Source organism: Diplotaxodon limnothrissa, linkage group LG18, assembly GCF_057381915.1.
Source record: "Diplotaxodon limnothrissa isolate DT_005_m linkage group LG18, D_limnothrissa_male_GT1.1, whole genome shotgun sequence".
Classification (NCBI taxonomy): Eukaryota; Metazoa; Chordata; class Actinopteri; order Cichliformes; family Cichlidae; genus Diplotaxodon; species Diplotaxodon limnothrissa.
Window position 1 is genome coordinate 2636115 of NC_140613.1, and position 227472 is coordinate 2863586.

General features: G+C 42.5%; 5 protein-coding genes across 5 annotated transcripts; 3 read left to right on the forward strand and 2 right to left on the reverse strand.

Annotated features, from left to right (window-relative positions):
- Nucleotides 1–4995: 4995 nt before the first annotated feature.
- On the reverse strand, nt 4996–6813 carry LOC146612801 (uncharacterized). Its single transcript, XM_085377414.1, has one exon. It carries the CDS (start codon nt 6811–6813, stop codon nt 5155–5157), a length of 1659 nt encoding a protein of 552 aa, XP_085233540.1. The 3' UTR covers nt 4996–5154.
- Nucleotides 6814–12105: 5292 nt separating this feature from the next.
- LOC146612802 (uncharacterized) lies at nt 12106–25554 on the forward strand. Its single transcript, XM_085377371.1, has 2 exons — nt 12106–12214; nt 21714–25554. Exons 1-2 carry the CDS (start codon nt 12115–12117, stop codon nt 25421–25423), a joined length of 3810 nt encoding a protein of 1269 aa, XP_085233497.1. The 5' UTR covers nt 12106–12114; the 3' UTR covers nt 25424–25554.
- A 3944-nt stretch (nt 25555–29498) lies between these two features.
- Nucleotides 29499–38759, reverse strand: slc39a6 (solute carrier family 39 member 6). Its single transcript, XM_085377543.1, has 11 exons — nt 38578–38759; nt 37905–38421; nt 37603–37759; nt 36296–36403; nt 35052–35221; nt 34087–34299; nt 33001–33085; nt 32339–32743; nt 31210–31290; nt 30317–30507; nt 29499–29809 (listed from the first exon to the last, which is right to left on the reverse strand). Exons 1-11 carry the CDS (start codon nt 38757–38759, stop codon nt 29657–29659), a joined length of 2262 nt encoding a protein of 753 aa, XP_085233669.1. The 3' UTR covers nt 29499–29656.
- Nucleotides 38760–75069: 36310 nt separating this feature from the next.
- tmeff1a (transmembrane protein with EGF-like and two follistatin-like domains 1a) lies at nt 75070–185196 on the forward strand. The gene is made up of 10 exons (XM_085377477.1): nt 75070–75217; nt 128077–128186; nt 135933–136062; nt 155169–155198; nt 167508–167604; nt 168448–168596; nt 179837–179896; nt 183453–183579; nt 183795–183956; nt 185112–185196. Exons 1-10 carry the CDS (start codon nt 75070–75072, stop codon nt 185194–185196), a joined length of 1098 nt encoding a protein of 365 aa, XP_085233603.1.
- Nucleotides 185197–193249: 8053 nt separating this feature from the next.
- Nucleotides 193250–205563, forward strand: cavin4a (caveolae associated protein 4a). Its single transcript, XM_085377493.1, has 2 exons — nt 193250–193846; nt 203078–205563. Exons 1-2 carry the CDS (start codon nt 193439–193441, stop codon nt 203672–203674), a joined length of 1005 nt encoding a protein of 334 aa, XP_085233619.1. The 5' UTR covers nt 193250–193438; the 3' UTR covers nt 203675–205563.
- Nucleotides 205564–227472: the final 21909 nt, after the last annotated feature.

Consider the following 227472-nt stretch of genomic DNA (forward strand, 5'->3'; position numbering starts at 1 on the left):
CAGTTCACGTCAATCAGTTCATTAATGTCTCTGCATGACTCTATAAACACCGACCAGTCTGTACAGTCAAAGCAGCCCTGCAGGACTAAAGAGGCGTCGTCACTCCAAACCTTGATGCGGTGTTTCCTCAACTTCTCTCTCCTCAGCACAGTTTTATAAACTGGCAGAAGATGCACCGTGATGTGGTCCGAGGATCTGAGGGCAGGGCCTGCCACAGATGTATACGCACCTTTTATGGAACCATAACATAGATCCAGAGTCTTATTGAAGCATGTGGGACAGTTCACATACTGATAAAAACTGCCCAATGCTTCCTTCAAGTCACAGCGATTAAAGTCCCCCAGAACAATATTAGGGGCCTCAGGAGAGAAGGATTGTAGTGAGTGGATGACGTTGGAGATGGTGTCAGTTGCATTCTTTGGATTCGCTTTAAGATGGATGTAAATGACGGTGACGTTAATCTGTGGGAATTCCCTCGGCAGATAAAACGGCCTCAAAGACAGAGAGGAGCTCAATGTCAGGCAGACACACCTTTTTACAGACGGTAATGTTTTTACACCATTTCTGATTAATATACAAGCACACTCCTCCTCCGTGAGATTTCTGGGTAGCTCCGGGTCTTGATCCAAACGTATGGGAAACCCGAAGCCATTTAGTTCCAGAGAAGAATCAGGGTCCAAATCCCCGAGCCAAGTCTCTGTGAATGCCATTAGACATGTATCCCTGTAGTCACGTAAATGTGCAACATTCAAATGCAGTTCATCCGATTTACTCCTCAGAGACTGCACATTAGCCAGGATTATTGATGGTAAAGGAATACGACTGTATCGTATTTGCTTCCTCAATCACTGATGTCGACCTCCCTTCATACCCCACTTCCTTGCTTTGACTCTGTTAAAAACAAAAGTGCCCCTGTGGTTACCGGATAATCCAGAGCTGGAAAACACTGGAGGGTGAAAAGAATCCAGAGACGGGCCGTTCCACCGAAGATCCAGAAGAAACTCCTGTGAGTATTGTAACAACCCTTATTGTGTTATAGCACCACTAGGGGGGGTTGCCCTAGGCACAAACATCCTCCACTGCAACCACTGGACATTCAAGGTATGGACATCGAGGCTGTGGACAGCTACAGGTACCTTGGTGTTCATCTGAACAACAAACTGGACTGGACTGGAATTCAGACGCCCTCTACAGGAAAGGGCAGAGCAGGCTGTACCTGCTGCAGAGACTCAGGTCTTTTGGAGTGAAGGGCCCACTCCTGAAGACCTTCTATGACTCTGTGGTGGCCTCAGCCATCTTTTATGGCGTGGTCTGCTGGGGCAGCAACATCTCTGCTGGGGACAGGAAGAGACTGAACAGGCTGATCCAGAGGGCCAGCTCTGTTCTAGGATGCCCTCTGGACCCAGTGGAGGTGGTGAGTGACAGGAGAATGGTGGCTAAGCTGTCATCCCTGTTGGACAACATCTCCCACCCCATGCAGGAGACTCTGACAGCACTGAGCAGCTCCTTCAGGGGCTGCGGCACCCACAATGTGGGATGGAGAGATTTCGCAGGTCTTTCCTCCCCACTGCTGTCAGACTCCACAACAAAGACTTCAACTGATCAAACACACACATGTGCAATAAGACTGCTATATGTGCAATTATTTTTCTGACAAAGTTGTACTTCTGTATTTTCTTACTCAGTTGTATATAGCATTTGTATTCTATTTTATTCTATTGTATATATTATTCTATTTTATTCCAATCCAGTGTCTTCTAATTTCTGCTGCATAACTTTGCACTTTTGCTGTAATGAAACAAATTTCCCACCTGTGGGACTAATGAAGGTCATCTTATCTTATCTTATCGTAGTAGTTATGGGAGTCTCCTAGTGGGTGTATGAGTATTAGTGGTGTGCGATACTGCATATTTTGGTATCGATCTGATACCAAGTAAATACGGGCTAGTATCGCCGATACCATTACAGATACTTTTCAATAAATAAATAGTTAAAACCCAGGACATAATTAGGAGAAATAATTTATTTATAATTAAATTTTAAAAAGCTTTATTATTGTGGCGAGTTGTGGTCTGCGATGGCGCTGCAGGTGAGATCGACTCACCTTCACGGCATCTACAATCATGCCTCGCCGGCTTAAAACCTGTGCGCTGCTTGTGCTGTTGTTGTTTTTGGTGTTCATATGTACAGCTGGCAGCAGGAGAGCTGCAGTCATTACACGCTGCTCATGTTCTGTTCTCAGGAGAAACCTTACCATTGTAACGGGCTGGCGCCGGCGACTACCGATCCCCGCACGTGTATGTACGGACAGAGTAGAGCCGTGGAGACCTGGCTTGTATGGTCTTATGTTGCTGACAATGAATAAAGGTCTGTTGTTTAATTTAACTGACTGGCTTGGAGTTTTCCGGCTAACCTCCACACCACATGCCCGCTGGACCTGCTAGCCGGACTGCTGTTACAGTATGTAATTGTTTGTGAGTAGCAATGACTCCAAACAACCGTCAGGATTGAAAATAAAACCATGCGAAATTAAAAAAAACCTATCTTCATTAAAAAGAGAGTTCCACAAAGCACAAGCCAATGCTTTAGGATTTCCTCAGGGTCAAAAAATAAAAAGCACAACTTAAAAATGAAATAAAACAAGTTAAAACACTGACACTGACTGACAGACACAAACTGCTGGTCGCTGCAAGCCCCCCCCCCCCCCCCCCCCCCTCTCATTCCTCTCAGGTGGAGGAGAAGTGATAAAGAGATGATGAAGGAGGAAAAGAAATGGGGGAATGAAAGAGCAAAAAAAGGGGGAATGGGGAGAATAGGAAAAAAAACACTAAAAGTACAAAGCACAAGTAAAACACAGTGGTTCTCCAACTGATCGCATCTTTTCAGTTTTTGAAAGTGCAGAAATATGAGGCTTCAGTCCACAGTCAGTATGTTACTGCAGTAGGCTGTAATAGAGATGCCTATAAGAAGACAGCAGGAAACAAGCTAAAGCCACATGCTGCTGTGAATACAGTCAGCAGCAGCAACAGCAGCAAGAGTTTAACTACAAAAAAAGAATCAGAACACGTGATTCCTGATAGGTTTGTGGCTTGAACCCATCTGCTGGAACGTTGAAGACAATATAATTACACAGCAAAGCAAGACACAAGTAGGCAAAGTTCTTCATGTTTCTCGTGCACGGGAGAGGACCGGACAGGCGCCGTTCCTTCGCTTGACCCCAGTTGCTCTCGTCGTTCTCCCGTACCACTGGTCTTTTATTGAGGTTACATGAATATGCATAAGTTCATTAACATATGACGTCTACATACACACAAAGAGTACCTTGCCTGTGTGTGTGTGCGTGTGTGTGTGTGTGTGTGTGTGTGTGTGTGTGTGTGTGTGTGTGTGTGGTACTGCTGATCAAAGGGTCATATACATGAAAGCACAAAAGCAAACATCCTTGGTCAGGAAGAGGGTAGACCCCCCCTCACCCTAGATGGTTCACCCTAGATAACACGGTGAGGAAGTCCAGCAGTTAAAGCACTTAGACTAGAACAGACGTAGCTACGTTAATCCTACCATAAAACAATAAGACAAGGTACGACCTCTTCTCATGCTCCCAGAGTGCTCTCTAATACACACAAAGTTTGCAGACTATCACTACACAATTAATTATACACCTCTAAGCATACATGGTTAAATATTTCTAAGCATAAATGACAACCAACAATACAAAATCTAACAATTCCTGCTAACTTAAATTGTTTTTTTTCATCTTCTGTTTTAATCAGTGACTAGGTGTATGAACACATTAGAAGTCAGAAATCAAACAAAGTGATTAGTAACGCCTAACATGCGGAGAACATGCCAACTCCATGCACTCCATCCAGGTGATGGAGTCGAACTCTGGACCTTTTGGTGTGCTAACCACAGTTGCCTGTGCTAGAAAACAAATTTTCTAGCTTCTGAAAAGCTTGTGTCCCAGGAGCACTAACTAGGTTCTCAGCCAACTCCGAACCTGACCTCCCTTGTCATCTCTTTTATTGACAATAAGCAGTTACACAAATATCTCAGCAAGTCAGTGTTTGTGTGTGTGTGTTATTTCCTGGTACACCATATATGGCTCGACCTTTTAACGACATCTTCAGTCACTCCATTTATGGCGTGACCTTTCAACGAACCAACATGTACAAAAGCAGAAGTGAGCAGTCCTGCTAAACTTGTAAAACCAGAAGCTTGTGGTTTCTAAATGTACAATGGAAACCTATAGCGACAAGACAGCTTCCTACATCTTAAGTACGCAACCTAATATGGAAGAAACATTTTATCAAAACACATACAAGCAATGGTTATATATATCTTAGCACAAATGACAATCTTTAAAGAATCAACTCTAACACTCTGTACTAAGAAAGCTTGAAGAGGCTCAAACTGTTCGAACACTATGGCTCAGAAGTTTACTTTCACCCATCAGGGCCATTAATGTTTGCCAATAGTTTGCTTTTAATTGTCTTTGAACTGTTGTTTTTCCAAGGTGGAATGATATAGTATACATATTTTTTAAAAAGAAGAAGAAGAAATTGAATCACAATTAATTTATTTTGGATTTTATACAGGCTCAAATATATGCATTCACTTAAATCTTTTAATAAGTAGTACTCATAAGCCAAAGCATATTAACCAATTTATTTATCTTAGAATCAGAAAATTCATTGAAGAGTTAAGGTTAGAAAGGACATGATTAATTGTTTTTGATTAAATTTTTTTATGATGATTGGTAATTTATTTCAATATGTGAACAATATACAAGTACATTTAGAAAAGAAAATAAGAGAGAAAAAAATACTATACAAATTAAATGATTCAACCTTAGATAAATAAAAAGAAAACATATAAATTTTAAAATGAGCATGAAGATGAGAATGACGTGTCAACCAGTAGAAAAGAAAACACAGTTGATCAGGAAATTAAAAAAACAATGAATTTTATTATGTTTTATTTAACTTTGAAGTTGCTTGTAGTAGGTCAAGTACATATTCTTTCTAAACTTTCAGAATCATAAATACAAAAAGTGGTGAAACTTTAAAATCACTCAGAGGTTGCTGCAGCTGGCTGTGATTTTACCCTCTATCATTATCTGACTGCCTGTGACTATGTGCTGTTTCATGGATTTGGCTAAGGATTGACATCAAGTGATTCTTGATGACGTAGGAGTTTCTTGCCTTGCTCTATTTTAGCCATTGTCTCTGCTTTTTCCTTCATGGACCTCAGAGACTGAACTCGTTGCTTCCAGCCTGGTTTGCCCTCAGATTTCTCTCCTTCAATAAGCATGTCGATGTACTCTGGAGTGGACAGAGGGTTTGGCTTCAATGCTATCTCTTTAAGTCTGTTCAGACACTTGGAAGATCTCTCCATCAGTTTCACTACGTCAGCTTGCAAACTTTTATACTCAGCATTCAGTTTATCAATCACTTTCTGAACAGTCATCTTCTCTCCTGTGGCTTCCCGATACTTTTCTTCCAGCTCTTTTATTGTTCTTTTTTCTTTAACATCTTCATAGCCCCATTTGTACTTCTGGTTAAAGTGTACATTCCAAATACATTTCCCTGGGCATTCTGTACAATATCCATCTGGCCCCATTGCTGCACAGCCCCTTTTATCTGCATCATTTGGTATGGCACAAGGGTAGTGACAGGTGGCATGACACTGCTGACAGTTGGTGATGTAGTTTCCAGAGCCAGAAATGTCCTCCTGAACAGGCTTTTTGACAGTAACTTCAAATTCAAAGTTTTCATTTCTGCTGATCTCTGCTTCATATTCTTTAAGTTTTTCACTCGTCTCTTTTATCTCCTCAAGCTTGGCTAACCCAAGTTTCACCTGCACCTGCAGATTCTCAACTGAATTCTCGAGCTGCTTTCTTTCTCTGAGGACTTCCTTTGTCAGTGTCAAGCTTTTGGTTTCTATTTTATTCAGAGCAGCAAAAAACCTCTTCATGCTTTTTGTCCCCATCTCCCAAAACATCTTATCAAAGCCACCTTCTTCTTCATCGTCATCACTCGTGCTTTCTCCTTCAGCTGATTTGTTATTTGCAAACAGTGCTGAGTTATTGAATTTGAAGTGAACCGGCAGCCCGTCTTTTGTTTTAGGACATGGGACTCCTGCAGCATTGATTGCCTCGAGAACTGGAGGTCGCTGACCGTCTGCAAATGTCACCAGGATCCTGATGTTTTCTGCCACATCGTTGCCAAAGATTGAGAGCACTGAATCAAACACATATTTTTGTGTTGGTGTGAGTCGTGCTAAAGCAGCCTGAGCTACAAAACACACAGCATCGATTTCACTGACACCACGCTGAGCAGAGAAGAGATTACGTAGCTGCTCTACGATCTCTCTGTCTTTTTCTATGCCTCTTGTATCTCCAAAGCCTGGAGTGTCCACAATGGTCAGAGAGAACGGGATTTCAAATCCCTGCTGGTGTTTGACTTTGTACACAGTGACTTCAGAGGTCTGACTCTCGGATTGTGAAGTTAACTCACCCTCATCAACTAACTTAAATCGATATGGATCCTCCCATTTAACACCTAAAATGTAATTGATCATCCCGTTAATGAGAGTTGTCTTCCCAGCACCAGTCGCTCCGAGAACCATTATGGTGCGATTAGGTTTACTGGACTCTTTCCCAAAAGTGAAACTCTTGCATCCATCGACATTGAAATCATTTTTTTTGGGTTTAATTATATAAACAGGGAGAGGCCCTGTATGTGTTTTTGATTGTTTGCAATCTTTTTTTATAGCATCTGAAAGCTTTTCTTCTCGTTTGAAATATTTCAACATTATTGTTGTACGTCAGTTATTAAATTTACTACAAAGATCTAAATTTTTCTTCTTTCAGGAACAAATATAGTGGCTTCTGCGCAGTCAGGGTCTTGTGTTGTTAAGATGTTCTTTCAGCCCCTGATCTGCAGATGAAATATGTATTCAAAAATTAAAATACACACAATTCAGCTCTAATTTTAACTAGAAAAGCATCATCTAGTTTGTACATTAAACAGACATATAAAAAAAGACATAATTAAACAGACATAAAAACAGAAAACCAGCTGAGTTTAGCTGCACTGTAGCACATAAAGCAATATGAAAACAAGGAATTAAGAACCAGTTCATGTTTCAGAAACAACCAATGAGCTGATGCCCCTGAAACAAGAAAACGTAAACCAAGCCGGTGGCCACTGATTGTTTTTCTTCACATTTACAAGTCTTATTTTTATAGTTTAACCATTACAAACATCGTGCAATATAGTAAAAATCCATTTTTGTTTTAAAAAATCTTTCGCTTTTGAAAATTAGGCTCCTTACCTGTTCTCAGTCACGTGCTTTTAGACGTTGAGATATATTGGTTTGGATTCAAACTGGTCTTTTAAAAAAAACTCCTCCTAAAATACAAAACGCAGAGTTAATAATAATAGTGTCTTAAATTTACAGCTGTAATTTTCACATCAGAGTTTATACATAACAAAAACTACAATTTCATGACATGTAACATTTCATTATTTTAGTTTATTATTATTATTATTTTTTTGAAGGCTTTAAAGATAGAAATTAATTAAAACCCACCTCTTACGCTGTTAGGCTCCTTGCCATTAGCCACAGAGTTGATATGATTTGTTGGCTTACATTCAGACGAGTCTTTTAAAAACTCCTAAAATACAAAAAGAAAAGGGCCAACAAAAAACCACATGAAACATATATTATGTTTATGATGAAACAACTCTTCTAAACTGCTTTAATGTGGCTCAACTAACTTTGTAAGAATAATTAATACATTACAAAAAAATCCCTTTAAAATTAAGCTGTCAATAGACACCTGGTAGGATGGGGTAAGAAGAATCAAATTTGGTCAGTCAAAATATCTTGTTTGAATTTATTTAATAACTGTGTGTGTGATGCAGTCAGCAGTAAGTCAACATACTTTTCAATCGGAGAAGCAAATCAAAACTGCAAACAATCATAATAGCATTCTCTATCTTGCAAAACTGAAAGTTGTTATTCTTTTCCAACTTCATGCTTGGAGTTTAATTTATTTAACTCTAAAATTGTGATGGGTTAAACACAGAATGTATACACTCTAATATTTTCTTTCATCTGTGTTTGTGTAGATTTAACATTTAGTCCTGCAACATAGAAACACTAATAAATGTCAACATCTTTTTGATTTCAGGAATATTACAAATGAGTTTAACCAGAAACTAGGAAAGCTTAGTTCCACTGAAAGCAACAGATGAATACAATGAAAAAACAGATCAGTATTTAACTACTTACGGCAACTTCTCTGATCAGAAAGACAGCGCAAGTTCTGCTCTACTGCACTCTGTGGTTCCTTTTATCTGTCACGTCCCCACTCCCCAATTTTATCTGCTCTGATGTTACTTTTTTTCCTCCTTACTTGTGTCATCTTCAAAATGAAAGCAGAAAAAAAATTTTTATGGCACATGGGTGGAACTAGGCAGGGAATGAGCATATGTAAGCTTGAAAGTGAAAGAATTTTCTACAGTCACATTTAGTGCTATCATTAACCCTGTAAGACCCAACCCATCAAAAAATAGCCAGAAAACTCTGAGATGTTTATTAACCCTTATAACAAAATCCCCAAAAATTATTTTGATATATATCATGCTGTGTACGATATATTTTTATTATATATTTATTATACATTTTTGTATGGCATTGGATACTTTGGGCATTTTTGGCAAGTGTTTGTTGAAAACAATGTTATTTTTAGACCAAAAAAAGTTCAGAAACTCATGTATCAAATATGATATAAAGGGCATTAAAGGATTAACCTCAATGCAAAACAATGTGAAAAACATTATTGTAGTTTCTTCTTCCTCTGATAATAGTATCTAACGATATAAGCCTCTTACATAAGGGGATCTTACCTCTAACCTCAATAAGTTGAACTGTGACAGGAATCTGAGTGATTCCCAGAAATAGTGAACCTGAAAATGAAAGAAAAAGTCCTGTTCTTCACAATCACATTTATGGCTATCATTAACCTTAAACTCAAAGTTTTCCACAATGTTATCAGTTGTTGGCAAGATGGTTATCAGAGCAGACACTCGATCTGCTGTGGAAGACATTTGATACACATGTCGCAAGCACATTGAATTAAAACAGACTGATCAATAATAACATTCAAAAGTCTCATAGGTAATATTTTAAAGCAGTTTCTTTCGCAGACTGCCTCAATTTTTTTTATAAGAAACGTTTTCAGAATTTTTTCCCCCCAGATTTTTAAAATGTGGCTCATTTTGCTAGGTAAGCAGTTTTTATTCTCAAGTTCCATATGGACTTCTTCTTAGGCACCCCTCTGCTGTAGCATTTGTGTTGTACCTCATCAGTCTCTAGATGTGATAGCAGTTGCATCTTCCAGATGTTGAAACACTGAGCTACTAGTTGTTTCACTAATGTTGGGTGTCAAAGACTCCATAGGTCTGACATCCTCTTTTACTGGGATTACTTCCTTACTTCAGATTCCAACAGCTCTCTGTTCTCATCCCTTGCTCACTTGTGTCTTCTTGTTCCAGAAGCCCACTTCTCAACAGTGTGTCCTAGAGACCTGAAGTGGACCTTGTTAATCTGGGTGACATTCGAACTGGTAGATGAGTAGTGTTACCACTACACTATCTTTCTATAGATAGATAGATAAATAAATACCCCCCCCCCCCCCCCCATCCAGCTTAGGTGTCAGAGATACAGTTTTTATGCAACCCTGTTACAGCAAGTCAGATCAGAGTAGATAAGATAACATGGATACATTACTTTTAATCAAGCCCCCCCAAAAAATTCAAGACCACAGAAATGTTAGAATAATAATATTTCTATATTCTTGTATTCATGTTTGTTTTATATGTATAGTAACAGGGTTTGTATCAGGGTTGCAAGACAGTGCTATCAATAGTGTTTTCTCGGGAAAACAACTGTGGTTAAATGAGTACAGTGGTAAAATTTTGTCTCTGTCCTTGAACTCTTGCTTGAGTCTTTTCCTGCATGTTCAGAGGTAAGTCCCTTTCATTTTGGTAAATCCAAGAGGAACTGAACTTAACTGAACTGTGTTTTAGTTTTCTTTGTCTTTATCACATTTTACCATAGAGCACATTAAAACATCTCAGCACTGTGCACAGTGTGATTTTCATGTAGTTTCTTTAAACACACACACACACACACACACACACACACACACACACACACACACACACACACACACACACACACACACAACAAAAAAGACTTCTTTATATATAAATTAGTGCACTTTTCTTAGATGACCCAAAAAATGTTAGGGTGCCATGGGTGCATTCTCCCTTTGGCTTCTACCATCCTTTTTGTCTTTAATTGAATCTTTCCATGAAATACACTTCAAGTGACAATAATGTTTCAAAAAACTTTAACCTCAAATGTGTTTTTGTTTTTTTTTAAGTGAAGCATCTCTCCGGTGCACACTGGTAACACTATGAAATCCAGATTTTCTTCTGTTTTCTTCTCTTTTTTAATTTTTTTGTTGTTTTAAACCTGATTTTCTTCTCTTGGTGCATCATATTTAAGGTCTAGCACCTGTGCTCTAATAAAGGCTACACTTCTGAGATGAGGCCCTAGAGTTTCTATATAATCAAAACCAGAAACTGACATTTTAAAGGATAAGGATATGAAAGATACGTTTCTTGCTTTCTTGCGTCTAGTTCTGCTTTTGTCCCTAAAATAAACAATTGTAGTTTCTTTTGAGTCACGTATCAACTGACCTGACCTTTGCATCATTAAACCTAAATCTGAAAGTGAAACAATAGCTTATATTTGAACAGTGATGTTTATAGCGACCATAAAGACCAAAGTTCTTTTACACACGTATCAGAGTTCATGTTGACCCTATGCATAAATGTTTTCAGCAAAAATGTTCAGTAAAATAAATCTTTACATCAAAGTAATGGATTTAAAGTTGCAGTCTTAACCTGAACCCCATTAATTTTCAATAAATATATCTTGCACATCTTTGGCTTGTGGAAAATGCCAAAAAACTTTAAATGTATTATATTATAGACAGAAGTAGTATTTTTGTCCTTATGCAGATCATGTGATTTCTGAGAACTCAGCTTGATCTTCCTCTGTGGTGCCTCCCAAGTAAAGCTAAAGGGGCGGGTCTTTCTCACAGAGTATATAATGTCTGAAACAATAGCACTCCCTCAGAAGTTCACATATATATCAGCTGTAAGTACAGCAATATTGTTTTGATATTCTCCTGCATGCATTATTGTTTGTCTTGGATAAATAATTAGATTTATGTAGGTGGCTGTTATTTTCTTGTATTTTCTTTTTCTTTTTTGTTATTATTTAGACAAAGATTTTGGATATACTTTAAATGTGTTTTGTTTTGTTTTGTTTCTTAAATTAGCCAATAGTGAATGCTGTGTGTAACTTAAAGGTTAAATCTCTAGTAATCTCTTAGAAACGATGGACCCTACATTTTGACTCTTGCTGAGGTTTTCTTGTGTCAGTTCAGGGGCTTCTGTCCTTTACCCACTGAGCTGCTGAAACTGATAACACAGACCTTCATGAAATAGCTTTCATGAAGGTCTGTGTTAAACAGAAAAAAAGACATGGAATGTATTTGTATGTCTATGTACAAAGGATGGAGCTTACCTTTGGTCTATCTTACATTTTATCTCTTACATGTGTAATGTGTCAAGTGTAATTTACTAACCAAATGTGTTTTTGTTCTGTAATTATAGAATTCGGCAATGTGAAATATTCAAAAATTACTCCACCTTCTTTACTCAAGATTAATTATTAAGTTCGTAAATCCAGAATGGGGCCAAATAACTATAAGATTTAAAAAAATACAAATATGAAACTGTGATTAATAATAATTATGGCTCTATTCACGCCAGATGGCCCTGGTATGCTGTTTCACAGAACCAGTCTATAAATAACTGTACTTGTGTTTTTCCTGCTGTAATATACCAAGAGCCTATTCTGAGTGGCTGGGATGTATACATGCCACGCTTAACATTTTGAACAGCAGGAGAATAAAAACTATTATCAAACTAAACCAGAGTGTCTGTGTTGTCTAGTCTAGACAAAGAGATGGACACTGAAGCCAGCAGAACGATGGAAATTGCGGCGCTTGGCCGCCCATTCAGCCTTGGGATGCTGTATGACTGCCGCCAGGATGCAATCGTACCTGGTAAGGATTCACAAGTATTAACTAAATGTAACTGAACCATAATCCACATTTGCATCACCTCTGTAAATAAGCAATTTACCTCTTTGGATTAACCAAATATTTATTCTGGTTCTAATATTTGAAAGATAAATACATTTGTTTTAATAAGTATAATAGTGAATTGATGTTACACTTTATTAATGCAATATAATGTTGCTTTTTTTATTCTTTACCTTGGAAGTCCCATTAAGATCAAATCTCTTTTTCAAAGGAGACCAGGCCATGAAACACATGTATGACACAGACCTTAAACATCAGGATTCTCCTAGGAAGAGATGCTATACTTTACAAAACCTGCTGTGGAAAGTTTTTAGTTTGACCATTGTATTTCACTGACGAAATAACTTCATACTGGCTCGTTTAGCCTCAAATCAGCCAATTATTAGACCATTTCCTGCTCGAACATTTCCAATTTGCATAAATATTTAATGGTACAAAGTTTGAATATATGTGAGTCCTGTGAAATTTTAGCTTCATCTATCATCTACTTTTCAAGATATTTTTTTTAATGGTCCGTCGACCTACTTTCAAAACATTTTTGGTTCATTTTGGGGAAGAAGGGAATGGGAGATTGACAGACTGATCAAGAAGCAAAGACAAAAAGGGAAAAAAAAGAAACATGGCAGGATTCGGTGATTGAATCAGCTGTCCCCACCAATGCCAAAACCAAATCTACGCCCTTGCTCTGATGGGTAAAATTAAGTGCCAAACCATGCTACCTTCGTGAATGTTACCTACAAGCATACTTTAACAAGTAAAATGAAGTGGCAACCCGTCCTGGCTTTATGAATATGGGCTACAAGTAGGGATGGGTACCGGTGTCCGGTGCCATGATGGCACCGGTTCTGACATAAACAGTAGTAACCAGACCGAAAAGCAGCGCACATTTCGGTGCTTTATTTCGGTGATTTTTTTTCCTGAGCTGTGATACACTTCTAGCCAATCATTTTACGTTTCCGAGGATAGTAGGCGGGCCCAGGTACGTACGTTCTTTTAGAGCAGAGCTACAGATTAAAAATGCCCAAGGCGAAGCGGTAAAAGTCTGGCTGTACTTCACAGCAAAATATGCAAACTCAGCAGCAACAAGTGCTTTAAGCTGATACTGTGATACTGTCAAAGGAGGTAACACCTCGAATCCGATGAAACACCTGGCGACGCATAGCGTTTTTTTTAAAAGCCCAGAAATGCGCCGTATTTGATAGCTTGCTGCGAGACCTCACACCGAGGTGGGTTGCGGGTGGGTTGCCTGTTATGCAACATCCCCCAAAAACACGAAGAGGAGAGTCCTGGCCCCTAGCCCTGCCAGTGTAGCAGAAATGATGAGGATGATGATGGCAGCAGCAGCCGTTCTTCTCTGCGTGAGTAGCTAAATGTTGTTCGTGTGTAATTTACGTTGAGTAGGCTAACCACGTTATTACATTAATGCATGTAAGGTGAACTAGCAAACATCATCATAGCTACATGCGGCTGTCTTCTTGTGTGATGGCAGATACTCCCTTCACCCTGGCCAAAAAGGCTAAAATGACCAAAGAAAAAGTGGAAAACAGTTAAACATGAGAGGTTTAGGACAAAGTTTGTGTTTTTTCCATTGTTTAAGCACTGCTTCCAGCCAAGAGTGATACCATATATGCCCTATAGCTGCAGAAAAGGCTAACATTGTTATCTTTTTACAAAAAACAGCTGAACATGAGAGGTTTTTGGACCAATTTTGTGTTCTCCATTCTTTAAGCACCGGTTTGAGCACCGTTTGAGCACCGGCACCGTTTCAAAAGTACCGATTTGGCACCGGTATCGGATAAAACCTAAACGATACCCATCCCTAGCTACAAGCATACTCTGATGGGCAAAGTTACATGGCAAACCGTCATACCTACTTACATTTGTGCTGGAATTACTCGGACAGCAGAAATGTGCATTAACTACTTACGGTAGGACGTTTTGCCAAAGTAGAATGGTTTGTCAGAACACCGGACTCGTAGACAGAAATTAGCTTTACTTTGTTTTCTGGGTCAACTTAGCTAGTGAGAGACAGAGAGAGGCATTGAAAGACTGCTCCAACGGAACTTATTGTTTCAGAGGAAAACACGATCACAGTGTACAGTCGACCTAGAGTCATTAATGTGGTGAGTTGTCTCATTTACATTTTGAGAGAACCCAATTGAGTCAAATAAAAGATTAAACGCAGTGTTGAGGCAATTGCTAACTATAATTCCCATAATTATTTTATCTGAATCAGCACTAAAACCGATTTTTTTGCTAAAAAGCCTAAAAACACTGAGGAAGGTAGACAACAAATAAAACCAGCGTTTGAGTTTTCCAGTTCAGGTGCACAAGGGTAAGGGTTAGGCTTTCAAATCAACCAAAACTCTGTCAGGGTCTCTAGTTCATTAATAAGCTGTAATGAAAAATCACTGGCACTTGTCCTCCTTAGCCTGCCCTTTGAGTGTTCTTAGATTTAGTATTACTCAGGGGTGTTAATTCATTCAAACTAGCATATTCATCTTGTAACCAGGTTTCTGTATTCCAGGGCAAATCAATATGTTGATCAATGGTTAAACCGTTTACTACTTAGATGACAGACCTACTGTTTAGTAATCTACATAATCTACATTTAAATAGTTTACTCTTTGGTGCAGTTAAAGATGCTATATTGTTCTTCTTTGTGAATTTTTATGTTTAAAATGTTTTTGCTGATTTGTTTTGTGGTGGTCTGGGAGAAGACAGTCTCTATGGGAATAGGGTGTTTTTAGGGGGGTTGGGGGAGAAGTTGGAGTGAGGCATGTAAGATTGCAACTCTGCTTCCTGGTCCTAACTCTGAATAGTCATGATAGAAATGAGAGCTGCTCCATCGCAAGTTGGATGGATGTGGTCTCTTCTAGCAAGACCAGATTTTCCTCAGTAATTTTTTTTAAATTATCTATAAAGCCTATATAAAATTTTGGATACCACTCAATTGGTAATTTAAAGAGAATATGCAGCTTAACATGTCACAACTCTGACCGATTGAAGACAGGACCAGGTAAAACTACAGTCAGACATTTTTTGGTAAAGTTACAGACTGACTCAATATTAATTTTGGTGACCTTCAATTAAGGCAAAGTGGTTTCATTACTGCCAATGTGAATTATGATTTTACCAAATCTACTATTATCCTTAGCCAGTAGTTTCAGGTTCTTTCAATGTTGCCTGCTCTGGCCCCTCCATGTGGTTCACAAAGTAGATTCCAGTCTCAAAGTAGTCCTAGAGCAGTGGTGGGCAACTCCAACCCTCGAGGGCCGGTGTCCTACAGATTTTAGATGTGTGATTGATCCTACACAGATGATTTAAATGGCTAAATTACCTCCTCAAGATGTCTTGAAATTCTCCAGAGGCCTGGTAATGAACTAATCACTTGATTCAGGTGTGTTGACCCAGGGTGAGATCTAAAACCTGCAGGACACTGGCCCTCAAGGCCTGGAGTTGGCCACCACTATCCTATAGTATCTCCACAACCTCTTGTGTGTCCTAATGACTGTAGATACAGGTTGTTGCTTAACAAGACAAACACATTTTCATTTCAGCAGATCGAGCTAGTGATCAGCTCTGCAAATCGGGTGGGGTGAGGGCAGTGGCACTGTATAAATTTTTGCTTATGGCTAGCGTAGTGCTCTGGTGGTACAACTTACAAACTGTTGAAAAGTTGGTAATCAGGGGGTGGAGGTCCTCCATGGGGAAGGGGGTCTGACATAAAAAATGAACCAAATCAAAAAAGCAGATCCATCTGTAAGTACATTTCATTAAAGGTAGAATTTTACAGGAATATTATGGAACTTGAAAAAACTTGAAACTTGAACAGTGAAATTAGGTAGCAAGCCCACAAAGGTGCGAAAGTAAAGAAAACAATATACAAGAAAAGAAAAAAACAGTAGAATAACAACACTATATGCACAATTTTGGGTTACAGAAAGTATTTTGGGTGTGTGTACAAGGGCATTGTAATGAAATATAATAAATAATAAATAAGGGTGGAAGGGCTTTGGTCGTTAAGGATAGGGATAGAAATTGCACATCTGCCAAAATATTGCACGGAGGGGAAAAAATGGCAGCAACATAATAAATGGCAGATAGCAGGTGTTACAGATTCAAATATTGGGGATGGATACAAGAGGAAAAACCACAATAACAACACTGGTCCGGCCGGGTTGAGTCAAACTATTATTTTTAATGATTTATGATGCATGCATCATAAAACAATATCATTCATTCACAATAAATCAGCAGTTTAATGTAATGCAAATCAATTTAACAAATGCAATAGTTATCACCTTCTTCTAATTCAGGAGAATAATGCAAACTAAAACTACATAATAATTCACAATCTTTAATTAGGGGTATAACATGGCATAAAATAATATTATAATCCAACACAGGGTCAGAATGATTGTATGGGAGAGATCTGCTCACACTCTTAACTTGCATTTATGGTTCTGACATCCCACGGATAGAAGCTGTTCTTTAGTCTATTGGTTTCACACCTGATGGAACTGAACCTTTTTCCAGAGGGCAGGATGTTGAATAGATGGTGGCTTGGATGGAGGTGGTCTTTTATATTTGCCCTGACTCTAGAGAGGCATCTAGAGCTGACAATGGAGTCCAGGGAGGAGAGTGGACAGCCAATCGCCTTCTCTGCAGTTCTGATGACTCTCTGGAGTCTCCTCTTATCAGTTGTTGTGCAACCAGCGTACCACACGGGGATGGTGTGCACCAGCACACTCTCAATTGTTGCTTGATAGAAGGACACTAGTAGGTCAGTCTGCAGCCTGTTCTATCTTAGAACCCTAAAGAAATGGAGGCTCTGCTGGGATTTCGTCACCAAGGCTGATGTGTTTGTACTTCAGGATAGGTCCTCAGAAATGTGGGTACAGAGGAACTTAAAGGAGGACACCCGCTCCACAAAGTTGCCTTATATAGAGGGGGGAGAGGGATCAGTTTTTGTCTTGTGCAAGTCCTAGACCACTTCCTTGGTTTTCCTGGTGTTGAGGGTCAGGTTATTGTGGTCACACCATTCTGTCAGACATTGGATATCATCTATGTAAGCGGTGTCGTCATCGTTGGTGATGAGTGCTGTCTGCAAATCTGATGATGCAGTCGCTGGTGTAGATGCAGCATAAGAGAGAACTCAGCACACATGCCTGCGGTGAGCCAGTGCTCAGTGACAGGGAGGATGATCTCCGGTTGCCAACCTTGACAGATTGTGATCGGTCTGTAAGAAAGTTTTTGATCCATCCACATGTAGCGGGGGAAGAAGTCCAGGTTTACCAGCTTGGCTATAAGGATGTCTGGGATGATGGTTTTAAAAGACAAGCTGAAATCAATGAAGAGCATCCTTACTGAAGTCCCAGGATTCTCCAGGTGATGCAGAGCAGAGTGGAGGGCAGTGGAAATTGCATCCTGCCTTATAGGCAAACTGGTGGGGGTCAAAGCTGGGTGGGTGGCAGTCCTTTATGTGCTATAGGAAGCTGCTTCTCAAAGCACTTAGCAACCACTGGAGTCAGTGCAATGGGTCTGTAATCATTGAGGCCACTGATGGTGGTGGACTTGGGGACTGGGACTATTGCTGCTGATTTCAGTGAGGGACAGTGGCATGTAACAGGGAGAGGTTGAATAGCCTGGTGAACACAGGAGCCAGGTGGTCGGGAGCAGGCTTTGAGCACACTCCCAGGTATTCCATGTAGGGCCTGTGGCTTCTCTCTCATATTAACTGCTCTAAACACATTGCAAACCCGGTGTTCTTGGAGAGTAAATGTGTGTGGGCTGTGCTCAGAGGAGGCTATGGGCAGGGTGGTGTGCATCGTAGGGGTGTCTACAGAATCAGAATACTTTATTGATCCCTGGGGGAAATTATTTTTTGTTACAGTGCTCCATTATAAACCAACATTAAGACAACACAGACAATACGCTAACTAAGAATAGTACAATATATACATATATATACATACATACATACATAAGTCACTCATAAATAAATATTTGGAAAAGAAACATGTGTAGTTGTAGCAGTAACCAGTGTGTTAAGTGGATGCGTTGTACAGGGAGCCACAGGCAGGAAAGATTTCCTGTGTCGTTCAGTGGTGCTTTTCGGTAATCTCAGTCTCTCACTGAACGTGCTCCTGTGACTGACCAACATGTCATGGAGTGGGTGGGAGGTGTTATCCAACATTGTCTTTATCTTGGACAGCATCCGCCTCTCCGACACCACCTTGAGGGAGTCCAGCTCCATCCCCACAACATTGCTGGCCTTAAGGATTAGTTTATTAAGTCTGTTGGCATCTGCGACCCTCAGCCTGCTCCCCCAGCATGCAACAGCATAGAGGATCGCACTGGACACAACAGACGCATAGAACATCCTGAGCATTGCCCGGTAGATGTTGAAGGACCTCCGGTGCCTCAGAAAATAGAGACGACTCTGGCCCTTCCTGTAAAGTGCTGTGGTGTTTTTAGCCCAGTCCAGTTTATTGTCAATGTGTACTCCAAGGTATTTATAGTCCTCCACAATGTCAACACTGACCCCCTGGATTGAAACAGGGGTCAAGTGTTTCCTGGTCTTCCTGAAGTCCACGATCAGTTCTTTGGTCTTTGCCACGTTGAGCTGCAGATGATTCTGCTCACACCACGTGACAAAGGAGTCGACCACAGCCCGGTACTCTGTCTCATCATCCCTGCTGATGCATCCAACCACCGCAGAGTCATCAGAAAACTTCTGAAGATGGCAGGTCTCTGTGCAGTGGCTGAAGTCTGTGGTGTAGAGGGTGAAGAGGAAGGGGGAGAGGACAGTCCCCTGTGGTGCCCCTGTGTTGCTAATCACCTTGTCAGACACACACTGTGGGAGACGTACATATTGTGGTCTTCCTGTCAGGTAATCAACAATCCAGGACACCAGAGAAGCATCCACCTGCATCGCTGCTAACTTATCACCCAGGAGGGTCGGCCTGATGGTGTTGAAAGCACTGGAAAAGTCAAAAAACATGACCCTCACAGTGCTCGCCGGCTGGTCCAGATGGGTGTAGACACGATTGAGCAGGTAGATGATGGCGTTCTCAGTTCCGAGACGAGGCTGATAAGCGAACTGAAGGGGATCCAGATGTGGTCTTACTATGGATCGCAGCTGGTCCAGGATGAGCCTTTCCAGGGTCTTCATGATGTGGGAGGTCAGTGCCACGGGCCTATAATCCTGGGGGCCACTGGGACGTGGCGTCTTTGGTACAGGGACGAGGCATGATGTCTTCCACATCACTGGGACCCTCTGCAGACTCAGACTCAGCATAAACAGTTTATGAAAGACTCCACACAGCTGGGGGGCACAGGTCTTGAGGACGAGGGGACTCACTCCGTCTGGTCCAGCAGACTTGCCTGAGTGAAGTCTCCTCATTTGCATCTCAACCTGGTATTGAGTGAAGGTGATGGGTGGGGGAGGGGTGTCAGGAATCTCACAGGAGGCAACATGTGAAGAGAGAGGCTGGCACAGTGGTGTGGCTCTGGATTCCAGGCTGACTACAGGTGAGGTTGTGGGGGTGGGAGCAGACACTGTGGTGTCGAATCTATTGAAAAACAGATTCAACTCGTTGGCTCTATTCTCACCTCCCTCAGCTCCCCTGCTGTTGGTTGGCCTGAATCCAGTGATGGTCTTCATGCCCCTCCACACCTCTCTCATGCTGTTCTGCTGGAGTTTCCACTCCAGCTTCCTCCTGTAATTGTCCTTAGCCTCTCTGATCTTGTCCTTTAGTAACACCTGGACCTTCCTCACCTCCTCTTTATTGCCCCCTCTGAAAGCCCTCTTCTTGTTGTTGAGGAGGGCTTTGATGTCCTTAGTCACCCACGGCTTGTTATTTGGGTAACAATGAACAGTCTGAGCTGGAACAATGGAGTCGGTGCAGAAAGTTATGTAGTCTGTGATACACTCAGTAAGCCCATTGATGTCCTCGGCGTGAGGCTCACAGAGTGTTTCCCAGTTGGTCACCTCAAAAAAGCCCTGTAGTTCTGCTATTGCCTCCTCTGACCACCTCCTAACAGTCCTGGTGGTCACAGGTTCCCTCCTCACAATTGGCACATAGCGGGGGGTGAGGTGAATCAGGTTATGATCTGACCTACCAAGTGGGGGGATGGAGGAGGAGCTGTATGCATCCTTGACGTTAGCATACAGTAAGTATAAAATTTTCTCTCCCCTGGTGGGACAGTCCACATATTGTTTGAATGTTGTTAGTGTATTGTCCAGTGATACATGGTTGAAGTCACCCGAGATCACAGTTCTCCCAAATCAGACGAAGAAGTGGTTAAGTTCCTCTGCCAATGAGATGTCCATGTTATCTGTATTTGTCCTGTTACCTGCGGAGTTGGTGATGTGTTTCTGGCCCTCCCATACCTTTTTAGGGTTGTTATCTGAGATTTGTGTGCACAGTTGCAGACTTGCCTTTTACAATGCCTGAACCTTACTTGTCATCCAGGGTTTACAGTTGGGGTAGCCCCGGACCCACATGTTGAACAAATTTAGGTAGCACAGTCACAGTTCTTAAGCATGCTTTGTTGAAATCCCCTACGATTATGTGTACTCTTTCTGGATATGTCCGTTGCTGTTCAGAGATCAAGTCATGCAGGTAGGCAAAGGCTGAACTAACATTTGCATCTGGTGGTATATAGACTGGTGTTATTAGCACTGTGGGCAGTTCTCTGGGGAAATAGAAAGGTCTGCACACGACAGACATTGCCTCTATGTCCGGGTAACAGACTATGATGATGATCTTAGTGTTTGTGCACCAGTTGTTATGTGTGTAAATGCTTTTGCACAAACTCCGCTTTTCCCCGCTGTAGCCATTCAGTCGCTGAGGTGCATTGTGCAGCCTGCTAGTTGCATGTCTCTGTGACGACCAAGACACAACAGTTGTGGACGAGTGGCTGTGCAGCGAGAAGAAGGTTCAGTTCGTCTATTTTGTTGACGACCGACCATGGTTGGTCAAGAAGATGCTGAGAAGCAGTGGTGTAATAGGCTGCTTCTTTAGCCTGGCTAGCTAATGTAAAAGTAAAGTATACTTAGCTACAGAAGAACATTTAAGTTGCCAGAATTCCTGGTGTTAGTAAAGACAAAAGCAGTTATTCAGTACAAATGTACTTACTTTTTTTTAAATTAGGTCAAAGAGAGGGTGAGAAATTTTTAAAATGTAAAAGTAAAACATCATAGGTTAAATGTAATGTACAGACTTACGTTTTTTTGTGAGAATGAATGTAAATTATGGGCTGGATTCAAATTGTCAGTGGGCTCTGAGTTAGAAACATACACTTATGGGATGTTGTGGAAGCCTTTAACTAATTTAACTGATAATGCTTTCACTATAAAACAAAGATGACTTTTTAGACAGGCAGTTGTTAATTGTATTTTTGTTTATTTTTATCTATTTATACCCAAAATAAATGGTAACATATTTTACAGGAATGACACTGTGGGACTGTAATGACCTGGAAAAAGATAGACGAGAACAAGAACAACCTAACACTGAATCTGAAATAGTGGCATCTGAATCAATTGAGGACAAATCTTCAGCATTAAATGTTGAGGCATCCCTGAAGGCAAGTTTCTTGGGAGGACTGGTTGAGGTTGGAGGATCAGCCAAATATCTCAATGATCACAAAACATCCAAAAATCAGGCCAGAGTGACACTGAACTACAAAACAACAACAAAGTTCCAGGAACTGTCAATGAATCACCTTGGAAGAGGCAACGTAAAACATCCCTATGTTTTTGAGCAAGGAATAGCAACACATGTGGTCACAGGTATCCTTTATGGGGCTCAAGCTTTCTTTGTGTTTGACCGTGAGGTTTCTAAAGAGGAAACTCATCAAGACATCCAGGGCAACTTGAAGGTGATGATCAAGAAGATCCCCTTGCTTTCCATAGAGGGTGAAGGTTCCCTGAAAATGGAAGATAAGGACAAAAACAGTGTTGAGAAATTATCCTGCAGATTCTATGGAGACTTTTGCCTTCAGAAACCTCCAACAACATTTCAGGAAGCTGTAGAAGTCTACAAAAGCCTTCCAACATTACTAGGAACCAATGGCGAAAAGGCTGTACCAATGAAGGTCTGGCTGTTACCTTTGACCAGTTTAGATTCTTGTGCTGCTAAACTCATCCGTCAGATAAGTATAAGATTAGTTCAGGAATCACAGAGCGTCCTGGAGGACTTCAGTGAACTGGAAACGAGGTGTAACGATGCACTGAGAACTTCCACTGTCCAACAGTTCCCACAGATTAGCAAAAAACTGACAAGTTTTAAAGAAATGTGTTCAGAGTTCAAGCTGGGATTTCAGCGACTGTTAGCGAAGAGACTACCATCAATCAGAGGAGGAGGAGAAGAGGAGGCTGAACTCGCTGAGATCCTGAAGAAGAGACATTCTTCACCTTTCAACAGCAAAAACCTGACTGAGTGGATGGACTGTAAAGAAAGAGAAATCAGTATCTTAAAGTCTTTCACCAACATGATGAAAAACACCAAGACTGTCCCATCTCAGAATAATCTACATGAGGAACTTCTCAGTGCAGAGCATGGCCTGTGTTTTGTTTTCACCTCACTGGGGAAGGATGAACCGTACCTCTCAGCTTTATCAGACTACCTGAAAGAAACAACCAAAACAGACGTTCACGTTTATCATACTTACAATGTAGAGAAGGAACAATGGTACCTTTCAAAAGAAGTAGCAGATGATATGAGGAAGAAAGCAAAACTCTTCAGTGATTTTGCAGAGGCCAACAAGGAAAACAAGAACATTAAGTTCCTGACAGTGGGGTTAACTAATGAAACTCAGAAAAGTTCCAGCATCTACCTTTATGAAGGTGGATTTGCTGTCAGTGAGAACTTTGAGCCTCCTTCAAAGCCTGAAACTGTGACTGCAGCTGACATAAACCACAACAGTGTGACACTGAAGATTTCTCCACCCAGATTTGGAGCGGAGAACATCACCTCCTACTCTGTTGAGTACTGTGTCAGTGGAGAGGATGGATGGCAGCAAAAGACAGAAGCAAAGGCTGAAGAAGTCACAGTGAGAGATCTGAAGCCAAACACAGAGTATGTGTTCAGATGCAGAGCAGTGACCTCAGCAGGTGTCGGACCAGCTAATGTAATCAGTGATGCCATTAAAACTTTACCCTGCAGCCCTCCTGGAAAACCTCAAGCTCAGCCATATTCAAGTGAGATATCAGTTAGCTGGGAGAAGCCTGTTGAGCTTGGAGAGGATGTCCAGATATTGAGTTACATAGTGGAATATGCAAAAACAGATAGCAGCTCAACAATAAATGACCTCGAGTGGACTCAAACAATTTCAGGAGGTGAGAAGGCCATCATTTCAGGGCTTCAGTCAGAGACACAATATGCAGTCAGGGTCAGATGTGACTGTGGTGTAGATGGAAGAAGCAAGGAAAGCATCATTGTTAATGTCTGCACAACAAAGCGTGAATTTGCACGTCTGGCTGAGTACCTAAAACATATCAGCAAGAAAACAAACTCAAAGCTGCCCTCAGTTTACAAACTGCCCCTGGAAGAAGAAGATATGGACATAGATGGATGTCGGAGGTATATCTTTGGCAAAGAAAGCATGAGGCAGAATCGCACAATAATGCTTCTTGGAGCAACAGGATCAGGAAAGTCTACTCTCATCAATGGAATGATCAACTACATTGTTGGTGTAGAGTGGAACGACGGTTTCAGATTTAAGTTAGTTGATGAGGATCCAACCAGTTCACAAGCTCACAGTCAGACATCTGAAGTCACTGTGTATGAAATCCACCACCAGGAAGGCTTTAAAATCCCGTTCTCCATGACCATTGTGGACACTCCAGGTTTTGGAGATACAAGAGGAGTAGCAAGAGACAAGGAGATCACAGAGCAAATCCGCAGGCTTTTCACCTCTCCTAATGGAGTCAGTGAGATTGATGCAGTGTGTTTTGTTACTCAGGCCTCTCTTGCACGACTAACAGCAACACAGAGATATGTGTTTGACTCGGTGCTCTCCATTTTTGGCAAAGATGTGGCAGAGAACATTGAAATGCTGGTGACTTTTGCTGATGGCAAAGAACCACCAGTTCTTGAGGCAATAAGCGTTTCTGCAGTCCCGTGTCCAAAAAATGAGTTAGGGCTTCCGGTTCACTTCAAGTTCAATAACTCAGCATTATTTGCAGACAACAGATGCAACAGAGACTGTGAAGAGGATTTTGATGAAGATGATGCCAGCTTTGATGAAATGTTTTGGAAGATGGGAGCCAAGAGTATGGAGAAGTTCTTCACTGCTTTGGGTAAAATGGAAACCAAAAGCTTGCTAATGACCAAAGAAGTCTTAAAGGAGCGCAAACAGCTTGAAACAGCCATCGAAGGTTTGCAGCCACAAGTTAGAACTGGATTAGCAAAGCTTGAAGAAATTAAGACAACCAAAGAAAAGATCAAAGAGTATGAAGCAGTCATAACTTCAAATGAAAACTTTGAGATTGAGGTGGATGTTATTAAACCAGTCCAAAAACCAATCACAGAGAAAGGAGCATTCATCACCAACTGCCAGAAATGTTCAATAACATGTCACTACCCATGTGCAATAGCACAAGATAGTGAGAAACGTGGATGTGCATCAATGGATAAGAACGGGATGTGCACTGTCTGTCCTGGAAAATGCATTTGGAGTGTGCATTTCAATCAGACATACAGCTGGGAGTATGTTCAAGTGAAAGAGAAGCAGACAGTGCAAGAGCTGAAACGCAAGTATGAAACAGCTAATAAAGAAAAGATGACTGTTCAGGAACTGATTGAGAGGCAGGAAGAAGAGATTGTTCACCTTCAGGACACGATGGTGTCCCTCATAGATCAGTCAGCTCAGTGTATAACTCGACTGCAAGAGATCAGCCTGAGGCCAAACCCTCTGACCACCCCAGAGTACATTGACATGATGATTGAGGGAGAAAGATCAGAGGCCAAAGAGGGTTACCAGGCTCGAATCAAATCTTTGGAGGCAATGAAGGAGAGGGCAAATCTTATCTCCAAGGTAACGCGACGAGACAAACTTGCAAAAACGGAGGAGGAATTATCCGAGGAAAGAAAGGAGAAGAAGGAAAAGAAAGGCATCTTTAAGAAAGTTCTAAATTACATTGGATTGTCAGGTTAATATTACGAAGGTCTACAGATATGTTGGAGGTGTTATGAGGATTAAACAATTTAAAGCAGCTTTATAAAACGTGCTAAGCATGTAAAATAAAAAGAGGCCAAGCTAGAGTTGATGCTAAAACTATAGTTTACAATGCTGAATAAACTTTCTCTTCAAGTTGTTATCTGTTTCATTGTAATCTCCCAACAATTATTAAATTAAACCAGAATCTATTAGCAGATTGTTTCTTGTCTATGTGGAAAATTTTCTTTTTAACATGTTTAATGATCTCTGACAGCTGGACCACTGCTGCCAGATGTTTTTTATTTTTATTATTAAAAAAAAACAGTAGAATAACTTTTTGTCTTAATTACAGGTCATTCCTGTTTTGGTAGCTTGATGTATTTAAGATCACCATGGTAACAGATGTCGAAATAACAGCTGTTAATAGTCCATCATTTAACAGTTGTAGTTTAATGCAGTGTCTGTAACTCTCAGCCTGTTGACACTACAGCATGGTTTTTCTTGTGATTCATTCCTTTTGTTTTTTGTTCCAATGTGATTTGGAAAAACGTGTCTAGAAATGCTCGTTAAAAAATCACATTTACTTTTGAATGTTAGGATGTCTGAGATGTGACATTAAATGATTATCCTGGGTTCTTTCTGTTTCAAGCTCTTTATTAATTTCTCTGTTTTAGCTTCACTTGGACTGAATTAATGAACTGTAGGTGATGTGACTGTCATTGAAGATGAAGTACTTTTCTTTGCATATTTATCATTATTTTTATTATTATTAGATCTAATGTAGACCATGACATACTTTAACAATGATTATCAGTACATAACTGGAACAAAACATCCACACAAAGTCTTTGTTTTGAAACTGCGCGAGCATTGACAGAGCTGATTATGACGTAGCTGCCATAGAAAATGACTGATTATTAAACCAGCTGCTCTTGCAGCTCTACGGGAGCTTTAGTCCTCCAATAGTGATGTAAACCAATGCTGGAATAAGGAAGCGATGCTACCTGAGTCTCTGTAACAAGTTTAAAGAAACCAAACACACCTGCATAGATTGTGTAGAAAAATAAATAAAATGTTGTCATTAAATTCTGTTCAGGTGAAGTTTATTACACATCAGTTTCACACAGACTCTGGAAAATAACTGAGCTATTTTCTGATAATTGAGGTGCATCTGAAAGTGTGTCTGCTGGTTTTAGTTAAAACTGGTTAAATTCCAGTTTTTAAAAAAATCGTTTTTAAAGAATGAATTCTTTATGTGAAGGTGCTAATAGTTTTAGATGTTTACTGTTTTAACTGTGTTAATATTGTTATACAATATATTGTTATAATACAGACCATCTGTAATCTTCACCCACACACAGAGAAAGTGCATGTCTTCAAAATGACTGGGGATGAGAATCTTTTCCAGTAATTAATTTCCTTGGAATTGCTAGTGGAATCATTTATTGCCTACTGATTCCTCTTATTGGTTCCACCTGCTACAATCAGCTGATTTCAGTTCATGTGCAGAGACACAACAGTAATGTGCAGCAGGAATATGGACCTTACTTACTTTTTATTGCACATCCTGCTAACACAACTTCGGCTATTTGTAAGGACCTGCACAGACAGCATGCTAACATAAAGCTAGCCAAGTGTTCTGTATTCCCAGAGGAAATAAACTAGACTGAACGTCATGTCTTTGAATTAATGTCTGCTTAGCAGCGCCGATAAGAAGCCAATGAAAATTGATAAGAGAATCAATGAGAAATTAAATTTATGTGTTATTCATAATCAAATCAGCCACTAAATTCTTATCAGTTCCCATCTTTACTAGGGACCAAAATGTTTCATGTTATTTTATAGTTATTAGTGCTGTCAGCATTAATCTCGTTAAAATGACGTTAACGGCATAACTGCATTGATGCGCATCAACGCCGTCCAGCCCCACGCGCAGGGCGATCCACGCTAACTCGCTGACGGAGATTTGGCGCGTTAAAACAGTTACAGCGTTAACTTCATTTTAACAAGATTAACGCTGACAGCGCTAATAGTTATAAATGTTATAACTTAAAAAAAAAACAGTTATTTATTCCATATCAGTTCAAAAACGAACGTGACTTTTATAACGTTCAAATGTGACCTCAATCGAAAGATTAACAACTAAAATCAAGCCAAAGCAGAAACAAAGTTTTACATCATTGGTGACGAGTGAGAAAAAACGAGATCTTGACATTTTAGAATCAAATCAAACGCACAGAGCAGCAGGTGGTGTGAAGTGTGAAGTTTATTGGTGTTCAGGAATGTCAGAGCACAGCAAGTCGACATCAAAGATGCCTGAAGGGCTCTGCGGTCGGCGACAGGGGTGGACAAAATAACAGGTTGAAACAGCTCTGCAGAACCATAAATATACATCTGTTTAATCACCGGTAACTGAGGACACAGAGTGCAGACGAGCTCCAGGAGGTTTTGAGGTGTGAGCTGGTTTTGGTGAAGATCCCAGGTTGTTTCTCAGTGATACAGAAACGACAGCTTTTACTTTGTGTTACCACAAACAGAAAAAAAACTTTGTTTAAATAAAATACAGAAAACAAGTAAAAATGATGATTTCACAGGCCAAACATGGAAGAGCATGAAATCTGAACGAAACCTTCACCGCAGAGCTCTTTGTCCTTTCTGTATGATTTTATCCACCTTTCATGAACAGAAGCATTAAACACACAAACATGAAGTCGCTGCTTTTTTGGTTTCCGTACTTTTCCCCACAAATTTAAAACCACTTCTTTTTTATTTTTAAACACGTCTTGTATGATCCTCGATCTTCACAATCAACATCACAGGAAGTCAAATGAACTGCATACTTTGGAAGTACTACACACATAATGGTCCACATGTAACGAGCACAGTGAGAGTCTGAACTTTTTCTTTGAGGTGATTTTTCTTCTTTTAAGAGGAAAACGTGATTTGACCTAAACCTCAGAGCAGCGTCTGAAAAACGAACCGTGAACCTTTAAAACAAGATGCTTCGAAACGAGTCCACGTTCAGCCGGAGCACGAGGCCGTAACAGAGACTTGTTAGAAATATTTGTTTTACGTTGAGCTGCCACATTAACTCTTGACAATCAAATAAATGTAAAAAGCAGAACTTTAAATGAAAAAAAGCAGACTGCTCAGTTTCCCCTTTTTGATTGTAATCATCACCTTTCAGTTTTTCATGAACCGACTGTTTCGATGACAGGAACAAAAACTGCTTTTCTTTAAAAACAGTCTCCACAGGAACGAGCGGATCGTTTACACGTCAGAAATTTTAGTAGATTAACAGAAGATTTATTTTATACTCACTAATTTCTATATCAGATCTGAAGCCTGTCTGTGATTTCATCCTGTAGAGAGCTCAGGTAACATGTCGCAGATTTCTCATTAACTGGACGGACTTCCAGCTGGTGACAGGAAACGGAAAGTTCAACTTCCTTACATGAGTTCCAGAGTTTAACTTCAGCTAAACAAAGGTGTTCACAACCAGCACAACTCAGCTGGCTGCAAACACCTTTAAAACTCAGTGTAACGGTTACTTGTTGGCAAATATTTAAATTTAAAGATTAATTAAACCCACAGGATTTAAAATTAACTGACAGATTTCAAACTGCGGCTTCAGACACTGGCTGATGACCTGAGTGAGAGGAAGACACTGAAGCAACGTGAACGTCACTCTCACTTTCAGCCTGTGACGAAGAAATCTGTCCAGAGCGTCGCAGAGAAACGGAAAAACTGCTGTGATAACACTGTAACACTGATCGGGCTCACTCAGCTGCAGAAGAAGAAAAACAGACACAAAAGCAGCAAAAGCAGAATAAAACAGGTTCCTCAGAAGAGCTCCGGGCGGCTGAAAGCAACAGTTTCTCCTTCATGAATTCTTCATAAATATGAAACGATAACTGGTGACAGGCGATCCTGGGAGGACTCCAGGTGTTTCCCACTTGTGATGGTCGTGCGTGTTTGTTGACAAAGACAAAAACAGCTACAAGTTTAACACAAAGAAAAAACTTAAAAAAAATATTTCTGAACCCTTTTTGAACAGCTGACCTCCAGCCGGCCGAGGTCGGCGCCTCAGCGGCAGACGGGCTCAGTTCAGCTGCTGCTTTCCTGCTTCACAAGTAAAAACTAACTCAAGGCGTCTATCAACAACAATTAAAAAAAACACTACAACTCTGATGGCGGTACTGGAATGCACGTGAAGCTCAGGACTGCCTCTCAGTATCCCAGGTCCAGCTGGATTTTGTGCTCAAAAATGGCGATTAGCAGCATTATGCAGAAGCCCAGCAGGATGCCGGCGTTCTGGAGGAGGAAGAAGCCCCAGTGGCTGAAGCCGTGGTCGCCGGCGTCATTGTGCAGCATCTCGGGGACCTGAAAGAAGAAAACTGTCTCAGGCTCACAGACCCTCTGCAGAAAACAGGAACTTTTCCCATGAAGGAGGAGGAGACGTTAGTTTAAATGAACGGACAACGCACCGCACATCTGCTGCAGTACCCGGTTACACCACTAGGAGGTAAAAAAAAAATTCGAATAAGCTTTTCTAGAGTGTAGAGCAGGGCGACAGCCACGAGAGGGCGCCTTTGTTCAGGAGAAAGAAGCTCTGCTGTGTTTTCCAGCACTAAACCCTCCTGCAGCTGTTTTTCAGACGTACAGACATTTATATGACGGGATTTTTACGATTTATGAGATGCCAATAAAATGATGGCAGTATCTTCATCTCAGGCTGAACTCTGCATTTAGTGTCAAGCAAAAGGAACATTTTTTATGTGGAATATTCATTTAAATTTCACAGCATTAAAAGTGAACCTCTCGCTCTATGGATCAGGATGTGAGAGTGGATGCTCCCTTTTGATTGGCTGGAGGGTAATGCTCACTTACCATGTCCACCAGGGCCACGTACATGAAGAGCCCGGCTGTGAGGGCGAATATCCACGTGGAGATGTTCTCGGCGTAGTGTCCAATCAAAATCCCGGTGATCATGCCCAGGTAGGCCATCATGGCCGACAGCACGTTGTAAAGAATGGCCTGACGCACCGTCATGCCGGCCTTCAGGAGCACCGCAAAGTCACCTGAGAATCGGAGAAGACTGTTACTCACTACGACTGCTGCACCCGCATGATGGATGTGGATAAAACCTCTGACCGTGAACTAAATTAAGGATCAGACTGCGTCCAAGGACAGGATAACTAATAAATCAAAGTAACATCAGAGAAACACGTGAAAAGAATCAAGAGCAGGACTGTGCACAAAGACAGACGTGCTGCACAGCTCACTCTGAGCTGGTGTTGGTTGGTTCAGCCTTGCAACCACTGCACTGTTTCTCTTTGCCTTCATGCATTAAAGATCGTGCAGTTTGTGGTGTATTTTCAGGTGGTTGAGTAAATGAGCTGCGTTGCTTTTGCAGAAAGGAACGAGCTCTTCAGCTTCTGCTGTTCCACACATTTAAACCTTGTCTGTCTCTTACTGTGATGTTACTGCTTCAAAACGACTGCACAACGCAGGAATCAGCTGCGACCAACACATGCAGGCTGTGAATTAAGGAGTGCCTGATTTTTGATTTTGATTTCATAACAAAATAAACATGCTGTGACCTCCCAGTGAAAGGTTTCCATATTTAAATGAACAGATGTTTAAAAGTCTGAAAGAAGGGTTTTTTCACTCTTTCAAAGCCAATATCTCTTTATTCCACTGCAACAATAAAGGACTTTATGTAGGTAAGACTGAGGCTTACAGAGAAAATGTTCCACTGAGATAAGATGAAAAAGTCTCACCCAGCTCATGAGGCAGCTCGTGGCAGAAAACAGCCACAGACGTGCTGAGACCGCTGGACAGACCCTCAGTGAACGCAGCGCCTGCAAACAGATAAACATTAGAAACCAGCAGCAGCAAGAGGCAAACATTAGCATGAAAATGCACACCTTCATGTCACTGTTTACCGTGGCTGAGGGTGAATCCTCCTGACGTTTAACTTTAATCACCAGTTTGTTCTAACATTACTAATTCTGCCGTCAGTGGTCAAGTATGTTAAATATGCTGTGCACCAACTTTCTAACCTACTCTGTGAAAATGATTTCTGTGCACCGAACTGACGCTTCATCCCGTAACTCTCTCATGTTTCTCCACTCCCATCAGTTTCAACCAGTCTCGCTTCCAGACTTAAAACTGTTGAGAAGTTTAAACCCACTAATTACGACATCTGTCCCTCCAGAGTCTTCAAAGAGACTTTTGGACCAACGCCACAATCTTTCATCCGAAGTTCTTAATCTTTGTTGAGATTCTTCAGTCTGGTTTGAAATGACATCACAGCTCTGCATCTTTAGAGTATTGCTGATGTGAGTCATTCATTGTACGACTTGTGAATCGTGAAACGTTGATTTCCCGTCTTTTGGTATCCGTGGTAACACACTGAGTATGTTCAGCTCATATCTGACTAACAGCTTGTTTTCCATCAGCTTTCTGAAACTGCTTCTTCGATCTGCGGCGTTCCACAGGGATCCATTTTAGGCCCCGCCCTATTTGGGTCCATATTGTATTGCCTATCACTGCAGACCACGCCCACTCACACCTGCCTCAGGTGTAATCAGACACTGACTGGTTCCTTAAGCTGAGGCTCAAGAGTTTCATCCCCATCAGTGACAACATAACCACGTTTAGTTTTTAACACCCTCACAAATATAACTTCATCTCTCTCCTGCAGACAAATATCCAACTGATGACTTGTTGAATGGTCACTTCCTGTGGTGACATGACAAACTCTCAGCACCATGTTTATTCACGTCAAACCAACCCTGCTGGGCTCTGATTGGTTAGAAACTGGTGTGTTTGCTGTTAAACGAGTTCAAGACAAAAAACTGAAGCTAAAGAGGAAGTGACATCACGGGTTGTGACCCTTCTACTCACCGATAGCGAGGCCGTCGCTGAAGTTGTGCAGTCCATCTCCCATGATGACCATCCAGGCCAGCGTGGCCACTCCGGCCTCCTGGAAGTGCTGCTCCGAGTAGGAGTGGGAGTGGCTGTGCGGGTGGTGGTTCTGAGAGTGGTGGTGGTGAAGGATGTGATGGTAGTCGTGGTGGTGGTGGTGCCTGCTGTCCGTCTGGCCAACCGTGTCATGGAAGTGGGAGTGGCATTTGTTCTCGCAGTCCTCGTCGGTGTAGTTAGCGGCGCTCCCCGACGCTCGGCCGTAAGCCTGCGGCGAAACGACGGACACCTGCGGCGCCAGCATCACCTGCTCCTCCTCCGCCACGTTGCTGCCGTGCAGGCTGCTCGAGTGGTCGCCAAACGTGCTGGCGCCGTTAGTCTCCACATCTGGAGACACAATATGGAGATCTGGTCAGGTTAGGCCGGGAGGTCGACCTCCGCCTGCGCCGTTTCAGAGGTCAGAGCTCTGTTCTCTATGGTGGAGCGACCTGCAGCTCTTAAAGCCTTCACGCCAAACGTGACATCACAGTTGTTAACATGCACCAAGCTGACACAAGCCTCCATACAGAAACACATCTCAGCTCTCGGCTCGAGTGACGCTCGGCTTCACTTTGAGTTGTTGAACAAAACACGAAATAATTCACCTTCACTCGGCTTCACGCGGTTCTCCTCCAGCGCCGGCTGTTTCTCTGGATCCGCGTTCTCGTTCTGATCACACTTCTTCTGGATCTGCGTGGAGTTCGTACAAACTCATCAACATCAACATGAAAGGACCAGTTTACAGTTTTCTGACAGCAGCACGAAGGTTTGTAGGCCAGAATATTTACAATTACCATGAATGCTTAAACGCCTTCATTTTACCTCCAAGTCAGACACCAACTTCTCAACAAAAAAACCCATGAGATGAGAAATAAATAGTTCCTTTAAGAGTGAACAATCAGAACAGAAAATCAACATGTTACAAAGAGTTATTGTTCAACTTTGTAGCTGCTGTGTGCAAAGTGTCCCAATTAACTCTATCTGCACAGAGAAGGAAAGCTGATGCTAAATCAGACCGTTCGTGTCCGACTGTATCGTTGCAAAGCGTAAACAGAGGATGCATCGATTTTTCATGACGTTTCAAAAAATACAAAACTGCAAAGTCATGTTGAAACCAAACGCCGGCGGCGATCTGCAGCCACGCAGGGGAGGCGGACTTCAGAAACTCCCTCAGCTGAAAAAAGGCGACGACAGCAAAATATGTTCCTCAGAGCCAAACCTCAAAGTGTTTGAGCTGAGTCGGGGATTTTTGTGAAAAACTGAAATTTTGAGGCGTTTGTGTTCATCCAATTTCATGGCAGAAGGCTGCGCCGCACACTGCATGTAAACTATGTGATCAAAGAGCTTTTTTAATGAAATCTCCCACACGTCTGTGAAGCTGTCTCAAAGATCTGTGCAAAGCCCCGAAGAAAGATCCTGAACTTTGACATCAGGATGTTTGGATTCTGCAGCTGACGTTTGACAAACAGGCCGTCTGCCTGTAAGACTGTGACTGTACGATGCTCTGTTCTGACCTTTGGTTATTAACTGAGGGCTTTTAAGTAACTAAATTCTAAGTAAGAGCGGGCTGCATGATGTGACTCAGGTCTCAGTGTGTTAAACGGTCAGTTTAACAGTTTGTCTGCACGAACAACAGGAATCAGGAGTCTTAAACGTCATTCTGACTGTTAGAGAAACTCGCCGTCTCTGACCTTCTGTTTCTTGTCCTTGTACATCTTTCCGAGCGTCAGGAAGTGCTCGATGAGAAACATGAAGTAGACGCCACTCAGAGCCGTCAGGCCCTTCCACACCGCGTCCAGGTTCTCCTCATGCTCGTGGTGGTGTCCCGTCATCGCTGCATCTTCGTGGTGATGGTGTCCCGTCATCGCTGCATCTTCGTGGTGGTGATGGTGGCCTCCCTGAGACTGATCACACAGCGTTAGCTTAGCATAAATATGTGACACAGGGGGAGCAGCAAGAACTAAATAATTAGACTGAAAGTATCTCATGTATGTTTACACATCGACTGATGATGATGATGAAGCTCTTTATTATCAGAACAAAAGCAAACAGAAAAACTGTCACAAATCTCTGTAAACGGTTACAAAATGTTCTTTATCTGACTGTTCTTAAAAAATAATTTAAAGTTGTGCTTGTTGTGATCTTTGAATGCGTATGATGTCACACACACATGACACACACACACGTGACATATGATCCTCATTTATAATGTGTGGAGTCTGCGTGTGTCTATGAATGTGTAAACACGTTGCAATGGCCGCTTCCCTTTTGTCCACATCGCTCTTGAACAAGACGTTTACAGTCTCAGTGAGTTTTAACTGGAAAAATCAAGACTATGATAAAATAATAGAATAATTAGAGGCTGATCAATCAGCCGGCTGCTGATTAGAATCAGAGACGTGATCTACCTGATAGATCAGGTTTGGTTTTAGAGCTCGACAAAGAGTCAAATTTGATAAAAAAGGGATTCGAACACTCGCTTCACCTCACGGCTGCAGTAGATTTACAAACGTGCAGCTAAGCAGCCTCTGTCTGCTGGCTCGCTCGCCGCTGCGTTCAACAGCTGAAGTCATTGATCACTTTAACTTGAGAGCATGAACGTCACGTGTTGTAAGACTTCCTGTAAGTCAGGTGGTCGCACTCTGCAGGGACTCACGTGGGGGATGAGGTGCAGGAAGGCGTCGCCGCTCAGCGTGCCCACGGCCAGCGCCACCAGGAAGCTGAGGAGGAACTTGAAGAAAACTTTGTTCATGAGCGGGATGAGGACGACGCCGAGCAGAGACAGCAGGCTGATGATGGTGATGGAGAGGAACCCGCCGACCCACGCTGCAACACAAACACAAGCTTCAGGAACATCAAAACGCTGCTGACAGTAAACACCGCACCGTCTCTGCTTCCAGCACACGACGCTGTGATTCTTCAACTTCAGGCACAAACTCAGTGCCGACCCAGAGCGATCCCTGAGTCATGTCCTCAGACTGGTTTCACTCTGCTGCAGCAGCACAGAGGCGGCCCTCGAGCAGTCGCAGTCTGAAGTGTCCTCACTGTATTTGTGTTATCTTTGATCATTTATTCGTTCTTTCCCTGATGAACTCTACAGGTCGTCCACGTCCAGCAGCTCAGCTTTCTGTTGCTGTGCAAACAGTAACTGCAGACCGCTGGACGGACACGTTCACAGGACCACAAATTTCACTTCAAAGATGCTCTCACCTGACACGAGTCTGCAAACGGAGCTGCTCGATGAATAATCAGTTTTAGTTTGATTCATCTGCAGCGTCTGACACCAGCGCTGTCAGATCATTTTCATCACACTATCGGACATTTCACAATTACATTTACAGACTACATGTCGTCATCCATCCTTCTTACGATTACTACGCTGTTGACACACAGCTGTGGCTTCCTGAATACATCAGCAGCTTCTCTGACCTCAGTAAACGCTTCACAACTTCCACTAACTGGATGTTTTAATGTTCAAGCTCAGTCTCAGTGTTTGTACAGTGAGCTCGGTCATTACACGGCCTCCTCGCAGCAGCATCAAACCTCCTGCTAAGAACCTCCAGAGTTGTTTTTCACCAGGGTTCAGATTTGACACCCAGTCTTGTTTCTTTTACTGTCAGCTGATAACTTAAAAACATGCCTCAGTCTCCTCAGACCGACTTTGTATCGACATATACAGTTTAGTTTATACATGTGCTTGATTGTGTTTGCATTTTAAAATATGTCCAGTTCTTTATGTTCATATCCAAACTTTATGACTGCATTTTAAAAAGTGTGATACAAATACCGTGTTTACATTTCATATTAGCAGAAATATTATTAATAATAATATTTCTGAGATTAACTTTCTTCCCACACTGAGGAGGATTAGGTGGTGCAGACGGCTCACATTAAACGTACCCGTGGTGATGTTTCTGCTGTTCTCCCCGCCCATGTGCTCACTGTGGTCGTGGTCTGAGTGGTTGTGGTCTCCATGGTGACCGTGAGCATGCTTGTGATGCTTATGCTCTAAAAACAGGAAGAAGGAAAGCTGAAATTCAGAAGTTATTACTTCATTCTTACAAATTCAAAGAGCCGTAAGGCTGAGGTCAGAGGACGGGACACTGTGACAGAGTGTAACTGGTTTAAACTGGTTCACCAGATTAAACACCACAGGCTTACACTCAACACAAACACACTGATGATGATGATGATGATGATGATGATGATAAGCAAACAGTTCATCATAAAATACAAAATGCTCCTGATTCCCAGTCGGTGGCAACATTTCCCAAACACTCGGATCTGTTTTTTCCAGCCATCAAATCAAATATCAGGATCAAAATATCCAGATCACAGCAATCAGACCACAAAGTCAGAGTCTGACAGCAGTAATCAGCTGCAGTCCTGCCTGAGGGGTTTAATCCTGGTGGGAACTTTCCTCAGATGTTCGAAGGCCTGGAGACAGACGGAGCTGCACTGGGAGCAAAACTATTTTAATTTGAATCCAAATGTTTGGTGATAAAACAAAGACCGTGCTGCATTCAATGTTCCTTCTTTTCTTTCCTTCCTGCCAGCCGTTCACTTCACATTTAGTTATTATTTCGAGTTAACTCATCACTACCCTTTACCTTTGGAGTCACAATAGAGGCCCAACGCCTGACCAGATGAACCTGTCCTCCTCCTCCTCCACCTCGTTTTTGTTTGGTTTCATTTGAATTATAGTGACGGTTAAAGAAACTGCCTGTAAAGGGTCCCATGTTGAAGTTCAGTAACAGCACGTTTCTTAAAGAATAACTGTGTAAAATAATCGAGTTACCAAAATGATTCTGATTGGTGACGTGACTGAGCAGCCTGTTGATTCCAGGACAGAGTCAGCGCTCTCCGGAGTCAAACAGACGTGTTCACTGTCACACTCGGAGCGAGCGAGTCATGCAACAGGAATGTGATTTTACCAGAAGATCCAACAAAGTGCCGCAAACGCTGAGCCAGGTTCACCGTTCAGCCCAACAGCTTCAAACAAAGAGCAGCTAGAGTCTGCTTAAAGAAGACGTCAGTCATTCGATTTTACAGCAGAGGCAAGAAAATCTCGACTCAACAAAAAATAAAATGCTTGTTTTTCTTGTTCTGCTTTCTTATTATTTCTCTGGTATGAAACACCGAAGTGATGATCAGTCAGCAGCTGCACACATTTTCCTGGAGATACTGATGAGGAGTTTTGGTCCTACCTCTCGCCCCGTGTGCCGAGGCGTCTCCGTGCAGCACGCACGCTCCTCCATCGATCTGGTTGAGGAGGGCGGGGCAAAGAAAGCTGAAGTCTCTGAGCGTGACGCCGGCCTCCTGAGACATCCCGTGTGAGGAGAGGATGAAGGAGGCGTTCAGACACTAGAGGGGGAAAAATTAAAACAACAACATTGAGTAAAGAAAACACCTGATAAGAGACTTGATTTATCACGTGTACGAGTACAAACATCTCGGCTGACATCAGCTGATTTGCTGACTGCGACTGAGCCAGAAACCAGTATCGTACCTCTGAACCGTTCTGGCTGCGGCCGTGGGGACGATCCTGATCGCGGTCATGCTCGCTGTCGCCGCTTGCGGTTGCTTGTGTCTGGCTCTCAGTGACGGCGATCCTGGTCGTTTGTTCCCCTGACGGTCGCCCCTGGCTTCCATCTTGCTGTTTCACCACGTGCTGAGCTCTGTATGTCACCGTGGTGCCGACCTCCTGAGCCACCGCCGCCACTGTGGTTTTCTTGTCATAGAGGTTTAGACGACTATCTGGATCCTCGCTTTTCTTTCCCACGGCACCGTCGTGGTTGTCGGGGGTGTCTGGAAACTTCTGGGGCTGTGAAAGTTGTTTTAGGTGATCAGAATTGCTTTCATGGGGATGGTGGTGATGGTGGTGGCCTTTGTGGTGGTGGTGGTGGTGGGGATGGTGTCCGGGTTGCTCGTGATGCTGCACCATAACAGTCCTCATGCGACCCAGCCCCACACTCTGAAGGAGGCGCTTTAACCCGGCCAGAGAGATGGTGCCGTTTTCTCCATATCTGTCAATGGAACAGAACGATTAAACATGGCGCATATATGTGAGGCCTGCAGCCACCTGTGCAGCTAACACACAGACTGACGATCGATGACTTCAGCTGCTGACTAACAAACCAGCTGCTGGACCAGCTCCACCTGTCTCACTGCCAGGAGCTCACCTGTTGAACAGAGCCTCCAGGTGTTCCCTCCGGCTCTGCTCGGCTCTCTGGGCGTCGACGACAGAGGACAGTAAACGAACCGCGCTGTTGGTTTCCATCGTGGACCCGCTGCAGTCTGTAACGGCGCCTAATGAGTCGCCACTCACGGCGAAGAGAAACATCAGAACCAGAACTGCACTCATCTCCTCTTCTTCCTGTGGACAAAAACAGACGGTAGACATGTTGACACGTCAGGAAGAGGCAACACTGAGTGAAACGATTACATTTGTTTTATTCTTGGACTCTATTACAGTCCTTGTGTAATCGGTGGGCATCTTATCCTGGGCCTTCCTGGGTCCTCAATTTATCCTCTTCTACAAACTGTTATTAGCCCCTCCCACCTGAAGCCAAAATTCTTCTGATTGGCTGCCCCTCGTACACCAGAGAGCTGAGCAGTAGATGAAACTGAAATTTTTTAATTATTGATTATTGATGAAATTTCCCAAAAGATGTTTGATTTATTCTATAGACAGAGCAATGAAGCATGGGGCATCATTTGGGGACATTAACTAATTAACAGTGATCATAGACGAAAAATAAACTCCAACATTGAAACTGTAATATTCTGCTACCAGTGTACTGCACTACTGTGTATATAGATATAAATTTCTTCTCCCTTATATAGTGTATATTCTCTTCGATTGTTGCACAGTATTGTTGTTCTTAGGCATGCTGCTTCGTCCACTTTGCTGCGAATTTCCCATCTCTGAGACAAATAGAGTCTATCTCATATTATCTGAACAGATTTCCAATGCACTCATTATCTGAAGTAACATTTATCTTCTGAGACTACGTTTGCTTTAGCTAGGTTTAACTAGGGCGCAGTTTTAGATTCCCCCCCTCCACGGGTAACTGATCAAAAACAACCCTTATTACATATTTATATCACCTATTTATATGTAATATCTACTCTTAAAACCTAATATTAAAATAGTAAGCTCCAGCACTCATCACAGGATACTAATGAAGGATCCATAATCACGAATGCGTGGTAATTTCCCCACAGCCTATAGGTGACGCCATTCTCAAGTATAGCCGTATAAACAGAAATCACAGAAATTCCCCAGCTTACTCACTCATGTCTGTCTGTGTTTCTATTTAAAGGATTCACCATTTCACCCTCTAAATAAGAAACCAAAGAAACAGACTGAGACTCTGCTTTTCTAAGGAAGTGAAAACAGTTCACTGAGTCAAAGGGGATTTTAGTGCTCACTACAACATTACTGCTTAAATGTCCTCAACTTCAAGTATTGCAAGAACTTGCAGTCGAGACTCACCCAGTAAGTAACTACAGATGGAACAGATGCGCGCCACAGTTACAGTGAATAAATGACACAATAGAAACACCGGCAGCCCACCGTGACAGATGGAAACTGCACAGCAGATGAGATCACTGTGCAGAAAAAAGGTTTTATTTAAGCCGATCTAAGCAGCAGCTTATAAAGAATTTTATCACAATAAACTTGAAGTACGCGTCCTTTGACACGAGGAGAAATGTTAAAATTAGACGTTTTCTGAATGGATCTTGGTGTGCCGTTCGTCCAAGTTAGCGGATGCTGGTTTAGATCATTAGGAAGTTAGCTTAAAATAAGAAACCGATCGTATTAGTATTAATGAATACGAGTGTGCGGTGTTCAATTTTAACGATGAGTGACGATATCGCTCACACAGACGCTCACCTCCTCCCCTTTAAACGGTGGTTTAGCCGGCTAGCTACGCTGCTACCCCTGGTTAGTTCTTAAATTTCTCGGAGGATGCTCAAAGACGATATCTGCCAGATGACCCGGGCCAGGCTTGGGCCTTGTGCTGCCGAGGCTCGGCCGCTCAAACAGGGCTAATAAAACATACAAAATACATCCCCGGTGGTACGAGCAGCCACGCGTGGCTGCATTTGACCCGAAACACAAACTCGCACTGGAGGTAAACAGTAACACGTTGGGTTTGTGCGCTCCGCACCAGCCGTGTGCCGTGTGCACAAAGACGACAACCCGGAAATCAGCACCAGCTCCGCGCGGAGCGGACTGGACCGGCCGTGCTGGGGCTCCCGGCGGCCGCAGAGAGGTTTTAAGCGAGCCTTTTCAATGACCGAAACCACTTACAATGAGAGCTTGTGCTGCTTTTATCCTCTGCGGGGATGAATGAACGCTTCACGGTGCCGCTCTGTCCCCTTCGGTCCGGTAACCACGGCTGATGGATGCGTTACCTTCACTGGCTGTCGGAAATCTGAGCATACAAAGGACGGGGCAGAAGGAGGGAAACGAAAGGTGATTAGCATAACGACAAACTGAGCACGCTACCGTCACAAAATAGATCTGACCTCTATGTTTCAATTTAGATTGAATGTTTTACAAAAAAAAGGCTCTGCACATAATTTTACCAAAAATATAGATAGGATCACTAGTCTGATAAATGGAGCCATCAATACATCGATGAGTTGTATAGTCATTTTTTTAAACAATCAGCTACAAAAAAGAAGTTGAAGAAACAGAAATATACAAAACAAGCTACATATTGCTTTACAAAACAATAACTTGAAATATATTATCACAATGGATATTATATACAAGATATAGCACAAATTAACAGGATCCTGCAGGTTTCTGGACTCACGTTTTTGGCCACTGTCCTGGTGTTTTATTTAGAGCCAGATGGTGGAGAGCAAATTTACCAACTAATCCTAATGAGCTGCAGGAGAAAACAGTACAGATGCAACGCACAGACATGGATAAGTTTGCCATAACACCTGTCAGTATAAGCAGCCATGCTCCCTTACTTTAAGCCTTAACCAAGTGTAAAAACTGTGGGGGAACTATCCGTAGCAGCTGCTGTAAACATGAAAGGATTAACTAAACATGTAGGCAGCCTCCAGTGGCCATTCCAGGAACTGCAGTTTCACCGTTCATTAGTAAACTTTGATGGCACAGGCCAGCTTCGATGACAAACTCCAATTTATCAATGAAAATGTAAATTTTCACAGCTGAATCTTTTCTGTGCTTTATTTCCTGACACCTTGCAGGAAAAGACTGACCGATGTAGATAAAAAGGCTCGATTTCAGCAGACTTACGGAGCTCAATCAAAATATGTGCAGTGTATAAAATATGTTTACAGGCAAAATGCAAATTCTAAGCATGAGCCTTCCTACATAACATGGCAGAGTGATTCATAGTTTACAGGGACTCACTTTGAGCCAAGAAGCAGGAATAGAAAGCTCACAGTGATTTTTGGCACCTCAGTTACTGTAACTATCGTCTTCCTGAAGAACAAAACGGTTAAATCAGAGTTCTGCTGCTCGGATGTCGACTGAAACGAGTTCGCCTGGTTTGAATTCTTTCACTGTTTGCTGTTTAACGTTCACGCTGAATTATAAATTCTTCATGAGGCCTTCCACAGTTCAGCACCACACTGTCTGAGAGGAGCTCTGGCTTAATGCCTTCATCGTGCATTTCATTTTAACAGACATTTCTTTGTTTTAATCATAATTTTTTTTATAATTTTATCCCTTTTGACCAGTTCTCTTATTCGACTAATATTTCTTAAATAGGTTTCATTAACTGGAGGGCCAGGTTGTGTCTGCTCCTCACAGATCGTCACTCGCCTGCAGCAGCTGATCTGTTGTGCGTCATTACCAGACGTACTAATGCACCTTTGATATTTCTATGATTTAATAATTGATTAAAACACTTCCTCTTTGCCTTTAAACCACAGTGAATTTGATTTATTGTTGTATTATAACAGTTTAGCTCTTTTAGCTGAGGGTCATAAACCTGCACGTGGCTCTCTTACATTTGTTGAATTTCAGCAGTAATCGTTAGCGCAGATGCTAATGTAGCTGAGATGTAATATACTGAGTGTGAACATTCTCAAAACTGTATTGTATATAGATTTTTTTTATTATGTAAAGTTAATTTTTGTAAAACTAAGGTTCCACATAGGGGTGGGGAAAAAATCGATACTGTGTAGTATCGTGATATTTTGTTTGCTAATAATGTATCAATACAGGGACGGCAGAAATCGATATTTTGTTACAAAAAAGGTTTTTGTGCTCTGACCGTTCAGTTTGTCAACAATAAAAATGACTGAAATGAGAGAAAGACTGAGTGCGAGACTTTGATATTAGATAAAATGAATATTGATAAAGTTTACCTTTATGTACAGAATCTGAATATCGCAAAATATTTTTAAAAAATTGCAATAATATCGTATCGTGCGTTAAGTATTGTGATAACATCGTATCGTGGGATGCATAGTGATTCCCACCTCTAGTTCCACATGTCACTGTTGAAGTGGGGCATTAATCAGTGTGACACCATTTGTAAACATGCTGTGTGGGGGTTCCCGGTCGAGCTGCATGGACTCCCCACTGGTAAGGCACACTTTCTGTAGCTCCTCTCGCTGTACTATTATGTGTTTTCTTTACTAAGTATTAGTTCTTATGGCCAAAGTGTTTTTGATTACTTTGAACGAGGAAAATAATAATACGAACTGCCTTTTATCTGTTACACCATCCGTCTATGTGTTCCTTACTTGTGCTAAACAGGGACGAGGAGAGGCCTGCTGTTGCTGCGTGACACTGATTTTGCTGCTGCACTTTGTCTTTTAGAAAATAAATCCAGTTTCCAGCCAGTCTGTGTCTGTCCTCACAACGTAGTCTTCCATTTGAAATCTGCTACACTAACACCAAAATGTTTAGTCCTGAGTCCAGCATCAATGCTGCTGTTTGATCAGCTGTATCGTTAACTGCAGCTAGAAATGACCTCTAAATGTCTCTCCTGAGAGTTTGAGGTTTCCGGCTGCTGTCATACTGGTACAGCACTTTAGACAAAGCCTGCTTGCATTTTTTTGTGCTCATAATTAAACTGAAAACAGGTGAAATACACTAAAGCTGCCTGTGGCAAAAAAAAAAAGTTATTTATACTCAGATTTATGAGATTGCAGTTACCAGTAGTTCATTGTATCAGCTAGTGCTGTCAGCGTTAATCTCGTTGAAATGACATGAACGCCATAACCGCATTAACGTTAGCGCAGATTGTGGCATGCAGCCCTGTGCGTGGTTAGCTTGTTAGCTAAATATTTCAGGTCTGTTTTTCATATTTAAAGAATCAAACTTTAAAGTTTTCTCCCTGGGGGTTTTATTATCTTTGTTACATTTGCAGAATAAAATTAATCGATCCCAATAAGTCAGAAAATCCCAGCAGCACTTGAATGCATCATAGGGGAACTGCAGAATTCTTAAGGAGGCCAGTAGTGCGCAACATGTGACTGAGCGCTGGATCACGTGACAGCGCAGTCCTGTCCAGGTCTGTTTGAAGGAGGAAGAGGAGGATGAATGAGGGAAGAGTCAGCATCACTTTGGTTTCTCAGAGGATTAGAGTCACGGTTAGAGGGCGGGAAGGAAGATGATTGGTCATCTGCAGTTGGTAAACATGATAATAAACACCAGTGAGAATGTGAATGAATTATTTCTATCTTCAGTTAAAAATAAAATTCTTCTGATGTGCGATGACGCTGCAGACTCGACGCAGAAGGAAAACTCTGAGCTCTGTGTCTGTCTGCGATTCTTTTCAGTCACTTTGTGCTTTTTCGTATCATTTTGATGCGCATGTGCAGAACGTTTGAGTTTCTCTGCAGTGATTTTGCACCAGTCTGTTGCCCCTTTGTGTCTTTTTGTTGGTTTCTGTGTTTTGGGGGTTATTTTTAATTTTTATGTGTCTTTCTGTGTCTGTTTGGACTCGGCTTATATCTCTCATTGATTTGCTTCTTTTTGTCTTGTCTGCAGGCCTCTGCTGTCATTTTGCGTCTCTTTTTTTATATGTTTGTCTCTTTATGTTCGTCATGTGTCTATTTTGTGCCTTTTTGTATTTTTTGTGCTCATTTTAGTTAATCACAGTTGTTGTGGATCTCCCTGTGGTCAGTTGTTATTGATTCGCCTCGTTTCTTACCATCTTTGTGTCTCTAATTCTTTTGCAGCTCCTTGTTGTTGTTTTTACGTTAACCGCCTCTTTAACCTTCCTGCACAGTTGGTGATTCGGTAATACTCGTGCAGCTTGTGCTGAAACAAACACACCTGTCACTGAACTTTGCTTATCTATTCCTGACTGGAAAAATCCTGCAGCTGTGACCTGTTTTCCTGTGACCACAGAAAAGGTCTTTTAACATCATACATGTGTGCAGTGTGCTGAATACTCTTACCACAGCGCTACTGTTCAGGTTTCGCTTCAGTGTGAAATGTTTGCAGTTCAGAGTCTCACGTTGTGCACAAAGATAACAGAAGATCAGCTGGGGACGGCTCGGTCTCAGAGGAGATAACTCCCCGCTGAGCTGAACGCTGAGCCCAGATGGATCCAAACAATCACCTGTCTCCCAAATCTGTCTCCCAACCCTCCCTCAGCACAAACAGTGGTTTGAGTATTCTGTCCACACCTGATCTTTGTGTCGGTGTTAACAGATGAACTGAATGCAGCTCGTGTTTTGTGATTATAAACCAACAGACAAACATGTTTTTGGCTCCTGAAGGATCAACGATATTTGATTAAGAGGGTCTGTAAACTCAGACTGTAGAAGAAGAAACGAAAATGACTGAAAAGAACCGTTTTTGTCTTCTTTTATTTATTAGTGACAACAAAGGAAAAGGAACAACTGTATAGTTTCATTTTATTATATCGTGTGTGTGTGTGTGTGTGTGTGTGTGTGTATATATATATATATATATATATATATATATATATATTTCAAATTTCAGAGTGTTTTTCACCTGTTCATTAATTTCCCTGTTTCTATTTACATGCACATCATTTTTCATTTGAAAAATGAAGCTTTTATTTTAAAAGATGAAATAAAATTTTATATTTGGAAGCAAAAGGAACTGGTGGCGGCATTTCACTTTGCTGTTCTCTGCAGCATCGCGACTGTCTGCTGCGTTTTCCATATGTGGGCGTCGACAGAGTGAAGAGAGTCTCTCGCTCAAAGAACCAAAGTTACAATGTAACCATTTGACTGTCATCTTACTTTTACTAAAATTGAAGCTTTGTTCTTCAGTTAGATTTAGGCAATGAAAACTAAAACACTGTCCAGTGTAGGCAGTAACATGTTAGACTTGTAATGCAGAGCTTATGATTTGGGATGTTGCCACATTTGATCCCCATAGAAGATTATTGAAAACATCCACATGAGTGGAAGCAAAAGTACTTTCTATTGAAATCTATCAGTCTGAAAGTTGTGCTGAGTGTAACAAAAGAAACCAACATATTTCTTTTTCATGACTATTCCACCTTTTCTCAGTGAATTGGTCCACAGTGCAGAATGCAAAGCTCTAAAGTTTCCACTGGTCTTTCTGTTGATGTCAGATGACTTGCATGTTTCTCCTACTTTGCATAAAAAATGCAGTAATGACGGCTGAGCTGGTGTAAATCACAGGATTTCTCACAGGAGTTTGGGATCATCGCTTATGATGATCATTTTTTGTCAGGTTTAGCAGTTTTGCGTGGACTTTTTTAAAACTTGAATGTGTTTCCAGCTTTTTACTGTAAAACTGCTCCGTTTTTGCCGTGAGCTCGTCTTCAGCAGCAGCTAATTCACATTTCCTGCTCTGCTGATTATTTGGGGCAGCATGATGGCGCTGAGTGAAAATAAAATGCATTGTGTGCGTTCACGGGAATGTGCTGATGAGTTTTATTTTTGGACCTCAGTGGAGCTTTGTGATACGAAGCAGAAACAGTTTATCAGGCTTGTTAGTACATCCTCAGAAATGATTGCACCTCATTCTAGCTTTAGGGGCACAATGGCAGTACTCTCAAAGGTTCTCATTAAACTTTCCTTTTACAAATGTTTATTTTTCAGTCATTTGGAAATGCACTGACTTTTCTTTTAAGGACTTTAAGGCTTGCTAACCACTCACAGCTTTCCCCTTCTCACATGTGCACCTCAGCCAGTTCCTTCTGGAGAGAACCCACCAGGATGGAGGAGGAGTTTCATTGACTTGAAAGAAATGCTGAAACGTCAGTACTTTATCTGACTTCTTTTGTGTTTGCTCAGTACGTTTTACTGGTTCAGACACCAAAAAACAAATTTAGTCAACAAATAGTACTGATAATAACAAGATATTAAAATGGAGCACTGTAACAAAAAATAATTTCCCCCAGGGATCAATAAAGTATTCTGATTCTGATTCTGATTCTGATTCTGATATTACAAACTACCCAGTTATCACTGGGCATCAAAAACAACCTGGTTCTGGGGGTTTCTGTTCAATCACCTCTCACCTACATGCGACAGGCACAAGCATTGCTTCATTTCAAAGTCATGCTGACTGTAATGAAAAGTGTCATCTACAAAAGTTTGGGACTGGGAAACAAAAAGCTGGATAAGTAACAATATTACTGATACTAAAGAAAAAACCTTTTTAGAACAACTGGAGGAACATTTTGCATCTTATTAGGTCAGCTGGCAACAGTCCAGTAACATGATTGGGTATGAAAAAGCAGTTTAGAGAGGCAGAGTTTCTCACGAGTAAAGATTTGCATTCGTTCACCAATCTGCAAAAAGAAAAGGAAGAAAAAAACGTGTCTACGTTTGCAGAATAATTTTCCACAGTGTAAAATTACTGGAAAAAGCTGAAACTCAATATTCATGCCTGTGATCTTCAGGCCCTCGGGTGGCACTGCTTTACAAACAGATACGATGCTTTCAAAGCGCTGCAGGGGCTCAGGAACACCTCCAGAAATCAGTGTGACCAGAGTTCACCGTCCATCCACAGACGCAGGTTAAAGCTCTGTCATATGATGAAAAGCTGTATGTGAGCACCATCAAGAAATACTTCTCTGGTCCAAAGCTCATTTAAAATGCACTGAGGGGAAGAGGGTTGAAATATTCTGGAAAACATGAATGCCACATCCACCCAGGAACCATCTGGGACATCTGGAAAGGTACCATCAGTGCTGAAAGGTATACACAACACATGCTCCAATCCACATAACATCTGGATTGCCATGAATGTTCGAGCAAGATGATATGAACCTGTATACTGCGTCTATTGTAACAGCATGGCGTCATAAAAGAAGAGTCCAAGTGTTGAACCGGCCTGGTGCAGTCCAGACTCTTCATCTACTGAAACGTTCATCATGAAAAACACGATAAAGATGAATCAGCATCTCAAATCTTTGGAACTGAGGTTGTAATAATGTCACATTTACACGGCGAATCTTTGTGGTCTGTTTATTTTGTGACCACAGAGTAAAGATGTCATCTGCAGTTGCTGATCTATGACAGTTGAAGTTATGGCTGAATGCAACATTTTTCATCAGCAGTGCTCCTCGTCCTCCCTGCCAGCTCCTGCACCGTCCTTATGTCCTGTGTCTTCTGTGTTTTAGGGGCTTGAATCCAGAAGAAATAATACAAATATGCACCTTTTTCGCTTTAGTAACATGTATGTTTGCAGTTCTCGAGGTCTTTGAAGTAATTATGACTAACAGGTACATCTGTTAAGATTAGACCTGCACACTTTGCTCCTGTGTCTGAGGGATATTCTTACACGAGTACAGTAAAATAAAAACTACTTGAGTAAACTGTGGAAGGCACGTCCTGACTGTGTGCAGGAAGTCACAGTCCTGGGTCTCTGACCCATTTTTGTGTTTGTTACGGTTCTAGTTCGATGTCCGTGTCTCTTGAGCTCAGTCGTTCCAGCTCTGTGTCTTTCAGCCTTCGCAGTCGTGCACACGTCTGTCTGTTTTCTCGTCGGTCCCTGACCATCCCATGTGTCTTAGTCTTGCTTTCAGTGTTTGTACTTCCTGTTTTATTCTGACAGTCTTCTGTTTCATGTGCATTGTGTTCTCCTTTTACGCACACATTCATGAAGATGACCCGAATCACAGCCATGAACACTGATGACAGCTGAGTGGACGTTTCATCTGTAAGGACTCATCGCGTCTGTGTGGTGGTTCATAGCAGACAGGCGGGGCTGAGTAAACTGAAGACTTGCTGTACAGAGGTCAACATGTGATGCTCTTCATCTGCCTCTCATGTTCACACAGAGCTCCTCTCACCCAGCCCACAAGAACAATATTAGTGTTGGGCTCAGCTGAGGCTGTTGGGTGGGCGTGTTTGTGTTATCAGACAGCTGGAAATGAAGCTCTTACTGCAAAACGAGTTATCTTCCCGCACAAAGGGGAACAAGCCCAGTGCCGCCTGATTCTCAAAATATCTCAGACCTGCTGATAGTCAGTCCATGCATTTCAATAAATAATTAACAAACACCACATGATATTTAATGAAATGAATGAAAATACAGCTACAGTCACAAAGCAAGCTGAAGTTTTTGTTTCATATCAAATACAGTTTATCAGGTAAAAACTGAGTTTTTTATGTTTCTAATGAACTTGAAAGTCAATATTTGGTACGACCACCTTTATCCTTCAGCCTGAACTCTCCGAGGAAGAGCTGGAGCTCTTCAAAAACAAAAGTTACAAACCGAAATCCCAAAACATGAAAAACTACTGAGGACAAACAGTCTGAGGAAACAATATGTAACAGATATGAATCTTCCAAATGTTTCTTTAAAGCAAAGATAAACAGGAAGACATCTGTCTCACCAGCTTCTATTATTAAGTACTGAATTTAAATATGTACTCAGAAGCATCCATCTAAAATTAGAGAGTGCCCATAAAAGGAGAAACACTGCGTATGCGTGTTGATCTCGCTGTGACTCACTTCACCAGCAGGAAGTTTACCTCAGCCCCAGGTTTCCTCTCAGCGCTTCACCTCCACGTGTTCGAGCTGAAATGAAGCCTTGGGGGCTTTGGTAGATGACAGAGCGCAGAGTCATTTCCATAAATGAACAGTTGTGCCTCTGCCCGGCGCTGCTGGAAAGGTCGCGGTGAGGTCAGCCACAAGGCGGCCAGCGCCTTCATTAACTATTAATGTGTAGCTGCAGGGTTGTGAGACGGGGGACGAGGCGTTCGGCAGCAGAGACACTTCCACCTTTTTCCACCGCGCACAGACTCGAGCGTGAGCTTCACCTTCAGCCTCTGCAGGAGGTCTGTGAGCAGCTTTAGCTCACTTTCAGTTGGCATTTGAACTTCTGTCAAACCAAAAAAACCTCAGAATGGAAGTGAGGATGTGACTCCAGCTGAAGAAAAACATTTAAAAATACCTCCCAGTCCTGTTAAACCTGTTTTACGTTCACTTCTGCCCGATTTCACATTTTCAGGTGGAAACAAACTCTGAAAAGAAGCTTCTCACTGTAGCTATAAGTTCTTTTACTGACCCATCAAAATTTCAAAAATCTCACATCTGCACCTACATCTACAGAGCATCACCAGTTAAGCTAACATGCATGTGTGGACAGTGGGAGGAAGAACAACAACTCCAGAAGTGTTGGTGTTTGGAATGAACCGCAGCAGAAATGCACAGGAATAGCTCATCCTGCAGCACGGCCTCAGGTGGCATTAAAATGTTTTCAATGAATCCTTCAAAATCATTAAAAGGTTCATATAGTGCATTTTGCATATTTCGTTTCCTGGATCTCAGAGCGGCTGCGCTGCACTGTCTGCTAGTCAGCAATAACATGGAGACCTACAGACTTAATGAAATTTGGCTACCAAACCATGAGGGCTGAAACCTGGGGCGCGAACGTAGACGAGGCACCGTCTGTTTGCTGCTTCACTCGGTGCCATAACGATGGCATCGAGGCACAGCTGTTTAAATTAAACCAAACAACTTGTGTCGGTAACTTTCAGGAATTTGTGGGTTTGGTTTTCTGTTGATTATTTTCAGAATGTCTTTTGGTTCCATTTAACTTCACTGAACAATAAAACCTTAAAATTCAAAGTGTAAAACTTGCATTTTACCTGTTTGGCCAAACACAGCATGTCTAGTCCTGCATCAAGCAACACTTTAAATATGAACCTTTTACTCACTTCAAACATGTTCGTGCAGTTACTGTGAAGTTCAGTGATTAGTAATTAGATTGACAGAAATGAACTTTCACTGCACTCTTGTTACACAGAGTCACAGTCTGCGGCTGAAGCTGGAGAAAATATCTGTGTCATTAAAGAGCAAGAGTGCAGAGCTGTTGCATCATGGTCCGCATCAGTTCAGCGGGTGTAAACGCACCTGAAGGCTGCTTTTAGTCTCATTATTAGCCAATCATCACCCATCCCTGTGTTTGTATTTATGACAGGGTTCATTTCATCCCTGCTCTCTGCTCCCAAAGCTGCATTTAGGTGGTGTGGTTGTGCAGTGGTTAGCGCCGTCACCTCACAGGAAGAAGGTTCCTGGTTCGAGCCTCTCAGTGAGTGCAGGTGGTGATTCCAGGAACTCAGGCTTTCTCTCTCAGCCCAAAGACATGTGTGTAAGGTTGACTGGCTGAGGATGAAGAAAATAAAGTGTTTCACGTGTAAAGAATAAAGTGCTGTAGTTAAACTTGTAGTCTAGTGTACTTCAAGTGTTGGGTGAGATTAGAAAGTTATAAATACAAGCTCACAGTTGACATGTGCAATATTTGTTTTTAATGATGGGAGTGAGCTGCAATAATACTGCACAGTGAAGTAAACCTCCACCAGGGGGCGACCTCCTACAAGAAAACCACCTCTGTGAATGACACAAATGTGCTCTGTCCTCTGCTCTTCATTCATTTCACTAAACACTTTTCAAACTATGTTAAATTATCTTCTTACTTTATTAATCTCAGGGCCGGATGTTTAATGATCTGTTTTCAGCACCATCCTTGAATTAAAGCTCAGTCCTCATATTATCCCCCCTGAGAGAAACATGAACACAAGCGTGTTTAGGTCTCCAGTAATCACATATATGCACAATATTGTTTTGCCATAACCTTTAAAATAAAAATGATTTCATGCCGTTAGTAATCAGTAATGCCAGTACTGTTAAATGTGCAAATTCAAACCACACAAACAAACACAACACTGATTAAAAGTTTCATTGAGAATTTAGTCATGGAAAATGTATTTACCGCCTTAGTTTAACCCAAACCACCTGGCACAGCATGTAGATGATTTTTAATATTATTAGTATGATTATTTAAAGTGATTTTAGCAAAGTGAAAGAGCCATGTGGCTATTTTTCAACCCTCGCCAGTAATTACAAACAATAAAACATAAAAGAGTAAAACTGTTGTAGATGAACGTGAGAATTGAAAGTGATGGCTCGGCCTGCTGGGTTTGCTTTATCATACTTTTTGAATATATAAGCAGTCTTGGATAATGATCGCCAGGAGAGCGCGCGAACACACCTTGTCAGGCGCAGACAATCAGCAATTAAGACCAGGTGACACCCAGAGACCGTTTCACTGCCGCCGCACAGAGAGCTGTGAGAGCGCGTTAATGGAGATGCAGTCCTCTAAAATAAATGATTTAAATTTAAAGCTGTCGGCAGTTTTTAAAGTCTTCAATCAAAACTCTCAGTGTGTAATTAATTTCTTTCTTCTGCTCCCCGACAGTCTGCAGAGGGACGGCATCAGAAAGAGGGAATTTTAATGGAATAAGACAAACTTTGCAAGTTATTAACTTTAAATTTCTACCACAGACTTGAAGTTGTTTCATTTTTGAGGCAGAATGACCCAGTTACGGTTCAAATCCAGCCGATTGCACTGGCAGCGTGCTCTCGCAGGGAAAGCTCTTACAGTGTGTCGGAGAGTTTCATCAACTTTCTTTTAAGGCTTTCTTTAATATGATGGATGTGATGAAATTTGTATGACAGGATGTGATGAAACCATGTTACGCTCCACGCGTTTATTTCACTGTTTTCCTGTGTGCAGGAAATGCTCGCCTGAGTTTGGGAGTTTAACGTGACAGCTGAGCGCACTGTACGCGCCTTTGTGTTTCACAGGTCTCGTTAGACTCATCACCGCCTTATGTGAATAATTTACACCCTCGCAGGACATCAAAAGATCGCCCTCGTTACTTCTGGGCTGATCAAAGAGATCAGAAACGGGATTTTTTATGACCCTCAGCAGATCCGATGACCATAATATATTTATGGACAATGCCCGCTTCAATCGAAGCCATTGACTCGGTGGTTTCTTATTCATCTGCTCCGAGTTCTGCTTCTCAAATTCAATCTCTAACTCAGCTCTAAAAGCCAAAAACGCCCGTTCCCATGCCAGAAATGCAAATTCAGTTTTCGCCCGAGGGGACGCTCTGGAACAGCTCGCCCACACAACTTTAGAAAGAGTCGCTCAGCGAGAGTTGGAGTGCACAGGAACAGACCACAGGGGGTGAAACAGACTTTGGACAAAGGAACATTAATACACGCAAGCACATCGGATTCATTTTGAGGTCGCGCCTTTGCAGGAGCGCATGCACAAAGCTTCAAACTGGGTTTAAACCACAGACTGTACATAAAAGATGGACGCAGCCACGTGACATCACCCTCTGTTTTGTTGTTTGCTTTGTTTTGACACATTGAAGCCTCAGTTTTTTGTTCATTTGTATCTAGAAGTGATCAGATTTGGATGAGCTGTCAGCAGAGCCAGTTTCACAATGATTTTGTCTTCCAACATTTATAAAAACAAAAATATCAGGATACGTCCTTCTGATTTATTTTTAACAGTCACTGATGATCGGTTGTACTGTCGGGGGACAAGGATCTGTTTATTGATCTTAAACACGAACATTTCAGGATATGGAGCCTTCGCCTCGCAGCTCGCTGACTTTCTGGAATAGAAACTGACGTTTCACAGCCTGAAACACAAACTTGAACAATCCTGCCTGAGCTTCTTTTTACAGTACACCACTGCAGGAGGCAACACAGCCCACAACAGATTCTTCTAACACTAAAAAATGAATTTGTTGTTTAATATTTTAAATTACAATCAGGCCTAAAATGATCACGTCTGCCATATTTTGTGGTTTTCATTTATTTTTTTGGCTCATTTCTTGTTTGTTTGTTTCCTGTAATCCTCAGTGCTTTCACACTGTTGTGGGCTTTACTTCCATTCTTTGTTCTGGGTTTTTTCATCTATTTGTGCTTCCTCGTCTCTTCCATGCTCCGTCCTCCTGCCGGTGTTCTCAGTACACACTCTCGAGTGCGTCTCAGTTCCTGAAATGCATCATGAGGGGAGAGGAGGCTGTGGGAGGTGCTGTAATCGAGCATGCACAGGTGTATGCTTCGCACAGCTGGAACATACAAACAAGTTCTTTCGGTGCATGTGACTAAAAATGGATCCTATCTCTCTGGTTGATGTGATTTTGATCAAAAGCCTTAAATATAAAACATGAACAGAAGAATTTATGATGCACTTGGTGAAACTTTAAATTTAATTGGCATCACTTTCTAAACGAGGCTGTTTTTAAAGCGTAGATGTGTCATTAAGTTAAAGATGCGTTGCCTCGTCGGGTGAAGACTCGAGGAGTCTCAGGTGTGCAGTCTGGATGGTCTGACCTGCCGTCATTAGCATCACCTGTGCTGAATTAACCAGTCACCCTGTTGTTCACCTGCCTCACACTGTACTGTTCTTTCCTCTCGAGCTGCTCGGCCGTCCTCTCTTCGTCCTTTGAGTTGTTTCATGTTCCTGCTCTTTTGCGCGCTCTCCACCCGCCTGTTTGCCACGCCGCCTGATTACCTGCGCGTGACCTCTGACTGGATAAAAGATTCAGATTTTATTCTCTCTGCCTCTTGTGTGTCCTGCATACTTAGTAAGTAATTTTCTGCTGGAAACTGGAAGCACGGTCGTATTTCTAACAGGCTGAGTTAGTTTAACAAGCTCCTTTGAGTCCCCCAAATTCACCCGAGTGGCATCGAGACCCCGCTGGTTAAAGGTCACATGGATATAATTATGACAATGCTCCTTATATGTTTCAGGTTGACTGCTTAATAGAATAGAATAGAATAGAATTCAACTTTATTGTCATTGCACATGCACAGGTACAGGGCAACGAAATGCAGTTTGCATCCATCCAGAAGTGCTTTAGTGATATAGATATATTACAATATATATTAGCAATAATATAGATATGTGAGTATATTACAGAAATGGGTCTATTATGGTATGTTATAATGTACACGGTATGAAGTATGTTGTGAATATTCTATAACTATAAGTATGTACAGGCTGTAGTGAGTACAAGCTATGTACAGGATATGAACAGGATATAAATATGAATATTAAGTCCAAAAACAGCCCGTAACCTGAAGCATTTCTTCATTTTTGTCCTGATAACATCATTGATGCGTAATGACTGTAAGGGGAGCACTTATTGTTGAGTTTCAGAGAGAAACAACGCATCAGTTTAAATTCTGACAACAGAAGAAATGGTTCTGCGGGACATTTCCTTTGTCTGATTGGAGTGTGCTCTTTGCTGGGGTGTGGGTGGGTGGGGTGCAGTGAAAATAAATGGCTTACACGACGGAGATTTCCTTAAGTAGACTCAGAAGAAATCCACCTTCTGTTATTTATTTCAGCTGTTTCCTCTCAGCGGGGCTCAGCTCTTAACATAAGTAGCACATCTTAGTTCCTGTGTTTCTGCACCGCCGTCCTTCACGATGCCTTCGGCTGTTTTTTACATCCTGGGAATTAGTTTTGTTCAAAAGCTCCACTCCATTTGCAGCTTTTGGTGATTTGTCCACATTCTGTCTGTAGTGACAGTTTCACAGCAAGAAGCTGTATGGCTACAGGGTGTATGAAAGTATACAGCTTTTCAGCACGGTCGATAGAAAAAATGGCCACTTTTTCCTTTCTATTAAAACCATACAGATGCTAAATTTAGGTCACGTGTTTGAGTGCCTTGTATAAAATCATCTATGATCCTGCTGTCAGCTGATCTCTGAGAGCGTGAAAGAGACTTTGAGTGGAAAACAAAGTCTAACTAATAAACTCTTTGTAACTCTTTGTATGAATATTTAGGGTTTAGCCGATGGATGAGGGCGAGCTGGCCAACATGGATGAAGCTGTGTGGTGGTTGTAGGTAGCTGGATCTGATGTGGATCTGACCCTCTGATGTGTGGACGCCCAGAGAGCAGCAAACACTGGTAGTTCCTCTAATGTCCACTTTCACACTGACTCACATTTGAAATCATTTTTTATTCCAACAGCAGAATACACTTGTAGTTTGGAGTCTGGGCTTTTGGATAGCATAGTGGAGCCTCACTGGGAAATCTACATCATAACCTGATGTGCAGCTCCAGAGAAATGCAACCTGTGGCCTGTTCAGCTTCATCGATTCTTCATCTGCATTTCCGCAACTTTTTTGACACAGTTTTTGAATTTAACAGTTACACAAAAACAATCATCACCTGTGTATAAAGCATAAATGATCATAACGCAAATGTCAGCAGATTGTTGAAACTATCAGAATAATCATGAAGAAAGAGAAAAAAAGCTGTCGCTGCGTGTGAGACGTCAGGACAGCCACGCCGTAATGAAGACATAATGCACCACAAACGCATAAATGTGGGCAACGACACTGGTCACTGTGCAAGCTACATCATAGGCTCTACAAAGGTTCTCTGCAGAACTCTTGTGGTTCTGAAAGTAGAATGGGAGGCAGAGCCTTCAGCCCTCTGCTGTGGAACCAGCTCCCAGTTTGGCTTCAGGAGACAACAACACCCTCTCTACTTTGAAGGTTAGGGTTCAAACTACTGCTGGATCAGCTGAACCTGAGCAGTCCCTTAGTTGTGCTGCTATAGGATCAGACTGCTGGAGGATCTCCCATGATCCACTGAGTCAATATAATTCAGTGTTTTCTGTCCCACAGTTTGTGTTAGTCCTCATCTCTATACTCTCTTTTCCCCCTTCTCGTCCCCTTACTCCCCCACATACTTACTGCAGATGGCCCCGCCCCTCCCTGAGCCTGGCTCTGTTGGAGGTCTCTTCCTGTTAAAATGGAGTTCTTTCTCCCTGCTGTCACCGAGTGCTGCTCATAGGATTGTCTGATTGTTGGCTTTTCCCTCTAATGCTGTAATACTTTACATTGGAGTGAGAGGGTGCTCAGGTGTTCAGTGGGACAGACTTAACTGAACACGAGCCTCTTGTCAGCTCCCTGCACTCCCCAACAAACAAACCGACACACACTGGCAGAAACTGTTCAATAAGATGTTTTCCCGCCCGGCTGAGCAGTACTGACCAAAATCAGCTCAGAAAACAGTTAATTTGAAGGCGCTGCTGTTTCGGTTTCACCCGGCCTCGGCTCTTATTTATTCCACAGACTGCTCTGATGTTCAGGTGAGCTCCTCTTCGGAGCTGCCGCAGCCACTCATTATTATTCACATATTCAGCTTCCTGTGCCAGCTGCGTGAGCTTACACCGCCGGTATTTGTTCAGGCTTTAAAAGGAGCAGCACTTATTATTCGTGTGAGAGACGGCACAATGGCTTTTAGCTGAAATTGTCCGCCCACGCGTGTTGTTTTTGATAGTTTTTCCTGGCATGTTCCCAGGAAATGCACTCAATATGTAAACGAGTGTGACACTCAAACAATTATTCGACTCGGTGATTCAGACGTGTGCTGTGAAACGTCGTGCCATTAAGTGCCAGATTCAGGCCCGTGTGCTGCTTCTGAGCAGTGGTTTGAGGTTTTATTTCAAAGTGTTAAAACTGCTGCTGATTTTAATTGTTTAGTGAGGGCAGCTAATTGGGAAACATACCTGGATGTGATTGGTTTCCTATTATTCTGCAAACACAGCAACAATCAAAGTCACATACGTTTCAGTTTCTCTCATTTTTAATGCTTTACAGTCATTATACACACCAGAAAATGTTTGTTTTCCTGACTGATAGATATATTTAATGTTTTCTGTCTTATCCTGGTGGAACTTCCCACAGTGACACCATAAAATCCATCAGCACGGGAATCACAGGTCACACTGGTGGTTACTGCAGAGAGATGCTGCTTTAGTCCAGCGCTGAGAGATGGACAAATATAAGTTACACACATTTCTCTTTTTGTTTGTTTTTACCAGAGAGATTCAGATTTTAGACAAACTGAGGAGTTCTGGAGCCTCCATCAGGTGTGGACGTCCACAGCAGCTAAGGCTTGTTTCAGTTTTGATGTTTCACACCACAAGCAGCAAATGTTCCTTAAAAACATCCTTGTGTGTTTCGAGCAGCAGGAAGGAGGCAGCTGAGGCAGTGATGTGTTACTAGAAAGGGATTAAAGGCTACGTAAATGCTACCTTGATGATAAAATACTGAAGGTGACAGCGACAGCACGCGCTCATCACTGATGTCCTGGTTATACAGTGGGGCAAAAAAGTATTTAGTCAGCCACCGATTGTGCAAGTTCCCCCACCTAAAATGATGACAGAGGTCAGTAATTTGCACCAGAGGTACACTTCAACTGTGAGAGACAGAATGTGAAAAAAAAATCCATGAATCCACATGGTAGGATTTGTAAATAATTTATTCGTAAATTAGGGTGGAAAATAAGTATTTGGTCACCTCAAACAAGGAAAATCTCTGGCTCTCACAGACCTGTAACGTCTTCTGTAAGAAGCTTTTCTGTCCCCCACTCGTTACCTGTATGAATGGCACCTGTTTGAACTCATCATCTGTATAAAAGACACCTGTCCACAGCCTCAAACAGTCAGACTCCAAACTCCGCCATGGCCAAGACCAAAGAGCTTTCGAAGGACACCAGGAAAAGTATTGTAGACCTGCACCAGACTGGGAAGAGTGAATCTACAATAGGCAAGCAGCTTGGTGTGAAAAAATCAACTGTGGGAGCAATCATCAGAAAATGGAAGACATACAAGACCACTGATAATCTCCCTCGATCTGGGGCTCCACGCAAGATCTCATCCCGTGGGGTCAAAATGATCATGAGAACGGTGAGCAAAGATCCCAGAACCACACGGGGGGACCTGGTGAATGACCTGCAGAGAGCTGGGACCAAAGTAACAAAGGTCACCATCAGTAACACACTACAACGGCAGGGAATCAAATCCCGCAGTGCCAGACGTGTTCCGCTGCTGAAGCCAGTGCATGTCCAGGCCCGTCTGAAGTTTGCCAGAGAGCACATGGATGATACAGCAGAGGATTGGGAGAATGTCATGTGGTCAGATGAAACCAAAGTAGAACTTTTTGGTATAAACTCAACTCGTCGTGTTTGGAGGAAGAAGAATACTGAGTTGCATCCCAAGAACACCATACCTACTGTGAAGCATGGGGGTGGAAACATCATGCTATGGGGCTGTTTTTCTGCCAAGGGGACAGGACGACTGATCCGTGTTAAGGACAGAATGAATGGGGCCATGTATCGTGAGATTTTGAGCCAAAACCTCCTTCCATCAGTGAGAACTTTGAAGATGAAACGAGGCTGGGTCTTCCAACATGACAATGATCCAAAACACACCGCCCGGGCAACAAAGGAGTGGCTCCGTAAGAAGCATTTGAAAGTCCTGGAGTGGCCTAGCCAGTCTCCAGACCTCAACCCCATAGAAAATCTGTGGCGGGAGTTGAAAGTCCGTGTTGCTCGGCGACAGCCCCAAAACATCACTGCTCTCGAGAAGATCTGCATGGAGGAATGGGCCAAAATACCAGCTACTGTGTGTGCAAACCTGGTAAAGACCTATGGTAAACGTTTGACCTCTGTTATTGCCAACAAAGGTTATGTTACAAAGTATTGAGTTGTATTTTTGTTATTGACCAAATACTTATTTTCCACCCTGATTTACGAATAAATTCTTTACAAATCCTACCATGTGGATTCATGGATTTTTTTTTCACATTCTGTCTCTCACAGTTGAAGTGTACCTCTGGTGCAAATTACTGACCTCTGTCATCATTTTAGGTGGGGGAACTTGCACAATCGGTGGCTGACTAAATACTTTTTTGCCCCACTGTAACTGGTTGCTCGTATATTTGATGTTGACATTTATGTTGTTGAAAAGTTATCAGGAGATCAGATTTTGCCCCCATCACGCTCACAGTGGTACCACAGTTTCCACAGTGTTGACTGAACCACAAACTGTCAGAAGTTCGGTTTCATAATTTTATTTTTCATTCACATTGTTTAAAATCCCTTTAAAGCATAAAAGAACCAGCAAAGTTTAATTGTTGTTGTGTTTGCTATTTCCTGTGTGTGCGTGTGTGTGTGTGTGACGTATTACTTAAAAAAGACAAATGCTATTTATTTGTGTTTTTTCCATTACATTTAAACAGCAGCAGGACGATGTTTGTGTCAGTTAAGAGTCAGAAGGAACCATAAACCAACTGTAATCTTTCATCCACTTTATTACTTTTTAATAAATGTTTTTCTTTTTGCTCTTTGTTTTATTTGCTCTGACTCAGCGTTGCACTCACCTGGAACTCTGTTAAACTCAATAAACATGACATTCATAACATTTTGACAAGCTTGGAACAGATATGAACTCAAACACTGGACGAGGTTTATTGCAGGTTTTGAAGCAAAGCTGCCAATAATGCAAGAATGAAAGATTTTCTTTTGTATTTCAGAGCGTGAGGAGAGGAGAGCTGACAACAAACTAACAAACAGGAGGAGCAGCTAGAAACACCTGATCGACAAAATCACTGAAGGATGTGCAACAGCCTGCTGATCACTGACAGGAAACTCAGCCTTAGTACAAGTAACCTCAGTAATTATCTGTGTTAAATAGTATTAATTCAATGAAATGAAACAGTTTCATTTATTGTTTTCTATCCTAGGATATAAAGTTCATCAGCAAGAACTTAACTTTCAGAACTGGCCTCATGCTCACAAAAACACATTTCACTCATTTCTTATCACGAGTCGTGTTTTTGTTTTCTGCTGTACAACAAGACAGCAAGTGTTTATCAATGTTGTCATCACTGCAGCTGTTTTTATAATAAACTCAGATCATTTACAGCAACTAGTTTAAGTCATGTCAGTTTATTTATGCGCTCACTTACAAACAGCAGGCGCTGACCGACTGTGCAATAACAAGAGATTAAAAACATAAAAAATATGAAGAACAACACAAGTAAAAAACAAGTTTTCACAAAAATACAACGCCTGCGTTTAAATATACGAACAGAGGCTCTACAGAAGGCAGTGAGACGGATTAATAAACAGCAAAACGAGTCATTAACAGCTGACACAGAGAAATAACATCCACGAAGGCGGATGATGAGTGAGCAGGAAACCAAAAACGAGGCAAAGGCAGCGTGATGACATCATGAGGACGAGGGCAAACGGAGCTGACGGGCACAGATGAAACTGACGGGCATTTATTCTTCCGTGTTAAATGTGCACGCCGTAAGCACACGCAGCTCCTGCAAGTGTGACTACACGTTGCAGTGATGCAGACCAGAGACTGACCGCAGCCTGAACGAGGACAGGGCCGATCTTCTCTTTGTCACGTTTCAGTCTGTACATCCTTAGTTCCTTTCCTTGCATCCTCTCCTTCACAGTTTTGTCCCACCAGCAGATCCACGAGGAGAGAAACAGTGAGACGTCGTCCCTTCGGAGCCTCATAAACTGTTTTGTTATGGCTGCTTTTTATGATCTCAGATGTCACAGAGATTATGACGTGTTTATAACAGTTCGATTAACTGTACAACCTGGAGCAGCACGTGACAAGATGCAACCTCTTTTCTTTTAAGTGAACAGACACTATTCAGAAAACGTCTGAATACAAAGGACGAGTCCACGCAGCGGTGTGCCAACACATCCGCTAACAGCACATCTGTGCAGCTGCTGTGGCGGGCCTCCTGGAGTTTAGGACTTGATACATATTAAGACTGACTTTCAGGTCACAGGAGGAGACAAGGAGGCACAAATTATATAAAATGCAGGAAAATTAAAAACAGCGACCCAAACTCAAAAAGATTTCTTCCCCTGTTCAACATGACTCAGGCTTTATCTGCTTTGGTTACCATGGAGATGCCTTGTTGTCCCCTAAAGAGTTCGTTCCCTTTAAGTATCAGTAAGAACGTGTTTGTACTCCACGTTTGATGCCAGAAACATTACACTGCTCTGTCTAATTCCCAGCTTTTCAGCGAACTGTTGGTGGACTGATGACTTCCTGTCGTTGCAGGAAGTATATGAACATTTGTGGAGCAGCGGCGGAGCTCTGACCTGCTTTCCTGTAGGACTATGCAAACATGGGGCCGGCGGTCACACAGTCCTTGAGGCCCTCGTGAGCATTGACACAGCAGCTGTCGACATCATTGAGCCTGACGCAGATCAAAGTGAACAGATTCTCATCAGCCGCTCTGCTCGGCAGCCTGATGAGAGTCCGCCGCTGAGTGACTGTTTCCTGTATGTTTATTTAATCAGGGCGAGTCTGAGCCTTAATCACACACTTCCATGACTCATCTTCATCCCGCAGCCCTTCGACGCTGACATGATGGAAAGTGACACGAAGCCACTGGCACGGCTCCTGCTTCTGTTACCTCTGTCCTCACGTCAGTGACAACATCTGGGCTCTGCTCAGAAGGTGAAAATAAGTCTGAGACCCAGGAGTGACCTCACACATCTTTACCTCAGTGATGTCTGATGTCACAAGAGCTGGATGGGTTAAAAAGTAGTTGTTTAAACTCATTTTGGAGGAGGCACCTGTCTGCACATGTCCACATGTAGCTGCCCTTCAAGCCAGCCAGAAGATAAAACCCCTCCCTCACATCCTGGGTCCTCCTCGGGAGTCTGGGACAACCATGTCATCTCGACTTGGAGTGAGCAAGTGAAGGACTGAGCTCAAAGAGCACGAAGGATAAACTTCCAGGCACTACTCGCAGCTGTCGATGAGGGAAACAGTGAAGATGAACCAACGAGGTCAGCTGTCTCTCTTTGAAAATCCTCCGTTTGAGGTAGCAACTTACCTGGAGCGGTAGGGTTGCTGTTTGCAGTCATTTAAAATCTTTCTCCAAAACAGTGGTAACACCACAGTGTGAGAAACATCCACTGAAGGATGCTTTAATGACCAAAAACAGCCCACAGCACTGAAAACCTCTGAACTGTTGTTCGGACTCAGGACAAGACGCGGGAGATGAACACGTAGGAAATAATAAAAACACGGAGATGAGTGCGGTGTGGATGCGCACGGCATTTTCAAAGGAGGCACAAGACGAACAAAAATCAAAACATAAACACAGAACTGATCATTTTAAAGGGTCCATTCAGGAGGGGATGGAAAAAAGCCTCCTCTGAAGCTCAAGGTCATTCAGCTCATCCCTATTTTTGCTTTTTGTCTAGTTTTACACACAAAGATTGATTTTCTTTCCGGGTTTTTGAGCTGGTATCTGTGGCTTTGAGTTTCCCCCAGACAAGAGGGAGCCGGCCCACTGCACAACGAAGCAGTCCCCAGGCCCAAAGGAGGGAGGGGTTTAATCAGAGGATCAGCTTTGAAATCGTGACCTGGCCTTCCTCCCCCACCCAGCCCAGACCCCTCCACGTCCACATCACCCTGCTACCATCACATCAGGAGCAGAGGGTGAAACAGCTCTGTGGTCTGTACATCTCACCTAAAACATGGCGAGTTCATAAACAATGTCGTCGGTCAGTTCTTAAATCAGACGAGAGAAACATCAGATACATAAAATGTTCTCCTGACTCACTTTTCTAAACCTGTGGTCGGGTTCCTGCTCGAAGCAGCTTTGTTGTGTATTCTCAGGACTCCTTATCACCGAGCTGCAGCGCTCCAACCATGTCATTACCTCCTTTATCTATTTCTCCGATCCGTGATTACTCTGTGGGCGATTTGTTTCTCATAGGTCAAAACTGAATTGACTTCATAACCTGCTTGGGGTGGGGGGTGAAATCAATAGCGCTGCCGGGGTAAGCCTTCTCTCTGATCCGTCTAAATCGATTGTCACCAAGAGGGGGATTCAGAGGGAGCTGCTGCAGGTGGAGGTGGAGGGTGATATGAAAACCTGAAAAAACCCAGCACGGTGCCAGAGTATCGATAAGCTTCCAGCTGTATCGAAGGATTAAAGCTGCGGGTCTCCGGTAGGTCCACTTCATTAACAGATCGACTCAGAGAGGCGGGTGATGATCAAAGTAAAGCTCTGCACACCAAGCGAGGGGAGCAAAAAAAACAAACACAGATTCACCAATAAGTTCATGGAAATATTCAGAACACTTCTGGTAAAATGCTTCTAATGAGGCACTAATTATAAAGGCCACAGAAGCTGAAATTAGTGGTCTTTTGGTGCAAACACAAACAGTTTATAATGAGCAGCAGAGAGACAACGAGAGCAAACACAGCCCATAATATGGCCTTCAGATATTAACCTCTCAGTAAAAGAAAGGTTAACAAAAGGAAGTGCACTTTTTTTGCTTCATAGTTTTATCTAATTAACTTATTTCACTCCATAGAGTCCTGTGATTGTGCTATATTCAGCTTTTAAATGTCATTTTCTTAATCACCGCGTGTTTCTGGGCGTGTCGTCCTCGTCTCGGTCTGGAATAAATGTATCCAGCTCCTGAAGAGTGTTTCCCCCTCTCTGCTGGTTGGTTCTGCCTCAGTTTGAAGATGATGTCTAGCACAGACAAGTGTTAATGAAAGTCTGGATTTTCTTGCTAAGAGTCACAGTCGAGCTCCAGATTGCTGCTGCCATAGCTGCTGGTCTGTTTCATTCTTTTTAGAAGACGTAGTGATCGACCAGCCAGGAGCAACATCGCTGGTTTCCAGCGTTCTCGGTCAGTCTCACATATCACCAATTAGAAGCTGGTCTGGCATGCTTATGTGATAAATGTCATTAGTGTAGAAGCTCCTCACTGTGGAGGCAAAGCTTTCCAGAGCAGCCTCGGTATGAGCAACGGAGCAAAGCAGTGGAAGATTATGATGAAAAAGAAAAAATGACGGTTTATTTGTGTTGCTATTTAAATCTGTTGCACCTGCTTTTGTTCAGTAAGGTCAAATACATCAGGTCACGCTGGGCGTACAGCAGCTCACTTTCTTTTGTTGTTTGTGCCTTTTTTCAGTAGCAAAGAGTTTTAGATCCTGTGATTTGCTGCACTTTGGGGGAAACTGTGAAGGTTAATATTTTGCTCTGCTTTCTGGTTTAGGTTTTTTTTTGTATATGCTGTCAGTCGTAGTTCTGAGAAAGAAAACTGGAATCGTCATAAACTGGTATCGGCACGTCACAGACGGAAATCAGAACTGGCCAAGAAAACTGCAATCAGTGCATCAATACATTTAACCGCTTCTAAAGACATGTTTGTGCAAAAAGTATTTTTTATAATTTGAGTTTTCTTCTGCCCATGGACCAGCCAGCTTGTGTAAAAGCTGCAGTACTTTAAATGTTAGCAGCAGCAACTTACAGAACGACAGATATTTATCATGTCAGACAGCACGAAGAAGAGAAGCTGGGATGAAGGTGGGCTGCAAAGTGGCTTGCATTAGCAACAGCAGGCAGGCTAAAGCAGCTTAAACAGCTCGCCAACATGAAATTTAGAGTTTGCTCAAAGGCCGACAGGCTGATTGTTTGTTTGTTGATCGGTTACCTGATGCATACTGTATTATGATGCTACATATTTGTTGTTGAAGTCTAAAAAGGTGGCAGGGTGCAGAGGGACCACTGTAGTTCAGCAGTTTTTGCAGAACATCGTATGGATTTAAAGTTAGCAGAAAGCCAGACTTTAGTTAACTCTATTGAGACATTACACCCTGCAATAAAATAATTAGCTGCAATTTAAAAAATGTACAGACGTGAGCCAGTAAATGTTCACTTTAGGGCTGGAACATGAACACGTTACATCATGTGATGACTGAGCTGAGGAAGCAGCATCATCAGCATCGTTTCACCTGTATCCTCAGTGTCAAATTTAACTCCACAGAGATTTTCTGTTCAGTTTGAATGAATCAATCATCTGGCTGGTTCACTCATTTTCTTCAGTTTCCCGCAATCCACCAGGAGCTGAGGAGTAATCAGCATTATTAAAGTCCGAATCTTACAGAGAAGTTTAATTTGTACATCATCTCACCCTTTAATTATAGATGACACAAAGTTACAAACGAGCTTCCCGCACCGAACGTCCTCTGTGACTCATCCTGATTTAATTTTTGCAGCGAGGTTCATCCGCCGCTGTGATCGGACAGGTTTTGTGAAAATGAAAATGTAGCTCCTTTTGAATGGATTCACGCTTTCAGCTTTCAATTAGCGCAGCAGCACTGTGACAGATGGAGGGGAAAAGTCATTTCCTTTTCAAGCTCTGAAGAGAGGAAGAGAGGAGCGAGGCCCAGGGCGAGCGATTCCGACCTGATGTAGAATTGTCTGAATCAAAGTCCCGGGGCGGGCTCGGTTCGCTCTGACGTTCCTGTTGGGGGGGTGGTCGGGTTTTTACTCAAAGATTTACAGAGGAGCTCATCTCTGCTTTACATCTTCAAGTCCTCCATGGGGACCACAAGGAAAAATAAATAAGTCATCTCTGCGGTGACACAAAGGAACCTGGCAGGTTTAAGGCTTTACAGTCTGAACCAGGAAATAATCACCAGAAAATCATAGATTTGTGTGTTTATTAAACCTTCTGACAATTAAAAGATTAATTAAATATTCCTTTTAAGAGTTATAATTTATATCACGTGGTGGATCACGAGGCAGCTCTGTGCTGTGACTGGTCAGAGGGTGAGGGGAAGGAGCATAGAGACAGGTCATGGTTTACTTCGATGTATCCTGAAACAGCTGTCGAGCATCTGAGAACATAACGTCAGAGAAACGAGGCGCTCTGCTCAGTTTCCCCCAAATAACTTCTGTGTTTGGCTTTTTTATGACGTCTCCTTCTTTTGGCTCCTCCTTTCAGGTGTCATCTGATCATCTGCCTCCATCTCACCTCATCCCAGCATCCGCCTCTGTCACACCAGCCCTCTGCATGTCCTGAATTTATAAAGCAGCTGCAGACGTCAGATTAATGGAAGAAAAACTGTTACCGGGAGAAATGTGGCGAGAGAAAAACTTCAATAGTTTCATCTCTTTTCAATGAACTCCCTTTCCCAAAGCCTCGTAAATCACTTCGTCTAATGACTTATTTTTAAAAAATGACACGACTGCCACATAAAGCTGATATATAATGTGTCAGTCGTGGCTTTAAGACGATTAGATTTTATGAACTTAGCCCGTTTATGGGCTTTGTATAGAGTCTTTGAGGAGAGGACAGGGTCAGCTTATTAAAACGTTATGGCAGTCATTAATTATGTAAAATCAGGCACCGCTGCGCAGGAAGATGAATCTTCGGTTACTTTCCTCCTCTGAAGCTCAATGCGAGGAGGAGGACAGCTCTGCAGGGCGGGTGTCCCGTTACAAATCTGTGCAGCTGCTGTGAGCTCTTCACATACGAACACATGTTTGCATTCGTGATGTTTTCAGGAGACACGACACTTAGAATATGTCATCATTAAATTAAAATATACAATATAACTGCCATTGTATTATTTCATCTCTCATCTCTGAGGCGTCTTTAGTTCTAAAAGCTGACGAGGAGTCACGGGTATTTACCCTCGGGTGGGGTCTTCACATTGGAGGTGGGCCTGAGATGATCCTGCAGTCCTGTGGGTTATTCAGGCTGCCGTGGGTCAAAGTGTGACTTTCTGTTCACTCATCTGAGCCCCCACCTCTTCAAAGATGGTTATTAGAGGTGGACATAAACAAGCTCCTCAAACGTTTGTCTTCTCATGAGTTTCCTGCCTGATGAGCTGCTGGGCCATGAGTCTGCAGGGCGCTCACATGACCTTTGGGATGAGCCTGTTTAGGTCTGACGGTGATGCTGGGTCTCAGGTGCAACGGGAAGTTGTGCATGGAGAAAGTTTCTCCAACAATCCTGCCACATAAGGAATGACAGAGCTCCTCTGCCTGGGTCAGCGACTCTCAGGAAGACCTCCGTGAAGATTAGAGGTTAAATACCTGCAACCCCCCCCATTAGCTCTTATATCAGGAGAAGCGGCTCCAACGAGCCACGACTGTCTTCATGAACCTGAACAAAAGTCCAGCTGATGTCAACACAATCGTTGGAACAACTCAGTCATCCTTTTAATGCCTCTTTTGCAATAATTTCACAAATCAGTGCACTAATGAGATTGTCATTATACTTACAGCTGAGTGTAATTGTTTGTACTTTATTCAATTACTGGGTATGCAAGGTAAAAAAAAACACTGGCATCTCTGTCTCTGCTCTTCTGATGCTCTAAAATCAGAAGTAATAAACTATTTTGTTTCCTGCTTATCTAATCCTGAGCAGAAACAGCGCGTCAGACGGTGGCTGAGATTAAATGGCTCGTTGAGACTCCTGCACTCGAAGGGTTGTGTGGTGATTAGCAAAGGGTTAAACTCTATACCCCGACCCCACCCTCCCCTCTCCGGCCCTGCAGGATGGTTTGGATTATCTCCCCCTCCCCGTTATCGGCAGCAGAGGGGGTCGCGCCTCCCCTGTAGCCGAGCTGGAGCTACAGATGGCGGAGGAAATTAGAGTCTGCACGCTGTGATCAGGATCAGAGCTAAAAAAACCCAAAACAGCCGGGTTCCCCTCAGGTGCAGGTTTCTAATCATCCAGGGGGGGTCGGCTCTCTGTAAACTTTTCATTCTTCCACAGGTTGATGTTTCTCGCAGTGAAATTTTTAATTGCAGAACTTGTTGCATTGCTAATTTTCCCAGATCCGAGCGTTTTCTGCTTTAATGTTATCTTACAAGCAGGCATCGATTACAGCGATGCCACAGCGAGACAACAGACTCCGAGTGTCTGCCAATCCACAACAAACGCAGTAAGCCAATTAGAGATAACTATCGTGGAACTTAATCGAATTAGCATTGCTCATTTGCCATCCTTCTCTTTCCATTCCACAATCCACACGACCCATCCCATCCGCCCCTCCCGTTTACACTCTGTTACAGCAGGCAGGCGGCAGGCAGGCGGCCCACCAACCGAGCCAAGAAATTAAAGTTTAAAAATGTGCAGAAGAGACTTTTTATCAGCAGAAATACTTCAGGATATTTCAGCAAAGATTGTGCACATATTTCAGCCGTGACGTCCTTCAAATGCATGAAAAATGTGCTTAACTTGGCATCAAATTCAGCAAAATGTCAGTTTGTTAAATGTCTGTTTGCATATGTAAGATGACACAAATCACACAAATCCACCTCTTTCTCCTCAGAGTCTTTGTTTCCCCACTTCCTGCACTTATTCATGTTTTTTGTCTTCGTTCTGAAGCTGAAAATCTCGCAGACTGTGACTTCAGCAAACAGCACATGCATTCTGAAGGGGTGCTGTGAGGATTTTGTCTGTTACCACAGCAAGAACAGTCGAACGGGAACAGCGGGAGAGGAGCCGAGTTGGAAACGATGGCAGAGGCTGGAAAACGTCCACATGAAACTGGCAGAAACGGCTTCTTCTTCTTCTTCTCGGGATTTTGACCTTTTTGCACACAAAAGGTCAACATGATGTAAAGCTTCCACATCAGTGCGGTGACAGAGTTATTCACTGCACTGAATTCACGTCCCAAGTATGATTTTTCTCTTTTTAATGTTCTGAATTTGTTTATTGAGCATCAGGTTGGAACAGAAGAAATAAAAGCCTTTCATCACTTTGCTCACGTTTTCTCTGGAACCACTTTCAGCCGTGTTTGTGGTAACAGTTCAATTTTATATATGCACCACAGTGAACACGATTTTATGCATTTTTATTTTACAGAAGTTGTCTTTTGGCAGCAGATTCGGAGTGTTTATCCAAAGTCAGCATTTAGACAAAACCTTCAGAGAGCGAGTCACAAAACAGCACTTCCATTAGTTTTTCACCTACTGTCTCTAGAATACAGAGCAGAGCATCTTTCTAATTACCGAGCCACCTGTTTGTTTTACACAGTCTGTTAGCTGAAGTTTTATTTTTAACACATGGCAGATGTCTTCAAACCATCAGCCTGAATAAAGTCGAAATCCAACAATGGAAAGCAGAAGCAGGAATCTGTTTTTTAGGAACAAACGCACAAACCACACTAAGGAAGCTCACAAGCTTGTGAACGTTTCCCTCTGAAGCTGTTTGTGAAGCTCCTGTTAAACGAGCAGATTTGTGCAACGCCTCCTCTGCAGCGTGTGCAGCCGTGAGTGAAACTGTGCAGACGTTTGAACGTGTCGTCAGGGTTTTGTTCTGTTTGTCCTCTTTATTTATTTCTTATAAAGGAACAGCAGGAACAAGGATGGGCTCGTACATGTTATCATCAGGATGAAAGTCTTGATATTTTGGTTTCCACGTCAACTGGAGATAAAACACATCCTAAAAGTATCAAATAAGTTCAAGGTCAGAGGTCACATTTTCTGAAAATCTTGTAAATGCAATAACTCAAGAAGGCACCTGAGCTTTTCAAATTGATGCCACAGGTGCGTTTAGTGGGAGACTGAGGGCTTTAAAAACGTTGGGGGTCATGCATCTGTTAAAAGCGCTGTGACTCATCTAAAGCCACAAACACTTGGACCCGAGGCTGAGCATCATCACTTAATGAGCTGATACAAAACACCAGGAGACAGATGCTGCTGTGAAGTGGCCCCTGAAACATGGAAGTGTTAAGACAACAGTGTAAACCACACACACACACACAAACACACACACGTTAGTAATTGATATGTTGTGGGGACACCTAATCGACATAATGCTTTTAACTACAGCTGGGTATCGTCACTGATTTCTAGAATCGATTCAATTCCGATTCACAAGGTCCCGAATCGATTCGATCCACGATTCGATTTAATTCGATTCGATTTGAATCTGGGAAATTTTGACAGTCAGAAATATTATAATTCAGATCAGTACATTTACATATTTTTGTATCTATGAAAAGGAAGCTGACACATGCAAGACTTTATCAAAGGTGTGAGCGTCACAGCAGAGGCCTTTGTGTCAAAGTAGCTGAAGATAAAACACGAAGGAGATTTTCCTGTTCTGGGATTTTATAAAAATATTCTGCAGTAGATCAAAAACGAAAGAAAACCATTAATCAACACATGATTGTAATCTGAAGTTACAGCGGTTTTATTAGAGACACGGCTGAGCATTTTGCATTTTGCATAATTTTAAAAAGTTTAAATTTGTTCAGTATTGAACGGCAGAAATTAGGTTTTCTTTTCAGATGTAAAACAAACAAAAACAGCGGCTGACAGCCTGTAAACAACGGTAGACTTGTGCGTAACAAGCAAGCGAATAATGCAGAAAACAGACAGACAGAGAGAGACAGAGAGAGGGGGAGAGAGAGAGCTGTGCATCGTGGTGGAAGCAAAACAGCAAAAGTCAGAGTGAGTTCATGACGATGTTTATGTGAAGCATAGTTTGGATCTTCTTTTGCTGCTGGTTCGGTCAATGTTGTTTGGAGAGACATCAAACTAACAGCTTTAGAATCGGCGCAAAAAGGGCGTAAACACACCTGCCGACAGATCAGAATCAGCGAGCTGTCAGCTTTCAGCTGTGACATGTGAGAAAGTCACATGTCACTGATTCTGATCCGCGGTCAGAGCTTTGTGTTTACGTCTTTGTGCAGAAGCCGTGTTCCTGCTCTCATTCACTGGTTGTTGAAGTTTTGAGGTTTCACCTGAGATTCTGGCATTTCGGGCAAAATAAATTTATATAAAAAAATCGATTCAGGATTTTAAAGAATCGATTTTACGTTATCCAAGCCAGAATCGATTTTAATCGATAAATCGATTATAAAAACCCACCCCTACTAAAACCACATTTTGAGTCTGAAGAATGTCTTCAAACTTGTAGGGACCTGGACTTTGGTCCCTACAAAGAGATGCAACAACAATTTTCCTTGTTTTTCTCTAAACCTCGGAGCAGCTCTGGCAGTAAACCTTCACTGCTCTACATTCACCTGCTGGGCCACCGAGGTTAAGTGCCTTGCTCAGGAGTCATTAATATGAGTCGAGGTCTGTATGGGACTTTGAGCAGGCGGACATTAGTCCGGGTGTCAGCTTCTGCCAGCGTTGGCTCAGTGTCAGCGTGACGTGAAATAAATCAGGGAAGACTTCTTTATCTCAGCTCTGGTCTCTCCTTCCACATCTTCTGAAAAGTCTTTAACCTCGTCCGGGAAGCTAATCAGCAGAGCTGTGAGTGATTTAGAACAGGCTCGTTCCACTCTGCCATCTGGCAGGCGGTGATAGCACCCGGGAGAGCTGTTACAGCTGCTGGCGTGGAACCGACCATGTCCAACGGCGCTGCTGAAGACTCCTCTGCTGCTGCTGCTGCTGCCTCCACGTCAGAAAAATGTGCACGTGATGGAGAGACGACAAACCGACAGCAGCAGGATGAAAGGCAGCGTGCCAAATAGGTCCACCTTGGTGGAGCGCCAGCGGAGGCCAAAATGAAGCCGTGGGCCAATATGTGCAGTGTAAATATTAATCCAGTCAGCGAGGAGGGTTTAATGACTCGTGTTTGGGCCCGTTTATACAACCAGCTCAGGTTGCGCTCACGTGGTGACACAGAGGTGATGAAATGTGTGAGCGGGGCTGGAACCTTGCTACACAACGCCATTAAGAGGAAGTATCAGTCAGATGTTGTTTAGATGCTTTAAAGATGGACACAAAAATCTGTCATTCAGTTTGGAGTGACCGCACAGCTCCGATCAGGAGGAAAGTCGGTCATCAGAACAACAGGACAGATCTGGTTCAAAATGTCACATCTGCTGTTTGCTACACTGACATTCAAGCCTAACATCAGACGCCGCATCATCATCATCATCATCACGTGTGCAGAGGACAGGGACTCGTGATGCTGGCTCACGTCTCCTGAGAGAACGTGTGGTTTCTGCTGCGCACACTTCAGGAAGCATTCAGATCCTTTCTGAAATACTGACGCCACACCGTAAAAACAAAACCCACGACGGGTAAAAGAAAACGCAGCTGCAGAAAACTGAAAGCACTGAACACAGTCAGACAACCTCGTGCTGATGTTTACCTTTGTTAACTGAAACAGGGAAGCCTGGATCTCCTGAGTCACAGGAAACAATCAAAACCCTTCTCTTTTCAGCTGCTTCCTTTAGGGGTCGCCACAGCAGATCCTCTGCCTCCACCTCACCCCGTCCTTTACATCCACCTCTGTCACACCAGCACCAATCCATGAATCTCCTCTGTGAGCTTCCTCCCGCCTGGCAGCTCCATTTTCAACATCCGTCATCCAGTATATCCACGATCCCTCCTCTGCTCAAACCATGTCACCTGCCTCTCTAACTCTGTCTCCAAACAGCTCCACCTGAGCTCCACCTCTGATGTTTCATTTATTCTGATCGCTCCAAATGAATCTCTCAACATGTTCCACTCTGTCACCTCCAATTTGTTGTTTCCAAACAATAAAAGCGCACATACAGTATAAAATAAAACAATAAAACCATGAAAACAGATGTGAAGATGGACAGATGTCGCCTCCATCGCTCACTGCTTTGTTTTTAAGCTCAGCGTTAATGTTTTTGCTGCGTTGGTGTTTAGAGGCTGCAGTGAGACGAGAGGTGGACGGCTAAGTTAATGACCGCTGTCCTGGTTAGCATAAACAGACTTCCTGTTAATTAGAACTGAGTGACTGATAAAATATTTGAATTTCAGCTAAAGTTGTTGAGGCTACTAAAAGCATGAAACGAAGGCAGAGATACAGACTCACTGGAGGATGCCTGGTTTAACCTGATGATGCATGTTTTTATTTTCTAATCTGCTGCTGAGTCTGTTTCACTCCACTGGAAACTAGAACACAGACTGTGGGACAGAAACCTTTCAGGTGTAAAGTTTCAGAGCTCTAATGTGAAACCTGCTCAGTGTTAAACAGTTAACTCTAATGAATCATCATCATCTGATAACATTTCTGATTGGAGTCATATGAGGCATGAAACGCCCCTTTTTAATGAGCGTGCTCAGAGTCTAAAGCGGTGAGTGCTGATAACCACGGTGGTGATTCCCGACTGGGGTTTAGGCTTTGGTGACTCAGTTCAGGTGAAGGAAACCAGGCAGTGCTGTGTTCAAGTCACAGCGAAGATAGTGACCCAGTCACTGTGGGGACCGACTGGTTTTTAGAACCAGCCTGTCTGTGGAACTAAACTGTTTTCCAGTTTCAGCACCAACGTGATGATTTTTGAGTAAAACAGTCTTTGGACTTTGTGCAGTGTGAAACTGACCCTTAGTTTGAAAGCACTTTAAAAGATCCAGGAAAAGATCCTGGAAAGCCTAAAAAGCCCAAAGTCATTTGAAGTCACTTTGATGAGTGAGGGAACCTCCAGATGAACAGAATCAACGTTTGAGGAGCGTTTAAAACAAATACTTTTCAAAAATACATCATCCTGTATGAAATGATTTCTTATTGATCAGTGGGCCAGCCAGATTTGAACCTTGCCCATATTTAAACCGTTGTAAATGACTTGTTGGCCTATAATCTGTGAAACAGGTGTCAAACATTTCTCCCATCAATGACATGAAGTCATGTCGAGCCACAGAGAACGTTTTTGTCACGAGGTAGAAGCTGTGATCAGTTTCTGGCAAAGTGACCATCCTTTATTTATCCAGCTAGAAAGTCTCAGTGACATTAAAGTGATGTTTTTAAGAGATCAGAGGGAAACAGAAAGTTCAGCAGTAACTCTAAAACAGTTTCAAGTGTCCACGAAGGACTGATGATCACGCAGGTGCAATAACAGAGTCACAGAGTCTTCATTTGATGCACAAACTCTTCATCAATCGATCTAATCTGATAATCAATTCATCGTGACTCGTGCTGATTATTAATCACGTGACTTTTTATTTTCAGGAGAGTTCAGCAGCGTGTTCCCGTGAGATCGTTCCCGTGAGATCGTTCCCGCCTCTCTCCCGGGACTTCTTAATAGAAAAATGTGAAAACTGTCTGAAGCGGATTCCGAGCAGCTGCTGGTGGAACAGCAGCCTCCACCGGAACGATTTCACGTCCTGAGTGGACACGCTTCCTTCTAAAGTGTCACGTGCTCCTTCTTGCATCGTTAACGATACTGAACAAAACCGTCACGTTCGGTGTCGCACGTGCTGCCGGCCGTGGATGTGGGCTGACGGGTTCAGGTCCGCGACCTGCCGGAGCTTCTTTCACTGCAGCCTTCTGCAGCTCAAGGTGTGCGTGCGCGCGCGCGTGCGTCAGGGGCGTGGAGGTGGAGGGGAGCGTTGCGTCCTCTCACGTGACCAGCCCGCCCGTCCTCCCTGCTCTCGGTCCGGATCTCTTTGTTGTGGTTGCAGCGCGTCTGTGAGCCGGAGCGCCCCGCTGAGCTCCGTGACGGATCCACGACGCGCGGGATCGTTTCGTGTGCGGCGCGAGACAGACAGCCGGATCCAGCCGGTGCAGCTCGGTCTGCCTGAAGATAGAGGCGCGGACGCAGGGGGAGGATGCTCCCTGCCCGGACGAACTGGACCGCCTCCCAGACTTCCTGAACGCGGATCCGGCGAGCGTTACCCGCACATTCCTCCACCTTCCCCCCTCTGCGCTCTCCGTCAGTGGGGCACAGTGTGAGCCAGCCTCCGCCTGCTGCACCCGGGATTAAGCTGTGCTTTCCACCTGAACCGACATCCGAGCGCTGCGTCCCGCTGGCGTCTGCAGGTCTGATCGGCTTCTTCGCGATGTTGTCAGGCCCTGCGAGGCATCGCGGGCGTCCCGGCGGGGTCGTCCGGTGCCTGGTGTCCGCCTGCCTGCTGTCTCTGCTGCTGGAGGCTCGGGGGTCTTATCCTCAGAGCGGCGAGTGCAAAGGCAAAGGAAAGGACTGCACAGGTAAGACCTCCACCTCCTCCACCCCTCCTGCTGTAAATCAGCCTCTGTGCTTTGAATAATCCTAATCTGATGCCGAGATGTGCGCGCGGGTCTGTATGTGTGATATTCCCGTGGGCACGTCTTCTGTGATTCGGGGACTTGTTGGAGCCGCTGCTGCTGTGGTGACCTTTGAATCTCACTGAATCCTCATTGTCCTGCATGTCCGTGTCTGTTGGCCTGTTTGAGCTTCGAGCTGAAATATGAAGAGTCGGGTTAATGTTCCTGCTGCTGCGAGTCAGTTTAGTCTGTGAGGCGTGAATTTAATCTGCTGGAGTATCCACGCATTTATTCCTAAAGAGCTGTTTACAATATCACAGCTGATCCGAGTTGTATATCTGGTCCATGTTGTCATGATTGGATCCGTGTGGCCTGCAGTCACTTTGTGGGTTGTTGTTGTTTTGTACTTATAATTTTATTTTTCATTTAATTTAACTCAGAGTTTAGATTTAACCTTTTTATTTTAAGGCGTCTCTGTCTCAAACTTTCCTGCTGTTCTTTTGATAAATTTGGCCAAACTGTTGGCTGAAGCTCTTTCCTCCTGTTTCACAGTCCGTCTGCTTTCTGAAGCAGGAATGTTGAGTCGGTTTTATTTGCACATGTAAAGTTTCAGAGGGCTTCACAGACACGAAAACATTAAAAATGGGGAAAAAACAAAATATTCAAACATGGACAAACTAACATACACAAACCTGTAAAACAAAGAGAAAGAAATTCTGAAAGAAACCAGACTAAAGACCGACGTTAATGAAGAAACCGAGCAGCTGATCTGTTCTCCACAGAAGCAGGTTCAGTTATTGACATAAAAACAAGAATCAAATGCAAAATAAAATGTTTTAAGAGCACCTTGAAATTTTTGGTACAGTTTGCTTCTCTAATGTCTTGAAAACAGCAAAAGCTGCATTTCTATTTTTTCTCAGGGAGAAAAGCAGTAAATTGTTTGATTTTAATGAACTTCTCCAGTTTTGGATTCATGATTTTAAAGTTGCTTATTAGGTGAAAATGCAGCTTTAAAACTGCATTTACAGGAACACCAGCAGAGGCGTGCAGGTTTCAGGGGAGCAGTTGGGTGGAGGAACACTCTGAGTGGAACCCCCCACGGTGTCACACACTTCATTTCTTATATTCAGTCTTTATGTATGGGAGGAAAACACAGCGAGGCTCTCAGACGGCCTGTGTCACATTCAAATAATTAATCTCTGCTTTTCTCATTTAATACAATCCCTGCTGACTCACACATACACATGATTTACTCTTCTGTCCTCTTCTGTTTGCCTGGGACGGCAGTCGGGTACCAGCTCTGACTGATGTGAGCCCACTCAGTTCAGTTTTAATGCATCGGACACATTTAATATACAGCTTCATATTGCAAGATAAATATCAGAGATGGCTCCAAATATCTGAGTCCCTCTGCAGTGCTCGGTGACAGTGGGAAGGAAGAAACCTCCATCAGATTCAGGCCAGGGAGACGCAGCCGAGAGGAAAGAGAAGCACGAAGAAATCACGAAACACTAACAAGACGAAACTAAACTCCTCCAAAGTGATCGAAGCTCTGAGGAAGACTTCTGCTCATCTTCCAAACGTTCTGCAAATTTCAAACACGTCACACATGCATCTGTTTTATAAGTCTCGACAGTATATCTCAAAAAAGTGAATTAGGTTGTCTGAAAGCAAGAAGGACATGCAGACTTGTTTTCATCTCTAAAGAAAATTACTGAAAGCTGACACGAACATCAGTTTGCAACAACATCTATAAACTGGAAGAACAGCATCTCACACTCATGTATCCGACTCTTCCTCCTCCTCTTTCTCTTTCATCATGGCTTCTTCATTCTTGCCGAGTTGCCAGCAGGAGCACAGGGCATGTTAGCAAACGTACCTCAGCATCACACTAAACTACTAAGATGTAGAGAATCCACGCCGGTCCCTCAGACGCTGCACAGCTTACATGACTGACAGTAAACGATTAGCAGCGTTCCTGCAGGTCCTTAAAGAGTCTTGAAATGTATTAAATTAATTCATCTGAAAATATGGAAATAGTTGGTATTTAAAAGTCTTCGGTCAGTGTTTCAGGCGTCAAGAGAGTCGATTTTATTCATCGTTTTTTCTGAAAACAAGCACTTACAGATTTTTTTCAATAATTTACTGATGAGCATGAATATCACACGAGCTAACATAGGAAACAACATGCATAATTTTTAAAGCCAAGTTGTCTGACTGTCAAAGACAAGCGGACATGTGAATTCTGTGAAATTACTTTGTGCAGGAAGTGTTTGAGATGGTACTATGAGGCAGCTCCCACACGTTTCCCTTTGTGGATGCAGATGAGGAAACGTTTAACGCTTTAATACACTCGGCACAGAGCACTAGAACCAGGAGGCTGATGTCTCCTGGTTTGTTGGACTTAAAGTTCATGCAGATCTTTTGAAAAACACCTTAAAAACTCTGAACTCTCTGGTGCCTGTAGGAACCCTGGACAGTCTCATTTATGTATCGCTGTTTTGGCCGGTGGTTGTTTGCACATGGAGTGTGAGAACAAGCTGTGCAAACCAGCTAACAGCAGACTAGCAGCAGAATACTGACTCGTGACTGTGTTACTGTTGGGATCGTTTTTATCCAGGTTCAAACTGTGAGGATCGGCTTTCTGGGGTCTTCTGTTGGTGTGCGGAGTATCCGTGGATGTTTTTCAAGTAAAAAGAGTCATTTATGAAAACAATACTATTGAGAACAAGTTGACTGGAAGCTTCTGTTTTTACAAGGAGCCTGAACCAGGCGTGAAATGTTTTATAGTCGAGAAAATTTAAATATTAAAGCTTTAAATGTGCTGCTAATGACTGAGCCTCTGCCTCCAGATTGTTTTCATCATGGAAATGAATTAGCTGTTATACAACTAATTAACTGTTGATTATATATAGACTAAAACTGTTTATGTAAATCTAGTTTGAATGCACTATTGGATACTATCACATTTATGAGGAAAGTGAAAATATTGGTATTTTCCCTTTAGAAGCACCACAGCTCTTTCATATAATAAAACAATGAGCTACCGCTCACGTCCAGCATCCCTGAAACACCCTCATCGTGACCTCTGCGGTGAGCGAGCACCGAGCTTCTATAAGCCTATCACTTACTCTTAGCGTAATGCACTCTGACAGGGATTTTAGTCGATGCTATTTGCGATCGTGTTTGCATCCTGCTGCATCAATATCTAATATTCGTGCATTCATTGCACCGTTACTCTGTTCTTCTTCTTTTATGAAATATTTAAAGGAAAGGAGCAGCAGCCATGTAAATGAGTGTTAGCTGTCACTCTGGAATAACCCGCCTCGCTCATGTTTTATTAATGAACCTCTGAATTGTTTCTGCTCGGGCCACTCGCGGTGTTTGCATTAAGAAATGGAGCGTTTTCCTCGCAGACGAGCGCCGCGATCCTCATCAGAACATAATGCCACGTTCTGCAGAGGCAAATGAAAATGTTCCGAGTCACTAAACAAACCAAATACCTTGATTTTTAGCACGGAAAGCCTAATTCACACAGTCAGCGCTCCATGCATAACAATAAGCGCGTGGCACAGGACTGAGTCTTGATACCAGATAATAATTGACGGCGCTTCTTTCAGAACTGGTGTTCGTCTGAAAAACAGAATAAACGACGAGCTTCTGCCGTCTCGAGAGAGACGGAACAAAATGGGTTTTGGCACTTTGTTGGAAGCAGCGTGCCGCAGGGTTTGAAGGGTAAATGCAGCCCTCGAGAAACATCGAGCATTCATAGCGAACCAATATTCTCTGGTACTGAAGTGTAAAATATAAGATGTGGAAAAGCATTTGTGGCACCAGCCATCTGCTGCTGAGGGGCGACGTGAAGCTTGGAGTTTGGTTTCCATTTGCTGCCGTCGTTTCCAGTTACTTTAAGTTAGAGCAAATTTGGGCAAAGAACGTGGACGGGATGGATGCGTGAGCTGTTTACCGGGCAGCTCTTCAGCCTGTATGAAGTGTATCAGGACCTGTATCACACATCCATGTGTTTCCTGTCTGTGAGCTGAATTGGACTGCACTTGTGGCGCGCCAACGAAGACACACTCAGGTGTTCTTCTGTTAATTAATATCATTAACAACTTGTGACATCAGAAATTCATCTTCTGTGGATGAACTCTGTCTGGCTTCTGGTGACGGTCGTCCTCATTCAGCTCGATGACCTTGGTGTAGAAGCAAACAAGCAGCTCTCCACCAGCTCCGGGTGGATGTCCAGAGCTGGAGCAGGACTTCTGTTTGTAGTCCAAGATGGCAGTTAGAGCAGGACAAGACGGCACAACCGCAACCCAACAAGCCCTCAGAGGAACACGACAAGGACCTGTTTACATCGACTGAACTATCAAAATAAAAGCAAGGACGCTGTCCACTAGTAAAAGGATCGCAACTTTTACTCAGAAGGGGGAAAAACAAACCCCAAAATCAACGATGGCGGCTATCAACATGCAAGGGCAGGCCACCCAAGTCTCATCAGGAAACTTTTGCTTGTGCAATAAAAGCACAACGATGCAGCGCAGTCCGGAAACTCGACGTTGCACAGCTCGAGTCAGAACGACGGTTGAGTTCAGACACATTATATTCTCATTAGGACCGAGAATATAATAAGATCCCAGCGGCCTCGGGGTTTGCATTAGAATAGAGCATAAATTAGTAAAATTATAAAAAAGAACAAAAGCTTAAACTGATCAGCAAAAGTTTGTAACTTTGTAACTTGTAACTCACTAATTAATGGAGGTTAAGTCGTTCGTGTATGTAAAGAAGGTTATTGGGGATTCAGTGCTTCTTTCTGCTAAAGATTACGTCACTTTCTCTTCATGCTGGATGTTGGAACTCCAGCACTGCATTATTGTGTCTGCACAGAAGAGGCAGTGAGACCTGTTAGCCTGCATGTACCGAACACGACGGCCACGATAGCTGGAACTGAAACCTGAAATCAGAAAGTTTCCTTTCCTGAAGTCCTTCAGCTGACTGATGATTGTGTCCCAGCCAAAAAATGCTCTCAAGTTTACCTTTGGTTGATTAATCCCTTAAAAAGAGCCAAACTAAGAGCGGAGCTCTCAGCTGCAAGTCGACTGATTCAAACCAAGATTCGGTAAAGAAATCTGTATCTGCTGGAGAACACCACGACTCAGTGATGCATTAATCCACTCATCCAGGTTTTTACCCAAACCCAGGGGATTTCTTTTGTTAGTTTGCATTGTTGCTGTTTTTGTTGACATCGGAAGATTTCATAAATAAAAAAGTTAAATATACAAGGTCTGCAATTCCATGAATGAAAAACACACCAACCATAAATAATTACAAAGAGCTCCACAGGAAAAAATGCCAAAAACCTTAAATAGATTTATGAACCTTCACGTGTGAAAGTGGGAGCTGCTGGGGGAGAATCATCACAAACAATAGTCAAGGCTTTGTGCTGAAGCGGGGAAATACTGGCCAGCAGTTTGTCTTCATATTTCAAATATATTTATTTTCAACGGTGCTCCCAGACTGTGGTAGAGAACGTTTGCACCCTCTCTAGAGCTGATGCGGAGAACCCTGAAGTGCCCAGTTTTTCACTTTTTAGAGATGTGATTTATGCTGATGCAGCTGTGAAGGTTTGAAAAGCAGCAGGGAGCTCGAGCTGTGCAGCGATGCCTCGACTCTGTCTGAAGACAGTAAATGTAGCGTGGCCCACGGAGACGCCGACTTTTCAGGGTTCTCGTCTTGTTTGTTTGTTCAGGTGAGGTGTTTGGACATAAAGTCGTCCGCAGGTGAAACGTTCTGCCATAATCGGCAGATTACTGCAAGAACAAGTAAGATCGGCGAGTCTGAAGCTCAGACTTTGAAGTCGGCTGCTTGCACGTCAGCTCTGTCCTCCATATGTTTGTACTGTGTAATTTTGTGGCCTACCAACCATTTCATTTGGGATGCTTATTTTTCTGGAGGATACATATGTTCAGCAGACTCCCCTCGCTGTATCCGAGGATGTGGTTTAGAGCTGTTTTTCAGCCAATTAAATGCTTAAAAGGGCCTATTCTGTTTCTCCTTATTTCTCTGTTTCCTGTCATATATCTCCTGTTCCAGTCGTGGATGTTCATATTTAACACGGTCAAAGTTTGGAAAACGAGGTCAGTATGAAGGTCTCTGATCGTCCTGACACTCAGTTTGAAGCAGTTTTTTTTCTGCTCCTGGATCTGAGTGATGTCATCGAGTTAATCTGATGAAGCAGATGTTAGACTTGGTGATTATCTTTGGTGGGAACCATCATTTTTTTCATCTTTCATCATTGAAAATAGATTCACTTCCTTTTCAAATAAACAAGCATCTTTACCTGAATAACTCTGAGCTTTGTATTTGCCTTTTTGAAAATTTCACAATTTTTGCATCCAGGTTCCGTAACGTGTGGAGGGAAGTGGAACCTCTGGTCATGACCGACTCTATCAGGAAAATCCTGAAACTGAATGTTGCCCCATCGTCCAGTAAACAGCCTATGACTGGATCCAAGATCGGTGGCATGAAAATGGTTAAATGCTGAAAGTCTGGAACTGGAGTTTTAATGATATAATTTTAAATAATTTTAAATAAATGGAATCGAAAACCTTTGTAAAAATTCAGCTCTTCTGAGTTCAGGTAGAATTTGTACCCATTAGAAATCCTTGTCATGTTGCCTATTTTATTCTCTACTTTATTAATATTTGCTCGTTCGCCTTTTCTTCATCTGCATTGGTTTAATGGAAGCAGGTGGAGATTTAGCTCCACCTATAGATTAAGATTTTGATCAAACTCAGAGGAAATGAGACGTCAGTTGTAAATCTGTCCTTCTTGTGTCGGCTGTTTGTAGTCTCGCTGTGACTGTGGTCGTTCAAGCTTTAAGTTTGAAACCCGTGGCACACAACAAGTATTTTATTTCTTGGTCAAAACAAGTTAATTCCTGTGGCTTTCTCCAGCTCCCTGCTCTACTTCTTACTTACACAGCTGCAGTATGAGTAATAAATCTCATACAGTAAAATGGCAGGACTTGGACGAGTGCCTGGACGGGCAGGTGGAGCAAAGAAGTGAAAGAAATCAAACTCTACAGTTATTTTCGCCCAAATGTCACCTGAAAACTGGGGAAATGTCAGCAGAGATGGGCTGTAATTAATAGCAGTCGGCTGTTTCCCGACAGGACGAGGAGCACTTAGTCACGATCTGCTTTTATTTTGTCGGGCGCTTCGCTCGGGCTGAGTCGGGTTATGTTCCCTGACAACCGGGACGGAGCTCACTCACCCTCGCCAAGATAAATGAAATCATATTGTATAATTTGGCCCTGCGCGAGGCTTTTAAACGCTCGCCTCCTGGGAGATCCTTTCAAAGTCCTCCGCCTCGCCCCACGGAGCACGCTCAGAGGCTCGTACGTGTGTGCCAGGAAGCGCAAACACGACAAATTTACTTGGGGAAAGTGTAACGGGCGCGATTAAATTTTCAGCAGCGGCTCCGACATGAACAGAGCTGCGGATGAATATTGATGTTCTGTCGATGCTGTTTACTGTTTACACTCGGAGGCCGTTTAGCCGAGCAGCTGATGATGAGAAGGACATACACCCCTCAGTAATCTTCCTGCCAAGCTGGAGGGGTGGAGGAGAATAGTGACGAGCAGGTAGAGGGCCGTGGTTCAGGTGTCGCTGTGGTAATGTCATCAGCGATGAGGCAGATTAATCTTTGGTGACCTGTTTTTCAACATGATAATGAGACGACATGAATAATTTGCATTTGAAATCAAGAACTGACAGGACAGCGTTTCTCGCACACACACACTATAATGAATACATGTAAATATGTTTGGGTTGTCAGCTTTTAGTTTTTAATCCATCTGAAATAACAATGCCATCCACAGCTGATTTAAACAATCCCCTCGCTCTTATTTTGAAAGAGCAGCTGCTGGTAACATGATATCCAGCGCACTTCCTGTCGGTTTAACCACAGATAAAAATAAAAAAATGCAAAAGTGAGTCGCAGTATATGGCTGCGCAGCTTATGGAAGTAAAGTCTGTGTGCTTTGCATCTCTTTAGGTTTCTTTGCCAAACACACGTCAGTGTCTGTGTGCAGCTTCCACTCTGGCTCAATATAAATAAGGAGGGAGGCGCTATCCTGTGATCTTATTCAGAAATTTGCAAAATAAAATAAGAATTCTCCCAAAAATAGTCAGTGATGGATTTACCTGCTCTCAGCAGTTGTAACATTTTCACCTCACCGTGCAGGCAGGTCCGACTTACTGCTCCACAAAGCTGTAGTTACTTCAAATACTCGTAGGCTAATATTCTATACAACAAATCTATAACAGCTTAAATGATTAATGCACAATAAATCGATATCTGTATATACGGCACCTAAAACTATAATATAAAAGTAGTGGAGGACATGCTTTCCCCTCTTTAGACTCTGCCAGCATGCTGCAGGTGTCCCAGCTAGAAAGAGGGAGGACGGCTGCTGACAGCCTGCGGCCAAGTTTACCAGAAATCTGATTAAATTTAAAGATGGAGGCAAACAAAACAAGCCTGTCTGTCGAGTCTGCACACACAGCTCCCCTTTTAGCGTCTTCTTTATTCAGCATCCCGTCGCTGTGTGAAACGAGTCGGGGCGGACGGGAGCCACTAAAAACTTTTGTCTAAATTTAAAATCACAACGATTTTAAACTTTGAACAGTGACAGCAAGAAAAACAACGGTTTGCATCTCGGGTGAATCAGTTGGTAGAAACACCATGACTCCTTCAAATGGGCCAACAGCCAACCAATCAGCTTGCACAGCTGACTCACTGTTCCCAGGCCACCAGGCCTTTGATTATAGGCCCGGCTCTAACTGAATCCTGCCTCCCTCGAACTAACATCAGTCACATGAAGGTGGTTCTGCAGCTCGATCATCTCAGGTTTATCAATGTGAGGTATGAGTGAGTTTCCAGAAAAGAGGCAGAGCAGCACGTTTCTGAAATAAAGCTTAAACTACAAACACAAAGCAGCGGAGTGAGACTCTGAAAGCTTTACAGCGCGCGTGGTTTTATAAAGAGCTGTATGAACATGTGTGTTTTAAGTGCTTTGAGTGGTCAGAGCAGCGCTGTAGCACACTTATCAGCATCACTGTCCCGTCGTTAAGCTTCAGGAAGATCTGATGATAACTGCGTTTTCAGGGACATTGATTTGCTGCTTAAATCAGGTTATTCCTGCAGCAAGAGTTACGTCCTTTCAGCTGGAACTCCGGCAGCCTTTCAGAGTCCGAGAGGAAGTGAAGAACCCATAAACAGGATTTAATCCAGTGAGTAGTCTCAATTTAATGCAAGTTCAACAAGAAAACCGGTCTTAGGTTCCCTGTTTTAGGATCATATCACTTTTTAAAGGCTGATAGGATAATAAAATCACTGTAAACTTGCAGCCACAATAAAAAAAGCCCCTAAGAATCTGGATTTCTTAATGATGCTCGACTGGGAAAGACTTCAGTCTTTAAAAGCAAAAGACTCTCTCTTACTATCTGCAGCCTGAGCTCTGAGGGAGCTTCCAGGAATGGTGACGCTGTTTTCCAGAGAACTGATCAGTAGGTGGTGGTTTGTACATGTCGATGTCCCATCTGGAGCAGAATACTGCGGCGCCAGGGAAGACAAAGCGGTCGAGACTGAAGGCTGCCTTCTTACGTCCCGGGAATGATCAATACTTTGAGGCGGCCAGATCTGACTACGTCAAACACTGGACCTCCCCGACCATGATCTATGCATACAGGCCTGCACTGAATCCCTACTTGCAATTATTTCATTAAATTCCCACATTTGTAGGGAAGTTTGCATGGATCCAAATACTCACGGAATATGTATGAAACAGGGGAAAGTCAAATGTCGTCCACTTCCTGTTTGTGCTACACTTCTCTGAGTCTCAGCAAGTAGTTGGTGAGTGTTTGCAGACAGGTGGGTAGTCGGCAGAAACCAAACCAAAGCAATCACAGGAGGGTTTTGGTTTAACGAGTCTGCGCTGGAAGCTTTAGTCCTTTTTTATTCCCACAAATATTTTCTTGCAGAAATAAAAACCCTGGGATTAAAATCTGGAAATGCACAAACATCTAAGGATTCACTTTTGGCTTTAAGCACAGGGTGTCCACATTTTTTATTTCTCCTTAAAGTCTTTGCAGAAGTATCAGTTTGAAGCTGACGATGAGGAGCGACGCAAACACAAAGCTGCATTTTGGGTGATGGCGTGTGTGTGTTTTGGCTGTTTAACAAGCGTTTTATTCCTCGTAATGAAGCAGAAACAAACAGATGATAAATGACAAGATGTTCCTTCTGCTTGTGAGGAAAAAACAACCAAAATATCAATTTATTCACAGCACAGCAGATAGCAGCAGAAACAACATTAATCATATTTCTGGCACAGACACAATACCTCCTCCAGGATTGTACATATCAGGCAGTTTTAAGTGTTTCCATGCAGATGCTCCTGATTGATGACACGTCTGTTGTTTCATAAACACGAGCACAGGCAGCGCTGGGAGTTTCTGAGATGATTACACTCAGGACTTGTTGTTTCTGTGACTCCGTTTTTCATGTCAGAAGGTCTTTATCGTCTCCTGGACGATCGCATCCTGAATAAACTCCAGATATTTGAGTTAAACTTTGCTTTTTGTCTCCTAATTTGAATAATTAACGAGTTTAGGTACGACGAGCCCGAAAACTTCCCAGAGAATTTTCTCTTCTCCTGAGACACGGAGCAGAAAGGAGCAGGACCGGTCGCCGGAGTCAAATGGAGAAAATTGAAAATTGATTTTTCTACTCTTTGAGAAAATAATAGCTCAGGAGTTGGTGGGAACATTTCTGCACTTAATTTGACGGCAGTTTTGTCTTTTTGTACAAAATAAATGTCAGAACAGTCATTTTCTCAGCCTTTTCTGTATCACAGCCCAATTTTTAGGATCCCAAATTATCATGACAGCAGCAGTTGGAGAGCTGACAAGTTGTCATCTGAATTCATGTCTTTTGTCTTTTAAGAGCTCAAAGAGCTGAAAGCTCGAGTATTAAATATGAATTAGAAGTGAGATAACACTCTTTAGCAGGATGGGAACAAGTCTGAATGCGAAGCAACGCTGGAGAAATCACTTCAACGTTTTAATGAGCCCCTTAATACAGATTTAGTCATTTATTTGAAAACTCTTGAACTGAAATATCCTCTGTCAGAATTTTAGGCTTGTTTAGATTAAGATTTCTGTTTTTAATAATCTGCACGTAGCAGAAACAACCCCGACAGAAGTTTGAGCTTGATGGGCTCTGACTGCACCAGAGATGAAGAACATCTAAAAACCTGCAGCCGGTGGATGAATGGTATACAGTGGGGCAAAAAAGTATTTAGTCAGCCACCGATTGTGCAAGTTCCCCCACCTAAAATGATGACAGAGGTCAGTAATTTGCACCAGAGGTACACTTCAACTGTGAGAGACAGAATGTGAAAAATAAATCCATGAATCCACATGGTAGGATTTGTAAAGAATTTATTCGTAAATCAGGGTGGAAAATAAGTATTTGGTCACCTCAAACAAGGAAAATCTCTGGCTCTCACAGACCTGTAACGTCTTCTGTAAGAAGCTTTTCTGTCCCCCACTCGTTACCTGTATGAATGGCACCTGTTTGAACTCATCATCTGTATAAAAGACACCTGTCCACAGCCTCAAACAGTCAGACTCCAAACTCCGCCATGGCCAAGACCAAAGAGCTTTCGAAGGACACCAGGAAAAGTATTGTAGACCTGCACCAGACTGGGAAGAGTGAATCTACAATAGGCAAGCAGCTTGGTGTGAAAAAATCAACTGTGGAAGCAATCAGGGATAGCTCAGTAGGTAGAGTGGCGGCCCCATGATCGGAAGGTCGGGGGTTCGATTCCCCTGAACAGCTACCCTGAGGTACCCCTGAGCAAGGTACCGTCCCCACACACTGCTCCCCGGGCGCCCAATGGCTGCCCACTGCTTCACTGAGTGAATGGGTTAAATGCAGAGAGGGATTTTCCCCACGGGGACCAATAAAGTACACTTTCTTCTTCTTTCTTTCTTTCTTCTTCAATCATCAGAAAATGGAAGACATACAAGACCACTGATAATCTCCCACGATCTGGGGCTCCACGCAAGATCTCATCCCGTGGGGTCAAAATGATCATGAGAACGGTGAGTAAAGATCCCAGGACCACACGGGGGGACCTGGTGAATGACCTGCAGAGAGCTGGGACCAAAGTAACAAAGGTCACCATCAGTAACACACTACAACGGCAGGGAATCAAATCCCGCAGTGCCAGACGTGTTCCGCTGCTGAAGCCAGTGCATGTCCAGGCCCGTCTGAAGTTTGCCAGAGAGCACATGGATGATACAGCAGAGGATTGGGAGAATGTCATGTGGTCAGATGAAACCAAAGTAGAACTTTTTGGTATAAACTCAACTCGTCGTGTTTGGAGGAAGAAGAATACCGAGTTGCATCCCAAGAACACCATACCTACTGTGAAGCATGGGGGTGGAAACATCATGCTATGGGGCTGTTTTTCTGCCAAGGGGACAGGACGACTGATCCGTGTTAAGGACAGAATGAATGGGGCCATGTATCGTGAGATTTTGAGCCAAAACCTCCTTCCATCAGTGAGAACTTTGAAGATGAAACGAGGCTGGGTCTTCCAACATGACAATGATCCAAAACACACCGCCCGGGCAACAAAGGAGTGGCTCCGTAAGAAGCATTTGAAAGTCCTGGAGTGGCCTAGCCAGTCTCCAGACCTCAACCCCATAGAAAATCTGTGGCGGGAGTTGAAAGTCCGTGTTGCTCGGCGACAGCCCCAAAACATCACTGCTCTCGAGAAGATCTGCATGGAGGAATGGGCCAAAATACCAGCTACTGTGTGTGCAAACCTGGTAAAGACCTATAGTAAACGTTTGACCTCTGTTATTGCCAACAAAGGTTATGTTACAAAGTATTGAGTTGTGTTTTTGTTATTGACCAAATACTTATTTTCCACCCTGATTTACGAATAAATTCTTTACAAATCCTACCATGTGGATTCATGGATTTTTTTTTTCACATTCTGTCTCTCACAGTTGAAGTGTACCTCTGGTGCAAATTACTGACCTCTGTCATCATTTTAGGTGGGGGAACTTGCACAATCGGTGGCTGACTAAATACTTTTTTGCCCCACTGTATATTGTAATATATCTATATCACTAAAGCACTTCTGGATGGATGCAAACTGCATTTCGTTGCCCTGTACCTGTGCATGTGCAATGACAATAAAGTTGAATTCTATTCTATTCTAATGTGAAGCTGACCTCGCCAAACTTCACCAAAGTCAGAGCAAGACAGCGACGGAGCGCGTCTGTTTTCAGAGCTTGTTTGCGAGCAGAACTAACTCGATTACCTCAGTATTTATACTGTTATTGCACCACTGATGATGTGCTGTTGAGCAGTTTTCTGTTCTGCATCACAGAAAACTGAAGAGCTTTTGGGACAAAACAAGAGATTCAAAAATCTCATTATGGGTTCTGGGACACTGTGACAAAATAATCTTCCTTGTAATGAATAAAATATTTGTGGTTTGGTGAAGCCTGCTGGCAGAGGAACGGACGTCACCCTCCCCTCTGTCCTCGTCACCGGAGCCTCTGAGGTGTGAGAACTGAATGTTCTGTTTGCTTTGACCGCCAACGTTAGACAACAACACAGCGAATGCTTTTTAAAGCCTCCAAAGACCTGCCACTTTCCAGAAGGTCTGCAGAAAAGTATGAAGTCCGGTTCACACTTTGATTCAGGGCTTTTACGTCTGTTACATAACGGAGTCCGGAGGGAGCCGTGAATCAGACCTTCATTTGTCGTAGATCTGCTGTCAGGTCGCATTAGCTGTGGCTGGCTGGATGTCGTCTTTGTGCTGAGCTTGTTTTCTAATTTCAGAAGCATTAAGATCCTCATTCTTCAGCTTTAAATGTCATTTTATACGACGTTTAAAGTATTCATGTCTTAACAGCCGTCTTTACAGGACTGAGAGACGGAGAGTAGAGAGATTGTCTTAGACTAGACGGTGTTACCTTTCACATGAAGTCTCGTGCATTTATTTTGACATGCTGTAAATTCACGAGCAGTCACCACAGCAGCTCTGCACGTCTCATTTGGTAGGTTTTTTTAGGTTGAAGGCCCGTCGTCAGGAATCTGTGTCTGCTGTTGAAGTTCCTGTCCCCACATCATCGCTGACCTGGTGGATGTTTTCAGGGAAAATGGTCCGAGTAAGGTTAGAGGATTGTCTCCAGTGATGACTCGGACCTGTGAGCCCCTCGGTGGATTTGAACTCAGCAGGAAACGGCGCTCACCTCTGCTCCACCGTCTCCCTCGTCATCGTAGTCTTTCTACCTTAATGGTTCCCAGAAGGTGAATCCTGTGTCCTCGGTGGTTGGGCTGCTCCATTGTTGCAGGAACCACTAATTGCAATTGATTTAGTCAAAATTGAGATCTCGATTATTTGACACAGTTACTTGGGGCTGTTAACTTTACAAACACTGTGCATGTATTGATCTGAAGAGTCTCTGACAGTGAATTTCTTCACACCTAAAAAATAAGTCACCTAAAAATGAATTAACCCGTGAGAACCAACCAACACGACTGAAGGTGGACACAAGACCCTCTGTGGGGGAAAAGCAGGCGTCTGCAGACACCACCACGTTTTTATATCCTGTAGGTTGTTCTTGTTAAACAAAGGCTCTCTTTCAGTCATCTTAACTCGAGTCAAACTATAGAGGAAGTAAATCTGTGCGTTTGTGGACGAGTAAAAGTGCAGCGCTGTAAAGAAAAGAGCTGGATTCATAATGAAAGTCAAACTGAGCACTTTATCAGTAAAAGGATTGAAGATTTCAGGAACTTCAGGTTGAGCTGTTGGAGTTTGTGGGTCAGGGTGATCGGACCGCCTCAGAGGTCTGGGTTTGTTTTCTTAAAATGCCAAAAACAAGAGTTTGTGGGTTAAAGTGGGAGCGATGAATTTTGGATTGCATCACCTTCCTTTTCTTTTGGAGTTTATTCGAGTCTCACAAATAAAAATGGAGCCTGAAGTCATGCTGACCTTTTACTTGCAGAATCACGGAGACCACCTGCTTCACTCTGAGTCAGTGCAACCCAAAACTGAAATGCCAGCACAGAGTGTGCTCGACAGATTATATTTGTGAAGGACAGATCGGATCAACCCGCGTGGCGTTTTCACTGATGTCGATTCGCTTTCTCCCGGCGTCGCTCCTCTCCAGCTGAGGAGGAATTATCCGCCGATCAGGTTTGCGGGCTGAGTTTAGGGCAAACCCATTATCTGCAGCGCTACAGGGTGACAGACACTTTTAATTGTCTTCCACGAGGCAATAAAGGGTGTTTGTCAACTGGCTGGATGTGGACTTTCTAAATCTGTTGTGGCTCTTGGAATTTAATTAAGCCTGGAGGATAAATCGAGCCATAAAGTCACGGTGCTCTTTGGAGGAAGGCTCGGTTGTCTGTCAGGAGGTCTGCGGACGTCACACAGTGTCTGCAGTTGTTTTTATTAAACTCAAGATTCACAAGTTGACTCAGATTCAAATCATTTCTCTAAAACATGACAGTAACACTATGATATCTAATATTTCAGTCTCAGTAAATTCTTAAATGTAGAAGTTATCTAGCAGAGATTGGAAGTGTTATTCTAATCGAGTCGTGCTGTGAACAGAAAGAAACAAACCCCTCGTGCTGTCTCTGTTCGTGTTTACATGCATTGACCAATGCTACGAGGACTATTTTGTTCTGGAGACTCTTTATATTTTAAATGTTGCAGAAAAAGCAGAAGTTGACATTGATTTACAAGAAGCAGAAAAGGGAATTAGAGGAACGTCTGGAAAAATAAGGACCACTTTGTGCAGCTTCTCCCATTAACCTTAAGATTGGGAACCACTGTCATATGAGAGAGTTCTTGTGACGACAGTGACATAAATTTCACATTTATTACCGTCTAATCTTCAGCGAGTCATCTGGAGCCTTGCTTGCAGCTCTGTTGGAGTTAGAAACTCCAGACCAGTAGTCTCATTGTGGACACAGGAAGTGGGCTTGTGTTGGCCCACAACTGCAGCTTGTGATCAGCTTAATGATAAATTTCACATGTACTAGCCTAAGTGTCTGCAGCCTCTGTGAGGCTATGGGTTGACCTGAATGCTAACATTAGCGTGTTAGCATGCTCAAAGACATAATATCCTGCAGGGCAGCCAGGACAAAGCCCTAAAGCCCAGAAAACAAGAGTCCAGTAAACATGACTACCTAATGGGCCCTTACACGTTACATGGAGTATATTCTGGATAAAAATGGACACATGACTTGAATTTCAAATATAAATATTTAATAATTTTGGATTCCTTTAGTTAAAACGTGCTGGTAAAGATATTACCTGTACCTACTGACCTTGCCTGCTGTCATTTGTGCAGAATGCCTGTAAACCCCTCGATGTCAACAACGCAGCAGTCCATTTTCAGCGAGTGTCTTTCGAGCAGTTTGTCAGCACAGCTGCATTTTAAGTCATGTTTAACAAGCAAAGAGAAAAAGTGGCGCTCAAACGAGGACGAAGAGACGAGAGCAGGATGAGCACATCGCCTCGACTTTGGACTTTAGCAGCGTTATCAGTGACTTTGCAGAGCAAGAGCCCCGAAAGATGAAGTTCTGTTTGTGTTTTTGTAAATGTCTGAAACATTGCTGCCACTTATATGCCGAAAATCCGCACTCGTACTGTAATATGTTGTGTGACGTATGTAGAAGCTAGTCTACTGGGAATGAGTGTTGAATGAGGAATTCTATAAATGGGTGTGCTTGTTATTTGCTAATATTTTTGCACTTGTAGTTGTGTTTGCTGCAGTGTGATGTGGTGGTAAAGCGATATCTGCCCTGGGGCCTTTCACAGAGTTGTTACGCCTCTGAACAGGCTGGCGGTCACATGATCGTCTCCCAACAACAAGCGACAAGCTGTTATGACATCATATGTTTTGAAATTAAACGCCCTCTAGTGGTCAAGTTAAGCTTGTCATGCACACTACCACAATAGTAGTAGCTAATTAATGCTGCAAATGTTTCACAAAGGGGTTTTATGTATATATGTTTTGGGCGAAAGCAGCACGCGTAGCGAACAGAAGAGCTTTGCTACATAAGCTAATTTTTCAGTTCGATTCAATTTTATTTCTATAGCGCCAAATCACAACAACAGTCGCCTCAAGGCGCTAATGACCACGCCAGTTAGCATCCCTTAACTGTTTATTATAAAGAAGAGTGCCTGCGCTCTGTTTTTAAATGCCGGCAGACATTTAACTATAAGTTAGCACAGTAATTATTTTTCATATAAAACAGCAGGAGTTACTCTTACATATCGTGCACGAGCGCGTCCCACAGCATGGTTTCCTTCCACCAATGGGTTTTGCTGAAATCAAGTGAAAAGGACACAAAACAGCAACAACACTGTGATCCGTTTTCAGTCTGATCAGCTGTTCAGCACATCCTACTTTGGAGTATCCGTCATCATGTTACTTGTGCACAGTAACAACCTTTTGCAACAACTTCTAAAACTGGGTGTCTCAAAAATGAATTTATGAACACAGTCAATTTCTTTGTGTTTTATTGCACTTTTTTTGCAATATATTTATTTACTGTGGACGTATTACATCGATATTGTTAAATTTTGGGATATAAAGGTTGTATTGATGTGTAAATAGGGGTAATGCTCCAAAAATGCAGCATTTAAAAATGTAAAGATGAGCTCTGGTGGATTTGTTCTGTGGTAGGTAATCAGGTTAATAGACATAAATTCTTCACAGTTCATGCAATCTCTCCTTCTCTCTTCAATCTGGGGGACAATAAATATATCTCTGCAAAATTTCATAGAAACCCATCAAACAGTTGCTGAGCTGCAGTCCACTGCTGTCCCTGCAGGTTCGGCAGTAATGCGGTTAAAAAGCACTTCAGCAGTCTGGGATTCTTTTGTCTGTTTTTCAGGATAAAACAGCTTTTTGAACCCATCATTTTGGCATGTGGTGGAGGATTTGAGAAGGATCTTGTTCCTTGGCGTCACCGTTGTTTGTCAGTGCTGCTGTTTCTGTGGAGAGATGTGCAAAAGTAAACAAATAAAATAAACAAATCTAGATATCTTCGTGTCAAGTGGAAATGCACAGCTTTTCTGTGGAAACCTGTGAGTACCACAAACCACAGCGCTCACATGTCTGAAACATTGAAAATGCAGGACATCCATCAGCCTCTACACTGTAAAAAAAAAAATCTGTCAAATTTACGGTAAAATACCGGCAGCTGTGGTTGCCAGGAATATACCGTGTAAAAAATGTGGAATCTGTAAAAGACAATACGGTATACTGGTTTTGTAACCCTAATTTTTAAGGTAGACAACGTATTATTTTACCAAAATCATGATAGAAAAAACCAAATATATTTGTCAATTATACAGCAATTTAATGTAAAGAATGCAACTTTCCATAGCTTTTTACGGATATTTGCAGTAAAAAAAAAAGTAATAATATAATAATATTTACAGTAATTTGTTGTTAATTTAACAGTAATAGGATAGACCCTATTATTGTAAATAACTGTAAAAATAACAGAAATATGTTAAACCTTATTAAAACCTTTGACAGTAAAAAACACAGTGAAATTGTATAACAAATTACAGCATTTTATTTTGACCAGATACATTTTACGGTAAATTCCTGGCAACCACAGCTGCCGGTATTTTACCGCTAAAAATACAGTACAATATGAGGAACATAAATGGTTTACCGTACATTTTACATTTGCAACCGCTAAATATAGAAAAATCTAAAGATGCTCATATACAACCAAGGTAGAGAATATTACTGATAAACAATGAGAAAATTTGACATACCATTTGAAAACAGACTAAACATATTATTTTCTCTATTCCTACAAAACAGCATAGATCTTGAGAATACAGCATGTGTCCATATATATGGCTGGTAATCCATGGAGGAATGAATAAACATGAAACAAAATATTACCTGCCCCTGACCTATCAACAGTAATGAGTCACTGGGTCCTGCCTTGGTGAAGGAAAGGACTCGGTGGAGTTTCTAATGCGCATGGTGTTGAAGATACAAGCTCTGCAGGAGTACTTCAATGTCCATCAGGAGTTCACTTTGGACTGGCAGGATCCCCTCTGCAGCAAAAAAAATGGACAAAGTTTGATCAGTGCTTGAGCAAAATGCACAGAAATGAACAAAACGTGCTGCCAAAACCAGATCTAATGATAAATGATTTCTTAAGTGTAAAATATACAGTTCTTAAAGGATAGCTATTGTCAAAATGCAACCTGGGCTGTTTTTTTCAGTTTTTTTTTTTTTTACTGTAAACGAGACAAACATATATCTAAAAGCATAATTACGACAAACAAGCCGTTTTTGAGATTGACCGTGATTTTGTTTTGTGGTCAATAGCCAGTGAATGGGAATACTAGGGGGTCGGGGCATAAATTTGAGCACATCAAAATCGATACAGTAAAAAAAACAAAAAAAAAAAAAACAGCCCAGGTTGCGTTTTGGCAATAGTTATACTTTAAATCTACTTATGTAAAAGTTATACATAGACAACGCAGCCCTAATCACAATCATAATTTGTTGGAAAACGTATTTAAGTTTCGTATTGATTTATCATAGAACTTGAAGTTAATGGCTGAATGCATGGTGATGAGACCTATCATTCAATCTACATTTTATAGCGTATGAAACTGCTCACCTGGACATGAACCTGAGCTCGGCTGATTAAGATTAGTGTCTCCTGTCCATCTTTCTTTAGCAAAACTTGAATAATACCACTGCTTACCTCTTATTGAATCTTTGGGTGCAGACTTAATTGAAGAGCCTCGTATAAACAGGCAGGGTGTGATGTTTAGGGAAACCAAAGAATACAGCCGCCATCATTTCTGCCAGAAGACTCATGGGGTGCAACGAAGCTTTCATTGTGGACTGGCTAGATACCTTCTGCATTCAGAAGGAAAACAAGAAGGGCATACACCATAAACAATAATAACTGACAAAAATAATGAGACAAGAAATTAAAGTAACAAAATAAGTGCAAATCAAGTTTCCCTGTGTTACAGTGTAGCTGAATGTTTTTCAACAATTTGATTTACGGTAAAACACATACCAAATATTTCCAGCCAAGGTTTGTTTCAATCTTCAGCATTTTTTTCCTGCCATTGTCTTGAAACTGTTTCATCTGTCTCTCTCATTTGATGCTGTTTACAAAAACAAAACAGCAACATTGTAAAGGGAAAAAGGAAAATTAATTTAATGGAAAAAAAAAGATTATGACCTGAAATCTCACCATTTCCTGAGAGTCACAGGTCCTTTGAGTATCCTTATGGTTTCTGCTCAAATTCAGTGTCTGAAAAGGGCAGGAACAAAAGAAACCTTTTTAATCATAATAAAGACAAAATAAGATTTAGAGACAGACGACAAAGAAATGTGTAAAATATCTTCTTGAATCTGTTTACTTTACTAACCTTGAAAGAGACTCTTGGGTCTTAGCTGTGCCACCACCCTTAAACCTTAAAACAGATGGAGACGATATGCTGGCCTGGCTTGAAATTTCCATATTTGGTGCTGTAAAACAATATCACAAACAATAGATTAATTGTACTTTTTGGACCTTGGCCAAAGCATAATAGAAAAAACAGAAAGTCCTTCATGGCTATTGTGCAATGAAATCATAATACTTACTGGTTTGTTTCTCAGATGTCTCCACTCCTAATGATTGTAGTGCCTCCAGTACAATTTCAAGGATTGAGGCAGACAGGTCCGGCAGCACCTTAGTAATGGAACTCCTTATGCTGCCCCCCCATTTCCAAGATGTCTGATAAAAGAATGTGAATAAAGGTCAATTTACACCAAGTGGTACCTTTGGTCTTAAAATATGAAGCTGATCTTGCTTGATACTACACTTTTATACAGTGTTTCGTAAGTACCAAACTAACAGCACCATTATTATGACAGCACACTGTGTTTCAGTGGAACCATTTGGTACCCATACTTCATGTAAGATGTTAATGGATAGAAATCAATTAAGTCAATGGGTTTTGACCAAAAAAATCATTTTATTTAAAACAGCTTACTATCACTTATGTCACACAGAACATCAGCAGGAGGCTCAGTAGAGGGCTCTTCTGATTTCTGCCACAGATCAGACTCTAGCAGACATCTCAAAGTCTCTCTTAAAGGCACATAATAGGCAAACTTATCTTTTCTGTTTTCATCTCTCCCTAAAAATATTTTCTTTGGTTCCGCATAGTTGAAGGCTTTTTTAAAGATCTGAGCTCTGGAGTGCACTGTCCTCAATGGCCCGGTATGACATGCAGAAAAAAGATCATAGCTTTTGACAGACTCACAGACTTTATTGATGTCCTCCTCTGATAATGATGTGTCATCTTTTAACAGTGATGCAAGTTTACCCAAACTGTATGTCTGTCCCAACTCATGCATGTTCTGCATTTCCTCTACAATGTTCTGTATGGTTGAAGCAGGCAGTAGAAACTGACCCTGCAATTTTAAGTAGAATAGTGAAACGTTTCTCAGAAAAAGATCACAGAATTCAGGGGGCATTTCCATGTTATCTTCATGTGTAATAGACTGTGCAGCAGGCTCGGAAATCAAGGGTACAAAGTCATCTGATGTGGTTGGAACAGATGATGATTGACATGCAGACTCTCTATATAAATCACCAATGCTGCTGTCTGAAAACTCTGTGTTTACGTGACATGTGAGCAGTAAAAGATGATTTAACTCTAAAGGTATTTGTGCATCCTCTTACTGGACAAGTGACCACGTGTCCTTCCACAATATGGCTCTTCAGATGAGCTATTAACTCTTTAGAGTTCTGACACTGACGTTCACACATCGCCATTGCACATGTAAACGAAGAAACCACCACCACACCAGTGACATGGGTGGGGGCAGTGTCTTCGGTAAAAATGAGCCTTAAACGCGCCATACCTGGTGTATGTCTGCTTGCAGCCTGCTTCAATACACCGAAAGAAACAACGTGGCTCATTCCGATGCAGTTTACAATGAAGCACGTAGCCCCTTGATGACTGAACTACCTTACCACAGAAATTACACGTTAACATAACTCCATGTACTTTGGTAATCCCTCCCTAGCGAATTAAGCACGCCATATACAGAAACTAATCCAGAGCAATGCTTCCCTCGCAACAGTAATGCTAACTCAACTCACAAATGCTAACTAAATTCACAACCTCACTCATAAAAAACGAACTGCTAAAATTATCTATAAACGCTGGGCTGGTGGATTTTTATAACAGAGATAACTTGAAGTTGCATGTACTCACCTCACCTCGAACTAATTGTAAGCTGCCAGGATGTCTACAAATTCCGAAGATGCTGTGGTCCAAGCAGCAATAAATGGCGCTAATATACGAGTTCAAAACTGTGTCCGTTAGCGAAGCCAACTTGAGTCTCCTGCATGAAAAAAAGAGCGGTTGGCACACAGCTCAGCAGCGCGCCGCGCTATTGGTCATTTTCAGGTGACGTCATCCCGCAATGTAACGTCGCTCTTTGTTTCTTTAGGAGGTTCGAATTTGATCAGAAGTCACGTCTGCAGACCGCTGCAGCCACGTCTTACCTTGCTTCCCCTTTTTTTGGTGAAATGGTTCGCTCATACTGCACAATGTTGCTACCAGATTTTTTTTCTCTGCAATTCGAACGTAAAACGTCTGTACACAGTTTACCAGCAGTTTAGCTACCAATCAACAGCGATCACACAAATTCAAAATTTAAGGCCGACCCACTTAAGGTGGTCTGATAATATGGCGTGAAACACAACAACATAAAGTTGTTTTAAAATAATAATTAAAAAAGATTATTGAAATCAATTTTATTCACAACCATAAACTTTATTTTTAACATCTTCTTTTGCTGTTGATTTTTTTATCAGAAGGTTAACAATGATATACTGCAGGCCTAACTTTTAATCTGTATATCAGTATCTGAATTTTAAAATAAAAAAATACTATCAGTTTTATTGTCTTTCACTGCTGATATTTGCTTTTTTTTAATGGTATGTACTGGTTGTATTATTACGGTGGACCCTATTTTTTAACATCTTGTTTCTGTAAAAATGAATGTTTTTGTTTGCTTAAAAATCTACAGCTTTATACTGTGAATTCCAATGTGCACAACCCCAAAAGATGTAGTTTTACTCAAATAATACCGTAAAATCTAAGTTTTTCAGACATTTTCAACATTACAATATGTAATTGTAAAATGTATGCATATTTATTTGTTTTCACAGAAAATATTTATAATTTCAACATTTTATTACAGTAAAAAACAAAGTTTTATCCAGTCTCACAATTAACGGTTATTCAATCTATTTAATACAGTAAAAGGAAGTTTTTGATTTTACGCTCCATTACCGTTGGAATTTGACGGTGTTTTGCTGTATATTTTACTGACTTTTTTTACAGTGTACACGTGTTTCATGAGCTGCAGCAGCTCCCGGTAACGTGATCCTGCAGATCTGCAGGTGTGCTGTAGCCTGCAGGCCTTCAGGTGAGCTGACATCACGTCTCTCTGTATCGCTGCAGCGTGAAATACCGATGTTTGCACTTCAAACGAGGGCTGGCGTGACTCAGCTGAAGCCTCAGATCACGTTCACTCCCAAAATGTAAATCTTAACAGCGTCTGACTGCAGGTGTGGACGTTTGAAGGGGCCAGCGTTTGATCGATCCACCTCTTTGATCTCACACTCATTAGCTCAAGTTATTTTCAGGCTGCAGGAACACGAGCCCTCGCTTCCTGTGGTTTTTCCTTCCTTATCGCCTCCTCCTTTATCAGGATGGAGGGCAAAGGTCGTGGGTTGGAGCATCACTTTGCTTTGATGACCACTTTATTTTATGTCATTGCAGGAAAATACCTTCAAATATAAACACTACAAACAGTCCTGGACATATTTTTGTAGATGATCTCTTTTAATTTTAAGACTCTGTTGACTTCATCATTGGAAGATTTGCAGTTTCATTGCTGAAAGTTGAGCTGAACTGAACCTCGAGGAAGGTCAACGAGGCGATGGCTGGATCAGATCAAGGAACGCCGGGAGGCGCTCTGGATCAGGCCAGATGGAGACAGGTGTGGAAGCACATAGACCAAAAGAAAAAGAGAAGAACACTCGCACAAAACAAAAGAAGTGTTGTTTCTGATATGTTTGGTTTTGTTTGTTGTTATGAATCCATCACAGCCATTGGCTTGCAGCAGTGTGGCCTATACGGATGGTTCCCTCATTCCTCCTTGATGATTGCTTTATTTCTTTTATAGCTCACCCATCAGAGAGCTAATCTCAGCAGCTAATTGGAGTCACTGAACTGGACCTCTGGGCTGTGTTTGTATTTCTATTGCTGTTATCAGAAGAATAATACAGCTGCTGTGTGCTTGTCTGTACTGCCACTGTCCAAGAAGTCTAAGCTAATGTTTCACTGAGTGAAACTTCAGGATTTTATTGTTAATAAGCTCTAATTAGCGGCTGTCCGTGTGATGCACCGTACAGTCTCCACCCTCTCGTCACTCCAACATGGTGCAGTCCACAAACTGATGCATGAGGTCATCCTGCAAACAGTTTTTCAAGGTTCCTTGCATGTTCACTGTGAAGAACATAGATTCAAGCTGCCTCAGTGTCTTCTGTCTCCTCCTGTGAGACCAAACTGACTCCATGATGTTGATATCAAGCCTTTGTGGGGGTTCGGACCATCTGTTGATCTTCTGCTCGATGAAGGTTTCTAATGACTCTGGCTGGAGCTTTTGGCTTTGTTGTTCTGCTCCGGGAGGATCAGGCGCCTCCTGGATGGAGCTGCTGATAAATGAGACTAAATATGTCAAATTCCTGGAAGAACTGCAGACTGAGGCGCCCGCAGCGTCTCTTAACTAAGCGTCTGACTCACACAACCTGCAAACACGTCTTGATCTTTTTTGATGTTTGGGCGTCAAACCAAAGGAACAATTAAGACTTGATGACAGCCTCCTCCGTCCTGGCTGAAAGAATGAAAATGATTTCTCGGTGACATTGGCTTAATGCGTGGGCTGCCAATTATGTGAGGTGATACAGCATGCGTCAATGGTTTGGTAGATTAGGCGTGAACGGCAGGTTTATGAAGCCAGTGGGACTGCAGAGGCCTCATTTGTCAGATTTAGAGCGGCTCGGCCTGCCCGCTGCTCTCTTACAGCAAACTCTGCCTCTCTCTGTCGGATTCGCTTCTGATTGTAGAAAAAAGGGCTCGCAAACATGATTCAAATACAAAGGTTGGGATTTAGCTTTGGTTGGAATATCAGGGTGTTTCCAAGCTGTGAGGAGCCACAAGCACTTTCTATCTCAGAGACGGTGCAGTCGTTTGTCTCGGCTGGCACTGAGGCCCAAACAGTCATCAAACAATACACCAGCAATGCACTGTGGGAAAAATGGCTAAAGTGTGACAAAGTGTGATAAAAGAAGAAGAGGACAAAACGAGACGGCTTAAGAGCCGCCACTGCGTCATCACACGGCCACATCCTTGCTGTTGCCGTGCAGGTTTTCCTGAATGAATATGTAGGTGTCCCCACGTAGACTGTGGTAAAAAGAGGCCTTTTCCTTCCCACTGTCGCCAAGTGTGTGCCGTCTGACTCGCTGGGGTTTGTCTGTATTATCGTAGGGGTTTACCTTGCAGTGGAAAGTGCCCTGAGGCAACTGTTGTTGTGATTCAGCACCTAGTAAATCATTATGAAGAGTTTTGCTACTTAGCTGCTGATGCTTGAATGCTCCTCGCTCTGTGGAGGAGAGCATCATGAAAGTTCTGTCAAATATCTGCAGAAACTAAAACAGGAAGTTTGATGAGCTAAACTGGACCAATTATGGATGATTCAGCAGCTCCAAATTTTACATTCAAACCTGTTGAGGCTTGTTTAAAATACACATTAGACAGATGTTGTACATCTGCATTAGCAAATGTTAGCTGGTCAGCTTGTACCCTGCTGGAGGAGCACGAGGAGCCTGGAAATGTTTGATTAATGGATTCTAGAACTGTGAAGTTTTCATTCTGGGCAGATAGAAGCACGTGGAGGAGGAGATGATGTTTTATCATCCGACGAGCTGATGTGATGCTCTGTTTATTCTCAGGCCTCCAAATCCCCGGAGGAAGTTTACAGCTCTGAATATTTACTGCAGAAAGCAGCTGTGCCTGCTTTATTTACATGCAGTTCTTCGTGTGTGGGAATTTCTCTTGTGTTTGCCTTTCACTGGTGGATGCAGTCGATAACCTGATAGCAGCTTCTGTAGCTTCGGGCTTTGGAAAGCAATACCAGGGATTTTTGCTTTATTTAAGCTGCCGGTGATGCCAGATTGGGCTTTTTCTGCCCATTTGGGTCAGCTACTGTAAAACTGTTGGGGCCAGATTTCTGATATTTATGCCAAAAATAAGTCTGTAAAATGTGAACGCACTGATATGTTTTGTTGTTTTTGTTTCAGTGTGACACTCATCCCAAAGAAACAGAAAATATGATGTTTTTATGGCAGAACTCGCTTGATAGTTTTCTTCTGCACATTGTGACACTTCATTGCATCCAGTGGCAGACGGCACACAGGAGACAATAAAGCTCTCCTATTCTGAATGTTACCAGCCCACTCAATGGGTGCCAGTTATTATCTGTCCCATGGTTTATGTTTTCATATCTTTAAACTATCACAATATTTTATGTGGGTGTTTGTTTGTTAAAAAATAAGGCTAACACAGAAGTTATTTTAGCTCTGAACCTTTAGCGCTCAACATCAGAAATGCTAGCTTATTAAACCAATTACTAATTTCATCTCTGACTGTATCCAGTAATGGGAGCTATGGCCGAGTCAGGTGGATTATAGGATGGATGACTTTAATAAAATCAGGCAGTGTTTTGATAAAGAAATGATCAGTTGTGTTAACCTACAGAGAAGGAAGGCTGCCGGTGCTAGCATTGCTAACATTACTGTTAGAATGGCTGGTAAGTCTAAGGTAGTTTTTGGTAGCCCCCCTTTGTTTTACAAGAAAATCTTCGCACCCTCCACCCCCCTAGGGGGCGTGCCCCCCACTTTGGGAACCCCTGGTCTAAGGTTTAATTTAGGTGTAATTGATTTTGAAATTAGGAATGGATAAGCGGTTATAAAAAAGTGTTTTTGTCAGTGTGATGAGCTTCATGACTGATTGGAGTCATTAGCAAATGAGCGTGTGCTACTTAATCCTCCTTTGCTGATTCTTAGGGGGACCATCCATCCATTTTCTTAAGCTTATCCAATTCAGAGCTGTGGTGCGGCTGAAGCCTATCCCAGCTGTCATAGAGCGAGGGGCGGGGTCCCGGACAGGTCGTCTGTCTGTCGCAGAGCTAACACAGAGAGACATTCAGGCTACAGCCACACCTTTTGTTTCGTTTTGGCCTCCCCTCCACACTGAGACGGCGCTTTCCTCAAGGACAAATGCAGCGTTTTGAAAATGCTCTCGAAAACGCATACATTTCAAAACGGAGCTGTCCCGTCCCAGTGTGGGTGCTCGAAAACGCAGACTTTCTAAAACGATGATGCATTTCAGTCATGTGATGCAGTCATGTGACCAATTAAACAAACATAGCGAAGTGCATAATACAGCAGTTGTTTTGTTTGCTCTCAATTTTGACAGCCCTAAAAAGATGAATATCAGTCTGTGCATGCTCCAGGTAGCTTTTCTTCAAACTCTCACTCGCTTTTGCGCAGGACTGGAACGGAAGCGTTTTGGGCCGTTTCAACGTGGATGCACAACTCTGTGAAAACGAATGAAAACGCTAGTGTGGACGCAGAAAACGCTGTTTTCAGATCTATCCGGGCTAGTGTGGACGTAGCCTCAGATCTGGATCTGAAGGGAATTTCCTCAAAGCTTCTTAATGACCAACAGGAAGACTTCCACTTCCAAAGAAGTCTACAGAAAATTTGTCCTCAGCTGATGTCTTATTGAATTCAACATCATGTTCATTTTGTAATTGATGGTGTTTAATAGAGTCAAACAGGAGGGTTGCCTAGGTTACGCTCATTGGCTTACGACCTAACAATCACAACTTGGTAGCCAATGAGCAATCAGTGTTGCTCAGTTTCCCAGTCAGACCAGCTCCTCACTCATCCGGTCCAATTCCAAAACACCAACATGGCGACAGCAAAAATAATCATCGAAAATATGGTACATTGATCTGTAGACGTCCTAATATTGTCACTTTCGGTGCTGTGAAATCACAGATGTTCCTTTTTCTGCTGAAGGTGCCAGAAATCCATAATAAAACCCAGCAATGATTGGCAGCAGGTCCTCGTCTACAACCTGCTTTGGAGGCTTTAACTGAGTTTGTAATGAAAGCAGTTTGGTTAGATTTGGTTTGGGATCTGAAACCCTGAATTTCCTACTTCCTGGTTTTGTAATGTAAAGCACAAATGTAGGCCTGCAATAGTAGCCTGGTCCTCTGCCTATGACAGTGGGCTATTTGCTGGGGAGACTTTATGTTCTTCCTCACTCTGATTACGGATTCATAGCTGATTACAATGGAGGTTAACAGCCTGCCAGAATATTGAGAAGGAAATGTTCTGCAAAACCAAAACGAGGACCTAAAAGAGGCTAAAAGTCTCAGCAGAGCTGCAGAAACACTGAAACTTTCTGTGGCTTTGTCACAACATTCAGCACCCTGCATGCTACGTATAAATTATTGATTAAGGCAGCTTTAAACGTACATACGGCGTTCTGTGGGGATTCATTTATTCAGGCACTCAGCCTCCGCTGACACCACGTCCCTCATTTCAAGCTCAGCATTGTGAGAAACACCATGGCAACAGAGGACTCCCGATGCTTCACCAGCCTCATTTCCACAGTGTTGTCTTCTTTGTTTTTCAGCCTCCCCACCTCTCAAAACCGTGGCTGCACATCCAGATAGCCACATTCTGCCTGCTTTAGCCACGCCGTCTCCACTCCAGCTCTGCACATTTCCTTTTTCTTTTATGGAAAGTCTCTCCTCCCAAATCAAGCTGTGAAAAGGGCTTTCTGTCGCCTACAGACAAAGACTCGGGCTCTAAACTGTGCCTGAGAAATGGACCAGCATCTTAATGTCAGTTTACTGGGCCTGAAAGAGACGTCAAACATATGAAGAAAACAGCATTGTGTCAAGAAAAAACTGATAATAACAGCTTATTACACATGTCTAGTTGAATAATTAGATTATTTTGTATATGCTGACAGATTTTGGTTTGGCTTCGTGCCTTTTTTCAGGAGAAAATCCCATTAAATTCTGCCAAATAACATTAAAGCCAAACTCGCCTCGATTCTAATTATGGCTCACATTCAGCAGCGGCTTTGTTTTTGGCCACTTTTAAATGGGATCCTCTCTTCTTCTGTCCTGACACAAAAACATCAGTGTGGTCGGAAAATCCATTAGGATTCCTTCAAATGTTCTAATCTGTTCATTTTTCTGTCTGCAACCTACGACGCCGAAGACGTGCCTCCAAAAAAACTTTGCTAGTTGTTAAAGTTTCACTAGTATCCAAAACCAAATCGACCCCACGACAAGCCGATTTAGGATACCCTGCTGTTATATAATCCATTAATTAATCTGTTCAACTAGTCCAAAAATCTCCAGAACAAAGCAGGTGGACCTCCGAGGAGTTTTGTTGTTTAATGAAGGTTCAGTTCAGCGGTGAGTCAAGCCCTGAATTTTCCTCCTAAAAACCCATAAAACACATTTGTATCTTCAAACCGATGATCATTAATTCAGGCTCAGAATCAGCAAAGGTTTAATTTAGGTCAGTTTTATTGTGTTTTTCTCCCTGAAATCCATTTAACCACAGGCGAAACCAATTAGATTACAGTATATAATGAAATTAAAAACTTGCCTTGCCATTTTTACCTTGAAAGAGCCTTAATGGATTCTGTCGGCCAAACTGTGTTTTAATCCCCTGAAACTTCTTCAACAAGGCCGGAAAAACAACTTCATGCCTTGTGAAGCCTGTTCAGCATAAAACATTAATGAAGCTACACATTTGAGCAGTTGCGCTCTGAAAAAAAAAAAGTTCATTTTCCATAAAAAATAAACTTTTCCAACTTTCATTTTTTTTTTTTTATTCTTCATTTTCAAGATCCTGAAGCCAAGAAGGGAGTAAAACATCCAGATCTCCAAAGGCATAAAAATTTTAGTACAGAAAGTTCAAATTATCTCCCTTAACTTAAATGAGTAAGACAAATGTTACACGTGTATGTGAAAGTTCATCGAGCAACCTCGTTTTTTGGTGCTTCTTTGTCGATGAATCAAACGTAAGTTTTCTGCACTTGTGCAGCTTCAGAGCTGCAGAACACAACAAAGGGTTTCCATCGGTCCACAGGAAAACTGGCACCACTGAGTCCCACTGGAGCTACCACTAGCATCTACAGTCCAAGAGCAGAGAGCTGTCCTGGACTGTCCATCCACAGAAGGAGAAACCTACGAAGTGTAAATGCTCAGCTTTTTCTTATTGTTGCATCCACCCTCTCTGACTCAGTATCTCCACAAACACAGTTTAAATCTGTGGGAAACGCTGCCGTTGGTAAACAGTCTGTAGGTGAGCTGCGAGCCTGGGAGACTGAACACTGTCTTCATGTCTCGTTATTAGCTGGAGGATACAGAGCAGCTTCTTGCTGATGGTGATAGATTCCACCATCCAAAAATCACCCGCGGAGGCCGTTCATACATTTATTTATTCTGAGGGAATTGATTGGACCAGTATTTCCATGCCAGTATTTCCATGCCAGAGGTGAGTAATAATTCAGTGAAGCCCTCGCTTTTAATTCTGCAGCCCTCGTACATCACTCTCACTGTGGTTTGTTGGTATGCGTGTGCACAGCTATGCGGCCCTTCCTTCATCCTCCTCGGCCTTTGTCACCACAAGCCTCAGGAGCTCATATTCTCTGCAGGATTTGTTGTGAAGCCATTAGCCGCTGCAGCGCTCGGGGTTAGCTCCCCCCACCCACACCATTGATCGAAGGAGCCTCCAGCTCCAGCCAGGCATCTCTAAACCCAGAGCAACGTCTGAAGGCTCCTGTTTTCCTCAGAGTCAGGCGCTGCAGAGGGGGAGGGCGGAGGGGCAGAGATGCATTTCACAGCCCAAAACACACACAGCTCTGGAGCTCTTTGTGCTCCAATTAAAATGCATCAAGTGCAAATCACCTGCTGGTTTACTGTTTGAGCTCGGGGACAAGGGGTCTGGTGTCCTCCGCTGTGCCCGGAATTGGAATTGGGCCTGATTAGTCTCGCATCACCGACTCTTTGGGCAAATCCATTCTGCGAAGCGAGGGGGGGAGGAGGAGGAGGATAGGGGGAAGGGGCTGAAAAAGTGCTTCACATATAAATCTGTCAGGGCTCCGGCTCAGTGTTTGGGGCGCACATGATTGAGATGATCAGGCCTGATCTCGAAGGCTGCCGTTTTGTTTCTCTGGGAGAAACATTATAATCGTCGTGTTTTTGTGTTTGAGAGTTTTCAGTGTGTTTGTCGTTCCTCCTGGAGACCAGGCTTTTCTGTCAAATGTAAACGCATGTAAATTTAACAACCGCTAAAAACGGCTGAAATTATGGGAAAAATGTGTACCTGTGTCATCGTCGGGTAGAGGTACAGCTTTTTACTTCCTGTTTGTTATAATAACATCCTTAAAAAACAAATATTCACTGACAAGGATGTTGTTGAATCTGTAAAGATGCAACAAAAATGTCACTTTTAGCTCCGTCGTAACTTTAAATTGAATTGGAGGGTGAAAAAAGAAGAAAATACACTTTTTAAAATGTAATTTAAAGGAAAATGTTTTAAAATCTCTTACATCTATATGTTTGTTAGCTTATGAGATGAGTTACTACCTGGATAGTTTAGCATATGATCCTGGCTCTGTGATGTTGGGTCGGTCTATGCTGCTCAGTTCTATGTTGTTCTGTTAGTAACCCAGCAGCTGGAAACACGGCGTGCATCAGTGATTCACAGACAAACCCCCGCAGTGCACTCGGCTCTGTGCTTCGCTGTCGGGTCAATAAACAGTATCTGTCAAGAAAATCACGATTATTTTATTCTTAATTATAATGACATAAATTAATCCGTGTAACATCCTGTAAATAAGCACAAACACGTGCTTCACTGACGCGTCACAGAACAACGCGCGCACAGTTTGGACTCAGCTGTGTGAGTGGATTGTTATTTATCGTCGTTGTGTTTGCATCGATTGATTTACTAATAAATAACATGCAGTAAATCTATATTCGTGTACGCACTTGTGTGATGTTTCTCTGCACATAAAACGATGATTGGACAGAAAATGTTCCTTCACTTTGACCTGAAACCACCATGTTTCCAAGAACTGTAACCAAAGCTGCTTTCCTTTGGTCTGGATCTGAGGCGCAGCGGTTGGACCTGTTTTACTCTGATGAATTACAAACATCAGAGTCGTCACATGAAAGCAAAGCCACGAATAAAGCATCTGCAGACTGATCTAACGTCCCTGTAATTTCTAACAGGGGCACTAACAGTAGAGCAACATCTCAGATCCTAATCTGAATCATTCAGACGTATGACTCACGTTTGTATGGCTGCTGCTGGATCTCATTTCATCAATTTGTCATTTAACACCTTCCATCATTCAGGTTTCAGTCCTGTGAGCAGGAGCTGCAGCTGCCATGTGCTGTTGAAATGGATGCACCTCTGTTGTGCTTCGTGTCGTTGGCGACCTGTAGCAGCTGAACTTTAAGAGCAGATTCAGAGTCATCAGTGTCGTGCAGTGAGCGGTGAATTCATCACATTCAGAGTTTGTGGTTGGTTGTGTGTGAACATTTTAGTTTGTGGTACCGACTCAACAGAAGAACATGCTGCAGCGCGGTTCAGCCTGAAGCAGAGCGACCTCCGTCAGCCGATGCTTACGGGAGGTGAGGATGACGATGCATGCATGATGAAGCCAAAGCTTCAAAATTGCAAAACCTAAAACAACAACTGATCTTCAGGTGACGGCTCAGAGACCTGGCAGACCCAAACGCAGACACCAGACAACAAGGTCCAAAGGCTTTAATTGACAGTTGAAATAATGCAGAGACTGTGTGATAAAGGAAGCGCTGGTGGAAGGTGGGCAGGCACATGTGGAGAACCTGGAGCACAAAGAGCTGCGACGATCACAGACTAACACCTGAGAGCAGGCTGAGTGTGTCCTGAAAAAACCATCTGTAAAGATTACAGATTATATGATTGAGAGGCGTTGTGCCAAAAACTGATTTCCAATGTTTCCGTGTGTTTTTTGTGTCTAATATATTTTTGTATGTTGGTGAACAGGGTTTACAAAGGGTTTTATATAACATTTAAATATTACCTGCTTTTGAAATATCTTCATAACTCTGTGTTATTGTAGTTACATTATAACCAATCCGGTTCTTTTTGTCCACTTAAAGTATGTTTGCAGAACTATTGATATATTTGTTGCCAGGTCTGCTGATTCCTCTTACAAAAGACATTTTTAATGTCAACAAGGTTTTTTTTTAACTGCATAAATAAAGGACACATAAGGATACAGCTTCTACCTTGTTACAGGAATGTTGTTTGTGGCTCAGGAGGACTTGATGACATTCATGAGGGATGCATTTGACATATGTTTCACATATTATAGACCAACAAGTTATTATTGCAGTTTAAATACGAGCAATCATGTTTTGGCGCAACACCGGTAAAGGATGCGACAGGAGCCGTGGAGCGCCCACACCCAGCCACGCGTCTGTTTTATCCTCTAGTTCTGACCGGAGTTATTAAAATGCTGTATTTTTTTAAAGTCTGGGAATGAAGCTAACAAGTGTGCTTGAGACTGAGAAATAATGAAATGCAGGATTATTTCTGGTGTTTTCTTTTAACTTGCCTGCGTTTGAGGAGGAACCTCCACGCTGAGCTGCATTCGGCTAAATTAAACGCTCTTCCTGTCTGACTCTGATTGATGGCGCTGAAAATGTCGGCCGAGCTTGATGAGCCCCCTCGCTCTGTGTGGGGCCGGCTGCTTTCGCCACACTTCCACCTGTTTGCAGTTCGCGTCTCGCCGCTTGTTTATCTCAGTAGCTCTGCTTCTTCTTCTGAGGTTTTTGTCTCGCAGTACTCCGACTGCAGCCGGAGGCCGTTTCTGTCTCCAGCATCTCGCCGCTAAAATCTCTCTTTTGTCTTCCAGAGGAGACAAAGCGATGTCTCGAACTAAGGCGCTCATCACGTTGCTTCTGAATCAATACCAGGGTGAGAAATTTTCCATCTCCGCTGCGCCGTTAACACGCCAGATGTGAGATTTATGTGATTGGTTGGGTTAGGTGAGGGTGAGGTTAGACACCGCGAGGCAGAAAGGAAGACAGATCCTGACAGACGGTTAAGGAGGGGAAATAAAACAAAGGATAAAACCAACGTGAGAGCTTGAAATTGAAAATGCAAATGTGAGGCGAGGCAGAAAACCAAGACGGTCGTCTGTTTGCTTTGTGACAGCGGCTTTAAACAATCCAGTTTAATCATTAAGGTTTCTAAATGTGTCGTTGCTGCTGTCGTGAGGTTCGCCGGCTCTTTGTCCGCTCCTCGGGAAGCGGGGGAAGATTGTGACAGATTTTGGGTCGGTTGCGAGGTCGTGGCGAGCTGACAGGGGCGTCCGCGAGGTTCATAAACAGTCCTAACATGCAGAGAGGCCGTAAACAGTCTGTGAGAACGGCCGTGAGGAGGACAAAGGGGCCTCTCAGGCTCTGCTTGGCGCTGCTCGCAGACGCTCTGAAGAGGTTTCCACAGTGAAAGCAGCACTTTTATAGCCGGGAAATCACACAGACGCAGCAGAACTGGACACCAGCAGCAGAGCTCAAAGGTCTCGCTCAAGGAAACACAATAATTAACACACAAATACAGATTTTATTCAATTTGAACTCTTTGTAAGATCGTTTCTTGCACGCCTGGTTGTGATGTGGCAAACAAAGGGGAGAACATCGCTGGATCACAAGTTTAGTCTCATAAACGAGACTCTTCAGTCCAACATCGTCGTGCTGTGTGGGCTCCATGACCGAGACCAGTGCAGGTCAGCGCTCTCCACCCTCAGTAATACAGACTAAAAATAACACAACAGCACACTCATGAGAGCTGGTGAGACAGAAACACTCACGGGGAGTTTATAGCAGCGCGAGCCTCGATTTATAACGTTTGTCCTCATCGTTCTCAGGCAGTGTGTGAAATGCCTCACCTGTCTCACCTCCACTCTTTCTTACACACCTGCTGAAACAAAAAGTTAAGGAGGACATAAACGAGCCTCTGCAAACATGGAGAGAAACAAATCTCTCATTTAAAATGAAGCCAGTCTGTCTGGTTTTGACATCAGGGCTCAGTGAAGCAGATCCAAAGATGGCAGAGATGCACGAAGCTGTGGTCGAGTCACAAGTGTGTGTTTTTTATATGCAGAGATCCCAGTAAAGGTGAAGTAAATATGAATCTAATCTAATGCTAATATTGAATTTCATTGAATTTCTTCCTTCTCTCACCCCAACCGGTCGCAGCAGATGGCCCCGCCCCTCCCTGAGCCTGGTTCTGCTGGAGGTTTCTTCCTGTTAAAAGGGAGTTTTTCCTTCCCACTGTCGCCAAAGTGCTGCTCATAGGGGTCATATGATTGTTGGGCTTTTCTCTGTATGTATTATAGTAGAATCTACTGTACAATATAAAGCACCTTGATGTGACTGTTGCGATTTGGAGCTGTATAAATAAAACTGAATCGACTCATTAATAGGAAAAAAAGCCTTTGTTGAGCTTGCACCGATCACTGTGACCGCGATCGAGCCCCGACTTCATCGTTCATCTATAGAAGCTTATGAGGAGAAATCGTGTGATGTCACATGTTTTGTTTGACACAACAGTTACAAGCATTGTTGTTTCTTATCAGGCTGTTACCTCTTTCAGTGTTGTGCACATAAAAATGCTGCAGAACCCACAGAGAGGATGAAACCGCGTTAAACAACCAGGTGAACATCGAGACCTGCAGGTTTACCTGTTGACTCACATCATGCATGTAGAAGAAGGCACTGCTTCCACCCAGCTGCTCACTTATTTCCCAAAGGGGATGAAAGTGCATGTTTGTGTCTGCTCTCTGTCTTTAACCAGCGCTGTCACACGTGAGGCAGATGTTCTAACCGCTGCACCCCAGAACACATCTGCATGGACACCAATTCAGAACTGAAAAAAAGAAGCGAAATAAAAATCCACTGTTCCTATCCTCCGTTGGTGCCACTGCAGAAATACCGAGTCCTGTTACAGAGAGTGGGCGGAGCTACATTTAACTGACGTGTGCTGAACCCCCGTCCCTGCAGTCATTAATGTCTTTGAAGGCGAGATAAGTGACATAAATGAGACCAAAAATCTGCCTTCTCACATTAGTCTGAATGTCAGATCCTCTGCAGGTGAGAGCAGATGGGACAGAATAGATCCGACATCGGCTGAGTCGAAAATATATAAAACACTTTGCTGCAGATTGGGAAGTGTAACATTTTTCTGAGAGCTGTGAGTAAGGCTCAGTTGGTTTGAGACAAAGTGGCTCTTTACATCCTTCCTGCCATAAAAAGCCACAGTCTAAGAAAAACCCACCAACATACAGTAAAGCTGAGCTCGCTGCAGTGTTAATTCACCGGCCGACATCGTATTGAGACAAATTACACTGTATGAAGTTATAGGGCGGTAATTATGCAAATTACACAGCGGTTCGCGGGGGTGGAGGAAGTTGAAGAGGCTGACACACAAGCTAATTCACAGCCGGTGGCGAGGTGATGAGGAGGATGATGGCGACTGTGAGGAAGCGGTTTGCTTCGAGGGTTTGGATGCAGCTGCACCACCGGGATGGAAACATCTGGTGGAGGAGGTGAGACAGCCGCAGGAAAGCAGTGAAAGAGAGACAGAGAAATCACCAAAGGACCGAAATTTAAAGGATAATGAGGAATACGTTTCGTTAACGCAACAATGCTCATGTGCAGAGAAGAAGCGGCCCTGACTAAATCCTGTCGTGGTACCAGGTTCTGGTCCTGAGTTTGTCCTCATTCGTTAGTGGTTCTTGTGTTTCCCATCATGCCCTTCTCTGTCTCCTGTCTTTCCTTTGTGTGAGCTCTTCCTCTTTACTTTAATGTTACAGTTTCATGAAACTGCAGCGGTCTGATGTGACGCAGAGGGACGAGCAGGTGATTTATCAGATAAAACTTTACAAAAATGCATTTTGGGTGAACTTTCGAGGGTCACATCACCATGTGGGGTTGGCTCTAAACTAATTTCTGCCCACATATTGATACGGAGCTCATATCACTAAGCTGTGATCTGTCCCATGACACTCACGCTCAATTTGGCTATCAACAAATCGTGCTGAATTTAAAAAGAAGAAAAACAGAATTTGGCTTCAGGCTGCAGCACAACAATCATTTGTTTGCAGTTTTTAACAGAGCTTAAAAGTGTTTTCCTGCCCTGATGGATTTATTTGGATCTTTTTTGCTGATTACGTTCTCCGAGCTCAACATTAAGAAAAGAAAAAGGACATTTTCCCTTTGTGGAGATCCTTTTCTCACAGCAGGAAGGTCAAAGGTTGTGTACAAAAATAGCTGATTGTGAGGGCTGGGACCTGCCTGATTTAAATTCTGTCTAATTTCAAATTCAAAATCATCTTCTTACCTGTGGAGCTTTGCAGCACAGCTCATTTTTGGATTATTTGCCAAAAAAGTGACACAAACTGAGATATCACAATAATGTCAGTGAAGTCTGCTGCAGGTTATTGAGACTCACTCCTGCTGAAACTCAGCAAAGCCGCACATGCAGACTGTTCTGCACTCAAACAGCCCCCAACACAAACGCGCTCCCAGGACTTTTCAGCTTTCCGTTTTTCAAATGAATAGAAGCTATTTATTGTTTCCCATATGTCAACTTTAATTCAAAGAGTCGCCTCAACATAATAACAGCAGATAGTTTTATTTTCAAAGCTTCAAGCTGTGGAAAGCGGCTCCAGTGTTTCTGCTTTATTTAACCTGCCAGCAGTGCCAGATTGGGCTTTTTCTGCCCTGTTGGGTAAGCTGCTGTAAAACCGTCGTCGCCAGATTTCTGCTGTTTGTGCCAAAAGTCAGTCAGGTCTCAACACACAGGCACATATTCTGTTCCAGCATCACCGTCAGATGTCTTAGATCCACCATGAACCCCAAAATCTGCTCCTGTCACTGGATAAGTCACCCGATGACTGTCATATTTTTACTAGCTTCTGCTGAAGGACGGCCTCTTTCACCCGTTAGACTGCGTCTCACACACTGACTGTACTTGAGCCTCTCAGGTGTATCTTTAGCTGTCCAGGTGCGTTTTCCATCTCATCGTAGTCATTTTTAAACACAGCATCATTTGTAATTAATGGACCGTCATCTGCGCTCTTATTTTGAAAGTTCAGTCACTGCTAACTAGCTTCAGCCCTTCTTGTGTTTCCCCTCCAGCCGGCTCACTCGACGGGGTCCCGTCGTAGCCATCAGGTGTCAGAGTCGAGTGTCGGTCTTTGATTGTTGTTTAGCCTTTAAAGCCTTCAGACATTTTGTGCTTGTGCGCCGTGAAACTAAGGTGAACAAAATCAGTGAAATAAAGATGTTATATTTATTAAGTCACGAAGGTTCCAACATTCAGTCAACGAAACCAAAATAATACATTTGAAAGTCTGATTTCAGGAGCAGTCAGTGGATCGTATGACATCCTTCTGAGCGCAGTGATTGAATGGTAGTGGTGCTCTTTACGATTCAGACGCATGGACGGTTATTGCACATTTTTCTAGGACACCATCCTAAAACTGTTGCAGGGCATCCCGTAATGCCAGTGAGGCTATTAAATGTGATTAACGGGGCCTTTTAGCTCCTCGAGTATCTGACTGTTAGTCTTTTTGGAGCGCTGCTCTTTCCTAAATGTCCGTTTGGCTGCGGTGGTGGTGGAAGCAGCTGCAGGAGTTTCTGGCCTGTTTGGATTTCTGTCCTCGGTGAAACCACCTTTAAGCTTGACAAGAGAGAACAACATGGACAGACGGATAAAAGCTGCCAACAAACACGCAGAATGAAAGCGCCCGCGGTTCCTCCTCTCGACTGGCCTTGGCCTCGTCTCTTTTCGTGTGCGTTTTGTGTTGTCGACCTGAGTGCTTCGGTCTCCTGTGGCAGGCTGAGAGTTTGGGGGAGGGGAGGAGGTTTGTGTGGAGATCCTCTGCAGCGGCTCGAACAGTGAGGAGAGCAGCAGAGCAGAGGTTTCAGTGGACTGATGGACGAGTAGAAAACAGATTACTGTCAGGGTCGCAGCCAAAGGTGAACGGGAGGAGAATTACCTTGAGCTACTGCCTCGAGCTTGCACCAGGGTTACACTTCTGTTAATGCCTTAGCCAGGAACTGAAATATTTTCATATTTTTTTACCCAGAAATACTCTGTTATTGCAAATTAGTGAACCTAAAAACAATTAGATTCGTCCTTGTAATAATTAGAGAATCTCGTAGCGCCTGCAGGAAAGCATCATCAGAAAAGTGAAGGTGAATGTTGCTTTAATAAACTTGAATTCTTTCTTTCACACACCACCATTAAATGAATATGAGCGTTTAAACTAAAGGAATATTGACATGAATGATTTCTGTCCTCTGACCTTGTTTTTGGAGGCAAAAATGGCCATATTAGGGATATTCTGTCATCGTTTAGATAGGGTAGAAAAAAATGCCTGAAACTCGAGTCTGCAGAGCAGTCTGAAGCATTAGCTTTTAGCTTACAAAGATTACTTGGAAACTTTAGCCATCTTTAGCATCCACGACTATTACAGTGGTGGATGCTAAACATGGCTAAAGTTTATATGACAGAAGCTAAGACAGAGAAGGACAGATCCACTTTAATTTTCTCTTAGCAGTTATAGTTTTTGCTATATATAGCTATTATCTTTTTTTTAATGCTGACATGAACACAAAATAGTTCCCAATCTATCTGATTCTCATGATTAGCCAATAAAGAGACAAGGAAATCAGGCTTGATAGAAGCAGTTTTGTTAGCTAGGCTAACATTTTTACACTGTTTGCTGTAGCATAAACATTGAGAAGGAAAATAAGAACAAAGCCAGACTTTTATCATTCACTGTCCTCAAGGTTGTTACGTGGAAGTTGCAAAAAGAAAAGCAGCAAATCTTTTCTGAAAGTTGAAGATTTATTATATTTTATTGGGGTTTTTATTTTTAAATTGCAAATAATTGATTGGATCATCTGATTAACTGGTTTAAACCAGTTATATTTCCTAATTTGTCTTAGAGAGACATGTTTTTAGTCCAAAAACGAAGTCCTCACAGTATAAGGAATATAAGGACACACACACACACACACACACACACACACACACACACACACACACACACACACACTGGCTTTCTTTCTAATGATTCTCAAATGTCAGCCTGATTACAGTTTAGATAATAGGTGCCAAACGTCAAGTCATGATTCTCCCACTCTCTCTGTCACACACACACACACACACACACACACACACTGCAGACTAAGAGCCTGAGGTGAGCCAGCCTCTGACTTCTTTCAGCACTTAAAGTCTTTCATCCTGTCGTCAGCTCTCCGCTCGTCTTCCTCCTCCTCCTCCTCCTCCTCCTCCTCAGACTGTCTGCTGGATATTTAGAAGCTGTCTTTGCTTTCTGCCTCGCTCTCCTCTTTTCTTTCTCTGAAGCTCAGCTCTGACTCGGCCTTCAGGAACTAAAATCATTTTCTTGTTTCTTCATCTTCTCTGACTGTCCTTAATTTTAATTATGTAAGCAGACGAGGACCACATTAGAGCTCAGTGGGAGGAAATGCAATCCCCTCATTTATATAAATGAAGAAGCATATCGAAGCATTAGAGCTCCAGAAATGCAGTGAAATACTTTACCGACCTTTAAATCTTTTATTGTGATAATCCGGCCAGACTTCCTGGCCTGTACTTTCTTTTCATGCGTGCCTGCTCTCATAGAAATTAGTGAAGTGACCCAACCACTCATGTGCCGACTCCACAGAAAAGAACAAGCTCCTCCTTTGTTCTCCTGGTTGACGACATCACCGACCTTCACCGAAGGGTGGAGATTTTAAATGATTGACTCTAGTGGAAGAGCTAGCCTGGAAACATCAATCCTTTTAATCTCTCTTTAAAAAATGCAACCACTGTTTGAGTTTTTCTGCTGAGATCACTTGGGCGCCCCGAGGTGATCTCCTCATAAGCATAACAAAGTAGTTTGGGTTCAGAAATCAAACCAAACAGTGACTGAAGCTAAAGTAAAAATGAAATGCATGAAAAATAAGACGACTTCATCCAGAAATATTTATCCAAACACTTGACGTGAACCCATGTCTCGTCTCACATCAAAGTTTGAGCTACTCCACCGTGCACCACCCTCCTTATCTTCTAATATGGACTTCATCCGTCTGTCACAGACTGGATATAATAGATGGACACATCCACCCATTGGTTTCTGGACTCTGCATTTGTTTTGGAGCCAGTCATGTTTCGATAAGCAGGTGTGTGCTCTGTGTCAAGCTAATGGTAACTAGTTTATAAAGCTGCATCTATAAGCACGTGCAACATGCATATATAATTAGTGCTTAGTTTCACACTTTGGCAGCAAACCCAGTGCATCCAGTAGATGTTTATTTATTGGATACGTCAAAGAGGCATCAGAGCTCCAGGTGATGACTTCATTAGAGGTAAGCCTAGCAGTCGAGTGTGTCACCTTCCAGCAGAGGCCACGCCCCTAACTTTTAACCATAACAAAATCCAAAAAATAGTCACTCGCCGTACGGTCGTTGTGAAGGAGGAGGAGTCTGTGGCGACTGACTCGAGGATGAGCTGCATCCAAACTGAGCGATGATACGTCACAGACTCTTACTGGCTCTGTGTGGGGTTGAAAGAGCATTTAGCTTTGAAGATTGTCCTTTTGGTAAATAATAATAAAGCTGATGCAGTACGAACAGAAAACTGGGATCAACACTTGGTAATCCGTGTTGATCCCAGAGATGAGCTTCCATTGAAAAATGCTGATATTTGTATATTTTTAATAACATTAGTAACAGCAGAGCTATGATACGCATGATATAAACATTTTAAATGTGCAAATATAACAAATAAATGTGAAATATCCAAATACAGCGACACACTTTTGAGCTGAGGAAATCACAATCTTACTTTGTTGTCGCTCTTGTGTGTTTCCAAAAATAATTTTCCACTTCAGCGTCAGCGTGCTGCTGCGGTACAATTGATGGTTGCCATCTCACGTAAAAGGAGCACATAATAGCTTTAAAACCTTCACTTTTCAGCCAAATGTTAGCCTGCAGGTCCTGCTGTCAGCTCTTTGTGGGGCGAAGTCAAATTGGCTGAAAAGTGCTCCCCGTCGCGCAGCTTTTACTGCACATAATGTGCGCCTGTATAATGGCACTGTATGTCAGGCAAAACAGAAATAAAATACAGCCTGAATTATGGCTGAAAGTACTTTCCATCTGCAAATAGGTTTTCCATTAACTGTAACAACAAAAATATTGAGAGCAGTGAATCAGCGAGGAGGGTCAGCTGCAGCGTCGGGTAGCTTTAAGGACATCTCTCTTCATTTCTCTCTGCAGTTTTTCCAAGTGAGGTTTTTTAAATGAAGCTCTAAAAGTACTAAATGGATTTTTGGAGAATGTCTTGAATGAAAGTAAAGTGAAAAGCAGCCGTTTGATTCTCTCGGTGCCTCTGTGAGTGAAATATGTGCTGAAATGTGTAATTAAAGAACAGGACAGGAGCGGGTTGTTGTTGGTGTGATTAAATGAACCCTGATGTGTGGCTCAGCGTCAGCGGCTGTGATGACCGGCATCATTAGGTCCATGAATAAACCAGCCTCAGAGAAGCTTTTCATAAACACTACAAACACAATTAAAGCCTCGTCGGGCCGAGATGGCGGGAAGCCGCCGAGCGCTAAGGTGGCAGGTGAGCGCCGCTGCTGCCACCTGGAGGCGGGGCTCTGGCCCGCGGGATAAATAAATCGCACTTCAGTGAGTTTTATTTCACGGACGCACCGGGCTGGATAACGAGTCGGTCCGGCGGCTCGTTTAACGCCTCGGTCTGAAGTGTGTCACAGCTCAGCGGCTGTTTCACACCTCTGCAGCTCGCCGTGACGATACGCGGACAGATCAGGGGACGACTTTAAAAACTTTAGTGATGGCGAGACACCTGAAGGACGGGCTGTAAAAGGCAGGAGTTTAGCTGCTGGTTTCACAGCTGAAATTAGTGCAGATCAGTCAGAGATCTGGCAGCGTGTTCACAACAGAACAGTTGCAGATTTATAGAAACGTGAATTCAAGCTGGTTACTTTGTGCCGTCGCTCTGACCTGAAGTTGCTGCTCTTGTACTGAAGCCTGTGGCAGGTGGGTCACACCTTAGCCTAAACACAGGACTGGGTAGCATTAGCTGTTTATAGCCAACAGCCTGTGAGGTTTGTGTTGAAGGAAACACTCATTTTCTGTAACTGTTGAGAGTGAAGACTCAAGATGTGGACGTGTGTGGGACATCTTCCAGTTTCTCATCATGTTCTTGTTGAGCGTGTGGCTAAAGCACAGCCTAAGCTGGTTCAGATATCAGATGCTAAACAATGCTCCCTCTGTGAGCTTTGCCAGCTAGCTGTGTAGACGGGTATCTGCTGAGCCATCAGCTGATCTTGGTTGGCGTTGAGATCAGCTGATCTGCCAGGATCACGGTGGAGCTTGACTCTGCGCCCTGTCTGAATTAACGCTTTGCTGAATTAATGAAATCCAAATATATCCAGAGTCCAAGGAAAGAACCCTGCTCTGACACTACTGCACAGAGAATTCCAGATTTTCCAGAATGCATGGAAAATCTGAGACGATGTCTCTGTGAAAACTCCTTCTCAGGCTTGATTGTTACTAACGAGCCAATCTGCTGACGGCAAACTGCGACCCGACTTGTTCCCCGGAGGTCAATTACTTCCTGCTCTGTCTCTGCGTCAGACTCCAGAAAGAAGCTAAAATGAGTTTTGGTGTCGTTCTGATCTGCTCGACATGAATAAAACATCAAAGCTGTTATCTCTGCGCTGCACTCGCTGCTTCCCAGGTGAAGATTAGTCTGCAGCAGCCGCGGCTGATGAAGCCAAACGAGCCGAGCGTCTGCCGGCCCTCCAGGCCTCCCGCGCTCAGACGCCCTGGAGGAAATAAAAACTCGAACCTGGACAAATTAGTTGCAGTTACAAAGAGGAGGAGGAGCTGTGATTGGACAGCAGGTCCTTCGGCAGCATCTGCTGAGATTCAGACGAGGTCGGGGGTTCAAATCCCTGAAATGTAATCGCCGCCTCATGTTTCTGTGCTGTGTGCTGCTGCTTTGGCCTCATTTGCACTTTTGTTTTCACACGTCGGATCGTTTCAGGAAAAAACACCGTTCAGAGCCCAGCAGAGCGAGGAAGAAAGGGCGAGCGCGCTCAGGAGGAATTTTATCGTAACCATGTTTTTAGACCAGATATGAAGTTCAGAGGATTTTGGGTCCATTTCAAATCCCATAATAAATATTCAGTTCTGACGCCAGTGGGAGAATCACTTCCTTCCAAAGTATAACCAACAGCTGGGATTAGGGATCAGTTTTATTTTCAGCCCAGTGACTTTCTCTGTTTGTAGGACACGATAAGTCACGTAGCTGCTCTCAGACAGCATCAGGGAGCTTTTCCTCCATCGCCGAGAATCCAGTTTATAAAACCGACGAGTGTTTGGGACTCAGCATCAAGTGGATTTTTTAATTTAAAGACTTTTAAATTGCACTGATATGTATTTGTATTTGCTTTGAATTTGCATTTTCCTACTCATGCCACGATTACCACCGCCATGTTGTTTCTTTGGAGCCAGAGGTCACTGTATTTGCTAACTAGCTTGGTTAACAAGCAGCGTGTCCAGTCTGTGAGACTGAGACATCACAGGGACGTTAACGTTAACGTTCCCAGAATATTTCAGTTCACTTCTGAGTTTCTGTTTTATTGCAGGAAGTTTTTTTTCTCTCTTCGACCCTGCAGATTGAAAACTCAGTGTCTGTAGATTGTCTTTGTTAAACGTGTCTTCTGAGACGCTAACTGAAGGCCAGGGGGGCAGCTGTAGTTTAAAAAAAATAACAAACACTTTATTTAAAAGTGTTAAAGTTAAAGACATCATGCTCGCATCGCTCGCAGCGATAAAGCTGAGGAGGAGGAGGAGGAGGAAGGGGCTGTCGGGCTTTCATGTTTTATTCAAGCAGCAGAAGAAGAACAGACAAAAGCTCTTCATCCAGCTGCTGCGGTCAGAAGGTTTCACCAAGATCGAGGAAGAAACAGGAGCCGAGCAGCTCGCAGCGTTTACTCTTCATCAGTCAGCAGAGCTCAGATCCATCATCAGCCCCACTCTGCGCTCTCCTTCACATCCACACGTCTTTTGTTTGATAGCGAAGACACATTTATGAACAACTCTCACAGCCTGTTTCCAAAAAGCGTGCAGTTATTTGTGGAGTATCAATAAATCAGAGAATAAATCCCAGACAGGAAACAGGTGCAGTGAAACCTGGCAGACGATCCCGCCTCATAAAGATGTAGCTGTTTTTAAAGCGCATTATTTTTACTACTAAAACTACGATAATATAAAACTTGAGCGAAACAGTTATTGTAGTAATTAATCAGAATTCATGATTTTCAGAGGAACATCTGCACAGAGGCAGCGTCACTCAACTTTACTGAGACAAGTCAAAGTCAAATCGAGGACTGAGTGAAGACTCGCTGCGACAGAAACGGCCTTTCTGGTTTCTTTCTCGTGCACTGAGTCATCAACATCATCGTGTCAGCTCAGGGTTCAAAATGAAGCTAAACACTAACAGCTGCAGTTTCTTCAAAGGCCACTAGAGGCTCCAGCAGTGAGTCCGTCACACAGACTCCAGTGTTTCTAATGTCCAAAGGAAATAAACATGTTTACAGCCTTAAAGGACAACTTTAAGCCTGTTACTCAGTTGAGCCATTTTAAGGCCTAACAGAGAAGTTACTACTTGAACTGAAGTGTCCCTGCTAGCTGTCTGCTTAGCTTCACCTCAGCTAACTGGAATCACTGAGCAGGACCAGTGGGCTGTACTGGAACTGCTGGTGTGTTAAAATTTCACCGTGATGGTCAGAACATCCGACAAGTTTCTGCTTCAGGTTTGGTGAGAAACTCTTTCACTGAGCGCTAATTAGCAGATACCTGGATGAGGTCATTGCACCTGTGCAGCTTATTCAGCCTTTAACTGTCTTTTTAAGTATCATCACTGATGGCTGCAGAAACACAAGGTGCTTTAGGCAGCTGTTGTTGTGATTTGGTGCTGTGTGTATATAACACTGAAAGGTGGTAGTAGCTTGAAAACTGGTAGATGTGGGTGTTGGTGAGGTGACCGTTTCATCCTCGGATGAAGATTCCCAGAAAGTCTGTTTTCTTGCCTCAGAGGAAGCCATACCGTTTTTTCCTAATTCACACAAAACACACGGCTGAGGGCATTTCAACATTTAAACATGGGACTCAAATGGTCGTTAGGGGAACTGCAGCTTTTGTCATCTGTGTTAGTTTATTGTATTTTACGTTGTTAAACTCTGGGATCATCTCCAGGTTTCGTAATGAGGTAATTGTGTAGCTGTAAATCACCGGGGACGTTAAGACTGAATGAGATTCTTCTGTTTCACAGCCATTTCCTTTGTGCTCTGACTTTATTGTGAAGGAGCTCTGACTTTATTTTGAAGGCGCTCTGACATGTTTCCTCGTGGCTTTGGTAAATCTGAATATACTGGATGTGCAGCTTCACACATCAGCATTCACGATGGGTTTTAGGCACAAAGTGAACGATCACAAACCGATAGTTTTGTTATGCAGTGGGTCCATTGTGCCTGTAACGGCACAAAGAAGTGGAACATTTGGGTTTTTGAGAGGGGGGGTGAAGTCCCATCATGCATCACTGATGTTTGTACTTTACATGAATGTCACGCCGCCTCCCTCTCCTGTTTCTCGTCTCTGCCGAGGATAAATTCTCTGCTTTTAGCAAACCAAATCAATACGCCACAGCAGTCCTTGAGAAGGTTCCACTTCTCTATGAAATGAACCTCACTCTGGAGATATCAGCCTGTGTGTGTGTGTGTGTGTGTGTGTGTGTGTGTGTGTGTGTGTGAATGGTTTTTATCAGAACTTTTCAGAGGATGTTGAACTTCCTGTGGCCTTTGAAAACGATCTTTTGTCTGGAGAAGAAAGGAGTGCGATGAAAGTTTCACTGATGACGCTGTTAAGGACGCTCTAATTTTCTCCGATGTCCTTTTCAAACTCTGAATCCTCGATGAGCCAGAACATTAGGAGGCGAATAACACGGCTTATCCTGATAGCATAGATGTCGAGGTCTGGATATGTTGGGCGTACGTGAATGGTGAGGGTGTTGGATGTGATGGAGATTGAAAGGTGTCGGGACTAAACCTCGTATCGTGAAGCTGTCGTTGGTGCTCCCCGTACCGAGGGCCATTTGGGAGGCAGCTGACTGTGAGCTATAGAGAATCTGCTGCTAATATCTTTGGCATCGCTCTAAAGCAGCCGGCCAAATTCCAGACTGTAGAGGCCCACTTCTAAATCTTCTGCAGCAAACCCAAACCTTTTAATGACTGCTGTGATCATCATAGAGCAGAAAATCACACAAAACTGCACAAAAAAAGTTTTGTGATATTATTTATTTGTTTTGATTTTGTGGTGATTTACTCTCCAGTTTAATTTCTCAGGATCAGAAATAGAGGATTATTAAAGATTATGTCTTTCGTCCTGTCTTCCTTCTCTCACCCCAACCGGTCGCAGCAGATGGCCCCGCCCCTCCCTGAGCCAGAGGTTTCTTCCTGTTAAAAGGGAGTTTTTCCTTTCCACTGTCGCCACAGTGCTTGCTCATAGGGGGTCATATGATTGTTTTTCTCTGTATGTATTATTGTAAGGTCTACCTTACAATGTAAAGCGCCTTGAGGTGACTGTGATTTGGTGCCGTATAAATAAAGTTGAGTTGAATTGAATTAATACATCCTACATGTTCTGAGTCAGGCGTGAGTCATATAAACGTTAAACCATCTGATTTTTAAGGTTGTGCATCTGTTTCTTTAAAAAAAGAAGAAGAAGAAAATAAGAAGATTTTCAGTTAAATAAAAGAAGTTGAATTTGCTGCTTACGTGCAGTACCGCCGTTGCCCACCAGGAGGCCGTGGTTTTCTGTTATGTAAAATTTTCAAATATGTTTCAGATGGCAGACACATTTGGGCCTAATTAGGGCTACTTTACTAATTTGATTTTACAAGGATTACATTATCGTTAAGTAAGGCGATGCTGAGTTTCGATGAGTAATCTGAACTGCTAAACTCCAGAGCTACAAAGCTTAAACCAACACTACAGAGCCAGAGTCTGCAGTTCCTCTAATGTCCACTCGAGGCTGGCTTAAAGACTGAGTCTGTCTCCACAGAGTCACACGATATCTGATTCCAGCATAACAGCTGTAGCAGGAATATTTTATTATAGATCTGACTCATGAAACTGGGTGGAGGAATTCAAGGCGTGACGTCCCTGAACTGGGTCTCATGGCCGTGTTTGAGCTGGTAAAAGTGTTAAAAGCAACATCGTTGTGGCCAAAAAGATAACGTGAAGAAATGCAGTCCAGATGTGGAATAAACTGCAGGTAGGTCAGTCTTCATACAGCCTGGGTCTCATCTTAAATGAAGTAAAGGTGAAAGAAGAACACGATGGTAACATTTAGGGCTGAGGTAGCTCATCTGGGTCCTGTAGAGGGTTTAATAGGAGAAAAAAAAAGTAGTCTTTCCCAGATTTGCCTGTAAATCCAGAGAAAAGCAGTTCTAACCACCTTTCAGACGGGCTGTGTCTGCTCCGATGTGTTGGAGTCACATATCTGTGTCTCTGCAGGGAAAGGGTTAAAAGGATGTCGAAGGACTCGGAGCAGCAGACAGAAGATGAAGTATTGACGTCCATCTCCTGGAGTCAGGGCTGCAGGGGAGGGGGGGTAGGGGGGTTAGATAACGAGCCGGAGGAGAGGCGGGGTGGCCATGACGACCGGGCCGGGCTCGAGGGATTTGGGAGGTGGATGTGCCTCCAGGCGGCGGCTGCTGCCACGCTCCGTCAGCTTCTTTAGTTCTGCTCCGATCCAAAGGAGGGAATTATGTGCATTTCAAATCCCTGTTTCTGTTATAAAATGTATGAGGCCGAGGAACCCGAACACAACACGGCCGGGGTCGACTACAAACAGAAAAACATCAGCAGCGGAGGCAGATAACACGGCGCGGACACACAAACAGCGCCAACACACAAACAGCGCCAACACTGGTTTGTGAACGAGGCGCCTTCATCTGCATGTGTGTCTGTCTCCAGCTGGAGGTTTAAAGACTTCGGCTTGTCGTTCAGCATAATCCCAAATTGTCTGGGTATTAAACCTGCAAACAGGAAGCAGCGCGCACACACACACACACACACACACACACACACAGCTGATCAGCAGTCGGCCTCCAGGCTGATGGATGTGGCTGCTGCTTGGACTTAATTAGCCACGACTGCCCTGCAGACCTACACGAGGCTGCTGAACCGGCTCATTTGCTCTGATTCTCCTGGGTTTGTCCATTATTTCTCACAGAGACGTCAAAATCGAGAAGGTGACACCTGAGATTTGAGAAATGAGATCAATAAGTGGAGGAAACTGGAGCAGCCGGACGATCGGATGGCATTAGGACAAACGATGATGCGACTCTGGGATGTTTAACGATGGTTGGCTCTGCAGCTCTGAACGTTTACTGTCAGAATTTAAACTTCATATCTCACATTTTCTGTATTTTTTTTTTATGTCTCACGTGTTTCATTTGCTATTTCATTTTTTCCTGTATTTACTTTTTTGAATTTTTGAATAACTTCTCTCATATTTGAGATTCTGTTTCTAATGTTATTTTTGGCTCATTGTGTTATATTCATATTTTATATTGTTCTAGTTTTTTTGACATTTTTTCTTTTCCAGTAATTTTAATATGAGATTAATACTTTTAATCTCAGATTTAAGATTTTCTCATATTGAAATTTTTTTTTTGCACAATTTTTCTGACTTTATTTTTAAAAGATTTTTACTTGTTAAAAATCTTTGAAGCTCTCTGTGTTTGTTATTTGTATTGTTTCCTCTCATGTTTTTACTTCTCATTACTTTTACCACATTTTTGGATTTTTACTAACCTTTTTAACTTTTTTTTTTCTTCTTCTTTTTTGCCTGTCCCGTTTGGCTCTTTTTAACCTTTTTAACTTTAACCGCAGTTTATTTTTCTTTCTCTGTCACAAATTCACCCCTGAAAGTGAAATCTGATGTTTTGTTTGCTCGTCTCTGATGATGTGACGTTCACGTTCACTAATCAGCATCCTGATGATTAACTCTCAGATCAAACAGGTGAGACTCCTCAGCTGTTTGGCTCAGTGTGAGGTTCACGGTGAGGAAAACTGAAATTATTGATCAGTAACTGATCACATGTGTAAGCTTCACACGTTCAGCATCGGTGAATGTTTGTGATATTTCTTAAACAGCATCTGTTTGCGCGTGGGCCTTGGCTGAAACACGTAAGAGGATTTTCACATCAGACACCATAACATTCATTTTAAAACTCGGCTGTTGTTACCTTGAACGACTTCTTCCAAACTCGCCTGTTACTCTTTTGTTTTCTTGCTCGTTGAGTCTGAGTGTTATTTTCTCAGCTGGAGGCTCACATTGCCCGTCTCTGAGACGCTGCTGAGCTCCAGGGTTGGCTGTTACTGCGGCCAGCGGCGGCCATTTTTGGGACTCGGGGAGGTTTGCAAACAGTAATTACAGGCCATTACACGGCTTCTCAAAGCCACTCGGCAGCGCTCGTGCCGGCACCGAGGCGGGAATCTGCTGCAGGAATCTCAAAGGAAATGTGGATTATTCAAGTTCACATTACATTTCTGAGCCGTGTAGGCCTGTTATTATCTGTGTGTGTGTGTGTGTGTGTGTGTGTGTGTGTGTGTGTGTGTGTGTGTGTGTGTGTGTGTGTGTGTGTGTCGGCTCTAGAAGTCTCGCAGATAAAAATGCCCATAAATAAGTCGCCTTGTGACATTTCATGAACTGATCGTGAGTGAAAGTTTAAAGAGCCAAACTGATTCAGGATCAGCTGCGAGTTTGTCCCCACAGCATTCAGCCTGAGAGCGACGCTCTGATGTTTCAACAAGTTTCAACACATCAGTATCATATAGGTGTGTTTTCTACTACTAAGAGGGGCGGGGCTTCTGATATTAAAACCTTTTGTGTGAGAGGGGAGGCAAATAACAAGTTGAATAGATGGAGGTAGAAGGGCTTGTTTCAGACGGATGAACCGAGAGGATAAAACGAGTCAGAGTCCGAGAATAAAAACCATGTCGTGCATTAACTTATAAAGATTTTTATTTTGAATTTCTTTTTAATGTAACTAAACATTCAATAAATAAAATAAAACTAACAAGCTTCCTGATGAGGATTTTATTGACTCATTATAATTTATGTATTTTTAGGCTCCTTGTTTATTTCATTGTAAACTATCGTACCTTTTTATTGGCTGTTAGGCCAAAGTTTGGTTCAGATATGTGCTGGTTACACCAGAATCCCCCAAATTAGCTGTTGCCTCACAGAAGTCCCTCCCACCTGCTAACAATCCTTCTGAGGCTTATTTTGACTGTGCACCATGCAAAGCTGGGGGCTTATTATTATTATTAGTATTATTATTAGTAGTATTATTAGTATTATTATTATTGTTATTATTATTATTATTGTTATTATTATTATTGTTGTTATTATTATTTTATCCTTTGAAGTCATACAGTAGCACCTCTTGGAGTTCTAACTCCATGAGCCAGTTTACCAGGTTCGGATTAGCCTAGCACCGAACTGAAAGGATCTTTATTAAAAACAGTTTGTGGTCTAAGACGAGACCGACTGTTGTCCATCCCTGTGAAACTGAGCCATAGTGTTTACATGTTTATCCATGTAAACACTGTCAGGATAGGTTGATCCCGGATTATTCCGTTTATCTTGGATCTACCGATAGTATCAGGCTGGTTTACTGGGATACAGCAGGGTTTTCATGGTTAGGTTACACCACCAATTCAGCTTGATTTATTTAGCACCAATCCACAGTAACCGATTCAACCGAGCGCGTTAGATTGAAGAGGAAAAATCACAGCGAAGAAGCCAGCGATTCCCCGGGAGAGAGCTTTTTTCCACCTGAACCGTCTCTGTGAGTCAGAGTACAGTCAGACTCCTGTAATTGTGAGCAGCTCCTCAGGCAGGTGAAGATGAGAAGTGACTTCTGCTTTGTGCATTAATGATGATACCACCCACCAGTTTTCTTCCCTCTGAGGAGAGCAGATTTCTCAGCTCTGCGAGTCCATCTGTTATTTCCCCGGTGTAAACACTCACCTGTAGTCCAGGTGTCTGCTCGGGCTGATAAACAATCATCTCTGTCGTGTCCGTATTTTTCCTGCAGCTTAGCTCGCCGTCTGCTCTCATTGTTCATAAACTCATAAACTTGTCTGGACGGAGCGTGTGATCAGAGCCGGGATGTCGGGATTTAGCAGCAGCACTCGTGGAGGTGCCGCAGGTGTGACTCACCTTATTGATCCGCCTGCCTGTTGTCTGTCTCCGTATTTAACACGCTGCCTTTGTTTGTGTCTCTGCCGTTAGATCTGTCAGAGAAGAAGAGCGACCTGAGGGTCTGTGATGACTCCACCTGCCGATTCGGGGGCACCTGCAGAGAGGACGGTGCTCAGCTCAAGTGTGTCTGCCAGTTCCAGGTAGATGACATCATTTTTCTTTTTTTTTTAATCTTATTGGATATAAAACGTTTACCTGTTCATCAATGACATGTTTAAGTTAGAGTTGTGTTCCATTAGTTGATATTAACAAGGTTCCAGAAACATTCGCTGATATTATCTATAAAGTGTATTACTGTATTTTCCGCACTATAAGGCGCACTTTAAATCCTTTCATTTTCTCAAGAATCGACCGTGCGCCTTATAATCCGGTGCGCCTTATGTATGAATTCTGATGTGCTTACTGACCTCAAACCCATTTTATGTGGTACACGGCGCTCAAAAATCTGTTAGAAAATGTTTTTGTACGACTTTGGTAAGCTACGAAGCCGCACCGCCTGATGGATTGTCGGAGCATTACAGCTATCGTCAGGAGCCTCGCGGAGTAATCTGGGTCCTAAACTCCGTCCTCTTCAGGTCCCAAAAACAAACGAACACTGCGGCATCACTGAGAGTTAGAAACTGTCTAAATTCTTTCATCTTTAATAAAATGATCAGCGTTGTAATAAGGTGCAACAATTAAGTTTAACATCCAGGCATCCATGAAAACAGAATTTATTAAGTTTAATGGAGTTTGAAGTTAGCATGGAGTTAGCTCGCTAGTTTCCACCTAAACATGATATAGCATGTTCTGACTGAGAGATTTCTGAAAAAATTAAAATGTGAAGACATGAAACTAAACAACAGTGACTTTTGTAGGGTTACTGAAGTTGGACTAGCTGGTATATAATGATGTGCTACGTGGTCGCTAGCGACACGGCTATGTTAGCATAAACAGTGAAGCTGGAGGATGAACGCTAACCTTTTTCCACTCCATAAAAGTTAACGTGAGGGTTCCCGATGGTTAGGGACAAATGCAATCGCATGGCAGGATGCTGTAAACAGACCAAACTTCAGTCAGGAGAACAACTGAGATAATCCATCCACAATACGAGATTAGTCATTAATATACTGCAACAACATGGGAAAGTTTGACTTATCTGACTGTTTTGTTTTGCTTAATGTGCCTTACGGTGCAAAAATACGGTATTCTAGTAAATATTTGGAAAGCTGTGTGCAAAAGTCTTGCCACCCCGCATGTCTTTATAGGTTGCCATGAAAACAGGAAGTGTTTGCAGCAGTTTACTGAAACATGCAAACATGCACAGAAATACAGCTTATGAGGCAAAAACAGAGTTTGTGCAATTCTAACAAGCCTGAACGTTGATGTTTGGTGTGACCACCTTTATTCCTTAACACAGGCTGAACATTTCTTGTCATTTAAGTAGTCTAACAGTAGGTGGATGGGATGAATGTCCAGATGCACGTCTCAGCTCCTGTGTCAGGGTTTTGTAAAATAAAGACCCTATGCAGTATAATACAGAGAGACCACAACGATCATATGACCCCCTATGAGCAAGCGCTTTGGGGACAACATTCATTGGCTTCCTGTTAAATCCAGAATTCAAAATCCTGCTCCTCACATACAAGGTCTTAAATAATCAGGCCCCATCTTATCTTAATGACCTTGTAGTACCATATCACCCTATTAGAGCACTTCGCTCTCGCTCTGCAGGCCTACTTGTTGTTCCTAGAGTATTTAAAAGTAGAATGGGAGGCAGAGCCTTCAGTTTTCAGGCCCCTCTTCTGTGGAACCAGCTTCCAGTTTGGATTCAGGAGACAGACACTATCTCTACTTTCAAGATTAGGCTTAAAACTTTCCTTTTTGCTAAAGCATATAGTTAGGGCTGGACCAGGTGACCCTGAATCCTCCCTTAGTTATGCTGCAATAGACATAGGCTGCCGGGGGATTCCCATGATGCATTGAGTTTTTCCTTTCCAGTCACCTTTCTCACTCACTATGTATTAATAGACCTCTCTGCATTGAATCATATCTGTTATTAACCTCTGTCTCTCTTCCACAGCATGTCTTTATCCTGTCTTCCTTCTCTCACCCCAACCGGTCGCAGCAGATGGCCCCGCCCCTCCCTGAGCCTGGTTCTGCTGGAGGTTTCTTCCTGTTAAAAGGGAGTTTTTCCTTCCCACTGTTGCCAAAGTGCTTGCTCATAGGGGGTCATATGATTGTTGGGTTTTTCTCTGTATCTATGAAGCGCCTTGAGGCGACTTATGTTGTGATTTGGCGCTATATAAATAAAATTGAATTGAATTGAAAACGGGGAGGAAAAACTCCCTTTTAATCCTCCACCAAATCCAGGCTCAGGGAGGGGCAGCTATTAGTTGGGGGTGAGGGGTGTAAACACTGTGTGACAGGAATGCACACTCCATGCTTTAGTAACACTTATGTGCGTCTATATTTTGCACCCCATTTATGAAATAAATTCGCTAACAAAGCTAGGTAGCATTAGCTGATAATTCCACCCTCTTGTCCACACGCCGGTCACTTCTAGCTCTGAAAAAGCTAACATGGTGGTAGCCAGAATGCTAACTTTGATCAGTGCACAAGGAAGCACTATCTCTCATTGGCAGCTCAGGCGCCCTACCTCTGAAAATGAGACAGGCATGTCATGTTCACCTCCCTCTTTAATATGAAAATGGAGCAGTCACAGCAGCAGTGTGTGAATAATAAAATCCTGCGAGCAGCCGGCCTGTCTGCGGTCTCTTCTCAGTTAATTCTTGTTAGGTTTAGGAGCTAAAATGAGGAAAAACACCGTGAAGTTCTTTCTGACACATAAAGAAGTATGACCCGCCTGCAGCGTGTTCAGTAAGTGACCCCAGTCAAGTCTGTCCCGTATTCAGTAAGTGAAAATAAAATAAACAATAAAAGGTGAATCAAATGGACCATTACGGCAAGGCTGGGATGGTCAGTTTGGTAAAGTAAATCCGTTGGGCATCTTTCTTTGCCTTTAGACAACAATTCTGAGGGCAAAAGAGCCAAACGGGACAGGCAAAAAAAAAAAAAAAAAAAAAAGTTTTAGGAGCTAAAATGAGGAAAAACACCGTGAAGTTCTTTCTGACACATAAAGAAGCATGACCCGCCTGCAGCGTGTTCCTCTGATATGAAACAAAATATAATTACTCTCCCGTCAGCCTGTTGTATTCGCTGCATATTTAGTCGAACGGCTGCAAAATAAAAGCAGCGGCAGCGTGAAGGGCAGCTCCTGGAAGCAGAATTCACCACAGAGCCGCAGCTTCACCGCAATAACAAGACACACGGCGGCTGTTTGAAGCTGGCCGTCACGCTCCGTGAGCTGAAAGCAGAACCCACATTCATGTGCACACAAAGAGGACAGAGCGAAGCGAGCACAGCCGTTCGACGTGATCAGAGGAGTTTCACAGCTGTCCGAGCGAGACGGCGGCTCTGAGGAGTCTTCAGCTGCACACAGAAGCACCGACAGCCTGAATTATAACTCTGATTGTAACAGGAGGAAGAGCCTGAAAGCCTTCCAGTCCACACTGACTGCATGATGAAAAGCCCGGCCCTTTGTAAACCCACCGCCCACCCTGACCACCTGCAAAGTATGATGCAGTTCATGCCCTGAAGCGCGCAATACAGTCAAGTACAACTTGCAGAATGAGACTCGTGTAAGTCCACACCGCAGCCCCGACATCACCCAGAACGCTTCTTCAGGACCTGAAGTTATTTGATCAGTGTGATGCTGTGTGAGACCACCAGTGCCGTTTCTCCATCTCACCGCCATTCGTCATGTTCACAAGTGTTAAAATATGATTATATTATAAAACTAGGAGATGAGCCTGGTGTGCAAACACAGGTACAATAAGATCCTGCATGTGCTGTAGCAGCAACTGATCCCACACGACGTTCCGATCCTTTAAAGTTTATCCAAAACGCACTTTTTGAAGTTTTTCTCTGGCGATTGATGAGAAAAAAAGATCAAACATCCGAGTACCGAAGCTTGTTTCTGTTGCTGCACATCACAGATGTGTATCCATGATAGTGACGCTCAAAGTAGAGGTATAAATAAGGCTGAACAGAGATTTGATTTTGTCTTCAGATCAGGACACAGATGGAGTCGCAGTAACATTTATTTGGTGTCTTTCAGCCCTGCGAACTTCACGTGGAAATCTCCTGCATGGATGAAGTTCCAAGGGCTCAAAACAACAGAGTTAAACAAGTTATGGTACAAGCAGGGTGATTTTTCATGGAATGACCCTTTAATTTGTTGTAAATAGTTATCATCATGTCAAGCCTTCCTTTATAAATGCAGTCATTTAAAAGGTGACTGCCCCCTAGTGTCCAAATGTGTATCGCGGCAAAACAAAAGAAGAATAAAGAGCCGTTACAGGTAGTTCAAACATGCAGAAGTCTACTACTTCCTGCTGCAGCTTTGGATCTACATTTAATATTAAACAGTGCAAGCTTATTAATAAATAAACACTAAAATCGCTTATTAGCAGAAGCAGAGCCTTTCTGGCTGCTCCACAAACCTCACACAGCTAAATCGTTCTGTTTTCATTTTTCTGCCACTAGACTTGCTAACAAGATGAACAGTAATTGTAATTGGAAGGCTTTGAAAGGTCAAGCACGCTGGATCCTTTTGAGAACGACCTGACTGTCATCTTCTGTTTTGTCTCCACAAAAGGCCTCAAGGACAGCCTGAAGGTTGCTTGTTGATGGTGCAAAAAAACATCACACTGTGTTCTCGTGTCTGCAGGGAAGAGCAGATGTAGTGTAGGGGAAGAGGCGCTTCTGGGGGTTTTATAATGGGATCAAACAGCGGGGATCGAGGCCCAGTTGATTCAGATTTCTATATCTGAAAATTTATATGAAAACAAAGCACCGAAGCAAACCATGTGAAAAGTGGTTCAAGCTTCAGTGAGTTTTATTTGTGGGCAGGCGGAGGTGCCCGTCTCTGTGTTCAGTTCTCTACGTCTGCATCTTCACAAAGAATATTCATGGACGAGAACTTCCCCAAAGTCAACTGGGAGCATGATCCAGATGTTTGCAAAGTGAGTTTTATTTGGAGGCAAGTCATTTCCTGTCATACATATCCTCTTCCAGCAGTGGATGTTCATATTAAACTTCCTCGTGTGCCTAAAGCTCAGGCTGCAGACTGCTCAAAACACTTTTGCGTCTACTTTTGGATCTTGGTGATGTCATAGATTGGAAACCCCACCCACCTGCTCTTCAAACCTTCTGTTTGTGACAGTCAGCCAGTCAGTACAAAGCTGGCCTAAAGGGGAGGGGCTTGTTTCAGACAGAGGGGGAACTGAGGCTCTGCACCGAGGACCATTGTGAGATAAAGAAAGATTATTTTTAGCTGTTAGTCATGCAAAGCTACTCTAAAAGAGTAAAAATATGGAGCTGGAGATGAGCAGAACTGGCACTATTTAAATTTTCCCTTTTCAAATATAGTTTCTGACAATGGCTGTGCTTCACCTCGCAGCATTATCAGCTCTGTGAAAGTAAAAAGTGTCTGAGAGCTGAAGTGGCCCTTTAATGCAGATAAATAAATCTAACTCTGCACTGCGAGTCAGCAGTTTTCAGCGGATTTATCTCCCGTGGAGCCTTGAAATAGCTCGAAACCATTAAAACTTTATGGTTTCTGTGCAGGTTTGCGTATGTGTGAATGTAAATCAGTCCAAGACACACATTTTTACGTGTGTTACGCTTTAGTGAGATGACAGAGATCCTCATTAAAGCTATTTCACTGTCTGATAGGAGCTGCTCCACCTGCCTGCCTGCAGGCAGGGCCATGCAGTCAAAAAAATCAAACATTCACCTCCAATGAAACTCATCACACCTGCCTTCATTTAAAGGACTAATCTGTTCTATTTTCACCGAAATAAGCCTTCTGTTCTCCTCTAACCAGCAGGGATCCGACTAATTCCCGATCATTAAAACTTCTGAGTTTGCTTCTCTGAACAGAAAAAGAGCTTCAGTCACTAAAACTGAACAAAGAAAGCCAAACATGCTGATGAGTGCTGATAATGAGCTCTAGCTGAAAGTCTGATGGAAAGAAAAAAACACGTTACAACAAATTTACTTCAGCAGAACAAAACCACAAAATGCTGACGGAGCAAACCAGGAAGACTCCTGACAGGACAGAAAAATGTTCTCCTCTCAGCTGGAGGTTGGATGCTGCTCATCGGTTGTTTTGTCTTTCATGGATTTCAGCTGCCGACTCCATCGGACTCTCTTCCTGTTGGATATGAACCTGGACTGCTTCTGCAGTGTGTTGGAGGTCACGGAGGTCAAACCTGCAGGGGATTCCTGCTAAATGATTGATGTGTGAGAGTTAATAGAATATGGATTGCTGAACACTGATATGTGTCCTTGGCAGCTGTAGCTTATAGCTGACAGTGTGAGCAGAGTGGGTTTATATAACCTCCATGGAGAGCGAATGAAACTCTGTAAGTGCCTGACAGCTTGCATCATATTTGACCCATATTGATCACACATGTACAGCACAGGCTTGATAACACCATCTTTCTCCTCTCTACCTTTAAACGTGCACTGCATGGACTCATTTCAAGTCGTGAACTCATTTCTGTGCAAACATCCAAAGGAGGTGATGCTCAGGCTCAGGACCTTCAAAGAAAACATGCTGAGAGCCGCTCAGTTAAGAAGAAAACTAGAACCACATTGCAACAGTGTTGCAGAATAATATAGCGAATTACATTTGATAACATAGTAACGTTTCTCTGACTCTGATGTAACACAAATAAATAAAATACTCTGTATCTGAAGGGTTTTATTCAGGACTGTGTGTGTTTCTGTGAAGAACTGCTTGTAGGATCTCATTTAGCTGCTGTAACTCGAGGTGATCATATCGTGACAGTTTCTCATCGTCATACAAGAATTCTGTCCCAGACTTGTTCACAGCGTTGCTTTTTGAGGTTCTTTTTTTTTTTTTTTTTTTTTTTTTTTTTCTTTGGTTTTGGTTTTGAGGTTCTTTCATGCACATCTCTCTTTAAGTCCCACCACAGCATCTCAGTCGGGAGGTCAGAGGTCTGAACATTGACTGGGCCTCTGCAGAACTTGGGTCCTTTTCTGTTTCAGCCCTCGTGTTGTAGATTTGTTGCTGTGCTTTGGGTCATTTCATGGTGCATGACCCAGGTTGGTCCAAGCTTTAGCTGTGGGACAGATGGCCTCACATTTGAGTCAAAAATCTTTCGATATGCAGAGGAGTTCAAGGTCAACTGTACGGTGCCCGAATCATCACTTCTCCACCTCCGTGCTTTGTAACATGCTGTCACAAAACTCTCGGGGGTTTTGCAGTTTCTCTGAGCATTGGACGGTGTGAGATTGGGGTGAATTCTCTGGGAAAATTGTGTTAACACACCTGAATGTTCCACACCAGCAAACTTCCACAGCTTCTGCTCTTATAATGTGCTCACACACGTGACTCCTATGAAACTCATGTGTTAAGTGTTTTTATTGTATTTCTGTTCTAAACTTTGTGACTTACAATCTGAGAAATGTCGTCCATATGACAACGAGTAAAATCTAAAGCTAACATTCAAACTGATAAACGCTGATGAAACTTAAAGCATCTAAACATGTTTTAACAATAAAAGCTTGACTCAAACGAGCAAAATAAAACCAAAATGTAAAACTAGACCTTATTGATCATCATTATTATTGTAACCAACAATAATTCCTGTAATGTATATAGCTGATGTAATCAATAGTTTTGCATAGTTGTGCTAGAGTCAATCTACATGTTTTTGACTCCTCCCCCTGAGTGAAGCGACCCCCTCTCTCCATGGTTCGTCTCCGTTGTCACACTGAAGCTTAATTAACATCTGATTGTGTTTGATTTCCAGTGTCACAAAAACTACGTCCCTGTGTGCGGCTCAAACGGAGACACCTACCAGAACGAGTGCTACAGGCGACAGGCGTCCTGCAAGCAGCAGAGACTCATCTCCCGGGTGTCCGACGGGCCCTGCTCCACCGGTGAGTGTGTGCCAGGAAGTACACAGTGTTGACGCAATGGAAACGGGAATTAACGCTGTCCGGGTGACTGACCGATTGAGAGTGAGGGTTCGTCAGAAAAGTGAATTATAACGGCTCATTTACTGATATCGAGCTGCGAGGACATCAGTCAGGCTATGAGGGCTTCCGCCGTTTAAGGCGTCATCTGAGGGAATCATTCAGCTGCCGCCTCATATTAAGAGTCGTGGCGTCTTCATTTGAACATCGCCTTCATTCGTCTTCATTCTGTTCCATCACTCATGATGTAATGGCTTTTTTAAAACAGCACAGAGGGAATTACGAAGAGAAACTGTCGAGAAACAACCTCATATACAACCTCATGATATACACACCGTCTTAAAGCATCCAACTTTTAAATATATATATACTCAGCGCCTGATATAATCAATCAATGCTGCGAGTGATGCAGGTGAGTGCAAAAAGCAGTTCAAGTAACAAGTCTTCTGCTGCTCTGACACTAAAACCTAATTTCACATTTCAGTTTGCACAGATTCTTTTTCAAGAAAAAATATGAGAAATTTGCTAAGTTTCCATTTGTTGTGGGCCTGTTCTATTCTTGGACTCTACTAAAGGAGCTTTGTGTGATTTACAGTTCACAATAATCCTTATTTATCTTATCTTGGGCCTTAATGCTGTCCACCAGTAGATGCTCTCTGTTTTAGCTCCTCCCACTCCCATTATGCTAACAATCTTCTGATTGGCTGCCTCGCTCAAAAGATTTTAAACAGCAGGAGGGGCTTCTGTGCCTGTAATGACCATATTAGGGATATCCCCTCTCTGTGACATCATATAAATCCAAGAGTAGAAAAAAGCTGCAGCAGTGAAGCTGAGAGGAGCCGACATAATGAAGGTAGAGAGTTTAAACATTTGGACACCAAAGCAACGGACAGTCAGGGTGGAGTGGGTGGAGGCAGGTGTCAGCGGTGATTTGTGATAGAAGCACAGCAGCAGAGTGGACGGGAAGGTTTAAAGCTGGTAGTGTGCATCATTCTGCTGTGATGTGTGATTTGGAGACAGTAGCACTGACAAAGACAGGCGGCCGAGCTAAGAGTAAGACTTTCACTGGGAGTGAGCAGGAAGGACTGGATTCACTCAAGAGACAGAGGTGGAGATGATGTGGATGTGTGCAGAGGAGGAAAGGTGGATATATTAGACGAAAGATGATGAAGATGGAGCTGCCAGGCTGGAGGAAAAGAGGAAGATCTAAGCAGAAAGGAGCAGCTGAAAGAAGAAGAAGCAGAAAACTGCCCGATTTTAGATTCCAGAGCAGTTTGAAACTAAACTTTGAGGCTTAAATAGAGAGAGATGTCGCTGCAGTCACGTACTCGTGACATCCTCTCCAACAGAATATTTTCATTCAAGTTTGTAGAAAAACTACTTTTAAGCTGTAATTAGTCTGCTGTGACCGTCATTACGAGAGGAAGTTTTTAAAAAGCCGACATTTTCTAACACAAAGGGATTTTTTAAAAAGTATCGAATAACTTTCAAATTTTTTATAGACCTTTTTATTAGATACAAGCTAAAACCATTAAAGGTACATTTTACTGCTTTTTACGAGAGACAAAGACACTGGTAGTGCCGCTTTGTTTATTTAGAATATTTTTGACAGCCACAGTTAGCAGCAGATAATTATACGTTTTTTTTTTTAATATATACACACAATTCTCGTTTCCCGACCAGAGCGTCAGTATCCAGTAAAGGTCCTAAGCTGCCCCCCCCCCCCCCCCCCCGCTAACCAAGCCTACCTCAGACACGTGCGCTGCCCAGATTAACAAGGACCGCATCAGGTGTTGAGCAACCAGGACACCCTGATGAGAGCTGGGCTACTGGAACTAGACGGTGGGTGAAAACAGGGCGCTGTTGGAATGCTACTACACGAGTAACCCCAGCGGAAAAATCACCTTTGTTGCTGAAAGATTTGATAGATCACATTTGAGCCTCTGCTGAGTGTAACTGCTCGGTCTCTGACCCTGGACTTTCATAACCCTCCAGGTTTGGGAGGATTTTACTGACTCGTTCAGCGACTCGTAATTAAAATTGATCTGCGGCTGATTAACTGGCTCGTTCTCTGAAATCAATGTGACTGATGACGTTGTGCAGAGTTCAGAGGAAAAGCCGAGGACGAGCTCTCAGCGTTTGATGTTCAGTCAATTAAAAACATAATGACAGTGAACTCGGAAGGCATGAAAACGCGGCAGCAAGGCCGAGTGCTGGAGCGTAATTAAAAGTATAAGTGAGGCACTTATTCACATTATAAAAGCCAGAGTTTGAAATATGATGAGTTCTATGTTTGTGCAGAGAAACACCTGAAATACTTCATATTATACAGTTTCTAGTTAAAAGCTTGTCTTTTCTAACAGCTCAGGTCTGCTGTGTTATCTTATTTTCAGGGAAATGAAACGTCTCTTCATGTTGTTGACATTGAAAGGATCTATATGTGTGGTTAAAATCAGTTCATGCTGAATAAATCAAATAAAATAGCTGCAGCTCTGATGACCTTTGACGAGCTCTGTAAACCTCAGGGATGTGTTGGAGTCCGACTCACCGTCACATCCATTGATCAGTTATTAAAGTGGACCTCCTGCATCAGAACCAACACCCACACAGACGAACAGCAACAACACAACCTGGAACAGAAGATTGAATCTTGATTTTCAACGCCCAACGCGCATGTTCAAAACAAAGGGCAGCCGGTTTAATCGCTCACAGCGAGTGGGAAGAATGCAGGCGGTGAGAGCTTCTGACGTTATATCGATTTAAATCAACAGAGCCTCCGCTTTCTTTGTTTTTCTGACCGTTGGGTCGTTAAGATGCTGACATCACTTATAGTCTTCAAAGTTATTTCCGAGCACATCACAACAGTAACTACTGGAGAATAGTTCAGTCTGGACTATTGTTCCTGTTCTCGCATCGTTTTTAGGAATGTCTGAAGTTCAGTGCAAATAATCTTCCTGAGTCATGAAATAAAATCTTTCCAGTTGTTCGTCGTGTCTTTGATCTGAGCTCTGTTCGCCCCTTATTTGTGGCTTAGCCATTTAAAAACGGAGGTTGGTTATTTGTTTGTTGAATTTCTCTTGTTCTCTGATGACGTATCGACTGACTTTCTAGTCCGAGGGTTTCCTGCTATGCCCGAGCCTCTCGTCTTTTTAATGTGCTGCAGTTCTGGCTCTTATTTTTGAGAAATGAAACAAGCCTCCAAAAACTATAGTCCTCGCTCTCCTCTGCCTTTTTATTGGCGTTATTCATGTGCAGCACATCTTTAACTGCTTAAAACCTCACAGTGAAACTGCAGCCCAGGGGCGCCGCCACTCCAGATATTTTAACCCTTCATTAAAGAGTCACTCTTGGTCCAAATAAGACTTCAGTGTGGACGTCCAGCTCAGCGCCGGGTGTTTTTATTGAGTAATCGTCTGAGATGTTCTCTTGGCTGAAGTTTGCCCCTCACACATTTAACCCTCATCCTCCATCGTCCCTATGCTAACGTCTTTATTTTAATATTAAATTAGATTAGCTACAGCTCCAAACACTGCTGCTGTTTAGTATTCACTTATTCCCACGCTTGTGATAATGCCGTGCAGTTTAGTGTTTTAGAATTACTTCAATCAGAACACAGTTTATCATCTTTAGAAGGAAACTAGCGAGCTAACTTCCTGCTAACGTCTAACTGCTCTAAACCTCGGTGGTCCTTGTTTTCAGTCTGATTTCTGTGTTCGTGGTCGTCTAGTAAGTCAATTATATTAATTTCTGTTTACAAACCTGAAAACCTCTCAGCTTTGGATCATTTAAAAAAAGAAGATGCCCGAAGTTTAGCCATAGCATCTGATTTAGCGTGGGTCATTTAATGGTCGCTCCATGTTGGGCTCTGTTCTGACAGACACTTTGGTTCTGTTATATATTTTGTGGCATCTTGTCCCCTCCCAGGCCTGTTTTACTCTGAAAGCCTGTGTAGATCATTAAAACCACTCATTATCTTTAAGAAGTCAGATTACAGCACAAGGCCGACAGTATCCTGATTACTTACGAAGATCCTGACCACTTAAAGCTTAAGATCTAACAGATGGAGTTTTACTGCATCAGGACAATTAATACCACATTAGCACGTCACACCACAGCCATCCTGAAGCCATGATCATTACTGTGCTGCTGTAACCTTTAGTCAGCCTTTCCTCCAGATGCTGAACCCACTGCTCCCATTAGTGAGCTGCTGCTGGTGCTAACAGTTGGTGATCTGGCTTTCCAACGCCTCACTGGAAAAACCATTGCTTTGAGGTTCTGCCTATGTGAGCAGATGTACTGTTACACTTAAATGTGCAAAAATATTTGACTTTAATTACATATTTAAAAGTAGCAAACCATAAAAACAGGATGAGACTGTATTTACACAAACCTTTGGCCATATGCTGCGTATCTACAGAGCCGTGTGTGAGGAATGAATCAGGTTTCATTTCCCAAAGGCTGCTGGTCTTCCACAGCTGGATGCTCACCAGCCATCCATCAGAGCTACGCTAAAGCACTAACAGGTTAGCATTTTCCCCATCAAACACCCCGCAGATTTCCTGGACTCGGATGTCTCTGCAGGCCAGACAGATTTTATGTCTCCTCTCCTGAGAAATGAGTTGTGGAAACTTATAGCAACGCCACAGCGGCTACGTTGGTGGTGGTGGTCAACTCCATCTGCAGGGGCAGTGGCCTGATTTCCCAGGAGGCATCGGCTGGTGCTCTGCTCTTATTACCCACTACACCGGAGAGCTTGTGCCCTCCACTTTCCTTGCCTCCCTCCTGGCCTTCTGCAATTTCCTCTCCCTGAGATTTATGCTTCCTGTAATTGGAGCGTTCGACGGCTTTGAGCCGAGGCAACCGCACGAAAGCTCGGCTGATTTTATTTCCCCGAGCAGGACAGGAGATGGAGGAAATGCAGCGATTTGGGTCCCTTTTTTTCTTAGAGAGCAGTGTGGGAGGTTACAGGAGCTGGGACGGCTGAGACTCCTCGCTGGGATCTGATCACAGGTCAGTGGTGGGTGTAGCTGCCCAGCTGAGAGGCTGAGACTCCACATTAGCCTTAGGTCAGACTTATTACTCTTTAAAACGCTCGTTGTTGGCTTTCTGGCTCCATTGGCTGAGGAGAGCAGAGAGCAGAGCAGATTTCACAGCTGGAAGAAGATGATGTGACATTACAGACCTTTGAAGTTCAGACAGCAAACTTTTCAAGGGAACTTCTTCTGCTTTCTGCCATATATATACTGTTCCAGTGGGTGTTCATATTAAATTATACCAAAAGTATCAAATAATGATGCCAGCAAATGTGGATATTCTCTCAGGCTTCAGCCTGCTCTAAACACTCACACAGTCTTTACCCCACAGCCATAAACGGCTGATGCGGTAACGTCGTCACCGGGCGGGCGGTGTGGACAACTAAGCTTGTGATTGAGGCGATATAGGAGCCTCAAAGTTTTACCATGAGTGGATTTACTAAAAGTTTAAATCTCAGTGACCTCGACCTCAACGTTAGGTCACTGTCAACTATGGCAGCACAGGTGTGTCTGCTAGGAGGCTGACGGATGGCTGCCTGAGGTTTTTTTCTAGTCTTGGATCTGCATGATGTCATAGAGAGGGGATAGCCCTCATAAGTCATCTGAGGCACACAGCTGTAGCAGTGAACCCTTTTTTGTGCTGTGCAGCCAATCAGAGGGAAGGCTCAAAGGGGGAGGGGCTAAATCGTGTAGTTTCAGACAGAGAACAAACTGAGGGGATGGACCAAGGCCCAGGCGCTTTATATTGTAAGATAAAGACCAGTAAAGATGTTCATTAATTACAAACGACTAAATTATTGATGCACTCCTGCAGCTAAAGCAGAGTACTCTGAATAATCAGCGAGCTCATGATCCATCACAGTTCAGGTCGTTGCCAGTGAAACAACATATCTGACCTTTACCTTGATTGCAGTTTGGGTAAAAACTCATTAGTTTGTGCTAGTTTGATTAAATTTGGACCACTACTGTAGGATAAGATAAGATAAGATAAGATAGAACTTTATTAATCCCTCGGGTGGGTTCCTCTGGGAAATTCGATTTCCAAAAAAAGCACAGCACCGACAGAAGTTACAGAGTTATACACACACACATATATATAAATACAGAGACAATATAAATAAAATATACGAAGGGGATAAATAGAATAAATAGGAATAAAAATAAAAATACAAGTGAATTGCACATTTCAAGTATTGAGTCTATTGCACCGTTGACTATTTACAAAAGTATTGCACAAAAGGTATTGTACAGTGAGGTGAAGAGGCACTACAGCTTAGTTGTTCCCCCCTCCTTTGTCCTCCTGTTTCCCCTCCCTCTCCCCACCAGAGAGGAGTTAAACAGTCTGATGGCGTGTGGGACAAAGGAGTTTTTAAGTCTGTTAGTTCTTGTCTTTGGGAGAAGCAACCTGTCACTGAACAGACTCTTCTGATTGTTTATGGCCGTGTGCAGAGGATGCCCAGCATTGTTCATAATGTCCATCAGTTTCTTTAATGTCCTTTTCTCTGCCACTGTCACCAGAGTGTCCAGCTTCATGCCGACCACAGAGCTAGCCCTCCTGATCAGTTTCTCCAGCCTGCATGAGTCCTTCTTTGCTGTGCTGCTCCCCCAGCACACCACAGCATAGAAAAGTACTCCAGCAACCACCGACTGGAGTAGCAATTCTGGAATGAGCTTATTGATCCTTTAATTCAATTCAGTTTTATTTATATGGCTCTAAATCGCAACAAAGCACTTTATATTGTAAGATAAAATGCTAAAATAATACAGAGAAAACTCCAAAAATCAGACCAACCCTATGAGCGAGCACGTGGTGACAGTGGCAAAGAAAAACTCCCTTAAACAGGAAGAAACCTCCTGCAGAGCCAGGCTCAGGGAGGGGCCAGTTGGGGTGTGGGGAGGGCAAAAGTTTATAAGTTTCTAAGATAAATGAAGATAAATTGTAACCGAATCAAGCAGAGCTGCTCTAGTTTAAAGAAGTGAAAGCCTGAACACTTTTTTTATTACTTGACTGTGTGTAAAATAGTAGAATTAAATTGAAAAAAATGTAAATAACTAATCAAAAACAACAATACCCATGAGCCTCCAGCACCAGTCAGGTGTGGAGGGGTATAAACATTAAGACTGTAATTTAAAGACGGCACCACTGTAGCCAAATATGTCAAAATGTGACCAAATAAGAAAAATTCTATGAAATATTAAAATTGTAATAAAATCAAGACAGTTCTCACTGTCTGCGCTCTTTTGGTTTCATGGGGGCCACTCATGAGATTGTCCTCACGAATAAGTCAGAATCTGAAAAAAAATATCAGTTATTGTCTTTATTTATTATTATTTTACAAGGACGCTGTCCATAAAAGACTGTTACACAAATACACGCAGACTGGTCTGTTCAGAGTTTACAGCAGGACCCTCGATGTTGCTGTTTCCAACCAGTAACTCCAACAGATCATGTGTCGCAGAAGCAGCTGGTTATGGGTGTTGAATCATTTCCCTGCCTGGATGGAACCTGATGTCTTTATAGTCTGATTAAGTGGAAGCAGAATGACTTTCTTAGATCGGCTCTGATTGGCCTAAAGGGAGGTTGGCCTCAAAGAAAATGAGCTAAAGCAGCTTGGTTCAGTTGAATCGAATGGCTCTACCGAGGTTCGTAAGATAAATAAGGATTATTTTGAACTGTGAGTCATGCAAAGCTGTTCTAGTGGAGTCCAATAGTAAAAACTACAGAGGTGGAAATGAGCACAAGAGGTCCACTTTAAAAGCAAAACTGGACCTGGCTATCGATAGCATGTGCTGTTTAGTATGCAGATGCAGTGAGCAGCTCTGGGACAAACATCAATGTCATCGATTTTCCTTCATGTTTATGTGAACCTGAGATACAAACAGGGCCCCGCTGGAGCCGGAATGAGCTTATCGATGGCCAGGCCAGCGTCCCCAGGAATTACGCCCAGTCCCACACCAGTCTATATCTGAAGCCAACATTTAGTGCTAATGCAGGGAGACTTGTGTCCTTTAGGCAGCGAGCGTTTCGAGGTGTGGAGGCGCTCTGGATGAGGTGGGAATCTTTATTAATCTCAGATCCTGTTCTTGGCCCAATTAGTTTGTAAATCAGTTGTTTGATCAATACAAAGACGAGCTCTTTGTGCACTTCATTATGTGTCAGAGCACTCGCCCTGCAGATGAAACATACTTCCCCTTTAATTAGGAGCTGGAGTGTGCAGGATGTTCTAACGTAAAACCCTTTTTCTGGGTGATTATTAAAACTCACTGAGGTCTGAGTTACAACATCAGATATTTCTGACCTGTCACAGTACCAGATCATTTGTAGAAATTGTCCAGTGTTCAGCTGGTTGTAGTTTTACGGACTTCATAGTTAATAAAAAGAAATCAACCTGCTTTTGGTCCTTTTTCTGTCTTTAAGTGGTTCATCTTAACATATTTGCCGGGATTGTTAGTCTCCAGAGGATGGATCCTCTTGATTTTGTAGGTTCTTCTCTTCACACCTACTGAACAGATTACAGGTGTATTTAACACTCAGCAGGTCACCGGGGAGCCAGGCTGTCGAGAAGGGTTTGGTTAACTTCCTGCTCTTTTACATGACATTTTTAAATGTAATAATATTTAAGAAGGTCCAGTTACACAACACATCCTCAAACAAAGACCCAAAATATTCCACATGCATTATAAATCAATGCACTAGCCTAATGGTTGTAGCGGTGATATTAAAATTTCTTGTTTAAAGTAAAAAATTCAAGCAAAAAAAAAATGCATTTGAAAAAGCGCTTAATTTAAAATAACACAAAGGTTTATTAGTTTGACACCAGCAAACTGCATTTTTCTCCTTTTTCATAAACTTGTAAATCGTCTCAGATTTCTGTCTCTGACTTATTTCATTACACTACAAACATCGACAACTGTAAGGACAAAGGAAAAGACTTTGCAGACACCAATATTGAAGCGAAGTCCAGTAACAGGTCCGGCGTGAGGTGACCGAGGCTCTAAATGTGTAGACCAGACCTGGGTTTGGTGACATAATCCTCTGTCATCAGATACCTTCTGCATCTCTTGTGACATTCAAGGAGTATTTTTGGCATCATGGCTCTGATGGGTGAAGCAATTGTGGCCACTGAAAGGCCAAAGACGGGTTTTTAACTTGCAATAATAACCACCTTCAGGTAACTGCTGTTGTGATTTGGTGCTATATAAATTGAATTGAACTGAACTGAATTGAGAGATAACTGCACTGTCTGAGGCAAAGAAAGTCCTTATTAGTAGGATGGAATGATGGTAGCGTCTTAAGGTTGCAGGTGTTGGTGTATCAGCTCTTTTTTAAATGATATTTTTACTGGTTTAAAGTGTAAATAAGCACTCAGTCACGATTAGACACTAGAAACTACTCGGTAAGGTTTCAGCACTGAAAAGAAGCTTAGATTAGGCAGCAGAGTCCTCTCGGTTTGGTTTTAGCTTTAAAACCTTACTGGTTTGGTTAGAAAAAGAATTTTGGGTTATAAGACGCTCATCAACGACAGTAACCCTGCTCATTAATAAACAATGCGTTTGCAGCGTCATAACCGAATGCATCAGGGCGCCACAGGACAGCAGACTTACTGTCAGGATGACAGCAGGCTGGTCATGACGTGAACAGTAAAGTTCGTGTAGCTTTGGGTTAAAAACAGCAGCTTGTGTTTAAATTTAATGTGAATTAAATTATCGCACCTACATCTCTCCACATCTGTCAGGATGTTTGAGGAGGTGGGTTTCAGCTCATCATTCGTCCTGTCAGGCCTCATTTGCTTTTCATTATTTTGCACATTAGGAACACCTTTTAATGATATTTAGCGTTCGGAAGCAGATTGATTTACAGATGTGGACGGCAGCAGAGGAAGCAGCGAGCTGCGGTAAAAGCCTCGGCCTGCTTCATTAACCACAGGGTCAGCCATGTTTCATTTTATTGACTCGGTGCGGCTGCAGCGTCCGATTCTTCTGTAGGAGTTTAACTCTGTAGGAGTGAACGTGTCCACGCGGTTAATGAACAGTTACGTATCCTTATAATTATAATGATCCTCCACCGTCTGTAGGTGGCTGACAAAGGTGTTAGAAAAGCAGCGACGCAGCTGAAGGTGTTTTCACAGATTAAATGAAAGATGCTCTTTTTTCTCTTCTCAGGATGAAAGTTTTTTTTTTTTAAATCCGAGGTTCTTTGAAGTTTATTGATCAGAAAGAGTTGGTGTCTGCGATCCAGTGTCCAACGCAGTTACAGATTCTTTTTATCAGCTGGATCTAAAACCTAAAGCTTCTCAGTCTGATTCAACCTCGCTTTTCTTCAGTTTTTGATAAAGAAACAACTTGTTTCAAAGGTTTTTTGCAGAAAACTGCCTCCATCCTGCCCTGTGTGTTCTCATCCTGCAGGGTAAACAGTCATTTTCAGATGTTGGTGACATCTCACGTCTCAAACACATCACTGCTCAGACAGACATTTAATCCTGTTTTAAACTGCTGCAAGCTGGAGGGAGGGTGCTGGAGCAAGGATACCGTGGTTCTGGTCCAGTATGACCATTTTGTGCTTTACTGTTTGTTTTACTGCACTTTAGTTCAGTTTTCTGAATATCTCGAAGGAGGAAGATCCAAACTCAGGACTCTGAAGAAAAAACTGTTCAAAATCCCAGACCTCTGTCCGAGGCTGTGGTCGGACCAAGCAGGAATTTCCTGGGCTGAGAAATAAGCCAAGGATGGGACAGAGCCAAATTAAAACTATGTATACTGTCCACATGCCAGCTTATCTAAATAAGTGCTTTCTATAAATACTGTGAGTCGGTATACTGACGGCAGTCATCTTTAACAGCTGGATAACTGCATTTCATCAGAACAGTAAATTGTAAGTGGATTGATTTTTATTTAGCAGTTTTCTAGTCTTATTGACACAAAAATATCACATTCACACATTTATAAACATTCTCTTCAGTCTACGCCAACCGAGCAGTGAAACACCATAAACTGCAGTCCCTCCAATGGCCACTTGAGGTTTGTTCAAAGCTGAGAGTCCAATGTTTAAATATTCAAGTTTACAGAGAAACTACGTTTACTGTAGTTTTATGTCTCTTAAGTTAATAACAGTGCATGGCGAATCTTAATATGACCCGACCATTTCAATTTAATTGAGGAATAAAATTTACCCAAAGTCAGAAAAGGCAACAAAATCGTTTCAGGAACACCACGTGTCTGCGTCTGTGAAAATCAATGACTTTGACAAACTCAGTCAAGTATTAGATGTCCTGCACAGCAAATCCAGCATGTCCAAATTAACACTGTCAGATTTGATTTCAACACTATTAAAGTGTCTATATGGGTCCACACCAGAGAGTGTTAATTTAACTCTTTTTGGAGAGTTGGTACGTTAACTCTGATTTAGTGTTAAACACCAAATCTGTCTGGAGTTGATAATTTAACACTTACTAATGCTAACTAGGTGTTAAGAGTTTATATATTAACTCTCAAAGAGTATTTTAGTTTAACTACGTAAGAGTTATCTTCTAATTCATTCTAAAAAAGCGGGAATTTTACTGTTCTGAACTTCTAGAAATTTCTTTTGGAAATAAACATTTACTAAAAAGATGCAATGGTTTTTGAAAAACATTTATTCTGAACTGTGCACCACAATTTCAAAACATTTTCTGAAAGATGTAACAGTATACATGTTCTCACTTTCATTAGAATTTTGTTTATCAAAAGGTCTGACATAGGTGAGCTGGTAAATGCAAATAACAGCATTCTCATCACTTATTTCAATAAATACAAAATACAATATGCATGTCCTTCATTCATCACTTTGTGGAACTGCAACGCACTTCTGCTCTCCCCCATATTCCATCTTCACAAGCATATCCTATGTGGAGATTGAATAAAAATTAGTTGACACTAATTAATGACACAAATAATCCAGTAATCAATTGCAGCACAGTTAAAAAAAAAAAAAGGAATCCTTTTTGAGCCATTACTTGTGTAAAGTATTTTCCCAAAAGACAAGGACACAGGCAACAGGTAATACTGAACTAAATGTAAAACCTCAACCTTTTTCATTTTTACCTAAACCATGTGCACAAAACTCTGGAGGGATCTATGCTAACGTAGAATCCAGTCAGGACGTCTGCTACTGCTGTTTGCTCGTTTTTGTTTTTTTTTTATGGGAGATCGTTTTCAGGCTTCAAGTAGGCAAGGCAAGGCAAATTTATTTGTATAGCACAATTCAACAACAAGGTGATTCAAAGTGCTTTACAGAGACATTAGAAACAAAAACAAATAAAAAGCATGATTTAAAATTGATTAAAACAAGCAAACAAACAAACTAATTAAACACACACATTTCACACCTGTTCGCGTGATCTGAACCCTTATCGTAAGGGGAGCTACCAGTCCTTCTGTGGACGAGCTACTTTCTATTTTAAATTCCCTGAATTTAAAATACTCTCTAGACCCAGTCTAGACCCAGCTGGGGAGCTACCCAGAGCTCTAAACCCACTTAACAAACAAACAAACAAACAAACAAAACAGTATATAAAATCAAAACAGATAAAATCAGAACAGTAGATAAAATCAGTAGTTAATGTAAGTTTTGAAATTTAAGCTTAACAAACAAACAAAACAGTATATAAAATCAAAACAGATAAAATCAGAAATAGATAAGATCAGTAGTTAGTGTAAGTTTTGAAATTTAAGCTTAAAAGTGTGGATTTGGTGCTTTATTCAAATGCAGCTGAGAACAGGTGAGTCTTCAACCTGGATTTAAATAAACTGAGTGTTTCAGCTGATCTGAGGCTTTCTGGGAGTTTGTTCCAGATATAAGGAGCATAAAAGCTGAATGCAGCTTCTCCGTGTCTGGTTCTGACTCTGGGAACTGATAAAAGACCGGATCCAGATGACCTGAGGGATCTGGAAGGTTCATACTGGGTCAGGAGGTCACTGATGTATTTTGGTCCTAAACCATTCAGAGCTTTATAGGCCAGCATCAGAACTTTAAAGTCTATCCTCTGACGGACAGGCAGCCAGTGTAAAGACCTCAGAGCTGGACTGATGTGGTCCACTTTTTTGGTCTTAGTGAGGACTCGAGCAGCAGAGTTCTGAATGAGCTGTAGTTGTGTGACTGATTTTTTAGGTAGACCTGTAAAGATGCTGTTACAGTAATCAAGCCTACTAAAAATGAATGCATGGACTAGTTTTTCCAGGTCCTGTTGAGACATCAGATCTTTTATCCTTGAAATATTCTTGAGGTGATAGTAAGCTGATTTTGTTATTGTCTTAATGTGTTTTTCTAAGTTTAGGTCTGCATCCATCACTACACCCAAATTTCTCGCCTGGTTTGTGGTTTTTAGATGTATAGATTGAAGTTCTCTGGTGACCTGTAATCGTTTTTCTTTGGCGCCAAAGACTATTACTTCAGTTTTGTTTTTGTTTAGCTGGAGAAAATTGTGGCACAACCAGTCATTAATTTCCTCAATGCATTTACCAAGAGCCTGTACAGGGCCTCGGTCTCCTGGTGACATTGTGATATATATTTGTGTGTCATCTGCATAGCTGTGGTGGTTTATTTTGTTGTTCTTTATAATCTGTGCCAGTGGGAGCATGTAAATGTTAAACAGAGGGGGTCCCAAGATGGAACCTTGGGGAACTCCACATGTGATACTTGTCTGCTCGGATGTGAAGTTACCTATTGATACAAAGTATTTCCTGTTTTCTAAGTATGTTTTGAACCAGTTTAGTACAGTTCCTGAAAGACCCGTCCAGTTCTCCAGTCGTTTGAGTAATATGTTGTGGTCAACTGTATCAAATGCTGCACTGAGATCCAGTAAAACTAGGACTGACATTTTTCCACTGTCTGTGTTCAGACATATGTCATTGAACACTTTGGTCAGAGCGGTTTCAGTGCTGTGATTCTGTCTAAAACCTGACTGGAAGGCATCGTAGCAGTTATTCTGTTTTAAGAAGTAATTGAGCTGTTGAGAAACTGCTTTTTCAATGATCTTACTTAAAAATGGGAGATTTGAGATCGGCCTGTAGTTTTTCATTTGTGTCTTGTCAAGATTGTCCTTTTTCAGTATAGGTTTGATTACAGCAGTTTTTAGTGTTTCTGGAAACACACCTGATAATAAAGAAAAGTTGACGATCTGTAACAGGTCTGACTCTAAAGTCTTTGAGACCTTTTTGAAAAAACTTGTTGGCAGGACATCTAAACAGCAAGAGGAGGAGTTCAGTTGACCTAAGATGTCCTCCAGGTCTTTGCTGTTAATAGGGTCAAACTGTTTGATGGTGTTTAAACAGTTTTTCGGTGGACACAGTACATATCCTGGATCTGCTGTTGATGTACCAACTGCTTGTCTAATCTTTTTGATTTTGTCTGTGAAGAATTTGGCAAAGTCATTGCAGGCCATGGTCGAATGAAGTTCAGCTGCCACTGGCACAGGAGGGTTTGTTAGCCTGTCAACTGTAGAAAATAAGACCCGAGCATTATGGCTGTTTTTAGTGATGATGTCAGAGAAGTAGGACCTTCTTGCACTCCTCAGTTGTAAATTATAATTGTGAAGTTTCTCTTTATAGATGTCATAATGAACCTGGAGGTTTGTTTTTCTCCATCTGCGCTCAGCTTTCCTACACTCTCTTTTTTCATTTTTCACTAGTGTGGAGTTTCTCCATGGAGACTTTTTCCTTCCAGAGATAACCTTCACCTTAATGGGGGCAATAGTATCCATTACATTTAACATTTTTGCATTAAAGCTATTGACGAGCTCATTGACTGAACCTTTGGACAGGTCAGGTGTTAATGGGAAGACCTGGTTAAAGATCTCACTACTGTCTTCAGTTATACACCGTTTTGTGATCACTGCTGTTGATATATTTGTGTGGGCTGAGATTTTACTTTCAAAGAAAACACAGTAATGATCAGATAAGCCCACATCAGACACAGTAATGTTTGATGTGGGCACCATTATACCAACATTTCACTATCTAGACATTGTTTTAGGTGTATTTGACCAAAAGTTTGACTGAAAATTCACATGCAAGCTGTTTTTCAAGGCTGTGGTATTTGCCCGCAAACAATACCTTTCAGCTAGCTAAAACAGAATATTATGCTATCACCGAGCAACATGGCTAATGCCTTTCACACAGCTTTGTCTCAACTCCAAAGAGCCACAGAAGTAAAAGATAATAATAATAATTGAAACAATCTTTGAAAAAATGATTTACCAAGCATGGCAAACAACTCAAATATGTAGAGCAAAATGTTCTGAAACGGCTTCACTCCAGCTTCGTTTGGAGCCTATGGTGCTGGGGGCGGAGTCTGTGAATTTACTCTATTGGTGTCATAGCCCCTGTTGGAGTTCAAGAGTTCAAGAGTTAATGTTTCCATTGTAACACCTCCAGATTTGAAATAGAAACACTCATTTTTAACACTCGATTTTAACTACTATCATTTTACACCTCAGAGTTACATTAAAAGAATGTGACTCTACTTAGAGTAAAATAAACTCTACTTTTGCAAGAAGACTACTAACACCAAAACATTTAACACTTTTGAATTTGCTGTGTGGGAATGACAGTGGACTATGGATTATTTGTTCTTTTGTCACATCATGTATGAATTAAACAGTAAAAACAGGTTTAGAGTTCAGTATATTTCTCCCACCTGTAATTACTTTCATTCCTTGTTAGTTTGTTACCCATCGCTCTTTCATATATAGGCTAAATATGGCGGCAGGTCAGTGAGCGCAGTGGGGTCTGACTGACAGCTGATTTCCTTGCATTTCCCAGCAGGGATCATTAGCTTCTGTTTTATATTCTTATTTCAAGTTAGGCCAAATTGATTTTAGAAAAAAAAGTATGACTTTCACTCGTGTTCCTTATTATTTTCCAATCTGTACCAACTGACTCCTCTCGTTACCCACGGTGCATATATTTCCGTGATTTATCTTTCTTTGTCTCATCTAGTGCAATTCTAATCATTACTTGTTATCAGTTTCTAAAGTGTGCTCTGCGCTCATGTATAACTAAATCTGCCCCCCAGCAAATCAATACAGCGTTGTAATGTTTCATTTATCTAATTAAATCCCTGATAGACCCGTTTCCAACAAACGTCTGTTTCAAGCTCTTGTTTTATAGGTTTTGATTAGATTGTAGGAAATCAAACTAAACCATGAAGGACACAGAAGTGTGGTTATAAATGCATTATTTCATAAAATGTATGTTGGGTAACTTGTTTTCACAAGTTCTTTTTTTTTTTCAGTGTTAGAACAGATTGTAACTGTAACATTTTGACTTCTCTGACAGGCTGTGGACTGATTTTAAGAACTCAGTTCAGTTTTGATGCTAAAATATATGATATTAGCTTACAGATGATTAAATGTCAAACAAATGTCAATAAAAGGCTGTCTCTCAGCTCACAAACCCCACATAACTACAAAAAAACCCCACTGCTGTAGCTTCAGATAGCATTTTGCTAATAACAATGTTAGCAAGTTTAGCTAAAGTTAGCTAGCTAGGTGCTACGTAAGGGATCAAGCACCTTCTGATCCTAAGATGATTTTCTGAGTCCTGTACAAGGAAGCAACTTCACCACACCCGGGATCTTTTCATTATCTGGATTCTCTCCTTGTAATATCAGCAAGTGGACACATGAAGGTGGCTATCAGCTGACACAAACATGCTTTAAGATTTCTTATTTAGCAAACTATGTTAATATAGATGTGGTTGGCTAATTCAACTCCTGGAATAGAGTATACTTTACTGTGAGTTACTTTATCAATTTAATTCTAGCTAGCTGACTAACTGTGTTTTGCTACCTATGGTTATTATTATGAAAATATATTATGTGATTAGAGATGTTATTTGGCTAGCTAGCCAAAAACTATTAGCTGACCTGAAAAACTTGGACACCAAACAGAAACTGGGAACGTTCCCTTTTTGGCCTGTGGTTGCAGATCGGTCTACAACGTCTCTTTATGCTCTCTTTACACTTAATGTCATGTCATTAGCAGTCACATGACTACAAACACTGAATACTGGTCATAAAATAGTGCATCAAAGAACAAGCCCCACTGCTCACTGATTTTGGAAAAAGATTTAAACCCTTCACCTTGAACATTAAATAATTTTCTCTTTACTAAATTAACATCTCCCTCACCCACTGATGTTTTTTTTTTTTTTTTTTTTTTTGCTTTTAAGAGGTTGAAGCAGAGTCCCACCTACAGTTTGCAACCAAACTCTTAACGTTTAATCAATACCATACTGACAGAACCATTAATATCTGTACCCACTCTTGGACCATTTCTTCCTGCTTTCCCATGAAAAACAATCTCATCATGACTTTGTAAAGAAGTGAAGCAGCTAAAGGTGAAATTTAATTGAACAAAGCAGCCGGTGTCCATTTCTTAATGCAGCAGCAGCTGCGTGCCAGAAACTCCAAACGCGGCGTCCATTTCTTAATTCGAGGCAGACGTGCCAAGTTTTATGCTGTCAGTCAATTTCCTGATGGAGCCGCAGGTCTGAGCCAACGAGGCGCCGCAAACATAATCCTGTTTATTTAAACCTGCTGCCAGAGAGGAATACACCCTTACATCCACATACCTGTACCTGCTGTACCATGATTGACATGTATTTGCTCTGTTAATGGATGAATGAATGAAAGTTGATCAATGAGTACAAGATCAATAGCCCTGATTTTGGGGTTCAGTACAAATGTTTGCAGCTTCATGTGTCAGCCTTTATATGTTTGTGCCGGTTTAAACATTTGAATTATGCTTGAAGTATATTTTGGTTCATTTCTGTTCAAATTTGGAAATTATAAGCTCTTGGTTTGTAGCTCTTTTTAACCCGATGGCTCACCTGATGCCTTTAGGCACAACCCATTGATAAATCTCATAGATGGAACAATATTTAAGTTTGTAGTCCCCCTGAGTGAAATAGCGTTATTTTTACTAACTATGGGGTTTGATTTAGTACTTGGTTTGAGTAAATCAAAGCAGAACCATTGAGGCTATTCACACAAAACAATAGATCATGATTTGCATGATTATCACTGAAAATATAAAAAAAAATGCTAAAATTAGTCACTTGGGTGGTCTATCCAAGTAGAGTCTATGAGCTCGGTTCTGCTGGAGGTCACTTCCTGTTGAACGGGAGTTCTTCCTTTCGACCATCTCCAGGTTTTTGCTCGTAGGTGACTGTGTACTGATGCTATATAAATGGGTCTGGTTCTTGTTTATACCAGTACCAATTAGTCCAATCCACTGAAACTGGATTGGACTAATTGGCTTTGCAGTTTTAAGACCCAGGGAAACCAGCCCGCCAGTGCTTTGTAACAGCCGCGACCTCTGGCGATAAGGAAAGGCTGCTCTTCATAGAGGACTCACGCTCGGGGAGACATTTTTTGGTTGACTCAGGCTCCCAGAAGAGCTTCGGAAACTTTTGTGTCGTCTTTGCATACCTCCACAATGGTATATTATTTAATCTTTAAAAACATTGGAGATTTCCCGCCTACCACCAGAGAGAGCCCAAGTACCACAAGTGGTACGCGTACTCCCTGGAACATCTCCAAGGTTTATTTTCACTTACTGTATGGTAGTGACAATTTTTACATGCACACCTCTTTCAATAATGTTCAAAGTCCCTGATAATCGCAGTAACAGTGGCTTTAATGCTGCAAACCTGCTCAAGCCCACACCGAAAATTCATCATCAGTCAGTAATGGAATTGATTTCTTTTTAAAAAGCCCAAAAGTCATACAGTCTTATGAATCCGTAACATGGAGGGCATTTGCATATATCTGAAATCTTCCCTTGGATGTTCAGGGCTGCAAATTCTAGTCGGGTTTACAATAAATAACAACTTTATACATGAAGTTTGTAAAAGCACATATCTTAAATAAAAGATCTTTATATAATAAACCACTAAAGGAACTAAAAAGCTGCATGGCTTCCCGTCCAGGAGACGGTTGGTTTAAGGGTTTAATAACAAGCAGAAATCTGATGGTTTGTGTCTCTTGTGTCTTCGCAGATCCCGGTTCTGGTTCAGGAGACGGAGACGGTGAGTGTCTGTCTTTCACTGGGCTATTTAAAGATTTCATTTCCTGCTTCACTTCTGCTGCGGGTGAAAGTCAAACACAAATCAATTACAGCAGAGTCGTTATCTGCCCTGCACAAACATTAACTGCTTGTATTGTGAGCCGTCTGTGATATGAAGAAACTAATCACTGAGGTCAAAACGTGGCTGAACGACCCCTCCACGCAGAACCGTTTATTCTGCCTCTGTGAGTCCTTCTGTGCCTCTGCAGCCCCTCGCTGAATGTTAACTCCTCTAATAAAGGTTTCATTAAGTCCTCCCTGAAGAACACGATGGTGTTGTCTGTCCTGTGGGAGTCGAGCTTAAAGCCTCGCTGTTGCCAAATTTGGCAACAGAGACATTTTGCAACCATCTGTGAGCACGGACCACAGTGTTTGTTGTTTAATTTGGCTGCTGGAGGGGTTTTAATTGGAGGCGGCTGCTCGAGAGGCAGTACCTCCACCATCCGCTGCCATCTGCATGTGGGCGGGGCCTCTGAGCAGCAGGAGATGGAAGAGCTGATCCATGGAGGATTAGAAAAGGTTAGGAAAACTAACGGCAGCTCTTTAAACATGTTCACACCTGTTAACTTGTTTCCTAACAGTAAATCATGGCTGCATGTGACATGCAGAATAAAATTGACTAAAACACACATTTAGTTCTTTATTTCACTTTGTTAACTGTACATGTGCACAAATCTGTGTGCATTTATGATGAGAATACCTCGTTTATATTCAAACATACAATTTTATACATTACAAACTAAGCCTTTATGTAAGTCATCGACTGAGGAACCTCAACTTCATCATTTCAATCAAACGTCTGTTGTATTGATCTGGTCAGGTAAGTATCACAGGGGGTTGTTAATCACTTCCAGCTGCTTTAGTGTTAATGAAATTTATAACGGGTGCACAAGAGGGGCAACAATGAGACAACCCCAAAAACAGGAGCAGTTTTTAGACGTAGAGAGCGCTGACACGTTTTCCCTCCTCATCGTTTTTCGCTGTTTTTTCACTAGTTTGGCCGTCAGTGTCACTAATGGTATCATGAAGTGATACCTGGGCCCTACAGAGTTTGCTCCTCCAGGATGGTACATCAATATCTGTCTCTCCAGGAGACAGGCAGTTACTCTAGGAGAGCTGGGCAGGACCGTAGAAGGCCCTCAACCCATCAGCAGGACCGCTGTCTGTCCAAACTACTCTGCTTTATTAAGACTGTCATTTAATTGAAAAAAGTTAGCGTTCATCCTCCAGCTTCACTGTGTTTATGCTAGCCATAGCTGTGTAGCTAGCCACCACGCAGCACCTCATTGTATACCAGCTAGCCCGACTTCAGTAACCCTACAAGCGTCGCTGCTGTTTATTTTTCTGTCTTCATTTATGTTGGAAGTGATAGCAGAGCTGCACGTTTTAATTTTTGCTGTGGCAGCCTTCCAGGCCTTCCTGGTTTGTGCATGTCGAAGCTCAGTTTGGTCTTCGTGGCGTTTCAGCCGATGACACGAAATACCATCCTGCGGTGGCCTTGCTGGATCCGCTGTCCACCCGCCGTGTGATGATACACCGCTCTCAAGGCTCTGCTGGTGCTGCGCTATTCCCTCTCCGATGCAGAACGGCTGAGAAACTCCTCTCTCTCTCGGGCTTGGGTGATGGTACCGCTCTCGAGCCCACAGAGAGTACACTGTCCTTGCTAGGATGACGGCGGATTCCTCTTCACTCACGTCTTCCTCTGACAGGTGCCGGTGCGAGCTGGCCTTGCCAACTCCCCGCTGCTGGCCGCGAAGGATTACCGCTCACTCGCAGAAGCGGATCAGATTCTCCTGGCAACCAGGTGCTTCGGCATCCAGGCGATGGTTCCCGACTCACCGACAGCATCTACTGGACCCCCACCAATTCTCCCGGGGGCCTTCAACTCATCGATGGTGGCTGGGATCGCAGCGCGGTGGCACCGCGGAAAAGGGCAGTGTTTTAAGCATCAGCGTGACAACGCTGTGCCGCCTTTGCAGTTTTAAGACCCAGGGAAACTGGGTCTTAAAACCCAGTTTTAAGACCCAGCGCTTTGTAACAGCCGCAACCTTTGGCGATAAGGAAAGGCTGCTCTTCATAGAGGACTCACGCTCGGGGAGACATTTTTGGTCGACTCAGGCTGCCAGAAGAGCTTCGGAAACTCTTGTGTCATCTTTGCATACCTCCACAATGGTACATTATTTAATCTTTAAAAACATTGGAGATTTCCCGCCTACCACCAGAGAGAGCCCAAGTACCACAAGTGGTACGCGTACCACAGTTTGAGAATCACTCCTCTAGTTGTGCCATAGAATACCAGAACTGGCAGATCCACCACTGGCGCCCTGTGCTGTGAATGAGTGAGAGCAGATTCACCCTGAGCACATATGACAGATGTGAAACAGTCTGGAGAACTTTTTAATGAAATCCAAAGCAGATTCTATTCTGTTGTTTATCTTAGTCAGTGCCTAAAGCTCGTGGGCACAGAGGAGGATAGGATCATAGATCAACCAATAAACCAGCAACTCTGCCTTCACAGCTCTCTTTACCACAGTAGACAATCTGTCCACCAATATCCTGCTCCACTCCTCCCCTACGTATGAACCCTGAGATACTTGAACTCCTTAACTTGAGGCAGCAGCTCCTCTCCATCCTGAGATGGCAGTCCACCTTTTTCCATGATGGAAAACTGCTCCGGTGTGAGCTGGAGACTGATGCTTGCTGAATTCAGAAGGATGCAATCTCTACTAAATAAATCAGAGAAAGTAGGTAAGAAAATATGCCCTTAAAGTAGGTCATCAACTGGCAGAGTTTTCTAATGAGATCTGTTAGGTAAAAGATTTTACCCTATTCATGTGTAATGTCTGTCCTTTAAAATCTGAAAGGTTCCCTTCAGGGCTGATAAGTTCTTTATGAAGAGTGATTTGAATGATTACGTGGAGATGTGGTGATTTTCCTTCCTCACAGATCATCCGTGTGAATAATTTCGACTTGATTGGGAGACATGATGATGCCAAGTCCTTCTTCTCCACTGTAATTTGTAATTTTCTTTGGGCTTTGCTGCTTTCAGGTTCATTTTTTGAGGGTCAAATTGTTACAGCTCAAGTTTAAAGGCTTGGTTTTCTCTTTGGTAAAGGCTGACTGACAAATGTGTCTGCACAAAGCTTTGGATTCAAACACAAAGAAGCAGACTTGCGTTCGAATTTAACCATTCAACATATTTTTTACTTGCACTCAGCTGTTTAAATATTTTGTTCATTGGCCGTTAAAATGTATTTTCACTGCTGTGCTGCCCTACTGACAATAGTGCAGCACAGAGTGACTCAACGAGAACAAACCCATCTGTAGATGTTAGAAAAAGCAGCAATTGTTGCTCTTGTAAACCAGCTTGAAAAGCTTTGTCCTTATAAACGATGGGCAGTTTGTAAAAATTCATCCAGAGTGGGTCAGATTGTTTAAGCAGAGACATTATTACTGTGTGTCTGACCAAGCCAGAGCGGTTTTCTCGTGGTGCGATTATTTGCAAAATCTCTGCACAAATGTAAATCAATTCCAGTCCATGCTGGGTGAATGTGGATCGTCCAGCCGCCACTGACTGTCAGGAGACGACAGCAAGTTTACCGGCAGTGTTTGAGGGCCATTGGAAACGTCATCACCCCGTATCGATGGGCCGTGGAACAAACATTCGTCTTAAAGTCGAAGAACTTGAGAAACCACACAGCTGTGATCCTGACAGTGACATGCGCCGTAGGTGAGAAACTCTAATTGTAAACAGTGACAGTAGCTGTGAAGTTGTGGCAGGAGCGTTAGTACTGCGGTGATACGACACCGTGTGTTTGACCTGCTGGCTGAAGTTGTCTGTGAGAAATCCAGGGCAGATTTACTGAGTGAGAAAGATTCAAATTACCAAAGTGGATACAGGATTACATACATTTACATTAGTGCATGAGCAAGCTCCTCTTTAGAAACGCAATCAACTAAAAATTCTGAGATTGTAAAAACAGGCATGTAGAGCTCTGCTTTAGATTGGTGTCAGGGACTAATCAAACACAACTCCAAGATTACTGGTGATGACAGCAGAGGACACGGCCTTCAGACGACTCCCAATCAAGAGGGTCATGATTTGGGGTACAGCAGTGGCACCACACAGTTTTAAATGGAGCGATGGCCGTGGTGAGACAAAATGAAAGCTGCTGATGAAAGATCACACTCGCCAAAAGACTCACTAGAACGGTGTCCAACTGCAGCCTCGATGGCCGGTGTCCTGCAGGTTTTAGATTTCACTGTGGGTCAACACACCTGAATCAAGTGATTAGTTCATTAGCAGGCCTCTGGAGAACTTCAAGACATGTTGAGGAGGTCATTTAACCATTTAAATCAGCTGTGATGAATGAAGGACACATCTAAAACCTGCAGGACTCCGGCCCTCGAGGCCTGGAGTTGGACACTCCTGCACTAGAAGATCCAAAACGTCCATAAAATTGGGCTCCAGCATTCTTCATTCTGGGAATGACTGTCCAGATGGTAAATGGCCTGTATTTATATAGCGCTTTACTAGTCCCTAAGGACCCCAAAGCGCTTTGCATATCCAGTCATCCACCCATTCACACACTGGTGATGGCAGCTACATTGTAGCCACAGCTGCCCTGGGGCGCACTGACAGAGGCGAGGCTGCCGGACACTGGCGCCACCGGGCCCTCTGACCACCACCAGTAGGCAACGGGTGAAGTGTCTTGCCCAAGGACACAACGACCGAGACTGTCCAAGCCGGGGCTCGAACCGGCAACCTTCCGATTACAAGACGAACTCCCAACTCTTGAGCCACGATCGCCCCAATAACTTAGAAACCTTAAACTGTCCACTAACCAGTCTTAACACGACGCTTCTGCATCTGCAAAGCCAGATTTAACCCTGTGTCAGGCCGTGGGTTCGTTCATATATGAGCATACGCGATGAGATTTATTTTCCCCTCCATTCTTAGCAGTTTGAAATTTTATTTCAGTATTTTCCAGGTAATCTGCAAAGGAAAGGAAAAATCTATCATTTCAGTGCATGACCTTTTTTAGCAGTAAATTGCAGCTGTAATAGCAACTAAATAGCAGCTGTGATTTAGCTCTAAATTGCAGCTAAATGGGTTTCCAAAGAAGTTTCTGCTTCTTGGTTAAGTCATTAAATATACATTTATTATATATGAGCTTTTGAGAAAATAGCTTTAACATTTAATGTTAGATAAGGAAAGAAATATAAGGTTCGTGCATTACAAACATAAACCATAAACAGCTGAGAATCACCTAATAAAGTCACATTATTTACAGGTCAGTGAGACAAATCTTTAACTAAAACAAAGCCAACTCGATCTATAGTGACTGGAAGGAAATCCATACTAACTTCATGTTTATTTAAGCGTTTAAACAGCTTAAATGCAACAAGCAAGAATATACCTGTATCCTGTAATCTACATCTAATTTGCAGCCTTAAAAAAACTTTTTAATGAAAGTTTTTAGTTAATAAGCTGGAAAATACAGAACCTGTGAGTCACCTCAGCTCACAAATACACGGCTGAATGAAAAGGCTCCGTAACAGCAGGTCACTGCAGTTTTTCACACCATTTCACAGGAGGAGCGAGTGCATCTGCTCGGGACTGATAAAACGAAGCCTGACATTCACAAACAACAACAAACAAATCAGCTGTACAAGGCGTGAATAATTCATCCAATAAATAACGTCTGCGTTAGAACAGAAATACCTCCGCCGCTCGAGTCACGCACACGGTTTCATTTCAACAAACCCATTAACTTCTCAGAGGCATTTTTGGCACTAAGCGTCAGCGCTGATCGCACAGTAGCTGGAATATAATTTATAGTTTTTAATTCTGTGTCACATTAATCATTTAAAGCTTATTGTTTCCTTCCTTTGTCTTTGACTGTCACATCTGTCCTGATCTGCAGTCATGCTAAACGTATTAGTTTCATGATAACAGACGCTGGATTAAACACATGATGCTGTGGATGATTCACGGGTGGCGACCTGCTGCTTTCGGCCTCCACCCTGAGCTGTCAGTTTGATACTTTAACCTTTTCTGTCGACGTCTAATTAGCCTTCTCCTGCCTCTGTAGTGTGTGTGTGTGTGTGTGTGTGTGTGTGTGTGTGTGTGTGTGTGTGTGTGTGTGTGTTGAACCTCGATGCCTCCTGGTCTGAAACTGAACAGATGTCAGCGATGTGATGATGAGGGGGAGGATGAAGACCTGATCTCTGTCCACTTCTGGACACAAAACCGGTTTAAGGTTTGGATGATCAGAAAATCAGATTCAGTGGATCTTTTACTATTTCATATTTTTCGTGTGTTAAATTATTTTTATTAATGCTAAAGTGTGAATCGATTGTAGCGCAGCTTAAAGAAATGGCGCCTTCCTTGACTCTCAGTTGCCTTGGAAAGCTTGAGGACTGATTTCTAAATGAAAGACTCCACAAAGATGGGTTTTCCACAGAAATCCAAACCAATGGGATGTTTAAAGCTGCTCCCATGTGTTTTACCTCAAAACCTCTTGTCAACAGCGAGCAGCATCCACACATAACTTCTCATGAGGGCAAAAATAACCAGCTGATAACATCCTGATGATGTTAGCAACAAAGTTATGGTTAGCTATGTTGGATAGCTAGCTTTTTCTTTCTGTGTTACGGGTGTGTTTGGCTACTGTTAGCTAACATTAGCCAGAGGATAGGATGAAGCACGTGGACTGATTTCTACATGAGGATGGATCCAAAAGATGTGAGATTTAGCTGTGACGTAATTCAACCGTGGCTAACCTCGCTAACATCTATGAAATCCTCTATGAAAGGAGACATGACACATAGAGTATCCTGAACTTTATAATATCTGAATGACAAAATTCTAAAAAAAAAAAAAGCGAGACGCCCACTATGTCATAATTATGAGCTGTAACCATCTAAACTAGACTTATTTACAGTCACAACAGTGAAACGGCTGTAGATGCTCCTGTAGAAAACACAAGTCTCGAAGATATCAACGTTTTATTTGTGATGTCAGGGAAAAGAACTACTCTACCCACAATTCTAAGTTGAAACACTGACTTGTCTGATTAATGGAGGTGGCTGTTACCATGGCAATGTTTAAACCCAGTGGCAAGCATGAAATTTGAGAAACAATTAGAGCGGTGATTGAACTCGGGAACAAAACACGGTTTACACATCGGAGCATGTGTACTTTACTTCAGTATACACACACACATTCTCGTTTTGATATCTTAGTGAGGACATGTAATTTACATGATGTTTTCCCTAGCCGCTTACCCTAAATATCAAAAGTAAATCCCTAACCCTCAGCCTAAACCTAACAATAACCTAATTGTAACCTTGACACTAAAACCACATTTTGAGTCTCAAGAATGCCTTCAAACTCGTGAGGACAGACACTTTGGGCTGTGACTGTTGGTCCCCACAACTATAGTAACATTCCAACTTTTGGTCCCCACAAAGATATATAAACAGGTACAGACACACACCAGACTAAAACTATACTAAACACTATGATACTGAATCACTTTGCATAAGAATACTGGAAGTCATTTGCGTTAGAATCTTGCATTTGCAGTGCATTATGGGATGTGTAGTTCCTTCACTGTTAAGAGTGGTTCTGTACACAGCCTGGTACCTGCGCCGTGTATGAATTTGTCTTTACATAAACTATGTGCATGCATGCAGACACAAAGTCTCATACACAGAGAGAGCACCACTTCTACACCCGTTCAATGATGAAACACGAAAGTCCAGATGTGACACTGTGTGGATATGAGGAGGCTTTAGCTGTTGGTGCAGTCGCTGTGTTTCTGGCTGTGGGTGGAGACGGCTTGGAGCAGCAGCGTCCTGCTGTCAGCAGAGTTGAACAGAAACAAAGGAGCCTCTCTGCTGCAGATCCCCGTCAATCGATCGGCAGCCTCCGAGCCCCAGCTGAGCTCTCCGTGTTCAATACATCCACACACAGCAGGCCAATCTGTCAGCCAGCAGGCCCACACACACACACACACACACACACGCACACACACTGCAGCGTCTGTCTTCACCAGTCATTTTAATCATGCTTTTGCTGTCGAAATCTTGCAATAAGTGAGAAATAATAAGAGCGCGACCTCTCCATCCTTACTCATAATGCAGCTCTGTGTGTCTCGAGGTGGACATAATAATGTGAACATGCTACAGGCTGTCAGAGAGGCATCACCTTTTTTTAATGAGTGGCCAGCTGTTATCTGGCTGCCACACATTAATAATAAAACAGCAGCGTCTGGCTGTGTTAATAAACCACAGAGGATAATACTTTAAATAACACTGTAATTGTTTGTTTTTTAAACAAACAGGAATTTTAATTATACTTTTTTATTTAAAGCTTCTATAAATGTGTCTGTAACGAGCGATACGAACACTGGAACGCCCTGTTTAGAGAAATCGTGTTTCCAGCGTCGCAGCCAGACTACCGACTACTGAGTGAGTTCAAGAGAGATTTTAGGACGGACTGGTTCTTATATCATGCTCTGTACAGCATACCTTACGTCTGCATGCTTTCTATCTAACATCACTCTCAGATGGTTCAGTATCTTGCCTAAAGATACTTTGGCAGACTAGAGCAGCCTGGGATTGAACCACCAACCTTTCCTGCGCTGCCTCCTGAGCCACAATCTTTTAATCCCAGCCTCTCTTAAACACACTGCAGCTCGCAGTCTTCAATCGCAGGCTCAGAATTTGTTCATCTCTTCAGAGACTGAAGAACACGGAGGACGAAACCTTTCAGTCTGTGAATATTTCTATTCTTTTGGTTTTGATTTTATAGTTTTTACAGTTTTTTTGTACTTTGTTGTGCATGTCTGTGAAAAACACTTCATAAATAAACTAGACTTGCTTACTAAAACTCAGATATTGCCACGGTCCTCCTTCATAATAATGCCAAGATGGTGGACGTGTCAGCTGACCAGCTCCCGTTAAGTGAAACCAACATTTCACAGTAACGGTTGCAGATGTGCGACATGTGCGGACAGATGCTCGCTTCCTTGAAAGTGAACAGTGGAGCTGTTTTGTGTAACGTTTCACAGACAGACAAAGCAGATGTCTTTGCATCGTTGAACTGAACGATGATGATCTGGACTGATTCACTCACAACCTCTCATTTGCTTAGATTTAAGGGTTAAGGATAAATTTAGTCTTGTATCATCAGCGAACAGTCATTTAAAGGAAAGCAGTATGACAATATGAGCGCTGTACCGTATATGTCTCCACTGCAGTGTTTGCTGTGGTTTTAAAGTCTGTTGAGACAATAAAAGTGTTGGTGAGTGCTCGAGACACTGCTGTGTTTATGCTCCTGTTACAGTCGTGTTTTTGTTCAAAGCTGTGTTTGATTGAGACTGACTAGTTAGCGTTTTGCACCAAACTGAATGCAGTTATTTAGCATGTGGTTGGACCCACCCACCATCCATCAGGTGTGGCTCTGCGGGGCAGCATTCTAAGCAGCCGCGACCACTAAAGCACAGCTTGGCCTTTCACATCATTCAGGAACCATCAGAGTAGAAAATTGCTCAGAGGCTTTGTATGCATACGGAGATCTTCCCGCATCCTAAAAAGGCGACTTCATTCACCTTTCAGCCAAACCTAAAAGTCTGTGATAAGTCGAAGTCACTTTTTCAGCATCTTTTTAAACAAGTAATAAAACGTCGAGCTACATTTGGACCAAATCAAATTAACAAAATCAGTGATTCCCAAAGTGTGGCCCGCAGCCCCGCAGCGGGCCATGAAGGTACTGCAAATGGGCTGCATGAAGTCATTACAATAAACACTGACAACAATAGAAAAATCTAGTAATTCTCATAAGATTTTAAAATTAGAAGTAGAAAGGAACATATGATCTTTCAAACTTGGATACGAGGTAATCAGTGAGGATCAATCTGATGCAGGTGCAGAATTAGATTAAACGGATTATCATCTGATGTCATCCTACATGAAAACCCTTCAAAATAAAATCCTCTGGGGTCAGTTTCAAAAGCAACTTCTAGTGCTGAAGGACTTTTTTCACTTACAATTTAAAGCTTCCTTGAAATCTTTACATGATTCTTCCTTTTCTGATTTTTTTATTTTAAATCCTGATTTTGGATCATAGTAAATTTAAATCTCCTGCTTGTGTATTAATCAGAGTAGACTGAAGGTTTAAAGACGAGTGTTGGTGATTTTGTCCAACACTGTGATTTTGGAGTAAAGGCTCTCTTGCTTATACGTGTACTCGTGTTTTATTTCCAGTGTTTTTGAGGGTGCTGCTTGTTTGCAGTGGAGCTGCAGCTCTGATCTCACCTTTCTTTGGATTTTAAGGTTGAATAGATGTTTTAATGGCTCCGGGCGCAGCTTTGAGGATGCTCATTACATTTCCTGCGGATTAATCTCCGTCCCCTTGATGGCTCTGAGCTTTTCCTCTATTACATGACAAAATTACACTTGATGAATCATGAAAACTGCTCCCTTGATGAAAGGCGGGTTGGGATAATCCCCGCGGCTCTTTGATATTTGATGCTGTGGGTTGTTACCGCCTCATCTGCTCTGAACTCACTCCCTGCTGGAAAATAGACGCCGTCATGCGAGATGGTATTAAACGCATCCCCCTGTAATGGTAATGGTAATAATATCATAAGATGATAACGCGTTGTCTCTGTTTCCATTTGGCCAATAAGCTTCGGGAGCCTCTTCACACGTTCAGCTGTGTCTGATAGAAAAGCGCGTGAGCCGTGTCGCGTGTTGATGGTGGAAAACGGCGCCTGCGGCGTTAAGGGCACGGCGGTGCTCACCGGAACAGAAGCTGATGTGAGCTGGAGGTTGTTTTTGAAATGAAATCAGGTTTCTGTCCTGGAAAGATGTGCACAAATAATAATAATAAAAGCTAAGTATGAGGGGAAAGTGATGAATAAAGAGTTTCACAGCCAGCAGAGCAAAACAGACGGTGCGCTGAAATTAATAGGAGTTTTTTGGAGAAACAACAAGCAGAGTGTCACAGGTGAATAACGGCACACTTTTCACAGTACAAGCTCTCATCTCTGCTCCTCAGTAACAGTGTACAACAACAACACCATGGCTCCTCCTTTACAACCCGTCTTTACTTTTAAGTGAAGCTGAATTTATTCAGACGTTATAACTGTGTTTAAACAGTCACAGGTTCTGGGTTCATGTGTTGGAAGAGCAAACAGGTCAAGGTCTGGTTCACCAGTACTCAGTGTGGCACAGAGGGCCTATTCTGCTTCACCTGCAGCATGAAACAAGCTGTTTTAGCTCTCTTTAAGGCACCAGATAAACAGAAGGTGGTGGGACTTCCTGTGCCTGACATGACCATATTAGGGAAATCTCCCCTCTTTGACCTCATACAGAGTTAAGAGTAGAAACAAACCCTGCATGTATCGTAGTTCAGGCCTTGAACTTTTGGATCAGAGTGAATCACTGTGACCTGAGCTTTTGTTTTACTGAAAACTTTCACCACCAGGTGTTGGATCAAGGATACACCTAAAACCTGCAGGACTCCGGCCCTCGAGGCCTGGAGTTGGACACTGCTGGCCTAAGGTTTGGTCCCACATAAAAACACTGGTCAGCAACCATCTGGTAATCACTAGTTGCAAGGGAAAATTGTGTCTTCCCCCACTAGTTGATGATTGGTTTCTATTGAGAGTGCAATTGCTTTTTTGCTGGCAGATTCCTGCAGTTGCTCATTTCCTTTCTGAGCTGCAGCGACGCTCGAGAAATGTGACCAGAAATGGGGAGTGCTCACCTTCAAAGTAAAAGCCGCATTTCTTGAAATGTGCTTTCAGTGGTAACACACACTTCCGTCAAAGGAGAAGTTGCAATCACAACAAAGTTTTTGGTGCAACAGTTGGCTTCCCATTAGCGACTGCCAGCAACCCGTAGGTTCCACCCAGTGGTTTCCAGATAGTCACCTACTGGTTGGGAAACAACATTTTCCCGTAGCGACTGTTTATTGAAAGGGGGTCCTGTCTCAAAATGACCCCTAAGGAATCTAATGTGTGTGTTCCTTTAAAAAAATGCTCCATATAGCTACATGATACCAGTGTGTGATTTTTGTAGAAAATTGAGCTAATGCCTCCGTGAATAATACTGGTACATTTTGGTATATCTCACTGCTCACTGCACCGTCTTTTGGTCCAAAGCGATTTACAAAAAGTGAAAAGACACTGATTAATAATCATTATTGTTTAAAGGCACACTCATACTTAAAGTTTTTCTTCTTTGTGTCTTTCAGACGACGAGGGCTCGGGCTCAGACGTCGGGAAGAAGTTCACCAAGTGCAGCACATGCAAATACGGAGCAGAGTGTGACGAAGACTCGGAGGACGTCTGGTGAGTGTTCGACTCGTAACATTCATACGAAGCTCACCCCCGAGGTTTGTGTAAATACAAACTGACACCAACAACACCAAAGCTTCACTTTTTGTCTCCTGTTCTGTTTGTGTGCGGCAGCCAATCATATAGAGTTAGCTTACAGCTTGTTTCAGACAGGATAAACTGAGGCCCGGTATGAGATAAAGAAGGATTATTTGGGGCTGTCAATCATGCAAAGCTGCTCTAGGAATAAAATATATGACACTGGAAAAATCCACTTAAATAAACTGAAGTGAGGCTTTTACAGACTTACACAGAGAGAGATTTACAAATAAGATCCGTCTCCAAGGCCGTTTGACTTTTGTAGTTGAGGTAAATGAAGGTCCTGATTTCTATGTGAGCAATATATTTTCTTCTCTCTGTGAGCGTTCCTCCATATTTTTACCTATAAGTTGTTTTTTAAGGGAGATATTCTGATCTGATTAAGGACAACAGGCTTTTTATACTGTATCGATTGCAATCCCCTTCCAGGCATATTGGGCTACATAAATGAACTCGACTTGACTTATTAAGCGTAGCGAAACAAGACTATAAATCGACTGAAATAAGAGTCAAAAAGTTCTTTTTTTAGGTCCCACCATTGAACTCTGGGAGTAAATTTGAAACCATTAATCACGAGTGAAGGAGTTCTTGAAAGGGATTGAAATTAGTTCTTTGTATCTGCAGCCGGTCTGTGGAGGACTAATGAGCAGCGTCTTCGTTCCTCTAAACGCACTTCAGTTAATGATTGTGTGGCAGAGACGCGTTCAGACTGAAGACACAACATTTATTCTCCTGACTCGACTCCTCTCCTCCCTTCAGGTGCATATGTAACATCGACTGCAGCGGTCACAATGAAAACCCGGTGTGCGCCACTGACAGAAACTCCTACAACAACCCCTGCCTGGTCAGAGAGGCCTCGTGCATGAAGCAGGAGCAGATCGATGTCAAACACCTGGGCAGGTGCCCCGGTAAGAAGAAAGTGTACTTTATTGGTCCTGCATTTAACCCATTCACTCAGTGAAGCAGTGGGCGCCCGGGGAGCAGTGTGTAGGGACGGTACCTTGCTCAGGGGTACCTCAGGGTAGCTGTTCAGGGGAATCGAACCCCCGACCTTCCGATCATGGGGCCACCACTCTACCTACTGAGCTATCCCTCCCCGTAAGACCTAACGAGATTACACGATTGCATTACACGAGCTCTGTGGGCAGTTTAAAGCTGCTCAGGTTGACGCGTTGAAGCTAATCTCATCTTAAATCACAGAATGAGGCTGTAACTGTAACTCGTTTATAAATGACTGCATGCTGAAGCAGAGGTGGTGATACAGTAACACGATGCAGTTTTATCAGGCTTGTTGCAGCTTAGAGTTCAGCCCCTCTAAGGCCTGTTTAAGACTGCAGAGAACCCCGTCGTCCAACCCAGACTGTCTGCAGTCCTGTGAAGAACTACACCCGCGATGCAGTGCTTTGTAGATCCTCCTTCAGCAGCAGTAACTTCTGCATGATGTTATCAGTCTTTCACGCTCTTCTTTACGGCGTCACTTCACTTCACTGGTTTTTGCAGCATTTGTTTATGCACAGCTCTCCTGAGGTGTCACATTACAATCAGGCTGAGGTCAGGACTTTGGTGCATTTTCTTTTTCAGCCATTTTCTTGGAGATTTGCAGCTCAGCTTGGGATCATTGGACCGTTGCATGACTTACTTTTAGCCAGCGTTTAGCTGTCAGCCACACGGCCTCCTGACTCTACAATACTTTGGTGTACAGAGGGGTTCACTGCTCAAATCATCACCCCTCCCCAACCATGCTGGCAGTCTCAATAGGTATGTCCCAATTCCTTGGCCGCATCTTTCGGAGACCGCATTTGTCAGCCAATTACGTCACAGCCAGGCGACGAAGGCTGCTCCAAACGTGGCAGACAAATGCCTCCTTCATTTCCCCAGATTTAAAGGATGGGTCGGGTGTATCCTTCATGGCCCAAACTATCCCAGAATTCATAGGACAGCCAGTTCCAGTTTCCAACAATGGCGGCAGCTAATTAGTTTAAATATTACTCTTATTAATCTTTCTGGGTCACAAAATAAACTTTTAGAATGTAGCTGTGTAAACTCCAAATATCTGCTCAGTTTGTCAGGACATCACGTATTTGCAAAAGTGCTCCGACGTTTTCGTGTGTTACCCACCAGCTCGAGAGCTAGCCGGGGATTCAAGCCTCACTAGAGCCGGCGAGAACAGCGGACTCCTGGCACATCATTTTTAGACCCCTGCAGTCTTTCTCTACTCAGGTTAAGCATGATATATAAGTCACTTAGATAACTTAAAAATGTTCTTGTTTGGCTGTGTTAGTGTTTTATTTCCTCCGTCCAAAGAACATCGCTCCAGATGTTTTTGTTCCATGTTTTTTAGACGCACCTTCCTCCTGGAAACGCTTCCAAACAACTGATTCTTGTTCAATCTTCTAATTGTCTTGTCATGAACTTTGCCTTTAACATGCTGAGACCTGTAGAGGGTAAAATGAAGCTCTTTGGATTTTGTGCGCGTTCTTTGAGAACAGCATGGCGTGATCTTGAACTCCTGAGAAGATTGTGTTTTGTTAACACACACCTGAATCTCCAGACCAGCAAATCTGTCACTTTTATAGAGGCGCTCAAACCTGCTCGTGATCAGTTAATCAGGTGCATTGATTAGGAGCACCTGGCTGCTACTTACCTTCTGGCACATGTGGAGCTGACAGAGAAAGACGAAATAAAAGCTGCTCTCAGTTTCTGTCACGCTACGTTAGCTCTCCCACCAGCAAACAGAGCACTGAACTGAACCGAGCGGCTTGTTACTGATAAACGATACACTTATTTGAGCCGTGATTACACCAGTGTCCATACTGAGAATTGGGCCTCAGTTTATTGTTCAGTGTTTCGATGCTACACTGACAATAAAGATTCTGGTATTAGAGCGATATTCTCAGTGTGCTAGCTGAAGATTTTGTTTAAAAAATGTGGGTGGGTGACGTCACTTTGGCTGTGTTCCTGTTTTGCATGCAAATTTGAATCCAGTGAGGTGTTTGAACTTTTAAATGGCGCATCATACTTTGGTCATTCCACTGGTGCAGGTGCACGGTGAGTTAGAAGCTGCAGCAGAGCTGTTTTGTTCTGACTAAAAGCAAAATGGTTGCTGACTCCTAAGATGAGGAAGAAATATTGAGTTTCTTGGGTTTTTTCAGTTGCATAAACAATCCTGAATAATTGGTGTGATTATCTGCATGAGGAGAGAGTTATTTAAGTGTGTGTGTGTTTCCATGATAAGACTGCGTCAATGCCTCGTGTTTTCAGCTGTTTCTGACAGTGGTGGTGCCCTGTGACACAGAGCGATGAGATACCAAGCTGTGATTTTGGTTTTGTTTGCACGTGAAAATGTAAAACATCTCCGAGCGTCTGTTTTTTAAGCTTTTGATTTACCTCCATCATGATGGCGTACGCCTCCACCCACAGTCTGTTCAGCTCTCTGAGCTCTCTGTCATCACGCTGTTTCCTGACGTGCATGAGCGACTGGATTCAAAGCTCCACGTGCAGCTTTGTGGCGGCCGGCAGGAAGCGCTGTGTGAATAAGTGACGCCAACACCTTTTTCAGCCAGTGAGGAGAGCGGATCTCTGGAGACGATCGTGACAGAAAATGGAGGGTTTTGATAAACAGACGTCCCTCCTGTGTGACAGAAATGAGGCATTCAGTGTCACACAAAGCAGTAATTATGGTTCAGTTTCCTTTTTTTTCCTAATAACCTGACCTGCAGCAAACACAGCGCTGGTTTGTGCTCCACGTGTCCACAGAGCTGATCAATGTTCAGAAAACAAACACCGACTGACCTTTTAAAGACACTCAAGTTGAATGTGAAGGCGTTTCGACGATACCCAGAGGCTTGTTTAAGCATCGAATAAGAAACAGGAGGAAGTTGAATCCATTTTTCATAATAAACCTGAGGAGGCTTAAATAGTCAGAGAAACAGATTTGCAGTTTACCGAGTCTGAAGTCACAAATTCACAGGAAACGAATCGTTCACTTTGCAAAGCTGGATTAACCTCATCAGGCACCATCACCGACTTTACAGACTGATTGATTCCTCATGTTTCGGTTTCTTTGAAGAGACATTTTAATGCTGTGTTGGTTTTTCCTGTTACTCAGAACCATTTGATGAACATAAAGTTAGCTTGTTGACGCCAATTTTCATTTCTGAGTCTGAATTCTCTCAGCTGAGTTCTGAGATCAACTGATCTGCTTACAATAATTAAGTCTGACAGTATAAATGTGCATTAAATGCAGCTGTCAGAAGGATAACTATCACAGGTTACTGTGAAGAAAAGCTAAAACCTGATAAAGTGATCTTATTCATGGTGCACACATGAGACAATCACATCATTTAAAGCATGTTTAAATAACTTCTAGTCAACAGCTGGCCTCTCGTCCTCGTGACTCCGTGGACCAAACATTTGTGGCTTTGGTACAAAAGACGTGAGATGAAGTCTCGATGAGGAGCTGAAGCCTGTAGTAAACCCTCGCTGCTCGTCCCCCGTGGCTCAGCGAAGCTTCTGCTGATGCTTCCATGATGATCTGTAAACAGTCTGAGCCGCTCCGACGACCTTTGACCTCGACTGCAGCAAGTCGAGAGCAGCTCTCGGCTTCGCCGCTCTGTGTTCAGACAGAAATCCGCCCACTGACGCCTCCGCGGCTGTTTGATCCGATCCAGATTGGAAAATCTCACCGAATCTCAGAAAACGGTCGCCATCAGCTGTGTGGATTATGAAATAAGCTCGTTCTTCAACAATAACCCGCCCTGAAAGGAAAAACACTCTAAATGGATGAAACGAAGAAGTTTAGTACTCATTTCACTTCTTTGTATTTGACTCTTCTTTATTTTCCTCACTGAACTTTTCTTTTCTTCCCAGATTCGTTTTTTCGTCCTTCCATTAATCACACTTTCATGTTCTTCTTTTGTCTTCGGCCCTTTCTCTCCTTCTTTCCTGATGTCTTTGATCTTTCTCTCAGAAATGTAAGCTTTCCTCTTTTTATTTCTCTTCCTCAGTTTTAACTCCTTTCTTTTTCCATCTTTTTTTACTTTCTTTACTTTTTCCTTCTACGTTCTTATATGAGTCCACTTCTGTTTCTGTTTAGTCCTTATTGCTTCATTTGACTGAAACCTTGTTCTTCGTTCCTTTGTTTTTCCAGCTCACTTTCAAAAACTTGTTTAAGTTGAAGACCGTCACTGCTGCTGTTTAAATCTTCCAGTTTGAGCGTTATTCCTCTGGCTGCAGACGTGGGTCATTACTTCACATTGACTTGCTGATGTAGTAAAATGCAGGACTGATGGCGTTCAGGGCTCGCTGAGTACTGCTGACTGCACGACTGTGACCGTTTCATAAATCAGCCTCGTTATTGAAACCGTGTCAGACAAATTAATGCATCTAATCACCGGTGTTTTCAATTAAGAAACAAATCAAGTGAGCAGGAGCCGCAGTTTTAATCCGCAAGAAATTAATCCACACCTTGTTAACATCCTGAAATAATCTGACACGCAGGGCCTGCTTGGCACCAACAGCAGGTTTAAATAACATCAGTCAGAAATACAGAGTTAGTTTGTTGTACTGCAACTTTAAGTACAGTGAACAGACGCAGAGACTTCAAGTTCAGATCAGTTTCACCTACAGAGTAATATGAGCCATAACCTATGAATTTAAATCCAGTGCAGTATTTTCATTTTATCAATCGCTAAAAGAACAACTCTCAAATTTCAAAAGGCCATAGTTTGTTATAGCCTAGCTTAACCAACAGAATTCATTCTGCCTTGAAGTACTCGGGTAAAACTATCAGGTAAAGCTATAAGACAATCAAAACAACAGAAATGCAGGGAGACTTCAAAGCTACCAGAAAACTCGGAAAACTATGAGAAAGAGTTCCCAGCTGCCTGCAGCTTCTTCCAGCAAAATCAAACAGGAAGTCTGCAACAACACCACCAAAATAATAGACTTTATATGAATCGCATAACCCGTAGGGATGTTCATGCCAAATATTTTAAAAGTCATTTAAATGAGAGGGAAATAAATCACATTAGAAAGAAGAGGTACATGGTGCTGCAACCAAAACCCTCCTTACAACTGCCTCGGTCACTAGCAGGTTGCTGTGGTCGCCTGTAGTTTGCATGGAAGCCACCAACTCGTCTGCAAACACAAACTACTGAGAGGTAGTGAAACCTGAAAATGTAGGACGTTGCCTTCCAAACAAAAATTCTGCCTTAATTAAACAACAACTTGCAAACTTGTACTTGATTCAGACTTTTCAACTACTTAGTGAGTAGTTTGTGTTTGCAGATACGTTGGCATCTTCCATACAAACTGAAGGCAACTGCGGCAGCCTACCAGAGACCCAAAAAAATCCCAATTTTCCAGTGCAACACCTCTTTGTGACCAATTTCATAAGCAAGCGTCAGCCATACAGGAAGTGGTCGGGGATACTCACTTTTCTTCCAAACAGTGGTTCCATGTGGCCTCTAGCTAATCTGTAGGCCTGCCTTAATTATCATCAACTCCTGATTTGAATTCATTTTGAAAACAGTGAAAACTCGACCGTTTCTTCTTTGTTCTTTTCATACTGCTGTTTTAATCTTTTATTATTAATTTTTCATTTGTATTTAGCTGATGCCTAGCATCATCATACTGCTCTTTTAGAGGACTGTGCACAAGCATGTCTGGGTAAGCTGCATACCCATAGTCCAGACAGACAGTATAAAAGATGGATGTGACTTGTGGGTCTGAAAAGTGAAACCTGAATTATTTCTGGTAGCTACCAGTGAAACTACCTCCGGTTGCCAAAAGGCTTCACGTCCTGTAGAAGAACCTCTGTAAATACTTTCCTGTTGATGAGTTTTGGGTCTCAGTCTCTACTTTCAGGTCAATAAAACCCTGAGTTCTTTTGATAAATTATGGTAATTGTACTTGTCAAAAAAGCTTATTATCCAGATATGCTCGCTGGGTAATGACTCACTCATTACATCTGGTTTCAGACACCAGGGTGGGAAAAATTTAATCTCAAGGGAGTCACAGCAGGGCTTTACAAACTGGTGGGTGCTGACATGGTATGTCAAACATGCTATGATGAATTCTGCCCCTGTGACATCACCGTTTGGTTAGTAAAGTTTCGATGATGCTTCAGTCAAAGTGTTTCCACGAATCTCTGCAGATAAAGAGCGCAAATGCAGCATGACTCATTGTAACAGAAGATTAACATGAACAGCAGTTCTCTTAAGAACTGGAATGATCAGCATTATAGGAAATATGAGTCATCAAAATGACCCATCCGCTGACCCCAAACTCCTCCCTAACATTACCATATATGGACATTGTTATTGTAATCTTGCTTATTAGTAACCCTAACCTTAAGAGTTCATAGAACAAACTGAGGGACCATCCTGTTATATTCAGTCAGATTAGTGACTGACAGCATAAACTCACCAAGAACATGTGCGCTGACGTCACCTTCGTCTGTCAGATTTCTGTGCATTTAAAGAAGAGGAGTCGCCCCCTACTGAGCATAAGGAGGTTCATGTCCACATGCACAGTCATGGATTCATGGTTTTCCTTTCTTCTTGAATAAAATGGAGGAAAACTTGAATAAAATGACATTACTTTAAGTACATTAAAGGGGAACACTGTGGTGCATCATAATAGTAATACTGTTGGTGAAAGTGAGACTACTTTGAACCTTTTTAAGCTGCTGGTCATTTTGTGACTGCAAAACTCTGACTTGGACTTCAAGCTTAAAGTTGATTAGCTTCTAAATGACATTTGTAACTAAAGGTTTTCTTCTTTAAAGTGTTGTAGGTTTCTTGTCTCAGAAGCTTTAAAGGAGAGTAAATTACAGCCAAAAAACATGAAAAAGGAGTCCAAAGGTTCATCAGCATCCTCCAGCTTTGGGCTGCCTGTTAGTTCTTTTTCTGAGTGATTTCTCGCAGTTTTATAAATTTAATCCCATGTTTGATTCTCAAATATGCAGAGCATCTTTTTATGGCAGAGATGAAAACACCGTTGCGATGAGTCACAGCTCCTCTGAACCATCACTGAAGGTTTCTTCCTCTCAGAGGAGCCGAGGGTGAGGTGCAAGTGTTAGATGCAAACCTCATTTGCAGTCACAGTTTGCTGCGTGATGTTTTTCAGAGTCTGTGCCAACACCCAGAGCTCCTCCAGCCTCGGCACAGCTCTGAGCCTCAGGTCTAATTTATGTTGATGGACTCACCTTGAATCACAATGTAAGATAAGATAAGAGATAAGATAGAACTTTATTAATCCCTCGGGTGGGTTCCTCTGGGAAATTCGACTTCCAAAAAAAGCACAGCAACGACCGAAGTTACAGTTACAGAATTGTTATATATATATATATGTACACACACACACACACACACACATATATAAATACAGAGACAAATATAAATAAAATATACAAAGGGGATAAATAGAATAAATAGGAATAAAAAATAAAAATACAAGTGAATTGCACATTTCAAGTATTGAGTCTATTGCACTGTTGACTATTTACAAAAAGTATTGCACAAGGTATTGTACAGTGAGGTGAAGAGGCACTACAGCTTAGTTGTTCCCCCCTCCTTTGTCCTCCTGTTTCCCCTCCCTCTCCCCTCCAGAGAGGAGTTAAACAATGTGTCGTCCTGCTGGAGATGCACTCTCTGCAGGTGCCAGCAGGAGACCCTAACCTGGGAAGAGTTATGGATTTCTTGTCAGTGGTTATTGCTTTTAGGTGGCCAGTGATCTGATTGGCTCAGTGAGGTGGCAGGTGAGGGTGAGTGGGTGGTGAGGGTGGTATTGCACCCTGAGGTGAAGAGCACCTGCCACCTTCTCTGATCTGTTATTTCCTCAGGGCAGCAGGCCAGTGACTCAGTGCACCACAGCCAAGAAACCAAATTCAAAGGATTTGAACACATTGATCCTGTTATTCCACAGCGGCGGAGCCAAATATTGGTCGAATGTGGACCTGTGGTTCACGTAAGCTTGTTAACTGATTACAAAAGCTGTAATTCTCTACAGCTCCAGCTTTTTATTAACACCAGTCATGATTTGTTAGAATCGAGTTTTTCATAGTGAGAGATGCAAACCACACATTAACATGTTAATAACTAACCTGACGATGTGGATGGATCCTTTCAGCCATTCGATGATATTTACACTCAATTACACAAGAAAGCTCACAGAGTCGAGACCAGGAGATTCTACAAGCTAGCTACAAGCTACAAGCTTGCAGCATGAAATCACCCTGACATAATAATCTGTGACTCATTTGGACCCAGAAATAACTAAAGACTCTGAACAAGTGAAGAAGACAAAAGCTGTTGTTCTTGACTTTACCAGGCAGTCAGATAAGACCTAATGGCTCATGTGATACCGCTCTGCACACCTACACACATTATTTAGCCCATTAGCTTCCTAAAGCCACTTTGCAACCCACCACCAACCCAGGTGGTCCTTTTCCAGCTTAGTCAGTGTATTTGTTCTCATTACCTTCAACTGTAAATTAGTCCACCAGAAACATATTTTGTATATTGATGTTTTTATAAATCCCAAATCTTTCAGTTAATTTCTGGAAAACTTTCCATTTACATAATGAAATATTAGTTGATATCTAGATATAAATATGTGGATATTTAAAGAAGACCAAACCCACAGTTGTACCACTTATTGATTTATGTGGATAGTAATGAATTTGGGGACGTCACATGCCCCTTTATGTGGGAATAATGGTAACTTGACTATTTATTCGTCAGCCTCAAACTACAACTTGTGTTTGTATTCACAATATACAGTGAAGTGTAAAAGAGTTTAAAAGTGCTTAATTAGCTTTACTAACAAATGACTAATTTGTTCCGACACACCTGAATCAAATGAATGACTTGTTAACAGGCCTTTGCCAAACTTGATGCTGAAGAGGTAATCAGACCATTTGATTCAGCTGTGTTGGAGTAGGGATGCATCTGCAGGACAGCAGCTCTCGAGGACTGGAGTTGGACACCCCTGGTCTAGGGTGTCCATATATTAATGCTTATACCACATAAAATTATTATAACAGTTTGTCATTCATATTTTTCTTGCATCAGCAGACTGTTTTATGATTTTTATTTTTTGGTTGCAAATACAGAAAAAGCGGAGCAAGAGCAAAGATGGGAAACAATGAGGCTTTGGGGAGATGCTGATGGAGGGAGGGAGGGGGAGGGTAAGATGGAGACAAAGAGATTTCTGTCAATATTTCCTCAGGAATGATGGAGCATTAAAAATGGATGAGTGTGCGTGTGTGTGCGTGTACACATGTCTATGTGGAGACCAAGTGCATTTTGGTGCATTATGAGGACAACTTTGTAGAATGTGGGTTTTTTACATCCTCACTTTGGGTGTGATTTCAAATATCAACAGACAAAATAAGGACCTGACCTTAAAAGTCAGGCTGATGTCTTAGTGAACTGTATTGACCTTATAAAACAGAAAATTCAAAGTGTCTCCCATCTTAACTGGCTAAATCACCATGGTTACGGTGTAAATGTTTTTATACTTGATTCTAATCTGCTGCTGAGTTTATTCACACTGCTGAACCGTGCATCGAGAACACCTGATTTCATTTTGATCTGCTGACAAACTAAAGCATCGTCTGTATTAAACCGTGGAACAGTAACTGTTCATGGTTAAATGTATCCAGTTCTCATGCTACTGGCACAGTGTTGCATTTCACTGTTATACTTTTTGTGTCCACTCTATGTTCCTGAGTGGAGGAGGTGACACTCATAGGGATCATTTTGTGTGGAAGAGTCATATATCCCAGGAAACACTGCCACATGTGAGCACGCACAGAGCCTGAAGCACAAAGCCCAACTTAGAAGAGATCACTGATAATCGCTGTTATCACTTACACAGAGATTTTAAGTTTCGTCAGTCGGTAAAGGCAAACGAAAGCTGTGCTGTTATAATTTATTCCCTGTGAAATAAAATCTTTCTTGGATTTTTTTTTTCATTTATATGTGTACACTGTTCCACTTGTGGAGAATCATATCAAACATGGCCAAAGTATCAAATAATGAATTGACAGTATGAAAAAATAAGCCCTGTGAGAACAGCCCTGGGTTAACTTGTTCTCTGACCTCAGTAAAGACTTTGAAATGAGTTACATAGTTCATAATTAAGCTAATGAGTAGACGGTGTTCTTGGTTTCTCACTAAACTATACCTCTGATCCTGACATCTGGATTCGAAAGGTTATGATTAAACATTGTCCTGGGAGTCCACCACAGCCTCGCTTCCACCAGTATCTACTCGACTCTACTCAGTTTGGTTTGTTTGTACCTCCTGTGCGCATGGGGTTGTTGTAGCAATGCGGCCAAAAGTCTCGTAACATCATTTGTATGCGACACATTTCCTTCGTTGCCAGGTTTCAAAAATGGCATTTTAATTTTTGTTAAGGAGTCAGTCTCATGACTCGTCGAGTGACGCCATTGGCTGGCCACTGGTGACACCACATTTTTGGATCCATTTTTAACGCGGGCTGAGCAAACGGGTTCTACCACCTTATAGGAAAAGTCTACAAACCGAGTCAAGCCGAGCTAAGTAGGTACCAGTGGATAAGGGCTATATGTATACCAGGGTCCCCACAATGATAGACGTACAAACCGGAGTGTATGCCCTGTTTAACATTCGCAGCAGATCCTCCTGCAGACGGCACGAAGACATGAAGCCTGTCAACAGGAAAATAACCACAACAACACAAGAACCCAAACCCTGCTGCTTCTTTGTTTATTGGCACCCACCACTGTTGGCCACACAAAGCACACACAGACCATCAGACTGACCCACCTCGACTCTAACAGAGCGAAACTCAGATGGCGAGTAAACATCCCCCGACATCTTTCACTTCCTTTAGTCTGTCCTGAAGAGTAAACACACAGACACACACACAGAGTCAATAAACAGATCACAAAAGACACGATGCAAGACAGCGAAGAGGAAGTCAAGCGGTCAGGCAGTGTCTGTTTCACCCGAGGAAATAGAAATGATCTCAAGCCGTCGCCTGGATGGAAACGCTGAAATCTTTGTTTTCCATCACGTTGGGAAAAAATAAACTGTTGGAGCTTATTTAGAGAGGATTTCTGAATGTAACCGACTCCATCCTTCTGTTTCTTCTGCAGCTGACAAAGAAAAACAGGGCAAGAAAGACGACGGCAGCCCTTTCAAAGGAAACGTCCTGGGTAAGGAAGCTCAACACGCCTCATGTTCCTTTTTTGCCAGGTTGCTGCACTCTGCAAGTTAACGGAAAATGTAGATTATTTCCACCTGATTTTTTCCCTATTATTTTGCCCCTGTGAGTCATACGAACACTGCCCTCTCCAGCTGTGTTGTAGAGGTTCAGACACAAAATAGCACAACACCCTCAAAGCTCCATGCAGCTTTCCAAACACTTGATTTTGTATTTATAGTCAATAAAAATGAAAAAGAAAAATAATGTACTGTAAACTGCTCTGACTGTGTGTGACTTCCAGCGTGGATCACAAAGCAAAAAATGATTTAGAGGAGAGGATAGTGTAGCAAGTTATCAGCTAACACTGCAAGATACGTCTGTAAACTGCACCTGATAATTAGCACTGATTCACATAAAAATGTAGCATTTAATTTGACTCCTCAAAAGTGGAGCAGACTCCTTCCAACACCACAAACATGCATGAGAGGTCCAGTTCAGCTAGCAGAGCGCTAACAGCTACAGCCAGCTGTTAGAAAAGCCTTAAAAGATGAACTCTTTATGGACATTTTAACATGAGGCTCCATCCCCACATCCCCCGAGAGTCTGTGGGGATGGAGCCTCCAGTGGCCAAGAATGACCCCATTAGGAAGATGTTGTGCAGTGTGTCAGCACAGCTTTTACCTGTACGTCAGTGTCTTTGTTCCCTATGTTCAAACCTGAGCATCATTAGCATCATGCATATATGAGAACACAGAGACAAGTCAAACTGAATCTAGAAAAGATACTTTCAGGAATCAGATTACTGTTGGCAGCGACAGAGTTTCCTGTCAGTGCAGATTTGCAGCTCAGGTGCATTCATACCACAGGTGTGTTGACCTAACGATGGCATTAAATGAAGAATTACAGGACGCCGTCCATCCAGACACGAGCTTCTACTTGTTATTCAGTCTGTGTCACTATGTGATGGATATGCACAGAGCTGAGCCGCTAGCATGGCTAGCAGTCTGCGCATTAACAACCTCTGGGACTCTGTTTGTATTTGCTCATATTATATAACCACACTGTAAATCCACTTTTCCTGCCTCTAATGCGGTAAAACTTCCTGCGGCCTTTCGGCAGCCTGTTAACCTGCGTCTGAACCTGCTGAGGAGCAACAGCAGCAGGATAAAACCTAATGAAAATCTCCTTAATACACAATAAGGTCCTCAGAGGGGGGCAAGAAAAAAAGTGCAGGAAATCAAAAGGCACAGCTCTGAAAGAAAGAAAGTACACAGTTTTTTAAGCCTGATCCCGGTGCGACTGTGTGATTTCTCATAAGTCAACATGCAGATTAGAGGAGCAGAATGAGGGCATTTCAGCGCCTTAACCATCAGCTGCACGACGCAAGTGTTGAGTCTGGAGATCAAAGAGGAGATGAAACAAAATCGAAAGCGTTTTATTATCTGCAGAGCTCGCCGTGCATTTACAACGTCTCAGGGGGAGCGATTCCTCCGCAGCTCCTTCGCTCCGAGTTTTAACTCGGACAAAAGAAGCGCGGGATTAAACTGCAGCATTGTCTACATCGCAAACAGGGAACGACACAGCAACACATTTCTGCCTCCGATAAAGAGCTGAGAAAGGCTGAGCTTCTCCTTCTGTGCCGCGTTCAGGTGACCTTCACCACATCGGCGCCTGTCCTTCAAATAAGTAAATCATTCAGTGACGAATGAATCAAACCGCGGCGTGTCCCTACTTGCCCTTCACTACAAGCTTTCATCACTCACGGCTCCCAAAGACAGTGAAAGGTTAAAAAGGCTCAACTCAAAAAGGGAGTGAAGAAGTTCACTCACAAAAAAACCTTTTAAAACAACGTTTTACCACAGGCGGCTTAAAAGATCGATTTTTCTGACTCTGAGAGGGAATAAAATTTATAAGATGGGCTTGATGTTTTTTCCAAAATGAGCCAAAGCAGAGAAGTTCATTATCTCATCGGGAAAGTGTTCACTAGGATCAGAGCAGAGGATCCTTTTCCAACAGGAACAGAAGGGTTCGCTGCCACACAGAGCGCCCCCTGCTTGCCACTAAAAAGAATGCACATTTGTTCTACTTTATGTGATTTTACTTCAGTCTGGATGTAAAACGCGGATTTAAGTCACGCGTCCTTTCTCATAGCCAGCAGGGGGCGCTGCTCTCACTGTCAGTCAGGTTGTCCTATAATCTCGTTCAAACATTTCATCCAGCAGCACTCAGACAGTCTTAAGCTCGCGAATCTCTGAGATGTCATCGCGGCCATCGTAAACATGGCGAACAGCAGAATTTAAAATTGGTGACACGCACACACAGGCGGCTTCTTGTTAACAGCTTCCTTCATGTTAATGTGGATTTGGTATATAACGTTTCAGTCACTTTAATGAGCAGCACAGTTTGCTTTGTCAGCTTTTCCTCTAAGACTGCAGTGAATCATAGCACGGAGAGACAGATCTGTGTGACTTATTAGGATTTATGCCCTCGCACAGCGCTGCAGCGCACAGCAGATGACTCCGTTTGTGGCACAGCACTTCATTTATTATTATTATTAGGAGCATAAAATGTAGATCTGCTTTTACCAAATTTAGCTTTAACATTAAAAAACAACAGTATATTGTTATTATATTAATAATGTTCGTTAATTGAATGTAAGATGAGCGACGTCACAGTCAAACTCAATGAAACGTGTCTGTGTGTTCAAATTACCAAATATATCTTTACAAAATTATGATATAAGATCAAATAAAGTAAGATGTGCTTCATTTATCCCAAAGATGGGAAATCACTGTTACAGCCCAGTCTCAGGTCTTTAAATCATCATGTAGTGAATCTATTGTCTCCTCTTTATTTCACACAAATGGACTTATTTCCTATTGAAACACTTTATCGCAAATTTGTCCTCGCTGGCATGAAATATGTTTTATGTCAGACGCACAAATCTGGGGTTGAGACCGTGGGGAGGCTCAAACGAAGCTTTAAAATAAACGTGACTTTTTCAAACCCCAAACAATTACCGTTTAACACTTGAGCCAAACCAGGTGACAGGCTGCTGGTTATGAGCCTCTTTATGTTGTGTTTAAATGATGTGTGAAAATCTGATCGTGGGTCTCTACCACCATCCCTCCGAGCTCCTACTACAAACTGCTTTTACCTTTTAAAATGGGAAATCATTCACACTTGTAGACCTGTAAGATTAAACGCCGTGTTCAAGGTCGCTGTCCAGAAACACACATCAACAGATTACAGGTTGTGACTGTTTCACAAACTGCTGTGAGATCAGATTAGGCCAAATATGAAAAACAGCCTAGTTCAATCAAATAAACATCACAAAACAAACTATGGAAGAAGATTTGTTCCGTTAAATATAGAAAAAAGGGAAGAAACTAACGAAAATGAAAAGCTTACAAAGGAAAATCTAACAAATCATCATCAGCATTGTGGTAAAGATTTGTGTTTGATACAGAAACTATAAATCAATATGTAATAAAATGTAAATCAATAATAAAAATCCCTTTATTGTTCTCACCTTGTGTCTCTGATTTCTCGTTTCGTCCTTTCAGACACCAGGATTGTGGATCACGGAGAAGGTTTCTACCCGGGAATGTCCATCCCGTGTGCCGACAGCTTCTCCGGCTTCTGCGTTCACGGGAAATGTGAGATCAACAAGTACAACATGGCCACCTGCAGGTTTGTAACGGCCTCCGCTGTAAATGTTTCAAATAAATACATAAAAATGAAGCGTTTGTTTTTACTAGAGTCCAAGTTAATGGATCTCATCAGAAGTGTGGTGGTAAAAGTGTGAAATGTCAAAGTTTAAATCATGAAACAAACACAAAACTATTACACCATCCTAAAGTATGTAACATGTGACATCACACAGTCTTGTTGTGTGTCCGACTCAGATGTGACGCAGGATACAAAGGTCCTCAGTGTGACGAGCCTCAGGACTTCAACATCCTCTACGTGGTCCCCAGTGGACAGAAGCTGCACTACGTCCTGATCGCCGCCATCATCGGAGCCGTGCAGATCGCCATCATTGTTGCCGTAGTGATGTGCATCACAAGGTACTCAAGTGCAAAGAAAAAAATAGTGTTTAAAGTTTTAGTTGTCAAATATTTATGTCTTTACGTCTCATTAAAATACTTACAAAGTGTTAACTGATTTTAGTCTTTAGCATTTCTGCTTGATACAAAGCTTTTGTGTCCTTACAGTATTTATCAAAAGAGCGACATTTCTTTCACAGGAGCCTCAACACTGTAATAGCAGTAGTATTGTGTTAATTATTTTATACTTTACTAGAAAAATAGATGCAGCGAGTTGACTGAAACATGAAGTCACAGTAAATAAGGCAAAAACAGAGTTTGTACAATGTTGAGCTGGTTGGTTTTCCTGCAGTGGCAGTGTGGATCATTGGGATCATTACATGCTAATGAAAAGCCTGGTGGTAACTTTCTGCATTAATACACCATCAGTTGTGACGATCTCCAACACGACTGCATGAAGTACAGCTCCAAACACAACAGAGCCTCCGCCATGTTTTACAGATGGCTCCCCTCACCGAACCTGAACTGAACATTCGTCCCGTCATGAGACCTGTGGTCACTGATTTTCAGTCCAGGTCTTGAATAATAATAATAATAATAATTCCTTTTCACTGGTCACTTTTTATTCCTCCACTTAAGAACACACCACGCCAAGATATGTGTTCAGCAAATAGCTCTCTGGGAATCACATTGTTGGTGTAAAAATACTCTTTTATATCTGTCAAAATGTGTTGCCAGTGACATTTTTGTGGACTGAACTAAATAAACTGGAACACATTATGAGGTTTTGTGACACGCTGCCTCGAAGATACAATTTAAAAATGTTTTTTTGTAAAATTGCCCGTTATTTGTAGACACAACGCTGGTTCAGTGCTTGAGATCTGTGCCCTTTTTATGCTCGACAAACAAAAAGAAAGAAAAACACGTCCTCTGTCTGAAAATGGTCAGGCAGAGAAAACCTGGAGAAGTTTTGGCCAAGACCACTTTAGGAGTCTGACTCCTTGGAAAGAAAATATAAAGAAAAAGACTTTTGCACAATACTGTACAATGGCCGATCTAAAATCTAAAAAAGAAAAGGCACCAAATTGGGAGATTGACTCAATCACAGCATATAAATCTGATTTTAGTAACGGACACAAATTGTAACACCGACTTTCTCGCTCTCTTTGTCTTCAGGAAATGCCCGAAGAACAACAGGGGTCGCCGGCAAAAACAAAATCTCGGACACTTTTCCTCGGACACTAACAACAGGATGGTATAGCCGTGTCTGCCGGAGGTCTTTTTTGATAATTGTTTTCTTACGGCGCGGGAATATACCATTTTTTAACAGTAGGTGTAGTGAGTTTTCTTTTTCTCCTAGGAAACTGTTAAAAGAAGAATATTTATTTCAGGGGCCTTATTTTCCCTCCTTTTAATTTTGGATGGCATCTTTGCGCATTTATTTTTTATTTTTTTCCTCCAATGCCGCAAATAGTTCAAGGAGCCGATTCAACACAACCCGCTGTCACTTTGCATCGCCGCCATGTCCGCCGTCTCAGTTTTCCTGCTACGAGGTTTTGTTGAATGCTTTGCGGTATCTTTGTCGAGCTGGCTAACAGAGTCACATCTGCCCCTCTGGAATGTGCTATTTATTGAAAAGTTGATTTCTTTGCCCCTTTCTTTTCTGCTTTTTACTAATAACGTGCAGCTGATTACCAAATGCAGTGTTTTTTGTTTCCGTCCTTTTTTGTAGAGGTGAGAGGGGCCAGCTGGTACCATAGATATGTTTACACTCATCCTTTGGTCCATGTAAAGACTTCACTGTGTTCAAACAAGCTAATAATTTATTCTTACCATGAAGAATTCTTTTCTTGAAAGTAGCTTTTACTGGAAGTTTTTATGTTAACTTTTCTTCGAAATTGTAGTTTATGTATATTAGCATGACTTGTGATAACTGTGTACTGTGGTGTAGTTTTAACTTTTTAAAAGGAAAAGTTGTCGGCCTCGATGCCTCCTCCGCCCCTCCTTCAATGGTACGGTTAAAAGTTGGACTGACGAATGGAGGACGAAGGCGTTAGTCGGGGGGTGGTTTGGGGGTTTTTCCCTGAAAAGGAATGTGCATTGTCTGGAAATCAAATGTTGGCTTTATCAAGACAAGGAAACACACAACGAGCATTTCTGCCCGTCGTTGATGAAAGGAAAGTAAAACCAGTAAAGCCATGAACACAAAGGCAGGAATGCTGTATGCAAGATTGTAAAGGAAGGGCTGGACTTCAAATCGACGTCAACGTCCTGACGGTAATTTTCACGGAAGTCTTGGTTGCTTCGATCAAGGATTTTCTCTGAATGTGAGGGAATAATTTTGTTTTCTGTTTTGTGTTTTCCCCTCAGCAAAACATTCCAAGCACAGACGATCCCACGAGAAAAAATAACACAGTAATAATACAGAATATAGCAGCGTTCTGTTCTCTGGTATGAACATGTGTGTCTCATGGTTTTAGATGAAATCATAGCGTCATTTGGCCTTACGTTATTCACACAAACACAGTCAAGTACTTTCGGCGAGGAGGAGGAAAAATCTGATCAGTATCCTGAGTAATTTAGTAATCCTAATAAATAATCCAAGCCTCCTCTTTTTGTTCTGTTTCGATGTAAAGTTTTGATTATTTTTGTAATGGACGTTTCACCTGTTTGACTTCCATGCGGCAGCATCGTCTAGATTCTGAGAGTGTGCTCGTGGCTAAAACCACAGCCCCGAGCAGGTCGCCAGCACGCCGGCTAATGTTAAAGCTTTGCCCGTCTGCTAGAGTCTGAGTGACGTAAACGTCATCTCGTGGACGTGCCTGCAAGTTTCTGTGAGAGTTTCCGATGCACCAACTACGTTTGCACCCCAGTTGGTGGAAATGCAGAAAACTGACTGGACTGACGAGTCGGCCGTGCCGTCTCCGGCTGTCCGAGTCCACAACAGACTGTAATCAAGGCTTAAGAGGTGACACCATGACAAGAGCAGTTGGAGCTAATTTGGTGTTATTTTTTGTGTGAATGCAACGTACGACAAGAAAACACATTTGAGGTTTGCTCCGACAGCAATCACGCCGACGTTTCCGTGGGATCTTTGTGTCATCTGGTGAATGAGTTCTGTGTCGTTCCTCGTGTCCCTGACCGTCACGAGCCTGTGCGACTCTGAGTCCAGCTTTGTGTTTTTGTTTGTCACAACATCCAAATTTCATTTCAAATTGTGTTAAATTTGAAGGATGTCATTCTTCAGTGAAAGTGAACTTTAACACATTTCTGAAGGTGCAACATTTCATTTTAAGTAGTGCTGTCAGTGTTAATCTCGTTAAAATGACGTTAACGCCATAAGGTGGCAAATCTCCATTAGAGAGTTAACGCGGATCGCCCCATTCGAGGGGCTGCACGGCGCTAACGCATTAACAAGCTAACTTGTGCATCGACGCTGTGCAGCCGCTCGCACGGGGCGACCCGCTCGCACGGGGCGACCCGCGTTAAGGTGGCTAATGGAGATTTGCCACCTTATGGCGTTAGCGTCATTTTAACGAGATTAACACCGACAGCACTAATTTTAAGTCTTGTTGTAATAATTCAAGAGGTCAGAAAATCCTTAAATCTGTTTTTCACCAAGTTGCCAACTTTCTTAAGGTCTGACTCATTTACGCTGTATTTAAAGTTGAAGTTGGTCAGAGAGTTTGTCTGTGGGAATACAACACAAGAAAAATATCCTCATGTATTTAATGCAAACACAAGTGTCAGCTGATTTACTTCTAAAATTTAATTCAGAAACCATCCACCAGCAGCGAACTCACATCATCCACTGAGACCAAACAGTCCTTTGGTTCAGCTAATACACAAAAACGACTGAATAACTGTAAATAATTTACTGTATTTGCTGGTAAAGGTGAGACATGAGCAGGTGATGCCGCCAGATTTCACGACCACGCCCCCGAGGCTGTGCCCAGGTCCAGGGAGGTTTGTTTTCTTCTCTGTATGTTTCTGATTTGACGTTTTCTGTACCGTCTTAGTCTACATTTACAGGTTGTAGGTCAGCCCCTCCCCCCACCCCTCTGCTGAGCAACGTGTTTCTACTTGTTGTCGACCATCGCAGCCGTGACTTCTCTAAATGTGACTAGAATGTGTTTGACATGTTATATTCTGCATGTAGACTCGGCGAGGCTATTTTTGGTCTCTGACGAAATAAAAAAAAGAAAAAATGTTTTTTTAATGTACACCGGAGTGCTGTGGCGTCATTTGATTGAGTGTCCTGTGAGCTTTCTCTTCGATTTCTGCGTCTTCTCGTGACTGATGCTCTCGTGTTACGGCACACTCGACGCCCTGTGATGAATTAATGATGTTTTTTAAACTGAGTGTTGAGATGACCTTCATCATCAGTCGCTGGAGACCAGAGACAGTTTTGTTTTTCCTGTACAGACACGATGTCCTCATTTCATACTGAACACTAAAATTACACATTATACACCATCTCTGCCCCTTCATCAGCACGATTTACAACCTGAAGAGGTGATAAAGCCCAATTCTACTTTTTCTGCATAATCATCATACAAAATGTAATCAAATGGAAAAGTCTCTTTTTAAAACTTGTCTTATTAGTTTTAATCTTTTAACTTTATGCATCAAGCAAACATTAAATTCTATGCAACATTCTCTGACTGGAAGAAATTAGTTTAATATTTAAACCTATTTTCTGCACATTCCAGCACATAAAATAAAATATTTTTTGTTTTTACACTCAGTCTTTCAAATAGATGCAAGTAAAACACAGCAGAAAATAAATAAAGTCAAAGACTCAGCAGTCCTGTTGCTCTATTTTCACCTGTAAAGCAGGACTGCGGTAGGCGGAGGTTTACCCTGGTGCAGGTGTGCGCAGCTGTCAGTTGAAGAATCCGTGAGTTTCTCTGTGAATTTTACATTACTTCGTAGCGCACTCTGTGCTTGCTTGGAAGTTTAGGGTTTTTTTTCACTGTAAAAAGAAGTTTTCTTCCCACGCACAGCGGACGCTAATGTTTTTGTCACTTTTTATGGAATCAAACTCAAAGTAAGGTCAGTACTTCCACGCTTTAAACGCAGCACGCGTTTAAAACAAACTCGAAGTCCGTCTTAATTTTTTTTCTCCCATGTCCCCTGCGGGGTTCCGTACCTACAGACTTGTGTTCAACCACCTGTTTTTAGGGATGAAAAGAGTCGCCCCCTGCTGGCACATAAAAAGAATGCAGGTTTAAGGCACTTAACTTTAAGACCTGGAAACACCATCCATCTATTATACAGCGCCAAGTCACAGCAACAGTCGCCTCAAGGTACTATATATTGTACTGTATATTGAACCAGGCTCAGGGAGGGGTGGGGCCATCTGCCGTAACAGGCTGATGTTATTTTCACTAATAATTAGACTCTCTGGCCCTATCCACACACACACACACACACACACGGGTATTTTAATACTTTGAAAAAATAGGTAACTCTGCCCTTAGAATAAATTCATAATTTGATAAATGTCAAAATGATTAGGGTCAGGAGACAGATGAAGGCATGAGCCAGGTGTGAAGAAGCTGAGTCTACAAAAAAAGTTTTTCAGGATCTTCCTCATATTCTCCTGATACAAAGACAGTAATGGCGGTAAAAGCTGGACTGTGGGATGACTTTACTTTCTAATATCTGTGCAGCATCATCTGGCACGACCACCAGGCTGCAGCACATGAAAATGAACTTGGCTCACGGTATTTTGTACTCACCTATCAGATTTAATTAGTCATTAAGTGGAGCTGCCAGAGTCGTGCGTATCTCAGTATAATAGTGTTCAAATGACAGAGCGTGGTTACAGTGTTTACGTGCATCAGCCCTGATGTGGGAGTTTGTGGTTTGAAAACAAACACAGATGTTGGATATGAAAGTCGTACTTTCAGCTCCCACTATCGCTGCACCCCCCCCTCACAGGAGCGTCGACTGTCCAACCGAATTCTCCTGGTGTGCAGATGTCAGAGGTCACTGCTCGCCATATGAAAATAAACCCGCCACATTATAGGTGTCATACATTTCTGTCAGTGGCGGGGCCTCAGGCACGCCACCCCGGGTAAATATAGAGATGCAGACTGGAGGTGGTGGGTGCAGAAGCAGAGCTGGGTGGGTTGGGGGGTATTCAGGGACAGCAGCAGCTGCTGATTTCAGTCGACCAGACTCAGCAGTCAGTCAGCTCCAAACTATCAGCCAGTGAAAAGAAAACCTACCAGGATCAAACCTTCACTCATTCAACAGCCTCCAGAGGTAGTTTATTCTCCATAAACAAGGATGGACTGTAGTTATGTAACATAGGAAATGCTTAAATAAAGGCAGAGCGAGCAACTGCTGATTTAATATGTTTGGTCTTTATTGAACTGGACTTACAGCGAATTAGAAGAAAGAAAACAGTAACTTTATAAATGTTTGTTGTTGTGTAATTAAACTGATTTATATGAGAGCTGTTTCTAAACAAACCAAAATCCATATAAATATTAAATGAACCTCCTTTACCCTGTGTACAGTATAACAGTGAGTTCAGGACAAATGCAGCACTGAAGTCATTCGCCAGCTATGACAGGGCTTCAGATAAATGATCAGATTAGATTTGCTGCAAAATTTGTCAAACACTGCTGGTTAACACTGTGTACCAATCAGACACAAGGATGACAACAAAGGTAATAATATGGTATTCTGTGCTGATCAAATTCTACTGGTTTCATTTGATGTATACATCACTTAAAGCAGTGACTGAATGGAAATAACACAAAGTTTTGATTTGAAGCTAAAGTATACTTCACATCTGGGACAGATGTGGCAGGCTACAGGGCAGAGATCTCAGCAAATATCCAGATAACTATATAGATGTCGATATTCCAGGACTTGGCCATAGTCATCGCTGCAGCAATTAATTTAATAGAGGTAAAAACCAAGGAGACACAGTCCATCTGCTCTCTTTACCACTTAAGCAGCGAGTGATTCCTCATTATTGTCTAGCTGCACAAAAGTGATAGCTAGCCACAATGCTAGGGTTTGTAGGAGCACTTTAGGTTAGACTGTCTGTGCAGTTAGCCTCGTTTAACCACAGGGTCAAACAAGTCATAAATAAGTCAAGGCTAGTTTTTGTAGAACATCTATAATTTTATGCTTTTTGTGCCATATCTCAGCCATACCTCAGAACTACTGCTAGTTAGCAAACTAGCAGGTCAAAGAACGTTTTATTAACCAAACAGTGATAGTGTATATGGCAACTCAGAATTAGTGACATACTTAAATGATAAAGTTTCATGTTTCAGACATCATTTTGTCACATTTTAGATGCTAACAAGCTATCATTAGTTATTGTTAGCGTACCTGCTGCTGATGCATGTCCATTTCCAACATCAGCAGCAGAACATCTGGTAAATGTCGGTCATGGGGGAAACAAGCATGTGATCCACACCAGTACCCTGACAGCTGATCGGCATTTCCGTGCACTGTCCACACCTGCACCAGGTGATGCTGCCCAACCCCTCTGAATACCCAGTTCCTCCGAGCTAACTCTTTCTCTCCTCCTGCTCGACTGGAAAGTATATATAAGGAGTCTCGGTATGTTGTTGAAATGCCTGCCAGCCTCGTCTTCTTCTGGTAATGCTGTACAACTAACCAAGCCTGTGATGTGGTCACTGAGCCAGAAAGTTTCTATTACACGAAAATCAATTATAATTTAACAAGTAATCAATTTAAATCCCAGTTTTTCACAGAATAAATTCCAACAATAGTAATTATTTATAAAATCCTTTTATGTCCTCTTTAAATTTGTGCTAATGACTGAGAAAAGCTATTCATAATTAACAGCGACTCATAAGACGTCCAGTCTTTACTCATGCTGGTTTTTTCCTTCCCACAGACAGGCTGCATTTAGCTAATGTCTGTGTACGTCTGTAGTAAGTAGTTTTGGTTCATAAAAGGAGTCAAGTGCAAGCTTGACATGAAAGCATGAGTTCGTAAATTCTCTTTCGTTCCATTTAAAAAACTAACAGCAAAATAAGAGATAGCAGGAAATGCACAGGGGGTTAATACTGTTAGTACTGAAGGGGCCAATCGCGGTCTTTGTGGGCTGCATCGGTCACATTTCTAGGGAGGTGCCCGTCAACTTACAGTATAGAGTTTCAGAGCGGGGACATGCCTACTACTTTATGCAGAAGCATGAGTGTCACATCACGCTCCTACATACAGATTTTTGTAATGTTAAGCCCTCATTTGTCCAAATTTTGACAATCTGGGAATGAGGATAACATTAATTCTACCTGATATAAAAATTTCATTTCCGAAAGGTCAGTTTTGCTTTTGTCCAAAGTATAGTATTAGGTGAGGGTTATTACCTACAATGAGTTAGACCTCAGAGGTTACGTCTGGAAAAATTCCACTTCCTGTTCTGACATGTGAATCAATAGAAAGTCTGGACTGTAAAAAAAACAAACAAACAAACATGGTTTTTTTTCTACAAAATGTAAAATTGGTGTTCAGGAACACAAATCAATAGATTACATTTTGTGAGTATTTCACAGACTGCTGTGAGACTGTTTTCAGTTTGCTGGTACATGATGAAGGAGCTTTAAGCGAAGGTGTATTAATTTATAACACCCATTTTTCAGCACGTCATTGAAGGATGAAGTGTAGCCTGCGCGTTTGGTTTCATGCTGTCAGACTGTGAAGCAACGAGCACTAAATACAACATATTAACACACGTGTGCTGCACACTGAACAGTGCAGACTAAATAAACCCCTCTGTGCGGTGCCGCTTCAGAGGACCAGGTGTTAAAATAGTGTCGCTCTGATACTCCTCCTCACGCTCTGGAACTGTCAGTCATCTCTATAAAGAGCCTCAGATCTGAATCTCAGTCAATGTTTGGACTCTGTCGTCCTGGGAAAGCAAAAAGGGCAGAGCTGCAGTGTTTAATCCCCTAAACATTCCCGCGCTGTGTAATCACACCAGACAACTGGGACTTCGCTGCATCTGCCCCTGCAGGCCTGCAGAGTGACTCCTAAGCTGCTGCTGATGTACATGTTTCACAGCTGCTGGCGTGTAACGTGTGAAACTGACGGAAAATTATGAATCAGTCTTGTGTGGGGCTGGCATCGAAAAGTGGGACTTGAATGGGAATTTCCATCATCTCCTGCTTTGCATTTCCCAAAATGTCAGCGTGTCGCCTTACAAAGAGTTTTTATTTTTAGCTGCAGGGGGGTTTCGTGTGAGCACTGCTGCTCCCCTCTAAGTTTATCACCTGGCCCACATCCCGATGAGGACTGAATCAGGCTCCCTTTGGATCCGAAGCCTTTTTAAAAAGGAGTAGGTGGAGTTTGCTCCTCTCTCCCGTCCCCAGACCGGAGTTTGGGTCAAAGTGCTCGGTGCTGCTGCCCTGGTCTCCCTGACGGTAACCCCAACGATCCTGGTTCCGTTCTGCACAACCACAACTTTTCTTACAACTTAAGTTTGAATCTCAGGAGTCCTGATAATGGATCAGCTCAAGTACCACAGCGCAGGCATCCAGGAGAAGCTGGAGATCGCCGGGATGGAGGATGAGGCCGGGAACCCCATCAGCGCCCTGACCATCCTGTCTTTGCTGGAGCGCGTGGCCAGCATCATCGATAACGTCCAGTCCTCCCAGCAGCGCATGGAGGAGCGTCAGCAGGATCTGGAGAACAACATCAAGACCATCCAGGGGGACGTCCTGAAGCTGGCAAAGGACCACACCGACACCAGCGGCACTGTGGAGAAGCTCCTGCAGAAAACCCGCAAAGTCAGCGCCAACGTCAAGGAGGTCCGGACACGTGTGGAGAAGCAAAACGTCCGAGTCAAGAAGGTGGAGTCCACGCAGGATGAGCTGCTCACCCGCAACAAGTTCAGAGTCGTCATCTACCAGGTCAGCAGAGTTTCTCAGAGTCGGATGTTTAAACGTTGACTTTATGAATTCTTCCCATTGAACACACCACAGTGAGCCTGTGGGTTAATGGCTTAACTGCAGGGTTTAGATAGATTCTCTCTTAGAAAGACTTATTATTGTGCCATACTGACATCTTTGAAGACTTAAATGGACACAATTAATCAATGAAAACCAAAAGAAACCAAAAATATATTAAAGGGAAGCTGAACAACTGCAGCTAAATAACAGCAAAGTCAACAGTCTTCACTCAGTAATCCAATAAACTAATTTATAGAAGAGGATTCATGACCCAGCCAATCAGAATATTTTTAAATTTTCACATTAGAAGCTGAATAGAAAAGTAGAAACAATCATGTTTGGAGTTTTAAGTGTCACATTTCAGCCTGACAACGTCTGATTGGAAGATGTTGGTACTAAAACTATCTAACTGGTACCAGTACCAGTTAGATAGTTGTGCAGAAGCACAAAGTCTCTCTGACGATGACCTCATCAGGACTTAAACAGATTTAGTTAATCAAGGAAAATAAATAAATTTTCAGCGCGGGAAATCAGAAGAGTCTATTTTCTAGAATTTCTCACAAAAGTTGTTGAATTTTCTGAATGATGTCACGTCTTGAGAGGCAATAAGCAGAGAAATCTTGAACGTTTGGGAGCCACTAACTCTCTTCTTATTAGAGCAAGCTTAATCAAATGACCAGCAAATAACTGGCACGGGCTGGCTAATTGCTGAATTGAGTAATTTCAGGGTTTATCAGACTTTAAGAGGATAGTTAAGCAACAAAAAGCAAAAGAGACCAGAATAACCACCACAGCAACAACTCTGGAACTGGGAATTCCCCTTTTCTTTTCCAGTGTCCAGTGATTGACAGTGGACTCGCTGACGGTCTCTAGACCTGCATGACTGAGACCTAATGTGCTTTATTAGGACGGCATCTCATTATTCCACGTGGAAAAAAGAGGCCAAAGCTCAACCCTTAAATTTGGTGTAAAATGACTCTTTTGTCCTTCGGTGCTGCGGAGCTGCTAAAGAACATTAGTTAAACGGTGGAATGAGTTAAAAAAGCAGATAAAATCTGAATTTAGTCCCCAGAGAAGATCTCTGAGCTACATCCAAATTTTTGTTTACGAGCAACTGGAGAATGATTAAGCATCAGAAATGAAGTAGACCAAGTCTGTGCCAAGCAGCGAGATCTTAACTGGATGAACTCTGACTCGGTTCATTAAGCGGTGGACGCAGTGAGAGGCGCAAGCGTCGATGTGAGGAAATGAAGGGCGGATTAAGTTCAAACTCATAAGAACCCTCGACTCCAAAACATTGGCAATTAATAGAAAAGCATCCTCGTTATGTTGAGAGGGCGCACTTTCAGCCAAAGTGTGGGCGACCTTAATCAGATCAGGTGGATTCACTTCAAAGTTTTAATAAGAAACACTCGACTGAACTCTTTAATTTAGAAAGCACAGCAACATTTACAAGAATAAAAGCTCCTGTCGAGTCTTCCCTGAACGGCTGGAAAATTAAAGCTAAACTATGAGCGTCACTTCCAAGGAGACATGATATTCTCTCTAAGGGCACAGAGTGAGTCCGAATGCTGTGAAACAGTCGTGAAGAGACGGCAGCTGGGAGCCGCAGTGCGGTGGGATTTTCTGCTGAAGGAGCTGGTCGGATGATGGACAGAAAATAAAAAAACATTTCTGCGAACTGAAAGATTTATAACGGTGATCAAAGACTCGGTGTTCGTAGCTGCGGGCCTTATAAGTTCAGCTTTTGTCAGATGACAGCTGTGTCGGATTTTAAATCTCAATCAGGAACATTTAGACTGGAGTGCTCGACTGTTTGTTTAGTGATGGTGCTAACAATCAGCAGCATGAACTTACAGTCTTGTGTTTAGTCCTCGTTAAAAGGATCACAGATGTAGATCACAGACTCGTACACGTCACCTACTGATGATTCAGCTTTATTTATACAGTCGCCTCAAGGTGCTTTATATTGTGAGCTAGACCCTACAATAATACATACAGAGAAAAACCCAACAATCATATGACCCCCTATGAGCAAGCACTTTGGCGACAGTGGGAAGGAAAAACTCCCTTTTAACAGGAAGAAACCTCCAACAGAACCAGGCTCAGGGAGGGGCGGGGCCATCTGCTGTGACTGGTTGGGGTGAGAGAAGGAAGACGGGATAAAGACATGCTGTGGAAGAGAGACAGAGGTTAATAACAGATATGATTCAATGCAGAGGTTTGTTAACTCATAGTGGGTGAAGAAGAAACACCCAGTGCATCATGGGAATCCCCCAGCAGCCTGTTGCAGCATAACTAAGGGAGGATTCAGGGTCACCTGATCCAGCCCTAACTATATGCTTTAGCAAAAAGGAAAGTTTGAAGCCTAAAACTGAGGCCTCAGCAGGCCTTAAAATAGAGATAGTGTCTGTCTCCTGAAGAGGGGCCTGAAAACTTGAGATGTATAACATTAGACTGCAGTACTTTTAATCTTACAATATTGTGTTCCTGTGTCATGATGCTTTCTTCTTCTACTCCACTATATTTGGGATGCAAATGTACGTGTCGTGTATTTTAAAGCTTTAGTTTGTGCTATTTACTCTCATCTGTCCATTTAACAGGATCATAAGCTATAAGATTTAAAGTGCCAAACACAGATAGTGTCAAACATGGATGTAGCCACTGACTGTGTTCACGTTGGCCTAGCTATAGCTCCAGGTAGCACATCACTGTGTGTCAACTAACCGGCTCACTGATCCTCCAAACGCTGCTGGTATTTCTATGTTCTAGTTTGTTTTAAGAGTACTTCAGTCAGAGCGCGGCGCGTCATCGATCATTCAGAGTTGGACCTATTTATTCGGCCTGTAGTGACGGCGTGTTTATCCTGGGTTAGCACAGTGACTTGAAACCTTTAGCCTGGTTATTTCTGTACAAAGACAACTAAAAGCCAAAGTCTGCATTTAACTGTTGAAGACAGTTAAAGTCTTAAACTGGGTTGACTTCAAAGACAGTTGGCTGCAGAGCTCGTTCTCACTGGTTGAAACTGGAGTGTTTGTGCTTTTTTAGTGTTTTATGCCAGTGCTACAGATTTTTATTAGATTAATTTTCTTGTCAGATTCACTGTATGAGTTTTGCAGAGTTATAGACGTGACTGACATCAGATCACAGTGAAATGAGTCCATTACAGCGCTGATAAAGAAAATATTTTGGGCCTGTAATCAAAAAGCAGCCTTCACACATTTCCAGTGGGAAGCTGTGGGAGCTGCCCTGCTCTCTTTTCCATGCAGCTCTGCAGAGATAAGTTGAGCAGTGAGTTGCAGGTCCTGCTGTCCTCAATAATGTCTTCAGACTTCAGAATAGTAACCGGAGCTCTGTGTGTGCTGCTAACAGCTGCTGTGGATCTGTGACAGAGGGGCCTATTCTGGGATCACAGCGTTCTCCCTCTTTGCCGGCAGGGACAGGCCATAAACTGCTGTCAGCCAGAGTCAGGCTCTGATACGTCAGCTTATCACAGCGGTCAGGATGTGGCGAGAAACGAGACGTCAATCAACCTGACTGGCTGCTAAAAAGCAGCCAAAGAGATGAAGGATAACAGAAGATAAAAAATCCTGTGAGATGAGTCTGCATTAAAAAAGAGACGGGAGGGCGGAGGGTTATGGGCTCCACTCAACTTTGTTTGGTGGGTTTTGTTCTTCTCGCCTGCGCCGTCACATTTCACAGTTCGAACCGCTGAACGCGTCTTCGGCCTGCTTGTGTTTGACGGGAGTTTGTGAGCAGACACAGTTTACAGTCTTGCAGAGCGAGAAAGTCAGAGTCCTCCAGGTGTCCAGGTCACATCTCTGCGCTGCTGCAACTCTGAGCAGCATTGGGTTGCCATGGTTACAGTATTTAAGAAAATGCTGTGCACGATTAAACTGTGGAAACATTTGGACCTGTTTATCTCTTTGAGGTCGTTTCAGAAGAACTTTTACTCTGGAAATAACAAAAAAAACAGTTTGTGTCTGTAGTTGTTTGTTTAACCTCTGCTTGAAGTCGTTTTCATGTAGTTTTTTGTATCTTTGTTAACATTTTTGTGCAGTTTTGTGGTCTTTTTGTGACATAGGTGGACATTTTGCATGTTTCTGTGATCATTTAAACTCTTTTTTTTTAGATACTTTTATGTTTTTTTAATGTTTTCAAGCAGCTTTGCATGACTTTGGTGTGTTTTGTGGGTTTTTTAAAAGGAGTTTGTCTTGTATGTTTTGCATGTATAACTGTTTTGCGTGTCTTTGCGGTCATGTGCTTTAATTTTGTAATTTTTTCCGTAATTTTTAAAAATTAATTTTGTATCCTTTTGCATATATTTCTTTTGCTTTTTTCCTCTGTTATAAAAACTACAGAGGGGCTGATTTTAGTTTTTAGTTTTTTAGTTTGTACCACACCTATTTAAGTTGTATTGAGACTTAACATTTGCATTATTTGGGGTCGACCCTGAAAAAGGATAAGCAGAAGTGAATGGATGGATTATTTTGGGTGGTGTCTTTTTGACTGACCTTTTCCCACCGACTGTGTCAGTAGACGCAGTTACAGGTTGCTGTAGCTGCTAGCTGTCTGCTTGTTTTCACTTTCTATTCAATCTCTGGTTTGCTGTTGGAGCATTTTTAATGCAGTGTTCTGACCAGACCCATATGGAAAAGATATATATAAATCTTATAAAGTTTGTATCTGTCTTGTGTGACACTTGTATGAAAAGCATACAAGAGTGAAAACAGATATAAGATCCCTTGAAAAGTTGTATAAATGAAACTTGTATGTTATGGACACCTCCTAAAAACAATATATGAAAGTAATGAGAAAGTGGCCACTTTCATGAGTAAATCATATAAGCCTGATATGATTCACTATATGAAGCAAGCTAAAGCTCACACAAGTCTTTTATAAGTTTTTTCTATTTCTTTTCCGTATGGGGTAATACGGGCGCTATGCAGTAAAAACTGTGTTGATGAGTGAAACTGTAATATTTCAGTGCTCTCTTATTTGTTACTTTGCGTTAATTAGCAGTTATCTGTGTCTGTGTGATGAACTTATACAGTCTATGAATGTAGACTGAACCAAGCTGGCTAACATTAGCGGCTAACTTAGCACTTAACTACATTTCTGTCTCCAAAAAACAACATGGGAGCTGCCAAAATGCTAACATGAGGCTAAAACATGTCCACAAACCAGTGGACCATCTTCATGTTTCATGTCCATCGTTAATACAGTTCTTACTTTCCAGTGCATCATGGGTAATTTGAACTCATCATGTTTCTCATGAACCCTTTAACCCTCTCGTTTCTGACTGATTTCTGACATCCAGTAATGCATATACTGTTATATATTGTACATATATTTATTAGTCTCAGATTTAGCCATTCTTATATTTTGCTTGTTTTACGTTATTGTATTTTTGCACAACTCTGTTGCTTGTGAAGCTCGCACAAGAATTTCACTCACATGTGCTGTACCAGTGTACCTGCACATGTGATGTGACAATAACAGTGATTTGATTTAATTTGATGGTCATTATTAACCCTTGTGTGGTGTTCGTATTTTTGTTACTCAGCCAGTGTTCATGGGTCTGGTGGACCCACTAGAGTTTTGGCTTTCCAAATTAACACTATCAAACAATTTTATGTTAAATTACTCAACAGATGTTTACTTCATCCCAATTACAAGACATATGAACAGCAAACATGGTTAATTTTTTCCCTTTACCTTTGTTAGATCATATTTATGAATTAATGTGCTTCTCGTTTTTCTTTTATATAAAATGTTATAAATAAATCAGTTATAATCAAGTGGAGTGAGTGGAAAGACACAACACATTTACATGTGAAAAAATAATTAATTGTTTAATTTTTCTTTTGAAAAAAACTGAACACGGGTCTCACAGACCCGAACACCATACAAGGGTTAAATCATTAAATCATACAGCAGTTCTTCACTCGATGACCGCGCCCCAGGCCGTGTGCGCATATGGACGATGATTCATATCTGCTGTGTTGTGCGTGTTCCCAGCTACAGTACATGAGATACTGCTGTCCTTCTTCACAGCGAGCCCAGCTGTAGCTCAGCCTGGTCCCGGGCGGTGCCTCTGCAGACAGTTGCAGTGTTGAGTTTCCACATGACCGATGTGCTGTCGTTATTCTGAGGCCTCCCTTCGTCTCCTAATATAGAGCTTCGGCTGCGGCCGTTTAACCAGGAAGCAGCGAGCGCTTTGTTAGAGACGCTCGTCGCTTGCTGGCGGCTGAATGATGACGGGCGGACGGTGGGCAGTAATAAGAAAAAGATAAATGGCCGCCGGTTTACTCTCAGGGCCGCTGTGGTGCGCGCGGCGGACATCAGAGGACAATGTGTAATTTTAGAGGAGCTGATGGCTTTTAGTTTGTGATGTTTCTGCAGGGAGACGATGAGGAGTGAACAAACACGATTAAAGGAGGTCACCCTGCTCTGCTAACAGGAGGCGCCGCAGCAGGAAGCTCTTCAAACGCCACAAATACGGCTGAGATTTGAACACGTACTCACAGCTTCACTGTGCAGCTTTGTTAACCACGACGGGCCTCATAGTGATCATCAATACTTTGTTTATTTTATTTATGTGTTTCTTTGTGTTTATTTTCCATCCAGTCGTCATGTTGAAGTAATTTAATTTGACTTTTAAGACGTTTTTGTGTAATTTTGTGCTTTTACTTTGTTTGTGTTGGTGTCATTGTGTTCTTTTATTATGTGTCTATAGTTGTTTTGTGCTTCTCCTTGAGGGTTTTTTGTGTCTTTTTGGTTGTTTTGTGTTTCTTTGTGGTCACTTGTAATCACCTTGTGCCTCTCTGCAGACACTTTTGGACTCTTCATGCTTCTCCGTGTTTCTTTTTACCTGTTTTGCGTGTTTCTGTTGTCCTTTGCGTCTCTCTGCTGTGATTTTCTTGTCGTTCTTTAATTTGTTCGCGTGATTCTTGGAAGTGGCTTTGTGTTTCTTTTTAACGCTCACTAGAGGCTGACCCCTGGCCCCTGCTGCTGCACGCGGTAGACCCCGTTCATGATTTAAACGCATAAAGGTTGGGATTCGAGTGTGGCTGAGTGTGTTAACATAATTAAAAGCTCTGATGGTTTCTCTCCGTTTCTTCTTCCTCCTTTACTGGCGAGGTTATTAATACATACTTCGACCCACATTCCCTGCCGGTGTAATTATTGTGTCATTCACAGCGTGTGGATACGCTCTGACGACTCCGCCCTGATTAATGAGTGTCATCGTCTCAGGTGGCCACGGCTTAATTAGGATTAATTGGCTTTCACATCCAAAGTCACCTGTAGGGCGCAGCAGGTGGAGCAGGCCTGCGACGAGCTTCCTCCAGCAGCTGCTCCGTTGTGTCGGCCATTTGAAAGAGTAAAGACGCGAAAACAATTAAAACTCTTGGTCGCTGTAAAACCCGAGCACATGGACACAGGTTTCCATCATGCACTAAGGAGGGCACTAAACTTTGAATGTGAGACATTTAATTCCTCCTTTTCTCATTTATTTTACTCACCAAATTCTCCTTCTACTGTCCGAAAATACAATAAGTTAGTTAGCATTAGCAAACTAGTAACAAATCAAGCCTCTTTACGGTTTTTAGCACCTGAATTTAAACAATCTGTTTTTGTGCCCAGAGCTAGCCAAGCAGTTTTTGGCACCTAAAACTAGCTGAGATATTTTTAGCGCCTGAATTGAGGCGAGAAGTTTTTAGCAAATCTTTCAGTGAGTGAAAGCTAAAGTAACAGATCAGCCTGATATGATGGCAAAGCGTGACACGGACACGTCGGTGCATCATGCAGACGCTGCAGTAACAGCAGAGGGACATTTTATTTCAAGCCACCATGAAAATAATCACAGGAAAGTGTTTAAACACATATTATTAACATATTAACTTATATGTACATGTTAGCCACTTAGCTTAATCTTTGGCGATTAAGGACCCTGCAGTGTACTTCATATGAGTTTTTTTTGCTACCAACTTCTGGGCTTTAAATACACTATCGCCCCCTGCTGGTAGTGCATCTTCTGCGTGCATGTCCACATGTCTGCTACACATTTTGCCGTGATCATCAAGTTGAACAGAGAGCGTAATACTCAAAGGTCCAGACTGGGATCGGTGTCTCGTGGGCGTATGCCACCACCGCCCCTCGTCTCCTGACGTGGACGAGCTGTAAAACACGACTGTCTCTTGGTGGACGGTATACTGCGGCCACTGTTTCACATGCGAGATGCTAATCTGACAGAATGAGATGAGAAGTTGTTCGAATCAGCTGTGATAACAGTTCAGTCCAACAGGGACCAGAATTCCGACTTCACCGGGTGGTGCAGTTAGTATTTCTGTGTTCCAGGTGTCGTTCCTGCCAGCCGCTTCCTTGGTTACTCGCCATGTGCAAAAATAGAAAAACTGGATCTTATGACGCTGCCGGTGTTTTCAGAGCTTGTAGGTTGAGTCTCACAGAGTATCTCAGAGGAATATCGAGTTTTCTGTGCGAGCTCCCTTCAGCTTTACGAGCAGCAGAGTAATTTATCCTCAGTGGATAGAAGAGACAGATGGATATCAGTTTCAACTGCGTGTGTTTATCCCGAGATAGACGAGGCGCTTTGCTAATGAATGATGACTTCTGCTGCAAAAGTGTAAGGAGTCAAGCATATTTAAGATTAATTAGCACTTTAGACGGATAAAAATCAAACTCCAGATCTTTAAAGCACATTTGAGATGGATGTCTGTCCTCCACAGACTCAGATGCTTTAACTGGATATGTGTTTCACCTCTATTCATCCAGGACAGAAATAAGAAGTGTTTTAGCCTGACTTCAACTAAACTGGAAACAAAAGCAGAAAATCAACATTACGGGTCCTGTTGGGTTGTTTCTCATAAAATCAGTCTCAAGAAAATAAGTTATTTCCATGTGATGTTTTCAGGGCTGAACAAACACATTTAAGCTCTGTTAAAAACTGTAACCACCAACGTGTCTCAATCTAAAGCCAAAATCTAAGTTTTCTGTCTGTAACATGGAAGCGGAAACAAAAGAAATGAACTCTGTGCATCTCTAATTGAGATTAAAATCTCTTTTACACTCAGCAGATGGGACAGTAACACAGAATCATTAAAAACAGGAATAATAAAAACATTCGATAATAAATCTCTAATATTTAATTAACTTTCATTTAATCTGCAGGGTGAGACAGAGGTCCCGTCAGTGGCCGTCACCAAGTCCCCTAAAGGACCCGGCCTGGAGGGGCTGGATATGGAGCCGGACTCTTACGACGTCCCCGCCGACCTCTCCTCTGACGAGGAGTACCTGAGTCTGGAAGAAGCCGACCCCTCGCGAGCTACTCGACTCAAGAAGTCGGTCATGAAGAGCACGGAAACACTGAAGGCCGCCTTCTCAAAGGAGAACATGAGCAAAACCAAAGATAACCTGGGCACCAAGTTCCACCACCTGGGCGAGAAGGTGATGCCGCCCGAGCGGAGGGAGAAGATGCACCAGGCTGGCGAGCGGCTGAAGCAGTCTGGCGAGCGGCTCAAAGAGAACATCGCCAAGAAAGCTCCAAGCAAGGAGGCCTTCCGCATCAAGCTGAAGAAGGAGAGAGTTGTCGCCGAGGGCCAGGAGGGCGCCGAGGGCCAGGAGGGCGCCGAGGCCGAGCTCCAAGGGAAGGAGAGCAAGCCGGAAGAGGGGGTCACCTACACCGAGGTCGCACTGGAGAGCAAGAGGGAGGGGCCTGTGGAGGAAGCTGGTGCCACCCGGATAGCAGAGGAAGATCACAGGAAGTAGAAGGCCCAAAGTAGGACACATCAAAGAGAAGGTCTGTGATTGGTCGACATCATTGGAGGACATTTTATTTGTCTGACTGTTTAAAGGAAGAAGTTGGTACTGACACCAGAAAATTCATCAGAATATCAACTGGTTATTTAAAAGGTTCGCTAGATATTTAAATCAGCTGATGCACGGAGACAAATTCAGGTTTCTTTAAATCAAAGGTCCATAAAGTGTGAAAGGTGCAGATGAGGTCGAGGTTTGATTGCACAACGGAAACGAAAGACATCAGATGTTGATGAGAACTTAGAGAAATACAACAAAAGTTTGAGATTTTTTTATCAGGATGCTCATATACAGTATACATATATATATATTTACACAGGAGAGGTAAAACTGGCCTCAGCTGGTCTCTGAGAAGCCTGGTGGGAAAAGACACCAACACAGAGTCGATGTCAGGCTGGTTTCAGTGTGCAAAGGTAACCCTGTAGAGTTGGAGGCGACATCAGCCAGCGTTTTAACTTTAAATAAACCAATGACCTCACAGAAGCCACTGAGAAGGTTTTTGAAAGTGTTTATGAGACGTGGTGCCAAGCAGGAAGTGACATATCCAATTTTAGGAACTATTTGTCTAGAGACTGTACATAAAGGATGGACAACGCTGTCCTGAAGCCAATGCAGAATAAACCTGGATTCTCTGACCAGCAGGGGGCGCCTCCTCTATAAGTAAGCCCTCAGTTTCAGGGGTTTGTGACCTCACTAAACTTCCAGATTACTTTATGGGCTCCGTTTGAAGTCATATTTAATAAAACATTTTTCAGAAAGGAGCTTAAATCATTTAAAGATGGTTTAAAACCGTTTAAAATTTAGTAAAAGTGTCAACTTAACATGCAGAAGAACACAGGAAGTGTTAAGAATGTCAAACATGGAGAGAAACTGTAACATCGGTGCAGTATTTAGAGCTGGAACACTGCCACCTTGTGGTTAAAGTTTTCATTAACTTTTTTTACAGAAAATACCTTTAAATCTGCGCCAGGCTGCTCAGCGTGAACCGGTTAAAGATACATGTTGTTTTACATCTTTGTTTACAGCAGGTTAAATATTTAAACCGAGTAACCCGTGTTTTCTTTGGCTGCATCATTCCACGAAACCCCCCCAAACTCCCCAAACGGACATCTTTATGGTTGTTTTTCTCCTGAAACAACATCAGAAACTTTGGGATGTCCAAGAGAATTTAAATAAAGTTTGATTAAAGCCGTCAAACGCGTTTCATTAAATATTTTCTAGGTGCAGCTTTAGGTTTAATAGAGGAGCAGATGCAGGATCTGGTGCTAAAACTAATAAAAAGTTTGCATGGAGTCGAGAGCGGCGCAGCCCCTTCTAGCAGTGACATTAGACAGACTGTAATTACTGTCTGAAATTGAATGTGGTGGATTTGAGGCGGTCTGAGCTCTGGTGTTGGTGGCTTCAAAGGTTTGTGAGAGATTTTGGCGTATGAATGTTTTATTTTTTGCTGCTTGATATTCATAGGTTCTTTTGAAGTTCAGTGAGCACGCTGAGTTTATTCTCCTGCAGTGATTACTGAGGTCGCCGCCTCCATCAGGATCACAGGATTTAAAGTTTTCCACGTTTCAGTCATCAGATACTCTTTAGAGGCTTTGCTTTCATAGGGCTGCCGTGATACATTAGTGCTGTGCCTTATTTTGAAAATACACTTCCTGTGTATCTTACTACTTATGCTTGCTGAGAGAGTTTAATGCAGTAGATTATATTTGGATTCACTTCTTGCTTTTCTTTTTTCACGTTTGATTACAGCTCAGCTTCCATTTTTACAATAATCAGCCACACGATGAAAAACAGCTGCCTTTGTTCACTTTATTTCATTTTTCTATAAATAAAGTTCTTGTGAAACCTTGTTGCTTTTTCTTTCCTTTGTTATTAAACCTTTATTCATACAGCGTCCACACACAGTTTGATCAAGTCAGAGCTCTAATTATGACCGAGAGACCAACATCCAGGGCTGAATAATGAAACCTGACTACAGCTGCAGTTCCTCTAATGTCCACTAGAAGCTGTCTCCAGCGATGACTCGGGCCCATTGACTCCCAACCTGATACAGAAAACGTTTGTTTACACCTGCACAGGTCTAACTCACCCAATTAGCTTTTATTTTGGCTTAAAGTCAGGACTGATACTTTGCACTTTTTTTATTTACAGGGTTTCTACAATGTCTCTGTACCCTATTCAGCCAGCTGTACGGTAAAACACTACATTTAAATATGTGACACTGTAACAGAATGATTGAACAGAGTGATTTGTTCTGTCTCCACTTTGGGTCCCTTCCTTCTCAACAATCTATTAATCAGGTCATCTCGTTGAGACTGAAGACATCTTTTCAAGAGCGCCCTGAGAAGCATAAAGCATTTATAATCAGGCAAACAGTTTGTAATTAACTCAACAAGGACACATCAGTGAGTGAAAAAAGAAAAAAGTGTCAGGAAACAATAATAAAGTTTTATGAACTCCACTGGGGGGGGGGGGCATAAAGGACTCTAGTCTGCCCGAGTCTTCTAAGCAGATTAAATACAGTCATATAAAACAGATGCAGGCCAGCAGGAGAACAGGTCGTCCTCTACGGTGTTAAAATCCATAAACTGGGAATGCTGTGTGACTTTGGGCTGTCACAGACAAAAGACGACCAGTGTCAACAATCATTACGACATTTTTGGCTTCAGAATGATGGTGCTAGACCTCACAGCTCAAGTTTAGTTAGTTTAGCCATCAGGTTTCTCCTGGCTTCCATACTAGTGCTGCCAGGGTTTTATCAAAGTTTTCATTTCTACAGTTAGAACTGCGCGCATTTTAGACACAAAACCTTACATAAACATTAATCATTTCCCAGCAGTATGAGCCAGCGAGACAATAGATTGTTCCGTGGACCCCGGGAAGACCAGCTGCTGCACCGCTATAGCTAACGGAGATCCTGATAAACTGAACTTTCACTTTTATCAGCTGCCACACAGACGTATTCAGGGTTCACTGTTCAGCAATGAACATCAAGAGATAAAGTTCTGTTGCACCTCCAGCACAGACATGGCGCACACGTCCACTTCAGCCACTCTGTTTAGCCGAGATGCTACACCTCCGCTAGCTTAAAAGGTAGGTGAGTTGTAAACAAATACGGCCTCTGTACTGTTGATATGAGGAGAGAAGACCAAAAATATTGTTTGCATCGGGTTGAATGTTAATTTTGTTCATTGTTAATTGTTAATTTCTGCTGTAAAGTTGCTCATTTTTAAATAGAAGTCTATGGGCAGTGACTCACCTTTAAAAGCAGCCTCTAGTGGACGTTAGAGGAACTGCAGTGTTGATTCATTTTTCAGCCCGATGTGGTGGGTCCACTTCTATGGGCTCAAAATGTGGTCATAAATATTTTGTACTTGTAAAAAAGATTTGTATGTGTAAAAAAGATTTGTATATGTAAAAAAGATTTGTATGCGTAAAAAAGATTTGTGTGTGCGTAAAAAAGATTTGTATGTGTAAAAAAGATTTGTGTGTGCGTAAAAAAGATTTGTATGTGTAAAAAAGATTTGTGTGTGCGTAAAAAAGATTTGTATGTGTAAAAAAGATTTGTGTGTGTGTAAAAAAGATTTGTGTGTGCGTAAAAAAGATTTGTATGTGTAAAAAAGATTTGTGTGTGTGTAAAAAAGATTTGTGTGTGCGTAAAAAAGATTTGTATGTGTAAAAAAGATTTGTGTGTGCGTAAAAAAGATTTGTGTGTGGACTTAGAAAAAAAACCCCTGCAAGTTACACTTACGGATTTTGACCCTATTTTTCTTCCTTTCATCTGATTGGTCAATGTCATGTCAATCACAAATGTAACAATCCAATCAGAGAACAGATGGGTTTGGCTGTCGAGGGGCGCTTTTTTTGAACTGCAGGTCTTTGAAGGGAATAAATGCCCTTTTACATGCCAACCCAGCGTTTTCCTTCATCACCACGAAGGAAAACAGTCTGTGGTCGTCCGAGTTTGGTGATTTTTGTGTCACAGGTCTACATGTTTAATACAGGGACTTCCACAGCCTTTTCAACAGCGCTGCGGACCGCGGGGTGGGGGCGGGCAGTGTTTTGGAAATGACAATCTTAATTACAAAGCTTTCTTCGTCATGAATTAGCATACATGTTTTTATTGAACATTTGAAGAACCAGCAAAAAAACCTCTTGTAGAGGACATAAAGTCAGAGATAGAAACGACAAGGAGCAGGTGCATCTAGTACAGGTAGAGCTGCTGCAAAAACCCACAGAGCCCAGCAGCCAGCGTAACAAATTCTGGATCCTTTGCTTTTAGTTAGCATTAGCAGCACATCCTGCGTCCGATGTGAAAGGACTTTTATGCTGCGCACTGTGACTCACAGCAATGGTCCCGGGTCAGCCCTGACTTTGTGTTAAACTAATCCTAAAGTAATAATGGTATTTCTAACCACTGATATACCACAACTTTTTCCTTTCAACAGCTACTGAAAGTTAGGGGACCTAGCTGCTATCGGATATTTATATAGCGATCCTCCAGCTTCAAACTGTATCACCCTTCAAGGACCTGCAGTTCAAAAAAGCGCCCCTCCGACAGCTAAACCCATCTGTTCTCTGATTGGATTGTTACATTTGTGATTGACATGACATTGACCAATCAGATGAAAGGAAGAAAAATAGGGTCAAAATCCGTACTTGTAACTTGGGGTTTTTTTTTTCTAAGTCCACACACAAATCTTTTTTACGCACGCACAAATTCTTTTTACACATACAAATCTTTTTTACGCACACACAAATTCTTTTTACACATACAAATCTTTTTTACGCACACACAAATTCTTTTTACACACACAAATCTTTTTTACGCACACACAAATTCTTTTTACACATACAAATCTTTTTTACGCACACACAAATCTTTTTTACGCACACACAAATCTTTTTTACGCACACACAAATTCTTTTTACACATACAAATCTTTTTTACGCACACACAAATCTTTTTTACACATACAAATCTTTTTTACACATACAAATCTTTTTTACAAGTACAAAATATTTATGACCACATTTTGAGCCCATACACTTCTCCGGCTCTTCCTTGTTTGTATTCATGTGAAAGCTTGAGATATTTTTCTTTAATTAAAAACTTAAACTCAATTCAGAACTCCATTAACTCATCAGGTTAATGCAGGACAGCTCAGATGGATAAAATCACTGCTGAGCTCCATCGGTCCCTGTGGGCAGATTACAATTCATATTGCTGTAATTAGATTTCTGACTTTCATCAGGTTTCACTCTTTGACGCTCATATTTTTACAGATGTATGATTTTGTCAGTAACATCTGTTTAACAGAAGCTCTGATCATCCCTCCTCTCTGATCGCAACTGTCTGTGGCTCAAATTAAATTACTGCCGGGACGTCAGCACCGGTAAAACAAGATTGCTCAACCGAGTCAGCAGAGTCCCGCCGAGTCACCCCTCGGCTGCCGCCGCCGGCCTCCAAATGAAACGCCAATCACCACGCTTCGCTCCAGAGGGGATTTACAGTGCGACTCGTCTCTGCATGGCCAGAGACCGCTGCAGTTTGTCAAGTATGAATTTATTACATTTATTACAAACCCCGGGGCTCTTATTTCCTAAAAGAGTCCAATCAAACTGACCGGCTGCAACACAAACCCTGTAAAGATGAAGGACGATCAAAGAGGCTCTGGATAATACAATTATCTGTAGAGTGCATCCCGGTCAGAGCTTTATTTTGAAAGGAAAACATTGTTATTTCATCTGTCACACGCCGACTGAAATATGTTTTGTTCAGCTGAGGAACTTCGAGGCTCTTGGAACAAACCAATTTGTGAACAAAGACAAAATTAGAGGCCGAGGCAAACGGTGAGCCTGCAGGCAGCAGCTGATACCTGAAAACTCCAGGATCAGGGAGAACGTTTGCAAAGCCGGTCAGTCCCCACAGTCCGACAGCACGAAGAAAAACGTTTACAACCTGATACAAAAAAGTTTTGCTGATTTAAATCTTCATAACAAAAAAGTCTGATATAAGTGGTGAAGTTTTAGAAGTTACACAGAGACCCTCGCCGGCAGTCACAAATGCAAACAGACGAAAGGAGTCTTCTCCTCAGCTCCGCCTCAGAGAGAGCGATGAGCTCGGACATCCGGAGGGAGCACGGAGGCAAATCCCCGAGTCAGCTGAGGCAGTTCGGGCACATTATTGGGATTTCTCCTGTGCGCCTCCTACCTACGTCCAACTACCTGCTGGAGAGATTATCCGGTCGTTAAGTGATGACGTGAGTGAATCCTACTTCAGGGGCCTGTTCTTCGTACCGCGCTAAGTGAGTTAGCTGGATGAGATTGTTGACGATTTCGCGTGATCCTGGATCGTTCGGTTCCCCGAAGCCCATCCGGGACTTGCTGTCATAGCAACAGAGCCGTAAGCGTAAACCTGCTGGGGAGCAGGTTTACTTTATGTAAACAGGATTAGATCGCGGCCACGCAGGTATGCCCGCGTCATTCATACGAAAGCAACAGCGATATTCCACCACTGTTTCACCATAAATAAATAACATCAATGTAACTAAAGACAATGCAGCACTTGATCCTTTTATTGATGTCACACAGATACATACAGGTCATTTCCTAAAAAAGGGAAATGTACTATTAACATTCTATTACATGTATGTGATTATTACAGATTTAATTCATATTTCAGAGTAGCAATTGTAAATTACTTCGTGTAATCAAGATGAGAGACCACGGCTATTAAAGCGAAGGTGGATTTGGGAAGTCTGTCGCAGCCATGTCCTGTCCGTATACGCGAGCCACCCATTGCGGAAGGTGCAAGATTGATAAGGAGAGTCCTCAGAATCCAGCGTATATTGCGGGATAGACAGGATCCTTTAGCTCAGCGCGACAGTGTGCTCATAGAGAGATATCGATTTTCCCGTGAGGGTATTATTTACTTAACCAACTTGTTGACGAGGGGGTGCAGGACCACCACCTGTCTTTTTTTGCTCTGCCCTTTTCTTGGTTGCTGTTATAAACAAACAGATTATTCCAGGGTCTCTTTCCAAGAGACTAAAAGCAATATAAGTGATAAATATTACCATTCTGTAGAATATTCTTATATTTCACTTTTACCTGTTCCCATGTTCTAGTGGGTCCTGTTGTGGCTCTAATGTGAAAGAGGATAAAATATAACATATTATAATATAATGTAATATAATATTGGATAATATAGTGTAATATAATAAATCTACCCTACCGCCTACTGGTGTTGGCCAGAGGGGCCGATGGCGCGATATGGCAGCCTGGCTTCTGTCAGTCTGCCCCAGGGCAGCTGTGGCTACAACCGTAGCTGCCTCCACCAGTGTGTGAATGTGAGAGTGACTGAATAGTGGCATTGTAAAGCGCTTTGGGTGCCTTGAAAAGCGCTATATAAACCCACTCCATTATTATTGTTATTATTAAATTACTTACGAGTTTAATTTGTCAGCAACTTCCTGCCAGCCCTCTCTCCTTGCTTTTGCAGCCTTTGCAGTGTTCCCTTGCGTTCTGATTAAACTCTGAAACTCCTGAAATCCCTCACTCAAGAGTTCTTGCTCTGCTGCCGAAAAATACCGAGCCGAGCGCGCTCCGTCGACATTTTCGCCAACCAATCAGAGGGTTGCCGATCAATGTTTCTACTATCGATGCGTAGCCCCTTTTACGACACCCAGTGATGTCACATTACTGCGTCCAGCTGTACTAATCGTCAACAGCAGGTGTGTTCGGGGAACCGGATTAGCGCGCTCACGGTTAGCGCGATGGTTTGGTCTTGGATGTTTCATTTGATCTTGGATGTAGTAAGCGACGTACGAAGAACAGGGCCCCGGGCCTAAAGTAGTCTGCGTTTAATATGGCTTTTGTGTTGTTAACATGTTTAATGTTTTGTATTTTCTTCTATTTAATCTCAAAAAGCTCCTAAAACAGTCAGCGATCACTGTTGACCTCCCTCGGCTTTTATTACCGCTAATCATTTATTTAAGCTCAGTTTTTAAAACCTTAGGATGTAACTACAGCCCAGCTCATGCAGCAGTATATGAATGACTAACCTCGTATTGTGGATGGATTATCTCAGTTGTTCTCCTGAAGTTTGGTCCTTTTACAGCATCCTGCCATGCGATTACATTTGTTCCTGACCACCGACAACACTCACGTTAACTTTTATCGAGTGGAAAAAAAGTTAGCTTGTTTATATTATGCTAACATAGCTGTGTCGCTAGCGGTCACGTAGCACATCATTATATACCAGCTAGCCCAACTTCAGTAACCCTACAAGCGTCACTGCTGTTTAGTTTTCTGTCTTCATTTATGTTGGAAGTGATAGCAGAGCTGTACGTTTTAATTTGTTTCCAAAACCCCGCAGTCAGGACATGCTATATTGTATTTAGATAGAAGCTAGCGAGCTAACTCCCTGCTAACTTCTAACTCCGTTAAATGTCATAAATTCCGTTTTCATGGATGCCTGGATGCTAAACTCAATTGTTACACCTGGTAGAGCAGAACGCTGATCATTTTATTAAAGATGAAAGACTTTAGACAGTTTTTCAACTCTCAGTAATGCCATAGTGATCGTTTGATATATGGACCTGCAGCGGAGTTTAGGCCCAGACACGGCTAGTGACGTCAGACTTAACGACCGGATACTGAGGTTTCTCACGTGACGTCATGCACACATGCTCGCAAGTTGAAACAACCGCTGGTTGCTATGGAAACACATGTATTCTCCCGCTGGTTGGCAGTAGTTCCTGGAGGCTTCTCTCATTGGGTGAAATCAGATTTTAAGATTAACTGCTTTGGTTGTCACGGTTACTTTTGGTTTCTCATGTTTGTCTGCTAATACTTGCTAACTATTAGCCGACCAGTCTGCAGGCCTAAGTTCAGCAGTGACTCACAGCTGGTTGGGGAATCCTGGTTTCCATCATCACCAGTGGCTGCTGAGTGGTCTGTGTGGGGCCTTTTTCACCATATCCTGCACCAGTATTGTCACACGTCCAAGTTAATGTAACACAGTTAGTGGTTACGTTTCTGCAAAGCCTCAGCCTCTCGTCTGAACTGGGAGCTCCTATAAATGCCCGAGGAAGAACTGGAAGAATGCATCTGGGAAGAAGGACATCAGGAACACCCCGTATATCCTGCATCCATCAAAAAGCTGGCTCGATGAAATTTCACTCATCATAAATGCTCTGTTACTGTCATTAACCACAATTAAGTCCCATTGTTTATCATCACTTTGTTAGCCAAGTCACCCTTTCACAACCTTTCCGTTTATATTTGTTGCGTTTGTTCCTTTTCTATGATCACATCTGTCGTCAAGGAAACGACACAGAGGTCACCAAAACACTGTAAATCTAACCTGTGATGGTTTGGAGTTGTAACAGCTGGTGGAGCTTTGATTAGCTGCCAGTGCTGCGTTACAGTGTTGAGTGGGTGAGTCTCAGTGTAAATGAGCTGCAGCGGCTCTGTCTAATTTCAGCGCTGCTGCTTTTCATAACCTTGGCAAACTTGGCAAGCGATGACTCCTCCACGTAGAAATCAGCCCACACCTGCGGAAACCCGCGCTTCGGCCACGCTTCACCTGCTACCAGGTTGTCACAGCAACCGTACCCATCAAAGTTTTGAGAGAAGTGGAGCAAAAACGGCGGTAATTAAAACGCTCGTCATCCGAGTGATGTGTGACTGTGTGTTTCTCTGCACCGTCTCTCCTCCCGCGCAGCTTCACCGATGCCAAAAACCATAATTTTGATTTATTTCAGCGCTTCGGAGAGAAAGAGACGGAGACGCCACTCTGGAGCGATTGCGCTCGGCTCCATCTGTTTGTTATGCATTAGCTGAGCACAATTGAGCTCTTCAAGCAATCTGTTGAAGAGAAACGGCCTCGGGTGGAGTGCGGGGAAGGAAAAGAGGAGTTCCATTAACATGTTTTCATTTTCTCCTTCAGAGTGCGAACACTTCTTCTTCCTCCTCTGAGCCAGAAACTCTTGAATAGGCTGCACTGGTTTTTCCTGAGGACTCTCTGAGATTGACTTGTCAAATGTGTTCTTTTGGCGCCGTAACATGCGTTCACAGGTAGGATTTACATTTTGTACGACGGGGGTGAAGTTGAAGAGCTGCGCCGGATTTAAGGCTCCCTTCTCTCTTTTATTTCGCTTCATGTTTCAGGTGAAAAGCTCTCAGGCTACGATGTAAAGTCTTACTTGAAATGTTCAGTCGCTAACGTTTCCCCTTTGTTCGCCGTGACAGCTACAAGGCCACAGACGAAGAGCAACCGACTGACGAAGGCAGTGAAGAAAGGAAACTTTCTGCACCTTCAGCAAACACCAGCGCCAGAAAAAAACAGTTCTGTCTTTAATAAATTACGAGTATACACTGAAAGTCTGCAACAGAAAGCTCGTATAGAGACAGAACAGGAGGAAGAGAGAAGTATTTAAGCCTCAGAGTGATGATAAAACCACATTAACTGCTCTGTTTTCACAGCATCGATTTGGCCTCGTCGCAGAAGCAGCAGGTGTTTAATCTGTCTGGATCCATATCTGAGAAATTATAAAGTGTCGCATTATGACTGCAGAGTGCTTATGTCCACACCGGCGGCTTTTCCACACTGTTTAAATACATTTATGGTGCGAAGGTGAGCATCCGAAATGTCCCTCAGTGCACAAGAAAATCTGTAAAACAACTTCAGTAAATTAAAGTAAATGTCAGAGCTGACGTTTACTTTTTCACTTTGACTGTTTGGAGTTAACGGAGCTCCGAGTTCCCTCAGAGAACCGGTGTTATTAATGAAGCCTGTGGTTGTTTAAGCCGCAGTCACATCGGCCTGAGAGCGCTCGATGCCACGCTGCACCCCAGTTATTACAGTTTTGTATTTTCTAATTAGGTTTGATTTTTTTTTTGTTTGACTTTTTGTTTTTGATTCGGTTTAGTTTCAGTTTGTCTCCAGAGCGTTTCACTTTAGTTTTTACCTCTCGGCTGTGAAAGGCTGACAGGATGGCAACCGCCAAGTTTGTGAACGCGCTAACTCGTGAACTAGGTGACGTACGATTTTAAAATTCGTACCACAGCTGCATCTAGTAAAGTTTGAATCAGGTCAGTCTTTGAAAGTCCCCTTGCATTATTAGATTTATACTAGGAGCCTGAGGGTGGTTAGTTTGACTTTTTCTTAGTTCCAATATTAGTTTTAGTCTTTTTAACTAGTTTTAAATGGAGAGCAAACATCAAAGGCAAGATTTGGGAAACAAGTAACTTTTTGGAAACAGCTGACTCACAGTTTTGTCAACATCAGAGTGATTCTTATTAAGCTAACAGATAATAAAACTACATTCATTTCCTTTATATTTTTAATGTTATTTTAGTTTGTTTTCCAGATTATTTCAGGCAGTTTTCATTGTTTTTAAAAGTCTATTTTTTATTTTCATTTTATTTAACTAAAAGGTTTTTTTTCACATTTAGGTTTTAGGTTTTAGTTTCGTATTATTTATAGTTATAGTTCTATTATTATATTCTTTACCTTACAATATAAAGCACTTTGAGACAACTGTAGTATTGATTTGAGACATTACAAATAAAGTTGCTATAATAAAGGTGGCTATAATAACCTTGCTAGCGACTGACACGATCCTCCTGAACCCATTTCCCAGATTTCAGTGAAGGTGTCTGTGCCTCTGTGCCTGAGGCCTGAGTGTTCGAGTTAGCGTTGGCCAAGACAGTGATGAGACATGAAGTTTGAACTTATTTTGGATTTTCTCTAATCCACACGAGGTCACATACAGGATCAAATATGCATAAACACACTAATATTTAGTTAAATGCTCCTAAGCATTCTTAAAAAAGCAAACAGTAAGATAACCTCCTGGGTGTCATTTTTCAAGTTAAGTTATAAAAGCATTAAAAAGTGTTTAATACATAAAACAAAATCAAATATTACTTTTTTAAAACCAGTTTAAATATCAGTAAAAATAATCAATTGGAAAAACCTTACATTTAATAAAATATTAAAAATAGAAAACGTAAAAAACAGGGGGGACATGCTTTTTGTTGACATACTTAAAATAATATATATACATACAGATTTTTTTTATCATTATTATAACCAGACTATTTCTGTTGTTCAGTTTTATATTTATGTTACATTCAGTAATGTATCAGATTTGTAGCTTTCTCAGGTTAATATTGGCATCACTTGGCTTCCATACAGGGAGTGCAGAATTATTAGGCAAGTTGTATTTTTGAGGAATAATTTTATTATTGAACAACAACCATGTTCTCAATGAACCCAAAAAACTCATTAATATCAAAGCTGAATGTTTTTGGAAGTAGTTTTTAGTTTGTTTTTAGTTTCAGCTATTTTAGGGGGATATCTGTGTGTGCAGGTGACTATTACTGTGCATAATTATTAGGCAACTTAACAAAAAACAAATATATACCCATTTCAATTATTTCTTTTTACCAGTGAAACCAATATAACATCTCCACATTCACAAATATACATTTCTGACATTCAAAAACAAAACAAAAACAAATCAGCGACCAATATAGCCACCTTTCTTTGCAAGGACACTCAAAAGCCTGCCATCCATGGATTCTGTCAGTGTTTTGATCTCTGTGTGTGTGTGTGTGTGTGTGTGTGTGTGTGTGTGTGTGTGTGTGTGTGTGTGTGTGTGTGTGAGCTAACAGCTCTACCTGTCAGTCGACATGATGGCTCATCAGCTGTGAGAAAGACGGCGTTTTCTTTACGAATCTGTCGTTTTTCAGATGTGACACCTTCCGTTAGGCAAATGAGCGGCGCCTCGATGGCGGAGGATAGCTGTGAGTCAGCCTCACATCTGCTCACACAGCAGAGGCAATTACCAGCATCACACCGCCTCCTGCTGCTTCCCCGTTATCTCTGACCTTTGCTGACCTCTGTCAGCCAGCAGTCTGAACTACAGCTCATAACCACCAATCAGTTTTACAGCATGCAGCAGCTCCTCCAGCTGTTTCATGTTAATAAAAACTATACATCTGTGCTTATTCTTTATCTTATAAATCACTCATATTTAGCAGGTCATTATTATACACTTATTATAAATGTATTAGTTTACCTTCACTTTATTCTTTAAACTGCATTTATAGATGATTTTTATTTATTTTTAAGTGTTAAACACACTGTATTTGATCCTGTTCTATTTTATTTTAAGTCTACATTTTTTTAAACTATGTGAACTAATTCATTTTTAATATTCTTAATATTTTGACATTCTTTACATTTATTTTGTTTGCATTTTATTGTGTGTTTTTTTTTACTTTTGAAAGGTCCGATAAAAGCTTTACTATTATTTATTATTACTTATCTGTTGAATTCTGACACGTTCTGCTTGACGAGATGGTTGAGATGGCACTTTTAGGTGAAAGTTAAAATATTAAAATGTTGGTACAATGGCACAATCATTCACTTGTTTACCTTCACATTTAATCAAGATTCATTTTCAGTTCTTTTAGGATTATTTCCGCTTTTTGGACAAAAATCATGTGACCTTTATGTCTTTTAGTCACAAGAACTAGTAACACATAAAGTCATGTTTTTATTGATCAAAATCAGTCATGTTATCCTCAGCTGAACTCTGTAGTGTTAAAGATAGTTAATTGATTGCCTCCTTTAAAATAACTTTACCACCACCAGGGGGCAGATGTTTTCAGACTTTTGTTTCTGCTCCTTTTTTTTTTTTTTTGCATTCTTCTTCTTGGCCCAACCACATTTATATCCTCATAAGACCTTTTATTTTTATATTTGTTTGGGTTTTTCCTTTTGCAGCCTTTCATTGTCAGTCAGAGCGTGTTCTTAACGAATCTCCTAAATGTTACATTTGCTCACTGCGCCATCTTGTGGTATAAATTGGTATCACATGAACGTGCAGCCTGGTGCTTGTTTGATTTAAGTCAGTACCTAAGCTTGTAAAACGCTAAAGTACTGACTTCCAGTTCAAGTATATAACAATGTTTTTGTCTTTTTAATGTGCTACAGTGACACAAAAACTATTCAGCCTCTCCGGCTTTTTATCAGCACTGTTAACGTGTATCATGTCTTTAGGTTTTAAACACTGACAGTGTGAATACAGCCCACCGTCTCCCAGACACCAAATATCCAAACACTTCCACAGGACATCTAAGCCCTCAGATCAGGATTTTACATAGTGAGTGATCCTAAGCCACCCAGCAGCATACTGCAACATGCTCTGATGAGTCTCGATTTCTGCTGCTGCATTCAGATGGTGGAGTCAGAATTTGGTGCGAACAGCATGAAAGCATGGATCCATCCTGCCTTGTATCGATGGTTCCAGCTGCTGGTGGTATGAAGGTGAGGAGCACACGGTTAAACACCACAGGCTGGTTCCAGCTGCTCAAACTGATGAGTGTCTCATCATAGGTGTGCAGCAGCTGTGTGACGCTGTCATGTCAACATGGTTATAGAGTGGTGGATTCTCTATTTTTAGTTACTTCCTGTTTTATTTTGGTAGTTCTTTGTCCCCATGATTCCATTATTCCTACCAAACAGCAGTTTGGTCCAGCAGGAGCGCAGCGTGGAAGTCAACCAGACAACTCGGAGGCTAGTCGGGTAGGTAGGACAGCAGGCCTTTATTTGGCATCACCAGTAACAAGACCACACAATCCAGGTCTCCACGGCTCTACACAATCTGCCCACATATGTGTCGGGGGCAGGTAGATGCCCACGCCAGCCTGTTACAAGGGTAAGGTCTCTCTGATAAGCAGGTGAGAAGAGAGCAGCATGCTCATCTGTAATGGCTATGCGCATGCTCACTCCCACAATAGTGGAACGACACTCCCCTACTGTGCCATGATAACAGTTGTTACAGCACGCAGGTGGCTCCACTCCCTCTGATTAGTCTCACTGTGTATAAATGTCTAGTTTTCCCTTTGTTGTGTGTGTCGTTACCGTTTGTCTCTGTGTGTTTGATTGCGGTTCGTTATTTCTGTTGCTGTTTTGAACGTTCAGATTTCTTGCACTTTATATTTTTGGACAAAGCTTCCTCCAGCGTCCTGCACTTTGGGTGCTCTCGCCCTCCACACGAGCTGCTGTTTGTGACACTTCTTCTTCAGACAGCAGAGATTTGTGTTGTTCACAAAGGCATCGGTCACACTGCGTGCTGTGTTGTTGGTGTTGACTTTCCCTGGGTGCATGCAGCCCCAAGAACATCGTTAGATTCAAAGTCCTTCTACAAGCAGCACATTTCTTCCTTCAGTTGTTCAGCAGCAACCCTGAAACACACTGGCTGTTATTTTTAATCCTTATCTAAATTAACTTTCATTTCATTGGTCAACGGGCATAAAAACGACACGTCCAGACGATCCAGTCAGCTCTGATAAAAATCTCTTGACTCTTTGCCCACAAATAAACTTTTAAAAGCTTTTTTCTCTGGAGGTTTGACTCCCACCACCTTTGCTGCTGTAAAATCCTCCGTTTAGATTTATTTCAGTATCTCTGTCTGTAATAATGTCTCTGCTGCCCTGCACAGGTCCATCACTGTGAGCTGCTCAGTTTAACCCGCTCTAACTGTCCACTATTACCTTGAATGACACGAAGGTATTTTATTTTAATTTGGTATCAAAGACATTTCTTAATAGGAAATGAGCATTAGGACATTACATGTAATCTTCAAGCTTCCAGTTTATCATAGGCCGCTCGCAGATCAGTGCTTATCTCTGAAAGAAATCTCCCGTCGTCCTCGCCTGTCCTCTCATTTCTTTATCTCTTGCTGTGAGCTTATCACACACAAACTTTTCTCTCTCTGTTAAACAGCAGCTGTAGCTCCAGCTAGCAGACTGATTGTGTGCAAAGTTACTTCATTTATGCTCTCAGCAGAGTTAGCTAGACGCTGAAGTACCACAACCAAAACTTTATTGTTGTCCTCCCACGTGAACGCACGTCAGGGATGAGGAGGGGAAGGATGTGCAGGTGTGCTCTGAGCTGGAAGGACAGGCGAACTTTCACATTTAATTTCTCTTTAAGTGAAAGAGCCAAAACATCATTCAGAGCCACTTTAACCCTTTACTCATTTATCACCTGACCGTTTTCAGAGGAATGTTTCATTTGAGCATTAAAACGGCTCCAAACTCAAAGATGAACTGGTGTTGTTTCGCTTATAACAGACAAACTGGCAAAGAACCAATTTTAAGTTGTATCTTTAGACACTTTGTTACTAGCAGCCTGTCATAAAAACACATTTGTTCCCATTTCTTTAGTTGAATCAATGACAAATTTTATGGAATACACCGTTTGACAGACATAAAATAGTATTTCCTACCGACAAAGCGATACTCAAAGAGCTTTTAGCTGAAAACCTGCATATCTCAGCGAGGTGTGCAGTGTGTCTTCAACTGACGGGCCTACAAAGCACCTACAGCAGGTGACAACTATTTGAAAGTCATGTTGTGAAGAAACCGGTGATAAATCCAGCAAAGACCCTTCAGCTGATCCATCTACTGTTCACTGAAGCCTCATCAGAAACACTCTCAGGGTCCATTCTTCAGGAAGGGAAACAGGAAAAACAGTCTGAGTGATGCCAAATTACACAAGAATCGGACTGAAAATCTGCAGCAATAGAATAATAAAAACAAATTTGACATTTTTGGTTGAAATCACTGTGAGTACAGTAGGAGAGCCACAACAGTCATGATGTGGGGCTGCATTTGAGTCAGTGGTGTTGGAGATCGTGTCAGAAATGATGGAATTATCCATCGTTGCATCAATGATCCAGGTTTGGGTTGTGGGGGCACCAGTCTCAGCGGAGAAGTCTGGGGGGCCACCAAGATGTGGAGGAGATGCGAGCTCGAGTGGCGGAGCTCTTCGCCCTCTCTTCGAAGGAAACTCATTTCTGCCCCTTGTAGCTAAGATCTCTTTCTTTTGGTCAATTATGAACACAGAAAAGTACCATCAGCGTTTGACCACCATCTAGATCCATCCGGAAAATGTTTGACTGGCAGTGGCTTCATTTTCCAGCAGGTCAGTGACCGCAAACACACGGCCAATGCAGTAAAAGCATAGCTGCAGACAAAACCACATCAGTTATTGTTCTCTCCAGAACCTCAACGTTACCGAAGCAGTGTGGGATCATCCTGACAGAGAACGGAACAAATCACAGAAGCATCCACCTCCGTTTGAACATGTTTCCATGAATCTCTGAACCTGTTTCACATCTTCATAGAAAAATATAAAGAAATGAGAGACTTTTGTGTGGGACTGTTCGCAGGATCTGAGGATGTTTTCAGGTTGGAGCGTCATTCTTCGGATTCTCGCTGGCTTTGAGTTCAGTTTTAGGATCAGAAGCTTTTACTAAACCTTCCTTTTTTTCTTGTTTGTGTTGTTTCATAACATTAAGCAGATTGCTGATACTGAGGTACGTGTTTCAGTGTCCATCGATGTTGTGATAAAGAAGTCACGTCCGTCCTCCAGCAGGCACGGGAAGCTTACGAAGCGAGCAGCGTTTGCACAGCACTTGTGAGGTGACCTCTGAGCAGGATGGCTGCAGCCGCTCAGCTCTGCTTCCCCCTGCTCTTCGCTCTGATCTGCGACATTTGTGCAGGAGAAATCATCGCCATACGAGAGGAAGGAGAATCTTTCGAATTTTGGCTGCCAAGGCAGAAGAGCTCCTGCGTAACCTCCAGACGTGCCGGTGAAGAAATGCTGGTCCTGTGGAACATCTCTCACTTTGAGAACATAAACATCACAGAGTGTGAGGATCTGATGGGACGACTCTCGGTCTCAGAAACATCCGAGGCTTTTTCATTTACTCTCCACAACCTGACCCACTCGGACTCTGGCCTGTACCAACATGTGTGCCGTAGCGAGGGCGAAGTCATGTATGAGGAAACCGTCAGCCTGACTGTTTGTGCTGCAGTTAGTATGAAAGTAGTAAAAGGTCGACAAACATCAGACATCCATTGTGAAGGAGCAGGCGGCAGTGTGGCGGTTGAGTGGATCAGATATGAGTTCAGGTTTGGAAAAGACAAACAGTCGAGGGTTTTAAGCAACAGAACGACTCTGGAGGTGGACAGTATAAGAGACAGCTTCATGGACGTGAAGAACACATCAGTTCTTCACGTGTCCGACGTCACATTTTACACGTTATACATCTGCCTGGTGATGAACCAACAGCAGTGTGTGAGCAGCCACTCTGCACATCTGTTCAAGCTACCAACGCTAATCTACCGCCCAGTGGGAGAGCCGGCTGTGCTGCATTGCGCCTTCGCTGGTTCAGTCCCGGTTTGGTGGAAGCTGGAAAATTATTCCAACACTGACCTCGAAGTCGGGCGAAACCACTCGCTGGTGTTTCCATTGCTGACGTTAAACGATTCAGGCTGGTACGGCTGTGGCGGGCCCAACATAAACGAGCGGTACTTGCTTGTAGTGTGCCCAAAGTTTGGCCCGCCTGCCCTGGAGGTCTTCTCGGAGGGTGATAACGTCACTCTCGGATGTGCTCAGTGGACGTCACAGGCGTGGTTTGAGTGGTTCAGGAAGTCGATCCAAACAGGAGAGAAAGTCGTTCACATCAATGAAACACAGGAGGGCACAACAAACCAACCCAATAACAGCCTGGTGCTCATCAACACCTCAGCGCAGGACGCAGGAGAGTATATGTGTGCAGTGTTGGACTCACATCAGCGCTGCCTGTCATCATCGACGACTCTGCTGGTCTACAGAGAGCCCTTTGGAGTTTACTCCACCTTCTACAGAGTCAGGTGGATGCTGCTCAGCGGCCTGCAGCTGATGCTTTGTGCTGTTGTCGTCTGCGTGATGCAGAAAACCAGGAGAGGAGAGCAGCTTCACGCTGCAGCACACACTTAATGTGGTTATCACTGCCCATCATTATTATTGCTATTATTGTCATCTTTTTTTTAACTTTTTTTTTGTTTCTTGATACTCAGACGTGTTTTTCTTCACATATATGTGATGTGAATTTGATTTCATCCATATATTATTTTTTTCTCTGTCGGAGTTGTTAAAGTCTAATTTTAAATAATCTTCTGTTTGTGCCAGTTTTCAAATCTGAATCCTTCTGAGGTGTTGGAGGAAACATCGTGGCCTCATTCAGCAGACGCTTCATATTACGGATGTGGTTTTTGTTTGGGATCAGTATATCAGGCTTGACGACTGTAATAGTGTATATGTTGGTGTGAGCCAGGCTCTGCTCTCTCATATTCAGCTTGTTCAGCGTGCTGCAGCCGACTCTTCACAGTCACTCATAAACACCACCACATTTCCCCAGTTTTGGCTCGTTTACGCTTCCTGTACGTTATAGAACTGATTTTAAGATTTTATTGCTTGTTTAAATGGATTAGCTCTGCCTCTCTGATCTTCTAACTAAAAATACTCCAACTAGAACTATGAGGTCAGCCGATAAGTTGCTTCTGACTGAAGCAGACTAAACGTTGGAGGAGGCCAGGCCTTTGGGATTGCTGCGCCCAAACTTTGGAATAGTCTGCCTCTCCAACACTCGATTTCTTTAAAACCCGTCTGAAAACTCATATTTACTCACCTGCTTTTAATTGTGACTGAGTTTTTCTTTTGTTCTCTATGTGTGTTAGTTCTACGTTTTACTTTGTACAGCACTTTGGTCAACCTGTGTTGTTTTTAAATGTGCTTATCAATAAATTCATCGATTAAAAAAATTGGTTTATTTCATAACAGGATTCTGGACAGAGGGTATCACTAAACTAGGTTTGTACTAAGCTTTCATTTCTATAATAATGTTTATTTTGACCTTCAAATGCAGGAAAAAATACGTCTGTCATGCAGAACATGTAACAAAGCTGTCACATAGTTTAATAATATGGTTTATGATTCATTTCACCTTAACTTACGATAGATAGATGACCTGATAGAAACTATTTTAAGGCCCGGTGTTCAGCTTCTATTTACTGCGCACGGGTGTGTAAATCATGCAGGTAAATATCCGAGCAGTTTCCTGTACATGTAAAGTGACGGGGATGAAAGACGGAGCGAGGACACAGAGCTGAACTACACTGCAGCACATTTCAACACCAAGTGTTCTCAACATAGAGCTCCTGGTCTGTACTCACATGACAGCATCACTTCACGTCCATGATGGAAATCTCTGTTCCACCACATCCTGAAGGAGCTGACGGAGGCCTGGTGCCTGTGGAGGCTGAACTCCCTGGAAACAGGTCTGAGATGATTTGAACAGGCATCGTGTCATCCTGCACGGTAAAATTATTACAGATGAAATCATTAGAAACCATCTCCAGCTGCAACATTAACGTGATATACTCATGAATAATTATGTAACAGTAAAATATGACAAAGTTTTGGATACTTTAAGTTCATTTTGTGCTGCTTATTGAGCAGAATTTCGAGCGTACAGGCTGCACATTTCTCCTCTGCAGTTATTTCAGAACAAATTTGTGTCTGACTGGCTGAAACCCAAACGAGCTGCTAAGAAATCTCTGTTTACTAAAATAAGTCTTCATTAGAGCAGCTGTTTAATGTCAGGGAGGTGCAGCTCAAGGTAAACAGACAGCATTCGCATGAGAGGGAAGAAAAACTTGCAGCCCAACGTGATGTGACAGGTAGAGATGCCTTACAAGGTCAGACAAATCACCCTCAGGACCCTGACAACCGCATCAGCCCCCACACAGTCATTTACTGCAGTCACCTATCACCCTTTTACATAATATGCAGTGAAGTAATGACGCTCGGATAGCGGTTATTTCTGACCAGAAAGGCATAAATAGGCTTTCTGAATGACGTCTAGTAGGCTGATAAGCTTCATGCTGGCCCTCAGGCGAGGCCTCCCGGCAGCCGCCGCTCATTACCGCCTCGCTCGGGTTAAGCCACGGATCCACCTCTGCCTCTCCTCCCAATTACTCCTCCATCCAGTGCTGGCAAACCCAGAGGAGGAGGCCAGGCTGACATGCCGCCTGGCTGCAGAGGGCCTCTAATCACACCAGAGCAGAGGTGAAGCCTGTGCAAACACTCCTCTTCTGGAGGAGATTCATTATAACTGCAGCTCAGAGGCTCCGGACAATTAAGTGCTGAGGTTAATTTTCCATATGATTCTGAATTTAGCAGCAGTTAATTAATCAGAAATTGCTGAATTAATCATTTGATCATTTACAGGCGTGATTCTTATACAGAAACTCTTTAAAGTGACTAAAACCTGCAGCCATTCAAATAAGACTGTATAAAAAAGATGAACCACTGTGGGTTGTATTCCTGGAGCCAGAGCCGACCATATTTACACTGTACGGCACACAGAACTGCTCATTAGTGTTAATTAACAGACTAATGAAACTCAAGGCAGTGGTAGTGAAGCCTTGCACATAGAGCCACCTGTCAATCAAAGTGACCATGAGGCCTATTACAAAGGTTAGCACTTGACAAAATCCCCACTGTGCTGTTGTTAGGCAGGAAGTTATCCACAGAGACACAACCTGTTCTTGTATCAGCTGTGAACATCGGTGTTTATGGGGACCGACTCACTGCTGGAGCCTCAAGTGGATGTTAGAGGAACTGCAGCTTTTTCCTTAGAGTCATTTAATTATGTTAAACTTTTTACATGCTTTTAACTATAATTTGTTTAGATTGTTTTTTACTAAAAATGTATTTTATTTTTGATTTTTTGGGGGATTTAAATTTTCATTTCTTTGTATTTCATGTACATTTTTGCCTTTTCAGACTTTGTATTACCAGCTGATTTTTTATTTACATTACTTTTATTTTTTTATTCATGTTACTTTTTTATTCTTTTATTGCATTTTTATTTATTTACCATCAGCTCAGTCATATATTGCTTTTTTATTATTTGTTTTGTCATATTGAATAAATTTTATTGTTAAAGGTTGTGTTTAATGTTTAATGGCCTGGTGCTCATCAATGAGAGCATGAGGGTGGGAATGGATGTTTGTGTCTGTGTGTGCCTGTATGTCTGTGTCTATATGTCAGGTTGGGCATCAGACGCCACCTCTCTATGGACATCTTAGGCCCTCCAAGGTTTGGAGGCCTATCTCCACCCACCACCACTTCCCCTGCCAGTGGCGGACTCCCTCAGACATCGGTGCGTTGGTGGTTCTTTGTGTCCGGGGATGGGCGTCCAGGTACACACCGGCTCACTCCTTGGCGGCCGCTTATCGGGGCCTGGAGCCTGGGGCTCGCTCGGGCCACTTCGGAGGTGGGGTGCCCCCGGCCTCTCGGCCTAGGGCTCGGTCACTCAGGCACGGCTGGCTGCCGGCGGAGCTCACGGGCGCGTCACTGCAACTCCCCCTGGCTTCTGCTCCGCGGCTGCTGAGTGAGCCCTCATCTGGGACTCTCCTCAGCTCTTTCTGGGACAGTGGTGCGGCTGCCCCTCTGTGGGTCTTCCTTGGTCTCTTGTGTTCTGGGGGCCTCTGGATGTCTGGAGTTTTGATCTCCTCCATACCTGCTTCATGCCCTGGAGGACGGGGCTGTGGCCCCCCCACACCCTCTAGCAGATCATTACATGAAGGAACCTTTTAAAAACAAGCGCGTCCATGCTCACAGGTGTACACACGGGTGATCACACCCACAAACTACACCCTTTTTGGCTCCTACCTCAAAGCACACTGTGTTCTGTTGATCTTATGTGCTGCACAATAATGTTTAATATTTAGTATTTACTGTCATATTCCCATATATCATTGTGATGTTGTTTATTGTATTACTCTTGTTCTCTTCTGCTTGTTTTCTTTTTTCTTTCTCAGCAGGTGATCCAGGTGATTGATATATGCATTTTTTTCTTCTTTTTTTTTCTGCTCATTCTGTTGGTTTTTGTCTTTTGCCCTTCTCCCCCGTCCCTCTTCTCAGCTGTTTCTCTTTCCCTCTTTCTTTCCCCCAGTCAAGTCTGTCCCGTATTCAGTAAGTGAAAATAAAATAAACAATAAAAGGTGAATCAAATGGACCATTACGGCAAGGCTGGGATGGTCAGTTTGGTAAAGTAAATCCGTTGGGCATCTTTCTTTGCCTTTAGACAACAATTCTGATGGCAAAAGAGCCAAACGGGACAGGCAAAAAAAAAAATGTTTAATGGCTTTTTTTCTGATCTCATCCTTTAAACCCAAACAGAAATAAGCTGCAGATGTTTGCGTGGATAAGTCAGGATGCAGGAATGTTTTTACCCGAAATTTGTTGTAGGAGAAATTTTGAGAGTTTATTCAATCATGCTTTTAAAATGTAAAATGCTGGATTTTAATGAAAGGATAAAGGAGCTACATAAATCTGCCTGATTTTACTTTCCTCTGATTTCCACAGAAATGTAAGAACCTCACACTTTGTCTTCAGCACTGAACACATCTGTGGGACGTGGGTATTGTTTGTACACTCGTATTGTATCCCATCAGAATAAACACCGGCCCCTCTGTGTTGCAGGGTTTTATTCCTCAGGTCGATGGCGTGAAGCTGCGGCTCGCTGAGCGTCATCAGCGATGCAGCAGGCAGTCAGCACGCCTGTCCATCAAACCCGGTCACCGGGGAGCTCCACCTGTGTGCTGCTGACAGACAGGGAGCAGCATGCAGATGAAACAAACACCCCCTCTCTCTCCACGCTCTGCCTGCTGCCTCACAGGGAGCAAGGCGGTATGAATTATTCACACACAAACACACACATAAGGTGCTCCACTGCAGAAGGTCACAAGGTTTTTAGAGTTTAATATTTATAACGTAGGAAAGAAATTTTAAAACAGACTGAGAATGATATAAGAACAGCAGCTTC

Excerpts from the sequence above, each read along its gene's own strand:
- LOC146612801 (XM_085377414.1), bottom strand. The coding sequence starts at position 6,813 with ATGTTGAAATATTTCAAACGAGAAGAAAAGCTTTCAGATGCTATAAAA.
- LOC146612802 (XM_085377371.1), top strand. The coding sequence starts at position 12,115 with ATGGACACTGAAGCCAGCAGAACGATGGAAATTGCGGCGCTTGGCCGC. Across the intron at positions 12,215-21,713 it reads CCAGGATGCAATCGTACCTG|GAATGACACTGTGGGACTGT; the intron begins GTAAGGATTCAC and ends CATATTTTACAG.
- slc39a6 (XM_085377543.1), bottom strand. The coding sequence starts at position 38,759 with ATGAGTGCAGTTCTGGTTCTGATGTTTCTCTTCGCCGTGAGTGGCGAC. Across the intron at positions 36,404-37,602 it reads CTCGGCACACGGGGCGAGAG|AGCATAAGCATCACAAGCAT; the intron begins GTAGGACCAAAA and ends TCCTGTTTTTAG. Across the intron at positions 32,744-33,000 it reads CCGCGTGAAGCCGAGTGAAG|ATGTGGAGACTAACGGCGCC; the intron begins GTGAATTATTTC and ends TTGTGTCTCCAG.
- tmeff1a (XM_085377477.1), top strand. The coding sequence starts at position 75,070 with ATGTTGTCAGGCCCTGCGAGGCATCGCGGGCGTCCCGGCGGGGTCGTC. Across the intron at positions 155,199-167,507 it reads TGGTTCAGGAGACGGAGACG|ACGACGAGGGCTCGGGCTCA; the intron begins GTGAGTGTCTGT and ends TGTGTCTTTCAG. Across the intron at positions 183,957-185,111 it reads GTAGTGATGTGCATCACAAG|GAAATGCCCGAAGAACAACA; the intron begins GTACTCAAGTGC and ends CTTTGTCTTCAG.
- cavin4a (XM_085377493.1), top strand. The coding sequence starts at position 193,439 with ATGGATCAGCTCAAGTACCACAGCGCAGGCATCCAGGAGAAGCTGGAG. Across the intron at positions 193,847-203,077 it reads TCAGAGTCGTCATCTACCAG|GGTGAGACAGAGGTCCCGTC; the intron begins GTCAGCAGAGTT and ends TTTAATCTGCAG.